This window comes from Miniopterus schreibersii (assembly GCF_964146895.1).
Source record: "Miniopterus schreibersii genome assembly, chromosome: 10".
NCBI lineage: Eukaryota > Metazoa > Chordata > Mammalia > Chiroptera > Miniopteridae > Miniopterus > Miniopterus schreibersii.
In genome coordinates this window covers 14,072,607-14,360,964 of record NC_138110.1, presented here as the reverse complement: position 1 = coordinate 14,360,964, position 288,358 = coordinate 14,072,607, and the positions used below count along the sequence as shown (strand labels likewise).

The 288,358-nt window shown below is 43.9% G+C and overlaps 3 protein-coding genes and 1 pseudogene across 18 annotated transcripts; 3 read left to right on the top strand and 1 right to left on the bottom strand.

The window, feature by feature from the left end:
• Positions 1–10,129: 10,129 nt before the first annotated feature.
• Positions 10,130–63,630, top strand: MALT1 (MALT1 paracaspase). 2 transcript variants are annotated; one of them, XM_081150370.1, is made up of 17 exons: positions 10,130–10,557; positions 18,507–18,673; positions 28,322–28,443; positions 32,114–32,273; positions 33,867–34,045; positions 34,486–34,582; positions 35,249–35,281; positions 37,918–37,944; positions 41,469–41,501; positions 47,009–47,212; positions 51,859–52,036; positions 52,982–53,056; positions 53,393–53,520; positions 55,170–55,319; positions 57,752–57,909; positions 59,302–59,427; positions 60,935–63,630. In XM_081150370.1, exons 1-17 carry the CDS (start codon positions 10,283–10,285, stop codon positions 61,373–61,375), a joined length of 2,553 nt encoding a protein of 850 aa, XP_081006496.1. In that variant the 5' UTR covers positions 10,130–10,282; the 3' UTR covers positions 61,376–63,630. The 2 variants fall into 2 exon arrangements, with proteins under 2 accessions (XP_081006496.1, XP_081006495.1); XM_081150369.1 differs by lacking the exon at positions 35,249–35,281 and having other exon boundaries at positions 10,152–10,557.
• LOC308563361 (transcription initiation factor TFIID subunit 9 pseudogene) lies at positions 63,553–64,984 on the bottom strand (annotated as a pseudogene). Its single transcript has one exon. The product of its transcript is annotated as a transcription initiation factor TFIID subunit 9 pseudogene (transcript).
• Positions 64,985–126,769: 61,785 nt separating this feature from the next.
• ZNF532 (zinc finger protein 532) lies at positions 126,770–220,465 on the top strand. Of its 14 annotated transcripts, none has more exons than XM_081149358.1 (13): positions 127,536–127,749; positions 129,403–129,484; positions 129,617–129,684; positions 170,953–173,315; positions 183,226–183,407; positions 187,909–188,085; positions 192,836–192,998; positions 196,376–196,657; positions 196,896–196,943; positions 210,698–210,787; positions 214,237–214,349; positions 216,789–216,936; positions 218,513–220,465. In XM_081149358.1, the coding sequence occupies exons 2-13, from the start codon at positions 129,471–129,473 to the stop codon at positions 219,002–219,004; spliced, it is 4,140 nt and encodes a 1,379-aa protein (XP_081005484.1). In that variant the 5' UTR covers positions 127,536–127,749; positions 129,403–129,470; the 3' UTR covers positions 219,005–220,465. The 14 variants fall into 14 exon arrangements, with proteins under 14 accessions (XP_081005481.1, XP_081005484.1, XP_081005477.1 ...); XM_081149351.1 differs by having other exon boundaries at positions 127,536–127,812; XM_081149359.1 differs by lacking the exon at positions 127,536–127,749 and adding an exon at positions 128,394–128,581.
• Positions 220,466–229,035: 8,570 nt separating this feature from the next.
• LOC308562840 (O-acyltransferase like protein-like) lies at positions 229,036–280,368 on the top strand (the record flags this gene model as incomplete). The annotated part of the gene is made up of 15 exons (XM_081149268.1): positions 229,036–229,189; positions 239,776–239,915; positions 241,518–241,596; positions 250,562–250,703; positions 251,885–252,111; positions 255,920–256,099; positions 257,107–257,209; positions 263,385–263,486; positions 267,370–267,535; positions 268,796–268,875; positions 274,110–274,223; positions 275,999–276,131; positions 276,666–276,852; positions 279,396–279,538; positions 279,841–280,368. 15 exons carry the CDS (start codon positions 229,036–229,038, stop codon positions 279,973–279,975), a joined length of 2,085 nt encoding a protein of 694 aa, XP_081005394.1. The 3' UTR covers positions 279,976–280,368.
• Between the last annotated feature and the right edge of the window lie 7,990 nt (positions 280,369–288,358).

The following is a 288,358-nucleotide window of genomic DNA, read 5'->3' as shown; positions in this document are numbered from 1 at the left end:
AGATGTTATAGCAGCTTTAGTCACAATTGCCAAAACTTGGAAGGAACCAAGATGTCCTTCAGCAGGTGAGCAGACAAATAAACTAGTACATCCAGACAGTGGAATATCATTCAGTGCTAAAAAGAAATGAGCTATCAAGCCATGAAAAGACCTGGAGGAATCTTAAATGCATATTACTAAGTGAAAGAAGCCAATCTGAAAAGGCCACATACTGTATGATTCCAACTATATGACATTCTGGAAAAGGCAAAACTATGGAGACAGAAAAGACCAGTGGTTGCCAGGGATGGGGGAAGGGATGAATAGGTGGAGCAGGGAGGATTTTTAGGGCAGTGAAAATACTGTGTATGATATTACGATGGATACACACCATTATAGGTTTGTCTAAACCCATAAAATGTACAACACTAAGAGTGAGTTTTAAGGTTAATTATGGACTTTCAGTGATTATGACGTGGCAATGTAGGTTCATCAGTCATAACAAGTGTATCATTCTGGTGAGTGACGTTAATAATGGGGGGAGCTATATGTGTTATGTGTATGGACAAGGGGTATATGGGAAATATACATATCTTCCTCCCTATCTTGTTATAAACCTAAAACTGCTTTTTAAAAATGAACTCTAAAAAATTAGTATGAATTGATTATTTATCCACCTGGAAAATAATAATTATTTTTTTAAAAACCTACTGGGTGTTTTGCCAGTTAAAGCATGTACAGAAAGATATTTGTTCCCCAGTACCTAGAGGAACAAACTGGCTTAGGCAATGAAGGAGATCAGAATATGCCACCCCCAAATGTGTCACTTTGGCAAATGATCATTTTAAGTTGAAGACACTTGAGATTCAACAGACAAGGGGTTTGGGGAGCCTTCTGGGAGCTTCCATAATCTGACTAAAAGCAGTAACTTCTGGGAAATACAGCAGCCATAAATTCCCCTTCAGGGTGGATCTACTCCCAGGAGAGAACACAAATAAAACCTGCCCCAAATCCCTTCTCCGGGGGAGTGTTATAACTCTGAAGAAGATTGAAGACCACTCGTACCTGTGTAGACAAACATTATCACAAATGTTCTTATCTCCTATGTGTTCTCTCTTTTAAAAAATATGTTTTTATTGATTTTTAGAGAGGAAGGGAGAGAGACAGAGATAGAAACATGGATGAGAGAGAAACATCATTGATCAGCTGCCTCCTTCATGCCCCCTACTGGGGATTGAGCCCAAAACTTGGGCTTGTGCCCTGATCAGGAATCGAACCAGTGACCTCCTGTTTCATGGGTCAATGCTCAACCATTAAGACACACCAGCCATGCTCCCATCTGTTCTCTTAAAACCCCATTTGCTATCCTAACGAAATCTATTTGTCTTTCCCATAAGAAGTCTTTTCTCCTACCCCCTCCCTTTCTTCTATTAAATTAGATATATAATCCTTTCATTCTAACCATTTAAGAAGCCAGCCACTTCCTTTGAAGTTCCCACATGCATAGGAAATAAACCTTTTCTGCTGTTAATCTGCCTTTTGTCAGTGTAATTTGCAGGCCCCAGGTGCTTAACCTACAAGAGTAGAGGAAAATTTTTTTCCCTCCCTTATAGCAAAAAGGGGAATTTGTTGGCTCAGCTAACTGGGCTACAGGAAAGATGGATGTGAGCCTCAGGGATGACCACAGCTGGGGACTGGAACACCCCCAACCTTTTCTCCATCTCTCATCTCTGCGTCTCTCAGTGTAAGAGTCACTTTCTCCCACCACAGACTGGTTTCTTCCACACAACCAGTGGGGACATGGCCACCAAACAGCTCATATCTCATAGGTTTGCCGCCTGAGGTAGCCTCAGACCAATGCTCTTCATCTGGTTGAAGACAAACCCCCAGGACTGGCCAAGCTTGGGGAACATGCCTACTTCCAGCCTATCGCTGAGTTAAAGAAGCAGATCAGTAAGAAACTGGGGGTTCCCACTGAACCACACATCGAGAAGCAGTATTTCTGAAAAGACAGTGCTACTCTAGGCAGATAAAATGGTGCCCATCCACTGCACAGTCCTTCCAAACAGCACTGGGAAGGCCTCAGAAACACAGTCAGCCCCCCTGCGTGGCTCCCCTGGCTTCCTGCATTTCCAGATTTCTCTGCTACACAGGGTTGGCAGGAGTGGGTGGGGAGCAGTAGAATTCTGCTCTGAAGCACAGCTAGTCATCTGAAGCCTCTTTCAGCTTGTCAGTGCTCAGCTCTCGGAGGGCTAGACCCCTCTCTATTCCATGTTGCTCTGGTCACACAGTATCTGGAACAACGTTAACCAGCATTGGAGATTCCTACAGTCTGTATTCACAGCGGCTAAGGTTCTCTCCCCACTCTGTGCTTCCTTGGTTCAGTGGAATATGTCTTAAAGACTGTGCCATGGTCCACTTTAGAGTGGGTCTTGGATTATCAAATTATCAAGTAATGGTAGCGGGGAGCGGGCGAAGATCGGCCTTTGCCAGCTCTGTCTTCATCTCCCTCCTCGGGCTGGTTTCCCTTCTGCTGAGACCCAGCCTGCACTTTTACCCATAAAAGAGGTAAGAAAAGTGTCTCTGCTCTGTGAAGTCTGTGTGCCACGCCCTTCAAAGCGTTAGGGAGATAAATTTAGACATAAAACAGGAAGTAATTCTCTATGTGGCTGTGAGTGATCTAAAAGAAGTTATTGCCCCAAGATATTTGAAAGCTGAAGTGTGGGGGAGCAGTTCTCAATCACTGGCATGGATCAGAATCACCTAGAGGGCTTGTTAAGCCCATATTGTTGGGCCCATCCCCAAAGCTCCTGACTCAGAAGGTTTGTGGGGGGGGCCTGAGAATCTGCATTTCCATAAAAAAGCTGATGCTGTTGCTCCAGGCAGGGTCCATGCTTTGAGAGCTACTGTGGTAGAGGTTCAAAAAGAGACGAAAACCTCTCCAGGCCACAGGGCTCTCATCTGAAGTTGAAGGTGTTGGGCTAGGTTGGCTAAGGAGCTCTTTTGGGATCACATGCCATGATGATAGTATTACACAGGTGACTGCATATGTACTTGTGTCTAGCTGTTCTCATTATTAACAAATAATTATTGATTGCTTACTTTATTAATATACTGTAAAATTTTCCAATAGCATCAGAACTCTGATCTACATATATTAAATAAGAATCATTAAGATCATTTAGTGAAAATTTTAAATTATAGAATATTTTAAATAAATGACCTTTTGCGCATAATTTTGACTACCTCCTACAAAAATGTTTCAAGAGAAAGTTTTCATTGAGGTTGCTTTACAAACAAATTTAATTAATAATTAGTATGTAAGGATTAGCATATAACTAATATGTTCAAAGGCCTTAAGTATAATTTAAACTGTTGGGTCAACTGGACATGCATCTTCCTCTTTCCTTTCCCCCCAACAAATAAATCTTATTTGCTTTTAACAGAATACTCTGCCCATCCTCCTGAAATAACTGTGCTAGTACTCAACAGCTAATTTTAGCATATAACTACTATGTTACAATTTGAACTGTTACTCATTTAAATATTGCCCCTCTGCCCACTCAAATAAATCTTATTTACATTTTAATTCACTTAACTTGAAGTACTCCACAATCCTGGAGCAGCAGACATCTCTGGTTGTCCTTGATCATGTGTTCTCCATCCTCTGAGACCTAATGCCCTTCCACGCAGACTGAAGGAGACTTAGAAAACATCTAGTCCACACCTCTAATCTGACCTGACCCACCAAATGTGACCTCAGGATACTACACCAAGGAATTCCCAGACTCTGAATGGACAGCCCAAGGGGTCAGGACTTTTGAATCAATTCTTGCCACATAACACCTTGTGAAGAGTCTTCTAAGGTCCCTCCATCATAAACCCCAGGAAACCAAGAACAGGTGATCCTTGGAGGCATGAAGTAGAAGTCGGAAGGGATAGCCAGAACCTGGAATCCCGACTCCCCTACCAATGTCTGCTTGGTTCCTAGGGATGTATCTATGGAAGAGTGGCATGTTTTGTGCAGGGGACAATATAGACACATGCACTCTCTTTATCACTGGGTAAGTCAACAGCCTAAATCTTTATGGTAGAATTCTACCTTGATGAAATGGCATAGACTAGTAGGGGCCACTACTTTACCTCAAGGCCTAGAGCAGAGGTGACCTCACCTGCTCTCTCCATACTTCTTGTCTTTCAGGTGCCACCTGATCCCACATTGACTTTCAGCTGCATGTCTAAATCCCCATCCCAGCCCTGGTCTACTTGGTCTTGGTCCCAAGACCACCTAGGACTGGAGTCACAAGACAGCAGGATGCAGCAGGACCTAATAAGCAGACTGAGCCAGAGTTATACAGAAGGACAGAAATATGAATACCAAGGAAGATAAAAGTGACAAAAGATTGGCTGAAGGTAAGTCAGGGGCAATCAGAGGATGGTGTGTGGCCACCATTTTGATGATCTTGTAAAGATAAATTGGCAAATTTTTCTTGCACCAATTCTATGGTCCCTTGATTGGGATGCTCTTAACAGCCCTGGCTCTTTGGAACCCTGGCTGAACAGGTCAGCTCTGAGCTCCTCCTGGGAGGGAGATAAATTCAAGTGGGGATGGGGGATAGGATGGGGAGTGGTGCCCATGTTGTAAGCTGGTGGGACTGAATGCCTAGAATAATAAAGAGCCTTTCTCCCTTAAGAGATTTGTAATACTCTCAACAATAAAGATAAAAAATAAAAAGGGTGAGCCTAAGAGATGGGCCTCCATCCCTTTCTCCTGGATCCTCTACTGGTCTTCTTTGCTTCTCCCACTTTTAACATTTTGACTCTGGGAAGGGAAAGAGAATCAGATGGCCTTAGAGAACTTGGCGTTTCAACTATCCTCAGAAGTTCCTTTCCCACTATGCCTTGATTTCATTGTTGACATACAGAAGTGCCTATTCTCCAAAGATGGAATGAAAGGCAGAGATCCCAGGCTATCCCTAGAGTAGCGATTTTCAACTTTTTTTTTTCCCTCGCATGGCACACATCAACTAATTACTAAGGGAAAAGAGGTCATTCCCAGAACTTTTTCCTCACTGCAAACAGAAACTTTATATCCATTAAACATTAACTCTCCATTCCTCTCTTCTCCCAGTAACTTCTATTCTACTTTCCATCTCCATGAATATGCCTCTTTTAGGCAACTAATATAAGTGGAATCATATAGTATTTGTCCTCTTGTGACTGGCTTATTTCACTTAGCACAATGATTTCTAGGTTTATTCATATTTTAGCATGCATCAGAATTTCCTTCCTTTTTAAGACTGGATAATATTCCATTGTATGGATACGCCACCTTTTATTGATCCATTTATCTGTTAATGGACATTCGGGTTGTTCCCACTTTTAGCTACTGTGAATAATGCTGCTATGAATGTTGACGTACAAGGATATGTTTGAGTCCCTGCTTTCAATTCTTTTGGGTACATACCCTTAAGTGGGATTGCTGGATCACATGGTCATTCTATGTTTAACTTTCTGAGGAACTGTCATAGCTTCATGTGGTTTTTATGTGTAACCAAAGATGAGGAACACTGGTGTGGCCAGCATCCCTCTGACATCCTAAGAGAGTACTGATTGGTAGTTGGTACATATTATTGAATGAATTTCTTCGTCAGTTGCATTGTAGCCCAATGCAGTTGCTATTGTCACAAAATCAGAAGACTATAGGGTGGATTAATGTAGTTAATACCCTTTTGAAAACCTCAACAAAGTGTCTCATGGTCATGAGAAATATCAACTCAACTGAGTTCCTCCCTCCAGTTGAAATGTGTCCCCAGTAATTTGTTAGTACTGATCACTTAAGTTTCAGAGTTTCTGAGTAATTTGCTTTGTAGATAATAAATTAGACGTGGTTCAAGACTCTTCCTATCATAATGCCATATGTATCACGATGCTTCATATTATTCTATCATAACACTAGTGCTCAGCTATGTCTTCTTGAATAGGAAAGAGAGTGTGTTGCACATATGAATGTCTTCCATCTCAGAAAGCATTGCTAACCTGTCTGCTGATAGCCCCCTGGGAGTTCCCTTATATGTGAGGAATTTTTTTTTTTCTCTTGCTGCTCCACAGGTACTTTCTCCTAGTATTTTCATGCTTCTTTTTTTGCTGCCAATAGATCACTCACCACTCCCTTTCCTTGCCAGGAGCAGAGAGTGGATTTAGTCAACCTTGTACTCTAAGCACGGTAAGGAAAATTGACAAGGACTGAAATGTAGTTGGGTATCTTGACTAGCTCATCTATCTGGGTTAATATGCCTTTCATTGTCTTTGACTTTGCTATCTTGCAACTCGGAGAGATAGAAGGTATAGAAAACTGACACTAAAGCAAATAATACCTAATTATATGTAAGTAAATTCTTTCAGTGGAGGTTCAACTGTGGAAGAAACCACTTTTGAATCTATTAAGCTAATTCATTTCAGCATCCTCCTGGGCTTACATATTTATCTTGTTTTTTAGGTTCTCCTTTGAAGTGGTTATAACACCTTTCTGGTTCCCTTGTTCACTAATGTGTTAAGTAAAATCTTTGACACATGTTCATTGTACATCTGTTGAGAGTCATGATTTTAACTTTCTGTTTTTAAAAAACTATCCTATCCAAAATCTAGACACTGACACCACCAATTGTTGTCCTGGCCGTGGAGCAACAGGAAATCTCATTCATTACTGGTGAGGATGCAAAATAATACAGCTACTTTGGAAAACAGTTTGGCAGTTTCTTACTAAACTAAACATATTTTTACCATACAATCCAGCAATTGTGCTCCTTAGTATTTATCCAAAGGAGTTGAAAAGTATGTCCACACAAAAACCTACACACAGATGTTTACTGCAGCTTTATTTACAATTGCCCAAACTCGGAAGCAACCAAGATGTCCTTCAGTGGGTGAATGGGTAAATTGTGATACATCCAGACAATGGAATATTAGTCAGTGCTAAAAACAAATGAGCTATTAAGCCAAAAAAGACCCGGAGGAAACTTAAATGCATATTACTAAGTGAAGAAGCCAATCAGAAAAGGCTGTATGATTCCAAAGATATGATATTCTGAAAAAGGCAAAAATATGGAGACAGTAAAAAGACCAGTGGTTGCAAAGGGTTGGGAGGGGGAGGGACAATGAGGCAGGGCACAGAGGATTTTTAGGGCAGTGAAGATACTCTGCATGATATCATAGTGATGGATACATGTCATTATACATTTGTCTAAACCAGCGATTTTCAAACAGTGTGCCACAGGAATTTTAAAAACATGTAATACCTGACTATTTAGTCTGGGACACTGACCACTTTTTCCTTAGATTGTCAAATAAAAAAATGACAACAGCCAACATAACAATAGCCATCCGGTGTACATGAATAAGAATTTTACCTATTTTTTGTCAGATTGGCAAAAAAAATATTTTTTTGGCGTGTCGCAGAATTTTAGTAAATAGTTTATGTGTGCCATGAGATGAAGAAGGCTGGAAATCACTGGCCTAAACCCATAGAATATACACCACAAGTGAACCCCAATGTGAATATGGACTTAGGGTATTACGATGTATCAGTATAGGTTCATCAGTTGTAACAAATGCATTATGCCACTCTAATGGGGGATGTTGATAATGGGGAAGCTGTGCGTATGTGCGAACAGAGGGCATATGGGAAATCTCTGTACCTTCCCCTCAATTTTGCTGTGAACCTAAAACTGCTCTAAAAAAACAAGGCCTTAATAAAAGCAAAACAAAATTAAAGCCATCATTTAACAGTATTTGGCACAGAGCCTGGCACAAGGTAGGCATCCAATAAATATTTGTGAATGAATGAATTTAGACAAGTAAACGTAGTCCTTGCCATGCATGATTTATTGTGAAGGAAGAATGTGAAATACTAGTGCAATGCTTAGGTACTATTCCAAAGTTGAAAACAAAATGGGAAAATTCCTCTAATCCTTTGAGAGATGCCAGCAAGAAAGGGCTATAAGGGATGTGGAGATCCTTATGGCTGAGAGGGACTCTGTGGACTCCGTGGCCTCCACACAGAGGCCGAATCAGAGGTCACAAAGGGTGCAGGGCATGGAATAAGGGTGGGAGATAAAGAATGCCACTCAAGTCACAAGACTCCCGTTTCCTTTCTCTCTGTTGTATATAGATCCCAAGACCTGCAGGTTTTCTCCAGAGCTGAGCCACTGAAAACCTATCCAAATATGAGCTAATATGTTGTTTTGGCATTTTTTAGTTAGAGTACTGTCTAGAGACAAATTGTGTAAAGGAAAAAAACCTATGAGTCAGTTTCCAGATTTGTGAGTGTTTTGAAGATTACATCAATGGATTTCCATAGAATGAAACCACAATCTTCCTGCCAATTATCTGGACTCCCAAAGATCTGTCACTTTCAACTAATGGGGAAGAACTCCCAAGTATATTATCTATAAGCATGCATGAACTTTTTTAAAGGACATTTAAAAGCCAGATATCCAGCCCTCGCCTGCTCAGTGGTTAGAGCGTCTGCCTACGGACTGAAGGGTCCCAGGTTCGACCCCTTGGCTATGTACCTTGGTTACAGGAGGCAATCAATCAATACACATCAATGTCTCTCTCTCCCTCCCACTCTCTGAAAATCAATGGAAAAAATATCCTCAGGTGAGGATTAAAAAAATAATAAAAAATTTAAAATTAAAATAAAGAAAATAAAAGTCAGATCTCCAGTCTGTTTTTCTCCTATCTTTACATAATGATTGATATATAGAAAAGGAAGCCGAATCACTGTTTATTATGTTGTTCCCAAAATTAACGTGGCAATTTCAGAGTACTAATACACACTGTATTACCTCTCCCAGACCAAGGCAAACTAAGTATGAAACAAGCTTTTGCATTTGTAAGGACACCAGCTATCGTTTATTATCTACTCTGTGCCAAGCAGAGTTTAGTTCGTTACATACATCAACTCCTTTTATTCCGGTAACAACTCTCTATATATTATCTTTTCAGTCCCATTTTAACAGATAATGCAGAGGATTAAGTAATTTATTCAAGGTCTTAAAACTAGAACCAAGCAGAACTTTCTGGGTCCAAAGGTCGTGCACTTAGCCATTACACTGCATTCTGAACTCTAAACTTAGTGATAAAAAAGTATTGCGATTGCTTGTGCTAAAATGTGGTGGAGATTGTACATGAAGCAACTACCTTGGCAACAGGTACTGAGAATTTGGATGTACAAATTATTGCTACAGAAAATCCTGTTGTCCTGTGATGAAAAAGCTAATACACCAAAAATTGGGCCAGAAGCCTTGTGCCTGGGAGCTACCTAGCTGTTCACACTTAGTAAAGTTGCTGCTTTTGTCCCAAACAATCCTATAGTTTTCAATGGGGCGACGGCCTTGACTATTGAGAGCGAGCTTAGCTGCAGTCAGCGTTTATTTCGTCTATGCTGGACCCTTCCAGGGGAGGGCAATCTCTGTAAGGCTGCCTGCTTTGATTTATTAAGGTTGTGGGTGGCAGTCTGACTTGGGAGGAAAACAGGCGATTCCTGCTAAAAAACAATCATTTGCAAGATCTTTTCAATACGCCCCAGGCCGGTTTGGTGAGGTTGTTTGTTTTTTGTCTAGGCACAGATTTCAGGCCATTTCAATTAAATATCTGTGTGTCTAGCGCCACTTCCCCTAGCAATGCCACACACATCAATCCCTAAAACGAGGAAGCCTCCGCTGAGGTTGCCCAATGCGGGCGCTGCTGGCGGCGCTGGGCACACGCAAGCCCCTGAGTCAGCGGAGCGCGGCCCCCGGAGCAGCCGGCCGGGGCCGACGACGGAGGCCGTGGCGTGAGGCAATCCTCCTCCCACGGTCCCGGGAAGCCCCGACGCCGCAGGCTTCCTCGCTGGAGTGAAGCCGCCCGGGCGTAGTTCCTTCCACCGCTTCCTCCTCGAGCGGCAGCCACCCGACCCTCCCCGCTCAGCCCGGACTCCACCTCCCCGGGTTTGAAGCGCGCGCCTCCGCAGGCGCCGGCGCGGAGGGCGACAGAGGTGCGCGGTGGCGCGCGCGCAGGCGCGCAGCCGGCGGCCCCGCCCCCGCCAGGCCCCGCCCCCGCCAGGCCCCGCCCCCTCGGCCCAGCTGGCGAGGCCGGTCCGCCCGGCTCCCCCAGCAAACCTGTCTCGGCGGGGCGGGGAGCGGAGCTTCCTCCTCCGTGTGCGGCGCGGCGCGGCCGATTCGTCCTTCCGCCCCTGCCACGGCGGCGCCGGGGCGAGCGAGGGGGGCGAGCGGAAGGCGCGCCGGAGCCGACGCCCGCGATGCGGGCCGCGGGAGCAGCGGCAGTCGCGGCGTCGCCGGCGCGGGACATGCCGCTGTGCGGGGAGCCGCAGCAGGCCCTGTCGCCCCCGGCCTCGCAGCCGCCCCTGGTCGCGTCCTCGGGACCGCAGCTCCCCGCTCCGGGCAGCGCGACCCTCGGCCGTCTTCCGGAGCAGCTGCTGCGGAGGCTCAGCGAGAGCTTGGACCGAGCGCCCGAGGGCCGGGGCTGGAGGAGGCTGGCCGAGGTGGCGGGGAGCCGGGGGCGCCTCAGGCTGAGGTGAGGCGCCGGGGGTGCAGGGGCGGGGTCACGTGGGGCGGACTTGGGCAGGGGGCGCGAGCACGGCGCGGTGGGCACCGGGGCGGGGAGGACCGCGGCTGGCGCTGCGGAGCATCGTGGCCACACGGGACCGCGCAGGGGCCGCTGGTGTGGAAGGGGCGCCGGGGGAAGGACGTCGGGAGAACTTCGGTAACCTTCCAGGGGGAGAGCTTCAACCCCCAAAATGCCAGAGATTGGAGGTTGGACCCCGGCGTTCACACCCTTTCCCTCGCTCCTCCCCTTGAGCTGGAAGAAGTGGAGGTTGACCTAGGAGATGTTGACCGAAGGAAGGCTCTCTGGAGACCAGACGATAGGACAGCAATTCCAAAGGACTTAAAATGCAGACTAACGGGATATGGACACAGACCTGGGAGGTTAGGAAGGTTAGGAAGGAGAAGTGCAGGTAAAGAGATGGGAGGGAAGGGTTTGGGGTGCAGGAGTGCATTATGAAGGCTTTTATGCAGGGAAAGAAGGACGGTGGGAAAGACCGAAGCTAAACGCACCGTCTTCCTCCATCAAACCAGCTCACCAGCTTCATGAACATTAAATTATAAGTGAAACTATTTTCCTATTACCAGTCTTGGAACCTCTGTACTAGTGGTTCTTGAACTTTTGGTCCCAGGACTCCTTTAAACTCTTAAGAATTATAAAGGATCCCAGAGAGTTTTTTGTGTGGGTTTTATATATTCCATACATACATCATGTCCTGATACTTGCCCTATTAGAAATTAAAACGAAAACATTTTTAAAGTATCAACTTATTTAAGAATAACCCGTTATGTGTTAACAGAAATAACCTGTTGTTGTGGAAAAACAAACTTTTCCAAAACAAAAAAATTAGAAAAGTGTCATTGTTTCACATTTTGCATATCTTTAATGTCTTAGCTTGATTGCAGAGAGCTGGCTTCTTTTATGTGCTTCTGCATTCAGTCTACTGCACTACCGCAGGTCATGTAACATGAGGTACTCCAATGGACACTCCTTGAGAGAGTGAATGAAAAAGGCAAATAACATCTTAGTGTTATTTTGAAAAATCCTTTTGACTCATGGATCCTGTGAAAGGGTCTGAGGACCTGCACAAGGGGTTCCCAAACCACACTCAGAACCGCTGCTCTGTACCACTGGCATGATTTTGACCTTTGAACCCCTAGCAGTTTAACTTCTCATGTGACTGAACTTTGTCATCATCATTTGTGTACTTCTTTATAAACTCCTTGGGAACAGGAATCATTACTTAAGATTCTATGTATCATGCATAGAATCTATCTTAGACACTCTATAAATACTTTTGAATTAAGAGGAGAGATATTCATTCAAAATTATATTTAGCCCTGGCCAGGTGGCTCAGTTGGTTGGAGCATCAGCCCTTACACCAAAAGGTTTCAGCTTCCATCCCTGGTGGGGGCATGTACGGGAGAGATCGATTTTTGTCTCTAACATCAATGTTTCTCCCTCTCTTCCTCCCCCTCTCTCTAAAATCAATAAGCATATCCTTGGTAAGGATTTTTTAAAATTATATTTATTGAATGCCTATTATTTGCTATAAGTTCCAGAAGATAAAAAGATGACGAATATTTAGCTCCTATTCATAAGAGCTTAGTAATGAACTGTCATTCTGGAACATTCACAAGTAACATGTTAAATATTTTGTTGAGTGTGAATAATAATAGCAAATTTTTATCATTTATTAAACGCTTAGTATATACCAGTGTACAAAGTGCTTACATGCATTATCTACTTTAATGCTCACAACAACCTTGAATTTTAGAGTTTGAGTTAAACCAGAGTAGTGATGATTTGGGATGATTTGGCCATACACAGGAGTAACAAGAGGATGGAATCAAGAAGTGGTAAGCTTGCAAAGTTGAGCAGACAGATGGCATAATTTTTTTCTGTTTTAGGAAAAACACATTTTGCTTTTGGCTATGCAAAATCCAAAATACTATTATTCTAGGTAATAAATCCCTGAATTTCTGAACTTACAATAATGTAAAAAGTTGTCATCTTTAGGGGTCAGACCACCAGATCTGTGATTGGTTCATTTGTGATATTATCTAGTACACTTTTCTGATGAGGGCTCCTATTTGGTGATGAACGAGAGAGAAGAAAGTAAGGCTCTGTCACTGAAGAAGCAAGGCTGATGGAATCTAAAAGTAGTAGATCCCTGACATCAGGTGTTCAGTTTTCATTCCCAAGCCTTCAGTCAGGTTTTGTTAAAGGCTACAGAATGGTGTTAGCTTTCTTTGGGGTAACTATCAGAAAATTTGAGACCACATATCTGGTAAAGGTAGTGTAGAAAGAAGGGCAGTTGCCTAGCAAGAAGTGACAAGCAACAAAGGGCATGCATTTGTGGAATCTGGGAATTTCAGGGTGGGAGGTCTGATAAGAGACCACTGGAGTTGCACCAGTCTTCCAGGATTCTGAAGGTTAGGTCCTAGTAAGTTAGTTGTGAGGAGGGTCAGGGCACCCTGAAGGTTGGAGAACTGGGGAACATTAAGCTCATATACCTATTGAAATCAGAATTAAACTGATATAACAAAAGGTTAGCACTGGGCACTTGGGGGCTAGAGAGTGACAAGGGGAGGGGGTAAGGTAAGCTGGTGATGCTTGCTCTATTTAAGACAAAACAAAAAGAGTTAAAGTCATTTCATACTAATGGCAGAAGAGCACCTGTAAGAGTAGAGGGTCCTAAGGGTATTCTTCTCCAGGGTCAAATCTAGGAGTTGTAGTGTGAGAGTCCAAGTGGGTAACAGTTCCCAGGAAAATATGAAGTGCTTTTTTCCTGAGTCACTGGATTCATGACCCTAAAACCTCAAAAGGTGGCCGATTCTGTTTCCTTTCACTTGTTTCTGACCCTCTCTGTCCTTTCTCAAACTAGATGAGAATAAACGGCAAGAGTCTGTTCTGAACTGTCCATCAAGGATTATGAAAAATTGTGTTTTCATATGGTTATTGATGACTCAGAATAAATCCTTACATACAGTAGTTTACTTTCCTGTAACCATGTACAGTTGGGAATGCCCTAAATACAAACTCAGCCCTAATTCCATTCCAAGCTGAGCCAGTATTTGCTGTCCGTATAGACGGGAATAACTTCTGAGTGTCTTCCCCAAGCTACGTAAATTCTGTGGTGGCATAGAACATGGGAGCCCCAAAGGTGACAGAGCTGCCTAAAATCCTTGAAGGATGGACTTAGAAATGGGGCTGTGGAACATGGACCCAGGAAACTGGCCAGTCACTGTGTACCTGCTCCCATAGCTGCAGAAATCCTGCGCTCGGGGAGTTTGTGATAGGAATGAGAACACCTGTGAAGGCTGGAACAAAAGCTTTCCTCCTGTCTCTCTGTAGTCCCTACCTCTGCCTTAGGGATCAGGCTTCGTATCTCTTTATCCACACTTCACCTAGTCCTTCCTAGTATTCTTTAATCTCCTCACTTTATGTGTTTAGGTTGATTACTCTCAATTCATATCTTAAGTCCATATCTTTGCTCTGAACTCCCCATTCATATGTGTGGAAGCCTATTTGCCATCTCCTCTTGAATGAATGGCTAATAGACATCTTAAAAGGAACTTGTCCAAAACTTAACATAAGTCTCTTCCTTGCAGTTTCTTGCATCTCAGTAAATGGCAACTATATCCCTTCAGTTACTGGGGCCCAAAATTTCTGAGTCTTTCCTGACTCCACTTTTATACACCACATTCATTTTTCTCAGCACATCCTGTCCGCTGTCCCTTCAGTATAGATCCAGAATCCGCCCTCTGCAGCTATAACACTAGGGAAAGCCACCGTGTCTCTCACCTGGATTATTTCAATAGCTGCCTAACATCTCCTCCTGCTTTGTCCCACCCCAGTCTGTTCTCAGTATATCAGTAAGAATGAATTCTTTTAAACATTAAATCAGGCCTTATCCTTCCTCTGCTCACAGCTCAGAGTATAAACACCTGATATCCTATATTGTCTCCCCTTTCTCTACTTTATTCAAACCTGCTTTCTTGCTTCTCCTTGAACATAGTAGGGTCTTTGCACTGCTGTTTACTCAGCTGAGGTGGTCTCACAGGTCAACCACATGACTTGCTCCTTGACCCCCCTCAAATGTTTGCTTAAAAGTCAGCCTCTCAATGAGTTCTCTGATCACATTATTTAAAATTACCCCCTACATCTGCTCTCTGCTCCAGCGTTGGCTGTGCGTCTACTTTGCTTTGTTTTTCCCCAAAGCACCTATTGACTGTTGGGTGGATGGATATACAGAGAGAAAAATCTGTGTGTGTGTGTGTGTGTGTGTGTGTGTGTGTGTGTGTGTGTATTCTTCTATAGAAAATTTCAGGAGGATAGGGAGTTTTGTTTTGTTTGCTACTATATCCTCAATACCTAGGGGAAAGGCTGGCCTATTTTAGGTGTTTAGTAAATAGTTGTTGACTTAAAGATTCCAAAGAGTAAGTGTACCAGTAAGAGAAGCAAAAGTAGTGCCATGGTTTGTACCTTAAAGGGTGAATAATGTTTTATTTGATTATATACTTGTAAAAGTAAAATTTTAAAACTATAATAAAATGTAGTTTTATTTTAAAACTAAGTCCATTTTTTTCAGTAAGAATCTTTTAAATTAAATCAGAAATTCCAAATTAGAGCTAGTAGAAACCACTTCAAAGCACCGTCTTACAGGAATGTAACTAAAAAAGGAAAGAAAGAAAAGTTGGTTATGTATAAACATCATCTTAGCTGAAAGCCAGTGCTCGTGCGGAAAATTAGTAAAAGGAAAGGAGATAGAGAAATTTGTTTTTCTCCTGTGCCTCTTGTTTTGGAAGCAAAACCATTGTCCACTTCAGGTTGATCTTTATTTATTTTGGGGGGAGAAGACAATTTGTTTTTCATTTTCTCTATATTAGTATAAACATGAAAGCATCACTTCGTTGCATCTGACAGGATGGCGTCTTAATTTCATGTATCAGATCCTGATAACCTTTCTGAATCATATTTAGCATACAGCCATCTTTATTTTTATAAGTCTCATATTCTCATTATTTAAAAAATTGCTGATCCTTACATTGTCTCTGATAATGTTCCTTGACCTGGCCATTACGAGGACTGTAAAAGAAATTTTTACAAAATAAAGGACCAACAGGCATCTTCAGCTTTTGTTTTTGCTACCATTGTAATCACCATTACTTCATAAAAGACAAGACACTTTAACACTTAGAAATGAAGGAAAGACCATCTTGGAGTAAAAGACAGCTTTGTCCTTATGTTTATCATTTTAGCATGGACTTTACATTGTGCTCCACTGGTCTGCAGTGCAGAATTTGGGAATGGATGATTTATATTATGAAGATTCACATCTAACAGGAATATTGAATATATAAACTTAACTAGGATACTTAGCAAAGAATACTTAGTCAATACAGTGATAGGAGGCCTTGGAGGACAATATTAGGTTACCAAAATAGTATTAGCTACTCAGAAACATTTTTAAGGTAAAGCTTAAAACAGTTTCAGAAATAAACATAATTAAGAAATTAACCTTAATATTCTTTTGATATTCCTGTATTTTTATTGCATAATAAGAGCTTTTATAGGGTACTTATTATTTGCCGAACACTGCTAAATTCTTTTTACATGGATTATCTAATTTAATTCTAACAATTCTGAGATAGATGATATTACTATTGAAATTACTTTGGTTGGGTACATTTTTTGAGATAACCAATTTTGGCACAGAATTATAAACCTTGGATGACCATTACATAAATGCTATGGCAGCCTTTTAATACAACTGATCATAATGAATGTGAATTAAGACTGTGTCAAGTCATGTTAAAGCTTGCTAAGCTTACCTCTGCCACAGCTGTGGTACTGTTACGTTTGACCCATTCCACCTCTCCAGGCTTCCAGGCGTCTCAGTTATGATAGAAATTCACTCGATAATCACTCAGTTTTGAATAATTAATATGGACAAGACAGATGGTTTTAAAGCAAAACCCTGTCAAAGAAAACATAGAGATTAGGGGTCTGCAAACAGTGGCCTATGGGACAAATTCAGGCCACTGCCTGGTTTTGTATAGTTTACGAGCTAAGAATGGTTTTTGTATTTTAAAAAATTGTTAAAACAAAAAACAAGAAAGAGGAATATGTAATAGAGATGGTATAGCCCAGAAAGCTTAAAATATTTACTCTCTGGCACTTTAAGGAGAAATTTTCCAACTTGTGGTATATAAGATAAACACCATCAGGACCATTAGGAGACTATGTAGTGTGTTTGCTGGACTGATGTGGTCTGGGAGAAGCTCACAGAGAAGCAGGGGTTTATATTGCACTGTAGTTCAAATTGGCAGAAAGGAAGATATGTGTCTGCAAAGGTGTATGAGATATGAATTCGACAGTCTATCACGAAGATTCATTACCTAAAGGCTTTATTGTCCTTTGTTGTTGGTTATGTGTCTTTGGAAAGGTTAATTGTTTTTGTTGTTATTTTGATTGTTTGATTTTATTTTTTTCTTCTCTTGAATGTTTGATTCTTGTATTTTCCATTCCTGTGAAATGATTGAAATCCATAGTCCTTGTTACATTATTTGTGGCCTTCTACAGTCTGATCCTGTCTTTCTAAAACCTTATATACCACTACTAAACACAATAACATTGAGCCCTGGCCGGTGGGGCTCAGTTGGTTGGAGTGTTGTCCCATACACCGGAAAGGTCAGGGATTTGATTTCTAGTCAGGGCACATACCCAGGTTGCAGGTTCAATCTCTGATCAGGGTGCATACGGAAGGCAAGCGATCATTGTTTTTCTCTCACATCAATGTTCCTCTCTCTCTCCCCCCCCTCGCTTTCCCTTTCTCTCTCTCTAAATCAATAGAAACGTATCCTCGGGTGAGGATTTGAAGAAAATAAAGAAAAAACATTTTTAAAAAGAAAAGGACATTGTATTTGTATCTTAAATATTGACATGAACAAAAGAGTAGTTTTAACAAAAGGACAATGAGAACATAAAGATTCTTTAGAGCAGGGGGTAGCAGATTTTTCTGTAAAAAGCCAGATAATAAATATTTTCAGCTTTGCAGACAAACTACTCATTTCTGCTGTTGTAACAGGAAAGCAGACATATACATTTTTAAATATATAAATTAATGAGTATAGCTATGCTTCAATCAAACTATTTACAAAATCAGGTGACTGGACAGGTTTAGTCCACAGACCATAGTTTGCCTGGCCCTGTGTTAGGGTATTTCCAGGCACTTAAAAATCCTCTGAATATCAATAGCATTCATTGTCTTTTTTTTTTTTAATTGTTGAAAAAAATGAGTGCAAATAGCAAAAATTCAATAGTACAGAAAGCTTTGTAGTGAAAAGTGAATCATCTGGCCATGAGCCCTGCTCTCCTCTCTAGGGCAACCACTGCTACCGGTTTCCTGGTGATCTTTTCAAAGTTACTCTGCATATATAAGAACAAATACATATTCCTTCTAATTAAAACAGCATTATAGAGGATGTATACTGTTCTGTATCTTACTTTTTTCATGTGAATACACACACAGACACACTACTTTGTTAATACAAAATATTATGTAATTTTTTTATTATATTTTATATAAGTACAAGAAAGAGTAGAGGAATGTATCTGGTCTTCCTGTTCTCAAATTAAAGGTAAAGATTTTTATCAAAATCAAGGTCAGGTTTCTCTCATTCTCCTGATTTAGTAGTCATGGGAGCTGAGTTGGACATAGGAATAAAGAGGAATCCCCTATGATGGCAAAAAAAGGAAGACCAGTAGCATTCATAATAATAGCATTCATGTAAATAGTTCTTCACCACCCAAGGCCTTGCAATTTACTTCCTACACCACCTCTGGGGACACACATAGAGCAGGCATATTATACTAAGGAAAATTGTTGACTTGAATTAAATCTGTATTTTCAGTTGTCTGGACTTGGAGCAGTGTTCTCTTAAGGTCTTGGAGCCTGAAGGAAGCCCAAGCCTATGTCTGCTGAAGCTAATGGGTGAAAAAGGCTGTACAGTCACGGAGCTGAGTGACTTCCTGCAGACTATGGAACACACTGAAGGTCTTCAGCTTCTGAGCCCCCCAGGTAGGTTTTTCCCTTGAGTATGTTCTCCAGGAGTTCATGGAGACAGACTTGGAGAAAACTTTTATTTGACCAGATGAATTATATTAAATAGTTTTGGAAAAGGTAAATGTACAGAGCCTCATTATTTCCCCAGATTGACACATATAAAGAACATATAAAAAGCAAATACAATGCATAAACATTGAATTGTGGTTCAAAAAGTCATGAATTCAAGACATTTGGGACAAGTAGAACAATTTGAATATAACCTTCATATTAGATATTAGGGAATTATGTGATAATGGTGTTGAACTTCTACCGAAGAATGTCTTTATTCCAAGGAGATGCATGCTAAAGTATTTAGGGACAAGATTTCTGTTTAAATAGTATAGCCAAAAATAAATATACACGTATTTCTTTATGTGTATGTATGTATATGAATGAGATAAAGCAAGTATGATGAATATTTATTGTTTAAGTTTTTGCCAATGCAAAGCTTTTGAAATGTTGATTGACTCAACCATATGATTTTTACCCCCTAAATATATCAATATTGAGTGAGATCTCTCTCTTCCAAAGTTAGATGTGAGGAATAGGAAACAGCCCCCGCTGTCCACCACTACAGATAGAGGTGGTCAACTACAGTAGCGTCAGGCAGGAGGGACCGGGTCAGCTCAGTCATCTGATGGCAGCAGTTCTGCAGACCTTTCTCGGGTGTCCAGTTTGCCATTACAAGTCCTGCTAAAAGCAAAGAAGCCAACAAGATCCAGAGGGCCATGGACTAGGGACTCGATGTTCTCTATTTTGCATGGTTTTGATGTATGTATGCAATTTTTATTACACAGCAAACTTGTTTGTGTGATAGTATTTTTAAGGTAACACGAGGAATGTAAAATTATTATTCAGGTCTTATTTTTTACTTTATCAGTTCTGGGGTTGGGGAATTAGGGGCACATGGTAGTGGTGTGCTATCAGTTACATGTACCAGAAACCCCAACTCAGATTGGCATAATAAAGGGAGCATGTTGATTCTTTTACATGAAAAGCCTTGAAGCAGGTTGGGCTTTACGAGAGGAGATGGGGAACAACCCTGTTTCCAAGGAGTTGGTTCATTTTCGTCCTTGCTCTTCCTTTCTTGTCATGGGCTTCCCCCAAGGCTGACTTTCTACATAGGCACATGGTATCTACTAGCTATTCTTGCATTCGTCTTTGTCCCAGCAAAAATCATAACTAGATTCACTCTAATTAACTGACTTTGGTCACATGCCTGTCCCTACACCTGTCACTGTGGCCAGGGCGATGGAAAGTGCTGAATTGCCTGGCTTAGAGCCAGGAGTAGAATTGGGTTGAGTCAGCTCTCTGGAAACCACACCAAATAAAATCCACACATGGATCACCAAACAAAAGTGGCCTGTTGGAAGGAGGAAGGGAGTAACAGATGTTAGGAGGTTACTAAAAAGTCTGCTACAAATGAAAAGGATCCTGGATTATAAGCCAGGAAACTCAGACTTTCAGATTATCTTCTGCTTTACAGGGCCCAATATAGATGATAAAATAGGCCTTCTATAAATGCCTCCTTTGTGTTACCACTGTATTGGCTGCTTGACATGTTTCTCATTGCCTCTTCATAACAGGAGATATGAGGTAGGAATAACTAGCTGCTAATGCAGACCCCATCTACATAGAACTGTCTGCATAGAACAGTTCCCCAATCAGGAAACTTCTCCATAAGGTGACATTTATTTTTATATCCCTAGTGCCTAGAATAGTACCTGGAAGTTGTTACGATGAAAATCTGCCTGTCTGCGTCACTCTGTTAGCTAAGTTCTCATACTTTATAGAATACCAGGACCTCTGACAACTTAAGAAACCTCTCTGAGAAGTAAATGTAACTTTTATATCTTATTATCCTTTTTCAGTAATTACACTGAATTGCTCTGACTATTGGTTGCCAAGTCTGTAAATTGAGAGTAGTTGTGCTCTGCCCTGCAGAGCTGTAGGAGTGACGTGCTGTGTTCAATTGCGTCTAGACAGCAAGGGAGGCCTCACATCTCATGATTTGTAGAGTGAGCTCTGGCCTGAGACCTATGGTTTCCAATTTTTCAGTTTCCCATGTATTAAACTGGGCTTGACATAAATTGGGTTACATTTATTTATGTGTAGTCTGAAATTTTTAACAATATATTTTAATTCTTAACAAGCCAGCAATGGATACAGTGCCAAACTAATAAACCTCAGCGATCTTTTTTTAAAAAATTCATTTCTGCTTTTTGTGTTTTTCTCGAAATAGTAGGATTAGCACTTTACTCTTAGTGTTCTCCTATGTAGATCATGCTGATATTTGACCTAACAAATATAAAATGTTACCCCTGGGACTTTTTCACGTTCCAGGTGGGAATAGGACAAGGAACGCAGTGTGTTCTACATGACACACAGTTCCTGTGAAGTTATATGTCATATTAGCCATAGTCCATTAGGAATCAGTGGTTACTTGAATGTTAATTATTGATTTAAGAGGAAATATTTTGGAATCTAACAAAGCTCAGTGATTTTAGGAAGAAATAATTTACTGTTAGCTTTCTATCTGCATCTTATGTGGGTAAAGCACTGGATTTACAAAGAAATATAAGAATTATGAATAGAATTTTAATACTTTAAAAAGGCTATCAGTAAGAAAAACTATTGTAATTATATTAAGAATGGAAGCTCTGGTATAGAATCAACTTAATTAGGGATTTTTCTCATTCGTTCAATAAACAATTATTGTTTTCCAGTACCTTTGCTGTGCCAGGCATTATGCTATGAACTCAGAGGTAACTAAAGAAATGGTTTCTGCCTGTTGAAAGTTCATTGTCTACTAAGGCAGACAAACCTGTAAAGGATTACGTCCAATACAGTCATAAAAACAAGTGTATAGAGAACAAGTGTTATCTGATCTCCAGTTTTTCCTTTTCAGTGTATTCTTGAATCTCGATGAAAATACAAACTAGAAATATTGTTTCCTCTCATTTTTGTAGTAATGCAATTTCATGGAAGAATGTTAGTTTTTATTTGACAGAAAGCCCAGTGATTTGGCTGTGAACCTATGAACAGGCCTTTCAGACCTAACTACAGGGGAAAAAAGGGGAAGTGTTAGATTTCTTTCGGTCTAGTTTTGGCATATTCCATTCTAGTGGCTGGTGGGGCGGCAGCCAGAGATAGCCAGAGGCAATGGCTGTACTACGGAGTTCTCTGTTTTTGAGAAACTGACCAAGTTTCTTTTATGTATTTGTTTGGGTAATTCAGAAGTAGCTGGGGCAGTGTTACGCCATCTCTCACCGGAGCAATTCCCTTAATTAGGAGCTAACTTCAGTGGCCCCTCTCTTAGCATGAGGTCTGAGCTGAGGTAACTCACCCCAAGGGTCCTGTGGTCCGTGGGCTCTGACACCCGATGTATTTTCTGCAGGAGTGCCACAGGACTGAAGTTTCACCGTCTTTTACTTTCTCTCTAATCCCGCTTTTCCACAGCTCGTCGGTTGGCCAGCTTGCCCCTCAGTCCAGTCTTGCCTGTACTTTGTTAGAGAAATTGCTTATAGTTTTATGCTTGGGTGGTGTCCATCCCCATTTTCCAGTACTAATGGTTTCCCTACCTTTTGTTTCTTTGGTCATCTCAATGGTAATTGGAAGGGGGTGGGAGCATTAAAGAAAATGCTGAAATTGTTTGACCCAAAGTCCATAATGGTTTTTTAGACCTTTTTTTTCCCTCATTTTTTTCATTTAAGGATCAAAAACTCTGGTCTCAAAGCAACCAATATTGGCATCTATTACCTTGGCAAATGTGGATGTTTTTATTTGTTTCTTTTGTTTTCAGTGAACATTTTGAGTGCATATTTTTAGGCTTTTTATCAGTTAGAGTTGTGTAGAAAGTTGCCAAGGAAGTAACACCCAGACCTGGAATTGGTTTAGCAGAGGCTGGACAATAGAGCTATTTAGAGAGAATTAACATTTTACATGTGGGTTTCACTAGGTGAATCCTAAGGTTCTTTCCAACTTCTGTTTTGTGCTGTTGCCATTTTTTCTCATTCTTCATATAAAAGGGGCTTCACTCTCCATACGTATCGGATGGCACAGGAGACCTCTTCAGTGGCATCTTTTCCACTTGCCCTGCCCCTTTTTATTTCATAGCATTTCACTTTTTTTCTTTAATCCCTTGTAGCACACTTACTGTTATGTTTCTGATACCAATTTTATTTTTTATTACTTTTTCGTCTCTAAAACAAGATTGTTGAATATCATTCTTTAGTATCCAAAATACCTTTACTTCTCATTTTATCTTCACAGTTCTGTCAAGGAACAGAAGGAGTATACTATTATGAACATTTAAAATTTAAATGTGACCAAACATTTATGTGGAACATGAGATTTCCAGAAGTTATCATTTGGCTAGAGTCACAGTTATTGACAAAGGTAGATCAGAGCCCAGGCCTATTGACCCTGACCTGAACTCAGTATCATTTCCATAACACTGGGAAATGTCTGGGTTGTTTGGGAAATTCAGTTATAGATTATTACCTCAGTTGCCTCTTTTACCCATGGACTTCAATTTTTTTTGTTCTTGCCAAATGAAAAAGTATTCAAATACTAGATCGTATTTATAAAGGACTTTTCTTGTTTATGAGCGACAAATTTTCAAAAGGAAAACTGTCAAGAAGTGAAAAGAGGCAAAGGTGGAATGGATGGGAATACGGGTAAGGAAGCAAAGAGAGAGAGGGAGCATAGCGGAAAATGAGGTCTGAAAGCATGTGTCTGCACGAGGGTCACTGGGCAATGCAGGAGAGTCAGGGATACACTGACGAGCCTAGGTTTAGCCACAGTAGGTGCAAATGGGAATTGGCTTGAAAGAGGGACATACATAGATGTACTTTGGTTGTGTGATCAGGGGAGATTGAGAGAGGAAGAGGAATGGTATTTATTCTGGGACACTGTGGGGCACTCTTAAATGATAGCTTAGAAATTCCAGAATAGGAATTTTGAGGAAGAGTTTTAGATGGAAACTAGTGGAAATTTTTTTGATTCATGGCCTCTGAAAATAGATGCACTGTAGTGGATACGCTGGATCTGTTCCTGGGGAAGCTATTTATAAATTACACCCATATTCAAGTGCATTGTGAGAGAATAACGCACCTATGACGAATCCTTTTGTCAGGTCAAGATTCACCCTGGGCTTTCTGTTTTGTCAGGTCAAGATTCACCCTGGGCTTTCTGTTGAAAGCACAGTCCTCGTGTTCCATATACCTAGTCAAATTCTCCCTGGCTTACAAGAAAATAAGTAACCTCTTTGACTTCTTTGCAGATGTTACCTGAAAACAGTCCTGTTTGCCAGGAAGCTATACATTTACCCTTTAAAATAGCACTTTCGTATGCCTTGGTACACCCTCCACAGCACTGCGCCATCTTCTTTCCTTACCTTTGTTCAGCACCCCTGACTCGTGGGTGCTGGGAGGGTGGTTACAGGTTGACCATAGTTCCCTGTTGCACAGCGCTCTGTGGGAGGAAGGAAATATGTGTGGTTAAAACATGGGAGGTATTGTGACTTCTCTTCTTTACTACTCACCAAGGGCGGTTTCCAAATCACATTTTTCCTTTCAATTTTCAGTCTTTGAGGCAATAAATAATAAATATATATATTTGCTTGCTTGTTAAAAACTAGACAACTAAAATTGTTGCTACAGGACAGACATACAAACTTTGAATGTACATTAAAAATTGTTAGTCTTACCTCCCACACCAAGGAAGGACATCTTTTAGAACATTCTTGCCCTGTGGGCCCTTTCCATTAAAGTCATTTATTCCTTTGTAAGACACTCTAGGGGTAAAGCCTTTTCATTTCCATCACTCTTGTCTCTTTTCTCTTTGTGTAATAGCAGAGAATATTTGCCATGGTAAACTGATAAGCACTGTCATGATGCAAGACATTATAACTCTGCCTGATACCCTCCCTTCAGTGAGAGAAACTCGATGCGGAGGAAGCTGGATTAGCATAGGCGGTGCCTTAAGAATCACTGGGAATTGGAGGGTGGGGCCTTTGGGGGAGGCCATTAGGTCATGAGGTGGAGCCCTCATGAATGGGATTAGTGTCCTTATAAAAAGGACTTAACAGAGATCCCTTTCCTCTCCCTCCATGTGAAATCACAGCATGAAGACAGGTTCTATGAACCAGGAAGTGGGTCTTCACCACACCCTGGACCTGGAGGCATCTTGATCTTGAAGTTCCCAACCTCCAGAACGGTGGAAAATAAATGTTTGTTATTTAAGGGAAGAAAAAAAAAAAAGAATCACTGAACTATGTGAGGTGGTAGATGTGTTAATTAACTTGATTGTGGTAATCATTTCACAATGTGTATGTATATTAAATCATGTTGTGAATGCTAAATATATACAATTTTCATTTGTCAATTATACCTTAATAAAGTTGGAGGAAAAAAGAGTCTCTGGGATAACAAAAATAGGAGGTTTTTAAAGCCCAAGAGAACTTATGTTTGCATCCTGGTTCTGCCATTTTTACAATGAAAAATAAATTAGTCTCAGAGAGGTTAAATAATTTACCCAAGGTAATTTGGGTGACCTGTAAATTACTTAACTTCATTTTCTTCATTGTAACATAGATCTAATTAATATCTAACTCATAGGGTTATTTTGAAGGTGAGCAATCAAAGTGTCTGGCACATACAAAGCAGTCAGGAAATTGCTTCTACAGTAATGATTTTTTTTTATTATTATTATACATTCATTCAACAAATATGTGTTGAACACCCACTGTATCACCGTATGCCAGGCATTGTTTTAGGAGCAGGGTAAACTGGTGACTAAGAAAAACAAGGTCATTGCTCCTGTGAAGCTTCTGTTTTAGTAGATGAGACAGACAGTAAGAAACAGACGTTTCAGGTGATTAGTGCAATCAACACCACAAAGCAGGATGAATGAAATAGAGAACCAGGGTGGGAGTAGCTCATTTGGAGACATTGCCCAAAGAAACTGGAGAATCTGCCATGAAACAGTGGGAGGCTGGAGGGAAATCCAACAGAGGACCTGTAAGTGGAAAAGCAGAAAATAGTTTGTTTTCCGAAGGAAAGAGGGCCAAAGTGGCTGGAGTGTGGTCAGCCAGGAGCAGAATGCTAGGGCTGAGGTCAGAGAGGTCAGTTCACAGAGGCCTCGTAGGCCATGGTAAGGAGTTCAAATTTTTCTGAGTACAGTGGGAGGTCAGTGGAGGATTTTAATAAGAGGAATGAGATGGATTAATTTTTGTTTTTAAAAGGCATTGGACTGTTGGTTGGAGGTGAGGAAACAAGTTAGCAGGCTGTGATGGTCGTCAGGAGCTGATGGTAGCTTGAATTAAGATCATGACATTGAAGATGATGAGACATTGGAAAAGCTTAACTCACAAGACTTGAAGATAAATTCCATGTGGAGAGTGAGGGAGCAAGAAGGAGGGATTCAGGAGTGCCTGCTAAGTTTTTGTCCTGCATAACTGGACACATGGGGGTAGGTAGACTGGAAACCCGTTTATCCTCCTTGAGATGGGGAAGAGTGCAGGGTCTCATGGAGAGGTAGACTGTTCAGGAGGGATTTGGGACACATTAGGCTTGAGATGGTGATAAGTCATCTACATTTTAAAGCCAATTTATCCACAATTCCTATATTTCTCAGATTCATGCTTGTTCCCTTCTATTGTTGCAACTTTATTTCCCTTTACCACACCTAAACTTTGAAATTCAGAATCTTTGTATCTTAAAGTTGTGATGTAACTCTCTCCTGACATCAAAATAGGCTGTTGTGAATTTGCTGGCTTAAGCAAGAGTGCTCATCCCATTTTCTGACTCACCAGGTACATTCCTACCAACATGTCTTACAGAATTCAGAAAAACTGTTATTTCATCTATCCATGCTAACCTGGCATCAACATAAAGAATTAATGAGCCCGACCAGGCATCGCTCAGCAGTTGAGCATCGCCCTAGTATCCAGGAGATTGCAGTTCGATTACCGGTCAGGGCACATGCCCGGGTTGCGGGCTCTGTACCCAGTTGGGGCATGCAGAAGGCAGCCAGTCACTGAGGACTCTCATCATTAATGTTTCAACTCCCTCTCCCTTCCTCTCTCTGAAATCAATAAAAAAGATATATTTAAGAAGGAAAAAAAAAGAATTAATGAATATGAAAGCTCTCCCTTGGCAAAAGTTTTAAATTCTTTTTTGAGAGGCTCTACTCTATTTACTAAAGATTTTCTAGGGTTTCTCCAGACCCTTAAATGTAGTCAATAATTACTCATTTTGGATTTGGGTCTTATTTGGTATCTTTCTGGCCTGGATTTCACATACCTATTTTACTTTATCTACTGTTTTTTCCCTAGAAAATGCGGTACCTTTGATGTATTAAAATTGCTGTTATTTAGACTAACACTCTTCAATTGTAATCTTGCTTTGCTCCTTTTGGTTGGTGGGTTGAGAGGAAAAAGAAACTTTCAGGAGATCATATTCAGGATAGAGGAGGAAAGAAAATAAAAGTAGGTGCAGGAAATTAAGTTTTACGTGTTTTAGGATCTTTTTTCCTTCCTTCCTGAAACCCAGCATTGTGTGTTATAACCTTGGCAAATGTAAAATTTCCTAATTTTGTCTAAGTTATCTGTTGTTACATAACAAATAACCTCCAAACCATCAGCTTAAAACAGCAACCATTTATTATCTCCCTCTGCTTCTGAGGACAGAATCCAGAAGTGGCTTTGCCAGGTGCTCTAGGCTCACATCTTGGCCTTTAATGAGATGACAGTCAAGCTGTCGGCCAGGCTGCAGCCACCTCAGGGTTTGACTGGGTTTGGAGCAGGAGGCCCACATTTCCTCCCTCACTTGGGCCTCTTTTCAGGGCCGCCCGAGCATCCCTGTGTGGTGGCAGCAGGCTTCCCCAGAGAGGGTGATTGAGAGCGGCAGGAGAAGGGAGGGGAAGGGTCTTTTCATTGACTCCAGGATTGTCTTTGAAGCTCCTGTCAAAAGTTCTCCAAGTTTCCATGCTGGTAGTCACTACTCAAATGAGAAATGTTTGTATCCCATGTATCAAATTTGTATCCTGCTCTTCTGGTTCTCTGCCTCTCTGCTTACAGAATAATTGTCATTTTAATACTAAATCATAGTATTGAAATTCAGTTGTCTTTTGTAGACATATTTAGTGGCATTTTGACTCAACACTTGTCTTACTAACAGTGCACTAACTTAATCAAACTATGGCCATATGATCATTTATGGCCAAATATTCAAAGAGCTGTCACTGAAAACTATGTTGTGGCTGCTGCCTGGCAGACATCTATTACAAGGTGCATCCTGATTCAGACGTGTTAGAATGTGGAAAAAATATTTCTAAGAATTGAAGAAGTGTGACAAACAGTTTTCTGGCCCAGTTGTGGGAAGTACAACAGATCAAAGTCTTCTGTGAGCAAGTTTCTTTCCTCCTGTTTTTACAAAGCCTGGAACTTCACGAGCTCAGAATCTGGTGGGGAAGGAGATATGAATGGGTAATTTATAACAAGGATGAATATGCAGGTTATTTCCAAAATACTTCCTTTTTTTGGTTTCAGAAATGTAAACAAGGAATTCCCCCTCTTCTGTAACTTTATGTAACTTTTTTTTTTTCTTTTTTTTTTAGGAATAAAGATCACTGTGAACCCAGAATCAAAGGCAGTCTTAGCTGGACAGTTTGTGAAACTGTGTTGCCGGGCAACTGGACATCCTTTTGTACAATATCAATGGTTCAAAATGAATAAAGAGGTAATTTTTTAATGGCTTTTAATTCTTCTGTCATAAGAAGATAGAATAATAGAAAATGAATTAGGATTATTATTAGCCCCAATATGATTTTAGGAATTCTAATCTGATAGACACTGCAGTGTTTATTGCTGAAATATTTAATAATCATTATTTTGGTAAGACAATTCCAAAATTGTCTTACAAAAAAGTGTAAGCAATAATAAAACCAATTCTCTACTCTAAAAATTGTGGAAAATAGGGATTGCTTGGAGCAACAATGTTAACAAAGAGGGAAAAACAGTGTATTCTAACATAGCTATAAAAATTCTTTAAAGATTTCCGAGGTGACATGGAAAGCTAATGCAGTATTATTTTGAGTATTCCACATAACTGTATTATATCAAAAGATTTAGGCTTTTGTGAGATTCTGAAGTAGAACTCGGGTGGACGGGGGGCATTTATTTCTCTTGTGGAAGTATTGTATTCCTGTACCGCCCAACAAGTAATTTAAAATCGCTATTGGAATTCTCTTTTCTTACAAGTTCTTTGAGCTGCTCTGCCACTGGGGAGTTCTCACTGATCTGGCTGGCCTGTGTTTGTCTACATTTGCAAAGCTAAAACTAAGTTAAAGTGTTGTTCTAAGATTGTGATCTTTCCTTTAATGGGGTCACCTATGCCTTAGAAAAAATGTGTGGTTTTATACAGTTTTTTATTTCCATCCCTCACACGCAGGTAAGGTAGTGCAGCTGTGGACTATAGTAAGAAGATTGCGTGTAGGGCTCTGGTGCTAGACAGGCCTCTGTTGGAACCCTAGCTGTCATTATTAGCGATGTGAGTGCCTGTCATCAGGGGTTGTGAGAATCGATAGACAGGATGGTCTATGTGCCTAGGCTTTCAAGAGGTGGTATACATATTATCTCAGTTGCAAAGTTGCCTTCATTTTAATAAATGCCTTTTGAGAGAGGATAATGGATAAAAGTTACTACATTAAGTATATCGTTTGTAAATTATGTCCCGATTTGAGAGGCAGAAATGGAGGACTGGGGAGCACACCTTAGATTTGGAGAGTGGTAATGGACTTGAAAGCCCCAAAGAGTCCAGTTTGTCAGAACGCTCTGGCGTTTGTGGTCTGTTTTAGGAGCTGTTCATTTACAAGGACTTCATGAGCATGTGCCTGTCCCAGGCTGGGCCCCAGGCCGTGATGATGAAGCACTGACACACACGGTCCTGCCACCCCAGCGGGGAGAGGCAGACAGGGCACAAGTAAGAAATTCCTTGAGTTAAGAGCTGTGAGGACAATAAACAGAGTGATAGAAAGTGAGAAGCCACTGCAGGTGTTAAGCAGGAGGAGTAACATGATAGGATTTGTGTTTTTAAAACACAGACTTACTGCTTGAAGGAAACAAGAAGACCAGTTATCTGATGCTGTGCCAGACAGGAACAGCGGTAGTGTGGGCCAGCGTGTGGCCGAGGGCAAAGAGTCAAGTATGGCAGTTTGTTTTAGAGACCGAGTTAACCAACCCCATAGACTGGAAGTAGAGCGTGAGGAAAAGGGACGAGACATCAAGGATGACCCTGGGGTTTTCACTTAAGCATCTGGGCACATGTTATGTACTGAAGTATTGAAGGTTAGGAGAGGAGTAGATTTAGGGAGAAAAATCAAGAATTGGGTTTTAGACGTGTTAAGCTTGATGCCTATTAGAATGAATCATATAGTCAGTTTGGTATCTGGGAAGACAGTGCTGAAAGTTTCTGTACTGGAGGAGGAACCAGGAAGGAAACTAAAGAAGAATCTTCACGCAAAAGAGCAGAAAAACCAGGAGAGGATAGTATGATGCCTAAAAGGGAAAATCTTTCACCAAAAAAGGGATAGTCAGTATTTTCAGTGCTGCCAAGAGGGGGTGTGGATCAAGGGAGCTATATTTGAGGGTTTTTTTGTTTATTTAAGACACAAGAAACTAGAGTATGTTTTTGAGAGTGAGGCATTAAAAGAGAGAAATAGATGCTAAAGCAGAGAGAAAATTACAGGAGCAAGGTCAGGAGAGGATGGGACTGTCAGAGAGGAAAAATCCTTTTTCTCTACCCTCTTATGTTCAGTCCCTGGAAACCTGTGAATTAACTGACAAATTTCAGATGAACAAGGGAAAAAGTTTAGGGAACTTATAAAAGAAGTAGCTCCATGAATGGTTAGAATTAGAGGCTTATAAACCTAACTTAGTCGGGAAAAGTAAGGAAGGAGAAAAGCCCTCTCTGGGAAGAACAAATGGGTTTCTTTAGGAAATGCAAAGGGGTTTCTAGGAGAGTAAATGGGAGACAAGACAATTTGTGATACTGGTTATTCATGCAGGTGCAAGTGGTCTTTTCCCCTTCTTCTTGGCCATTAAACTCCTCTGGAGAGGGGGCTTATAGGTTCGTTCTTGGTTTCCTTTCTGGGAGTAAAAGCTGCCCTGAGGGTATTTATGGTAGCCTCATTTCGCAGAAGTTTCTGCTTTAGTGCAATAGGGGAAGCTCTGAAAAGGCTTTATGCCTGTGTTGACTCCCACGTGTCTTGAGCTTGAACCAATCTTCATACCAACTCTGGGATTCTGAGTGGCTCCCCACAGATTCTAAGCCCAAGTAGCCTTTGTTATGAAGACACCTTTTTCCGTGTCTACAGCAGGGAAGAGAGCCGTTGTAAATAGGTACAGACACAAATAGGTGTGTGATTGGTGGCAGGAAGAGGAAAGAGTTTCTATTTGAAGTCAAGGGCTGAGAGAAGTAGGGTTGCAGGAGGTTTGAAGAGAGTATACGTGAATGGCCTTGTAGGAAATCAAACTTATTATCTTGGCAGAGTACCATGGTAAGTACCCAGGCAGTGCTAAGGGCAGCCTGCCTTCCCAGTTGTTAGATCTTCAGTAAAATCTTGCTCTAGTTCAAGCTCTGAGAGGGGAGAGAGTTGAATTCAATTGGTTGAGGTTTGGAGAGAGGGCTGAGCTTGTTAAAGTACTTTGCAGGGGAGCTAAGATGGTAGAACATGGCACTTGACTAAGCTCCTTGGCAATGTGCAGAGTTGGGTGACACTGATAAGTTGATGGGGGCAGCAAAGGTGAAACAAACCTTAATGTGGTGACCAAAGCTTGAGAAACCCTTGGATGGCCATTTCTTCCCATCACTAATATGCTTTCCATAGCCCTGCTTCACCCAGACTTTGAAAGAAGTATGTTGGTTGAGGAGTCTGTCCTCTTACAGAATTTCACAGATGAGAAAATTGGTCTCAAGGGGAAATAAGTTGCTCATGTACTAACAGCTAATTTGGTCAGAACTGAAATTAGTAGCCAGGCCTAACTTTCTGTGTGCTCTCCACATCGCCATGGTTACCTAACTCACAAATGTTGACATTGTAGACTTTTTAAATGCCAACAATTGGACAGTTTTAGATGGCAGAACAATGCTTTTCTGTTAGTGAGTTTTGGGAAGATATATGGGAGAGAGCTTATTAACTCTTTGGTTAATGGATTTCTAGAAGACTGTAAGACTTCAGTCCTTAATTACTCAAAATGTTATTTGTTTTTTAAGCAACAGATATTTTAGAACTTGGAAAAAAGATACACTTTTCAAAACTCCAAAGGCATCGTCCATTTTGCACAGCACATTTTATAAGGCACGTGTTTCTGAGTCACTCACTAACGTTCTCTTACTGATTATTTCACAGATTCCAAACGGAAATGCGTCAGAACTTATTTTTAACACGGTGCATGTAAGAGATGCGGGCTTCTATGTCTGCCGAGTGAACAACAGCTGCACCTTTGAGTTCAGCCAGTGGTCACAGCTGGACGTGTGTGACGCCACAGAGCTAACCGAAAGCTTCCAAGGTAAGTAAGTTGAATGTTGAGAAGGGAATTACCTTTTTCAATTTATTTTAAATGTTTACTTCTAAATAATTTCATAGTATCAAAATATTACCAAAAGCTCACATATGCACTGCACCCAGGATGAGGTCAACAGTTGGTAAGATTTTATTCTCTGCTCTGAGGAGACATGTATATGTGTGTGTATATATACATATACATACACATAGATATATCTGTGCGCATACACACACACGCACGCACCTTTGGATGACACAGAACCCTTCTCGATCTGGCCCTGCTGCTGACCTCTCCAGCTTGCCTTCTTTCATGGATTTGAATGTTGTAGTCTCTGGTTTTGGAAGAGAGAAAAATTGAGTACAGTCTTGCTCAGTCTTCAGTTTCTTTTTACACTGTACATTTTTTCTCCCAAACTACTGAATTACTTCTAAGAAATTGTGTTGTGGAATAAAACTCCAGAGTTGATGTCAACATGAAAGAGCATATAGTATATCATTTGCTGCAATAAAGCATTTCATCAGACTGTTTTCCTACTCTTTGTCATTCACCTTTTTAGTCCAATAACTAGTATTGATCAAGAAAAAAAACAGTCTACTCTAAAGAGTAGCCATGAGACACTATTTTATTTATTCACACACACAGTCAAGACCATATCCTTTGTCATTTTTGCCAGAAGAAAAGAATAGGACAGAAACAGGCTTTTGTTACTAGTCTCTCCCATTCTTCCTTTCAGTTTAGCTTTTCCTACCCTAAATAAATAAACCATCTCTAAAAATAGTCATGCCCGGCCAGGCGTAGCTCAGCAGTTAAGTATCAACCTAGGATCCAGGGGATGGCGGTTCGATTCCCAATCAGGGCACATCCCCAGGTTGCGGGCTTGATCCCCAGTCAGGGGCATGCAGGAGGCAGCCGACCAATGAGGACTCTCTCATCATTGATGTTTCTGTCTCTCTCTCCCCCTCTCCCTTCTCTCTCTGAAATCAATAAAGATATATAAAATAAATAAATAAAACCCTCTATCCTTGAGGAGCTTAACAAGTAATAATGAGTGTTCAATAAATAATGCTTTCTGATATCTGCCTTGGGAAGAAATGCTAGTGATAACCCATCCATATTTATTCAGTGCTAATAACAAAACAACTTACTTTAATAAGCCAAGTTAAATCAGTGCAGAATGTAGATCTTTCTGTGTTGAATGTGAATATCACTCAAGATGTTAATGAGTTGTTTGACCCTACCAGAAAGATTGTCTGGCCAAACGCATTTGGAAACCATTTGAACTATTTTCCCGTTACATGCACAACACATACTAACACTTTAAAAGCTCTGACAGGCCCTTCACTTAAGAAATCTGTTTAACTTTGTTTAACCCAGAATTTTCTAAACTTATTTGTCCACAGCATTTTTTTATCCACAGAACATTTCTTAATATTTCTAGAAATGCTATTGTTTCATGAAACAGTTTGGGAGGTGCTATTAAAGGTTTTTAAAATGAAGGATGAACTTGAAAACACATTTATTTTTTTAATTACAGGGGAAGGGGTTTATTTTTAACTTAGAGATTTTATTTATGTTTTATGATATTTCTCTTTTAAGGAAGTTTGGATGGCATCTCTGAATCCAAGTTGCAAATCTGTGTTGAGCCAAGGTCCCAAAAGCTGATGCCAGGCAGCACGTTAGTCCTGCAGTGCGTTGCTGTTGGGAGCCCCATTCCTCATTACCAGTGGTTCAAAAATGAATCAGCCTTAGCACATGAGACAAAAAAGATATACATGGTAGGAAGTTGGTTTTCGGATTATTTTTTGGCTAATATGTAAAATAAATAGTATAATCAAAAATTAAGGTGAACATTAAAATTCAATTTTTCGGGGATGTTTTAATGTTTTCAGTATTTTTGTTTCAAGTCCTTGTTATTTCATATTAATTGACTTGTATATTTGCAAAAGTGGGAGAAAACAACATTAGCCCATACCTAAGGGCTTATACTGAAATGTCAAGTATAGTATTGTACCAAACTCACTGTTATTGGATTCATTGTATCATTTGCTTAAATGGATACTTAACCTAATAAATGGAAATAATAATTTAAGACCGTCCAAAGCCTTCTGAAATTTTGTTTTGTAAGATTTTTTTAAAATACAAAATAACTTTTTCACCAAGCCAATTTAAATTAAAATTGAAGAGGAAATGTGTGTGTGTTTTGATATTGGTATAGGTGCCTTATGTGGATTTGGAACATCAAGGAACCTATTGGTGTCGTGTATATAATGATCGAGACAGTCAAGAGAGCAAGAAGGTAGAAATCATCATAGGTAAGCAGTATTACTCAGTGTTCTGACAAATGGAGTATAGAAGCTATATAAAATAAAATATTTAAGCAATGGAAATTATACTCCTTGTTACCCCATTCTATTTAATGGTGTGTTAAGAATCAGGAGTTACATTGTCTATCTAGAAATTTGAGAGAATACATACTAAATTCATAATCTACGTTTATATGCTGCGAGCAGAAAGAACCAGAAAAATGGTTTGTTATTTAGATCTTTTTGGTTATTTTTAAATTTTATAGTCTACTTTAAACACTTCTGGCAAAAAATGTATTAAAATTTTTATTATAAAGAACTTGATTTCGTGGAAAAGTATTTTTAATAAAACATTTTTTTTGTTTGTTTAAAATATTACAGATGTCCCTTTTTCTCCCCAGTGACCCGTTTAATAAAACATTTTTAAAAAACAAACATCACGGAAGTATAAAGGAAAGATGATTAATCAACAGTCCCCATTATGAAGTGCATAGTTTGAGAGTTTGTTCTGTTTGAGCTTAGTGCATTTATAGTTTTGTTAATAGTAGGAGCTGTTGCTGCATATGTTGGTTTGCCAACATATTTCTGTAATATTTATCTCTCTGTTTGCTTGATGGCTGCCCTTCCTAAGATCATGAATTACAATATATTCACATTTGTTTTCTCTGGAACAAGGAAGCACAAGTGAGGCAGTGGAATGCACTGAAGGTAGTGTAATCCTTTGGTCTGAAATCAGATATCCTGCATGCTGTTTCCTCTTGGGATTGATGGAGTGCAGTGATGGAAAAAATACTAGCTATAAGAAATCATTTCAATTGAAGGATATTGTATCTGAGTCTTCGAAGGTTTGTAAATTGCCACAGATACTGTTAAACTGACACTATTAAAACAATTAATTTTCAGGTGATTTTCTACTATATATAAGAATAAAGTTCCTGCATAACATTTTATGAATAGTGAACATTTGCAATTAATCTTTTTGCTAATTTTTATCTTTATAAAAATTATAGAAAAAGATAGATGACTACTGTCATGGAAACTTGTTCAGATTATTTTATCTATCCTTTAGCCATAATAACATGCCTCTCAAATGGGAATGTGGTTTCTATAAAAGTTTCAGGACAGATTTATTGTTTAACATATGTTTTATCAAATATTAAATATTCTGTTTCAGTATAAAATTGGTACAATCCATTGTTGAAGCTACAAGGCCATAGATTAATCTAACCATGATACCTTTACCATAATATATAAAGAGATTTGAAAAATCTTATTTCAATAAATTACTCCTAATTTGTTTTAATTAACCAAAGCATTATATATAAGTTGTAATGAGTATGTTATAAAACTTAACTTCCCTTAATATGATGTCACATTGTTTTGCAAAATTAGGTTTGTGGATAGCAAAGTATTTTTTCAATTTCTGCCTCTTTATAACCTTAGGCTCTACTTGGGTAAAGTAAGAAAATAACGTTAAATCTTATGTTTGCTGGTTTCCTTGTTCTTTATGTCACTGTGATGGCACTTGGAAATACTATTATTACTATTTTAATCCCAATACATAATTGTGAGTGGGAGTTCTCTAGCATCAGCAGATTTCCATCCTGTGATCTTTGGGCCCTACATGAGGGAAGCTATGTGAAGAAATGCTAATCAACTCCTCTTTCTTCTCTTACTCCTTTTTTGCCTAAATGCATGATTTTCAGAACTTCCTAACATTGGAGACCTCTAAGAATAAATAAATAAAACTAGCATTGCTGTTCTGTTTGGCTTCAGGGTGATGCCTGTAAATTATCTCCTTGCTGTGATGGTTCTTTATCTGCAAGATTCTCCCTTTAATTTTTGCAGAAACAAACACACTGTTAAATAATAATTTTCTAATAAATCTGTTCAGAGCACATAGAGATGAAAAGCCAACTATGAGATGACTCTAGAAATTTCAGATGGAAAAATTAGATCCAAAAAACCTACAAAATTGAAACCTTTCATAATCGGTGGGTTGACACATATTATGAAGTGTCCTAATAGCTTATCTTTTTACCCATGGAACATGGTATTACCTATTTCATTTTAGGTATTTTTTAAAGGTATTTGATCAGGACAAGGGGTGGGGATTGAACAATTAAAGCTCAGGGGATTTGTTAAGGCATTGAAACTACTCTGCATGACCACTGAAATGGTGAACACATGGATGCAAGTTTTTAAAACAATCATGTAGTAGGAGGTCAGAGGAGGGTAGACTCAGGATGGAATGCAAAATATGACAAAAGAATCTAAATTTACTACAGATGTATAAAGCAGCCTCGCTGCAGAGGGGGAGGAAGAACAAGGTGCTGACCCAAGTAATGAGAAAGAAGGGCGCCTGTAAGGTAAAAGGCAAAAGAAATTGTACAGGCCCTGTACCTAAGCCGATACTACTCTTCAGTTGATTTTATATCACATATAAGAGTAAGTTCTACCTAACATCTTATGAATAGTATAATATTTATAACTTATTAATATTTTTATCTTCATAAAATTTGTAAAGAAAAATAGTTTATATCATGGTATTGGCTTAGGTTATGTTCCTTTGGCCAGGGAGTGCGAGTTAACAATCCTGAAACCTGTGTGCCTCCAAAAACACATTACACCATTCTAACCACGAGAAGAACATCAACAGATCCCACCTGAGAGACATGCTACACAAAACCTCACCAGTAATTCTCAAAACTGGCAAGGTCATCAAAAGCAAGGGAAGTCTGAGAAATTGTCACAACAAAGAGGAGCCTAAGGTGACATAAGCAAATTTAACATGGTGTCCTGAAAGGGGTTTTGGAACAAAAAAGAACATTAGTGGTTGTAACAAATACACCTTCCTAACATAAGATGTTAAAAATAGGGAAACTGGGTATGGGTGTTTACGTAAACTCTGCACTGTCTTCACATTAGTTCTATAAATCTTAAGCTGTTTTAAAATTAAAACTTTATTTAAAAAGAAAGATCATTTGAGATTTTTAGTTTCAAGAAGTTTATGGTTGAGACCACAGACAGACCCGTCTCTTGACTGTTTTTGTTCCATAATTAGCCAGAATACCTAAAACTTAGAACAAATTATGAATGAGTCTATTTAGCTTTTTGTCACTTAATGAAAGTAATAATAGCTTAGAAGTCCTAAACGATATCCACAGCAGTATTCTTTCCTAGTCAGCTTTGCATGGCTTCTCATTTAATATATTTGAAAAGTTTTAAACTAATGAAACATTTTAACATGATTTAATAGCTCAAAACCTTCTCTGATTAGTCTTACTATTTATGCTAACTTGGCAGTTATTTAAAGCTAATCAATTTTTAAAATTTCATTTCAGATGAATTACATCATCTTGGGCATCCTGGTGAGTAATATAAACATAAAACATTAGTTTTAGATTTTTAAGTTATTGAATACAATGTAGATATTTTTCAGCTCTAATAGTAAGTGGTAATTTTTTTCTTTATTAAAATAATATGATTTCGGATTGAAGTTAGTACTTACATGAAGTACAATTTCATGCAAGTGAAAATACTTAAAATATTCTAGATTGTAAGACTATGTAAAGGTAGAAAAGTATGCCGAGGCAACATAAAATATGAATGTATTTTTTTATCATTGTGAATGACTCTATATCATAAAAAGACAAGTTGAGGGAAGTGCATGATATTTAATTTGAAAGACAAGAGTACCAGAGTAACAATTCTGAACTCACCGGACCCTTGGGACCTTGTTCAAAGTCACTCATTCATAGAATATATCTGAACTAGTTGGGTGAGGTATCTTTATCTGAAGTAAAAGGTGTGTTAGTGGGAATACGTTGCATTATATAGATAAATAGTTCATCAGTAGTAACCATTAAGAAACTAACTGTTGACAGAAGTATTCATCATTCTTCAGCCAGTTTTAATCAGAACAGATTTCTAAACAAGTTCAGCTAAAGGGAAAGCCTTAACTGAGATGATAGAGTAACAGTGAGGACTCCATAAAGACAGAGGACATCTCTAGGTTATGGGCATTCTGAAAGGTGGTGATGGATCACAACTAGATTAAGGAAGGCAGCTATATTGTTTAATATTTACAGAGATTTCTCTTATTTCCTGACATGTTACATCTCATTATTTTAGCACAGTAGCTAAGTTTGCTTAGTTTCATGCCCATATTTTTTAAATTATCTTTTATTTTTCAATTACAATTGGCATCCAATATTATATTAGTTTCAGGTGTACCCCCCAGATTACTAAGTGATCATCCTGATAAATCTTGTACCCATCTGACACCGTACATAGTTATTAGAATATTATTAACTATATTCTCTATGCTGTACTTTATTTTTTATTAGGTAAACACATTAACATTCTATTTTTTATACATACTTTAATACATATTAAAATATTTTTTTAAAACTACTGTAATCTGATGGTGGTAGACAGTGATTGCTTACTTGAAAATATTAATTTCATGCATATCAAAGTGTGCCATCTTCAACTATATAATTAATTAGATTACAGAATACTTGCTGGAGTGTGTTGAAACTGAAAAACATAATGCTGTATTTTATATCCCCATGACTATTCTGTAACAACCAATTTGTACTTCTTAATCCCTTTACCTTTGCACCGCTCCCCCCAAACTCCCTTCCATCTGGCAATGAGCACAATGTTCTCTCATATCTATGAGTCTGTTTCTATTCTGCTTGTTTGTTAATTTTGTTTTTTTAGATTCAATTATTGATAGATACATATTTATTGTCATTTTATTGTGCATATTTTTCCTTTTTTTCTTTTTTTTAAATATGTTTTTATTGATTTTAGAGAGAGAAGAAGGGAGAGGGATAGAAAGAGAGAAACATCTAACGACTGCCTCCTGCACGCCCCCTACTGGGGATTGAGCTCGAAACCCGGGCATGTGCCCTGACCAGGAATCAAACCAGTGACCTCTTAGTTCATAGGCCAGTGCTCAACCACTGAGCCACATCAACCAGGCATTTTTTTTTCTTCTTAAAGAAGACCCTTTAACATTTTATGTAATAATTGTTCGGTGGTGGTGAACTCCTTTAGCTTTTTCTTGACTGGGAAGCTCTTTTTATGTCCTTTGATTCTAAATGATAGCTTTGCTATGTAGAGTAATCTCCGTTGTAGTTCCTTGGTTTTCATCACTTCGAATATTTCTTGCCACTCCCTTCTGGCCTGCAAAGTTTTTGTTGAGAAATCAGCTGACAGTCTTATGGGAGCTCCCTTGTAGGTAATTAACTGCTTTTCTCTTGCTGCTTTTAAGATCCTTTCTTTGTCTTAATTTCAGTGGCTCCTTACACTGTCTTCATTTTTTTTATTTTATTCTTTTTTCCTTTTTGCTCTTCTGATTGGATGTTTTTTGCTTCCTTATATTCCAAATCGCTGATTTGATCCTCAGTTTCATCTCCTCTACTGTTGATTCCGTATGTTATTCTTCATTTCAGTTAGTATATCCTTCATTTCTGACTGGTTCTTTTTTATGGTTTTTATGTCTTTTTCCATGTTGTTGAAGTTCTCACTAAGTTTCTTGAGCATCCTTGTAACCATTGTTTTGAACTCTGTATCTGGTTGTTTGCTTGCCTCCATTTCATTTAGTTCTTTCTGGGCTAGTTCTCCTGTTCCTTCATTTGGGACCTGTTTCTTTGTTTCATGCCCATATTTTTTAAATAAATATTTATTACTGTGAGTCATGATTGGGCCATGCTGATTATATGTAAGCAAATTATACAAACCGGTAGGTCACTGGTTTGGGGTACACTGAATTTATAATCTTTTTAAGCCTCCGGTTCTATAATTTCTTTTACAGATATCTAAAATAACCATTTGTTGTCAATGTTATATAGATATTTATTTAGACATGTATAAAAGCTGTGTGTCATTCTTGCCATACCAACCTGGAGCTCAGGGGTAACCTCAGTGAGATGTTCAAGCATCCAAACCTTTCTAGTGTTGGAGAACCATCCTAGTTGTTTCTCTTGGCCTGGTTAGAACTCTTTTTTCCTAAATTGGTCTGTTATTTCTTGCCCTTTAGTGAACATTGTGAAAAATTATTTCAGGAAAACTTTTGAAAACAACCACCACTAAACTTCTAAAATTTTCTTGGCTGCCTCTTTCATTATATCCTTACTCTTTAAGATTCAGAGACACTAAAAAATTTGAGTTTAAAAAACAGGAAATGCAGTAAACTTTTAGTAGACTTCAGTAGCATATAAATGATTACAAATGCAAAAAAAAAGTTACCCTGTCTATAGTAGTAGACACATTACTGACCGAACTCCATTTTTCCCTGTATCTCTTGCCACATGGCCCTCAGGGGTGAGAGATATTTTATTTTATGTAGAGTAGATGGCAGGGAGCATAGACTATGGAATGAGATTTACTAGCTTGATAACTTTGAGCAAGTTACTTAATCTCTCTCTGCCTCAGATTCCTTATCTGTATAGTGGAGGTAATAATGGTATGTACCTCTTAGAGTAAGAGGTGTTTACCCCAGTCAGTTATAATGAAAGCACCTATCGCAGCACCAGACAAGCATTTAGTAAATGTGAACTCTTCTGCTGCTGCTGCTTATTCCCACCACCACTGTTTTCAGATTGTAATTTCTCCCTAGCATATTAAAGATTATTACCCTACCCCCAGCTATGGCAATCCATTACCAAAGGCATTCCCTTGCTCTGATTCCAACTCTGTCCATCCAAGTATATGTTTTTATCAAGAATCTGGAAATCTTAAAATCCTAAATTAGCTATTAGAAACCATATTCTGTCTTTTAATGCCACTGATGGTATTCATTGTTTTTATATACTTCTAACTCTGAAATACTTGTACCATGGACAATAACACCTTATTTCTTTGCATTTTTATTTTCTTATAGATAATAAAGAGCAAACAGCTGACCAGCCCTTGGGTGAGTAGAGCTTTAAAATGCCTAATCAAAATATAATTATAGCATATATCTCTTTTATGGCAAGCATAAAGGGATTTAAGACATTTTAATTTGACAGCTTTTATAAATACTTGAATGACATTGAGACCAAATGGTTTATTTTGGATATTTGTAAAATAAATTATAGAACAGGAGGCTTACAAATACTAAACATTCAGTTTCTGGGACCAAGTCAGCTTCTGTGTAATGACTTCTTTGTTTTGGCAAGATGCAAACAAACATGTATGTTACATGGAGGTGAGTAATACTCTCTCTTGGTGGTATTAGAGTAGAAAAGCAGCAGAGAAGTTGCAATAGCAGCTCTACATTTTGAAGTATGAGTAGGAGAAGGGCCTTCCAGACAGAGGGAGCCTGGAATCCTAAGTGCTACGTGGTAGAGAAATGAGACTGTGTTGAATTTGGGGAACTGCAAGTAACACACCTTGGTCTGGAGCATAAAGAGAAGGAGGCGAGAGAGGAAGGTTGAGACTAGATCTACAGGAGCCCCATTTATCATTTAAGCCATTAGAAGGAAACTTTTTGGGTGGAGAAGGTGAATGAGATGTGTCTCTTTTAAAGGCCAGTTCTATATTGGTGTGGAAACTAAAAAAGATAAGATGTTTTGGTTAGAGAAAAAATTAAGAGACCTTTACAGTAGCCTGGAGAAGGGTTACCGTAGGGTTATCATAGGTTACCAGTGAGAATGCAGAAGGCAAGAACAAGTTTGGAAGATCTTTAGGTGATGGAATCAGAAAGCTTTTTTGTCATCTTGCTATAGGGTATAAAAAATAGAGAGGAATCACCATACCTGCTAGGAATCTTGCTTGGACCACCAGGTGGGTGGTGATACCCCCTACTGATTTGGAGAATACAGAATCAAAAGTAAGCTTCAGAGCACGGTTGACTGTTAGTGTGGGACTTAACCAGTTTGAGGTATTTGTGTCACATCTAGGTGACGATATACAGCAGGCAATTGTATACATGAATCTGAAACTCTTAAGGCGAGGCCAGGATTAGAGATGCAGTTGAGTGTCATTAGTATAGATATGGAAGTTAAAACTAAAGGACAGCAAACCTGAGATTGCTACAGACCATAGAGAAAAGGGCACAAAACTGGCTAACCTTTGGGAGGGGGGCCGTACAGTGTTTTTTAACAATTGTAATCAGTTGTCACTGATCACATATCATAAAAATTTTGATTTCTGGGTTCTTATGAAAAGTGGCAGCTGTCAGTTGTGGCTAAACAGTGGCTGCCCTTTTAAAGAGGCATGTGCTCCCCTGTTCTCCTGTTGTAACCTTTCAATCTACTTCACTCTCTCCCCGTCTCTTCCCTCCCCTCCTTCCCATGTGGTCTCACCATGTAGCTGAATTTCTTTACATGGATCCCCAAACTGGAAACTTCCAGACTTCATCAGGTTTAGACTCAGAGCTGACAGAGTTTCACACCACATTATCTTGTTCAAAGAGAATCACAGGGCAGCCCAGATTCGGGGCTGGGGTGGGTGACTGCCCTATGTGAGAGCAAGGATACCATGGTTCACTGGGGCCATCTTTTACTGAAGCTGGAATGGTAGGCCTGGACTAGAATATGAGTGGCTTTGTTTGCCAGACTAAGGATTTTGGACTTTGTTTTGTAGGACACAGGGATTAAAAGATTTTATATGCCAACAAGAACTGTATATTCTACCAGTCAGATTTGATGCTAATACTCAAATTTTTGATAGATAGTCCAAGATTTTCATTAACAAATACTTACATAGCACTAAATATGTGCCAGACCTTTTTTCAGGTGCTTATGAATATTAATACATTTTAGATAAGATGAATAACACACCATTAGATTATTAGACATGGAATTAATGATATAACACTGTACCAATTTTTAAAGAATACATTGCATTGAGCTTTGGAAAATGTCCAGGATCATATAGTTAAATGTTTTTCTAAAGTGGTTTTATTCTGTTGCTTAATCAACTTGCATTTGTGTTTCCTTTTTCCAGTAACTAGTTTGTGTTCAAGAAATTGTGGGTGGCTCTTACAGTAAATGTTTTACTATAGAAAGTTTCTTCCATTTATATTATCACCTGAAATCCATAATAAATTGCTTATATAGTTGCTATTTTGAAGGTTCCTTTCATTCCTCACTCTGCCTTCTCAACTTCAGATTATACTGTTTCATCCTCTATCATATCTCTAAACTCTGGCTTTTCCTTTCTTTCCTACAACTGATTTCCTGGAATGAGTCTGTCATCTCTCCTTTCGACCACTGCTGTCTGCTTCTCCATTCTAAATCTTCCCCAGTTCGTCTGTCATTCAGGAACTGTTTTACCAGTAGATTGGACGAGGTAAGATTTATTTACTCGTCATTTTTATTACAATTTATTTCAAGAAAACACTCTAAGAGATTTTAGAAACTAACTATAAAAAAATTTATCATTAGGGAAAATATTTTGACACATTATGATGAATTATTAATACATACATTTTAACACACATAGTTCACAGATTGTTCAACTCTTGCATTCTGTAAACTATACCAACTCTTCTTCCCAATCAGGTAACAAAACCAATGAATTGAGACTTGATATTAGCAGAAACAGCCTGTTGTGTGTAGTTTGACAACTTTTTTCCCCCAAAGACCCCAGTGTTTTTTTCTATTACATATCTTCTAATTGTTTTCTGCCAATAAAACTTAGTTTAGGACACATTTTAGAATTAAATTATCATAATATTCCACCAAAAAACCCACTTTGATTTACAAACACTTTACTCCCTGAATAACTTTGGGGACCCCATGATTTGGGCTATAATGGTGTAAACCAGAGACAATACATCTCTTCTCACTTAGAAGTAGATTGAACCAAGTTCTTCACTGCGTTGAGGTTAGGTCTGAATTCTGACAGGGTTGGTGGGCTTGTTGCAGGAGAAAATTAATGCAACAAGCATTAATTTTCCCAGACACTAGTGGGAATGAGGTTCTTGGGGTACCTCTGTAATAAGCATTTTCAGAAGCTTCCACAGGAGAATGAGATGTGGGAAAAGGCTTTATTTGCATGGAGTTACATTCCTTGGGTTCCAAAGTCCCATCCCCGTTAAACCAATCCTGAAAGTGGTACAGATGGGGTTCCAGCAGAGCCAAAAGCAAGGCCAGTGTCCAGAGCTTCTGCTCCATATTGCAGCTGGGTGTAGTTGGCATCCAAGCTAATTAAAGTCCATTAGTCCATTGTGTGGAGTCCCACGTGGGCATGGGAGCACAGCCCCCGGCAACAAGAGTCACAGGAGCGCAGGCAAGCAGACGAGAGAGAGAGCTGTGCTCTTTTGTCGAGAAGTTTAGATACTCAGGTTTCGCCTGCTTGCAGTGGCCACCCCCATCCTGGCCACTAATTTGTTCCCAGGTGTGACTGGCAGACAGGTGGGCACCTTCGCGCATCACTCAGACCTTCCTGGGCATGCATCTAAACTGTCTTTGTCTGGTCCCTTCCCCCATCAAACAGTGGGCAACGGACTTGGAGAATGTTAAATGCAGCTGTTTGGCGAAGCTGTACAAACAGCATGCCTATGTTATCTAGACTTCCCTTTTACTCCTTTCCTGTTAAATAATAACCAGGTTATTACAGTGGTATCAGGCTCACACAAAAATGCACGGAAAATTTTTTTCCTGTGGATAAGCCAGCTAACAGTCTTACTATATAGTGAGTATTTTGGTCTAGGTTTTTTAAGAAGAAACTTTTTTAAAAAGGAAATACGATGATGTTAAGTCTTATGCTGCCTCCTATTGAAATCTGTCCTGAGTGTTCTGAACTTTTTCATTGAGTTTTAGAACTAAAGGTAGTTTAATAGACGCTTCATGTCTGAATCCTTATATATTAAATAGTCTTGATAATTGGCCCTTTCTTTTGGATAAAAGAAGAGATTATCATTTGTATAGGACTTGAAGTGACTTATCAAATTAGAAATGTGGCTTAAGGTATCACTTTATATTTTTCTAAAATGTGCATACTCATAAGAATGAGCAATTTGCAAGAAATTGTAAGAAATCTCTGAAAATATAGACTAAAGATACCATAACACGAAAGTAGTAAACCAGAGATTTTTGGTGAAATTTAATCAACTTAATGATTTGAAACATCTGAAATTCTATTAAATATTGCAGACATCGAGTCAGCAATGTAATTATTTGTGTTTATTACAATTTCGTAAGAGTGATATAACAATTTCTAAATAAACTACTTAGCACTCTGTGACAGAGGGTGGTCGCCTGTTCCTGGCCTGTGTCAGAAGGAGGTGGCCTGTGGTCCTGCCCAGTGTGGCTCTTCGGCCAGCTGGCTGGCTGCCTGATGCTCTTTTGACACCATCTCCACAGCTCCCCACGTCTCCTTCACAGATTCACACCGTAACGTCCTCAAGAAAAACGTCATAACATGTACCTGCAGTCATGGCATGGTCTCAGGTCTTTAACTTTTAACCCTACCCAGACTAGCAAAGGTACAATTTTGAATACCTCTTAAGCACTAAGCTATGTCTAGCCTTCCACAGCTGTTTTTGGACAAGCTATACACGTGAATAAGCTAGCTGGTAATTTTTAAAGCATCGGTGTGGGTCTTTTTGTCCCTTAAAAACAGGAAAATTCTTTGTATGAGGATACAACTTTGAACAAAGTCTCAGTGCACTAAAGTCAGAAAATAAACTAAAGATATTTGTACACGTCTTCACATATCCCTAGAGTAGCTGCATCTCACCCAAATGGGGAAAAAAAAATTTTTTTAAGCCAAGAGAAGCCCAGCCAGCGTGGCTCAGTGGTCGAGCATCAACCTCTGATCCAGGAGATCGAGGTTCAATTCCCAGTAGGGGGCTTGCGGCAAGCAGCCGATCAATGGCTCTCTCTTTCCCCTCTCCCTTCCTCTCTAATATATTTTAAAATATATATTTTTTAAAAAGCCAAGAGTAGACAGTATATCAACTGCAGAAATACAGATACAGTACTTAAGTGACTGCTTTGCCGTCCTCTGCAGTGCTTCCCTGCACCTGTTCTGACGAGAGCTCTTCCTGTTCCTCTTTTCAGTGTATCTTTTGCTTTTAGCCTCTCCATTGTAAGCAAAGCAGAACCTGATTTGATGGGGATCCAATTTCAAACATACCTTGTGTAAATTCGCTCTAAAAGTCTAGTTGAATATAATAATCTTTACTTTTGTTGTAATTAAGGTATACTTTAACATTAGTTATCATTTATGCTTCATATACAACGGATAAATACCCTTTGCCTGGTTCTCAAAAGTATCAGTAAGTTTAATTTCAGTTGTTTGATTTATTAATCTTTGTGGTCCTCAGTATATTGGCCTATTGCATAAAGTGATCCTTCTAAGATGAAATTAAATAATAATAAAATCTTATTTGTAAAGCATACTTTTTATTATAATGATCCTATCTCCATAGGTCTTATTTTAATCTTTATATCCTTTAAATCTCTTCCTCCCCCTTTTTTTTAACAGCAAAGGACAAGGTTGCCCTTTTGATAGGAAATATGAATTACTGGGAGCACCCCAAGCTTAAAGCACCTTTGGTTGATGTGTATGAGTTGACCAACTTGTTAAGACAGCTAGATTTCAAAGTCGTTTCACTGTTGGATCTGACTGAATATGAGATGCGTAACGCTGTGGATGAATTTTTACTACTTTTAGACAAAGGAGTATATGGTAAGATATTTATAATCTTCATTTTAATAATTACTATTTTTTCATTGAACAAGTTAGATTAAGAACTAAAAATCAGAGAAGGGTGCTGTAAATACACTGTTGAATTGAAAAGTTTTATTGTACAGGGTAATAGATTTGGTTTTTATGCTATAGTTCCAGATGAATAACTAATTAGCTTAATGTCTTTACTTTCATGTTTTTTGTTTTGTCAAAACAATATTGTTCTTATTAGAATTCTTACCAATCTTAGGTGATTTTACTTTTTTTTTTTTAAATATATCTTTATTGATTTCAGAGAGAGGAAGGGAGAGAGAGAGAGATAGAAAAATCAATGATGAGAGAGTCATTGATCGGTTACCTCCTGCACACCCTCCACTGGGGATCGAGCCCGCAACCTGGGCATATGCCCCGATCAGAAATCGAACCTCGATCTCCTGGATCATAGGTCTATGCTCAACCACTGAGCCATGCCAGCCAGGCAGTGATTTTGCTTTTTATTGAGATAGGAGCTATAGTACATGATGATCAAATGGCAGGTTGTATACTCGTGTATGTTAGAGCCAGACATTTTAAATGATACACTGGGAGCGATACCCCAGCTTTCTGCGTGGCCTGTCTCTAAGTAAGATCAGTTAGAAATGGTACCATTTCCACTGAAAATCATATCGTTTATAAAAAGGTCTCCAGATCTACCTCTGACCTGATCGGTTTGCACTGTTAATTTAATGCACTCAAGTTTTTACTGAGTTCCTATTATATCCACAGCCCAGATAAGGAGTATGCTAGGCATGGAAGTACATCCAAAAATAAAAACATGACCTAATCAAATTATCAGTCCCTTATCGTAATGAGGAAAACAACACTGTACATGGAGCCCAGACACCTATCAGCTGTAGTATTTTAAGCAAATCACTTAATCTTTTAAGTTTAATTTTCTCATCAATAAAATAGGGATAGGAATCATTTAAAGATTGTTATATGGATTAAAATCAGATCATGTATATGAAGGTGCTTTGAAAACCATGAAAATGTAATGCTGTAAGATTAATGTCTTTATTGTGATCACTTTTTATCAGAGAAATTAAATATACATAGAACTGTAAAATGTCTTTAAAACCCAGTATGTGATTAGTGTCAGAGTCCTGCTGGAGGGTCTAAAGTAGGGAGAGATTGAGTGTGTGAGAAAAGCAGAAACCAGGTGATGACTTGCTGAGGGCTCTGAATTTGACATACTCTGAGGATTGGTTAAGATTTGGGTAGATAGAAAGGAGATAGAGAGGGGCATGAAGGTTAAAAATAAATATATCTTTCTTTAGAAGCAGTAAAGAGACTGATGGGGAATAGAGTCGTTTTGGAATACTTGATAGAGGAGTATACATTTTACTCTTTAAAGTGTACAATTCAGTGGTTTTTAGTATATTCACAAAGTTGTGCATCAATCATCTAATTCCAGAACATTTTTATCACCCAAAAGGACCCCATATTCATTAGCAGTCACTCCCCATTCCTTCTTACCCCAAGCCCCTGGCAACAACAAATCTACTTTCAGTCTCTAAGGATTTGCGTATTTGAGGCATTTCATAGAAATGGAATTATTCTATATGTGGCCTTTTGTGTCTGGCTTCTTTCTTTTAGCATAATGTTTTCAGGATCCTTCCATGTTTTTGTATTATTTTTATGGCTGGATAATCTTCCATTATAAGGATATACCACATTTTGCTTATCCATTCATCAGAAGATGGCCTTTAGGTTGTTTCCCTTTTGGGATATTATGAATAGTGCTACTGTGGACATTGATGTGCACATTCTTGTGGGCATGTGTTTCAGTTCTCTTGGGTATACACCATGGAATGGGATTGCTGGGTCATAGGATAACTCTAATTTTAACATTTTGAGGAACTGTCTGACTCTTTCCAACGTGCCTACACTATTGTATATTCTCACCGGAAATTAACGAGGTTTCTAGCTTCTCTACTTCCTTGCCAACACTTGTTATTGCCTGTCTTTTTCATTATAGCCATCCTAGTAAGTGCAAAGTGGTACCTCTGTTCTGTTTTGCATTTCCGTGATAGCTAATGATGTTGGGCATCTCTTCATGTGCTTGTTTGCCATTTGTATATTCTCTTTGGAGAAATGTTTATTCAAATCCCTTGCCCATTTTTTTCTAGGGTATTTGTCCTTTTAATTGTTGAAAATTAGAGTCCATTATATATTCTGGATGCAAGCTGTCCTCATAGATATGTGATTTGCAAATACTTTCTCCCTCTCTGTAGGTTTTTACTTATTTGATCTTATTTGATCTTCATTGCTTAATGAGTTAAATCCATTTCCTTTGTCATGATTTTCAAAATGCTCCCTATCTGTGTGCTCTTCCTTTCATTTATGATGATTTAATTCCTTGCCAGGCTAGTATTCTTCCAGTTAGTTGTCATTCCAGGTCTGAGCCCTGTATGCTTCTGTTCTCCCTGCCTATTATGTACCTTGCTCTCCCTCTGCCTTTCCAAATTGTATCCTTTCTCCCAAGACCATGTGTTTGCTTCCCCTCACACTAGATTCCTCTCTGTGCTTCACTCATATCATACATTGCGCCCTGATTGCATACTTTATGGCATTAATTATACACTAATTTTCTCTGTTGATTAACAACAAGAGCATACCTGACTGAGCTGCAAGAACCTTGGGGACAAGAACTCTGTCTTTCTTTTCTTTTTCATTTCCTGCAGTGCCTATGTGATTATATTCAGGGCACACAGAAGATATAAATTATACCCACACTGAATAAATGGGTGTGTCCATTTTTGTCATTTTTTTACCTGAAATGTTATATATGAAAGAAGCATTTTTTTCATTTTAATAAGAGTTTAAGAAAAGTAGAAGACCTGGATCCTGCACTCTGGGACCAAATAAAGCGTGTGTGTGTATGTAAAGCCACATTCTCTGCTAGGAGTTGGGCCTGTAACTACAAAGAATTGGCGATTTTGTTGTTCTCATTTCCTATCTAAAGCCTTTTTACTATTAACTTTAGAATATCGTATAAAGAAATCTCATTCCAGAATCCTAAAAACAAAATTAGTGTGCTCTAGAGATTGCTGAGGGGACATGTCTTCACAAGTATTTCTCTCAAATATTTTTATAAGGAAGTCCATCCTGATATTTTTGTTTTGTTTTTGTTTTTACAGCTAAAACAAGCTTCTTTTCAGGGAAATCTTTAGAGTTGTTTGGTGCAGTTTTCATAGCATCATTTCTCAGTAAAGAAATAATGGCTCATCAATAGATTATTGAAATCAACCCAAATTTTAGCTTATTAATTCAAGAGACTCTAAGTGAAAAATTAATGATATTTATATCTCATAACAAAACAAAAAAAGAAAAGGAAATCACAATCCGTGAAATCAGATTTCCCTTCTCTGCTTGGAAAAAGCTATGTTTATATTGCCTGGCTGGTGTGGTTCAGTGGTTGAGCATCAACCCATGAACCTGGAGGTCACAGCTCTATTCCCAGTTGTGGGCTCGATCCACAGTAGGGGGTGTGCAGGAGGCAGCCAGTCCATTCTCTCATCATTGATGTTTCTATCTCTCTCCCTCTCCCTTCCTCTCTCTGAAATCAGTAAAAACATTAAAAAAAGAAAGTTATGTTTATATTATTGTAACCCTTACTAAATGTATTGAAAAATGCCTATGGAATTTCACATTTGATATTGTAGTTGTTTTTAATCTAAATTGTGTTTATTCGTTCATCTGTTAAATACTTACTGAGCTCCTCCTGTGTGCCAGGAATACACAGATAAATGTGGACTACCCCGGCGCTGAAGGAGGTCCTGGTTTATTGGAGAAGACAAATGAGTTAGCAAAGCAGTCCTTAGCCTTTTTCTTTTTATAATGAGATAAATTGCATTCCATATTACACCATTGGTTATACAAATGTATTGCACTTATGAATGAAAATCCACTTCAAGACAGCATTTTGATGTTGGTTTAAAATCCAGTACTGAACTCCTATTGCTTGTCCCCAGCTCACACCACTCATCCACATGACCTTGCAACTCTCCCCATATGAAGCACATTCCCACTTGAAGATCCCTCCACCTGATCCCTGGAATGTCCTCCCCTGATATGCCTAGCTTGTCCATCATATCCTGGAGGCCACTGACAGAGGCTTTCAGTGACTACCCAAAACAAACAGATAATTCCTATCCTCAACCCACACTCCTTTTTCACCTGCTCTGCTTTGTAGTTCTCCATAGAACAGATTTCTTCTCCACCTGACATATTTATTTGTTTATCTCCTCCCAACTAGATTGTCACTTCATGAAAGCAGGGATTTTTGTCTGTGTTGGTAATCCCGAAGCCCAGGACACTGGCTGGCACAGAGTATGCCCTTTAAATACTGATCTACTAAATGGATGAGAGAATTGAATAAACCAGTTGCATGGATGAAAAAAAAATACAGTACTAAAACGAAGGCTGTTGCCTAAATAATTTTCAGTGCACATTTAGTTAACATTGGCTGTATTTATAACTGGAACTCTCTTAGATAAGTTTGCATTAACTTGAAGAAAATAAAAGTCTCATGTTTTTAAAGAAGGCTGCATACATGTTCAGAGTACAATTTAGAATTAACTTTTGCCCCTTTTTTCCCTTTTCAGGTTTATTATATTATGCAGGACATGGTTATGAAAACTTTGGGAATAGCTTTATGGTTCCTGTTGATGCTCCAAATCCATATAGGTCAGAAAACTGTCTGTGTGTGCAAAATATACTGAAGTTGATGCAAGAAAAAGAAACCGGACTCAATGTGTTCTTGTTGGATATGTGTAGGAAAAGGTAAGCTGTCTCATCTTTTTTTTAATGCGTTTTTATTGATTTTTGAGAGAGAGAGAGAGAGAAAGAAAAAGGGAGAGAGAGAGAAATATTGATGAGAGAGAAACTGATTGGCTGCCTCCTGCATGCCCCCTACTAGTGATGGAGCCCTGATGAGGAATTGAACAGGTGACCTCTTGGTGCATGGGATGATGCTCAGCCAACGGAGCCATACCGGTCGGGGCAAGCTGTCTCATGTTTATTCAGCAAAGCTTGTTGGAGTTAAATATCAACCTTGACAAATTACATCTAAGGCAAATCTGCAAATGCTAAGAACCCCTTAAGTTTGTATAGTTTAAGAGTATAGATTGTCACTGTTTAAGAAAACTAGAGGAAACTATATATTCTCTATGTATACTTAATTATATTTTAACTTTTATGTTTGCTGTAGAACAAAAGTAAAGAACTGAAGGGTCTGGCTCACACTGCAAAAGGTGCAGCTCCTCAGATGCCTCTAACAACCACTGAGGTTACTCTGGAAATTGACAGAAACAGCACCAGTTAGTGCCGGGCCTCTGCTCTAAGTCATTCCTGGTCTTGCAGGTGCAGAAAGTTTAGCTGAACCAGATCTCATTTGTCCACCCCATGTTACTAAGGAATGGAACTAATGGTTATTCCTCTTAGACTCACAAGTTTTTGCTTTCTAAGCATCACCAACCAAAATCCAATGCGGAGTTCAAGTGTAACTCCAGCTTAGACACTGAGAAAAGATGTTTCAACAGTGTGGGCACCCTGAATTATTTTTAGTAAATATGTAGGTGATTTGATAAGGGAATTTTGACTGTATAATTTTAAATTATGTATAGGAGAATAGTGTTATATTTTTATTACACTATTACCTGTGCTGCTCTTTTTAACAATGCTATTTAACTTTATATCCGGCCTTCTCCCCTCCTGCCTTTTAAATAGAAATGACTACGATGATACCATTCCAATCTTGGATGCCCTGAAAGTCACTGCCAACATTGTGTTTGGATATGCAACGTAAGAAACTTCTATGTTTATGTTCAAGATTCTTTTATTCGTCGTTAATTTTTTGGTTGTAGACTAGAAGCCTAGAACTATCCATAGACATGTAGGCATTAATTTGCCTCCTTGATAGTCCTGATAGCAAATGTTAAATACGTGACTTTAGCATTTCATATCTTGGCACCTTCTTTTTACTAAGCACCAAAGCATTTAGTTCCTGCGTAAAGATTAGCTCTTTAATTAGGATGCATGCAGGAGGTGGGGAAGCAAACGAGGCTCATCAGTATTTATGGAAGCCCCACGTGGGAAGTGTTTGCTTTGGAAAAAAGTTTTCTTTTTGCTGTTTTTAAGGTGTCAAGGAGCTGAAGCCTTTGAAATCCAGCATTCTGGACTGGCAAATGGAATCTTTATGAAATTCTTAAAAGATAGATTATTGGAAGACAAGAAGATTACTGTATTACTGGATGAAGTTGCAGAAGGTAAAATAAAAAATAAAGAGAAAGCTACTCAGGGTTCTCCGTGTGGTAATTATTTTAGTCCTACTATTGTTGTGCAGGTTTGGAACTAATTTTCAATGTCTTGTTCAGCAACACTCCTGTTTAATTCCTTCCTTCTCTCTTGACTTAGTTACATGTCACCTGTGCAGCATTACTTGAACTACAAGGCTGACCCCAGACATGAGGAGAAATAAAGTTTGATCCTCAGAGCTCTTTACCTTATTTCTATGACTAGTGCCTTGTGCTGCCCAGTCTACTTGTTTGCAAAAAAATTATTCAACTAGCATTCTCTCCCAGGATCAGACAGGTGGAACTTTACAGAAAATTTGAGGCCCTGGTGGAAAAAACTGGGTTCATTTTTTTCTTGATGAACTTAGTGATTCTAAAATTTTGCTCTAAGGATGCGATCCTGGAGGTCTAACCATGTCTTCCATTTCCTTCTGCTCCCATCCCTGCCAGCCTGGTATACTGCTGTGCTTGGGTCAGGTACTAAATAAGTAGTATTACATCAGGAGATTGACATGGTGTTTTTTTTTTTATCATTTTTATAAGCCATATCAAAAAGAAGGCAATTCTTTTGCAAACTAGTTCCTGGAACATCATGGATATTCCAAAGCTGGCAGTTTGAGTATAAGGTGTCTGAAGGCCTAACAGCTGTTAGTCGCATTTGTTTATTGTCATGTTTTTATCAGTACAGGTCTTTTAGCTGGGTCACTTGACTTAACCACTTTCCCATTTGACATAGACAGCTGGAGCTTGGACCTCTTTCAACCGGACAAGTTCTGCTTTTATCTGTTTTACATATTGGGCTTCTATTTAAGCTCTTATTTGAAGAAAAGCTTCTGCTGCTGAAAAAAACAAACCCGTTGAAGTATGTCAGTTAGTTTCAAACTGATCTATGAAGGTGCTTTAGAAACTCTAAAATGTTTTATTCTAATTTTACATTTTAAATATAATTATTTTTAAAACAATAAAAAGCACCAGTCCACCTATATACCGTTTTGTATATAGCAAACGTTATGTATATGGCATAACATTTGTGTTAAGTTCAAAACCTGAAACTTGGAAGCACACTGTTTACTTACACCTCCACATGAGAAGAAATTAAACGCTTGTGGAAGGATGCACAGGACGTCGGGTAATGGGCAGGGCAGTGGCGGTGCTGTAGCCATGCTGGTGGTTTTAGCACATAATTTCTTTTGTTAAAAATAAATCTGTGGTAAAGTCAAGATATGTTAACTTTCTCATAGATGTGTAGTCATATGTTCACTAACTGGATCTTCTCAGCAGAGTATAGACATAAAATTACCCTTTCAGTGAAGAAATACACTTTTCAGCTCTGTGAATTTCAAGTCTTAGAATATTAAGGGTTCATTATTAGAATTATAGAAGATAAAAGCCACAGAGGGGCCTTTAGAAGTGAGCCAGTTCAGTATTTTTACCGGTTTGCTCTCTGCCATTTTCCTAGCACTTTGAACCATACCTTACACACTTAGGTGCTTAGGAAATATTTGTTGAGTGAATAAGTGATATTGGGAACACAACCTAATTTATAGGAGAGTTCTTGGCCTAAGTATTTAAAATGTAATGAAAGGATTGTGGTCTTAAAAATAATATTTCTTATCTTCTAGATATGGGTAAATGTCATCTTACCAAAGGCAAACAGGCTCTAGAGATTCGAAGTAGTTTATCTGAAAAGAGAGCACTTACTGATCCAGTACAAGGAACAGCGTATTCTGCAGAGTCTCTGGTGCGGAACCTACAGTGGGCCAAGGCACACGGTACAGCAGTCTGGTTTTTGTGAGCTTATATTAAATCATGACTTTTTTTTCCTCCTGAGTAGACAGCTTTCCTCCCAATTTTTCAGTGAAAATATTTTAGCCAAGTGGGCAAGCACAAGACTTAACAAATGTTTCAGTTACAGATATTACACTGATTTATTTGGTGTTGGAAATAGTAAATTATTTAACTCATTATTTTCACCATTGGTAAAATTAGAATATGATCATTTAAAAAACAGTTTTCAATTTATCTAGTGTACCGTCCCTTAGACAGTTCTACATGTGAACTGTTGAAGTGTTCTGTTTCAAAATTCAACACACCTGGGTTCTGATCCTGTCTCTACCACTTGATAAACATGTTATCCCTAAAATGGGGAGAAGTAATACTTACTGGATAGGGTTGTTAGCATTGAATGAGATCAGATGTGTAAAGAGACAAGGATGGTGGTGAGCAGATACTATCTGCCCATAAATATCACTGAGCATTTTGTCTTTCACTTGAATCAGTGGGTTCATGATGAAGACAAAAGAAGGTGAGGTGAGATTCATACCTGTAACTTTCGTAACATACGAAAATATATTCTTTGGTAAATTAGCATATTAAAGCACATTAAAATGTAATATGCCATAAATATTCTTGGCATTCCAGATAATTGGATAAGTAATTGAAATTGATTCTTTTCTTTTAAAAAATCTCTAATCAATAGTAACAAAATCACAGTAGTAAAGATCAATAGTAAACAAAACCTTTTTATAAAATGAAACTGAAGATGATTATGCTAAGCAAAATAAGCCAGTCAGAGAAAGACAGATATCACATGATCTCAATTATATGTGGAATCTAATGAACACAATAAAGTGATGAACAAAATAGATCCAGAGACACAGAAGCTGATGAATCTCAGAGGGAAGGCGGGAGTGGGTGGGTGAGTGGGTAGAGATTAATCAAAGAATTTATATGCATATATGCATAACCCATGGACACAGACAATAGTGTGGAGAAGGCCTGGGGGCAGGGGGACTGGGGGGGGCAAGAGGAGGAAAAGGGGGGTGGACATCTGTAATACTCTCAACAATGAAGATTTAAAAAATAAAGGGGACACTCGTTTCCAGTCTTCTGCTGCCACTTAGAAATAAAAAAAAATTAAAATGAAACTGAAAGGTCAAGTAGAAAATATTTGTAACAAATTTGATAAGTAGATAATTTTTTATAATAAAGAGCCCATGCAAAATAGTAAAACAAAAACATTAAGAGCCCCCTTAATTAATAATCAAAGGATGCAAATTCAGTAATTCACACAATTGAGAATATATTGATAAGACAAATATAGAAAATGGCAAACTAAAATAGTAATTATAGAAAAGAAAATTAATCTATGATGGCATAAGTTCTTTTTTGTAACCCCATCAAATAGGCAAACTTTTTGAAAATTAATATTACCTTATGGAAATGTTATGGAGAAACTAGTATAGTTATGTCCTATGTAAGTAGAAAACTGTTACAGTTGTGAGGAACCATCAAATAGCCATATCCAACAATCCTAAAGCATTAACTATATATAAGAAATATTAACTATGGTAGAATAACAGTAAAACCCAGAAATATTATATTCAGCAGTGGCAGAATTGTTAAAGGTAGCAAATCATTGAGTGACATTATGCTTTATTAAAAACTATTTTCACCCTGGCTGATATGACTTGGTTGGTCATTGCCCTGTGCACCAAACAAAAAAGCCCAATATTCTGTTGGTCAAGCAAATAAAAATCTTTCATTTACTGTTCTCTTATGGTTCTTGTCCCTTCACATATGTAATTTTTATAGTGGTAATGAAAGGTATACATACACTTGTAAATATATTTTTCCTATTGCCACAATTTTCATTAAAGTAGTTTTTTAAAAAGTACAGAGCACATACCCAGGTTGTGGGTTTGAACCCAGTCAGGGTGCATATGGGAGGCAACTGATCAGTGTTTCTCTCTCTCTCTCTCTTTCTCTCTCTCTATTCCTCTCCCTCTCCCTCTCTAAAAATCAATAAAAACATATTAAAATCCAAGATTAACTTTGTTGAACTGGTGTTAAAAATATACTTTTTAAAAAACTACTTTAATGAAAATTGTGGCAATAGGAAAAATATATTTACAAGTGTATGTATACCTTTCATTACCACTATAAAAATTATATATGTGAAGGGACAAGAACCATAAGAGAACAGTAAATGAAAGATTTTTATTTGCTTGACCAACAGAATATTGGGCTTTTGTTTTCCCTTTTTTTAATTGTGTGTATATATCTTTAAACAATATGTTATAGAATAATTTTAAGCAAAAGAAAATGTTCTTCTAACTGTATTTGCCCTATAAAGAATATTTGTTTGCTGTTTACCATCAGAAAACTTTAAAAAATTATTTATGTTATTCTTACGTTTTTTCAGAACTTCCAGAAAGTATGTGTCTTAAATTTCAGTGTGGTGTTCAGATTCAATTAGGATTTGCGGCTGAGTTTTCCAACGTCATGATAATCTACACAAGTATAGTCCACAGACCACCCGATATAATAATGTGCGATGCCTATGTTACAGATTTTCCACTTGTAAGTCTCTCCTTTTTTATTTAAAATCTAATGATGCCCGGCCGAGTGTGGCTCAGCGGTTGAGCGTTGATCTAGGATCCAGGCGATTGGGGTTCGATTCCCAGTCAGGGCACATGTAGGGCTGTGGGCTCGATCCCCAGTCGGGGGCGTGCAGGAGTCAGTCAATTGATGTTTTGCTCTCATGTCTATGTTTCTCTCTCTCTTCCTCTCTCTTTCTAAAAATCTTTTTTAAAAAAACTATTTTAACTTTTCATACCCTAAGAGATCAAATATGAAAGGATAAAAAGTACTAATCATATGGCAGGAGTAAGTTCCATTTAAAAACTGTTGTTTCCAATCTGAGTTATTACAATAGTATAAGTCTTTTTTGTCAAGTTATGGTAGTATATTGGAAGAGTAGAAATCTAGTTCTGTTCTTTCCAGACACTTAGATATGATATGTATTTTGCGTTGTCTGAAAGAAGCCAATAAACAGTACTCCTCTTTCCTACATAGGTGTAGTAAGTTGAGACATGAGCAAGTAGTAGACAAACAAATCTGAAACTTCACCTGATAAAGGCCTCGAGGAGGACATTACTTAGTATGAGAGCAAATGGTGCAGCACTGAAGCCCAGAATTGGCCGGGTCTGTCCCCGAGTCACAGCAGCCCTGGACCAGGCTCCCTGGGCAGTCAGCAGGGCAGGTCTGCTCTTGGCCAGAGGCTGGCTCTAAAAAGAAAGAGGGAAAGGCTGCCTTCAGCATGTCCCTTTATTCTTCTTAAATGTATGAATCATATGAATTCTTCTGCACCTTCCCAAAAGTGATGACTAAGACGGAGAGAATCCAGGAGTCACTCCATGGGCTCAGAAGGAATCTTGAGAAGGTTAAGAAGTGTTTTCGGGGATAGTCTGAAATAACTGTCCTTTCAGAGCTAACTTTTTTAATGTACCAGCGCAGAATTTAAAATTCCTATTCCTAGAACGTTGTTTTCATTGTTTCTTCAGTCCTGGATAAGTGATTACCTACTTAGGCCAATATTCATGAGAAACCAAGACCCATTAAGATGTTTTATTGTCGCTCTGGCTGCTGTGGCTCAGTTGGTTGGAGCATCATCATCTCATACACGGAAAGGTTGTGGGTTCAATCATGGTCAGGGCACATACCCAGGTTGTGGGTTAGATCCCTTGTTGGGGTACATGTGGGAGGCAACCCGTCTATGTTTCTGTCTCCCTCTGTGTGCCTATGGATGTCTCTCTCTCACATTGACGTTTCTCCCTCTCCCTTCCTCTCTAAAATCAATTTTTTAAAAAACATAAAAAGTTTTAAAAAGAAGGAAAAAAAAGATGTTTTATTGTCATAGACAATGTTGTGACTTCCATTGATTTCATTAATACCATTTTCTGATTTTTACAGGACCTAGATATTGATCCAAAAGATGCAAATAAAGGGACGCCAGAAGAAACCGGCAGCTATTTAGTATCGAAGGAGCTTCCCAAGCATTGCCTTTATACTAGACTCAGCTCACTGCAGAAACTAAAGGTTACTACTCTTCTTGTTTATAACTAATAGAAAACTGTTGAAAGTGAAAATTTATTTGGGCATGTAAACCTTGTATTAGAATGTACTGCTTCATCGAGTATGAAATTGAAGTAGAGATAACTGATCTACAGTGAGTCTTAGCAGTGACCCTTTTCAGATTATATTCTGGTTTTGATGCTGGCCTGAGGGGTTTCGTATAAGAGTGTATGCGATTACCCTCCATGTTGCTGAAAAGTTAGGGGCATAGAGCTTAGTCTGCTTTTAAATATTTTAGTATTTTCAAATAATCATTTCTTAGTTCTGTGACTTTCTACAAAACAAATAGCAAATTAGAGTTGGAATTTATTGCGATCTTTTTTCATTACTTGTTAACTTATAAATTGGGAACTACCTCTGTATGGTTGAGCTTTTTCATAAAAGCATATCCTTGCCACACCTGAGTTTTTAACTTATTCAATGCCCCATGACCATAGAACATGTTAGCCAAAACTTGGGGAATGAAGTGGGCACTACTGACAGTTGCAGAAGGACAACAGACATAACTATTGCCACCCTGTTCACAGCTCATCCTTTGATCTTTGAAAATCAGCCCATTTTATTATTCAGTTATACCACCTATGATTGTGGATTATTATTTCACACTATTTTGAAAACATCTAAGCTGCCCGGCCAGCATGGCAGCATCAACCTATGATCCCGGAGATCAAGGTTCGATTCCCAGTCAGGGCACATGCCCAGGGTGCAGGCTCAATCCCCAGTAGGGGGCGTGCAGGAGACAGAAGATCAATGACTCTCTCATCATTGATGTTTCTATCTTTCTCTCTCCCTCTCCCTTCCTGTCTCTGAAAATCAATAAAGATATATTTTTTTAAAAAACACACAAAAAACAGCCAATCTTTTGACTTGGATATGAATCCAGATTATTGTTTGCTGAAGGATCATTCCCCATCTCCAATTAGAGGGAAGGGAAAGTTTCTGAAGCCCCACTGCTCAGGAAATACGTTTTCACTGTTTATCAGGAATATAACACAAGCCCTGCTGGTGTTGCTCAGCGGTTGAGCATCAACCTAGGATCCAGGAGGTCGAGGTTCGATTCCCAGTCAGTCAGGGCACATGCTCGGGTTTCGGGCTTGGTCCCCAATGGGGGCGTGCAGGAGGCAGCTGATCATGACTCTCTCATCATTGATGTTTCTCTCTCTCCCTCTCTCTGAAATCAATAAAGACATAAAAAAAAAAAAAAAAAAGAATATAACACAAGATCTCTGTGATTTTGACTACTTTCAATAGTGAGAACTAGAATTATACGAATTCATAGTATTGACTGAGGGAAAAGGAGATGATTATAGCAGCCTTTCTTAGTGTAGGGAAGGTGTAAAGGATGCCTTGAGGGTTTGGAACCTGGAAAAGGGGAGTGTGAATGGGTTTTCATTGTTGCTTGGGTTTTCTATAATTGTGTGAATGACATTTAAGCTCAGTGATAAAAATAACAAACTTTACTCCTTTTCAGGAACATCTGATCTTCACAGTATGCTTATCCTATCAGTACTCCGGATTGGAAGATACCATAGAGGAAAAGCAGGAAGTGAATGTTGGGAAACCTCTCATTGCTAAACTGGACATCCATCGAGGTTTAGGAAGGAAGACTTGCTTTCAAACTTGTATTATGTGCAATGGCCCTTACCAGAGCTCTACATCCACCTCAGCAGGATCTGGACATTATCATTCTTCTCAAGACTCATTCCTTGGTGTTTACCACTCACATCTGGGTAATTCAAACAGTGTCATGCCATCGGATAGCTGTCGTTGCAGCCGGACTGCAGATACATTTATTTCAAGTCATCGTACACACCATTTTTCATGTCAGTTTGGTAGAAGTAACGTGCCAGTTGAGACAACTGATGAAATACCATTCAGCCCCTCTGATGAGCTCAGAATTTCTGAGAAGTGACCTTGTTTTTGAAAGTTACCGTAATTACTAGATGCCTCATATGCAACAGTCTTATAGAAAGTGAGGTTTTGTGAAAAAGCACATATGTGTATGTAGAGAGAGAAAATAACAGCCATTTCATGGCAAGCTCAGGACTTTAAGATGTTGGAATTATATTATTTAACCACAGGCTTCCTCGCCCTCCTTTCTCTTCTAAGGCTTTGTGAATTGGCCGATTCGTTCTGTAAGAGTAAGGTATGGATGTATATGTGTGTGTTTGTATATAACAAAAGTATTGTCATTTTGACCACTCTGAAGTAAGAACAGTGGGAATGGCATTATTGGAGAATAAGTCATTGTATTTTTAGAACCAGAAAAAGAACCTTGGTGATCATCAGGCTTAACCTAATTTTATCAGCAGGAGAAACAAATTGAGGCATCTTGTTTAAGTGAAAGCTGGCACTGAGGACCTCCAGATTTCTGTTCCCATGTTTATTCCACTACACACTGCCTTCCTAATAGATTCTGAGACCGGTATTATTTTTGTAGATCGATTTAAATATATATATGTAAATATACATACCTGTACATACTAGAAATGTACAAACTTTAGTTTTTTTGCTACAAATATCAGTTAAGAGGTTTGTCTATAAATTTTGTATAGAACAAGCTGAAATTTTTTGGTCTAAGGTCATGAAAGCACATGAGAGGTGACAAAATGTTTGTCTATGTTAAAGCTAGACCGCAGGAATAGTTTTCTCCTGGATAATCTTGGTAGCTGCCTGTCTGAATCTTACACACATTGGACATGTCTTCCTTGATAACAAGTATTTTCTTACTGAATTTTACTCACGTTAGGAGATAATCTTACTGCATTGGTTCACCCAGAAGCAAGTTAAAAAGGCAGCTGTCAATAACAAATAAAAAATTGAATTAGTAATTTTAAAACATTCCAAAAAGAAAATCCTAGGCCCACATGTCTTCACTGCTGTATTCTACAAAATATTTAAAGATTAACACCAATCCTTTACACACTCTCCCCCAAAATAGAAGATGTAAGAACACTTCCCACTTCATCTTCTGAAGCCAATATTATCGTAAAACAAAACCAGACAAAGACATCACAAAGAAACTACGGACCAGTATCTATTATGAATATACATTAACAAATCATCAACAAAATACTAGCAAATTGAACCTAGCAACATATAAAAAGGATTATACACCATGACCAAGTGGGATTTATCTCAGGAATGCAAGGTTGGTTTAACATCCAAAAATCAAGGTAATATGCAAATGATTCTCATTATTCACAGTAGTTATATTCTGTGAAGTCACCGGTAATACTGAATTAGTGAATACAGAGCCATAGCTCCTGGGGGAAGTGTGTGTATTTACATACATATCTCAAATAGATTATAATCTTAAATCCTAAAAATAACTTATCCTGGTATATTCTGTTTTCTCTATTTTACAAAAGAGAAAGGGAGGTTCAGAAGTATTAAGTGCCTTACCTGAGGCCACCGCACTCACAGGTGCCAGATTGGAATTCAAACCTGTCCAACTAGCCCCAGAGCCAGACCTTCTTGCACTGCACTGCCCTGTCCCTTGCCTTCTCCGTCATCTGGTCATCTCTGTAGGAGAGCGGAAACAAGAAGGTATTGCCTTATTTGACCTCAGCTGAGAGCACGCACATCAGGGACCTCAGAATCTTCACTGGTCTGCACATGTCTGTGAATGATTATAAAAGTGCTGGAAGTATTGACTTTGGGATTATAAATAAATAGGCAAATTTAAAAATCAGAATTGTGAATGATGACCAACTGTGCCGTGTTGACGAAAGACAAAATTACCGCAATTGTCTTGATAGATGCAGAAAAAGCATTTGATAAAATTCAGCACCCTTTCATGATAAAAGTAGTCAGTGGCTAGGAATGACAGGGAACTTCCTCGACATGATAAAGAGCATCTCTGAGAAACCCACACCTGACATCCTACTTCATGGCACCAGACTGGATGCTGAATTCTTCCGTCCAAAGATCAGGAAGAAAACCAGGATGTACTCTCTCACCACTCCTGTTCAACATTGTACTTGGGGTTCCAACCATGGTAATTAGGCAAGAGAAAGAAAGAAGGCAACCATATTAGGAAAGAAGTAAAACTATATGTATTTACTCATGACATGATTCATTATATAGAAAGTCCCACGCAACTCATTTAAAAACAAAGGAGTTCATCAGGTTACAAGATAGATACAAGATAAATATACAAAATTCAGTTTTCTTGTTTTCTTTTTTTTTTTTGATGAATGACTTTATTTTTTACACTTAAAGGCTGATGAAAAATCATTATGAATTCTATTAAAGAAAATACATCTCAATTAAAAACTGGCAACTATAGCCCTAGCTGGTTTGGCTTAGAGGTTAGAGCGTTGGTGCTTGGACTGAAGGGTCCCGGGTTCAGTTCCAGCCAGAGTATATACCTGGGTTGCAGGCTCAATCCCCAGCCCCAGTTGGGGTGTGTACAGGAGGCAACCAATCGATGTGTCTCTCACATAGATGTTTCTCTCTCTCTCTCTTCCCCTTCCACTCTCTCTGAAAAGCAATGGAAAAAATATCCTCAGGTGAGGATTAAAAAAGAAACAAACAAACAAACTGGTGCCTGGCGGACATGGCTGAGCAGTTGAGCATCGACTTAGGATCCAGGAGATCGGGGTTCGATTCCTGGTCAAGGCACATGCCTGGGTTGTGGGCTCGATCCCCGTCAGGGGCGCACAGGAGGCAGCCAATCAAGGACTCTCATCATTGATGTTTCTCTCCCTCCCTCTCTCTGAAATCAATAAAAATATATTTTAAACATACATATATTTTAAAAACAAAAAAACCTGGTAACTATACTTATTAAATACTATTAAAGTTCTCTAAAACACAACTTGAAAACATCTGACATGATTGTTTAATCTCAATACAGTGGGTTCAAGACAACTGTACATGTTACATAACATCAAGGCTAGATTACAAATTATTACAGTCATCACAGTCAAAACACGTTTTCTTTTCAACGCATTGGATGATTCATGGGCAGTATTTTGTGATGACATCATGTTAGTGGTAATAAGAATGATTTTGGACCCAATTGGATTAATCAGAACATTCTGAACTGCTGATGTTGCAGGAATTGGTGCTTTTACGGCTGGGGACTGCAAAGTGGGCATCTGTACTGTAAACCTTTGCCCTGTGAGGGACACAGGAGTCCCTGCTTTAGTTGAAATGACTTGGTTTGTGGGGTTGGGTATGCCAAGTATGAGAGTACTTGGTCGTCTAGTGACTGAACTAACACTTAACTGTGAAACTTATTCTTTCCACAGAAATAGATGCCTTTTTTTTTTTTTTTTAAAGACTTAAGTCTATAGTTTGGAGCAGCCAACCAGTATCTATCAGGTGGCAGTCTAGGAATGTGGCTTGATCAATGGCAAAAGGGTTTGATTTCTTTGCCTTGCAGTATCTAATGAAAAATCTCTTGGGGGAGGAGAGGTGAAAGACGAGTCAGCATGACACTGGATTGCCAATGGCACATCATCTTCATCAACAGATTTCTTAGCAGGGCTTGAATAAATTTTTCATCATCTAGAATTGTCACATATCAGAAGGCAAACTTCAAAATTAACTTTTGTGCTTTAAAGGATGTTATCAAGAAAGTGAAAAGACAACCCACAGAATGGGAGAAAATTTTTGAAACTCATATCTGATTAGAGACTTGTATCCATAATATATAAAGAATTCTTTTAATTTATAATAATAAAACATATATGTGTGTGTGTATATATGCTAGTGCTTAATTATGGTGATTGTAGAGCAGTAACCAATGAACAATATGGTAGCCTCTAACACCATGTGGTAACTGAGCAATTGAAATATAGCTAGTGTGAGGAACTGAATTTTTTAATTTTAGTTTTAATTTAAATAGCCACATCTAGCTAATAGCTTTCATATTTGTGTTGCAGTAGAAAGTGGAGCTAGTAGGTAGGATAAAGGAACATTTACTTTTCACTTTATACTCTTCTGTACATTTGAATTTTTTTTTTAATATGTTTTTGTTGACTTCAGAGAGAGAGGAAGGGAGAGTGAAAAAGAGAAACATCAATGATGAGTCACTGATTAGCTGCCTCCTGCACAACCCCTACTGGGGATTGTACCCTGGCTGGAAATCGAACCGTGAATTCCTGGTTCATAGGTCGATGCTCAACCACTGAGCCACACTGGCTGGGCTGTATATTTGAATTTTTAAACTAAGCTCGTATTTATAATTTTAAAACATTTAAAAATAACTGTAAGGATGGTGCAGTCTTTGTCTTTTCTATCAGCCATTGCTTTTATTTTACTTGAATCTCTGACACCAATTGCTTTGTAATAGCCTAGGATTTCTACTTCAGTGACTAAGGTGACCTTTCAGCGTTAATATGAGGAATCCATTAGGGTAGTGAAGGCTCACTTAAATCCAACGCTAACATTTGATTCTGGGAAAGGGGGTATTGTCTGGACAGTAGCTAAAAATTATAAAGTAGCAATTATAAGCGATGTGTTTTCTAATAAAAGAAAAAGATCAATACATGACATCATATGACTATAAGACATTAAAGTGTTATCCATCCAGAGGCGAACAGGCCAAATAGATGGTCAGGCAGCAGGAAGGAAGGTAAGTCTGTAGAAAATACCCCTCCTTTCCTTCAGCCTCCAATGTCTGTTTCTTTTCCAGTCTCTGACTTGCACGGGAAGCAAGAGTGAGGTGGTCTCTTCACTAACCACGGTGTTTTGACTTGTCAAACTCAAGAAAATTCAGTCATGTAGCCACAGCTCAGATAATTGATATATCGACACATAGATTGACACAAGTTTAATGCCATGATGAGATCTGAGTTTTTTATACTTTTAAGGTCTTTTTAAACAAAAGCCTAATAAATATTGTTGTTTCCTGTTATTCGAACATCCCCCTGGTATTTATGAGCGATCATTGCTTTTAACTGTCAACCGATGCGAAACACTCAAAATTACTTCTGTGTATTTCACTCTGTTTCCCTAGTTTGACACTGTTCAATTTTATCCAGGCCTCACTAAAACATATTTTTTAATACTTTCCCTTGAATTAGGTGACAGTTCTCATAACGATATATTAATAAAGAAAAATATACCCAGAACATGAGAATGTTTGCCTAAGTGTATATAATTTCTCCCCCAGTTCGACAGCATTAAAAATATTTTAGCATCAGACACAAAGTTTGGCTTCCCTAAGGAGGCGCCTGAGTCCCACTCACTCTTCCACCCAAACTCACTTGGTAAAAGGCAGCCTGCATCTACTATTTTAGTAGAATGAGCGGTTCATAAATGTTATCCAAGCTTACGGTAGGAATGTTTATGCAAAAGGAGGAGAGCAAATAAGCCTTGGGGTGAGGCGTGTAGCTTTGCATATGCGAGGTACAAACGTTGGACACCCACGGTCTCACTGAACTCTCTGCCTTGCAATTTAGAGATAAAGAAACCAATTGTTAGGCAAACCCAAGATGTTAACTGGCCCTGGAGAGCCCAGCTGGCAAGTGGCAGGGGCAGGAGACTCAAACCCAGAACAGGGCCCGTTATGTTTTCCACAACGCTGCTGCTTATTACCCAATAATGAAGACACACAGTCACTGATGATAAACGCTGAACCAGTGCAAACATGATGCGCCGTTAAGTGCACAGATTTGATGAAGTTTTCAATATTGTGTCTAAGAGAAATCTTTGAATGAGCCTGCAAGAACCCATCCTACTCTGAAAACAGAAGGGATGGCCTCTTGCACTTGATAACTGGATCTTGGTGTTTTTCCAACGCGGCAGGAAAAGAGCCAACAGTAATTTTTGATGCCGTAAGTGAACAGTGTGGCTTAATATTTCACCCTAAGTATATGAAAAACACATTTTAAATATGGAAACACTATTCTTAATGGAAAAAGTCATTTACCACCTCTAGGTGTGAAAGTCACAGGCATCCAAAAATTTCCAAAGGCGTTGACCTGAAATAAGCAATGTTGTTGTATGATGCTCAACAGAGTAAAGGTGTTTAAAATATTTTGTGTTTTCATAAGCTTTAGTTTTGCCACTTTCAACTTTGTGTAGCATGGTCATTATTGTCTTACAAAGATTTGTGTCTTCCCTGAAAACCGATCATTTTCATAATAATCATCTCCTATGTGTCTCTGTCTCCCTTGCTGGCAGACTCAGGTGCCGACATTAACCTCAGTGTCTTCTACTCTGTGCCCAGTGTGGGCAAGTGGCTTTGTCTCCCTTTCCAGTTTCCTATTCTAACAGCGGACCTCATACCAGGGTCCAGTGGTTTCAAACTGTTCAGAGTAGCTTCTCTCTGAAAGGGTGGGAGTGGGGACCCACACCTCTGTCTCATCTGGAGCAACTCTGCTTTTATCTGTTTGTGATGGCCTTCCCCAGTTAGCTTTGGTTGGCGTAAAAAATTTTTCAGCCAGAAACCATGGGTCTCCTCTCACCAGGTGCCACCATTGCTTGGAGACTCTGCCCTCATGCACACAGCCATTCCCCACGCCTGAGCTGGGTCACTTCGGGCAGATGACAGAGCTGAGAAAGAAGGGGACAGAAGCCCGGCCGAGTGTGGCTCAGCGGTTGAGCATCGACTTAGGATCCAGGAGATCGGGGTTCGATTCCAGGTCAGGGCACGTGCCCGGGTTGCAGGCTGCAGCCGATCAATGACTCTCTCATCATTGATGTTTCTATCTCTCTCTCTCCCTCTCCCTTCCTCTCTCTGAAATCAATAAAGATATATATATATATATAAAAAGGTAACAGTTTAAAAAAAAGGGGGGGAAGGGAGAGAAAAAGTCCCCACTGAGTCCTACGGGCTTCCAGCCTCCTCGTTAAAGGGGGGAGTTCAGGCCAGTCCGTCTGAGCTGCTGATGACAAGTAAAGGCCATATGAGCAGGCACTGACCAGCCTCAAATCAGCTCTGTCATTCAAGATGTGGCATGCCGGTGGGTGTTATTAACAAGGCAAGGCACCATCTGATCCCCTCCCATCTGAATGAGTTATTGCTGACTAGGTATTACGTTTCTTAAACCCCGATTTTACACTTTGGCGTCACCTGACCTCATCGTGGCCCTGAGAGGTGTATGGTTTCAAGGCAAAGCGTGCTTGTTGGGGAAGGCCAGGCGGGCAGCACGCTGAGCCAGCCGGCCCGCCGCCCCCTCCCTGGAAGCCCCGCTGTGCATACGGTCGGTCCGTCACAGTCGAAGGGCTTTCTCAAGCAAGGGGAGGCACTCAGGCGAATCCAGTGGTTAAGAGCCGGGTCCTGCAGGGCTCTGTATTTCATACTAAGTTCTGTAAACGCCTTCTTGGCAGTTGGCAGACTTTGAAGGAGGTCAGACAGGGGCACGACACCATCATGCTAATATGTTCTGGAAATTGTCTGGGTCAGGAGGGAATGGCCTAGAGGCAGGAGAGATCTTGAGAGTCCCTCGCAGTGATGGGGACTGACTGGATGGGACACCTAGAATTCTGTGTTAGAAAGGAATTGGGGGCATGTGGCAATGGCAGAAAGACAAGACCATGACAGGGTGCACCCCAGAGGAACAAGCAGAGTGAAGCCGCACCCCCAAGGAGGCTAGGGGCCAGAGCCCACCCTGGAGGACAGTTGAAGCTTACCTTGCCCAGAGGGGAGAGGGCACAGTCCTGGTCACCTGGAAATGGCTTGCTGTTAATAATGCCAGCCCGCACCCAGGCAGAGGAGGGGTCAGACTAGTGAGAAACGCTAGGGCCCCGAGCAGGAGGCGGTGGGACCGGCGAGAACCTGCCTGGGGACCTGCAGGGATTCAGGGCACCCCTTTTGGGACTGCGGGCTCCCCTCCAGGCCTCCTGGGCCTGCTCCTGCTCTGGGGCCAGGCCTTGCCTAGGGCTTTCCCTCTGGTTGCCTTCTGGGGAGGCCGTAAGTGGAGGTCGCCAGCAGAGGGCAGCACAGGCTTGGGTTTGTCCTTGGCTCCGCGGTCTGGGGAACCAATACGCACATTCCCAAATTTCTGTGAGGAGAATATACCGGGCAGGCAATTTTGTGTTTTTACAACCTGGAGCTGCCACACATACTCGGGGCCCTACCCACCCAGCCTGTGCCTTAATGCAGTGACAGGAGGGAGTGGGGAGGAAGGGGAACACAAGGAGGCCGCGGCAGCCAGGCTCAGCCAAGGCGAACCAGGCCTTGTACATGGTCGTTCCTGTCTGCTCGCCTGTCCTCTCACCCCCGAGACCCTGGTACCAAACAGCATAGGGAAACCGTGAGATGCACCCACCTCTCCTGGACGCTCCTGCCTTCTGTCCAGCTGGGGTCCCTCTTGGGAGGGGTCAGGGCCCAGGAGGCAAACAACATCCAGTTCCAGCTGAGCGTGGAAACCTCCACATCCAGCCAGAAAAACAGGATTGCAGAAGGCTTCCCAGAAAATGTGACCCTGGATAAAAAAAATTATTTAAAAAAAAAAAGTGACCCTAGACTTGAGCCTTGTAGAACTGAGCATCAATCGTGAAGGAAGGTCTTAGGTCCTTCCACTCTAGTTTTTTCTGTATTGATTTTTTTAATTGTGGTAAAATATACATAAGATAAAAGGTGCGGTCTTCACCATTAGAAGGGTACGGTTCGATCGTGTTACATGTACTCACACTGTTCCCACAGATGTCTACTGCGACTTCTCATGTACAACCTGAGGCAGAGAGGAACACCTCAAGTGAAGCTCCAAGAAAAGGCAGAGGCCTGAGAATAATTTCACTGAGAAAAACAGAAGGAATCCCAAGGTGGCTAGGACAGGTTCTCCGGGCCGGGTGCACCTATGAAGTTCCGGGACAACTCTGCCCCGGGGGGTGGGGGCAGAGAGCGGTGGGGGTGCTACATCCTGGACAGCTCAGTCACACCTTCCCCATACATTGGCCTTCCCCATACATGGCCAGACAGGGTCTGGGAGTCTGCCAAAGGCATCCCTGCCCAGGTTCGGAAACAGGACCATAGGCTAGTCAAGATCCTCTGAAGTGTCATTCTGAAATTGATCTGCACAATATGAAAATGGTGAGTGACGAGTAATTATGACAAAGAGAAATGCCTTAGACATTTGGCCTTCACTGAGCTAGAAAGTGAGCAGGACAGAACCTGAACCCCAATACTAATAGTGGACACTACTTGGACAGCACCTACTCTGAGCCTGGCACTGTGCTGACTGCTTTGCTTATCAGGCCTGTGCAAGAGAGGTGCTGACACTGCGCCTGTCACAGGGATGAACCTGAAGCCCAAAGCCTGGCTGACTTGCCCAAGGTCACAGAGGACGTGGCTGCTGGAGCCTGAATTTGGACCCCACAGCAGGCTCCGGGGGGGGGCAAGGCTTCATGACCTCACCTTTGTGGATGCTGTGCTGGAGCACAAGCGAGGAGATACCCTGGGGAGCTCCCGTCCTGGGGGTCTCAGAAGTGGGAGAAAGGTGGATCTCCTTTCTTTGACCAATGTCAGGGGCACCAGTCCCGATGAGCTAGAATCTCCCCAAATCTATTCTGATGGGTAAATTCATTTCCAAGTAAAAACTTTAACAGGGTCATCAGTTAGGGGTGGGGGAAATCTCACCAAAGGACCTGAGAAAATCCAGAATGTTTTAATAACCCAATGTGTCCTGGAATATGTTGCCTGTGGAAGGCTGTACTCGGCCCTCCCTTCTTCATTCTTGCCGTTGCTGCCTGTCTTAGGGGACTTGAACCTGAGAGTACCTGGAGGGGGACAGGTCGTGGAGTGTGTGTTCTTCCTGACCCGAAAGGGCAGAGAGAAAAGGGGAACTGGAACTAGGCAATGATTCTGTTTTCCTGTACTTGGCTTTTTAAAATGCATTTTGGCTCTTATATTTCAAGATAGTGGAAAGTGAAAAAGAAAAAGTTTTGAAAACAATATTATTTCGGGTGTGCCATGCCGCGGGGCACACGGCCATTGTATGAACCAGGCCTTCCTTTGGCTTTTTACCTATCGGACCTTCCCCCTCATCCTGTACCCACCCACTGTCACCAGGAGGGGCTGCGGGGAGGGACCCAGAGCTAAGCTCATTGGTGACAACCCACGTCTGTTTCTCATCAGCTAACGGTACTTACAGAACAAAAGGCCCGGCCTTTAGTGGCCGGCAGTTGACCGATTTGTGCATAAATACACACAATTTCCTTTCCTCCCTTTATCTGTCCCTTAGTTTTCACAACTGAGTCCTGCTTTTATTCATATGTACAAGTGGGTGATATTTGAATGTCCTTTCAGATATGAGTGTTTCAACAGATGTCGAGGAGTAAAAACAAGTCCAAGACAACCAAAGGTACTGCGCATGGAGGCGACCCGCCCGCTGTCAGGGGGGGGGGGGGGGCTGTGTTTGCCTCTGTCGGGGGGGGGCTGTGTTTGCCTCGCCTCCTCTCGGTGTTTGCTTTGTTTGTTTCCCAGGGTATCACTGGTGTTCACCAAACGCAGCGGCGCTCCGTGGCTTTGGGAGTTTTGCAGACCCTTCTGGCAATGAGTAGTGTACACATGTGTTAACTGTCTCCCATGCTTCCCCAGTCACCCAGTGAAGCGTGTGCCCTCTCTCCTGCCCCATGCCCCCTCTGAGTCTCTTGCCAGAAAGTGCCCCCCTGTGAGCCAGTCCATCCCAGGACTTACCAGTTAAAGGGAACTATTTCTGGCTTTCTCAGCATGGGGCCAGCACACCCCCTACTGAGGGTCCAGCCCGAAACCAGGACATGTGCCCTGACCGGGAATTGAACCGTGACCTCCGGGTTCATGGGTTGACGCTCAACCACTGAGTCACGCCGGCCAGGCAATCCTGGCACTATTGAAATTGGGGGTCAGATCATTCTTTGTTGCTGAGAGCCGCCCTGGGAACTGTGGGCTATTTTAACAGCAGGATATTTACTGGCCTCAGCCTACTAGATGCCAGTAGCAACACCCAAAATTGTGACACCCCAAAATGTCTCCAGACATTGCCAGGTGTCCTCTGGGGAACATTGTCCCTACTTGAGAACCGCTGGTCTGGTGGTTGGAAGCCAGGGATGTGGCACAACCCCGGACAATGCCCGGGACGGCTCCCAGATAACCAAGTCTCTGGACCAAAATGTCACTGGTGCTGAGACTGAGCCCTGCCCTGACTGTGTAGCCCAGGATTAGTCACGTCTTCTGTGATTTTTGCACCTAACAGGTTCTTGTCTAATACACCCCTCATTACGATTTTCTCCCTGTACAATCAAAGGACTGAAAGACTCTATCAAAAGTGAGAGCTTTGGAGAGGGAGAGCCTGCTTACCCTAAACTTGGGGCTTTGCAAGTCTTCATCTAGATGGAGCTGACAACCCCTTCAAAGGGGGAGGATAGCGGGAAATCAGGGCTCCAGGGGAAGTGACAGGCAGGATGCTGAGGGCTTGATGATCATGTAACCTCAGTGCTGACGCGAGGGGCCATGGCTTCTGTGGAGCCTCCCACTGAGGACTGAGGGCCTGCGTGGGTAACAGTCGTGCTGTGACGCAGGGAGAGTCAGGGGCCAGATCAGGGCCTGGAATCCACTGCCAAGGCTGACAACAGGACAGATGTGTGACCTGGACCATCTTGGAGGTTCTGGGTGCCACCTCCTTGTCTTGACTCTCTGGGGGAGGGGAGGATAGCGCTGATTTGGGGATTTTGTAAGCTTGAAGGCATTTGGAACCAGCTTCCTCTGTGGAGAACTCTCCTCAAATCTGGTTCTCTAAGAAGCAGAAGGAAAAGCTGACATTTGGGGTGTGTGGCCCCCATCAGGGCTTCTCTTACCAACTTAAGGCCAGAAACGGTCTTCTCTGAGACAATCAAAAAGAACTTTATGTGCTTCCGTTGCTATAAAATTCATTTCCCATTGTCCATGACTGCTGTGGCCAAGGCTATCTCCCAAGGGAATCTCTCTATCAACCTATGTAGCTGGACTTTTAAGGGCTTTCTCAGCTTTCTGGAGGAGGAAATTTGGGCTGCTCCAAGACCTCAACCCACCCCTAACTCAGGAGAGCCCCAGGAACGGCCTCCCTGGCCCCCAGGGTGTGGACACGAGAAACACAGCTCCTGTCCACACACTTAAGAACTCCAATGGGCAACTAGAGGGTGAAATATTCCACAGTCCTTGGATTTAGAGAAACTGATGTATGGAGAGATTTCCTACGACAAGGAGGACCTCGTGATGTCACTGTGTCTCTCTCCTCTGCCCTGAAGTCCCAATGTGCGAGGCAGGATAATGGCCCCCAAAGACATCCATATCCCACTCCCCAGAACCTGGGAAAAGGTATGATTCACAGTCTCGGGTGAGGTGATTATCCTGGGTTATCTGGGTGGTGGGCCAATGCCATCACAAGGATCATTATGACAGGAACGTCAGGGAGCTCGAGGTGAAAGGAGAAGACGACGTGCTGACAGAAGCAGAGGCTGCATGGACGCCCTGTGAAGATGGAAGGGGCCACAAGCCAAGGAACACAGCGGTCAATGGGAGCTGAAAAGGCCAGGAGGTGGGGCTCCCCCGAAAGCCCCTGCCAGCTCACCTGGTGTTCCTTCCAGCCCTCTCACCTGAGTCCTTGCCCTCGAGACTCCCCTGACGCTCATTTTAACCTGATTTCAGCCGCATTCAAGCGCTGGGGGAGGAGAAGGGACAACGTGAGCCTCCAACTTGTCCCCTTGCTGTCCAGCTCACTGACTAATCCAGAATTAATTTTCAGAACTTAATTTCTTTTCCACCTTGGGGCAAATGAGTCTCCCTTACCTGGAACATACAGTGCAAAACCAGGTTGTTTACGCGGGAGTTTTACTGCTCCAGACGTGGGGGTGGGGGCCTCTGAAGAGCTGCTTGTTCCCGGTCCTCACTCTAATGCCTATTACTCAGATTAATGAGCCGCCTGTGTTCTCTTTCCCAGCCAGTCACTTCCAGGGGATTTTGTGAGGATTCACGAGTTAGAGTTTGGAAAGAACTTCACGAACTCCTACATAAATAAAAGATCTCACAGCCTGAAATTCGGATGTCTTGTAATGAGTCCTTTGAAAGTCCCAGAAGCACTAAAAATGCCTGTTGCTCCCCAGTCTCAGCTATTGGGTGTTTATGTACATGTAGATCCACACATGTTAGGAACACAGCCGCTGTCACAGAACACGTATGATGTGCCAGGCAAGGAGTTAAGTGTACTACAGACAGGGTCTCGCTGATTTGGGGAGAAGAAAATCACCCATGACCTGGCTTCCTGGGTCCCTGGGAGGCACACAAAGCCTCCTGGGGGTGTTTGCATTGACCCCGACATCACCAGCGGTGGGAAGAGCTCCTGGCATGGGGCCCAGCACAGGGTGGGGACTCGGTGACACGCATGGGTGGCATTTTCTCTTCACTGTGGCAAAGTGAGATGAGCCGTTCCTGGAGAGACCACGCTTGGGTCAGAGAAGCAGAAATTGATGATACGTCTACTACGCAGTTCTCAGCTTTTCTGGTGATTTACAGTAAAAAATGCACAGAGGCTGGAATCTATGCCTAAAACCAAGACTTTTCTTCGTCTTTCTCTGCTCAGCCAAATAAGCACCATCCAGGGTAGTAAGGCAGTGAGGACTGGCTCGGAAGCTGTTTTCTGAGTGTTGTTTCTCACCCAAGTACCGCCGGGAATGCCGTCAAGCACTTCTCAGAAGGACACTGATGCCTGGGCTCCACTTCTCGGCAAAGAACAGGAGGGAGAAGAGGGACTTTCAAGGGTGGGAAAGCCAGTAAATAAGTGCAGAACACCACGGTTTGTTCCTCACTCTGTTGGGGGGGGGGTGTCTTTGCACATAAGTGGCCACCAGGTGGCACTATTTCTCTCTAAAAGTGGCTCTGGGTGGGGGGTGATGGGGGTGCATATTGTGGTGTCTGTGTTGGGGCGTGTGTGTGGCATGTGGTGTACGTGTGCACACGTGTTAGGGGTGAAAGAACTTCCCCCTCATCCGCCCACGACCATTCCGCTCCCCTTGGCAGCCGATTCCCTTCTCCCTTACGCTCCCCCGTTCACCGGCACCCCCTTCTTCTCCCTCGTCCCTCATTTCCATTCCTGGTCAAAAATCAGAAGAGCATGAAAACCCAGCAGCGATCATGAAATGAACACCAAGTCAGAGCCATTTCCCAAGGCGCCTTGGGGAGACCTGGGGTCCTCTGCTCTTTGCTACCCCATCTCTCCCTCGCTTGTGTTTTCTAGCACCCCTCCTGCCCCCGTGTCTCTCTGGCCTTACAGGCAACGCTTCCTCCCTCCCCAGGAAGATGGGCTGTCATTCTGGTGATTTCCTTGGGAGGCATATTTGTCCGCAAAGAGGCCTCTAGACCAGTCAAGACCCTCAGAGGAATGATTCTTAATGTTGGCTCTGCAGGCACATTTCATATTAAATCCTCTGGAGCTGGAGGACAGGTGCGGGAGGGACCTTCCCCTTCCCCTAAAATCACCAGCACGGACGACCCAGCCCCTCTGTCTCGGTGTAAAGTTCTCAAAGGCCTTTAGACTCAGCCCTGCCCCAGAACCTGGCAGTACAGTCAGGACGACCAGTCTCACCCGAGAGCAAGCACATCACTGTTCAATGATCTTCTTTCTCCACCTGCTTAATAGGCATTAAAAGCCATCCAGGGAAGGAGAGCCTCCGGCAGTTTTCAAATGCACTGGCGTAATGGACTCGTCTCCACAGAACAAACCTCCAGGGACCCGGGTTAGCAAACCACTTCTAACACTGTCGCCAAGCAGGAGAGGCGCTCCGTGCATTGGAAAGGGCTCTGTGTTGCTGAGCGCACCGAGTTCAAATCCAGCCGCACCATGGGACCGGCTGGGTGACCCTGGGCAAGTCAGGGAAGCTCCCTGAGCGTTACGTCCAGGTCTGTAAATCAAGGTCCACGATCTGAGGGCGCTAACTTGCCCTGAGCTGTGGAGGTCACACAGGCACACCCGAGACGGAAAGGCCAAAGACAGGATTACGATGGTTACCCTGCACCTGGCCTGTGCTAAATGCTGAGCACGCGTGGACCGTCTGAATCCTGCGGCAACGCTACCCCACAGACGTCAAGGGTGAAGGCTGAGGCAGTCAGCGCTCTGCGGGCGTCTGACTGTCCGAGCAACGCTTTGCAGCCGTTGTAAGAAAAATGCTGCTCCGGGGTCCCGTTCCTGGAGGACAGGTCCCTCCTGCACCTGGCCTCCGGCTCCAGGACGAACTGCGGGGTGAGGGGGGAACTCTAAGGAGGGGTGAGGTAGGGGTTTCCTGTTCTATGGGACCCCGAGTATGTTCCCCTGAGTTGGGTGATGCAGCCAACAGGAGAAAGGCACCTCGTGAAATGGGTGACTGAGTCTCCTCAGGGTGACACTTAGCAGCGTGACGTTTACCAGGTTGAAACAATGACCCCTAAGGAAATGGCATTACGGAAATTACTAAAGACAGAATTTTATCCCTCCCGAAGACATTTATTTTAAAGGGACTTAATTAATTCACATGTGTGAAATACATTGACATCTTACTCCTTGGGTAGGGTCAGGGAAAGTGGTCGCTGTAAAGTACCGAGAGATCTAAAAGTGACTGCTGACGCCCTGGAGGGAGCGGCTCGGTTGGCTGAACATCGCCTCGTGCACCGAAAGGTCCCAGGCAGGGCACCTACCCGGGTTATGGGTTCCATCCCTGGTTGGGGCGCATACAGGAGGCAACGGATAAATGCTTCTCTCTCACATCGCTGTTTCTCTCTCCTCTCCTCTCTCCTAAAAAAAAATTTTTTTTAAGTCACTAGTGACAGAACCTTTCTAAAGGGATGACATGTTCACAAGGCCATCTGAACTTTTTAAGACTGCACTGAGGATGGGAGGCTTCCCCTTGTTTTTTCAGTGTGTGCGTGTGTGTGCACTTGTGCGTGCGTGTATGTGCGTGTGTGTGTATGATAAACGATCCATGGGAAGAAGGAAGGACCGTGGGGAGAGGTGGGCATGAATAGGGGGCCTGAGTGATGCGGAGGGGAGAGCAGACCACAGCCAAATAGGGACACAAAACAGAGCGGTGGAGGGTGACAATCCCATAGGAGAGGGGACGTTGGAGGGAGAAGACGTTAAGAATCTCCTGGAGCAGAAATGCTAAGGAGAATGCCTCGCTGTCTCGGGAGGGCTGCTCAGAAAGGCCAAGCGTGAAGACGGGGCTGAGGGCCAGGACCGCGGCCAAGCGGCCAGTCGGGGGCCTGGCCTCCTCTCCATCAAAGAGAAAGTCACCGTCCCCTCTCTAACACCTCCTCCCCTTTGAGCCGGGAACAATGAGCTCTCTCATGCAACAGGCCCCCTTCGGCCGCCTCCTCCCGGGGAGGGCCCGAGGACCTCACAGGCTCCCCTCCCCTCTGGAGCCCAGGCGCTGGGTGCCCGCAGCTCCCGCCGCCTCTGGGAAGGGAAGGCAGCTCCTCCCTTCCTTCCCCGCCGCTCTTCCCAGCTGGGGCCTCCGCTCGTGGAGCCCGGCCAGGCCTGTTGCTGAGGGAACCAGCAGCCGGCCCAGCCCCCTTCCCACAGAAACTGCCAGAGCAGAGGAGCAAAGGATTAAAGTGCCCTAATCTCCAGGCGTCGGAGGAGGCCCGGAGCCCTCCAGGGTGAGCTGGCAGCTCCCCATTGGCCCAGAGGAAGGCCTCGGCCTACCTCTCTCCTCTGCCCCACCTCCACTCCCCTCTCCTCAACCACAAACCCCCCAAAAGGGAGACCACCGGTTTTGCTTCCCTGACGTGGGAGGGAAGGGAGAGTCAGAGCCAGGCGCCGATCTCTGCAGCTTGGCGTCCAGGAAGGACCGGCTGCCCTAGCGGGAGACGCGGTTGCGTTTGGTCCTGAGTCCCTGTAAACACCGGTGGAGATGAGTCGGATCACCTTCTACCGGCAGCTGAGGCGCTGCTCACAAACATATACAGGTGTGCCTCTGCCACAGCGCCACAGATTCTCCCTCCTCCCGCCCTGGAGAGACCCGCAGCTCCCCATGGAGGAAGTCGTCTGCGCGGCATTCAAGGCCTCCCCAAGATCCTCTGGTTCAGGGGAAGCTCGTCCCCAAACTACACACTAGGGCACATGGGTCACTTTAAAAAATACTCGTTCCCAGGCCTCATCCACGCCTACAAATGCTAATTCAATTAGTGTAGAGTGGGACTAGGGAAAGGCACGTCTTAAAGTCCCTGGTGATCCTCATGAGCCCCTGAGCTGAGAACCACTGGCCTCGGGTCCAGATGAGCAAGCTGAGGCCCAGTGAGACGAGGGGCTGGGCCAAGCTGGCACAGTCCACAGCAGACCCAGAACAATAACACAGTTTTCTTGACTTGAGCAAAATATTCTTCTTGCCGTATTACTTTTTCTGCTCAAAAATATTTTTTTTAAAGTAATACACATACTATTTAAGAAATTTAGCCCAGCCAGGCATGGCTCAGCAGTTGAGAATCGACCTAGGATCCAGGCGATTGGGGTTCGATTCCCGGTCAGGGCACATGCCCGGGTTGCGGGCTCTCATCATTGATGTTTCTATCTCTCTCTCTCCCTCCCTCGCCTTTCCTCTCTCTGAAATCAATAAAGATATACTAAAAAAAAAAATAAAAAAGAAATTTATAAGTTACACAAAAGTATAAAGACAATTAGATCACCCATAAACCTGAACACCCAGTTAAACGGTTAATATTTTGGGTTATGTTTTCATCTGTTTTCACATATTCACAGTAAGTTCTACAGAGTGTGCAGCTTTTTGTCCGCTTTTCACCCCATTCTAACAAGCGGGATGGCCCCTCATACTGCTGGACAAAGTGTGAAATGGCAATTTTTTTAGTAGGCTCTTCGGCAATCAGTATCAAGAATATTTCAAATTATCGTCCTTCGGCCCACTAAGTCCATTTCTAGGAATCTGTTTTCAAAGAATGAGCACATGCATGCAAAACATTTATTTATAGAGGCTGTCCTTCGCATGTTCATTATAACAGCCAAAATTATCAGCCTCATCAAAGCACAGAGCTCACAGGGGTTGTTCAATAGATTGTGGTTACTCACGAGGTGGAATACCATGTGGTCACTGGAAATCACATTTTCGAAGAATGTGTACTGGCTACGATAATCTTTTTTTTTTTCATACATTTGTCCTTAAATGTGCCTTATAGGAGAATCCCTCTTTAGATCCCACTGTAACCCCTTTGGGTGCTCCAGGGCCTTCTAGCTTTCCTTTCCAGATGGCTCTTAGCATTTATTATGAGAACCAGATGGTTTGGCAGTTAATTCTCTTTATTATTTATTTTATTATTTATTCTTATTTATTATTTTATTAGTATGTATTATGTACTACTCTTACTTGCTCTCTGATGTGCGTGTATGTATGGATGTATCTTGTGGCTACACGTGCGAATGTATGTGTCATTGTGTATGTATATGTAAGAGAGAGAGAGAGAGAACTCAGGATTATAAATGGCAGGGCCATGATGTCCACATCTTCAGTCTTTGCCAGCTCTTCAGTTTCAGCATATTTAAAACTAAATTCATCTCCTCGATTCTGTTCCATTTTCACAAATAACTGAGTGCATAAGATGCACTTCTCTCCCCAAAGGGGCTCTCTTCCTGCATCACCAACTCCTTCAGTGGCACGTTCTTCTATAGGACACCCAGATTCAAATTTCTGGAACCACTGGCTATGGAATCCTAACACTTTTTTTTAAGGTCTTGGCATGTGTCTCTTTCCATGCCCAGCGCTGGCACCCCAGGCAGCAGCCCCCCATCACTTCCCTCCTGAACAACTCTACCTCTTGGCTGGACCATCTGCTAACATCTTGTCCCTTCAAAGTGCCCTACATTCACCCACTTGCTTAAGTTATTTTCACCCTGTCACTTCTATGCAAAAGTTTTCAATGGCCACTTTTCAGTGGCCATTATTAAATGAAGTGGTAACTTCTTATCCTGGCACATGGGTCCCTCCTTAATTCAATCCCAGCCTGTCCGTCTTCCTGTTTTATATCACACAACTTCCTAATGAACATCTCTGATGCCTGCCCAATCGGTATATGCACCAACCCCAGGGCGCATCCTGTATTCTCTGGACGTTTTCACTTCCCAGCTGTGTGATCCCGGATCCTATGCTTAACCTCTTCGCTCTCCTCCCCTATTCTATGAAATGGGGGTAGGACTAATAGAATCTTCTTTACAGGGTTGCGTGAGAATAAAGAAGATGCATGAATGCAACAGCTATCATGGGTTTGCGACTGAGGCTCAACTTGGCAGGACAGCCCTTATCTGCTCCGAGCAGTCGGCTGAGGCAAATCAATGGATCCCAAGGGTCTAGTGCCAAGACAGACGCTCGCTCACATGGCTGGCAAGCTGGTACTGTTGGCTGGAGCTCGGCTGAGGCTGTGGTCCTGGAGCCTCAACTGTCCTCCATCTGGGCTTTCCCTGTGGCTTCTTGGCCTTCCTCACAGCACGTCAGCTGGGGTCGAAGAGAGAGGAAGCAGAAATTGCCAGTCTCAAGGGTAGGCCTGGAACTAAGGACACAGGTGAACTTCCACCGTATTCCATTGGCCTAGGCAGTGATAGGCCCGCCCAGACTCAAGGAAGGAAAAACCACTCATCCCCTCTCCAAGAGGGCGCGGAGCGTGCCATCTTGCAAGACAAGTTACCACCACAGGGATTTTGCGATCCCCTATCTTGTCAAGTAGAGGAGACGCTCAACCAGTAGTTCACATCTGCTGAACTCTGGAGGCCCGTAACTCTCATTTGTAAAAGGATCGAGTTGCTGTCTTTTTTTTTTTTTTTTTTAATATATCTTTATTGATTTCAGAGAGAGGAAAGGAGAGGGAGAGACAGAGATAGAAACGTCAATGATGAGAGTCACTGATCAGCTAGCCCTCAACCGGGGCATGTGCCCTGACCGGGAATCGAACCCAGATCGCCTGGATCCTAGGTCGATGCTCAACCGCTGAGCCACACTCGGCCGAGTTGCTGTCTTGAGTTGTGAGTTGACTTTTCCCCGGTGCCCCGATTATGACATTCTGATGAACAGTAAGCTCTTTGAGGGCAAGGCCTCGGCTACAGTCTACATTTTTTTATTCCCCTGCAGACATTTACACACAGTAACCACCATAAATATGCAACCCTTGATTTATCACGGGACAGGGAGCATAAGAGTTGCTTTTATTGAATTTTTGTAGCAGGGAGACTCGCTGGGCTCCCGGGAAAACTCAGAGAAATGCTCCTTTGTTCTCTGCCCGGAGCTGGGCCCGGGCCCTTCAGAGGGGAAGTTCTGCGAGGAGGCTGCAGACGGAGGGCGGGCGGAGGGCGTGTTGAGGAAATTCCACCCTAGACCCTCATTTCCGAAACTGCTCTGTGATTAGCTCGGCTTTGTGCCGCCCCAGTCCAGAGACAGAGAGGGGCCAGCCACTGGGTCATAAAAAGCCCGGGGAAAGCACAAACGCCGGCCCCCTTTACAGCCCTGAACTGAAGGTTAAAGGGTTTGCTTTGTTGTTTGTTTATCTCTCAGACTGAAACTAATTATCCCAATTACTTTTTTAAAAGTTTGCTTGTGATTGTATTTTAAGTTTGTTTCTTCTCAAAAACAGGCCTTACAACACATTTCCCCACTTTGGCTCCAAGGACTCAAGCCCAGTCTCCGGGGCGGAGAGGGTGGCCATGGGGTCACAGGTCAGAGGTCAGGGGCCCTCTGATTGTTCCCAAATGCACTTCCAAGTAGCCATAGATTTGAACTTTGCATTGTTGCCCGGGCCTGGGGCCTGCGGGAGGGGAGAGGCTGAGGGAGGCCTCCCTGCAATTCAAAGGCAGCTGCTCTGATTTCACTTGGCCTGTGGTTTCAATCCCTGAGACAGTCCTGAACCCAATTCCCACCGAGGTCTCCATGGGTGGAAGGTGGGGGTGGGATTTGAGGTCCCCATGGGTGGAAGGTGGGGGTGGGACTTCGGACAGACACTTGGATTAACCCCAGGCTGCAAGCCTTGCAGATTCACAGTGGTTTTGGAGCCAGAAACTGTCAGTATTGACATCAGTGGCTGAAAATTCCCAACTGCTTTCAGAAACTCCGGAGTATCTGCCCAGAGTGGCCAGGAAAGATGCTCCCTGCCCAGAACCAGCTCCTCACTTCCCAGCCCCATAAGGGGTTCAAAAATGAACCCAAGTCTGGCTTTACCCAAGGGTAGTACAGGTTGAAAATGAGGCAAAAGGACCCAGACCAAAGCAAGCATCTCCACTGATACCTGAAATCTACCATAAATATGTGTAAATTTACATTTATTGTCATGGAAGAGTGTGTTAAGATATATTGTTAAATGCAAAAAGCAAGCTACAGATTAATATATGTTTTATGTCCCCATCTGTATATGTGATGCACACATGCACACAGGGAAAATGTGGAAAACTATAGATCAAAATACGGATAGGCATGTCCCCGACTGGTAGGATTTCAAGTGACTTTTTTCCTTTTACCCTCTGCATTTTAGAATTTACTTAAACTACACATATTCCTCATGTAGTTTTTTTCAAAGAGAACTGACTTATGAATCAGTTCTTTACTTCAGTGTTTTGCAAAATGTGATTTAAAAACACCAACATCAGCCCTAGCCAGTTTTGCTCAGTGGATGGAGCAGAGGCCCTTGGACTAAAGGGTCCAGGGTTCCATTCTGGCCAAGGGCATGTACCTCGGTTGCAGGCTGGATCCTGGCCCCAGTCGGGGCGCATGCGGGAGGCAACCAATTGATGTGTCTCTCTCACATCACTGTTTCTCTCTCTCCCCCTTCCACTCTCTCTGAAAAGCAATGGAAAAAATATCCTCGGGTGGGGATTAAAAATAAATAGCCCTGATTAAGAAAAAAAAATCCATCTTAGGGAAAACTCAACTATGCACACAGATGATGGGCAAGGCTATTGGTTGAAAAGTTATAGAAATAAAAAAACCATTGCCGGGCCGGGCGTGGCTCAGCGGCTGAGCATTGACCTAGGATCCAGGAGATTACGGTTGGATTCCCGGTCAGGGCACATGCCTGGGTTATGGGCGCGGTCCCCGGTGGGGGTCATGCAGGAGGCGGCCGGTCAATGACAACTCTTTCATATTGATGTTTCTATCTCTCCCTCTCCCTTCCTCTCTCTCTGACATCAATAAAGATATATATTTTTAAAAAATCATAAACAACCTAAATGTCTCAAAACAGTGTTTATCTGTTAAATTTACATTTAATAAACTGTATGTATTAAAGAAGTCAAAATGATGCTTTAATTTTAAATAAATAAATAAAAACACCAACATCAAACTGGGAAACTGGCTGAAAAGGAAGAGCCCTTTTAACTCAGACCTATTAAGTCAGAATCTGGGGGGTGGCCTAAAACCAGCATTTTAAACACCCACTCCAGGAAATTCAAAGGGAATGGGCATGTTTGCTTTCTTCAGAGGTTCTGGCCCCACTGAGACTTTTCAGCGGCCACACAACCCCTCGCCTGGGGCCTGCTTTCCTTGCTGACTCTTCCCCCTTCCCTGCCTCCTTTCTCAGTGCCTCAGGAACCAGAAATCGCCTATGGACCCGGGCCCCGCCCTTGCCTTTCCTGACAGTCCACAGGCAGAGCTTCGCAGCAGCACTATCCGCCTCTCCCTTCCCCTTGCCCATGCTCTTCTCTTTTGCGTCACTGCACTTTTTTTAGCTAGAAGGACTGACTACACAGGTTGAATTGCATAATTATATGTTAAGGAAGACCAAAACTAAACACCATATTAAGCATGCCAGCAGGCAGCAGGCATAGTGGAGAAATTGCAGGGTAAGTCTGACCCTGCTCCTTGACAGACATGTAATCCTGGGTTAGGTATTTAACCTCTCCAGACCTCAGTTTCCTCAGCTGTAAAATGGGGATGGTCCCTTCTACCTTAGTAGTTGTTGTTACAAGGTTTAAAAATAAGGTCATGTGCATGCACAAAGCCTCTGGTGCATGGTAGGTGCCCAACAAAAGCCGTGATTACCAACCCGAACCGAAGAACTCATGAAAGGTCTGAGACAGTAGTTCTCCAACTCCCCAGGAAGTTTACTAATAATGCATATTATTAAGTCTTTTCCAAAATATTCCAAATTAGTCCCTCTGTGGGGCTTCAGAGCTAGTCACTCGAAGACGTGGATCTGTGGTATTCAGATGGTTTTGAGCCAAAGACAACTTTAGCCAAAGGCTTAAGAGAAACTTCTGCCTCTCCCTTAAACTTAATTTCCTAGAAGTACTTGAATTAGGGCCCTTGCCCATAATAAGAGATTATCAGAGATAACCTTTTTTTTTTTTTTTTAACCTATTTTAGGGCAGGACAAACTTCTATCTGCTTTTTTTATCATCCTGTAATGACCATTTGAAGCCCCGAAAGTGAATTACCTCCTCCCTAGCCAGGGATGTCATATTTATCCATGTTCCCTCTCTGCTCTGAACTTCCCATGCGTGTGGGGTCTCTGACTCTCTCATGTGTGCCAGGTTCCCTTACATATGTATGTATTAAATTAGGTTATTTTCTCTTGCTGACCTGTATTAAATCTACAGGGTGTCCCCCAAAAAATGTATATACACTTTCCCAGCCCAATTTTGAAAATGAAATGTATTTTACTAAACAATGCCTTTATAACTATTCAAGGTGTGTGTGTACATTTTTGAGGGGACACCCTATATTTGAGTATTAGACCGGCCAGAGGAACCTTGAAGGTAGAGGAAAGTTTGTTCCTTCCCACACCTCCAAGGCGAGTCCCCAGGAAACTGATATTTACAAGCACCCCAGGTCATTCTGATCACACTTCGCAGGTGGCTCCTGATCACACTTTCAGGAACACCAGTAAGACTTTCACCAGCAAAACAGAAGTAGCTGTGATTACCAAGTTCCCCTTCGTAGGCAGTTCCTGCTTACGTAGTCAGTCACCCATATCGCAATATGTCACCGGTTGGCTGGGGTTTGGCTGATCTAAACCGGGCCCGGCTCACCGTGTTTCCAAACCGATGTCTGGGTCCAGGCCCGCTTCTTCCTGTCTTTCATCCTTGTTGGACATCAGGTACCCAAGGTATGTTCTTCTCATGCCACATTTGCTAATATTCCATCAGCCAAGCAACCACGTGGCCACACCCAACGGCAGTGGGGGGAGAGGTGGGCATTAGACTCTGCCTCGGAGACTGGAGTGAAGAACAAATGCTTGGCCCAGCTGGCGGCGATGCTCAGCGGTTGAGCAGCGACCTGTGATCCAGGAGATCGCAGTTCGATTCCCGGTCAGGGCACATGCCCAAGTTGCAGCCACGATCCTTATCCTAGATTTCTCTCTCTCTCCTTCCCTCTCTCTGAAATCAATAAAGACATATTAAAAAAAACCAAAAAAAAAAACCCAAATGCCTGTTTCTCTAAACTAAATCCGGCCTACCGCCTCTTTCTGTACTGTCCACAAGCTAACAACTGCATTTTTATTTTTTAGAGGTTGTAAAGAAGAAACAAAGCAAATAGAAACAGAAACCATATGCGGCCCACACAAAGCCTAAAAAATATTTACTATCTGGCCCTTTAAAGAAAAAGTCTGCTAATCCCTGCTGTGAGCCATCCAAGTGTCAAGGTTTTTATGTCACACAGCATCACTGCACAAATAGAGGTGAGCAATTTCATATTTTTGTTTCCTCGTTTGCTTGTTTTTAAGTTCAGAGGGATTTAAAGATGTTTCTAAGTCGTGCAGCAGTGGAGGAGCGGGGGAACTGTTGGAAAAATGAGAGGGAAGTTCATGAAAGGAGAACAGCCTGGAAGAGAAGGGATCTTGAAGAGGAAGGGACTGCTTTTTCCGCTAAGGCTGGTGGAAATGGGCTGAGATCTGGTCCGGTGGAGAAGAGGGTGGGGTGAGATTGAGGTGCAATGTGGTTGTCAAGGAGAAAGCGAGGGCAGGCAGCAATACCCAGTTGCTGGGTGTCAGGAAAAACTGTCCAACTTGGAAATGGGCAGAAGAGAATCCTGGTGTCCTTGCGTAGCGTGCTGGGGGTTTCTAATGGACGTTCTGGGGTTCGCTGAATCTACGGGGAGAGGGTGCCTCTTGAACTGTTTTTGATTAAGCTATTGAACAACTCTGTGGGGATAGAAATTAAATAGGAAACTGAGCCCACAAATTTACCCTGTCCACAGGAACGTACAGATTCCTGTTTATGGCAAAGCAGGGGAATGGTGCCCTGTGGAGGGAAAAAAATCTAATTCTCATTTGAACCAGTTGTGATATCTTACTGATTTCTGCATTAACCAATACGCTAAATAAAATCTTTAACACTCGTTCATTTTATATTTGCATGAGTGTCATGACTTTACTGTTTTGAAAATCAGAATTTAACACAGGTTAAAAAAACAACAACAAAGAGCCTCGGAGATTAAGAAGAAAACAGGAAAATTAAAATGATTTTTAAGGTTTAAAGCCTGCTTGCTTCCACAGGCATTTATTGAACACACAGTTTAAGCCAGACGTTTGTTGTACTTGGAACTGAGAAAAGAGAGCTACCATCTGCACATTGCATCACCAGCTCTAAGGGCGATTTTACAATCTTGTAAGTTTAGAAAACTGATAGTAACCCAGTGATTCTTGTCCAGAGAGAAGCAAATGAATTTTGTCCAGTTGGGGTACAAGCGATCCCCCCACTACCACCTCCAGTGCAGAAGCCAGTTTTGCATTTACCTGTGTTAGTAAATTCACTCAACATCCCTGACTGGCTGTATGTGTCTGCTCTTAGAATTCTCCTCTGAACTGGTTTTAAACACTTTACTAGCTCCCTCACTAATTAATGAGTTAAATAAAATCTCAGACATGTGTCTTATTTCATAGTTGTATAAAAGTGCCAATTTTACTACTTTTTAAATATTATTTCTTAACAACATCTAAAGTATCTCATTCGCAGACACCACAGCCCTGGGAGATCATGACTGCTGTCATTGTTATGCCCCATTTTGAGGATGACATCATTGAGGAAGGAAGAGCTTAAGGTCACACTAGCAGAGAGTGGCAGAGAGTCAGGGCTGGGACTTTGAGAGTCCTCTGTCTCCAAATCTCCTGTTCTTTCCACTGAAAAATAAACATTTTAAAATGACACCCCATCACATTATTCGCTTGTCATTAATGAGCATAAGAGCTGTGACCTAGTACGCAAATGGGCCTAGCATCCTTGGGTAGGTGATGGCCCATGGGTAGATGCTGGGAAAGCAGCTACAAGCATGCAACAGCTTGCCTTTCGAAAGCAGACAGCATTTGAAATCAGTGAGATTGCCCGGCCGGGCGTGGCTCAGCGACTGAGCATCGACCTAGGATCCAGGCGATCCAGGTTCGATTCTGGGTCAGGGCACATGCCCGGGTTGTGGGCTCCATCCCCAGTGGGGGTTGTGCAGGAGGCAGCCGATCAATGACTCTCTCATCATTGATGTTTCTATCTCTCTCTGTCCTTTCCTTTCTCTGAAATCAATAAAGATATATTAAAAAAAAAAATCAGTGAGCTTGGAGATGGGTGTCAGGGCCAACAGGAAATGGATATCCACTTATTTTTTTCTTCTCTAATGGGGCATCAAACCAAAATTCCTAACAGCTGAGTGTCTCACAAGGACAGTAAATAATCACTTAACATCGTGGATAGGTTCTGTGACTACAAGTGACATACAACAAAAACACTTTTACCCTAGGCTAACGGATATAAACGACAGTTGGTTCCTACAGCATCTCATCAATGTTCTAAAGAAATGACGTTAAACAAAACAGCTTAGTTATTCTGAGGACCTGCTGCACTTTTCAGTCTTACTGTTTTGCTTCTACCAAGAATAAACCCTGCCCCCCGCCCAGGCATGTTAGCATTTCAGGTGGTTCCACTCTGAACAGTTCTGCAATTTTCTCAGTAGGATCAGTCCTTTTCCACAAAAAAAGCCCATCATTGAGTGAACACCTGTGGTAGATGAGCTGGATATTGTGCAGGGAGCGCTACCAGTGTCACCTAGACAACAAATATTTATTATGCAAGTATAATAACGCTAGTGGTACAAATAAGAAAAGAAACTAAACAAAACACACAACAGGATCGGATCTCTGCTTCAAGCCGTTGAATCTAACGGAGAACCTTGCGGACAATCACAACACAACACGCCGGTCAAGGGCTGGTGGGAACACGCAGAAACCAGTCCCTGCGTGTTTGAGAGAATCTTGGAAAGCTCAGTCGAGCTAGAGTTTGCATGGAGACTTGAAGAATAGGTAGGAGAAGGGTTGCCCAGAGGCTCCCAGACAGAAATGTCATAACAAGGGGAGAGGGAGACCGCAGGGTATCCAGGAGGCAGAACACGGCCCAGAGCGGCTGCAGCAGCCAGTATCTAGGGACAAGTTCCAACTAGGAAACCAGACGGGTGGTCAGGAATGACTCAAGGCAGGCCATAGTGGAAACTTCCTGCAGGCAGCAATAGAGAGTCATTGCAGCAAGGGCTGACTATACATCCTGCCCAGACGATCCACAGGACACCCTGAAGGGAAGGCAAGGGCCCCTTCAAGGAGTTAGTCACACTCCAATGAGTGAATCAACACCAGTTCCCCCTCCGTTTCCCACCTATGTCCAAACCCCAAAATAGCTTCCATGGTACTTGTATTAGTCTGTTTGGGCTGCTATAGCAAAATTCCACACACTGGGTGGCTTATAAACAATAGAAATTTATTTTTCACAGTTCTGGAGGCTGGGAAGTCCAAGATCAAGCCATCTTTGCTCTGTGTCCTCACATAACAGAAGGGACAAAGGAGCTCTTTGGGGCTTCCTTTAGAAGGGCATGAATCCCATTCATGAGGGCTCGACCTTCCTCACCTCATCACCTCCCAAAGGCTGTACCTCCTAAGACCATAATCTTTGGAGGCTGGGATTTCAACATATGAACTTGGGGAGAGGAGGGGCGACACAAACATTCAGACCATAGCAATATTCAAGATAGATACTCAAATGAATGGAAACTCAGAAATTGATTTGTGCAGTTGTAAATATTTTGCACAGGATTAATCTTCATGGCCCGAGGCCTTCAATCCTTTGCTGTGGTAGTTTAGGAACTAAGAGGACAAATGTTCGTTGAATTGGAAGAAGATATACTCCGTCATGGCCAAGCAAACCGTTACTGCAGCAACATTACATGGCAAAAGCCAATGGGTGTTTCTGTCATCAATTTATCAAGGTCTTTGGAGATGCTAATTGACAGGATACAAATGACCGCCTTGGAGAGTGATGTTTCTGGGGACCGCTCAGGCCATACTTCAGTAAGCACTGGTTCCCTTCCCTCTCCACCTGCCACTGCCCAGCCCCCGCCCGGCCCCACCCTCCCCACCTCTCACCCATTAGAGAAGGGAGAGTCTGCAGTGGGGGAATTTTCTTCACTGACATCCTCAACCTTGGAGCCTTGGGGAAGAGTCGGCGGAGAGAGCAGAGAGGGAATTAATCTGTTCCCAAAAGAGGGCCTGCCTCAGCTGGCTGACAGCTTAATCTCCCCTGGGTTCCTAAACATTCCTTTTATTTTAATGTGCTGTCTTTTTATTAAGTACAGTTGAAAAGAAACAGAATTTTTGGATAATTGGACAGTAGCAGCATCTTTTACAGCAAAACAGACACAGTCATTAAACATATCTGTGATAAACACCACAGGGGACAATCCATTAATTTTTAGCAACAAGGGCATTTTAGCCCAATATCCTCTCCTTTATTAAACTCTCACTTCTAGATTCTTTTCCATTGATTTGGATGTCAGAAAGAGAGAGAATTGCTCTCATGTGCCTACTGATCCCTCCACAGAGCATCTTTGGGGCCCCAGGATCACCTACATCTTGGGGTTTGCGTTGTAATTGGAGTCCCCCCACCTCATTCCTGACATCATGTCTCATCACCACTGCCCACAGCCCCTCCCTTCTCAGAACATTTCAGTAGTGATTTTTCAGAGATTTTCTACCCTCCAGTCATTTAGCCTTTCATCCTGCATTTCTCTGCACCAGCCTGCATTTATTGACCCCACAAACTGAAAGACTTCGAAGGCAGCAACTATGCTTCCCTGTTACCCAGCCCAATGTCTGACAATCAGAAGGTTGTATTAGTTTCTATTGCTGCATAACAAATGCCACAAACTTAGCCACTTAAAATAACACCCACTTATTGACTTATAGTTCTGTAGATCAGGGTCGACAGGATTCTCTGTGCTGCATCCCAGGGCTGAAAAGCAGAGGTCAGCTGGGCTGGGCTCTGGGGAAGAAGCCATTTCATTCAGGTTGTTGTCAAAATTCAGCTCCACACAGCTGTAAGACAGCCCCTATGACCTTGCTGGCTGTCAGCTGGTGGTCGCTTTCAGCTCCTAGAGGCTGCTCTTTGGTCTTTGGACATGATTCCCTCCATGTTCAAGCTAGCAAGGGTACCTCAAATCCTTCGTATGCTTCCAGTCTCTGACTTCCTCTTTTGCTATCAGCTGGATAAAACTCTGTTCCTAATGGCCTCACGTGACTCAGTTAGGCCCACCCAGATCATGCCTCTAAGTCAACTGATTAGTAACCTTAATGACATCTGCAAAATCCCCTTTTCCCATGTAATGTAACACAGGGCATGGTATCACATCATACTCCAAGACCCTGAGATTAGGACAGAAAATTTGGGGGTGTGGGAGAGGGTTGTATTTTATGATTCTTCCTCGCACAAGGGTCTCAGATTATATGCAAAACCAAGAACTGTTGGGGTCAAAGGATCACTCTTGGGCATGACAAATGCTGGTCTGGCCTCCTGACCTACTGACAATGATAAAACCTAAGTGGGCACCCTGATGATCCCAATTTGGGCACCTCGTGTACATGGTAGAAGGAGCTAAATGTCTCCAACACCCACAGCTGGTCACTTCTAGCAAGTCCAGGACTTATTTACCCAACAAGCCCATCAGGCAAGCTCAGTGACTTTGCTCTCCTAAATTGAGACAGAGGTGGTCCATGGTGTTTCAGCTTTGAAAGATGTCTCCTTCGGCCTGGCCGGTGTGGCTCAGTGGTTAAGTGTTGACCCATGAACCAGGAGGTCACAGTTCCATTTCCAGTCAGGGCACGTGCCTGGGCTGCAGGCTCGATCCTCCAGTAGGGAGCGTGCAGGAGGCAGCTGATTGGTGATTCTCTCATCATTGATATTTCTCTCTCTCTCTCCCCCTCTCCCTTCCTCTCTCTGAAATCATATTTAAAACATATTTTAAAAAAGAAAAAAAAAGATGTCCACTTTTTCCTCAATCTCATCCCCTAGACCCTAGCCTTGCACTGCATTGGGGCCCCTGACTGGGATTGAACCTGTAACCTCTTGGTGTCTGAAACTTTGCTCAGTCCACTGAGCCACACTGGCTGGGCTTTTTTTTTTTTTTTTTTTTTACCAGAGGCTTCCCAGTTCCCTAATCGGATATCCTTTTACCCACTGTTGTATCCTCTATCCTGTGCCAGGCCTCCAGCCCTCTCCTCTCTTCTGCAGCTCCCGAGAGTCTCCCACTCCCCACCCCAGATGCCATGATTTCTATTTCTCACCACAGGGCTCTCTAACTCTGTATCTCAGGTGCTGGGCACATGGTGGCAATTAGCATATATATGTTAGTGGAATGAAGGAGTGAGTGAATGAATTGATGAATTTGAGTCATCAATGCTTTTCTGAACTGCATTTTTCTTTAGCATCAGTACCGTGGGGCCGCCTTTCTGGTTATAGGGGCATTCACTCGCTCATTCACTTATCCTTGGGAATACAAAGATAAGTATAAATAGAATAAACGTTTTTGTCCTATAGTGTTCAAGAACTTGTGTTCAATTGCGGATCTGGGGAATTTCCCCCTTTAGGATAAGCTTTGCCAGCCCAAAGTGGTCTATAAAATTCAACATCTAGGAGTACAAGCTACTGTCAAATTTAATCATTAAGGCTCCAGGTCTGCCAATCCAAGAGTGATAGGATTCCTTTCTTTTGTGAAATACAGCTTTCTCATTGTTTTTCCCTAAAAGAGACACTTAAATTTGCTTCCCACCAGGTTTGAAGCTGGTGCCTAATGTGGCTGAAAATGTTATTGAGCCCAGCAAGGAAATCCAATGCCCTGGGCTGTGGGCTGAATGGCGGCCTTGTTTCCAAGGGCATTCTCCTTTGTCTGCTGGGATCTCAAATGACATGTTTGGACACAAAGCCTCTTAGGTAGAAATTACTACATTTGCCGGCGTTCCTAATTTGAGCGAGGTTTATTATTTCAAAGTCTTTTTCCAAGATTAGACTTCAGTGAAGTTTTACAGCTAAGTCTCAACCCTTATTTGAACTTATGTTTTATTATGATGTTTATTAGTATTCTTGGGGGGGTTTTTTGTTTGTTTTTTTTTAAGTTTCCTCTTTGAAAGAAAGCCATCCTACACTGAAATTTTCCAGTGAGGATTTTACTTTCTTCCCATTGAGGTCATTTCCTTAACCTCTTGGAGATGTTTATCTTTAGGAGTTTAAAACCTTTCTGTGTAGAGAGCATAGAGAAGACAGCTGATACGGCCTAGGAAAGTCAGACTCCTTGGAGAATTGGGGGAAAGAGAAGCTATTTTCCTAATGACTATTATTCTTAGGTGGTAGATTACGTGGTTCCTTAGCCACAGGGGCAGGTTTGGGCCACGGGTCCCTGGAGCACAGTAATCATGACCTTTGTATCTAAGAGCCAGCCTGTGTTCCCCACTCATCAACTGTATTTATACTATTGTTCTTCGGCATCCACAGAGGGTTGGTTCCACAACTCCTGCAAATACCAAAATCTGCCAATGCTCAAGTCTCTTATATAAAATGATACAGTATTTGCATATAACCTATATTTGCATACAAGCTATAGCAGCGTTTGCGTATGCACGACTTTATTCATATGGATTCAGTGTAGTGCTCCGTGTATGCCAAGTTCAAGTTTTGCTTTTTGGAACTTTCTGGAATTAAAAAAAAAATGTTCTCAATTCATGGATGTGAAGCCCATGGGTATGGAAAAACCACAGGCTCTGCCCTCGCCCCTTCTGCCTCCTGACCACCCCGGTGCTTCCCCGTGTGACCCTGCACAGCGTGGCGGCCTTCCCTCTCTGGGGAACTGTGAATAACAAACTAGCTCTTCGATGGCAGACATCTCCTCATGTTTTGGCCTCATCATCCCTAAATAATAACAAAATCTACATTTTTAAAACATCAACACTGCTCTCAGACACACTCCCAGGAAGTAAGAAAGAAAGAGAAAGAAGACTAACACCTGTGCCTGCCCCTTCAGTCCAGAAGGCCGAGGGACAGAGGAGAAACTGGGAAGGAGAAGGGTCGGTGGCCAGCATTTCCTGACATTACTCACGTCAGCTTCATCAAGAGCGTGGAAAGTGAGAGTATATCAACCTCATTTTGCTGATGGGCAGCTAAGGCTCCAAGAAATGAAATAATTTGTTTAAGGCCACAAAGTTACACTAGGAGGCAATAAGGTCAAAATGAAAACAGTTTTGTGTCAATGCCAGTGCCAACCCAACTCCAATCTTTTTGTCTCAACTCCTACCATGCACACCTCCCACCTCGTGTGGAAGCTCCTCCTGGGTTCTATTCCAAAATAGCATTGCTGTCCAGCAAACCCCCAAAATATCAGATATAAAGGTTTAGGGCAATGTGCTTCCTTCTAAAGGTACTTCAAAGAGTCAATCAGTGGTTTTTCCTGAGCATCTGCCATCCTCTCTTCTCTGGGTTACATGCAAAAGGGAAGAAGGACAGTCCTGAGCATGGCATGCATGACTCACACCTGGGGAATTTACAGTCTTATCTGGGATATATAACTACAACAGGGGGAGCAAGACCAGATAACACAAGGCAGTATGTAGTCACCGGCCAAATTTTCTGGTACAAAATATACAAGTAGAAAGAGTGGAAAAGACCATTAAGGACATCCTGGAATAGATAGAACTTGATTAGGACCTTGAAGGATGGGGAGCAGTTGGGTAAAGAGAAAGATAAAATGATTTGTTTTAAATAGTGTGGCAATTCCTCAAAAAATTAAAAATAGAATTATCTTATATCTATGATAATTCCTCTTCTGGGTATATATGCACAAAAATGAAAGCAGATACTTAGAGATATTTGTAAACTCATGTTCATAATAACAGTATTCACAATAGCTAAAAGGTAAAAGCAACCCAAGTGTTTGCTGATGGATGAGTGTGATGTATGTAGACATATGTATTACACAGGAAGGAAATTGTGATACACTCTACACATTTCACAATATGGATGAAACTTTAGGACATTATGCTAAGTAAAATAGCCAGTCACAGAAAGACAAATATTGTATGTTCCATTTACATGAGCTACCTAGGGTAGTCTAATTCATAAAGACAGAAAATGGAATGGTGGTTGCCAGGGGCTAAGAAGAGAGGAAATGAAAAACTGTTGTTTAATAGGTACAATGTTTCTTGTTTGGAATGATAAAAAGGTTCTGGAAATAGTGGTGATGATTATACAACATTGTAAATGTCTTTTTTAAAAATATGTTTTTATTGATTTTAGAGAGAGAGGAAGGGACAGGAATAGACAGATAGAAACATCAATGACAGAGACAGACAGACAGACAGACATCTATTGGCTGCCTTCTGCATGTGTCACCTACCAGGGACTGGGCCCAAAACCTGGGCATGTGCTGTGACTGGGAATCCAACCGGTGACCTCTTGGTTCATGGGTCCACACTTAACCGCTGAGCCACCTCAGCCGGGAATGAATGTCTTAATGTCAGTGAATTGTACCCTTAAGATGGGAAAAATTATAAATTTTATGTTATGTGTATTTTACCACAATAAAATAATTTAAAAAATTTTTGCTCTATCCCTTTAAGACCCAACCTTGAAACTATTTTTTTTTAAACATATCTTTATTGATTTCAGAGAGAGGAAGGGAGAGGGAGAGACAGAAACATCAATCATGAGAGAGCCTCCTGCCCCCCACTGGGGATGGAGCCCGCAACCCGGGCATGTGCCCTGACCGGGGATCGAACCTCCATCTCCTGGATCCTAGGTCGACGCTCAACCGCTGAGCCACACCCACCCATGCGAAACTATTTATTTTTAATGGAAATTTCTCAAACCTATGAGCATGCCCCTGCTTTCTTAAGTAGAGCGCACCGGTCAGGGCCCGAACCTCTCCTGCGAAGCAGCATCAACAGCTGAGAGCAACGCAGCCAGACCTCGGAGGCCACCGCACACGTTGGTTCCATGTGACCAAACGTACTCACGCTGCTTGCCAGCCTACTGCTTTCCTCTGTTTTCCAGTTTTCCTCCCTCGTTTCCTACATCCAGCAGGTCAGCATTTCTTTTCAAACAGCTGTTTTATTTTTTAAATCCACTGTGAGCTGAGAAAGCAGAGAAGCAAGTGTGTTCAAATCATGTGCAATGTAAGAGTCCCCAAGGCTCCCCAGAGAGGGGTCTCCCACGCAGGCTTGGTGCCTACATGTGTCCTCTCTTTTTGGGTGTTTCATGAACATTTGAGACTCAACACGACCAAAACCAAAATAATTACTTTTCCCCTCAAGCTTGCTTCCTCCCCGGTGTTCCCTGGCTCTGTCGTCTTTGTGGCAGTCACAACTCCTCATTCTGAAGAGAACCCTTCCCCTCGCAGTTCTGCTCTGTCCACTTGTTCTCTTGACCTCTTCCCATTTCTGAAACTCTGGTGAGGCCTCATCACCGCCTTTCAGAACTGTTACAATAGCTCAATTTCCTGTCCAGACTTGAACCTTGCCTCCTTGCACCTCCCAGCTACAAACTACAATCCTTCCTTGTTAAGAACACTAGACTCTTCCTTCAAAAACATACCTGTCGTGTCAGTCGCATGCCTGCAAAGCATTAATGACTCCTTATTGCAGTGGAAATAAGCCCGAATTCCCTTCATAATCCGACCCCTAGCTATTTTTCCAGCTCACCACCCCTCTGTCCTCAAACCCTTCCGTGAGAGTCATAGTCATTTGCATGACCAGCGTACCTCCAAATCCTCACAAATATTTCTGTCCTTGTAGCATGTCTTTATGATTGCACATTTCTCAAGTCCAGATTTAAATATCGCCTTGCTGGATCCCACACTAACCTCTACCCCGCGCTCTCTCCCTACCCCGAATCAATCACTCCCTCCTCAGGACACCCAACATGGTTGTTCATGCCCTGGGCCACTGGGCGTTAGGAACTGGCTGCTTGTTCAGAAGGAGGCTCTGGGCAGAATGGGCACTTAGAGCATCGGATTCAGCACATTGAATTCTGGTTAATTGCCTCCCTCTTTTTTCTGCTATGAAACAATGTCTTATTTAGTTTTGTATCCCAATGCCTAGCACAGCACCTTGAACAGGGAGACGGTAACTGCTAAATGAAAATAAACTGTTGAGACTGCATAACAAATTAAGCACCTGAATTTGGGATTACCAGAAAGAAAGAAAAAAAGAGAGAAGAAGAAATTGTATTGGAACCAGTAATAAACTAAATCTAACTCGTATTTATAAACACAGAGATCTATCAGCGAGCAGAAGTCTAATTGATGAGTTGGGGAGATATTTTTAGGCAGAAGTAACACCCTTGTCCCTTGCCTATTGTTGGCATGTCCCTTCCCATAGGTACCAGCTTTCCTCCACCTTGGCTGCACATTAGAATCATGGGGCAGTGGAGAGATTTCCAGAAAACTTAAATTAGAATCTCTGGGGGAAGAACCCAGTCATCAGTATATTTTTAAATTCCCCAGGTGATTCTAATGTACATCCAGAGTCAAGAACGACTACATGCATATTGCTCTGCTAACACGTCTTCAAGATCCTTCCATACCATTATATGAGAATGAGTTAAAAAAACAACTGCATAGTATTCCACTGGCTGGGGGGAGTATGAAGGGCATCTATGAGCACCAGGTTGGTTCCAATATTTTGCTGTTACAAAAAATGCTGCAAGCCTGGCCGGTGTGGCTCAGTGGCTGAGCATTGACCCATGCACCAAGAGGTCGCCAGTTCAATTCTCGGTCAGGACACATGCCCAGGTTACAGGTTTGCTCCCCAGTGGGGTACATGCAGGAGGCAGCAGATCGATGTTTCTCGCTCTCCCTCTCCCTTCCTCTTTTTCTAGAATCAATAAAAATATATTTTTTTTAAAAAGAAGAAAAAAGTGCTGCAACATATAACCTTTTAAATCTGTCATTTTGCATACATGCATATATATATAATACAGATATGGTGCTATAAGTGACATTGCTGAATCAAAGAACATTTGTAATTTGCTAAAGAGTTGTGATTTTGCTAAATATCGTGCTAAATATTTGATAGGTATTACTAACCTGCCCCATGAGGGTTAATTACTAATCTGAGTTCACAAAGAGTTTTGAAAGTGGAAAAGTGTGATTGCATTTTGGAGATGTATGCGCTAGGACATAATTACTGTACTGGGGCTTAAATTTCAAAAAGAGATTGCAGACGTAGCTCCTTTGTCATAGTCGGGGTTACCGGTGTCTTTCCTAATAAGGCCGCTGGCCCCTCAGTTTCTTGCTCTCTCTTGTCATTAAAGAGTCTTGTTCTCAGAAAGGAAACAATATGTGCCCTTTGATGTGGTTCAGAAAAAAGAGACCAACACCACATTTTAAAGTGCTTTGTGGAAGAGCTTCCAGAAGCGGCTCTTTAGAAGAAAGCTTGCAGAGAGAGCCAGGGCTCAAACGCGAGAAGTCCTCAGCGCACTTGGAGAATCTCTGACTCTGGAGGAATTCTCTCTTTTAAGAAAGTACAAAAGCAAATATGGAAAATGCAGACACAATCATTCTCACTCTGATGGGAGTAACTTTCCAACCCAAGTCAACCTTTACTGTGAGGATGTGCCAGAAGCTGCAGACAGTAAATCAAGCTCTGAATTAGAAACACACTCTTGTACAAAGGCATGCATTCCTAGGAGCAAACAACCGGTTCCCTTCTAGAAGTTTCCACATATTTATAAGATTGAAGAAGAGAGGAAGAGAGAGAGAGGGACACATCAATTCGTTGTTCTGCTTATTTATGCATTCATTGCTTGATTCTTGTATGTGCTCTGACCAAGGACGGAACCTATAACCTTGATGTATAAGGACAATGCTCTAATCAACTGAGCTACCTGGCCAGGGCCAGTTATGACGTTTTTAAAATAGCTATCAGGATGTGCTGAGAAAAGTGGACCATAATAAAATACATCATTTTCATGTCAAATGAGTTTTATGGTATTCTTATATTTCTTGAAGAAATTCAAGCATCGGTCTTTGAATAGTTTGTTAGTTCAGGTTCTTTGATAAAAAAGCAAAGCAACAGAAATTAACTCATGAACTTAAGGCAAAAATGGAGGATGTTATTTGAATGATACTGGACAACTCACAGAAGTGAAAGCAGGAAGCAGGACAGATCTGGGGACCACAGATCATAATGAGCTTTGATTTAACATCTTGCCATCTGGTGATTTTTTTTCAAATTCCCAGCAAAAACAATCTGGTTGGTTTGGCTTCATCACCTGCCCACCTCCTGTAGTCAGGGACAGCTGGGTCTGATATCAGAAAGGGGTGTGGGGAATTGAGAAACAGGCCAGGAGGGCTGCAATGGCTACTCCCAAAACACCCAGTAGTTGATCACCGTGAGTATTTGATCTGGGGTAAATAGAAATGCTATATTGAAAAGTGGCCACAGCTTATGACTTCACTCTTCATGAAAATGGGTAGAAGTCTGGTTAGGATTAGGACTGGACAAAAAGTTTTCAAAAATCCCCTGTGAGACTGAGGGGGTATTGAACATGTTTCAGTATCCCGGACAATGCTTATACACTCATGTCCATAGCAGCATTAATCACAATAGCCGAAAGGTAGAAGCAACTCAAGTGCCCATCGACAGATGAGTGGTTAACAAAATGTGGTATCTACATATATTGGAATATTATTCAGCCTTAAAAAACAAGGAGGAAGGCCAGCCAGTGCTGCTCAGTGGGTGAACATCGACCTATGAACCAGGAGGTCGCCGGTTCGATTCCTAGTCAGAGCACATGCCTGGGTTGGGGGCTCGATTCCAGTAGGGAGTGTGCAGGAGGCAGCTGATAGATGATGTTTCTCTCTTATTGATGTTTCTATCTCTCTATCCCTCTCCCTTCCTCTCTTTCTAAAAATCAATTTTAAAATATTAAAAAAATAAAAATAAAAAACAAGGAAATTCTGACACACCCTATAAATGGATGAAACTTGAAGATATTACACTAAGTGAAATAAGCCAGACACAAAAGGACAAATATTGTACACTTCTTCTTACATGTAGTACTTAAAGTAGTCAAATTGATAGAGACAGAAAGTAGAATGCAGTTGCCAGGGGCCAGAAGATGGGTAGATGGGGGGTTGCTGTACATAGTTTCAGTTTTGCAAGATGCAAAGCGTTCTGGAGATGAATGGAGGTGATGGTCGTACCATGATGTGAATGTACTTAATGCCACTGAACTGTACCCTTAACAGTGGTTAAAACAGGAAATTTAATGTTATGTATAGTTTACCACAATTTATAAAAAGAAAAAAAGCACTGGCCTAGGGTAGAGATGCCCGCAGCAGAAGTGAGGAGAGTAAAAGAAGGAGAGGTGAAATGGAAGACTATTTCCACGCAGGGCTCCCTTCCCCGTGGCTTTCTGCAACAGGGTTGGCGTGGCTGGTTCCAAGTGTTGCACTTGATGATTCTTTAATTTGCAGAATAAAAAATGCATGAGTTCTAAAGAAAGATTTCAAAGGCAGAAAATGACTTCTTTTTTATATATGTTACAAGTCTAGCTGGAAATCTGAACCCCCTGCATTGACCCAGGTGTTGCTTCCAGGATTGTGCTGCAGAGCAAGGGGAGGGGAGATGAAAACCTCATGACCAAGAGCACAATTTCCTTTCCTTTCTGAGCTAATCCTCTGAGAGGCCACCAGTGCAGGCCGGTGCAGGCCGAGCGGGGCTGAACCGTACACAGAAGCAACCAGATTTCTGCTTCCTCTGTCTTGCAAAAGCGAAATAACAAAAGCACGAAACAAAAATGCATATACAATTTAAATACATAACAACTGCTGGTTTTCATCCGAAGAATTTACAACTGGTCACATGGCGAGGTTATCAGTAGTCTTTCATGGGGTTAGCTCCATAATGCTATTTATCACCCTCCCAGACCATGGTTTTCTGGGTTGTTCAGTTGACTTCCCAGTTACTCGGCCCCTCTCCTGCATGGAGGCCCCCCAGCCCTTCATCATTCTGTAACTACCCACACCTATCAAGATCCCTTCTCGAACGCCTTTCTATAAAATGTCTTTTCTGTAAAGTCTTCCTGGACCCCTTCAGCTCTCTTCTTCCAATGAATTGTTATCGCACCACTTACCTTTCTGTTCCCATGGTGCATAAGACTGGACTGTGAAAGCATAAATTTCAAAAAGTTAAAAACCCGACTCTCAGACAAATATAGAATGAACAGGTGTCAATTATATCTTGTAAGTCACTCCCGAGGGCGCCGGGAGGTTGCAGAAGCTGGTTCAGAGGAGAACTCTGTGAACAGAGGCCTGTGCAGCCAGGGGGAAAAGCACCCCAAGATAAGTTTTCTAAGTTACAGACAAAACCGGTTAATGTCCTGCGGAGCAATGAAAGTTGACGTGATCTTCGCTAGTCTTGGAAATCTACAAGTTAACATGTAACCTCAGAGAACCTGAACCTTAGTCATTAGTAAACAGAATGAAAAACAAATGTCTATCTTCTAGAGAATTAAACAAATTTTGGGTGGGCCTTGGACTAGACAATGTTCCCATATGATTTTTTTTCTATTTTTTTAAGATTTTTTATTGATTTTTAGAGAGAGAGGAAGGAAGAGGGAGAAAGATAGAGAAACAGTGATGTGAGAGTGAAACATAGACCGGCTGCTCCCAACTGGGGATTAAGCCCGCAACCCTGGCATGTGCCCTGACAGGGAATCGAACCAGCAATCTTTCAGTGCACTGGGCAATACCCAACCAACTGTGCCACACTAGCCAGGGCTCCCATATGATTTTGAAAGAACATGCAGTCATCCTTTACCTGGTATCAAAGTTTCTGGATAATGTTTCTCGACTAGGTCGATCACCCCTCTTTATGAGGAAACACAAATTTGGAGAGACTGGCTAACTCGCCCAAGGTCACACAACAGATGAGAACCTGATCTGGGGCCTGAAACTAAGTCTGCTTGGCCGTATCACAGTACTTCTCCAGATGCAGACTGAAGGCCCAGAAATGGATGACCCATAGCAGGTGGAGTTAACAGAGGACACATCTTACCTGTGTGTGTACGTGGGAAACCGAGGGGTACAAATGTGTATTAATTGTCAAGAAAGTCCCATGACCTATCTAGACTACCTCTGGACACCACTGGTGATACAAACAACTAAGAAAAGTATAATTAATTGATCTTAGGTGCCATTAAGCAAGAGTTCTGTGATTTCGTGTTGTATTTTATCAGCTGGACTGTCACTTCTTTGAGACCAGGTATTTATACTCATAGATTTACCCAATAAGTATTTGTTGAGTTCCATCAGTGGCAGATTATATTTTCCAAAGACAGCCACACCTACATACTTATCCCATGTCACATGCTCTTCCTACAATGGGACGGATGCTCCTTCCACCAAGAGGAAACAAAGGTTCCCCCACCCCTAGCTGCTCTGACTCATGGAGCACAGAAGTGATGTCATGTGACTTCTGAGGCTAAGTAGTAAAAAGTTACAGCTCCCACCTGTCTCTCTCTCTCTCTCTTTCTATCCCTGTCTCTCTATCTCCCTTTGCCCTTAGAACTCAGCCACCATTTTGTGAGGAAGCCCAAGCTACATGGAGAGGCCATGTGTGGGTATTCTGACCAGTATCCCTTAGGCCCCAGCCAACAGCCAGCATCATGGGAGTGAGCTCTCAGGCATGAGAGTGAACGAGCTGGCAGATGGTTTCAGCCCAAGCTTTTCAAGTTTTCCAGTTGAGGCCCAGACATCATGGAACAGAGATCAACTATCCCTGCTGTGCGCTGTCTGAATTCCTAACCCACAGAAACCAAGAGTATTTTGTTTTGTTTTGTTTCAAGCTACTAAGTTTTAGAGTAAGGTGTCTTATGGAGCAATAGATAATTAATATTAAGTTCCTGGCACTGTGGCATTAATAGTTTCAACTTTCCATCCATGACTCAAATGTGAACGATACGGATGGAGTCCTTTCTGACTTCGCTGAGCCACAACTTTGAACCCTGCTCACTGAGGGTAGTGGGCTGCTTGCTGTTCCCTGGCTGGAGATGGAGCCTCCCAGCACCCACATCTCAGTCGTGGTGGTTCCTATTTCTCACTGGATGTGCCACAGCTTACGTAAAGAAATAAACGCTCATAGCCCTGAAAAAGAGCCAAGTGCTTGTCCTGGAAGTAAAGAGAAATTGGGGATGTTTAAGGAAGTAATGATTCTTGGGCGGGGGGGTGGGGGGGAGATTGGGCTCAGCTATGCAGTAAAATTCAGCAGAGGATCAGATCAGATGTGCCGTGGCCTTGTCCATCATGTTGTCTAGATGACAATATTTCAGCAAGTGCTCCATCCAATGCATAATTACATTTTGTGGGGAGACGCTTTGCTGGAGTGGAAGTGTGTACATTTGCAGCATTATGAAGGTCTCTGCCTGTATTCCCCTAAACTCTCAATAGTCAGTTGGGCTTCTTTATATTTTCCAGCTCCTGGCCTAGAAGTTCCAACTTGCGAGGTATGAGATTTCCCAAGTCCTCTGCCAAAGAGCCTTGGTTCAGGAGAAAAAGGAACTGACTAGACTTCTGAGTAAGCCGCTCATTAGTGCAGGCTGACTCGGCTTTTGACTTCAGGGACACAGAGCTCATTAAGTAGCTTTCCCAGGAATAGGCTTAATTTAGATAAAGGGTACTTTCAGGAATATTCTTTCTTTAAGAGCATGTGCACAATAAATTACTACAAAGAGCTGTATTTTAAAATTCCTCGATTAATACAAGTTTACTCCTATTACCTAGAGGCTGTATTTTTAAAAAGGACAGAAAACACACAAACAAAAGGCAGCATAACATAGCTGCTAAGAACATAGAGCCTGATTCTGCCATTGCTAGCACCATCATTTCTGAGTCTCAGCTCCCTTACCTGCAAAACCGGGATGGTGATAACCTGCCTCATAGGGTTGTTCTGAGGACTAGGTAGGAGGATGCATGGAAGGCCCTTTGCAAATGCCTGTCTCACAGGGAGAGAGTAAGAACTGTTTGTTTTCGCAGCCATTCTCCTGTATCCCACTGGCATTTCACTCATCCCTGTTTGTCATCTCTTCCCCACCAGAATGTGAACTCCAGGCTGGCAGGAACCTCTGTCTGTTTGGTCAGTTAGATCTTTCTGGGGCCTAGAACAGTGGCTACCACAGAGCAGGTGCTGAATAAATAAACGACCCATTCTTCATTCACTTCTAGATCATTGTGTAATCAAATTGTTGCCAATAATAATGTCAGTAACAACAGCAGTTAAATTCATTAAACAAGGGGGCCATGCAACTGAGGTGGCTCTAACGCCGTGGCAACTGTAAGCAAACTGAAATCTAAACCTGTAAATGCTTCAACGAAACAAATTCAAAACCTAAGGACACCCAGTCACAGCCAACTAGGATTTACACTAGACCCAATCAATAATTTCCTTGCTTGGCTTCCACCTTTTCTCTATAAAAGACTCTCCCAGAGCTCCTGTTTGCAGAACCCTCCTCCTAACCATTCTGGTTGGCATTGTCTGATTCAAATCAATTTTGTCTCACTCTTAAAATTTTTAATATGCCTCAGTTTACCCTTTAAGACAACTAATGAACATTGACTACCTATTATCAACCAGGTACTAAGCTAAGACTTTACACATATGATCTCACTTAATTCTCACAACAGTTCTGTGTAGATATTGTTCTGCCCATCCTGGAGATAAAGAAATCAAGCTTTAGAGGTAGCTACAAGCAGAACTAAACTCAGGCCTGACCTTAACACCTGTTTCCTTAAAGTTGTACAAGGCTGTCTCCATGACTAGGAGACAGTTTGGAAATCGCTGACCTAGACAGAGCAGCCCCTAAACTTTATTGGTTGATGGTGAATCACTAATCCTGGTGATGGACATTCCTTTGTTCTAGCTCTAACCATATAAATCATGTTTTTCACTTTCTGTATCTTACGATGTTTTGACATCTTGGGGTCAGGGGGGCTTACAGGTTCAGAGAGACACTGCCCTTTCAGGGCTAGCTGATTCCTAAAGACAACAACAGCTTGCCTAAAAGTGCACCTTTCATATACAAACCAACCAATCTCAAGTCTGTAGCCCCAATGACATTCTTATCTAACTCTCACACACCAAGCCAGTATTTTCCCTGCCCTAAATCACCCCAGAGCCAGGTACCAGGCAGCTAGTGACCGCCCCTGTAGCCCAGAGCCTGCTGTAATGATTCACAGCAGTCACACTGCTTCCCCTGGCCTGCCTGGCCATTTTTGCAGAAAACACAATAACATCACTGGCCTCAGCTCTCCTCTTCTTCCATCTGACCCAAACCTGGCGCATCCCCTATATTTCTTAGATTATTCAAGAGTGCCTTATTGATTCATGTAACTGCTGAAGTCCAGAGAATTGGAGGAGCACATTGTAAGGCAGAGGCTCCTAGTTTCCTGCAATATCTGTTTTTCTCATCTTTCCTAGTAATGCAAATTTTATCAGGGGACACGGCCACCGGGTATAGATGATCTTTGCTGACCTCCTTTGCAGCCAGGTGCGGCCAGTGACTAAGTCCTGGCCAATGGGACGGATGGGTAAGGTAGGATGGCACACAGCCCTTCTCTCTTCCTCACCACCCCTTCTTGCATCCTGGCATTTGGAGTGTTGATGCCACCATGCTGGACCATAAGAACCGGTCCCTGAAGAATTCTTAAAGCAGATCGCTTCTGTCTTCAATTTGTCTATCTTGTTAAGTGACTGTTATTGGGGGTTTTCTGTCTCTCACAGCCAAGCTGACTCATTACTAGTTCAGTGGCAAATGGTGTAAGTGAAGCATGTGAGGGGGTGTCATTTAGTGATAAAATTGGTAACTACATAGCTCAGCTGAGGTTGCATCCTATGGACAAGAAAGATGGTAATAATGGCTGAAAATCACTTTTCATAGTGATTTATCATTTCAAAGCATTTGCTCTTTTTGTTTTTATCATAGTTGACATTGGCAATGGTGTTTTAAATATACCCTCCACCCCCTTCCCCCGGGATTATTTTAAAGCAAAGCCCAGATATCATATCATTCTGCAAATATTTTCGCATGTATCTCTCAAAGATAAGGATAATTTTTATAGCTATCTGTTTACTCTCTCTGACTCCCACAGTTTATGAGTTCTGTGAGAACCAGACTTTATCTTCTTCCTTGTCGTCTTCCCAGAGCCAGAGCCTGAGCCAGGACTGGCTTCCCAGGGTGACACCTGGGTAGTTACACAGGGCCCTGGACCTCAGAAGGGTCCTATGCTTGGTTTAATGTTCTGTAGTCACCATTGTGAAATCCATAATCATTTTTGAACAAGGGTCCCACATTTTCATTGTGCCCTGGGCCCCACAGATTATGTAACCAGTCCTGGCTATGGCTTAGCCAAGCAATAAACATGCGATGATGAAAGAGAGACGCAGTGCTGGGCCCTGCGAGGAACGTGGCGCACTCGGGATCGTTGCCCTGAACTGATTCTCCTTCGTCATTCCCCAGCTCACACACGGCAGCACTGGCCTGGCAGCGTGCAAGTCTAAGACCTAGGTATTGTCTTTGCCTCCCTCAGCCTCCCATCCCCCCACCATGCAAGCTATCACCATATCCTAACACTGGCAGCTCCAGAAATTCAGTATAGGACAGGAAAGAAAGCTAGTTCTGAGTTCTAACTTTGCAGGTTGAAGAATTTTTATCAAGTCATCCAAAGGTGACCAGATTTATCCCTGCCAAATCTCATCAGACCAATCCATAAACCAGAATGTCCAAGTATTCATGTCCAGTAATAGCTTACGTGGTCAAGCAGACTGCCATAAATGGTCTGCTGGCCAAGCCATCAGTCTGTTAAAATGGTAGACACACACGGACATGTTCTTGCCCTTTGCCACTCCCTTCAGAGAATCCAATACTACAAACCATTCTCTTTTGAGACACAGCTCAGGTGTCTGTGTTGCATGTTGTCTCATGAGGACACTCTGGGCCTGAGGATGGTCACCTGGGCCTCCACAAACAAAACTTCTAAGAAACTCCACGAGGGCATGAGACTTCTGCAGGGGCTCCCACACTTCCATGACTTTCATTCCATAGGGTCACTTTAAATCCACATTCTGGAGAGAGGGGCAGGTACCAGACAACCAAGGACACCCCTATGCCCCTGAACCTGCTGACATTATTCAGACTAGCCAATCCTAAGCCTGCCAACCCTGCCTTGCCTGTTCCTTCCTGCAGAAACCACCATCAAGGCTCTTGCCCACAGTCATCCCCCACCCCGCCCCCTGCCTCCTGACTGACCCCAGGGCTTCCTCATCCTCCCCCCATCATGGCATGGTGTTCCCCCTCCTCTTGGGAACTGGCATAAGATTTTTTTTTTTTAATATGTCTATTGATTTCAGAGAGAGGAAGAGAGAGGAAGAGAGAGATAGAAACATCAATGATGAGAGAATCATTGATCAGCTTCCTCCTGCACACCCCCTACTGGGGATCAAGCCTGCAACCTGGGCATGTGCCCTGACCGGATTCGAACTGTGATCTCCTGGATCAGAGATCGATGCTCAACTGCTCAGGCAAGCCGGCCAGGCAATAAGATATTTTTTCAATGGCAGTTGTTTCCTGACCTGTTGATTTTACTACACTTTAAATTTTCTACTAATACACTATATCTTAAAACAAGCAACACTGATTTTTTAAATGGCCAGAACAGTGATGTCTGTTGTAATAGAGGAAAGAGGCCAACCTCTATTAAGAATGCCTATAGTGGGCCTGTGCCGTGCTGCTTTCCACTACTTCACTTCATTGACTTTTCACATCAATCTTGTATTTTATTGTAGTGTATCATTAGTTTCTTTCTTATAGATAAGGAACCTGGGGCCCAGAGAAGTTAATTACTTGCCCAAGGTCACCGAGCAAATGGCTTAGGTGGCAACTGAATTTGAGTTTTGAACTTGGAGGAGGCAGCATTAGGAGAGAAGGAAACACAGAAACTCCTAAAACAGAGAAGATTAGGAATGGCCTCTATGATAGAGGCCAAGGAGAGAGACTGCCCAAGTGGGATGGCCAAAAAGTAATTTCCTTTTCATAGGACATTAAGAAAAAATATTGTTAATGCCCATTGGAGATGGTTAAAAGGTTGAATAAGACTATCTTGTTATAAGGAATGTGTTTTACTTCGGATTTAAAAATATGAGGGCTTTGTCAACTCACAGGTTAGATATGGTAGAGGAGGAGAAGTGTCAAGCCTCAAGGTAGGTATTACTCCAACTTAATGAAACGCCTGCTAATGCTGATCTAACAGACCTGTAAGTGGCTGTTGTAGCTCAGGCCCAAGGTCATTCCTATCAGTTTGTACCAGGTGATATCCACAGATGTGTTGAGGGTACTGAATGGTACCTTGGGAGTTTTCAGATTATTTGCTTACACAAATAATGCATATTTAGATCTGACCGTTTTTTGATGTGCTGTATAAATGTCATCTCAAAATTTAAAAGAAATTCAAGGCATCTCATTTCTGAAATATTACTGAATTTCTTGCCAGGTTAAATTCTATTTTCACCTATATGACTCATGATACCACTAGGATCCCCAAGTAAAAAGAACGGTGGAGAGGGGTGGATCCTGAGAAGACAGGAACCCAAAGGGATGCTGAGCAACAGTGAGTTTTCCTGGACCTCCCTCCAAGTACTGCTCAGCCAGGGCGAGGGCGCCTGGGCCCTGGCCTTTTGTGTTGGGATCCAGTCCTATACTGCACATTCGGAATGTCAACCATAAAAAAAAGTCAAGCCTGTTTGGCTCAGTGGTTAGAGCGTCAGCCTATGGACTGAAGGGTCCTGGGTTCAATTCTGGCCAAAGGCACGTACTTCAGTTGTAGGCTCAGCCCCGGTTGGGGTGCCTATGGGAGGCAGCCAATCCATGTGTTTCTCTCACATTGATGTTTCTCTCTCTCTCTTCCTTCCACCATCTCTGAAAAGCAATGGAAAAAATATCCTTGGGTGAGGATTTAAAAAAACAAAAAAACAGAAGTCAATTAGGTGTTCTGTCACCAAAAAAAGATTTATTGGGGACAAAGAAAGGACTGCAGTCCTGTACATGCAGCCATGCTCAGACACATGGAGGTTCTACCCAGACAAAGATGGGGAGAGTACTGTAGAGAGAAGAGGAAGTTAAGGGGAGGCGCCCCTTACAGACATAGAGCTATGTTGTAAACACTGTTCTTCTGTAGGGCTCTCTGGATAACACAGGATGTGAGAGAGCGCCTCCCACAGGCCCTCCTGATTCCCATCTAGGCTAAGGTCTCATAATTTTTGACAGTCATATTAACTAAACCATGCTTCTTTCCAGAATGAGTTCCACTGCTGTCTTCAGGTTGCAGGTGAGAAATTAAACTAGAGAAATGCAGATAGGTTTAAATTACCTAACACTGTTTTTTTTTAAAAAAAAAAAAAAAAAAAAAAGCCCAGCTACTGTGCTGTTAAATCAGGAGGCCAGGTCTAAGGCTTCAACATCAGCTTCAAAGCCGCTGGGGTCCCACTGCCTGGGAGCTGCTGATACTGGGCCTGGCCACCCTCAGAACTAAGCTGAGACCTCCAGGACCTCTGCTATGCGGAGGTATTTCAAACCCTCTGAACTGTCCTTGGCTGAACCTTCCTCCACTCCCCCAGGCCTGCTAAGCTCTATTTTAAGAGCTTGCAATTTAAAGAAGTGAAGAACCGGCAAATACATAGGGTTGGAAATGAAAAACATTTTCTCCAGGGTTAAGCCAGGGCTTGGGGTTAAGACTTGTTAGTGGAGCCCACCTGCTATCTTTTTAAATAGATAAAAGAGTTTTCAGTCTCTTGCCATGAAAACCTACATCCACGCCCTGCCACCCCTTCCGCTCTCTTACACCCTGTTCCCCAGCCCCCAAGCCCTATAATTAAAAAGGCTCTTTTCAGACTGGAATACAATTCAAGCACAATCGTTATGAAAACCCTGCCCTGTTTCTGTGGTTACTGACAACTCCCTTTGTGTCAATCTCATTAAATCAACCAGGGACTCCTGGTTTTAGGACAATTCCTAGGAAGAGAAAGCTATGTTGATTTTAGAAATAATGTTACAAATCTCAGGTAGGAGACCTCTTTGGGTTAAAAACTAATATTCTTTATCTCTCTGAAACCACTAACAAATCAACCATGAAACACTGATCGTGGTTTTTGTCACCAGCACCCTTTTTCTCTCGTGGTCGCGTTCTCTGCATTTCCCCTTCCAAAGGAAACCCGAGGCTTTCTTTGACAGGCTGTCTTATTTTCATGCCTTTGAGAAGACAAATGAAATTACTCTACGTCTGGCCTTAGAAACGGTTTTCAATTCATTTTCATTCTATACATTTTTGCTACTTAGGAGCAACTTGCTTCTCATTGGAAGAGGAAAATGTTTCTTACTCAAGCCGCAAGCAACAGTGGGTTCTCCTTAGTCCCTAAAAAGCTTGAAAAGCGAAATGGCTCTGATGTAAAATGAAAGACAACAGTGAGATTCCCCTGCGTCTTCCAAAGCAGCACACCATATAGTGTACTTACACTTTTATCCGGCTCTAGAGGTTGTGTTAGCTGCTATTATCTTATTTTTCCCTTTAATTTTATTATTTCTACTCCCATTCTAGAATTTCCTAGGTCTTTAACTGGAAAAGTATGCCTCTTCCCTTGTGTCTTTTAATATCAAAGGATATAAAGGGCTGAGACACTTCCTTACCATCAAATGCACAAATAGACTATATTGGGCACTCCCGGAAAAGGACTTTGGTATGACCAACCCCGAATTCTGCTCTCTGTGGGCTCATACGCCTTTCTTCGCGTGAATTAGGGCTCTTCCTGGCCCCCGTGCCAAGTCCTAGTGACTGAAAACATGCTCCTTGGGAGCTTCATTTAGAGGATTAAACTTCCACTGAGTCATCAGTCTTAAAGGGATCTCCCTCAAGCTCCACCTAGCTGGAATTCACGCTTATTTCCGAACTTTGCACACGGTTGCTGCAATCAGGAACAGATGGTCATGTCAGGAAAGCGGCGGACATCTGAGACGAGCATAAGAGCTCATGAATGTAGCTGTCCGGGTACATAACCGGAATAGAAACCCTGAATGCCACAGCCCTGAGGGGCCCCCTCTCTCCAGGCTCCCCCTGGGGCCTTCCCCACCCCCGCCCAGGTGCTCCCGAGAGCTAGCCTTTGCCGGGTACTTCTATTGTGCCTATTTCCTTCCGCGTGTTATGACAGAGCGTTGTTTTCTTTGTCTGTATCCTGCACCAGACTGCAAGGTGGTCGTTCTGGGGGTCCCTCTGTATCCTGCACCAGACTGCAAGGTGGTCGTTCTGGGGGTCCCTCTGTATCCTGCACCAGACTGCAAGGTGGTCGTTCTGGGGGGTCCCTCTGGACCGGCACACTGCTCCGCCGGGGTGCAAATGTGGAGAGCTCTCTTACCAGTACGGGGAGCTTCGGGAAGCATTGATAGTGTTGGGCCTCTGTCAGACACACTTAACAGAAAAAGGAAAGCCTTCGGGTGGAGCAGTCTTCAGGCAGAGATGAGTGAAGAGTGCCTTAGATCAGAACCAGCAGTCTTTACCCAGAGTGAGACCTAGACCTAGGAAGGCCTCAGGAGGCTTGGGAGAGGAGAGGGGAGCATCAGACAAAGGGAGGGGAGAGGAGAGGGCAGAAGGGGAGCAGATTACAGAGGCACACCCCCTTGTGCGATTACACAGTGATTAGCGCAGTGAAAATGAATATTTATGAAGGCGGTGCTGATCACATTACCGGGGGAGTATTTGAATGCTCATGAATATGTTTCCGTGCGTTTGGACCTAATGGGATGGTTTTCCTCTTCAATGAGGCACCGGTGTGCGTCTGAAGAGCCAGGAAGAGGCCGGCGGGCGCAGGGAGAGGGAGGTGAACAGTGCGGGGCCCATGTTTTTCTCACTGTCCCGCTCTCTCACCCCCGCAGGCCTGTTACAGACCTGGGGGGAAACGTCTAATCATGCCCGGGTCCCTGTCCACGCAGGGGCTAAAATGCTTTTCGGATTCTTCTAAGCCTACTCCGCACTTCAAGGGGGGCGGGGGGGGTGTGTGACACATTGTTCTTAGCAGATTATGAAACTGAGTTTTAAGAAGTTTTCCAAGTCACACAGCTATATAACGGCTGAACCAAGGCTTCAGATCCATCGCCAGGATCACTCCCAAGGGCAGAGGGTGAATACGTGTCTCCTTTGTCTGGTCAGCTCTGGGTTATGCCTACTGTCCTGCCCTCATTACTAACGGATTGTTCTTTTCACTTGGAAAGGGTAACAGTTGGGATATTAAATGGTTTGGGGAAAGCATCCCTTCGGTTCTTTTACCTCCCATCCCTAGCAGGGTGCCAGGTGCCTCGAAATGGCGGTGGTGGTTGTGAAGGGAGATCCCAGGAGGGCAGGCGGCGGGAGGCAGGAAAGGCAGAGAGGGAGCGTTTGTGTGTTCTTGTGAATTGTTTAATGGGCAGCAGTGTAGAAGCTTCAGTCTCAAGAAGCTGAGATGAACTTGCTTCTCAGAGAAGAGGTACATGAAACCAGCCCACACGAGGTAGGGCATGAACCAGAATGCCAGCTCAGTCATTTTCTACAAAGAACAGAGCTCTCCTTGGTCCAGACATGCTTCTGTGGGCGGCACCAGCAAGGGAGAGGAGAGGTAATCGTGTGCCCAGGGCGAGCCTGGGTTCAAACCAGCTCTTTCTTTTCCCCCTGGTATCTGCTGTTTGACCTTTGGCAAGCCCTCTACCTCTCCCAGACCTGGGATGCTCAGCCCGAAGCTGGGCTGTGAGGCCCAAATGCAACAAGGAGTGTACCAAGGCGTCTGCACAGCATGCCCAGCCAGCCACAGGAGCTGTTACTAGGCCCTCCCGGCAGGCGGAGGCCCATCACATTCGGGCTGCTGGCTGGGCGGGAACTACTCGTGGAGGTAAGCGATGGTTCAGCTGGGCATCCTCTCCTGGCAGGGCTGCACCTTCCACATCAGCTGGCACCTCCTGCCCAGAAGGTTCTGGGTCAGGTGCTAACAAAGCAGGCTTCCCACTGGAGTTTATTTTCCCAAAATTCCAAGCTCACCAACCCCCTTCTGATTGACAAATCCTTCGTTTAGATATGCTAATACCTTTAAATGATTACAGTCTAGTCTTGCCTTGGCAGGCTTTGTCTCTTAGGGACTGCCTATTACCAGTCTTTTTAATAATTCATCTCTAAGGAGGCAAACTTTTACCCTTATTTCCAAGTTCCTTCAGGGGTATCCAGATCCCAGTTTAGATACCTCCAATCCGGACCAGTGCCCATTCATTTATCCATCCCTGTATTGACAAAGATACATTTGAGTGGCTACTGGGACCTTGGATAATTTTTTTTTTTTAACAGAAGGAACTACATCTTACTTTCCTCATCTGTAGACTGGGTTGTTCAGTGAATTGTTATGAAGATCAAATGAAGTCATCCTCGAAGGATTAAATGAGAAAATCTTGGGTACCGTAGTGTTTGGTGTATGGTACGCAGCGCACTAAATACACTTGTTGAAAGAGTGAAAGTATATACATTACCTATGATTATGTTACTCCTGCCACGTGCCAGGCACTTCGCTACTCTTTGGGGATATAATGGTGAAGCACACATGGGATCCTGCCCTTATGGAGCCTACAGTCCACAAGGGGTGGAAACAAACAAACAACTCCCCAGGCTGCGGAATAAATGCAATGACTGAAGAAATACAGGGTGTTATTGGAGCTCTTAGCTTGAGGACCAAAGTCAGTGACAAGGTCTCTGAGGCTCCCCGGAGGAAGTAGGCTCCAAGCTGGGACATGAGCAATGAGTAAGAGTTTAGCAGGCAGAGGCAGAGAACCCGGGAGCCCAGGTGCAAAGCCCTCGAGGCAAGAAAGACTTCCTTCCAACCCTGAGACCCTGATGTGGGAGTGCACTTTGCCAGGGAATTTGGGCCTGAGAAGAGGCTGGGGAGGTAAGTGAGCCAGGGTTGGATTTTGGACAGCTGAGTAAACCCCATGAAGGAGTTGGATTTTATCCTAAGAGCCTTGGGATATTTAGGAGATGGGTCCACAGGATCGATAAAAGTTAGAGCATGGAGAAAAAGCTAAAGGCGGGCTGTGGCGACCCAGGGCTTTCAAGCTTGGAGTCCACATGGAGTCGTGGACAACAGACCTGGAGCCAGACTGCCTGGAATTGAATGCTGGCGCTACCCAAAAGGCTGCCAGCTTGAGAAAGTTACCTAATCTCATTTGTAAACTGAGATAATCAGAGGACTCAACTCTTGGGTTTGTGGGAAAGTGTGGGTCAAGCGAGATAATATGTACACAGCAAAACTCTTAGAACGTTCCCTGGCATAGAGTAAGTGCTCCCTAAGGGTTGGGCATTACCCTTTCCACTACAACTCACACACCCAGAGGACCGGGTCCTGCAGCCAGCTATGCAAAGTGCATCTGAGGAATGTAGGGAGAGGGGGAAGCTTACCAGCTGCCAGAGGGTGGAAACTCCAGGAGCTTGGAGCACCTCCTCTTAGTTGGGTCATGGTACTTACAAACTTGGTTACTTGGTTTCAGTAGTTGATTAGAAAAAGAGGAGCTGCGATAGCAGGTCCCCTAGGAAAGGCAGACGTAACTCCTGGCAGCTCAAGGAAAACTGAAGTACAGTACTAGTAGAAATAGACACGAGAACCATGGAAGGGTAGCAAATTGTAGTCATTTAGGGCGGAAGGTAAGAGTCCTGTGCTCCCAAAGCATGCTAAAGGCTTCACTATGTTCTAGGGCAACTACTGAGGGCATAAAGGCTCTGTTCAGAATATGGCTCAGCCATGAAGGCAGGAGAACATTTTATGAACTTTAGAAATAACATTATGTTCGACAGAACATCGTAGACTCACAAGAGATCTGATGTGAAACAGCTCAGTGTTCTGCATTTCATTTCTAAACCTCAGCTCCAACCTGCCTGGCTGTCTAGGTCTTGCACCTGTTTTGGTTTTTTTCTTTTGGAGGTTGTTTTTTTGGATCTTTAAAATGTTCTTTGCAGGTTTTCACTAGCAATCTGTCCTCATTAACCTCACTTTCTTCCTGTATCCCACCCCTGTGTTTTTGGTATTGAGTCATTTACTTCAAGGCATAGTGAGATATATGACGTTGCTTGTAATTATGATGTAGGGTGGAGGCACAGACAAGCTCAAGGAATTTGCAAGATTGCCCTGGCCAGGTAGCTCAGTTGGTTAGAGCATCATCCTGATACACCAAGGTTGCGGGTTTGATCCCTGGTCAGGCCACAGACAAGAGTCAATCAATGAGTGCATGAATAGATGGAACAACAAATTGATGTTTCTCTCTCCCCCTCCCTTCCTCTTTCATTCTAAAATCAATTAAAAAAAATTTTTTTTAAAGGAATTAGCTCCTGGCCAATGTGGCTCAGTGGATTGAGTGTCCTCCCATGCATCAAGAGGTTGCAGGTTTGATTCCCGATCAGGGCATGTCCCCAGGTTTAGGGCTCGATCCCCAGTAGGAGGTGTACCTGATGCTTCTTTTTAAAAATTTTTTATAACACTTTATTAAATTTATTGGGGTGACAATTGTTAATATGAACATATAGATTTCAGGTGTGGGTTTCTATGTTACAGGATCTACATATTGCTCTGTATGCCCACCACCCAAAGTCATATCTTCTCCTGTCACTATATATTAAGATTCCCTTCACCACCACCCCTCCACCCCTTCCCACATCAGTGTTTCTATCTCTCCCTCCCTCTTTCTCTCTCTCTAAAATAAATATCAATAAAAACATTAAAAAATAAAATATAGTGGAAAGATATTTCCTTTCTATTATTATTTTTTTAAAAAGGAATTAGCAAGATGGTGATGGGAGGAGACTTCACTTGGGGTGGTAAACACAATAGAATATACAGGTGATGTGTTATAGAATTGTACACCTGAAACCTATATAATTTTATTAACCAATCTCACCTGAATAAATTCAATTAAAAAAAAAAGAATTAGCAAGAGAAAAAAAAAGGCAACTTATTTGTATAAAGGTAGATGTTTTCTAGGTTTTTTTTGTTTTGTTTATTTGTTTGTTTTATTTCCTCCAGCTAGGTGGGATGTGGGACAGGCAGAATAAAATGAAAATTTGGCTTCCTTCTGGGTGAAAACGAAGTTTAAACCATAGCAAGAAGCACTTATTTTCTGGCTCTGGGTGGAAAAGTTGTGCTTTTTGAGTTTCCCACCACCTCTCTGGCTTCCTGACTCTGGAAGAGACCCAGGAGAGGAATGCCACGGGTCACAAGAGTTACTTAGCTGAGTAAATACACATGAGTGATTGGGGGAGAGTTACAAAGTCTCTCTAAGTAACCGAGTCAAAATCAACAATACTCAGTTGTCAGAACATCAAATGAAGCTGCCCAAACTATCACCCTTGGCACGTCGGCCAAGTATTTTAAAGACTAGTTGTTGAGGACAGTACTCGATGGGTGTAGTTTTGTTTTCTAGCTTATGGGAGCGGCATCGTGGCAGAGGAATAGCAGAATGAATGCAGTTGCGGAAGGAAATCTGGTGACTGTCGGTGGGGGGGGGGTACTGGGCAAGACAAGGAACGGACAGAGATGTATTAAAAAAAAGGATTCTGTTTTTACTGCCAAATGTCTGGCTCAATTCTGATTTGTATCAGGATCTGTAAGCTGCCCTTTGCCGGGGGGTTGCCAGTTTGGTATGTACTGGTGGTCTTAATCCAGTATCTGGACCAGAAAGCAAACGTTTTCATCCTTGGAATCCCCGTTACAATTGAAAATTTTCCAAGGAGACAGCGGAGGCCAGATGGGAATGCGGCATGCGCGGCCCTGTTAGCACTAAGCCCTCAGTCGGTGTTGTATTGCTTTGTGCTTCCTTAGTTCGCTCCTGAACACTTATGAGTGCCTACTGTGTGCCAAGGCTACAGAACACTAGATGTTGGGAACTTAGAGCAGTGAATCCAACAGACCGCACCTTTGCCTCATGGAGTTTGTGTTCCAATGGGAGAGAAAGGAATTAAAGGTGCAGTATAATCACAGTTGCCAGATTTAGCAAATAAAAATACAAGACACCCAGATAAATTTGAATTTCAGATGAACAGAACAATGCATAATTTTTAGTATAAGTAGGTTCAGAAGATGGCATGCGCTTATCTGGCAATCTAAATATAATCCTGGGTAGTGGAAAGTGCTTTGGGACACATAGAGCAAAGTAAAGGGCTAGCTAGGGATGGATGGGTGCAATTTTGGTTAAGGTGGTCAGGGAAGCTCCCTCTGACTGGTGACAGTTGAGCAAAGACATGAATGAAGTGAGGGAGGGAAACAGGCAGGTAGATATCTATGGCAAGAATACCTAAGAGAGCAGAGGCCCTGAAGTCTGATTCCAGTGTCAAGAATTGGGCTCTGGCCCAGCCGGCATGGATCAGTGATTGAGTGATGACCCATGACCCAGGAGATCACGGTTCGATTCCCGCTCAGGGCACATACCTGGGTGTTGGGCTCGACCCCCAGTTGGGGGGTGTGCAGGGGGCAGCTGATCAATGACTCATCATTGATGTTTCTATCTCTCGTCCCCTCTCCATTCCTCTTTCTGAAATCAATAAAAATACATTAAAAAAAAAATAGAATTGGACTCTGCACCAGCAAGCTTTTAATAACTGATGTTAAAAAACAAAATTCAAGTAAGTAAATTTAAAGACCAAATTGGCTTTATTCAATGATTCATGAATCGCACAGCAGCCCATCTAGCAAACAGAAAGAGGCTCCAAGGAGCTGTACCAAATGGAAAGCTTTTATAGGCAGAAGAGGGCGGGAAAAGGAAGTTTGCAACAAAGAGTGGATTGTTTCAGGAAAGGCCACATTTCTTTGGGGGAGGCGGGGGTGGGGTGGTGGTGGTGGTGAGGTGTGGAAGGAGGAGTGTGGTATGACAGAGGGTTGGAAAAGGAGTGTGGTGCCATGGAGTGACATGCCTGCAGTAGAGCATGGAACAGGAGGAGGTATGTTTTTGGAAGTGGGAAGTAGCTGTCAGTCATTTGGCAATTCATCGGCATTCGGAATTAGGGGAGTTATTAGGGCCAGGAACACAGATTTGGGAATCCAGAATAAAGGGATACTTGAAGCCCTGAGAGTAGAATGTGTTTCCCCAAGAAGTGGAGGCTTAGAAGAGAGGGTCAAAGATAGAACCTTGAGAAAATTCCTGTTTCACAGAGGGATGCAGAAAAATCAGCTGAGGAGAAAGACTGAGAAGGGATGGTCTTTACTGGAAGGAGGAAGGTGTCACGAAGTTAAGGGGAGAGAGGACTTCAAGGAGGGGCTGGTGTGAGGAGCCCCATGCAGAATTCTCCAAGGAGGGAAAACCTTCAGATTGCAGTTTTCATTGAAGGGAGGCAGCCAGAAAGGGGCCAGAGGGTTTCCTTTATGCCCAAGAAAAAGGGTCTTGATTCTGAGATAGAGTAAAATCTAGGAAAATTCCAGGACCGGTAGAATAGGGAAACTGAGACAGATAGTTAAACAGCAATTTGCAGCCACCTAGTAAATCCTGTCCTTTCTAAACCAAGGACAATTCAGAGTAAATGGTTTGCACTTCTCCTCCCCAACCAGAGGGCAAATACCTTAAATCACCCAAATCAGCAGGATAGATAACAGAAATCCAATTAGTGTCATTTGCTAACCACACCCAAGGACAGGCAGATTAAGAGAAGAAACCTCTCCTAACACCCCAGCCTTTAAAACCCCTACCCCTGAAAATGAAGGTCTCAGAGCTCTCCCTCCTGGGCGCATGTCTGTGCCATTCCCTTCCTCTCTCCTTCCCCTACAGACATGTGTCCCCTAACCTTTAGAGGCGCCCCATGAGACTTGGCAACCAGGGGAGCAATGGGCAGCGGCAGCTCGTTCAGGGCTAGCCCCCTGAACCTGTCTCCGCGGCCCCCTTTTCTCTGATTTCCCAGGGAGCCAAGGCAGCCCCGCCTAGGCTCTTCTATTACTTCTATGCCTTTCCTGGTTTCATTGTCCTAAGTATATTTTTGCTGAGGTCAATAAATTCTTGCTTTCTTTCCTACATGTTGTATCTTGGTTGAAATCTTTCCCTCGAGAAGACAAGAACTGAGGTCTCCTTGTCTGCCCAGTAACAATTCCCCTTGACTTAATTTGTGTTTAGAGGGTAAGGATATAGGATGGACTAGGTAAAGGAATCTACACAGGTGGGCAGCACCTAGAGGGGCTTATTTAAGGCTTTCTTTGCACAGTTGCTGACTAGTGTGCCTAGCGCCTGAGGTAGCTTGACTGCTCGTGGTATATGTTCTGAATTTTCCATGCGCTGCAGTTCAGCTGACTCAAGCCTTTCTGTGGTGGCCTGGGATGGACAAGGTGGGAGAAGAGGTGCCGCGGGGAAGGGAGTATCCAGGAGCTCGAGCTCCACGTAGGTGATGCAATCTAGTTGGCCTTCACATTTGGGGAGAGGCTGAGGCAGAAACTCGAAAAGGGTGTGATGATAATTATTGCCTTGGTACTTGGAGTGGGTTTATTCAGTGCCACATGCATTTTATTTCCCCAAATCTAGACCTTGCCAGCAGTGAAACAAAGAAATACAGGTTTTTGCTGTGTCCGGCTAAAGTTGAACTCATCCACTCGAGGAAATTTTTCAAACCCGGTGGCTTTTAGACTCTTGATCAATCACATCTATGTATTCATTTATAAGTTAATTACAAGGAGGACTATTCTAAGGTCTCATGTACAGTGCAAATTATATACACAAAGTAGATGTCAAAGATGGTTGAAATTATGACGGACTAAAAAATGTCATTAAAATTTAATTTTCTTTAAAAAAAATTTTTTTTTCTTTTCTTTTTTTAAGTTTCTTTATTTTTACTGTTGAAAATATTACAGATGTCCCCATTTTGTCCCCATTGATCCCCTCCACCCCGCATCCATCCCACCCCCAGGCCTTCCCCATATCAATGTCTGTGTCCATGGCTGATGCTTGTAAACATATAAGTTCTTTGATTAATCTCTCCGCACCCACTCCCCCCAAATTTAATTCTTTTTATTAGCAGTATAAAATATTATGCTCTTATTTAAATTCTTAATATTCAAAATGCATTTTTGGGGGGGGGGGGTGGAAATCTTGATATAACATTGTGATAAAGGGATTTGAAGATCTTGTTCTAAATTGAGGTTTTTTTCTATTTTGGTTGTTTTTAATGCTGCCATAGTGGGAAAAGATGCTTCCCAAAGTTATGGACCATTGCAGGAGGTGGGTTATTTTCACTACTTTCTTGATAAAGTTCATTTTCCAATCCCACCTACCAACCATGCCAAAGGTTTAGTTGAAATTTGGATGAAGAATTTCAGTTTCCCAATGTCAGTCCATTGTTCCTGCAATGTAGATTAGAAGATGTTGCATTGGATTTATATAGTTTAAACAAATAAATTCAAATACACTGAAACTCCCATTTGGGAGATTTTTTTTAACAGTTTAGAAAATTTTGTTTATGGTATTTTAAGCATACATATCTGATAGTTATCAAAGGTAATATTCATACATAGTTTTTAGCACTAAATCATGAGTGGCTTCCCAACATCTGTTTCTAAACTATTCTCTCCATACCCTGAATTTCTTTCTAAAAGCAATTTTTGTGTGTGTGTGGTTAAATATTATCTTTACCTCAAAAAGACACACTAAACATTTTTTGTCCTAACAAAATATTTGCCAGATAGCATTTGCTAAAAGAAAAGGTCAGCAAGTTTGAAACTGCTCTTTTTAAAAGGACAATGAATAATGTTAAGTTCTTTGTCATAACATCTCAGGAAATCACTGTGAGAGACAAAAGATTGTAAGTCATGCTTCATCTTTTAGAGTGCAGTAAAGAGTTCTCTTAAAGGGACTGTTGTGAAGTCCTTCTTACTACACCCGTCACCCCTAAAAATAAAATGAACCTCATTGATGATGTGTAGCAATCTATGAACTTCTGGCTTCAGTTTCTTGACTGCAGTAGCTAATTTGTGAATGTTTCAGTGAAGATTTATTTTTTTGTGTTGGAATTTTTGTAATTTAATCCCAGAATTTTAAACTTCCTATAGAGAAGCTGCTTCTTTAGTTGTTATTGTTACAGTTTTGAAAAAAACTATATTGTTTTGATTAAAGAAGCCATTTACTGTTGAGAATATACACCTTCTCTGCTAAACTTTTGATTTAGTGGTTCGTAAAAAATAAGTTTTTTCAGGTATGTCATCATTGGAACAGGATCAAGCATATACCCTAAGCAAAGGCATGTTGGAAATAGCTGTACTTTTCTTTCAACAGCAGAGCAATCCTCCCACACTGTGTAATTTATTCTGATACATGTTTCTTCAAATCTACAGCAATATTTTCTAAGCATCTTCCAACTGTTTGCTGACAAATGAATGTATTTTATTTTGCAGTCATATTTTCTGGTTTTCATATTTTAACATTTGTTTGTTTATATTTGTGTTTTCTACCTTTCCAGAAATAACCAATGTTTCCCCAGAGCTATGTGACTTTTGGTCTTTTTTTTTTTTTAATATATATTTATTGATTTCAGAGAGAGGAAGGGAGGAGAGAGAGATAGAAACATCAATGATGAGACAGTCATTGATCTGCCGCCTCCTGCACGCCCCCTGCTGGGGATCGAGCCTGCAACCCGGGCATGTGCCCTGACCAGGAATCGAAACCTCGATCTCCTGGATTATAGGTCAATGCTCAACCGCTGAGCCATGCTGACCGGGTGGCTTTTGTCTTTTGGCATTAAATTTATCATTTAGTTTAGCAACAATTTTAAAGTATTTAATAATCTCATCTCTAAATATCATTGGGGAAAAAATGATAGGCATTCAATCAATCTTGATGTTCTGAACACCTAATTTTTAAAAGCCCTTCTGTGTGTGATGGCATGGCATTGGGGAGGCTTCAGTGAGCCAAAGTCCTTCATTGTCCTTGACCTCACAGGTTTCTTGTCTCATGGGGAGAGAGCCAAATAAACCTTAAATGTCATGTGAAAAGGATAACTGTGGAACACATGTCAGGGGCACCCATATACAGTTTGTATGAGGTCAGGGAAGGCTTCTCCAAATGAGTGACATAAATTTAGACCTAGAGATAAACGAGAGTTAGATGAAGGAGGTTGGGGAAGAGTGGGAAGAGTCTTCCAGGAAGAGGGAACAGCAATGTGAAGGACTGACGGTGAGAGCAATCTGGTCTTACTCACAGGACAAAAGGTTCGACAAGACTGGGTCTTGGAAGGTGAGGAGGGAAAAGGAAGGGATGTGGACAGGCAAATGGGCTGAACCATGGAGAGCCTTCTAGGTCACTTTTAGTTATTTATTATTTTAATCTTCACCTGAGGATATTTTTTCCATTGCTTTTTTCAGGGAGAGTGGAGACAGAGAGAGAGCGTGAAACATCGATGCGAGAAAGACACATCGATTGGTTGCCTCCCGCACGTGCCCCGACCAGGCCAGGGATGGAGCCTGCAACCCAGGTACGTGCCCTTGACCGAAAATGTACCTGGGACCCTTCAGTCTGCGGGCTGATGCTCTAACCACTGAGCCAAACCAGCCATGGCTAAGTCACTTTTATTGAGCCTGGACTTTTTTCTAAGGACAATAAAGAGATGTGAAAAAGTTTGAGCAGAGGACTGACAAAAAGGTATGTTTTGAAAAGGTCTTAGAGCTTTCAGTGTGGAAGATATAGTAGAAGTTGACCAGGTTGGAGGCCTGGAGATCAGTTAGTGATCAGTCCCAAACTGAGGTGACAGGCCAGAGGTTGAGTCAGGGTGATGGAGATGGAGAGAAGGGATTCCAGTCAATGGGTACTTGGGACGTAGAATCTACAGACATGGCAATGGAATAGATGTGAGGGAGTCCATGCCACTAGAGAGTGGGATCAATGAGCGATGGATCTGGCTTGGTGGGTATGTGGGGCTGAGTTTCCTGGAAACAGGCTCTGGAAATCCACCTGTGAGAGAAGCAGAAGGAAAAGCTGACCCACAATGTTGTAGAGACTGTGACCTCAGCCAATTTACCAGGAACTCTGGAGCTTGGGCGTCTGTCTATTCAGAATGGGCCCAAATTAAGGCAAGAGGGCCAACCAAGCCTTTGTATCTCTACATCACTGTCTGCAGCGTGGGAAGGGGTGTAAACTTGGGCAGGATAGTTCCCAGGAACTGACATAAGACGGTGGCCAAGGCAATTTGCAGGGAGGGGCTCAGTTGTGAGTAGTCAGCAGCTAATATGCTTAGCAACTAGGGCTTCAGGGTGTACACCCTGAAGAGAGGTTCTAGACAGAGCACTACGGTATCCGCTACAGTGGCAAAGGTCTTATGTTTTCTTTAGGACATGCTTACTTTTAGGGGCCTGTAGATTTATTATCCATTCCTTAGCTCACAAACAACTAGTTAATTTCAACTATGGGATGTGCAAGGCATTGTGCTAACTGGTGCAGATGATGGAGGTGTTGGGGGCAGATGCAAAGATGAAGATTCACATGGTGCCCAGGTCGCCTCTGTACTGCAGGAGCCCAACGAGATTGGTTTTCAGGTGGAACTGAGTCCTCATTTCCTGTGTGTTCTCTCCTCCTTGAAGGACTAAGCCTGATTGCTTTTCCTTTTCTCAGGTACCTTTCTAGCTTTCCCTTCCCCTCCTCTTGGACTTGAGCGAGTAGGAAACAAGCCAAAGCACCAGTTCCTTTCCAGAAGCTCAGACACAATGTGAAAGTCACAGAGGGTTAGGCAACCTTACAAAATTCTTGACAGGCGTTGTCCTTTGACCCATATTCCTGAAGAATCCTTTGCTGGTATACCAAGTCCCATACTTTCTGGCTCTTGTGTGATTCTCTAGAGTTCCTAAAACAATACTTTTTCTTAAGATTGATTTTAGGGAGAGAGAAGAAGGGAAAGAGAGAGAAACATGGATTTATTGTTCCATTTATTTACACATTCATTGGTTGCTTCTTGTATATACCCAGATTGGGGTCGAACCCGCAACGCTGGTGTATCAGGAGGATGCTCTAACCAACCGAGCTACCCGGCCAGGTCTAAAACAACACTTTCCTCACTCTCTACTCTTCTCCTTCATGAGTAAGGCTGTCTTTCCAGCATTTAGGCCTAAAGAGACAGTAGGAGATAAAGAATTGTGGATCCATTCAGTAGCCAGGACTTAGATGTCACTGAGATATGCCCAAAGTTAAACTGCTAAATTAATGAAACAAGGAGGCCATTAAACTGAGGTGGCTCTGAAGCCATGGTGACCTCTGTAAACAACCCAAAATCTAAACCGGTAAATACCTCAAGATGACACAATCAAAATGCCAAGGATAGCCAATCACAAACAGCCAACTAGGCTTCAAGCTATAGCCAATCAAATAATTTCCTTTCGTTTCTTCATCTTCTCTACGTCATTCATTCCTTGGCTTCTTGTAGGTGGAGCGCTCCTAGCCACTTCCCTCTTGGCAATGCCCGGTTAGCAGAGTTTTGCACAAATAAACTCTTAAAATTTTAAATATGCTGTTTTTCTTTTAACGGAACACAATCACTACCCCTTCAGGTCTCTGAGTGAAATCAGCTGACAAAGGATAAGGGAAATCCTTTCCTAGGTCTCCCCTCAGTTTATTTCTGTTAGGCAAATAATAATTTAAATCTGGTTATCATTTCTTTCAAGAGTATGTTTTTGGGAAATACAAAAAAATCCTGCTTCTACTACTATTTTGGGGTTAAATATAAATGATCAATCTTTTTTTTTCCCTTTTCTTTGCTGGCCATTTGGCTAGAGATCTTTAAATTATAATTCTAGTGTCGAACAGTATAATTCCTTTAAAAACATGCCAACAAATTGAACATATTAAACTCTCTATAAACGCTTAGGCCTAGCTTAGTTTTGAGCTAAAAATGTGTAGCTCAAGTCACAAGGCTGGAGGTTGAGAAGGGTTTGCAAGGACTTCTGATGGTGAGATAAAGAAAAGGCTTTTCTTTTTGTTTTTCTACTCCTTTCCCTGAAGGAACACACCTTTGTGTGCTCTTTCTAACAAAGGAATTTCCCAGTTTCATAGTGGAATTTGGGGGGGATTACAACGTGTAGACTGATATCTCTATATGCCTGCAAAGCTGGCTTCAAACCACAAAAGGATTAAAAAAAAAAAAAAAGCTGGGATTTTGCAATACACTGATTGGAGGAAAAAAACTCAGACATTGAGAGTTAGCAATAAAAACAGCAACAACCAAATCCGAAAGGGTTTGGAATTCCTTTAGTTTCTATTTGGTATAAGAATAATATGATTTCTTTGTTCTGTTCTTTCTTATCTACAGCACTCAAATAATAGCTTATTTCATTCTTGCAGTCGAGTTACTTCTACTATTGTTGCCCAAAGTGGGAGTGGTGCCCAACAGCCTTACATATGTAGAATAATAGAAGGACCGTTTGTACTGCTTCTTTGGGGAAGAGAGGTAGTATCATTTTTAAAAAAATCGTACACTAAAATTTGTTTTTTCTGCTGGGAAATTGAATGATTTCATCGAATGGACTAAGATGGGTGCTTTGCTTTTAACTATCGGTCTACCTGGCAGAGAGGTTTTTCCAAAATCCTCTTTGTAAGCATAGAACGGAGATAATTTACAAGAAACGATCTTTTACTTTGGGTTGTTTATAGTTTTTAAAAGCAGATGCAATGTTATCTGTTGCCGTTTGTGCAAATGATGAATTGTGTTTTCAAACTAATTTCCTCCAGCCGAGGCTTGACCAAAACACTGGGCTTTGTACAAAGCTCTGCTCACAAAGTATTTGGCATTATGAAGCCACGAGGCAGTTCTACACCCAAGGCACTTTATAAGCATTCCAGACTTTAGAGCGATTCTGACCATTCAAACACTGCTGTGCTGTGCTTTCAACTCCTAAGAGAAAGGAATGGGGGAGGGGCAAGACGGCATTTGAAGTAAACAAAGATTCCAAATCTAGGAAACCTAGGATTTACTCTGGTATGCCTATTATGAAATTCCATATATTGTACTATGTGTAGCGTTATCAAGATTTCCGATATGCAGGTGTTTGGATACTATTCAATGCATGTAATGTTTTCACATGCATATTAATAAGGGCCCACTTTTAGGAGAAGAAAAAGGCCTCCTTTCAAATGAAATCAAGCCCAGGTAAAGCTGAAACTCAACCCACAGAGAACTGGCACCGTTTTCAGGCTTAAAGATGAGTTTCAATTTCATCATCTTGTAACAGTGATAAATGTGAGGCCGTGGCTGGCCAAATTTGCAGATTACAATAGGTCTTTCTAAACACGTGGAAATATGTTGTCCCAATTTTACGTGCACCTCCAAACAATTTGCCGTTTGGAATGAAAGACGAACAGCTCTTCCGTGAGACAATCATTTGGTTCATTTACATGAAAAGCCTTAAATAGCAAAAATGCTACTTCAATTTACATCACACCGTGTCCCCATAACAGAACAATGGCTTCCTCAATGGAAGCTAATGCAAAGGAGAGGCACACTGAGATTTAAAAAGACCAACTTCCCAACACTTTGCAAATATTAGGCAATTAATCTAATTTAAAATAAAACACAACGACGCTCCCTAGGCTGGGAGTTTTCACTGCAGCAGGAGTGAGCCTTTTGAAGAGGTTATGGTGACATTTTTTTTCTATCCTTGTATTTTGTACTATTTCTAGGGTATGCACAATTAGCTTGACAGGGGGGGTTTCTCTCTCGTTTTAAAAGACCTCTCCAATGAGTGCAGGTCTGTGAAGCATGTAGGAACCAGGGCACAGGGCTGGATAAATAGCATACCTGACGTGGTGGTAATATATATTGTCTCAGTCGGATGTGTTGACGATTCTACACCTTTGTGGGCTTTACGGGGTTTATATATTGCATATGTATCCTTTTGTGTTCTGTAGGCTACGACCACCTGCTGTATGCACAATATGTGCTTGTTACCTTTGTATCCCACCTCCCTTCTTGAATTTAAAGACCTAGCTATTACATCTTGTTTACTCAATATCATTCCCCCATTAAAAAAAAAAAAAAAAAGAAAAAAACTACATGAACTGAACATGCCATGTTTCAATTTGGCCCCAGTGGCTTTTTCTCTGAAAGCAAAAACGTGTGTCTTTTACACCAGGGCTTTTCTCCCCACCCCAGGGGGTGTCTTCCATTCTTTTGTGGCTCAGTTTAAGGCGAAAAGGGCTCCAAACCACAAACTCAGCGAAGAGAGCCCCTTCTTCCACCTCCAGGCAGAGTTTCCGACTGAATTTATCTGAAGATAGCGTGCTCTCTTCTTACTTATTTGCCACCATTCCGAGGACAACAGCACACCACCTTGGCTTCAAGATCCCGGGTAGGGGCTCACGGTCCTTCTCAACCCTCTCTGGCGAGGCCTTGCTTCCTTCCACTCGAGTAAGTCGCGGCTTGGGGCCATGGCAAGGACTGGGTGCGAGCCTGAAATGTCGTTTGAAAAAAAAGCAGCCCTCCCTCCATCCCCTCACCACCACCACCACCCGCTCTCCGGGGCGAAGCTGCACGCCGGCGGCCCCAGATGGGCGAGACTTGGCAGGTCCGCGGGGCTCCTCTCGCATCGGCGGCGGCGGCACCGGGGCGCCCGCCGGCCGCGGGGCTTCGCGCTCCCGCTCCCGCTCCCGAGTCCTCCCTTCCCCCACCGGCCGCCCCCTCCCCCTCTCCCGCGCTCCCTTTTGTTCGCTCGCCGCTCCGGCCGAGCCACCGCCGCAGGGCCCGCACCCCCGGCCCTAGGCCCCGGCCAGGCGGGCCGTCCCGCCGCCGCCGCCGCGCGCGCGGCCTAGAGCGCGGCGCCCGGGAGGCGCGGGGCCCGGGCCGGGCGCACGGCGAGGCCGCGGCGGCGGTGGCGGTGGCGGTGGCGGTGGCGGCGGCGGGGCGGCCGGGAGCCGGGAGGCGGCGGCAGCTGCGGCGCGAGGCCGCTCCGCCGCACACGCACACACAGACCCCGGCGGCGGGGATGCGGATGACACGCCCGTAACATGGAAGCCGCCGCCGCCGCCGCCGCTACGACGACAGCAGCAGCAGCAGCCACAGCAGCAGCAGCCGGCGGCGCCGCGCTGAACAAAGGTCATCCGAGCTGCGGCCCAGACGCCCGGGCTTGACCGCTGCGAAGGCCAACCCGGGAAGGGGGTGGGTGTGCGCCCGGGGGGGCGGGGGCCCGAGCGGCCGCGCGAGCGAGGGGCGCAGGGCCGTGGAGGACGGGGCGCGCGGGTGGGCGCCGGGGCGAGGTGGGGGCGCGGCCCCTCGTGCCACCCCGCGGCTCGGGAGGAGCGTGTGAGGCTCAGGCCCGCGCGCTCGGCCGCAGGGGCCTGTCCCACCCTGGCCTTGGGGACGGCTGGCCTTCGCGCCCGGCCAGCTTTCTTGGGGGGCCGAGGACGAGCCGGCGTTGCTAGGCCCCACAGGTTCAGAGAGGGGGGCCACGTGGGCTCGGGAGCTCGCCTCCTCCCCCTCCAGCGCTGGCTGTGCACAGAGGATTTTTAGAGGCCTCTGCGCCCCTCTTTCCCACTGCCCCTTCGCCTGCCCCCCACCCCCACCCCAGGCATCTCTAGTGTTCTGCCCCCGAGGTGAAGGGATTTGGACTTCTCCCCCCAGGTGCTTGAAAGAAGAGAAGGTCGGAGGAGGAGGAGACTGGGGGGGCTGCTGGTGGTGGTGACAGGGCTGGGAGAGAGCGAGGGACGGGAGGAGGGGGCTGGGTGGGGTGGGGGTGACAGGCAGAGAGGAGCCTGGTCAACAAGCCAGCACCACTCAGCCAGGAGGCCGAGGCCGGCTCCCGCAGCCAGCGCATCCCGTGTGAGCAGACACACATAGATTGCTTTCTTGGGGGCTCTTTGTCAGCCACCAACACAGGGAACACACACTGACACACACGTACACAAAGATCTGAGCCAGGTTGTGGGAGGTAAGTGGGGGAAGGAGAAGGAGGGGGCAACAGTGTCTGCGGTGGGCTTTCGGGTGGAGGGGCGGGGGGATGGGCCCTCAAGGGGCTCTGGGGTGCTGGTGAGGTGGGCATTTCCAAGGCTGTGTGCTTGTGCGGTGGTGGGGGACACACGATGACCTTGCCCCTCCTCAGGAAGACCTCAGAGGGAAAGGCAGCCCCCCAGCGAGATCCCCCCGGGCTGATGATTTTCAGGGACTTGTTGGCAACTCGGCGAGGGTTGCCATAGCTTTTTTATGTAGGGTGACCAGAACCGGCTGAAACTGGTTTGAGGCAGATCAGCTCCTGAACACAATGCAGTCACTGAGCTACTACAGTGGGATAGCAGCTTCCTCCCTTCATGGCAGCCAAAAGCAGAGGAGCTTGCAGGAAGGTACCATCCCAACACAGTATGTGAATGCACACTTAGACACCACACAGCACTGGTATGTGACTAATGGAGTCCTGAAAGATTCTGTGCAGAGAAGATGGGGGAAAACTGTGCAGGTTTGCAAGGTCTGAGATGACTTGGGCTTTTCCTGCCTTTTTCTTTTGCTTAAGGGATGGACAAGGAGCTGAGATTTATGACCCATATTAAAGAGAGAGAGAGAGAAAAAAAAATGTGACTTGCCAGGGTGGGGACACTTGGTGTATGCAGTTTCTTCTCTCTCTCTTTCTCTCTCTTGTTTTTAGCAAAACCAAACCAAAATGAACTGATGGATTTGTAATGGTAGTTTGTTTGTTGCTGGAGATTGCTACTTTGCATGCTTTTTTTTCTTTTTCTTTTTTTTTTCTCTCTCTTGCAGGGTATGTTCTGTTTTGTGCTTTTCCTTTTAGAAGCTACTAAAGGGTGTTGGGGATACTTCTGACTATTATGAAGGCCAAAAGGTAACAGTATTGTTCTAGAAAATGAGCATAAATGCTTTTCAGTGATGCTGTAAGGCATACATGCTGTCTTTTTTTTTTTCCTTTCCTTGTAGGCCTGTTGACGGGCTGCTTTTAACCCTTTCATGTTTGCAGAGAATGCCACTGTGTGACAGTAACTGAACACTGGTCCAAAGTCTTTCCCAAAGGTCAAGGTTCACAAGGTGAGATATGATATTTTGAGCATGAATTTAAGTATTTATTTGAAGATCCATTCAGACACAGACTGACAGTGGATTGGTACCCTGGAAATAATATCGGGTTCTAGGTGGAGAAGAAAATACTCAATGTTATCCATGTTTAATGGGATTAGAGCGACTTTATGATGGTATTTCTATCCAGGCGAAATCAGAATGACTTCACTAAATCACATGTGTCTAGTCATTTAGAAGATTCAGGCCTGGAAAAAGAAGCAAGTTTAGAGGATGTTAGGCGGCAGGGCCTTGTGGAGAATGCACTGTTTTGCATAAGACTAAAGCAGCACACATGTAGCATTTTCCCAATGATTACAAAAAAGGGAAGGACTTCGCCAAATTGAGGCAGCCTTGCCACCTTTTTGGGATTTGAGAAGTCTGAAGGTAGATTTGCCTTTTGTTCATTCGTCACCTTTTACCTTGCTTTCTGTTAACCTGAAAGGTTTTTCACTCCGAGTCAAGTGGTGGAATGGCTTTTATTGATTTTGGGGGCTGTTGACGGTGAGTTTGCCATTGGATTATTTGTGGCATACATTTTAATGTGGAATCCTAATGCAATACCAGGAGGAAAGCCGGTATTCTGGCTTCATCTGTGAAAAGATGCCTGTTAACTCAAAGCTTTGCAGCAGTGGATGCAGAAAATGTCTAATGCCTTAAGAGATGGCAGTTAGATTTGAGCTGGCATTTTTACGCACCCTCCAGAAGCAGAGGTTTTGGAGAAAGAGAAGAAAGCAGGAATGAGTGTAGCCAAGTGAAGAACAAAGGCAGTGAGAGCTTACAGGGGAACACTAAACATTTTGCCTTGGGGTTCCTTGTGAAAAGAACTTCCACTTCCCCAAACAGGAAACCAGCAGCTCCAGAATCACATCCAATATGATGTCATCAACAGATAGAACTGGTTCCGTCTTCTGGTTTGGTAAACGTACAGTCAAGGGGAGCCCATACAAGACATGATTGAAAATAAATTCCTCCCCTACTTTGAAGAGGGTATTTTGTTCCTCTTTGCGGTTAGCAGAGCAGAATCTTTTCAGAAATGCCGAGGATCTTAGAATGGGTTGTGTGCTGGCAGTTTGTGGGCAGAATATCTGCCCTGGAGGGTGTCAAGTATGCAAGGGTTTTTGTTGTTCAAAATTTTTTCGTACACTTGCAGAGCTTCCAGTTTGTGAGAAAACAGGCAAAGGGAAACAGGAGTGCATGGTCAGTTCAGAGCACTTTGTGTAGTATTTAATAGAGATAAATGTAATCTCAGACTGATAGACCAGTAAATAGCTTATGTGATGGAACAAAATTCTTTACAAATCACTGTGCTGAAATTGGTTTTCAATTCTGCAATGGTTTGGACTGCCAGAGGTGCTGTGTCTGAGTGTGGGCAGAAATCTGCTTGCAAAGCAGATCCTGGTCCATGTTGCACGATGTGCTTCTCCTGCTTTTTTGGTGCCAACTAAAACTCAGATGGCTAATATGATAAACCTTAATTAGCTGCTACAATAAGCTGTTTTATAATTTAGTCCTTCACTCCTGTCTTTAGAAAGCCAGTGATTTTTATGTAACTTTGACAGCTGACCCCTTACACGGACTCTTTCTTGGTAATATGTCTAAAAGCCCTTTTTGTAAAGCATTGCATGTCACAGAATGTTCTGGTTTACTCTGTCTGTGGCTTTTAGCTTTGTTCCTCCCCCTCCCCCAGAAGGCTCCTGGAAAATAGCATTTGTTTTGCATTTAGGCCGGTCTTTCCAGCTGCAGATGCCGTGTGAGGTTGGAGAGCTGGTTCTCCAGGGCGGCAATCAGGGAGCTCATCTTGGATGGAGGTCTGTCTCAGGTGGCGAGCTCCTGCTGAGGTGTAACAATGTGGCAGCTCAGGTCCCCGGGAGAGAGGATCAGAGTGTTCCCGGCTTGGGAATGTGAATGTGACTGTGCAGAACAGCCACAGCATTAGCATTCGCTTTCCTGGAAGAGCCAGGAGGGAACAGGATGGCGTCTATACTTGAGGCCGAGGCCTGCGTGTTGCTGTCCCTGTTGCCTTGGAGGCAGCCACACCTGGAGCCCGGAGCCCAGGGCCTGGTCGGGATTGCCTGCAGCAGTCCCCAAGGCGGCCATCTCCTCTGGAGGAGAGGAATGCGTGGGTTTGGCTGAAGAGGGTACACTGGAAAGAAAGTGTCACTGGCTGTTGAACCTTTGCTTGTTTTTGTCATTAGCCTACTTAGAATCATGTTTTCCATGTGAAGGAACATGGGATCCAGGGCTTTTAGAACTCAGCCTTCTGGTTCTGGAGGCCTTTGCTAGCTCTCTTTTGTCACAAAGAGATTCCCCACCCCCACCCACCTTGACTCCTTTTTAAAGGAGGGTCTAGGAAGGAGGCATCCAACAGGGGAATGGCATTTTCTGCTTATACGTTTCACCAGGAGGGGTTAGAATTTTAGGATTTCTAGTCTCCCAACCCCTTTATTTCTTCCCGTGAAATGCTTTCTTGGGCATTGCTGTGGGGCATAGTCTGTCTTCTGTTGATTTTGAATAACCTTCCCCATGTCCTTGGTAGAACTCCACCTGGCTGTGCACGGCTGGGGCAGAGGTTGCCAATACAAGGGAAACTGGAAGTATCTGGAAAAGATCTGGGGTTACTTCTGCCTCATTGCACCAAAATCTTTTCTTAATTAATACAGTTCAGTAACAACAAAACAATAACAGCAGCTACTCTAAACATGAAGGAAATCCACTACAGCTTTGTGTTAATTATATTTAGGGGATGATCTTTAACCGAGCTATGATTAAATAATTAATAAAAAAATTTTTAAATTGACATACAGTAAAATTTACTCTGTGGTGTACAGTTCTCTGGGTTTGACAAACGTATTGCACTGTGTTGTATCCGCCACCACAGTCCATCAATAAGGAATAGTTCCATTGTCCCCAGAATTTTCCTGTTTTCCCTTTGCAGTCAGACTCTTATCCCCACCCCAGCCTCCTCTCAGCCACATAGTTCTGTTCCTGAATCTATGTCTTTTCCAGAATGTCATACAAATATTTGAGATTCATCCATATTACTGTATGTATCCATACATGGTTCCTCTTTATTGCCAAGTTGTAGGCCACTGTATGGATGTACCTCAGCTTTTTCTCCATTCACCAGTTGAATGACAGTAGGTTTTTTCCTGTTTTTGGAGATTGTGAACAAAGCTGCTGTTTTGTTTGAACATAAGTTCTTATGTCTCTTTGGTAAATACTTCGGAGTGGGATGGCTGGGTTGTATGGTAAGTACCTGAGAATTAGAAGTTTCAGTGAAAATGAATTCAGCTCGTCATAGCTCGCACAAAAAAAGATCAAGTCTTGTCAGTGGCAGTTAAGACTTCTCAAGTAGAAGAGTGTAGGAACATTATCTAAAGACACATGAGAGATGATCGTGATAATAGACCACTCACTAACAGGATGACATGCTTTATAACCCAGAACTAATAGGAATTAGCCAAAAGTGGAAACAAAAAACTGCTAGTGGTAAAATCTCCTTTGTTTCCTACAGCAGTTATTTTTAATCTCTTCAGAAACATTTGGCAGTTTAATTTTTGCATTTGTCTTCAGGTTCAGTAAATCACCAAACAATAATAGAATCAAAATTTTGGAAAGTGGTACCAAAGATCTTTGTTGAAATCTTAGTTGTGCAAACAACTTAATTATAATTTGTCTGATTTATTGACTGCCAAAATATTGGTGCTGTTTTAATATTTGAAGTTATTATTCAGCTCTTATGCCTTTTAAGGAAGTGAAAATACTTAAGCAATATCAAAGCATTGAAGGAGATAGATTTTGGAGGCAGATTCTTTTTTTAGAGGCTAAAATAGTGTTCAGGATCGGGAAGAACAGGTAGACGGAGGTTATGGTGATGAGAGGGGGAGAGCCTAGAGAAGTGGGGAGTGATGTTAAATTGGGGATTATTTCATCTACTTAACAGATGCTTAGTGTTTACTAGGTGCCACATGTTGTGCTGGGCACTGGGAAAGCCAAGGGAAAGGAATCCAGAGAAAAGTTAGTGGGAAGTAGCCTACAGATGCTATGACAGGAATGTGAATGGTTCACCCAGTGCCTTGTGTCCAGAGAAGAGCCCTTGAAGAGGTGGCCTCTGAGCTGAACTGTGAAAGGCCAGTAAGAATATGTAAGGCAGGCAAAGACTTGGGGGAAGAATGAGAGTCCGGTGGAGCACGTGTGCAAGGTCAGAGGGAGCCTGGTGTTGCCAGGGGTTTGGGAGGGAGTGGTGGGGGAGAATAGAGGAAGCTTAGGAGGCAGTCAAAGCCACACTTCCGAAGGTCATTCCATCTAGTCCATTTGCGTGTGGACTCCCTTGTGAAAGCAGTATAGGCACAAAGACTTGCTTTTGGTGACAGGTCCCGGGATAGTGGCCGGGACAATGGAATGGAGGCTGTTCAGGCTGGAGGCAGGGAGGTCAAATGATGGGATCAGTGCAGAATCCAGGAGAAAAGACCAGGACCTGATCCAAGGCATTGCAGTGCGGACAGAGTGTAGGTGATGACTGCTCCCGGGGGCAGGCGTGCGTATGGTGGTACCCGATGAGATATGGGGGATGGCGGAGGAAGTGCATAGAGGCTCTCGGAGGTTACTTTCCGCTGGTTGTTTATGTCTCTGAGATCCTGAATTTAGAAGGCAGAATAGATTTGGACGGTGGAGGTGGAGGGGCTTGATACGGTGAGTTCAAGTTTGGGTTGAGTTGCCCGTGGGGGTGTCCTTTGCCTCTCAGATCTGATTGCGATGGAGGTCTAGATTGGGAGGAATTAGCATAGACTAGAGATGATAGAAAAAAGGTGGAAAAAGGGTTGAGTTTGGGGTCCTATACGATAATGGTTTACATAGTAAAAACCATAAGTGAAGTAGGGGGGGTCTCCGAAGAACTTAAGATGCATGCTTCAGGAAGTTGGAGGGCCAAACATTCCCAGACAGGCAGAAAATATCAGTAGCTAATACCCACAGACACTGCAGTCCATCATGGTAGGCCTTTCCATATGTTCTATCATTTATACTGAAACCGTGAGGTGAACTGTGTACTGTTATCCCCGTGGTGCCAGTGGGGAAACTGAGACCAAGATCCTGGCCACGGTCTGCCAGCTCATAAGTGGTAGTAGAGGCAGGATTTGAAGCTTGCTCCTCTCCACCAGGCTATTCTGCCTTGGGGGAGCACAATTGGTGGACATGGGCGAGCCATGGAAGGTGTTTAGGTATGTGGAGGCAAGAGGGAGGAGTTTGAGAGAGGGCACAGGTAAGTGCTAAGCAGCACTGATGACGTTCAGGTTCGAAGTGGCGGATGGTCGAGGAGAGAATATGTGGTGGAGAAGTTAGAGTCCCAGTAAGGGCCCTTGTAATTAGCCAGATTTTCCTGACTTGAGTCATCACGTAGAGAGAATCTGTATCTACGCCAGAGACGGTGCTAGAAATAGCGTGTTGAAAAGACAGACATTTTTATCCGGACTAGGATGAGGATACCAGTTGGAAGGGAGAACAGATATTTTTTGTTTTGTTTATTTTTTGAAAGGGGTGAGAAAATTGAAGTAAATTGAAAGTGGTGTTGAGAAAAATCTTTTGTTTCAACAATAAACAAACATAGGTTCAAGAATTCTTTGAGCCATTTTCTGTAGACGGGAAGTTCTAAATTCTGTTTAAGAATGAGGTGTGTGAGCAAATCCTGCTTAATCTAAACCTGGAGACAAACTGGTCTTTTTAAATTTTTAATTAATTAATTAATTTTTCTGGTCTTTTTAGCTGTCCCAAACAAGTAGCCTCTAGTTGGTTGTGTTTAGGGCCCAAAACAGCAGGCTTGGTATTGTTTTGTTTGCAGTCAAATATTATTACAACTTTACATAATTAGAGATTCCAGACATCTTGAAGGATTTATAGAGACCAAAAGATAAAATCAAGGTGGTGTAGTTCTTGAATGTTTTCTCAACTCAGGCTTTTCCTATTGGAACATAAACCTGCTTTCCAAAGGCTGACTCAGAGTCTAGTGATGGATATTGATTTTGATAGTTTTCTTCTGTGAGGACCGAATTCTTTTTAGGGATCTGTATGGTAAGAATTAGATTGCTGGAAAACTTATTAGGTTAGAAAATGCAAATGTTTACAGTGATCTCCTCATTCTACAGTGAGCCCACGTTGGGGTGGAGGGGAAGGGGGGTCATCCTGTGTTTAGTAATGGGTTTGGAACTAGAACCCAGGAGTCTGGGCTCCCAGTCTAAGGCTGTTGCATCATTACTTTCTCTTCTGCCTTCCAAAATTTATCATACGTATTTCGATGGTATATAAGTCAGCTTATATTTATAATTTTTATATCATGTGAACCTGAAACCATGAGTTATTCAAATTAAGCCTCACATGGATAGGTACTCATCGATTATCTGGTCCTTAACACTTTTGCTGATTTAACATAGCGAGAGTGGGAGAGATAGTTTGAGGTTTGTAGCTTGAGAACTGATTACACCTAGTGTTGTAGTTAAATCGGGGAGGGGGCGGGGGGGGTAAGACCGTGGAGATTTTCAGTTGTCTTTGCCTAGCCCTCAATGAAACAAAACCTGTATTTTATCTCTGACTAGCTATGGGACCTTGAGCAAGTTACTTAAATTCTAAGCCATACTTTTCTTGAGGGTTTTTATTAGGATTAAATGCATATAAAAGTGTTCAGCTGAGTACCTGGCACGTGGTAAGCCCTCTGTAAAACTTAGCTATTCTGTCTTCTGCAGCACCGTTTTTGGGAAAGGGCTTTTGCCAAACATTCTTTTTTCTTTCTGTCTAGGAGTGTGTTGTTTCTCCTGGCCTTCCTTTGATCACATTTATAAGTGGATTTTTTTTTTTTTTGCGCATCATAAAAACACATACAATGAGTGTCTCCTGCCTTGTCTGTAAGGTCTTCAGTTACAGCTGCCCTGTATCTGGTTAAAAGTGGGTGAAATGTGGGCAGGAGGTTACATACTCGTTCCTTCTTGGCTGTACTTTGATTTATAGGGGGAAAATCTTGCATAAATTTTGTAGTTATAATCTTATACTTCAGTGGTTTTTGCTTTTAGAAAAATTCAGCCCAGCGAGTGGCTGTAGTCAACATTGTCTGTCTCTTGGTGTAATATATGTTGATTGGAGTTTTTAAAAACAGACAACTCGATTGTGAAAGTATGGCAGGTTGGCCAATGCCTTTATCTGTCCCTTTTCCCTCGTACTTTGCTTCCCACGTTTGCTCGACATTGATCACTCACTCATATCTTGCTCACTGGGATTTGGTGGTGATAGAAGATTGAGTGCAGAAGGTGTGCAAGGGATCTAGGAGGAATTATTTTGTGTCTAGAACTCCTCTGTCCAGTATGGTAGGCACTAGCCTCATAGGGCTGTGGGGCAGTTGCAATGTGGCTGCTCCTTATTGAGATGAGCTGTAAGCATAAAACACAAGCGAGGTTTTGAAGACGTATACAAAAACCAGATTGTAAAATATCTCGTTAATAGATTTTTATATTGATTACATGTTGGAATGCCACAAGGACCTGAAGCTAGAACTCAGACATCATCTTGCACTCAGCTTACTTTGTTCCTTACAGGGCCACATGACCTAGGTTGTCTCTGTGCCTCTCCCTTAGTGGAACTGTGTTCCCTTTCCTGTGCATATGGCTGTCCCACAGCCCTTATATCACCACATCCTTATTTATTTACTTATTTCTCATACATATTTTATTTATTTTTATTTTTTAATTTTTTAAAAAATTACAGTTTGCATTCAACATTATTTTGTATTAGTTTCAGGTGTACAGCGTAGTGGTTAGACAATCACATACTTTACAAAGTGTTCCCCTGATATTTCCACTACCCAACTGACACCATACATAATGATTACAATATTATTGACTATTTGCCTGTGTTCATTTAAACCACTAGGAGACATCACTTGTATTCTTCAGGCCCACTTCTGAGCCTCAGGACCCAAAATCTCATTGGTCCTGGTCAGCTGTGGCTTGGAAGGCAGGGTTCCCGCTAACCCTAAGTAGGTGACAGGTTTTTTTAAATCCTCACCCAAGGATATTTCTTCTATTGCTTTTCGGGGGGTGGGGGGAGAGGGAGACGTGAGAGAGACACATCAATTGGTTGCCTCCTGCATGAGCCCCGACCAGGCCTGAGCCTGCCACCGAGGTACGTGCCCTTGACTGGAATTGAATCCAGGACCTTTCAGTCTGCAGGCCGATGCTCTCTAACCACTGAGCAAACCGCCTAGGGCTGGGTGACAGTTTTCAGTGGGCTTGTGAGACACCCCCTGAGGGAGTCAGTATAGGCAAATGCAATTGGCTATCTCTGGTGTCAAGGCATTTTATTTTACAATGGGATGCTTTCTGGAGGATGTTATTGTAAGAGCAAAATCTAGTAGCTGGCTTTGTTCAGACATCCTCACAGCCATTGAGTGAATGAGTAAAGGCAATGAGAATGATTTATATGTGTTTATTAGCTGAGTTCAACAAGCTGGAGGCAATGAAAGAGGAGTCTGCCTTTTTATAGAATGTACTCTTGTTCATATATGAAAGTGACATAGTTGATCAACTGTTGGTTTTTTCAGTAAGTGGATTTTCCTTGGTTTCTCCTATCTTTCATCTCTTTTCCTTATAGTCCAGAGTACAGAATTTCTGTATGACCACACTGTTTTGGGAGTGCGGTCTGTAGCTTTGCCTTAATTCATTATTGATGGAAAATTACTTGCCCATAAGTGAATTGAATTAGTGTCCTTAATTTTTATACTGTTTTCTGACATGCTTACATGGATTCTAAGGGTAGAGGTTGGGGGAAGAATACAAGAAATGAAAGATTGAGTATAAGATGAGATTTTTTAAAAAAATTCTCAATGGAGGGGATATATATATATATATATATATATATATAACATATATATATATAACACATATATATATATGTTAGAGAGAGAAAAACATCAATGTGAGAGAGAAACATCGATGGGTTGCCTCCTATATGAACCCCAACTAGGCATGGGACCTGCAACCTAGTATGTGCCATGACTGGGAATTGAACCCGCAACCTTTTGGTATATGGGATGACTCTTCAACCAACTGAGCCACCTGGCTAGGGCTAAGTAGAAATTTTGATGAAGATAAATTTTGAGTAGAGCTGTGAAAAAGAAGAGGGACAGAGCTTGACAAAGAGAGAGATAATCAAAGGAGGGAAATGATGGAGAAGTTGAACACTTGGCACAAGAAGAAAATGTGCAGAGGACATTGAGCATAGTTTTCTGGCTAGGACAGAGATTTTGGCCAGGAAATGAGGAAAAACAAGAGTCTCAAGGAAGATTAGCTAAAGGGTGACTTGGTCACCCTGGAGAGTGCAGCTAAGGAAACTGTGTATTCCGAGCCATTCTTGATTTCTCAGTAGTTGGGTCTCACGGCAACCCTGACAAGTGGGTGATTTGAACCCATTTTATACCTGAGGAATTTGAGGCTCTGAGAGATGAACAGGTATGCCAAGGCTAGGTTGCCAGTCAGTGTGTTGGGGTTGGCATTCATCCTGGGTCTTTCTGATCCTGAAGCCTGTACCTCTTACTGTTGTTCAGTATAGTAGCCAAAGTGTATGAGCTTTTTATTTATTTATTTATTTTTAAAAAGATATTTTTATTGATTTCAGAGAGAGAGGAAGGGAGAGGGAGAGAGAAACATCAATGATGAGAGAGTCATTGATTGGCTGTCTCCTGCACGCCCCCCGCTGGGATTGAGCCTGCAACCCAGGCATGTGCCCTGACTGTGAACCGAACTGCAATCTCCTGGATCATAGGTCAATGCTTAACCACTGAGCCACGCTGGCCAGGCTATATGAGGTCTTTAAAAAAAAATTCTCATTTTTTTTAATCCTCACTTTTTTTTTTTTTTTAATTGATTTTGAGGGGGGGAGGGGGAGAGAGAGAAACGTGGATCAGTTGCTTCCTGTATGCACCTCGACCAGGATCAAACTTACAACCTGGGTATGTGCCCTGATCGTGAATCGAACCCGTGACCCTTCAGTGCATGGGATGATGCTCCAACCAACTGACCCACACCGGCCAGGGCTGTATGAGCTCTTTTGAGTGTAGAAATGGGATCTTTCCCTGGTCAGTTTTGTTCAGTGGTTAGTGTGTCGGCCCATGAACTGAAGGGTCCTGGGTTCGATTCCAGCCAAGGGCACGTACCTGGTTGCAGGCTCTATCCCCGGCCCTAGTTGGGGTGTTTGCAGGAGGCAACCAATTGATGTCTCTCACATCAATGTTTTTTTCCCTCTCCCCCCTCTCTCTTTCTCTCTCCTCCTCTCTCTCTCTCTCTCTTCCACTCTCTCTCAAAAGCAATGGAAAAAATATCCTCAGGTGAGGATTAAAAAAAACGAAATGAGATCTTTTCTCTCTTTCCTATTTACTCAAAAGCACAAAAACCATGTTTAGATTTCAATATTTGTTCTGTTATTGCATAGCAAATGTTGATTGAGTAATGCATTGGACTGAGACACTGGAGGTAGGAAATTTGGCCAAACTGCCAGAGGAATAGTTCATGTGTAATGTTCAGTGTCTAATGAATGCGTAGATGTGTGTTTGAGGCCTCTCATAGGTAGGGGTGTGTGTGTGTGTGTGTTTGAGGCTCCTCGTAGATATGTAATTCTTCTGGCAAATATGCAAGTCTGGTTTATCTGGCCAATGCTAATTTTGGGAAAGATTAAACACATATTTTAGCAGTTGAGTAATAATAATTATGCTTTAGTGGTTTTGATGTAGATGACTCAGAGAATTAAAAAAAAAATGTCTGTTCCTCTAATCTTGAGCATTAGGATATTGTTGACCTCTGTTGGAGTTTCAAATTTAGCTGTAAGTTCTTCGGTTACACGGTGCTCTAATTTCAGGCCGTAGAGGCTAGGACACATTTGTTCCGCATCTTAGGAGACCTCGCCGGGCTGCCTTTCTCTAAGAGGCACTTCAGTGAACAGTGCTTGTCACTGCCTCGTGTAGTTGCTGGGAATTCTGATGGCTCCTATCTTGGTATCATCACCTATTTAGGAGCATCAGCATTGTGGCTTGATTTCTTCTAGGGCTCTCTCTATCTAGGACCCTGCCGCTGACCTTGATGTTATAATAGCTCACATTAATAAGTACTTACTGTATTCCAGGTACTGTGGTAAGCACCTACCTGGGTGTTTTTATTCAGTCCTCACAGTAACTCCATGAGGTAGACCCGATGTCCATTTTTTTACTGGAGAAGACCAGCTTAAAGAAGTTAAGTAACTTACTTGGAACCATGTAACTTTTCAAGGGAAGAACCAGAACTCAGTCCAGTTTGTCTTACTCCAGAGCCTCTGCTTTTAGCTACTGCAGTGCACTGTGGTTTACAGGTGTCATTCCTACAGGCATTGGCAGAGCCTCAGATATCTTCGGGGTTCATAGCCACTGCTTCTGGGTCAACCAATATTTCCCCTGTTGTCACCATCCAGGAGGGATTTCTTGCTTGCTCCTTGACACTGATGTGGCCATGGCTACTGAAAATAGGTAAACATTAAGAGCTACCTTGCTCCCTTTCCTGATTTGTCTTCCTTCACCACATGTATGTGTGCCTACTGTGTGCGTGTGTTTCACAACACAAATAGCTTCCTTTCGACAGTACTCACTGAACCAGCCAAACAAGGTTTTTGTGGTCAGTTTTACGGCATCAAAGTGAAGGCAGAGCCCCTTTAGAAATACCTATTTATTGTTCTTCTTCCATATTTGGGGATTTGTTCCCTTGGGCTGATGCAGAGGTGCCCCTGGGGAGGGAACTACCAGGAGAAACATGGAGTTAGAGTTCAGAAATATGGGCAAGAAGCATCTCTCTCCTACTCCAGGAAGCATTCCTGTTTCCTACTACCATCTCTCAAGGAGGATACTTTCTTGCTCCTGTTTCAAGTATCTCCCAGAGATGTCTCACCCCGAAAGCTTCCAGCCTCAAATAAGCTTGGGTAGTGCTCTCAGCCTGGATCCCTGAAAGGAAGATGCACATCAGAAGTTCAGAGAAGCCTGGAGAAAAGAAGGTTGTGTGTGTATATGTGTGTGTGTGTGTGTGTGTGTGTGTATTTAATCCAGCATTTCCCAAATTTCTAAACTGTAGAATCCCTTCTTCCCTCTTTTTGGTGGGAAGTTTAGTAACAGAGGGAACATTGGTGGGTGAACATTGTTCCAAACTGATGCTCGTCTCGGATGAAATGAATGAAATACGAGAGAGGTCGTTTCCTCCATTCTCCTCTTTTGAATAGAACATACTGATTGATGAAATGATGTCATTAATTCTCTCTGTGTTTTTCTGTTTTCTATCCCAGGAAGAGAACTTTTAAATAAGTTTATTTTTAGGTCAACAGTCAGTAGGCATACTATGAATGATAACTTTGGGGGATGCTCTTAGTCATAATATATGGATGAAAGTACCACATTTCGTAATTCCAAACATGTTGTAAGTGAAATTGATATCTGGTGAGAATTGCTTAGTGATTACGCCATGGCCTCATTTTGGAATATAAGAAGAGTTGTGATAATTATATGGGGAGCCCATTTGTCCACACCCGACCTTGGTTGGTGGAACAGGGTAGGGGGCAGGGGTGGTGAGCTGGAGCAGTGACTTGCACCCACCTCTCTGCTAGAAGGCTCTGGTGTGGATGATGAAGGACCAGGTTTATAGTGATTTGGGAGCATTAGGTCTTGGTGGGAGGAGGACAGGGTGACAAGGGGAAAGTCGGTGTCCTTAGGGCAGGGTTTTCAGCCTTAGCAACACTGACATTTGGGGCTGAGTAATTCGTTGTTATGGGGGTGTCCTATGCATTGTAGGAGGTTTAGCAGTATCCTTGGCCTCCACTCACTAACCCACCAGATGCTGGTGTCACCCCTCCCCCCTTGCCAAGTTGTGGCAACCAAAGATGTCTCTGCACCTTGCTAATTGTCAGTGGCGGTGGAGGGGAAAATCGCCCCAGTTGAGAACCATAGTGTAAAAGCTTTGGAGCAAGAACAATACTTCTAAACTGGGGAGTGAAATCCCCAAAGAAAGACCTCCCAGGGAAGCAAGCAGCGCCTTTGACTAAACCCCCAGAAGTGGAGCAGAGCCTTTAGCTACTCGTTTCCTCTTCCATGTTTTCTGATGCTGGAAGTCTCAAAAATGTTTGCACATATTTTAAATTTAGCATGTAAAACAAAGAAAAATTACGGGTAAAATGAGAAAGGAAATGGCAAAAAGTAGAGCTGCTGGGTCGATGGGAGCATTCCAGGGATGAAGACCCTTGTGCAGGATTTAGGATTTATGTGCAGACATTTAGAGGGTATTCTGGTGACAAAGGAAAATTACTTTGAAGTCCCCCTTTTTGTACTCAAAATATCACTTCTAATTTAGAAAATCTATATTTGCTTCAAGCTGTAATTGTAGAGATGCTACTAAAAAGTGTGGTCTTTATAAAATTCCTAAGGAATGCTTCTAAACCCTCTAGGAGTTTTCATCCTAACCCGGGAACCCTTTGTTTTTTGTATTTAGATGAATAAGTAAGTGATTTCTTAGTTTTGAAATATTGGAATTCACCAAACATGCTTCATTAAAAGAAAAAGAGGCAGTTTATATCCAACAGTGAAGGAATTTAGACCTTTTTTTTTTTTTTTTTTGCTTTCTCATCGTGAAACTATTTGAATAGCCCAGTTCAAGCAGAGGCTGTAATGGATTTTCCTGAAGTTTATTCATGGTGACAGGGTTAGCCCTGACCCTTTCAGTATTTCTCATTGACGAATTAGTAAATTCCAGCACAAGGGTCTTTCAGTTAAAAGAATGTCTATCCAGTGGGAAATAGAGTTCGTACAAAAGTACCTTTGACGGAATTGCCAAGATTGATGATTTTGACTATCCTGAAGTTCATAGGAAATTTAAACTTCCATCTATTTCCCTGTAGATACCAGATTTTGAAAATGCACACCTACACTTAGGTGGATGAACTTTGAAAAATATTTTTCCCTTTTCAAAATGTTTGATGTGCATCCTAAGCCTTTCTCTGAATTTTACATATATATTTTATGTATCTATATAAAAATGCAATATGCTTATTAAAATTAAAAAAATGTACGCACACACATATATTGTTTTATGACCTGATTTCTTCCCCCTAAATGGTGTATCTTTTTTTTTTTTTTTAAATATGTCTTTATTGATTTCAGAGAGAGGAAGGGAGAGAGAGAGAGAGATAGAAACATCAGTGATGAGAGAGTCATTGATCGGCTGCCTCCTGCATGCCCCCCACTGGGGGTCGAGCCCACAACCCGGGCATGTGCCCTGACTGGGAATTGAACCGAGATCTGGATCCTAGGTCGATGTTCAGCCGCTGAGCCACGCCGACTGGGCCCTAAATGGTGTATCTTGATTTTTCCACATCAGTATCTGTAATAGCTCTACCTTACTTTTAACAACTGAATAGTATGCCATAAAAAGATGTAGTATAAACAGTGTAAATGTGCTTAACACAATGGAACGGTACACTTAAAAATGGTTAAGATGGTAAATTTTATATGTATATTATCACGATTAAAAAAAGGAATGTAGTTGTTCTAGCCGGTTTGGCTCAGTGGTTAGAGCGTCAGCCCTCGGACGGGAGTCTGGGGTTCGATTCCAGCCAAGGGCACGTTACCTGGATTGAGGATCCCCTTCTCCTGTCAGGGCAGTGCAGGACGCAACCAATGGATGTGTCTCTCTCACGTTGATGTTTCTCTCTCTAAAAAGCAATATAAAAAATATCCTTGGGTGAGGATTAAAAAATAAAAGGAATGTAGTGTAATTGATTTATTAATTTGCCTGTTGGTGGACATTTACATGTTTCCCAGTGTTTTGCTGTATTACAGATAACTGTACCACACATTTTTATACAGATGCCCCTCACTTTGGAAGGTTTCGGTTTTTTGCTTGAAAACATTGCCCCTGTGCCCTGAGATAGAGCAAATGGACCCTTGCTCTTTTTTCTTTGGAGTAACTCAGGGAAGAGCAAGTTTCTTCCTTCTGGCCTTGAAGAGTTTATTGGCTGTGGGGCTGCTGTTGGAGAGAGACTTCTGTACTAATCTCCTTAGCTGGAGGTGTTCTTTCATTAGCTGCAAACTCAGGGGGGGCCTGGACAAGCCCTGCCCTGAGCACTTTTTCACTCTCACAAACCAGATATCTGCGGAGATGGTCAGCCCAGGGAGATTTCCTGCTTCCCAAAGGCATTCCTGGAGGTGAAATGAAGGACACCCCTAGGGAGAACACAGTCAGATAACTGGGTTAGCGGCTCATTCCAGTACACAGTGTGTGGGCGCGAGGAGTCTCTGGGCAGGAAGAACCCAGCCAGCTGTTCAGGTCTGCATGCAATGGTCTGGGCTTTAGTTAACTGTAACTTATGTGTTTAAATTTTTTTAGCAGAGCCATCTTTTCACATGCTAACCTGAGGGCAGTCCTGCCCTTCAAAATTTACGTCCTGCTTTCTAAAGAAAAACAAGGGGCATGTATTTTGGGAAGCTTTGTGTATTCAGTAAGTAGATATACCGCAGCTCAAGAACCTTAGCGCCGGTGGTAAGTCAGCACAGTTCTATTTTTACTCTGGAGCAAGAAAAAGAAAACAGTGGTCATGCGGAATGACTGGAGTTGCTTAATTTGGGTATGTTTGATGCAGGTATAGTCACAGGGCGATCCAGCCAGCACCTTGCATGTCATGGGTGGGTGGTGGGGTCTGGTGGGGGAAGAAGAGATAAACTGTCTGGTTGCTGCAGCCATGTGGACCTGTCTATCCCCTTCCATCTGGGCCTCCCCAGAAAACCACAAAACAAAGCAGGACCCCTGAGCTGGAGCACACGGGAGCGTCTGTGTCCTGCAGGACTAGCGAGAGTGCCCTCTTCCAAACCCGAGTCCCTTTCCAGATGCTAGAGCCGCGCCGAGCCCGGGAGTGGCGGTCAGCCCCGCGTCCTGAGAAAGTGACCGAGGTGGCCAGCTTTGTGAAGGCGGCCTCACCCGGGAGTCCCTCAGGGCAGAGGAGAGACTGCATGCAAATTGGTGTTCCTCTGAGCAGGGGCTCTGGAAGTAAAGGAGCCCTCCACAAACGGGCTTTTTGTTTGGTTAGTGCTTTGCTTTCAAAAATGGCCTCTTACTGCCCTGCTGTTCTCTCTTCTCATTGCCTTTTGTGGGTGCCCTGTACTCCCGGAAATCAGAAAACTTTAGGTCTTCTCTAAAGAACTTTCTGGGATTATGCTCTGACCTAAGTTATGAAAATTCAGTGTATTTTAAGGGAATTTAGTCACTTGAATGATAAAACACAGTCTTTATGGGACATTTAATTTTGGACAAGCTAACTCAGGATAAAACTCCTGGGTAGTTCATTTATTACTGGAAATTAATAAATGAAAATGCAGAAAATTGGGCATTTTTGGAGCTTGCATGTCATTCATTTTAGCAAACTACAAATGAAAATCAAATATTAAATCAGTTGATACTATGTGAATGTAAAGAACCACTTTGACTGGACTGTGTCATGGCTCAACATCACGTGTTTTCTAATCAGATATTTTTGTTTTCTTTTTGAAAATGAGAATGTATATGATTTCACGCTTTTCCTCCCTGCCCCCCAGCATATTGTGGACCATATTTTCTCCTGGATTTTCCTTTCTTTCTTCCCCACCATTTACATAACACTAAGAGTTAAAAGCTCGAGAGTAAGCTGGTGGAGGTGACTGGACCCTGCTGGGCTCCCTGTTTCCTTAAATCCATCAGGTTGTCTTTCTTGAACCATATGACATTTATCTATGTTGTATCTTACCTTTCCTTCATATTACTTTTACTTGCCTCGTCATGTATATCTTTTCATTTTTAAATAAAACCCAGTTATTAGGAAAACAGCACTTAGATTAACTGGAACATTCTATTTAAAAGGACATTTTTTCAGAAGTGGAGAAGGTGCTTAAGAAACCCTAAAGTTAAGTCATCAGTACTTAGCTGTTCTGACCCAGGTTGTCTGAACATTTGCTTTCCTTCTACCCAGAGGGCAGTTACTGTGTTGTGGGCTCCAGCCTCCTCTGCTCTTTTTCTGGAAAGGGTGGTTATTACCTTTTAATGGCTTCTGATTACTTTTTTGGCCTTCAGAGGTATCGAGTATCTGCTTGCTAAATCCCCATGATTCTGAATGGTACTGTTAAAGGAAGTCTTTCTCTCCCTCTCTTTTTTGAAAAATTTTAAATGTAATAGAAAGTATGATATGAATGACATGTCAAGTACTACCTTTATTCTCACCAACCACTGTTTTAAATGTGAATGTCTCATTGTATGCATGTTCTGTTTCCTCCCTTTCCCTGCATTCCCTCTTCTTTACCCCTTCTTTCCCCTCCCCTCTTTCCTGGGACCTATCCCTTCTAGTAGCTAAGGTGCTCCTTCCTTCCTTTATAGAGGGACCTAGGACCCTTGTACCTACAAACATTAAATCAGCAGGTAAAACATATTATATTATATAAATGGGGTTAAACGTTTTCTTGTACTTGGTTTTGATCTGTGATTTTGCATGTTTTAAGATTTGTTACTTAAAATGAGAATTTGTTTATAACAGGTTTGACTAAAGTCACCTTAGAAAGTTGACTAGCTACGTCTTTCTGGTCGATCTTTTTCTTCTTTTTGACCACACCAATTTCTTTTTCATCTTAGCATGATATGATATTAAGTGCCAGCCGAAATCATTTTGCCTTCTTGAACTTTTGGGTTCACACTTGCCTTGAGTTGGGGAAAGTAATTTATTGTTTAGATAAGATTTCCTTCATGCTAAGATTCCTTAGGGAAATGAAAGTAAAAGAGAACTGAAATATCAAGCATATGGAAAATATAGGTAAAAGTTATCCATAGGCAACAAGCCTAGTTTACTGTGAAATCAAGAATATGTAGTCTCTTTGATGGGTGGAATGACAGAAGCTATTTGAGACAGGTTAAACATAAGGGTTATTATGACTTAAGAGCACAAGTAAATGGATTAATATCCCTGTTTCTCTCATCTTTCATTTTATCATGAGTTAAAAATGTATCTTCAGTATTTTAAAGCAAATGGATGAAACTCAACACTGTATGCCTTAAAGGTTATTTTTTTGACGTGTTCTTATTTTTGCAAGAATTCTTGAAGGAAGAGAAGGTCTCTGGTTTCTTGCTTTGGCAAAATTTCTTTGGAAAATATCAAAATCTAAATTTAAAAGTGTACTCTCTTTTTAAAATTTATCTTTATTGTTGAAAGTATTACAGATATCTCCCCTTCCCCCCCCCATTGATCCCTTCCACCCCTCATCTGCCCCTACACCCCCAGGCCTTCTCCACTTGTATGTGTTGAATTAACATGGACATGTGTCTGTGACATGATGGAAACATGGCATAGACATAGGAAGATGTCTGTGATACATTGTTGAATGTAAAAAAGTCTAGTATGTTAACATTACTTATGTGTATATGTATTTATGATTATGTATGCATTTAGAAGTCTATATCCCAAATGTTATCAGAGCTTACTTTTGATGAGTGGGCTTTCAGGAGGCTTACTTTCTGTTGCTTATACTTCTGGAGTTTAGAGTATTAGCAAAAAGCATATACTACTCTTATAATAAAAATGTTTAAAATCCATGAATGAAAAATATTTTGACTAAATGGCAGCCGGTTGGCTAAATAAAGCTCTTTTCAAAGATGCTACCTGGGCATTCAAGTTAAGAGTGAGTCTCATATTAACCATTGTCACCCCAATAAATTTAATAAAGTGTTATTAAAAAAATAAAATGTATTTTTTTAAAAAGTGGATTTTTTATTTTATTGATTTCAGAGAGAGGAAGAGAGAAGGGGCGAGAGAGAGAGAGAAACATCAATGATGAGAGAGTCATTGATCGTTTGCCTCCTGCATGCCCCCTATTGGGGATCGAGCCCACAACCTGGGCAAGTGCCATGACCAGAAATTGAACCGGGATCTCCTGGATCACAGGTCGACGTTCAACCTCTGAGCCATGCTGCCTGGGCTAAAATGTATGTTTAAATATTTTTTAAAAAAGAAAAGAGTGATTCTGATAGAGTAGCAATGTTCACGTAGAGATTTTGGTTATATTGGCGGGAAGGTCCTTGAATGGGGGCTTGAACTAGAAAGAGGAGATGGGATGCCATTACTGCAGCAGAACACAACAGAAGGACTCAAGGTTCTGCTACTGGTGGATGAAATGTTGGGGTTCTTGGCCTACCTACCATTTCTGTAGTGTTCAGTACACAGTCTTCAGAAAAGCTTGTCAATAAACTGAGAACAAATTGGTTATTCCAGGTTATCATCAAATCAGCAGTTTCTGATTTGTACTGCAAAGAAAACAAAAATAATAGAAGTTTCTGTGCGTTACTGAATCTTTTCTTAGGAATAAGTTAATGGTTATCTTTCAGGAGATAATTGGGAAGCTATACATTTTTGGACCTAAGTGCTTGTTACTTCATATTACTAGAACTGCTTGGAGACCTAACTTATCTGTGACATGGTTGGCTTTGATATTTTGTTTGTCTTTAAAGAGTTTGGCTAAGCTTCTTGTGTGTTAAGCATTGATTGCGTGGGGTAGGATGGTGGCCTGATTTTACTTAACCTCAGATCATTTGGGTGGTTCTAGAATATCCTGATCCTTCTGGAAAGCCCCCCAAATGATTATTGGGTTTATTGTGACTTTTTCCTTGCTCTGTTACTGTCTTTGTTAGTGAGATGGAAGAACCATTTCCTCTGGTTCCGATTCCGACCACTTAGGGAAGGAAGAGACTCTCCATAGCCCATCTCTGTCTAGCCAGTACCTTTGCAGACTGCTGTTGTCTTGTTCTTAGTGTTCATCATTTGCCTGATCCTTCTCAGTGCTTTTGGAAAGAAGTATAAGTATGTGATTTTCATCATAGAAAGACTTTCCTCTGTTTAGGAAGGGTGTAAATAATAAAACAAGTGCAAACAGTATTCTTACTGTGAAATCTAGTGAACCCCAGCTGGTTCTGGGCATTAGCTTTGGAGGCTTTAAGATCACTACCCTCCTTGTTCTTCCCTAAGGGACTAATAATCATTTGCCTCTTCTACAGTGTTGATCTTCCATTTCCCCACTTTATTTCTATTCTCTTAAGTCTTCAATTGGCAGGTGCTCCCCAGTGTTTTATGAACAGAAGTAACCTATTGATTTTTTCTAGATGTTTTGGCAGTTTTACCTAGGTTAATACTGTGCCCTACCTGGAATATTTTAGAAGTTAATGTTAAGGTTTTGGGGGCTGTTGGAATCGTAAGAAATACCTTGTGGGACCTGAAGAAAAGTTAACATCCCACAGGAAAAGCCCAAAGAAATTGTGCCTGAAGTTTTCCCTTCTTCCCCCTCATCCCTGTGGCGAGGGGCTAGTGAGCAGAGGCTCTCATTGGGCTTTCTTTGTTAAGTGTCAGTAAAGTTTGACCCAGATTGGATTGCCCCAGTTGGATTGTCTAGCGAGGCCCACCAGCTGGCATCGTTGGCCCTCTGCAGAGGGGTAGGCATCTTCTGGATTCCTGATAATCTCTGCTTCTGGGGTGGTGTCTCCTTATTGGCTGTAAACAAATAGATGCATTTCTTGAGGGTGGTATTTCCCAAAACGCACACAGCACCTCTGAGGTGCTCTTAGAAGGAAAAAAGGGTCTGGAGGCCAAGTATACTTGGTAAATATTAGGTGTTCCAACCTTTTGTGATTCAAAGTGCACATTATAATACTATATTAAAGATCTCAAAAGGGGTGGGAATAAAGATTTGGGGAAATCTTATGGTAAGGAAACCAGTTAAAACTGTAACCATTTATCCCTAGAATCTTCCCTCCTAATCTCTACAAACAGGGACATATTTGGGGGTACACTGATATAGAGAGTATTGGAGCTGCCTCATACCAGCTCAACCAGCTCATTGCATGTACTTCTCAACCCCACCAGTGACGTCATTTTAGTAGCTAGAAATGTGTCATGGTGGGAGTATTTAAATCACAGAAATGAATAAAATCAAAGCTCACCACGTATCGGACTGTTGGTTCTTAAAGGCTACTAACACTGCTGCTATTTATTAGCCCAGTTCCCTAAAGATGTCACAAAAGGGTACCAGACATTAGAATACATTTCTGAAATCCACATTTTTAAATTCATTGTAACTTTTCTTCTCTCTTCATTATAGCAGGTTTTTTGTTTAAAAAAAATTGTGGTAAAACATACATAACCTAATAGTTTTCATATCAACCATTTATAAATATATGATGCAGTGGCATAAATGTATCACCCTCAACAAAACGTTTTCAGCATCCCCAACAAAAACTCTGAATCATTTAAACAGTAACTCCCCTTCCCCCTCCCCTAGCCTCTGGTAACTTCTATTCTACTTTCTGTCTTGATGAACTTGCCTGGTCTAGGCACCTCATATAAGCGGAAAGTGCAGTGGTTTTTATCCGGCGTGTCTGGGCATCTGGGATGGGAAGGTGGGGAAGCGGGGTTGGCACGTGCCTGGAACATCTTCGGCCATAGCCTCTGCGTTTGATACCTTTTATAGTCCTTTCCCTCTGCACACATTTCCGTCCTTATGAATGTAGCTCTTACTTGAGCCACCTCAAGTCCTTCTTTAGAGGCATTATGTAAATAAAACAACACATGATATACGTAAATGTTGAAAAGACCAATAAACGGGGCGGATTGAAGCCGTTTGGGATTCATCAGAGAGATGTCTTCAGGAAACTTCGAATGAGAAGATAGCCTAGGCTGAGGGGTAGAGCATATGAAGATAAACCAGCAAAAGAAAGTTGGGAGAAAGGGCCCCAGCCCTGTGTGACCTCACATTTTAAAACTGGCAGCCTGCTTAGCTGGAGACAAAAGGCTGCCTGGACTACACGCTTCAAAGGCCACGGCTTCGTTCGGGGTCGAGTCTGAGGTTGTAAGCCTGTTTCTTTTTCTTTCTGTTTCTCCCCCCCAGGGTCTGAGCAGAGACACAAAATTCCCTGGGTTGGAATTTCTCTTTGATATTGGTCCTGGTCTAAGGGGAACTTGTTACTAACATTTCATAAGTTAGCTGAAACAGTTCGGTTGTTTCTGAATTAAATGATTTTTATGAGCATGTACTTAACATAGGTAATGGGAAAGTGGTTGAATGCCTAACGGTTTTCTTCTCCACTCTTTTGTTTCTTCCTTTTATTTTTAATTCTCCCTGAGGAAGGGTCTTCTCAATGCATTGAAGTTGGGTAAAAGAGACCTAAAAAAGAAAAACACATTTAAAAGTTCTTTCTGAATATTTATGAAACCAAATTTTACAATTAAAAATGACTCTTCCTGGGTTTTCGGTTCTATGCGATTTTCTGACAAATAATGGCAGTTGGTGTATTTCACTGTAAACAATTTGGCCAACACTAAATGCAGTAACACCCTAAGGGTTACAGTTAGTAAACTCTTTTCTTACTGTGACGGCTTTGCATTTGCATTAGGAAAATCCATGAGTGTGTTTTATGCTGTTTTGGAAAAATGAGACTTGAGGAACAGTGATTTTTAAGTTGTTTACATCGAGAAAATAGATATGCAGTTAAGATGGTTACTTAACTTTTTTAAACAATTTTAAATTTTTTATCAAAGTAATACATGTACATAGATTTTTTAAAAATGCAAGCAGTATTTTCCAGTCCTCTTCTGAAAGCAGTTAATTTCAACTCTTTGGTCCGTTCTTCTGTTAATTGACTTGCTTATTTCTAAATTATATCCTTACTTGGCTAAATTAGTACTTCACTGAGCTACTACCTCCCGACTATATATTCTGGTAGAGGTTGTGAGACTGGGTTGTGGAGACAGAATAATAATAATAATAACAATAATGGCCCCAGGCCTGCCCTTAATGTTGCAGAAGCAAGAGTACAAAGGGAGACCAGATGGCTAAATATTTAAAAGGCGTAATGAAATATTTAAAAGACACATTTAAATATTTAAAAGGTATATACCATATGCCTAAATATTTAAAAGGTTTAAATCAAGCTGTGTCTATGGCCTGGCCCCTGGCCCCACCCAGGGCTGGAAACCTACTCCTCAGGCGTCTCTCTCAAGACCCAAAGTCTGAAGACACCCTCATCCTTGGACCAGCCCTGTGAGCTGAGTGACAGCAGGAATCCAGCCCAGGTGGGAGCAGGGCCTGGATCCACTGGACCCAACTGCACACTGAGCAGCTCCGGGTCCCCAGGGAGACTGGATGGCTGGTTTCTCCATCCAGCATAATCTTGAACTCACCCACACCTAATTTTTCTGACGGAGGATTCCCAGGCAGTTGTAAGCACCTCCCCAAACCTGTACCATCTGGGCAGGGGGCGGTCAAGAGCACTCTGGCACCCCAGGGCAGAGCCTGATCTGCACACACACATCATCTCCCTTCCCTTCCCTTTCCCTTAATTCCCACTCATGAAGCCAGTTTCCAAAGTTAAGCAAACAAACAAACAGAACTCTTCTGTGAGACTGGAAAGAAAAAAAGTATCTGTGTTTTAGTCTATTAGATAAGTGGGTTGTCTAAAGCCCAGGCCCAAGCCCAGGGCAGAGGCTCCTGTCTGTAGGCAAAGGTACCTGGTGCCCCCTCAGCCGGCCGGTTGTGAGGATTAAGGAGTTAACAAGCAAAGCTCTTACAGCAGCCCCTGAGCACAGCAAGCCCAGCACCTTTGCTTGTGCTTCTTAATTTTTTGGTGTTCCGTAATTTCGCTATGGTGTGGACTTCTTTCATTTGCTGTGCTGGGCCGTCAGAGTCCTAGAGGGTTGCCAGATTTAGCAAACAAAAAATGCAAGATGCCCAGATAAACAATGGAACATACTTACACTGAAAGATTAATTGTTGTTTATCTGAAATTCAAATTTAACTGGGCGTCCTGTGTTTTCTCTGGCAGCCCTATGAGGGGCCTTTCAGTCCCAGACTTGGCTCCTTTACTCGTCTTGGGAGATAGTCCTGTATTTTTTCTTTGATAATATTCTTTCTGCATTTCTCTTTCTGAAACTCTCTTATTAAGTCAGATGTTGGACCAAAACTGGGTTGAACTTTTAATTTTTATGACTTTTCTCTCCTATTGTCTGGATCTCTGTTCTGGTTTCTGGGAGATATCCTGATTTTCTTGACTTTTTTTTAAACTTTTTACCTTTTATTTCAGTTTTTAGTATTATTTCTCTGAATTCCTTCTCATTCTTTGGGTTCTTCATCATAGCTTCCTGTTCTTTTTTCTCTGAGGATACTAATTATATAACCTTCCAGCCTTTCTGTTTGGTTTCTGTGGTTTGTTTTGGTCTCTCCATGTGGGACGATTTGGCACAGGTCTGCCGATCTTATTTAAGGATGAGGCTGTGAAAAGTGGACTGGAAGCTCTGCCTGCACAGGTGAGACCTGTCCTTTGGGGGGCGTCTCTGTGATTATTCATGGAGCTGGACTCTTCATTGAAGGGCCTCGTAGTGAGCATCTAGAATCTTTTTCCTGGAGCTTTTGTTTCCTGGGAGACTCTCCGTTCTCCTGCCTGGGGAATAAACTTGGCTTGGTGCCTTAGGGGTGGAGGAAAGTGAAGGCCAGGCTTTCTGGCTCATGCCTCACTGTGGGGGCTCCTCCGTGGCATTTCTTCCTGCTCCGCCCGAGCTGCCCCAGGTCGGGGGGTCGGGGTCACACGAGACCTCTGCGTACTGACATCTGTCCATCCCTGTTTTCAGGACCACCTCCTTCCTCCTTTCAGGCCTCTCGCATTCTCCATGTCCACGGCCGCCTCTTGCACGGCCTTGGGACCTAACTCACTTCTGGATCCTGCTGAGCCAGCTGCCACTCCACCATCTTCTTCCTTTTCTCAGAACTTCATTGGTGACTGACATTGGCTTTGACTCTCTTCTCTCTGCCTTGTCCTTTGGGCATACAGTCGTTTTTGGAAACAGCTTTATTGTGAATGCAAGTCACATACCATACAGTTCACCCCTTTATAGCGTACAGTTCCTTGGTTTTTAGTCTGTTCACAGGTGTGTAACCACCTGCTGTCAATTTTGGGGCCTTGTCATTACCTCAAAAAGAAGCCCTGTATCTTTTAGCTGTCACTCCCCAGTTCTCCCGACCCCCTCCCCCTAGCCCTGAGCAACCACAAATGTGTCTTACACATTTGCCTATTTTTATCTTTTTAAAAATACTTTTAATGTCATCATTGTAGAATTTCAGGAGGGAAGGGGAAAAAAGCTCATGAATTCAGTCAACATTCTTTCATGGGGAGCTTTTGCCACGTGTAAAATAGTAAAATACCAAAAACATTGTGCCGGTTCTCTACTAATGCATTCTGAGGACTGACTGAAGGACCCACAGACATGGGAATTTTCCTCTGTTCTCTCTCTCTTCTTTCCCCCCGCCTGCCTCTCCCTTGTTTAATATCTCTGCTTGACATGAACTTCTGATCTTTTGGAGCTGGGAATTGCCAAGCCCAGATCAGTGGCCAACATGTCTTCTTGGCTTCTAGCAGTTTCCAAGTGTCTGAAGAGTGGTTGTACGTTGACTTGGGAACTGGAAGGTCTGCCTTTGAATCCAGGTCCCCAAGGGTCTCGGGGGTTGAGGAAGTGGAAGCTATGTGCTGTGTGAAAGTAGATATAATTTCTTTCAGTCACATCATAGCTCTAACTCATGTATTTACAGTTCGTCAGCACTTGCTCTTTGGAGAGCATTGCTGTGGGCAGTTTTAGAAAGTGGGTTTTTGGGCTCTGACTGAACCAGTGAGGGGAGAAGAGAAACAAACAACAGCACCTTTTATAAATGATGATGCCTACACCTTCCGGACTGGGGTCACAGGTGAACCAGGCCTTAGGGATAGTCGTGAATGAACATTAACCATTCTTGGGCCTGCTGCGGGGAGCCCTGTCCCCCATTTCTTCTGGACCTACAGGATTCCTATGTTGGCTCCATACCTCACCCCTGCCTTCACAGCCTGCCAGGCTGTGGTCTCTCCCTCCCCCCCTTCCAGGCTGCCTCCCTTCCTTTTCCCTCCAGAAAGGGCAGCCATTCAACTTTCCAGAGGACTAGATGGTTCAGGGTAGATACTTTACAACATGACAAGGGCTGCATAGCCCACTTTTGCTTTGACTTTTCTCTAGGCCCAGTCTGTCCATTCCTGTTTTTCTGTAGCTTCTAGAATGTTGGTTTAGGACTCGTGGCTGCTCATGCTGGCAGCCAGCCAGCTGTGGGGCCTGGTCTGTGCAGCTGCCAGTCAGGGTGAGCATGCTCTAGAGGTGTGGCTGGGCCACGGTTAGGCAAGGAGCCATGGAGACCGAAGCCAGTCCTTGGTTATGCTTGACTGGGAAGACCGTTTTGAAATTGAGAAAAAGGGTCATGGGACAGAGAGACATTGAAGTATTTTGCTTTGTGAGTTGAAATTTTACTACCATTTAAGGGGAAACTGCATTCCTTCCATGTATGAACTCCAGGTGACCCTACCAATGGCTGATCCCTGGAGTAGGCCTGGGGGCACATCTATGTTAGGACAAAGGCCATGCATTTTGAAATGAAATGAAATAGGGAACTAGTGCCATCACTCTGGAAGGGACCCAAGAATGCTCCTTCAAGTCAAACCATCAGCACCTCAAACTAGTTCACTTTCTTTTTTGTTGTTGTTGTTAATTCACTTTATTTTTTAAAATTTATTTTTCAATTATAGTTGACATACAATATTATATTAGCTTCAGGTGTACAAGATGGTAATTAGATACTTATGTGCTGTACAAAGTGATCACCCAGTAAGTCTACTACCCACCTCGCACGATACGTAGTTAATGCAATATTATTGACTATATTCCTTATGCTCTACTTTATATCCTTGTGACTTTTCATTACTGGCAATTTGTACTTCTTAATCCTTTCACCTTTATCACCCATTCTTCCCTGCCTCCCCCAATCTGGTGACCTACTTTACCTAAAAAAATTTTTTTAAAAATTGATTTTAGAGAGAGAAACAGTGACTTACTCCACTTACTTACGCATTCATTGGTTGACCTCTGCATGTGCCCTGACGGGATCGAACCCACAACCTCGATGCATTGGGATGACCCTCCAACCAGCTGGCCAGACCCTCCAACCAACTGGCCAGGCCAACCTACTTCACTTTTTTGTTTCAGAAACATTTAATTCCACTTTCTTTTTCTTCTGTTTTGTTTTTTTATTTTAACAAATAAGCAGAGGAAGAAAAATAGCATTTTAATGCCTATGTGTTTGGTGCTTTCCATATATATTATTTGTTTTCATTCATACAACAACCCTAAATTATAGTTATTATTTGTTCTATCGTATTTATTTTTTAAGTTCCCATTTTAAAGATGAGGACGTTGAGGCTCGCTCTTCAGAAAAACCTGAGAAATGCGTTCTTCATACTTGGCTGATGTGGATGTGCGTGCGTGCGTGCGTGTGTGTAGTGTTCTGGGTCAAGAAATAGTGTGGCCCAAAGAAGAGGTGCATCCACAAAATATACTTGCAGGACTGCAGCCAAACAATGGCTGGCGGAGCTCCGACTGGGTGGAATTGTTCGTGCCAGGTCAAGGAGTTTGGACTTAATTTGAAAAGTGGTTTGAGGATTTTTAATAGAGGGGACGATAGATGTGATTAGAATGGAGTGTTAGAAAGACTGGTCTGTCAGTTCTGGCTGAGAGGATGGAGAAACAGAGGCCGGGGTGTTGTATTTGTCTAGATGTGAGATGAGATGGTCCAAAACTAGAGGGGGACAGGACTGAAAGAAGATGGGTGCAAATGACATTGCAGAGGACAATGGGCGGGCCTCCCTGAAAGGGAAGAATGGAGGTGAAGTTCTTAGTTTAAGTGCCTGGGAATAGCCTGGAAAGAGGGAAGTCTGGTTTTGAGGAGGAGATGGTGAGTTCAGTTGCAGATGTTTGAACTGATAATAGGATATCTGGCTGTAAATATCCCCCAGGCACTTTAACTAGGTATTTCCGGAAAAAACCAAAGTTGATTTGAACCTCTCTCAGGCAAGTGACTGTTGTATGATGTGTGGGTATTATAAAAATATCAGAAGTCTGAAATCTTAATATTGGATAATGTGTGGATTTAGAAATGGCCCTTTAGAGGTTTTTAAAGAAATTTTCAGCCTACATTTGGGGGCAGCTCAACTAACTGCTTTTTATTTTTCAGCTTGTCTTCACTTAGTAATATTAGGTAGCATTTTTGCTGTTAATATTTTGTGTACTCTTCATATAAAAATTGTGTATAGTTAAGATGGTAAAATTTATAATATGTGTATTTTATTACAGTTTTAAAAAATTAAATGTATACTTTGCTCAGCTCTGGCGGGGTAGCTCAGTTTGTTAGCATGTTGTCTCAATATGCCAAGGTTTTGGGTTTGATCCCTGGTCAGGGCACAAACAAGAATCAATCAATGAATGCATAAATAAGTGGAACAGCAAATTGATGCCTCTCTCTTTCTCTCTCACAAATCAATAAATAAAATTTAAAAATGTATACCTTGCTCTGTTTTCCTGTGTGTGGGCCGTTAATTATATTGGCTTTGCGATATATGTGGATTTTAGTATGTGATTGGGAAATTATACAGGAAAACAGTAGTTCCCATTTATCACTGCTCATATTTTGAATGGCAAAACCCAGTTGCATTGCTAATGTGGAAGGGAAGGCTGCTAATGTAGAAGGTAACTAAAGGATGGCAAGAAGGGTAAACAATTCATTTTCTTCCATGTGACCCATACAACCAAATCTTTAGGAGGGGACTAGTTTTTATAGACTGTTGTTTTATAAATTAAACTATCAGTGATCCAATTGTCATGTTGCCCACCATTGGGCAAAAATAAACCAAATAATCACTTACTGTGTCTGGCCACAGATCCTCTGAATCATTTTGTGTCCAGAAAGCATGGAGAACGCAAACTTTTGGAAATTCTCTTTCTAATAAACTTTGCTTTAAAAGTTGCTGAGCTGTTTTACAGTGGTCAGTGGTCGACTTTGAAGCAGCTTATTGATAAGAGGATAAAAGGGAAAATTAATCTCCACATACACAGAGCTGTTATTTAAACATTTTAGGAATTATTTCTTGTTTGTAGTGCCATTCACTGACATTCTTTGGAAGCAGAAGGGTTGCTGTTCCCATGTTCTGCTCCTGTCAACTTTTCTCTTTGCATTTTAACTCTCTACCCTCTTAGCTATTCTTCATCTCTGTCTTACTTTTTATAAAACCCAAAGTATATACTTTTTTAAGATTTCCTCAGTTTTCACCTAAGGTCCTTTTTCTGCTCCAGCATCTCATCCAGGATATCACATGAGATTGAGTCCTCTTGTCTCCTGAGGCTTCCCTTTGCCGTGAGAGTTTCTTAGGCTTCCCTTGTTTTTCATGACCTTGTCAGTTTTGAGGGTACCCAGTCAGGTGTTTTGTGAGTGTCCCTCCATTGGGACTTGTCTGATGTTTTCCTCCTGGTTAAGCCAGAGTAATGTTTCTGGGATAATGTGTCCTCACATCAAGGGAACCTACCATCCGTGTGACTTACCATGGTTGATGCTGACCTTAGTTGCCTGGTTGAGGTAGTGTTTGTCAGGCTTCTCCACTGTGAAGTTACTCTTATCTCTCCTCTTTCTCTACTGTCCTCTTTGGAATAAAGTCACTAAGGAGTGGGGCATCTATAGACACTATTTGGAATTTGGCTGCACAGACTTGTCTGCTTTTCCCTGTTTATTTAGTCATTTCGATCATTTATATCAGTATGGGCTCATGGGTATTTATTTTATACTTTGGATTATAATCCAATACTGTTTTATTCGTTACTCAATTATTCCAGCATTGGCCATTGGGAGCTCTTTTGGTTGATCTCTGTGTCCCTTTGACCTGCCCCTTGAGATATGGCTTTTTTGTTTGTTTTGGAGTACTTGCTTACTTTCTGGCACCACAGGTACTCCGGGCTCATTTTGTGCATTTTCTGCCCAATCCTGGAATCGGCTGTTTCTCCAGGAAGCCCTGGTCCCTTTAGTGGAGAATGGTGGTAGAAATGAATAACTGGGTGCTGGGTAGACACCTTGCTTTATGGTCTTTGCCACTGAAAAAAGTTTTATTGTTTGATTTAAGAGAGAGAGGAAGGGAGGAAGAAAGAGGCGGAGGGAAGGGTGGAGAGAAAGAGGGAGAGAGAGAGAGATTTGTTGTATCACCCATCCATGCATTAATTGGTTTATTCTTTCTTATATGTGCGCTGACCGGAAATTGAATTCATAACCTTGGTGTATCAACCAGGGCAGTCTTTGCCATTTTTGGTCTCAGCACTGGTGCCAGGTTCATCTCACATGACTCACTTCTTTTCTTATCTGCTCTTTCCACAAGATGGACCAGATTTGGTTTTTAGAGCTATCAGATTCTTAGAAGACTAGATCAATACAAAATTATTACTCTTTGGATGGGGAATGAAGATTTTTTAACGTGGTTTGAATTCTAGTATTGACACTACATAGGAATCTGGGCATCAAGTTAGATTTAATTTGGTTCAATGATATTTTTGGGCTGTGATTTGTATCTTTTATAACAGTTTACAAGAATTTTACAGATTCATGAACTGTAGGGAGATAGTTGAAAAGTTATTAAGTTTTGAGCATTTGGTTTCATCAAGGCAAAATAAGCAGATGAATTAACATGGACCGGGAACTAGAGATTTGCGTTTCCCTTTTCCTGTTTATGGAGCAGCTGAGATCGTAGAGCCTGCCAAGGGCTGTGAGATGGTTACATGAGGAGATTAATTAAAGTGTGGGCAACCAGAACAATATAAAATTCATACCTTCAGGATGTAATATCTCCCCTATATTTGTCTGTTTGTAAAATTAAATTTATTGGGGTGACATTTTTAAATAAAATTATATAGGTTTCAAGTATGCAACTTTATGATATAGCATCTGTATATTGCATTGTGTGTTTAGCACCTGAAGTCAAATCTTCCATCACCATATGTTTGACCCCGTTTGCCCTTTACTCCTCTCCCTTTATTTGTCTTTTATGGGAAACCTTATTTGAGAACTACTTGCTGTTAAGTGTGAGTAAACTGTAAGTTGAAATGAATATGTTCCTCTTTACTCCATGTCTCAAAACAGATAGATAGTTTCTTCTTTGTTCCTCATATCACATTAATTATTGATTTTTTAAAAATTAACCCTAAGACTCAAAACTCAGAGTTTTATTAGTTCTCAGGGCTCCCTTGGGGACAGCTTACTTGCATGGATTCTGAGGATTTGGAGGAGGCAATACTCTGGCCTCTTACCTTGTCTGACCTCCCACCTATCTAGGATGGAGAGAGCTCTGCCTTCTGCAGGCCACAGGGATGCTGGAGTCTCAGATGTGACTCTCAGCCAAGGTTGCTGCTGCTTCTGCTGCTTGTGGGAAGTGGTGCACCTGTGAAGTACTCTGTCTGTGTATACTTTCAATTTTGTTGTCATTTGGGGTGGCAGAGGTCAGGTGGACTCAGGTGAGGATGGTGTCATGTGCCTCTGGGCTGAGCAGCTCTTCTGTCCACCTCTCTGGTTCTGAACTGGTGAGTTGTTTGTGTCTCAGCCTTTAATTCTGATCATGACCCAGTCTCACATCTCAGCCCATGAGTTCTGTGATGGACAAGGTGAGCCCCTGACCTCCTACCCCTGGCCCCTCAGTACCAGCCTCCCCACCTGAGAGTGCTGCCCATTTAGCTCCTTTTCTTCTCTTACTCAAACCCAGATGCTCTGTGATAAGGAAGGTTAATGATCACTAACTGTTCTCTAGAAAACAGTCCTGACTGCTCAGCCAGGTAGGTCTCCTGGCTGGTTGTGGGATAAAGTGAGCGGAGCCTTGAAATTCTCTGAACACTGGCCACCCCTTGTTTGAGTTTTATGCTTTCTGTGCTTTTTGTGTGTGGTATATTTGATATGGCTCCCTCTAAATATCTAAGTGTCAGCTCTCCCTCCCCATATCCCTGGGGTTCAGTGTATGCTGTTATCCTCATTTTTTTAGGTGGGAAACTTTCCCACACAAAGAAGCCAGAGGGCAGAGGGAATGTCGGTGCTGGACAGGAACGGTACGGGAAGGACTGGTGCCCTCCCACCATTGTCAGTGTTTGTGTAGCTGGGACATTAAAAGCTCATTCTCTCCTCCAGGGCTTGTCCATAGAAACTCATTCATTTTCGGAAACTATATGGATTGGTTGTATATGTGCTTGCTTATTAGTTAAGTGACAAGAGTGTAAGTCAGTAGGTTATTTCATAGAGCTGCAGCAAGAAGTAAATAGGAAATTCATCATCTCCTTCCATGCATTCATTCATTATTCACTGAACAGGAATTTCTTTTACAACTAGTAAGCAAGCCATATGGGAAACACTTTAAACTCTGTAATAATTAGTAAGGCAGAAATTTGTATACAATGAATCATCATTTTGCTGCCTTAGACGTCAGCTAATAAATATTTATAAAGGGGGACATGATGCATTTAAAGTAACTATATAACAGGGACAACAGAAATTGGTGCCACCTTTGAGGAAATCATTTTGCCATTTATATTCATGGGTCTGAAGAAAGTGACCTGTGGTTAGCTCAAAATTTGGGAGCTATTGCTTCCCTCTTTCCAGAGATTTATAATATTTATTTGCATAATAGAGGCTGCCCTGCCTGAGAGCAATCTGCTCAGCGGAGAAAAATCCAGCATTTACAATAAGTATTTTCGTCTTGTGTTTGTGGAAAGCCTGGTGAGTCCTACGGAACAAGTGTCTCTGATTTGCAGCGTGTGACATGCTGCCCGAGGGTTTTTAATATTTTCTTAGAGAACGTTGAGTGTCGCCGACGTCACATAGCTGGGACTAGAGGAGGAACAGGTCGGGAGAGAACATAAGGGCTTTGGGGTAAGTTTGACAAACAGTTGGGAGAGCCAAGAGGAATATAGAGCCGGCAACTGGAGAGGTGGCCCTTAAAGTAGAAATTGGGCTGATTGTAGAAATAGGTAAGTTCCGTGAGTATCTGTGATTGTGTGACCATGGGAGCTGCTGAGGTTGCCTTGGAACAGAGATAGAGATGACATTCTGAAGGGACCCCCCCGAAAGAGGGCACAAGCCAGTGAGTCAAAGAGAAGTCAGCTCATGGCAGCTTGGTGGAGTCTATGGGAGGAAGGATGGCTGGAAAATGAAATTCGGCTGAAAGGTCACATGCAGAGAGAAAGGCCACAGGTAACAGCACAGGCACAGGGAACAAAAGTGGGGAATAGACCGTTCGGGAAGTGTCCTGAGTCACTTGCTGTATTTCATTTAGTAGCTTTACACTATTAAATGGCATTTAACTTCTTATTTTGAAACAATTTTAACTCCTAGAAAAGCTGCAAAAATCAAACAGGTTTCCAAGTTCCCCTTATTCAGTTTTCCCTAACCACCTGACATAATTACAATTACACACTTACCAAAACAAAAAACTGTCGCTGGTGTAATACTGCTAACTAGATTACAGACTCGGTTTACTCCCCGGGCCTCACAGTATGCAGGCAGAATTTTGTTTTCCAAAGTTGCTTTGGTTCTTTTCTCCCCTCCTCTCTTCAGCTCTTCAGCATGGTAATGTTATTCGTTGTAATATAGTTTAGGTTCCATGTTTCAGTTCGTCTTTCATTCTGGGCCTTCCCTCATTTCTGGTTGCCTTTTTCCTCCAATTTACATGCAGTGAAATTCTCTGGGTTTTGCCAAATGCAAAGAAGTGTGTATCCACCCCCACAGTCGTGATACAGAAGAGTTCCACCACTTCCCCAAATTCCTCTGTACAGCCTGGATTGGAGAGTGGATCGAAAGGGGGCCAGGAAGGAGCTGGGAGGGAGAGGATTTGTCCCAGTGGCCGAGAACTTGACAGCGAAGGCAGCAACATGCTGGTGAGACAGCACCAAGGTAGAATCACTAGGTGAAGGTTGGGAGGTCTCTACGCCGATAAATAGAGGTGACAGGAGTGACCAAAAGCACAGGAGAAGGGTGACAAGCCCAGGGAGTAGGATCAGCTTGGACAGGCCAATTGCAGGACTGGACAAGATCTGTAGGAAGGAAGGGTGTGGGGAGAAGGCCTGTTATCTTGGAGGTTGATTGCAGGAAGAAAAAGGCCAAGGCGTGGAGTGGAGTAGGTAAGAGGAAAAGATTAGAAACAGCCTGTGTCTCCGGCAGGGTGGGAGTTAATACTAAGGAGAAGACTGTGGAGCTTAAGTGACACTGAGGACCCCAGGGGATACAGAGCAGGGATTTGCACAGCCCAGCCTTCTCTGGAGGTTTTCTTGGCAGCTGCAGAACCCAGGGAAAAAAGCAAAGGCTCTCTTATGGCTGAGCTTTGATTTGACATGCGAATGCTTGGAGCTGGAGGTGGGGTGGGAGTGAGGGGTGAGCAGTAAGCCAGGAATGCAGGTTGAGCTGAAAAGGCCGAGGGGTGCGCGGGACCTTTGCTTGTGGTAGTGCGTTACCCTCTGGAGAACATGGGGGGGGGGGCTTGGAGCCAGAACAGCCACAGGGAAGGGCCGGGTTGGTTTTATTCTTGTGTTTCCCAAGGTTGTGCCCTGATTACGTGATTCTAGGTTTTTATTTCCAGAAACAGCTTGAACTTTCACATCAGCTATATTCAAATCAGGAATATTAGGTATGAACTGAAGGAGAAAACGCAAGACCGAAGTATCTGTGTATTGACAGATGATACCATCATAATCTGGTAGAACAATGAAATGTATATTCTGGATCACACTGATTGTATTTACTAGTTTCTTTTTTCTTTTTATTTATTGATTTTTAGAGAGAGAGAAACATCAGTCTCTTCCTCTTATTTATGCATTCATTGGTAGACTGTCAAACCCACAACCCTAGTGTATTGGAACGATGCTTTAACCAACTGAGCTACGCAGCCAGGGTCATATTTACCAATTTCTTGTTAACACATACAGAATTAACAAAATGTGTACTCTGTTCATTTCCCCTGTATATGAGCTATCTTCACGAATGGCTCCGAGTATGCTGTTTAGGAAATGTTCTCCTGCCCTCAGGGGCAGTGTGATCAGGGTCCCCACCCACGGGGGCTGGAAGATGAGTGGAGTGTCACAGACCTTCCCAGACCCATGAGGTGCTCACTTATTGTCAAGATTCACTCACGGTCTGATTAGTGAGGAGGACAGAAGATAAGGCACTTTCTTTGGCATTTGTCACTTGCTCGGGGCCTTCAAATGACCTGTAAATCTTATATTCCTTCCGTAGTTCATTTATTATTGCTTACTTTTCCTCAAAGCTGTCCACATTTAGACATTCATGTATGCATATGTATGTGTTTGTGTTATTGTGTATTATTTTGAAGCCCAAGTTTCTGCCAGTTTTGGGGCCCGGTCTTCTCACCCTCCACCCACTTTCCTAGAGAAAATCGAGGCAGGGGCTCTTAACGCCTTCTCCAGTAGCTGATAAGATTTTTTTTAAACACCTCAAAACTGACATGTGTTCCCAGCTGGTTTAGGAAAACTGGAAGCATGAGGCAGACCCGTGTCACTGAACCTGCTTGGTGTTTGGAATGCGATTGCAGCCACAAACTATTTTTCCCTCATAAACAGTTCAGATTGAAGTGGGGTAGAAGCAAAAGGTCAACTGGGGATAAGAGATGTGATCCCTCCCCTGCCTTACATTCCTTCCTTTTTTGTGGTCGAAGAGATCTAACGAGAGCACTGAAAATGCAAAAGATGAAAAAGATTGGTGATGGAGGAAGCTCAGAGGTCCGCTTACTAGTGTGATGGGAAAAACAAAGATTTGAATGTGGAGGGCCATGAGAAACCGTCCTGCGAAGACATTTAAAAATGGGGTGCTGGAATCATTTTCAGTGAGGAACAAAGTAAACGGGAAACATGGCGTAATATTAACGCGTGTCGTAACATTTTATATTTGGACAAAAGATAAGGGAAGAGACATGAATTACATCCATTAATCTGTTGAATTATTTCTTTAAAGGGCTTCAATGGCCAGATCGTGCAAGAAAATGGTGATAAATATAGTCCCCAAAGAGAATAACAAACCTGTATTATTGTTGCTATTTTATGGAAAGTGTGTATAATGCTGTCAGAGTGGTCAATAGACTTTGGTTTGTTTTTCTTTAGGATTGTTATGATTTGGAGTTTATTGATTTTTGGTAGAGAAAATGGTAGTGGCGAAAATGTTAGTTTCTCCACTCAAATGGGGAAGCAGACCTGTTTTCATTGCTCAGATTGACCTTGTATATTCATTTTGGAGGCAAAACCTTGGCTGGGCTTGGGCCTGTCTCTCTGGACCATGGTTAAGTAATGCCCGAACCTTTCAGCTGTCGTTCTCTAGTGGGAAATTGGGACCAGCTCCATGAACAGATTTTTTTTTTCTTTTATATTGCAAAACATAAGTATGAGTAAGGGTTTTTCTTAAGGTTTTCTTTTGACTTGATAGCTTTTGACTTTTGCCAACAAGGATGAAATAGCTTTCTGTAATTTTAAGAGGCTTTGGTAGGAAGGGAAATGTTTTGTCTGTGTCATAGGAGGGAGTAAAGTGATCATGTGACACACTTGAGGTCTTTCAGTTTCCTTTTCTGTCAGCAGGCCCAGCCTTTTCCCCCAGGTATTTTCAATGTCTTTGGGTGAAAGGACTTTTGACATTAAGCACAATGTTGTTAGTGAATTATAGGTTATTGAAATGGGGGTTAGCTTTAAATTAGAAGACTGTTAGTGCCTTTGAAGATATATTTTACAGCGTGTAAATGAAATGAAAGACATTGTTACAATAACTAAAGCTAATTCTGTTTGTAAATCAAGCTGTTGAGGCTAAGAGAAGCTCAGATTTTGAGATCTTTTTGTGTTATCTTTTAAGAGAAGATTGAGATTTATTTTTGTGATGTTTTGAAGCAAAAGGATCTATTTTTAAAAGAGTGGTACTTAGGAATTGGGAGGAAAAATGAAGAAAACCTGCAAGCATAAACATTTCTTTGTACTTTATATAACTGAGAAGTGAAGTGGGAGTCAAACACCTTTTTTTCTCCCAAGTGGAAAATTTGCTCTCGCCTTCCCAAATGTGGGAAGGTAACGGGTAATAGGATGTGTGATTGTGGGTATGAAAAACATTTCTATAAGCCAAAAAAGAAGTGTGAAGTTACAGAGAGCGGTGTTTATTACATTAATTATACAATTATACAACCCTGAGAGGCGACTCCACCCGCACAGTACGATCTTGGGTTTCAGACAGTGTGACCTGTCGTTGATGTTCCCCCCGCCCCCAGTATTTTATGCCCATTGTGCTGTTTCACCTGGCAGTCAGGGTTCCGTCAGGTGAACTAGGAGGGCTGACTCATAGTTTTTTAAACCACAGCTAATTCCCTCTTACCTCTAAGGATGTCTCATTGGTCCACCCCTGGCTCTACATTATTCCCTCAAGAGAAAATGTAAGGGGATACAGAGGAACGAGACAGTAGGGGGTGTGGCTGGATTACTGCAGAGAAAGAGTTGCTCCTGCATCAGAAATGTCTTCTCAACTCCTTGGGGGGTTTGCAGGCTGGGGTTTCCCGAGCCTTAACTCTGCTCTACTTGGGCAGATAGGAAAAGATACGGGCCTTATGGTGGGCAGCATCCTCCCACTGACTCAAGGACATCCTAGCTGCTCAGAGGCACCTGGCCACGGGCAGGTCATGCAGGTCCCCACTACGTAAACAGGAGATTATAAGAATCATGCATTGAGCCTGGTCAGTGCGGCTCAGTGGTTGAGCGTTGACCTATAAACCGAGAGGTCACAGTTTGATTCCCGGTCAGGGCACATGCCGGGTTGTGGGCTCAGTCCCTAGTGGGGGGCGTGCAGGAAGCAACCATTCGATGGTTCTCTCTCATCACTGATGTTTCTCTCCTGCTCCCTTCCTCTCTCTCAAATCAATAAAAACATATTTTAAAACATCATAAAAAAAAAGAATCATGCGTTGATCTTCCGAGTATTCATAAGACTACCTGCCAGTTGCACTGCTGGTCTGAACTACCAGTCACTCATGTGGCGACCTTTTATAATTTCTTGCGGTTGTGTCTTGGGCCTGCCACCCATGAGTATTTGAATTTCTCTTATGTTCTTTTTGCTCCTGAACTGATGACCCTCTGGGGTGAATGATGTGAAACTGGATGATGTCTTTTACTTAAATAAAGGGCAAATGACATACATCCCATGTAGCTGTGAAGAAAGGAAGGAGGGCCTTAGCTGGTTTGGCTCAGTGGGTAGAGCGTTGGCCCCCACACTGAAGGGTCCTGGGTTTGATTCCGGCCAAGGGCATGTACCTTGGTTTCAGGCTCGATCCCGGGCTCCAGTCAGGGCAAGTGCGGGAGGCAACCAATCGCTGTGTCTCTCTCACCTCTCTCTCTCCTTCTCTCTCCCTCTCTCTCTCTCTCTCTCTCTCTCTCTCTCGCCCCCCTCTCCCCCCTTCCACTCTCTCTTGAAAAGCAATGAAAAAATATCCTCAGGTGAGGATTAAAAGAAAAAGAAAAAGAAAATCACCTTCAACTCTGGTGGTGGAGGTTGGGGGTTGTTGGTTCATGACTCTGTGTCCTGAATTCTCTGCAAACAGTGATCTGCAAACTTAGGTCACTGTGGCTGGTAAAGACAGACCACAGGGCTGCTTTGCGAATGGCGCTTTTCTTGTGAGTATTCTGTTTAGAGCTGCGATATGATACTTACAAATAGAAGTGGCGACATTCAGGGATTATTCCTCAGTGGGTGGACTCCTAAGTAGACATATCTGATGGATTTTTCATTCCCCATATTTTGCAGTGTAAGTGTTCAGCTTCATTTTGAAAAGGAAATCAGCACAAACTTCCGTGCTGGGTATGATTTCTTACAGATACTTTTACATCAATATGAGCTTGGAAGTGTTGTGTTGTTTCCTCTGCACCTTTGTCCTGGCTATAGTTTGATGCTGGGGATACGTTATTCCGTCTGGTCTGAGAGAAGAGTGGCCCTGAGCGTTTTCTCTAAGCAGGGCAGACCTCCTAGAGAAAAGTATGTGGGGCTCCTTTAGATCTGTGTTAACCGAGACGTGTGTGAATGGAAGGTGATTTTTTTTCTCCAGCTCCTATTGAACCATGAGTGTTTATTTCATCTTCAACAGCAGTTTTTCCAACCAGCTTCTTAGAAGTGTCTGGGTGTTTCCCAGAGGGCGTGAGTATGCTGAGGGTGTCTTAGCCACTGATGATGGATTTGTGGTTGGAGTTTTCATTGGATTGGTGCGCATGTTGTCACCTGAGTGAAAGTTCAACCTTGACCTTTATGTCGTTACTTTTTTTTTTTTTTTAATTCTCACCTGAGGATATTTTTTCCATTGCTTTTCAGGGTGGAGGGGGGGGGAGAGAGGGTGGGGAGAGAGGGGAGAGAGAAACATCAACGTGAGAGAGACACATTGGTTGGTTGACTTCCTCACGTACCCTGATGGGGGTTGGGGATCGAGCCTGCAACCGAGGTACGTGCCCTTGGCCAGAATCGAACCTGGGACCCTTCATTCCGCAGGCCGAAGCTCTAACCATTGAGCCAAATGGGCCATGGCTGTGTAGTTGCTTTTCTTGGGGGTGCGTGGTCTTTCACAGGTTGTACAACAAAGTAAATTATTAAGTACTTCAGTAAAATGTGGAAGACCACGTCTTAGTGATTTAAAGTAGATTTAAAAAAGGAATAAAAAAAATTGAAGAAGAAAGAGTCTAGGAATATGTATCTACAAATCAGTTAGGTTAAGTTTTCTATTGAAAGTTGCCCCAAATCAGCTGTAACCTTCCCCTCTGACATTGGTTGTTGCCTCCTATTCTGCCCTTTCCTATTTTTCATCTCCCCTTTTCCCTCTCCTTCTTTCCTTCCTTTCCTGGCTGCTTGCCTCCCTCCCGCCACTGAAGAAAGAAGGAACTGGCCCAAAGAGATTCCCTCACTTCCTAGGGTCTCCGAGCTGGCTCCAGGCCTGTTCTTGTTATAAATCCAGTGTCTTGGCCCCCAACTTGTGGTGTGTTAGTTATCTGGCATTTGTGGTGTAAAGGTGAGTGCGGATAGGCCAGTACGTAAGAAGAGACAAGTACACACATATAGTACATACCAGGAAATAGTAGCATAGATGGGGTGCTCTGGGGGTTCAGGGAGGACAAGGATCTCTCTTACAGTGGGAGTTTTATCTCAACCCCACAGTCACTCATCCTCTGAAGGTGGGGTAAAGGGCACCCTTGAAAGACCCCCAGCATTTCATGTATTTATATATCCTTCATCTTTAGGAACAGCCAGGACTGTCCATTTTTCTAAAATTGTCCCACCACCCAAGGCTCTGTGGACAGGAATGGGAGCACTTCTCTGTAGAATGTTGTCCACCCATATCTGACTCTGGGGTAAAAGAGAGGGCTTCCCCCTCCCGGCTCTGCAGTCCTCGGGTCTGTGTTGTTACCCACTGAGAGTCGTTTCACATCAGGGTCTTTCTCAGCTGCCACAGCCACTTGCACGGCTGTGTCTGGTGAGTGCTGATTAGAAAACAGCTATGTGTCACCTCCACCACTGAAACCACTGCACTAGAGAGGGACAGGGGAGAGATGCTGTACGTTTCTGCCAGGATGGTATTTTTTCCCCTAGCATAATAGAGAAAATTGGGATTCAATAAAAATGGGTGGAATTAGCCCCTCAGGGATTTTTAAAAATCCCAGGGGGACCTTGATTAGCAGTAGCTGTGCTGTGGTGGATTGGGATGCTAATTTGTCCTGTGGGTGAATGTTCTCTGTTATTGGTTTTTTGATTGTAATATCTTTCTTTTAATTTGATATCCCGAAGCTGATGTGACTATAATAGTGATAATTTTGCCAGTGGAAATAAATGCTGTCAAAATCAAAATATGTTTGGAAGTAGCTTTTTGTGAAAACAGTGCGATGAATCCAGTGATAAAATGACACATTTTCTGATTGTTACACCAAAACCTGCTTTTCTTAAAATGACAGTTTTGGTCCATTTTATTCTTGCTAGAGAGGCGCCATGCCGATCACGCCGTATGCAGCATTTTAGAGGAATTCCTGTGGAGCTGTAATCACCAAGGCTTTGTATATATTCTCTGGGTCTGCTCACTTGGACTTAGAATTCTGCAGTTATAATAATTGTGTAGTTACCGACTTGCTGTTTTTGGTGCTCATCACTGTGTTAGTGTGAATGCTAGGGGGGCATTTATCTCCTCATTACAAAATGCCAGTTGCTGATGGAATTATTTTCTGTTTGTTTAACAGAACATCTGATCCAATTCATGACCATGGGGGATATGAAGACCCCAGACTTTGATGACCTCCTGGCAGCATTTGACATCCCAGATATGGTGGATCCTAAAGCAGCTATTGAATCTGGACACGACGACCAGGAAAGCCACATCAAGCAGAGCGCTCACGGCGATGACGACTCCCACACGCCGTCCTCTTCTGACGTGGGCGTCAGCGTTATTGTCAAGAACGTTCGGAACATCGATTCCTCCGAGGGTGCAGAGAAAGACGGCCACAATCCGACGGGCAACGGCCTGCATAATGGGTTTCTTGCAGCGTCCTCTCTTGACAGCTACAGTAAGGACGGATCGAAGTCCTTGAAAGGAGATGTGCCTACCTCAGAGGTGACTTTAAAAGACTCGGCTTTCAGCCAGTTTAGCCCTATCTCAAGTGCTGAAGAGTTTGATGACGACGAGAAGATAGAGGTGGATGACCCCCCTGATAAAGAGGACATGCGCTCAGGCTTTCGATCCAATGTGCTGAGCGGGTCGGTTTCCCAGCAGGACTATGAGAAACTGAAGGCGCTCGGAGGGGAAAACTTAAGCAAAACTGGAATCTCTACTTCGGGCAGTGTAGATAAAAACAAAGTTGTCAAGAGAGAAACAGAAACAAATTCTATAAATCTGAGTGTGTATGAACCTTTTAAAGTCAGAAAAGTGGAGGATAGATTGAAGGAAAACTCTGAAAAGGTGCTTGAAAATAGGGTCCATGACGGGAAGCTGGGCTCCGAGAAGAACGACGCCGCCCTTGGCAGTGTGGCTCCGTCAAGGTCAAAGCCATCCTCCAAGCTTTCCTCCTGTATAGCTGCCATTGCAGCTCTTAGTGCTAAAAAGGCTGCTTCAGACTCCTGTAAAGAACCAGTGACGAATTCACGGGAACCCTCTCCATTACCAAAAGAAGTCAATGATAGTCCCAGAGCCATTGAAAAGTCTCCTGAGTCCCAGAGCCTCATCGATGGGACAAAGAAGGTGTCCCTAAAGCAGCCGGATAGCCCCAGGAGCATTTCAAGTGAAAACAGTAGCAAGGGATCTCCATCATCCCCTGCAGGATCGACACCAGCAATTCCCAAAGTCCGCATCAAAACCATTAAGACGTCGTCTGGGGAAATAAAGAGAACAGTGACAAGGGTATTGCCAGAAGTCGATCTTGACTCTGGAAAAAAGCCCTCTGAGCAGACGGGGCCTGTGATGGCTTCTGTGACTTCACTTCTGTCATCTTCAACTACAGCTGCCGTCCTTTCCTCTCCCCCCAGAGCGCCTCTGCAGTCTGCTGTTGTCACCAACGCAGTTGCCCCTGCAGAGCTGACCCCCAAACAGGTCACTATTAAGCCTGTGGCAACTGCCTTTCTCCCAGTGTCTGCCGTGAAGACGGCAGGATCTCAAGTCATTAATTTGAAGCTCGCTAACAACACGACGGTCAAAGCCACGGTCATATCTGCTGCCTCTGTTCAGAGTGCCAGCAGTGCTATCATTAAAGCTGCCAACGCCATCCAGCAGCAAACCGTTGTGGTGCCGGCATCCAGCCTGGCCAACGCCAAACTCGTGCCAAAGACTGTGCACCTCGCCAACCTTAACCTTCTGCCTCAGGGCGCCCAGGCCACTTCTGAGCTCCGCCAAGTGCTAACCAAACCTCAGCAGCAAATAAAGCAGGCAATAATCAATGCGGCAGCCTCGCAACCACCCAAAAAGGTGTCTCGAGTCCAGGTGGTGTCCTCCTTGCAGAGCTCTGTGGTGGAAGCTTTCAACAAGGTGCTCAGCAGTGTCAACCCCGTTCCAGTTTACATCCCCAACCTCAGTCCCCCTGCTAACGCAGGCATCACGCTGCCGACCCGCGGGTACAAGTGCTTGGAGTGTGGCGACTCCTTCGCTCTTGAAAAGAGTCTGACTCAGCACTACGACAGACGCAGTGTGCGCATCGAGGTGACATGTAACCACTGTACAAAGAACCTCGTTTTCTACAACAAGTGCAGCCTCCTCTCCCACGCCCGTGGGCATAAGGAGAAGGGGGTTGTAATGCAGTGCTCCCACTTGATTCTAAAGCCTGTCCCAGCAGATCAAATGATTGTTTCTCCGTCAAGCAATACTTCTGCTGCATCTTCTGCTCTGCCGAGCTCTGTGGGGGCTGGCACACACACTGTAACCAAAATCCAGTCTGGTATAACTGGGACCGTCATATCAGCTCCTTCAAGCACACCCATCATTCCAGCTATGCCTCTAGACGAAGACCCGTCCAAGCTCTGCAGGCATAGTCTGAAATGTTTGGAGTGCAACGAAGTTTTCCAGGACGAGACATCGCTGGCTACACATTTCCAGCAGGCTGCAGATACGAGTGGACAAGTAGAGTATCATTTACATTTTGGTGTTTCGGTGATGAATCTGTAGACATGAGTGTTCTATACCATGCCCTTGTTTTAAGGGACGGGAGCTCAGTTAAATGGAAGGGTGTGAGTGGATGTGTGTGGATGCATGTGTGTGCCCATACACAAGAGAGGAAGGATTGTTTTCATAGAGCAGAACAATGTTGAAACATGAATCTGACTTAAAAATGTTTTTTGGGGAAGCCAGTTCTTTTAGATAGAAACTCTATGTACTAGTTGAGTTATGGCACCTAAGATTTAGGGTAAGTAACGGAGTTCTTGATATTGGATCATTGGAATATGTGTAAGGAATCTGAGATCTAGCTAATTACTGTATATCATCCCATTGAAATAAGGGTTCCAGTCAGGCTACATCACCAATGTTCCTTAATTATTAGTGACAATATTGGTATTTAAAAAATTCCTGTTACTTACAATTACTGTCTTTTATAGTTAAACATACCTAGTTGGTACCCGTTTTACAGTTTGCCTGCTTGGTCCTGAAGTATATTCAGTAATATTCTTTACTGCGGTGAATTTAACTACAAGTGGAAAACCCACCTCTATTAAATAGGATACTTTTGCATTTGTTTGCAGCTTTTTTGTTGTTTTGTTATAGTGAAGTGTAGGTTGATGTTGGTGAAATATATTTCAAATGGGCATTGCTTCTCCACGAGGCCAGTTTTTGGCTATTAGATAAATGTGTTTTACAAGTACATGATACCTGTCATTTGGAAGTAACTGGACATGTTGAATGAAACATATTTGAACTTAGAGAGACCGTATGATTTATTATCCAAACCAGAATTGGAAGGCGGTACTCGTTCGGCCTAATATATTCTGACTCAAACTTCTGTTTATGAAAACTCAACCGTAAACCGATTCTTCTATTTGCCTCCAATATCCCCATGATAGTTTCCCAAGGCCAATGACTAAGTTAAGATTTTTGCAGGATTTTGAATTTGGGGAACAGAAGATCAAGTATACCTCAATAATTTTTTTCTCTTGGGTTTTCAGTTTAGTGGAAATGGATGCGATAAAGAGTTTGAGAACATTCTTGCAGCAATGGATGTTAAATGTCTCATTGGCTCTGACAGTAAAACACTCAGGAGAGTCAAGTGGCCAACTTCAAGAAGGCAGCGATTGATGTTGCTCTTCTAGTGTGTCCTAGTGACAATGTGTGGGCTCTATATGGGTGCCCTCTTCTCTTGCCCCACTTCATCAAAAGGGTGATATTTCATTCCATCTTAAAAGGAAGCAGGAAAAAAACACAAAGCCACACTTATGTCTTTAGTTCTGTTTGTTCCGTTGCCTTTGCCTTGAGTCTCTTCCACAGTCCAGGAGGTTGGTGGGATCTGTATGGTTATTGTTGGACTAGCCTCAAAGGTAGAGAAAGCTAGGGTGGTCCTCGCCTATCTATGTCCCCTGGTGTGGCATCAGGTATTGGTGGCAGTGGGAGGTGGGGTTGAAGACAGGAAGAACAGAAGAAAGAAGAGAAAATTATTCATCTCATCTTCTCCAGTTCGCCATTCACATGACATTGGCCAATTTGCAACTTGTGAACTTAAATTCAAATGGGAAAAAAATCCACCTATATAAACAGTTTATTCTCTTAAAACACTTATGACTTCTTATAAAATTTAGAGTTTGAACTAGTGGCACCTCAAGTACCAGTCTTTCCTGAGCGCCTTCTTTTCTCTGTTGTCCAAGACATTCGTGTATTTAAAACTTACTTTTGGTTCTCCTTTGACCTTCACCTTCTTGGTTGCTCACTGGTAAACTGAGAAAGAGTAGAGTACCTCACATTTGTAACAACACTCCACGGCTCACACCCTGGCCATCCTTTCTAGAACAGGACCCCAGGGCAGTTTAAGAGCTGTGCCTGTAGCTGCCCGTTTCTCTTCTGGCTTCCCTGAGGTTTCCCAGGGCAGGGTTCCCCAGATCTGCACTGTGGTCTTAGTTTGAGAATCATCCACCCAGATTCCTGAACTGACCCTGCTGCCTCTGTTGATTCTGAAGGTTCAAGTGTGTGACCTCAGGGCCCTGGTGAGACTAACAGGTCCACCACGCCTTGCTCACTGCCTTTCACCTTTTGACTTCACCAGGCCCAGAGAAAGGTGTGCTGCTTGACTGGCAGCAGGGATATCCCTCTCCCCCCTCCTGCCCAGCGTCTACTTAGAAGTGCCCCTGTGATTTTAAAATCTTACCTAATAATGCCGAAGTGTCCTGTGCTAATGTTCTGGGTCTTCCTTCTCAAATCATTCAATTTTTTGAGGGATTGTTAAATCTCAAATGAATCAAATCTTTTATTTTGAAATAATTTTAGATTCATGTAAGAAATAATACAGAGAGATCCTGTATACCTTTTATCCACTTTCCCCCAATGGTAACATCTTGCAAAATATAGAATAATATCATAACCAGGATGTTCACATCGATACTCAGTCAATATACAGAGTATTTCCATAACCACAAGGATCTCTCATCTCTTTGGAGCCACCCCACCCCTTTTAAAGCCATGACAACCACTAATCTGTTCTCCATTTCTAATTTTGTCACTTCAGGAATGCCATATAAATGGAGCCATACCATTTATAACCTTTTGAGATTGACTTTCTCACTCAGCATCATTCCCTGGAGATTCATCCAGGTTGTTGCATGTATCAATAGTTTGTTCCTTTTCATTGCTGAGTCGTATTCCATCGTATGGTTGTACCACAGGTTGTTTAACCATTCAGTCATTGAGGGATGGGTGGTTTCATTGTTTCTAGTTTAGGGCTATTATGAATAAAGCTGCCATAAACATAGGCTTTTGTGTGAGCACAGGTTTTCATTTTGCTGGGATAAATGCCCAAGTGTGCAATGCCTGGGTGATATAGTAGTTGCATGTTTATATTTTAAAAAAACTCTTTTCCAGAGTGGCTGCACCATTTTATATTCCACAAGCAATTTATGAGTGGCCTGGTTTCTCTGCATCTTCGTCAGCATTTGGTGGTGGTATTTTTTATAGTGATAGCTCTTTGTGGTTTTAGTGTGCAGCAGGTACCCCATCGCTGATGATTTTGGACATCTTTTCATGTTTATTTGCCGCCTGTATATCTTTTTGGTGACATGTCTCTTCATGTCTTTTGCCCTTTTCTGATTAGATTTTCCCCCCCACTGTTGAGTTTTAAGAATTCGTGATATGTTCTAGATACTAGTCCAGTCCTTTGTTGGATATGTGATTCAAATCTAAGAACTCTTTGTTCTAGATCCTGAAATTTTTCTCCTGTGTGTTTTTCTGAAGGTTTTGTAGTTTTATGCTTTACATTTAAGCCCGTGATCCGTTGGGGGTTAATTTTTATATAAGGTGTGAGACCTCGTCAGGTTTAGGTTTATTTATTTATTTATTTTTGCCCATGTGTGTTCTCTTCTTTCAGTACCATTTGTCCAAAAGGCCACCTGTCCTCCATCGAATTGCTTTTGTACCTTATCAAATATGAGTTGGACATATTTGTGTGTCACCTATTTCTGGGTTATCCTGTACCATTGATTTATGTGTCTATCTCTTCACTAATAACACTGTCTTAATTATAACTATAAAATGTCTTGAAATCCAGTAGACTGATTCCTCTAGCTTTATTCTTTTCTCTCAAAATTTTTTAAGTATTCTAGTTTTTTTGCCTTTCTATATAAATTTTAGAATAGTGTTTTCAATATGTATAAAAACTCTTGTTGGGGTTTTGATAGGAATTAAGTTAAACCTGTGTATTGGTTTGGGGAGAATTGGTATCTTTACTTACGTTGAGTCTTTCAGTCCACGAACAGAATGTTTCTTCTTTACTTAGATCTTCCTTGATTTCTTTTGTCATTTTGTAGTTTTCATTTCGGAAGGCTTCTGTGCTATCATCCTTGTCCCCGAGGTCCCCGGTTAGCCTTTATGTATAATGCCCGGGAGTGGTAGCCGTGCTTAGTGGAAAGAATAGGGAAAGGGACTTCTAGCCCATTTTCCTGGGAGTAAGTCCCACTCTGTTGTTTAAGTGTCTGAACGCAGCTGCTGTTTTCAAGGGGAGATTCTGCAATTACGTTGGGCTCTGCCCGAGGCTTCAGCCTGATGCTCATTTGTTTTGGAACCAGGTTTCCTGGGAGGACAGCCTTCCATTCTCTCTGGACGTCTCTCTTCCAAGCCTCGGTGCTCAGTGCACACCCCCTTTTTCTTAGCCCCGTCTGTGAAAGGATTGAGGTCAAGCTTTTCCCCCACTCCCACCTGTGGAGGCCAGCCTCTGGAGACCTCAGCCTCTCTGTGGCGAACAGCCTTTTCTTGGTTTAGTGCAGTCACTGCCTTCCTTCACTTTGTATCTTCATTTTCTGCTCATTTATATTTGGACTCCTGTTTATGTTTGATCGGATCCTTTTCTGAGTTTTCCAAGGGTGCGTGTTTGAATCCAGCAAAGGATCTCTTCTCGTATCACCAACTGCGACCGTGTGTGCCAGGGCTCCTCCCCCATCCCCCATCCTGCGTGGTTAGCCTTGTGAGACTTTGCCAGTATGTAACAGGATAGAGGAAGGCTTTGGTGGCATTTGCTGAATTCCGCCTTCCAGCAGCTCCTACTCTTACAGACTTCTGTGCAAATAATGATTGCCTTACAGAGTCAGTGCCACTCTGTTATTACCTGGCCCTGTGCTCAGCAAGCCCTCTGGTGCAGGTGTCTGTTAGAGCTGGGTTGGAATATGTGGTTTGGCTGAGCCAGAATCCAGGTCATAGAATTCCGTCACACTGTGGTACAGGATAGGGAACAGTACTCCAGGCATGCTTAGGTCTGGGTTGGACTGCCCTGCCTGCATCTGCTTACCTGCCGGGGAGCAGGCAGCTGAGGGAGTGGGAGGGATGGCGGGACATCATCGGGGGATCACTTCTCCCAGCTGAATGGGACCAAGTGGTACAATAAAAGTGGAGCACATGGGTACTGGACTTCTAACCCCAGGTGATCTGCCCTGGTTGGGGGTTTGTATGCAGACCCGTCTGATTAATAACCCCTGCTTTGGGTCACATTGAGAAAAGGAGTGGGTGGAGGGGTGAGAGAAGCTTTCCTCCTCTCCATGAAGTATTGAAGAGCTGACAACTTTAGTTTTAATAATTGATATTTAAACATACTGGAATGTCATCGCTTCACTTCGCCGTGAAATCATGACTAAATTTAGCCAAGTACAGACTGAAAGTGCACACTGTGACCTCTAAGAAATTGGCAAAATCAGTTTTGTCCTGTAGAATCTACATCAGCCATAGAATCAGGTGTTACAGGTCCTTTGGTCAGCCCTTTTGTTTCACAATTGAAGACACAGAGCCCCAGTGAGTGGCACAGTCAGGACTCAAGGCAGGATTTCTTTAGTGCTGGTTCATTCCATCCCCTTGGTCATGCTGATAACCTGCGATATAGACGAGCATTGTACTGTTGTGGGACCATGGGAATTGTTCAAGAATTGGCTCTTCGGTTACGACATCCAGATCAGCTGCAGGAGTGCAGATGAAGGTGACTTACCTGTCCTGGTGCCCATTTTCAGGATTGCTGATTCAGTTTAGCTTCAGGAACTTTCTGGGCATCATTAACACAATATACTAAGTGCATTAAATTATCTTGAGCAGCCCAGCCAGCTCTCGTTTCTAGACACACTGCTCAGGCAGCTTCTGGAAACCATGGTGCCCACCTCAGTTCCCTCGCCTGCCCGAGATACCATTATTAGCTGAAGACTCATGTCTTTCAGTTTTTGGCCCTGCTCTCCAAAATGCTTCATTTTAATTTTGGTCAGACTAGGCCTGTCCCAGTTTATGTTACCAACCTTTAATTTAACTCTGTTCTCCACTGATTATCATCTGAATAGATCATATGTGTTGACCATATTGTTTTCTGGAAATTTGTTCATTTAACTGTCAACTCCTATTAGGGATTTTCGCTGTAGCAGAATGATTTGAGGAAAAAACCACCACAGCCAGCCAGCTTTGGGAACCAAGATATATAGACTCATTTCTGCTGTAATTCTTATTTCCGGTTGAGACCTGAGTAAAATGCTCCATGTTCTCATTGTGACATCCTAGGAAAGTGAAAGCCAGGAAACAAAGCGGCATAGTTTATTATTATTATTTTTGTAATTATATTGTAGACACAAGAATACGGAGCTGCTGTTAATGAAGCAGAAACAGTTTGCAGCTGAGCTGACTGTGAAGCTGAGGAGTTTGACCTTTAGATCCACCGTCTCAGGCTGTCTCAGGCCTTTGGTCTCTGGAATTTGCACATAAATATGTGCTGTATTAACTCACTTATCTCTAGCCTTTATCACCTTCCCCCCAGTACCTTTCCCACGCTCTTTTTCTCCCTGAAATAAGAGTTGAAACACATAGAATTGTTTTTCTTGTTACTCAGACATCCCTGAACCCTTAACAAGGCCGTGGGGTGCCCCTTCCCCTGACGCATAGCCCACATGGCAGTGGCAGCCATTGACTTTAGTGCCAGGGAGGGAGAGAAGGCGCAATACGAGTAGTTGTCAAGTGTGGATCATGATCACTTTTCAGCTGTTTGCCTGTGTTTCCTCACTTTTGAAAAGTACTCTCTTTCTTGAAAAAGTAGCAGTTCTCTGAGCAAATGAGTCTCCTCCAGAGAAGAAATTCACCATTTATTACTTAAATACTGAAAACATTTATCCAGTTTTAGATGATGTAAATGAAATGCCAGAAGACACTTGAATCCATTTAAGTACTTTTTCTATTCAAAAGGCAGGTACTATCCCATTAAATTGCTTTATCTTGTAAAAAGCTCAACTTGTAGAGAGTTAGAGTTTTAAGATATATTGTAGTTTCTTTGATTTTTTTTTTTTTTTTTTTTAAAAAGGAAGGTAAGTCATGTTATTTTAGACCACAGAAATCCTGGCCTGCTTCTCTGCTCAAGTCTGTCCCCAAATCCAGAGAAGGGGGTCATGGCCGTGAATGCAAAGGAGCCCAGAGAATCTAATGGACACAGGCTTTTGCATCACCACTCTCTCCGGAGCAGGGATAACTGCATTATCTGAACAGATACAGTGACTGAAATTCGAGGACGTACAGTTAGGTAAACTGTATTCATGTGGGTCTAAAACTATTGATGTCATGCCAAGCGTCAAGAAGAAATGTCTGCAACCCAAACAGCATGCTTTCTCTCAGACGGAATGGAGGTGAGGAGTGGAAGCAGTTAAACAGAGAAACGTGGGAGTGAATACAGTGTGTGCACATGGGTGTGTGTACACATCTGTACGTATACATGGAACCTGAGGTCTTCATTCAGCGCGCTTCCCAGGGACTGAATGCTCCCAGTTCAGTCATGGCAGAATGTGAAAGCTTCTTGGTTTGGGGCTGACGTGCACACTGGCTCCCACTTTCTCCTGGTACTTCTGCATCTAAAGTGGATGAGGGGCCTCGTCCGGTAGATGTGGAGAGTGTACGTTGCCGGTCAGTGGTGGGGGTGGTGTTGGGTCACGGCTGCGACCCGCCCTCACAGAGCCCCATGGGGCCTGGGGGACCACCCTGCACACAGCCCGTCAGGAAGGGAACGCTTCCCTCTCCAAGGCTGGTGTGAGAGAGGTTGGTGTCGAAAGGCTGGTGATTAGGTGACCCCATTACTACCAACATTTTTCAGTCTTGGCAGTTACATACAGGTTTCAACACTTAATAACTTATAAAACCGATTTTGAATTGAATAATTTTGATACTTTATTGTTAACCTGCTAGCAACAAAGCCTTTTCACCCACCAACACATCTGTAACTGTTTATATAGTTATATATGTATCATAAATGCCCAATAGGGAAGAGCATTTAAGCAATTCAGTGTGGGTTTACGTGTGTTGTGAAGGATATGCATATTTTGATGAGAGGTAATGTGAAAAGTTTTTCAGCCCCTACGGAACACATCTTTGTCTCCTTTGCAGATTTTTTTCTTTTTGTTGCTGTTTTTCCCTGTTATAAATCCAGTATAACCACATTGCTTTTGGTGAAAGAGAAGCTGTGGAGGGAGGGGGACCCCCTATAATCCCAACGTAATGGTCATTGTTGGTGTTCAGAGGTAGTTGCTAACAGTTCTTCTCCAGTGTGTTGTGCATTCCTTGTAACCCCATGACACCCCCTCACGAGCACTCTGTCTCAGGCCTTGGAAATAGAGTTAGAGTCCAGTTCAAATCCTGGTTCTTACACTTACTAACTGTGGGGCCATGGTAGTTCCTTAGCTTCTCCAAACCCCATTTCCTCATCTGTAAATGGGCATAATATTGTCTACTTCATAGGTTATTATGAGAATTAAATGAGATGTTGTATTTAAATGTATTTATATAAAGTACTTAGTTTTTGGCTTATGGTGGAATGGGGTCAGTATCTATCCATCTACCTACCTACCTATCTAAATAAAATGTTTGACTTTAGTATAGAATATATTGATTTATTCCTAAGTAAGTGCAAGATATTCTAAGATGCCTGTGGAAATTCAGACATTATAATTCACTGCCTGGGATTAATGATTGTGGTGAAAGTAGAAAACCTTAGTTCAGAGAAACAAACGATTACCTGTGATAAGATAGATGTCAGCAGGATCTTATAATTAATTAACGAATCTGTTGATTGGTTTTCTTTCTTGTGGCTTGTCTGAACCTTTGGAATATTGTTATTAGAAAAGGAATGCTATTTTTTAACGATGCTAACTTCTTCAAAGCTGCCTGTAATGTTCCTATTCTGTGATTATAATAAACATTTTGTGGGATAAAATTTGTACTTTAGTTCTTTCAGGAGAAAAACAAGAAAGAATTTTCAAGTGAGTTTCTGATTTTTCTTAGTCTAAGTCGTTCCGAAGTTTAAACCTTAATTTTTGGGCTTGACTCAAAAACTAAAAGCATGAAAAATCTTTAAAAATGTTATAATTCTGTTTTCAGTGTAGAAGATCATTTTAAATCTTAGCTAGAGTGTATATTTTGAGGCTTTTTAAAAACAGACTTTAATGCAAACTGTACATTTTAGAAGACAGTAGACACGCATTGCATGAAGATCCAAATAGTATTCACAAACACATTTTATCTTGTGCTGTGTTAGGTTTATTTTTGGAATGGAAGTAGTAAGCCCTCAGTTTATATTTACTTTAAGTTTTTAAAATATGCTATGTTCAGTGCTAACATCTGAGGGATGAAAAATAGTGTGTTTCAGTTTTTCCTGGTTACTTTATGATGTAGGGCCTTTTCCAGAGAGGATTTCAAGTCTTTTATTTTATATGTGATTAGATTTTAAGCTCTATATAAAGTTTCAATATAATATCTAAATTTAAGTATCTGAACTTCACTTCATTGATTTAAATTATAAATCATGTAATGTCCAGCTCATCCATTTAAAGATCAATTCATGTGCAAAAAAGAGCAGCTAATGGCTGTAGCCATTTGTTTACATTCCTGTCTTTCAGATTTCAAACAACTGAAGTGACTTAAATAGAAACTTGATTAAACTCTAATTCATTTCTGTTTTGAAGAACAGTTTTTGAGTTGTGGAAACTGTGACTACTGTCAAGATAGATGGCCATAAACCTGTATTTATACATTGATGTTGATTTGCTTACATAATCTGCAAGAATACCTCTCTGATGCCTCCTCTTTACACTTAGCAAAATGCAAACGTAGCATACTTTGGGATGAGCCTGCCTCCTTAGTACATATTTTTATTTTACGTGGTCAGGGTAAGGAGTTTTCCATTGAACATGTAATTTTCAAATTTGCTTTTTCCTTGGACTTAGAATCAATTGTCGTCATATTTGAAATGACCGCTGTGTAGTGATTTTGAGGTTTAACCAAGCTTCTTTGCGTGTTAGAAAGTACTTCGTAGGACCAACCCTGTCTCCCCCTTTGGTTTATTTAGAAGACTTGCACTATCTGCCAGATGCTGCTTCCCAACCAGTGCAGCTATGCATCCCACCAGAGAATCCATCAGCACAAATCTCCCTACACCTGCCCCGAGTGCGGGGCCATCTGCAGGTCGGTGCACTTCCAGACCCACGTCACCAAGAACTGTCTGCACTACACGCGGAGAGTTGGTTTTCGGTCAGTATCCCGTTCACTTACCGTGCAAGTAAAGCTCATTCACTTACTAACCACACAGCATTTTGAGGGGTCTGTGCATATCGTGTTCGGGGTCATTCAGGGATACCTCGATTAACAGAAGATCCTCTGGGAACCGAACTCGTTTGCAGTAGAGTTGACCTGTTTGAATCCTTGAACATGGTCTTGGCCCTCTGGTTCACACACACCCGAGGGTAAATGGAGCCTCGCCTTCCGGGCAAAAGTGTGCATGTGGCAAGGTTTGGCTTTGATTGACTGCTTGAAACTTTCCTTTCTGCACCCTTTCTAGCACACTTCTGTTGTCCTCCTCTGCCTTTTAACTCCGGCAGGGGTACCACACGTGTCTGTACCTCTTCACTCTTCCTCTTTAAGTCAGAAAGGGTGTGATGGTTCCTTTTATTTTGTCATGATAAAGGGTTGGGCGTATGTTCTGCCCCAGCACTGCTCTTTGTGGAAGAGCCTTCCACCCAGGGAACCTTCCTCCGTTCGTTCTTCTCCATCACCTTGTCCAGACTTTCCCTCTCTTCACACATCTTGACTATGACCCTTTCACCGACCCCTAAGATGCTCAGGTGTGTCTTCTACATCTGACGAATCTAATGTTGGTTTAGGTAACATCAATTGATTGATGGACTTGAGCTTCATTCTGCACCTCGTGACCTTCTGAAATGCAGTCCTGTGCCTTTTATATTTTGCCCCAATGAAGGCCCACCAAGGAAACCTGTCATTGTCACGATGTCTTTGTTAATAGAGGTATTACTGTACTGTGTGTTTAAACTTAAGTGTTTGGTTGCCTGGTATCTTTTTGTATTTTATTTATTAAATATATCTTTATTGATTTCAGAGAGAGGAAAGGAGAAGGAGAGAGAGAGATAGAAACACCAATGATGAGAGAGTCATTGATTAGCTGCCCCCCCCCCCCCCGCTGGGGATCGAGCCTACAACCTGGGCATGTGCCCTGACTGGTAATTGAACTCTGATCTAATTGAACCCTGATCACCTGGATCCTAGGTCGACGCTCAACTGCTGAGCCACGCCCGGCTGGGCTTTTTTTTTTTTTTTGCTTGGTATCTTTAATGTTAGATTGTTAATTGTTAATACAGTGCAGTGATTTTTTTTTAGTTGTAATACAGTTATGATGTTTTATAAAAATGAAGTCCAGTTGGCATGATTTGACAGTTTTATTTCAGTTAAATTGAGGTTATGGCATCACCAATTCCTGGTGGCTCTGTCCATTTTTCTAACACTAAGACTTATTTCATATTTTAACCTCAGCCTCCAGACTTGTGATGCACCAATGTTTAATGGATTGGCATCTACCCCAGTCGAAAACCTTGGGTTTGGAAGTTAAGAAACCAGAGTTTTTTGTACCAGTTCTGCTAATTGTGTGATATTTCAAGTGTTCTCTCGGTGCCCTGGTTCCCCGTCTGTAAAATTGGTGTGATGCTTGCCTGCATCTCCAGGGGAATGTTAGAGAGCAAACAGGATAATCAAAGCGCATGCCAAGCGCTCGGGGGAAAGTTACGCAGGGAAGGTGCTCTCACTTCCCCGAATCTGCGCAGTGGTACCATTTTGTTTCATAATGACGGGGAGCAGTCCCACGGCATTTTCTGAGTGCTGCCAAACTTCCCCCAGGTGTTTAGTTTATTTTTCTAATATAATGAAAGTAAACTTGTTTGGAACAAGTAAAGGAAGTAAGACATCTCTAATGTTAGCTATTCCTGGTATCTTTCCTGAATGAAAGCAGAGGCCCTGCGGGTCCCTTGCTTTGTGTTTTTTTTTTCCGGTTTTGCTTCAATGTGGGTCCTTGAATTTTACGTAAAATTTTTATGTTTAGTATAGGTTTTTTTCCTGGACATGAGGCTTTTAATAGCTGTAAAAATACTATGTGTTTGTATATTCTGAAGTTTAACCCCTATTTACCTCCTTAGATGATAGAAAATAACTTGACCCTAGCTTTTTTCCTGCTGTTTTAAATAATGGTCCAGTCTAATATTGGACTGGGGCTCGGCAGCCCCCTGGCCTTGTATGTTTTCCTCTCCTTTTTGACTCTCTAGTTTTGTTTTTTTTTAGGCAGAGGAGTCTCTCTAACACGGCTCCCATGTCTTCCTTTGTCTCTTTTTGGGTTCAGTATGTCTCATTTCCTCTCTTCTTGATCACAGGGCATTGCCCAAATAATGAGGGGTGGGTCATGTCTAGCTTCTGGTTGATTTGGTAAAAGTCAAGTACAGTGGTCTCTTGGTTTTGGAATGGAATCCGCTCCGGAAGACCATTCAGGTTCTGAAACGTTTGAAACCCGAGGGGTCCACAGCCGACAGCTGGGCCTCAGGGTCTTGCCCTCAGTGGAAGCCGCGGGGCATGTTCGACTCCCGAGGCGGGTTTGAAACCCGAAGCATTTCCTCCCGGGATCCGGCGTCGTAAACCGAAATGATCCTCAATGGAGATGTTTGAAAACCGAGGCACCACTGTATAGCTCTGAATTTTCCTGCTTCTTGATCCATTGGATCTGAGTCTAGAAAGGGGAATTTTATTGGATTTTTATATTGTAAACATTTTTAAAATTAAAAAATAAAGAGAAACTTGATCGATCCCAGAACACAAAGGATTTCAGGTATGTTAAATATTAGCAGACTGATTTTTAGTTAGCATTGGGGTACTGCGTGACCCCTTTAAATTCTGATTTCTCTTTGTCTTACTTTCACTATTGGCCTCTTGTTGCCCTTGAACCTTTCTTCCACTTTAGATGTTTTACAACTTTCTCTCTCCCTCGTTCTTTTTAAATTCTCTTCTTTCTTTCCTTACATGACAAAGGGTTTTCCTTTGGCCTCCATGATGCTCTTTGGGCCAAGCCTTTGTCACCTTCTTCATCAGCTGTAGATTGTTTAATATCCTGGTTATTTTCTTTAGGATTAACTGTCTCTCACTCCAGGTGACTTCAGAGAATGAGCTGTTTGTTCCTTAGGCCCTTCCTTGGTCTTTTGCCCTTTGAACACCACCCTCCTACCCTTGACGGGAAAGATCTAGTTCTTGTTTATGATTCTTGGTGTGGAGAATGCTTCTGTTTCATTAGTAACCCATTTGTTTTTGTTTTATGTCATCTTTTTCATAGGAATCACAGGCTTCTAGGGTTGGGAAGGACTGAAAAAAAAATCTCATTTTACAAATGAGAAAACATCCCAGAGAGGATTAATAATAACCTGTTCAAGACAACACAAGTTCGGGTTAACACAAAATAATTTCAGTATGCTTGGGTGGCTTTATTGCTTAAAATAAAAGTAGATAGGATGGAGGAGTTTTCCTTAACTATTCTCCTGTTGTTATTTAGTGTTCTTTATGTATATGCTGCTGAACATTATGCTTTAAATCATTTAAAATGCTAATGCATTAATAATGGTTTTTAGAACATGCTTGCAAAGCTTAACATGGCACACTTTATAGAACACACATCCTTCAGAGCATGCCACTCCCCGGAGACTTTGGGAGTGTCTCCAGGAATATAAAAGGGGGGATCTAAGAATAGAAATACCTTAGATTAATATAGAAGCTTCTAGCACTGCCTCCTAGAAGGCAGGCCCTGTCTGCAGTCTACGTTCCTCAAGCTGACCTTTCCATTCACACAGTCAGATGTCAACAGAGAAGGACAACTAGGTCACCAAATGGTCACACACACTCAGTGTTGCTGAGAGTCCTTGAGTCTTAAAGATGAAGTTGGGAGAAATGTATCTCTATGTTTTAAAGTTTTTGTAGGATGAGATTTGAACGAAGAACAAATTAAATTATTAAAAATTCAAGAAGTAAAGAGGTTAGCTAGAGAGGCAATTTATTTGGAGATGTTGGTTTTTCAGAAGTTTATCATTCATATCATTTCTTAAATCGGAGTAGACTTAAGTTTATCTTTTGGGAGACAAGCAATCTAGGTGGTTGACCTTTTCTACCTCGTGGGCCCCGTAACCTCCAGATACATTAACCACAGCAGTGTGGACCAGGAAACGGTGGCCTTGGCCTTGGAGCCAGCGCTCATGTGTTCCTCTGTGCTCCTCTATTGATGACACATAGGGTTAGATAGTGATTCTTCCACTGGAAATGGCCATTTGGGTAGAGGGCATGGGGAGGAACCTCACAGCCCTCATATCAGAATCCGGCATTTAGAGTCTCCTCCAAGGCCCAGAGCCAGACACTTGGCCTTGATAATGGCCCCCAATTCCATTGGTCTCATCACAGTCGAGTCTGGACATCTAATCCTAGAAACTTTAAAGATGCTCAAAAAATAGATCATTTGAGTTTTATTTTTCTTCATGATCTTCCTTCTTACATACATAAAAATAATTTGATCTGCTATCATTAGAAAAAAATGAAACCTACTTCCAGAAAGCTATTAGCAACTTAAAGGGACTATTAAAATGTGTTCATTTTACCCAGTTAAGTTACACATGTGTAATGGTCTCGTGCTAACGTAATAAATCTGTGTTTATTTTTCTAACAGATGTGTACATTGCAATGTTGTGTACTCTGATGTGGCCGCACTGAAGTCTCACATTCAAGGTTCTCACTGTGAAGTCTTCTACAAGTGTCCTATTTGTCCAATGGCGTTTAAGTCTGCCCCCAGCACACATTCCCATGCCTACACACAACATCCTGGCATCAAGATAGGAGAGCCCAAGTAAGTCGTGCTGCCTTTTGACTTGTACTCCACTACTTTATTAGTGACTTAGAAGAGGTAGTTCTGTGGGAAAAAAATTAAGACAGGGGAAAGGATGCCACCAGGCAGATTCCGATGCTCAAGGAAGTACAGCTCATAGCTCCCCAGAACTTTCAGTTCTTTCCAGGTGACGTCTTTATCCAAAAATGTCCCTCATTATATTTATGCTCTTTTCATCAATTTTTAGTAAACAAGTGAATATCTTCAGTTTTGTTCTTTTTCTTAAGATGTCTTAACAAGTTTTAGGAGAACTATAAAAAGCTGTCATCCTGCAATGTTTTCATAGTTTCTTTCTTACAGCATACACTTTTCAGAGTAACATCTATAAGATGAAGTCAACTTAAGACACTGGTTACTGAATTTAACGTCATCGCCAGTGTATGTCCTTGATTAGTAAAAGTAAATTTCATTTTTGCCTTAATCTCGTTTTCAATATTGTCAATTTTTGCTTTTCTGTGCCTTTCATAATGAAGTGGTGCTTCAGCAGACAGTCATGGGCTGCCTGCCCGCAATAGAGGTGGCTTAGTAGAGAGAAGGGAGTGTGGGCGCCGGGGTCAGAATCTCCCCCCCCCCCCCCCCCCAGCTGTGTGAACTTGTACCTTCACTCACCCTGTCTCAGACTGCATTTTCCCCGTTAAGTGAGGGCAGTGCTTATGTCCCAGGGTGTGAGTGAGGGCGTAACAAGGCGACCTGTTTAAAATGCCTACGTAGCACATGCACAGCCTTACGTCTGGAGCATGGGGGGGCTCTGTAGCATTAGTTCCTTCACAGGGTTCCCTGCCCCCTCATGTGGACCCAGGCACAGCACTGGATGAGATAAATGCTCATGGTTATATTCATTTTTTTCCTGTAGTATTTATGGCAGTGTGGAATTCGATGATTATGTGAGGCTGGATTGGCAGTCTCAAATCTGTTATTGTGTTTTTGCCCATAACTCGATAATCAAGGAAATTTTAGGGAAGAGAAGGTATGCCATATGATATATATTTGGCTTTTATTGTAACTTTTAGTTTTGGGGAAGTGTTATTGACTATAGAAGTGACTCCATTTACTAAACTGAACTTTAAGATAGCAGTATTGATTCGGGGTGATGACTGGGGCGTGGCTGAATTGAGGCCTCGCCTGCAGGCCAGCTGTGGCACCAGGTGGCCCATCTTGGGCTTTGCTGTTTGTCATGCCTGTCCCGCTCTTCCCTGCCACCCTCCCATTCAGGCTTCTGTAAACCCTCCTTCCTGTGCCATGCTAGGAGGCCTTGTGGCTACATGTGATCCTCACCTGAGGACATGCCCATCGGTTTTGAGAGATAGATCAGCTGCTCTCCCACCCCCACCCCCACATGCGCCCTGATGGGGGATCAAACCTGCAACCTTCTGGTGCACGGGACAGTGTTCAACCAGCTGAGCCACAGGCCAGGGCACAGCACCAGATTTCTAACAGACATTTATGTGGTATTTCTATGTGCCAGATACTGTTCCAGGGCTCGGTTCCATATTTTCCAGTATAAGGTCAGGCAGGCTTCCCTGCCATGTAGAAGGAAACTTGGAACACCGTTTAGCTTATTCTGGCTAATTTGAGATAATTTTCAGTGTCCTTTACTGGATTTTATGGTGATCCAGTTTGTGTCTGTTTGTTTTTGTATTTTCCCTGACATCTGATGAACAGCAGTTTCTTTTGTTGCTTTGGGCCGGCCTTTTATTTGTCAGCTCCAAGTGTATATAAGTGGATAAATGAGAACTCCAGAGTTTAGAATTGTATGAGAGAGAGAGTTTTTGAACAAGTTACTAAGAAATAAAACATGTGCAGATGTCACAGGAGGGGCACGGTAGAGCACTTTGGAGTTGGCTGAAGCAGAATTTGAACCGTGACCCTGGATTCACACAGGATCAAGCAGATTCGCTAACCGGAGTCTGTCCTGTGAGGTGGTGGCAGTGTGAACTCCCAGGGGAGGCGGGGCGTCGCACAGTGTCACATGGTGCTCAGGACAAATGTGCACCTGGTTGGGTCCAGTCTGTGGTGGAGCAGCCTTGTGGCAGGTATTTCAGAGCTTAGTGCCCGTTACTTATTTGTTTTCACATCCATGTCAAGCGCAGCACTCTTTTCTGGAGAGTTTTGGTTGCTGCAAGCTGTACCTGAGTGTGAGTATTTGGTTTTAGCTTTCTATTTCTTCTTTTCTCCCTCCCTCCCCACCTCTCCAGTTTCTTCCCCTCCTTGGTTATAGTCTAGTTACTCTGCCATTCACTGAGCCTTATGACAGCCAGGACTCGGTCACCCTTCCAGGTTTGCCCTTCCCACTCCCCTGGGCACCCCCCACACTACATTTCTCACGGTCGTGACTGTCTGCCCTCCTCCGCTGGGCAGCCTCCTGTGGTTTTTCCATTGTGTTCGCTCTGTCTTCATGTTCTATCCCTGTGTCTGTGAGGTTCATTAGCACCGGTTTTTTGTTGTGTAATAGTTTCTAGCCTGCAAAAAAGATGGAAGAACACTTTGGAGAACTCGTGCAGTTGTCAGTATTTCCATTTCATTCATCATTTCATTCTCTTTCTGTATCTTTCTCCTGTTTAGGAATCGTGGGTGTCATGACATAAACATGTGAGTGTTTCCTGCCTCTGCCCCCAGTCAGGAGTTAGTGTCGATCACTTGCCCGTCCAATTCAGAGTCCATGAAAATGTCCCCAGTGATTGAGACAAAGTCTTTCTAAAAACTTGTGGTCCAAAATATTATCCATGAGCCCATGTTGATTTAATTGCCCCGTCTCATCAGCGTTCTTTCATCCGGAACAGCTGCTCGGTCTCTCCCCCTCATGTGTTTGGCCGTCCGACAAGGGGATACAGGCCTTTCACTCTGAGGGTGAACCTCCTCCCTGGGTCCGTCACTGCTTCCTTGGAGCTGGAATCTTCTCATTGCATCACGTTAGGGACACCTGTGCCTGTCTGTCCTTGTGCTGATGTCATTAACCTCCATCATCCAGTGCAGTCGGTGTCACCATTTCCCCTTTATGTTTACAGCGGTTTGTGGGGCAGAGTTTAGATATTATACCAACAACCCATTTCTCTGAAAAAAGCCTAAATAAATAGATTCTCTGCTGTTTTATACTTGCTTTGCAATTAAGTAAAGGCAACAAATCAAACCAAACAAATCCCTACTCCAAAGGAATGTGGCGTGAATGGAATGAGCCATGCCATTTTTCACAAAGTAGTTATTTCTGAAAATGTAAGGATAGAATCCTGAGAAAATTCTCAGCCTACCTAGTAAATCATACTTTTTTTCTTCAGGCTATTTTTTTCCTTATTGCTGTATGCTAATTTCAGAAAAGTCAGGAAATACAGACAAGCAAAACAGTGAAAGGAGCCCGTACATTATCCTCCAGCAGAGGTGGTGACAGGCCGTCTCGTTCTTTTCTGTGCCCCTTAAAAAATGTGACCACCTCGTACACACTGTCTTGTTACCTGCTGTTTTAAATCTTTCCATGTCATTGGTATATGTCTGGAACATGTGTCACTCCAATTAAATTTATAAACCTTATGGGAAAAGAAAGAAAAAATTAAACCTGTAATTTTTGGACAGAGAAATGCACAGTGAGGTTTGAGGGTACATGAGAAGTACTTTCTTGAAAAGACCTTGAGAGGAAAGACAAATGGGTACAAGAGGCATTTGTTTCTTTAGCTTTGCTGCTGGAATACCAAATGGAACCTCCATGTTCCCTTTTTCACCTCCGACTGTCGTCTTCAGTCTCTGTTTCTCTGCCATTTTCCTAAGCTGCTCCCTAGGATTCTTTGTGCCTGTTCTCATCAGTTCTTCAGAGGAGACAGAGGTCTTCCAGGGCCGCCCCCAGGGACGAGGATGACCTGGTCCTTGGAAGAAAGGGCGACCTACTGTGGGCAGAGGTGTCCACAAGTGACCCGTCAGATTCGCTGGCGGGAAGGTTGTAGCAGGGAGTCTAGGAACATTCACTGCACCAGAGGACTCTTGCCTGAGCCTCAGTAGAAAGTGTTGCTGGATAGGATGGATTGTGCTCTGAAGGTTGAAGCTGCAGAATTAAAGTGAGGAGGCTGCTTGATAGTAACATACTAGGTACAGAAATAGTTTGTAGTGGACAGTGACTATTTTACTCCAATTAAAGCCCAGTGCACATTCAGGTATTGAAGTGCAGATTTTCTTTCCTATGGGGCTTTTTGTGTTAAGAACAGAATGTTGACATTCAAATGTAAAATCGCTACTAAGTCCAAGAGAAAACTTGCGACAGGTGACAGCGTGTGCTGCTAGGCAAGTGGGCCTGCTTAGTTCATTCATCAAACTCTTTTTCAGGTTAGGGTACTACCATCGAGCCATACTCCTTGTCTGATCTTTAAAAAAAAACTCAAAAAAAAAAAAAAGGCATCAAGGGTGCTTTTGCTCGGTGTTAAAGTAAGTAACAAGTGGAGACCTTATAAAAACGTGTCCGTTGTAGATCTGTAAGTCGTAAAACTGTCATTCATTCAGACTTCTAAGCAAATGTGCCTAAATCTTTGCCCAAAATGGTAAGATTGATCTGCATTTGAGTGATGCCAGTTGTCTTCAAAAGTTTGTTCCAAAGCTAAAATGTTTTGTTCTTCTTACCGTGTTTATGTGTTCTTATTGCTTCTGCCTCCTGAATTCTTGAGATGAGATGAAAAGTTCCTTTGGCTTGAGCGATGAGGGCTGACTGACATGTCCATGCGCTTCTCTGTTTTAGAATAATATATAAGTGTTCCATGTGCGACACCGTATTTACCCTGCAAACCCTGTTGTATCGCCACTTTGACCAACACATCGAAAACCAGAAGGTGTCTGTTTTCAAGTGTCCAGACTGTTCTCTTTTATATGCACAGAAGCAACTCATGATGGACCATATCAAGGTGTGTGCGCCTCTCATCTTTTAAATGAATCCCAGATCCATTCACTGGTCATAAGTCAAGGCTGAGCAGCAGATGACAATAAAGCATGTGGGCTGTCGAGGGAAGGGGATGGATGCTGGTCGTTAGTAATGAGCAATTTACATGTTTACTCGACTGAGGGATGCTTTTTCTTCCCTGGCCCTGACTGCGTACCATGAAGGACCAGCACAAAGTAACAAATGCATGCACTGATTTTAAAAGCATAATCAAGCGTCAGGCTTCTCTTTTTCTACAGGTGAAAATGATGACTGTGAAATTTACTTTTTTGGAAACTTGGTGTTGTATAGGATTTAGAAATAGAAAGAGACTCGGACAGATTGCCTAATTTGTACAAATATTGGTGTATTTAGAACAATGAAGGTTTTTCCTTGAAATTAAGCAGCTAAATTTGCATTGTAATTGATGCTCTGGATCTTTTAGTCTTTTTTTTTCTTCTTTTTTCTCTTCTATCAAGGCTGCATGTCATCAGCTATGTCCAGGATACGGCACAGTGTCTGGCTCCTGGTGGGTGTTCAGTTAATGAAATGAATAAATGTCCAATTTGGACAACCAACTCCAACCCCCAAAGGGGACACTTAAATCTCTATACAGCCTTTAAAGCTCACTAAGGACTGAGCTTAGTCCTAGCCTCTTAGCCGTCCACTGTGGCAGGTCAAACAATTTTATTCCTGTGTGATTAGGAGAGAATATCCATTAGCTCTCAGAGATTAAAGTGACTTAACTTTTTAAAAAGAGAAAGAACAGATCCCATATTATTGTGAATTCAATCTCTTTCTCTTAGTTTTTCTCTGTTTTAATATATTACACAAAAAGGTCAGTTTAAAGAGCAAGTTCAGTCTGATTTGGTCTAGTCTCATCTTAGGTAAATGAATGGACTGTTAAGCCTTGGAACTTCCCTGTAGAGTGTACGTGAGCTCACAGGTATAGTCGCCTATTGCAGAGGACTTCATGTCTCGGAGTCTGCACGTTAGATGCCGTATATTTCATCATTCTCACTTTAAGTACAATGCAATCCTCTTAAGATATTTTAAAAGTTTTTGCTAAAATCACAAAACTCTCTTGACAATATTTATTTAAGGAAAAACTAAAAACTGATTAGAATTAGACCCAAATATTTTAACATACTGTATGGGGGAGGGGCCACAAAGAAAAGTTGCTCCTTAAGAGGCTTTTAAGGTATTTGCTTTCCAGAACTCACCTTTACGTCTGGAAGTGGGTCTCCCATGGACTTGGTGGTTAGGGCCTTCCCTGTGTTAATAGTGAACTTGGAGGAATACAAGGTCCCAAGAAATAGAGTGAAGAGGAGCTGGTAGAATCTTGTGGCCACAAGGAGGGAAAATTGTTCTTACTCATCCGAAGCTTCATGGGACATGATGCGGAAACAGTGGCATCATGTGGCATTCAAGTACGTTCCGTACATTTTAAACGCTATCCTGCCTCTATGTGTTTGAGATGTGAGAATAAAGATCCAGTTTTAGGGGCACCCCGTTGTTATTTTTAAGATATGTACCTAGCTCTTGTGAATTTATTTACATTGCCTAATACCTGTGCTGTCCAGTTTGTCATGAGGAAGGAATTAGCCAGAGTAGCACAGGAACAGTGTTTCTCCACCTGCATTTAAGGCAGGTCTCTCTTTGCCCAGTCTAATCCAGTTCATGGCACTGCTCTGTCCCGGCGAGACACAGACTTACTCCCCGGAGCCCACGTCCTTCATGTTGGCATTTACGTTTATAGTGAACTTCCAAGTTACAGTCATTCAAGTTATGCTACCGGAGCTAAGGAAAAATCAACTCTGTTATTAAAATATTAGTTTTAAGTAAATAATCTTATTTTCAGTTACAATGTGAAAATAAAATGTGTAAGTTAGAAATTCACACTCTCGCACACCTTCCATTGCTCTCTTGTTACGGCAGAAGTTTTTGCTGCTTTTCTGTAATTTCTGTAGCACGCTAAGGTTATTTTATAGAAGAATACTTTAATACTTTACTCTGTCTTCAACTTATTAATTAGTAGAAATGCATTTGCTTAGAAACATAGGGAAAGCCATTAGAAAATCTTGGATTTAGTTTTTTGGGGGATTTAAATGGTTAACAGTGAAAGAATATGGCTCCGGTTTTTAAAAAAGCCAGAAGCCTCTGCCCTGCGTGGTAGAAAGGAAGCAAAGCACAGTGTTGGGCTGTCCAGACTTCATGTCTCACCTCAGCTTTCTGTTTGCAAAGGAGCACTGGACAGGCAGGACTGAGGAAGGCTGGCTGCTTCTTGGTACTGTTTAGAGACCTGCCTTGAGAACGGGAGCTGGAGCCCCCTCTGAGGGAACAGCTTTCCACGCTCACACTCGCTCACACTCGGGAGGAATGTGGAGCTAGGTGTTCACAGCGCGAGCCCCGCACCCGGGAGGCCTGCCTGTGCCAACGCACCTGAGGGCACGGCCGGCGTTGTGTTTAGTCTCTGCAGGCTGGGAACTCAGACACCAGCAGCAGCCTGAATACTGATGGAAGGAGGGGGCCCTGGTCAAAAACAAACTGTAGAAGAGGCACAGGCTGATTTGCTTCCTTTGTTTGTTTGTTTTTTACTCCATGCTTCCAGAACACACAAAAAAACACAAAAGCCAAGTAAGCCAGTCTTTAGAATCAAGCACACTTGTTTTGCTCCAGTAGAATTTGAAATTCTGAGAGTTTAAGTTGAAGATAGCTGTTGAAGTTAATGAAAATAAATAGCTAAGCAGTTTAAAAAGGCTTTTTTAGTATCTACTGTGTATAGGTCACAAGTCTGGGTGCTGTCGGTAAGAAGGGATGGATTCAGATAGGGCATAGGGAGATTAAAGTTACCCCCCGCCCCCAAACCCCAGCAAAACTCCCAACTGTTCTAAGTGTCCCAAGAATGCGAAAGACATGAAAGGGAGGGAGAGGGCTTGCTATTATCGTACTTGGTCTTAGGTACAGTTAAAGTTAGTTATCTCAGGGTCTTGAACACGTACCAGTATGTGAAAGTAAAACCTTCCCCAGAGATGTCTGCTGTGGGGAAGACTCACTGTGCTGTACTGGAATGTCAGGAGTAATCTGGATTCAGTACAGAAGTCTTTCAAGAGTTTTAAAACAGTACAAGCAAATAGGTTTTCAAAAATAATTTGGAATTAGAAATGCATGTCTAGTTGACTTACAAATACTGCTTCTTTATCTCTTTTTTAAGCATATATTTTGCATAGGTTTTCTTCTTGACATATAAAGTATTTCTGAATGAATGTAAATCACATGCAAATGTCCTATGCATTGAGTAGCCCACATGCGCTCTTTTTTAGTGGTGTGATTTGTGATATTTCTTCTCTTTTTATGACATAGTCTATGCATGGAACATTGAAAAGTATTGAAGGGCCTCCAAACTTGGGTATAAACTTGCCTTTGAGCATTAAGCCTGCAACTCAAAATTCAGCAAATCAAAACAAAGAGGACACCAGATCCATGAATGGGAAAGAGAAATTGGAAAAGAAATCCCCATCTCCTGTGAAGAAATCAATGGAACCCAAGAAGGTGGCCAGTCCCGGGTGGACGTGTTGGGAGTGTGACCGCCTGTTCACGCAAAGAGATGTTTACATTTCCCACGTGAGGAAGGAGCACGGGAAGGTACGAGTGAAAGCCCCACTCCCACCCCCAGCACCCTTGGTGTAAGGAAAGGCACCAGACTGACAGACCTCCAGGATTTGGGTTCTTGGCTTGGCTGTCAGTAAGTAGTAGGGTGACCTCAAAAATCCCTCAGTGTCTCTGATCCTCAGTTTTTTTCTTTATAAAATGGACCTTTCCAAGCCCTTCCAATCTCGTTCTGTGATTTTGCTAATAATTGCCTTTACCTTTACCCCCCAAGGCTGGCAGTGAGCTATCTACCACATTCATGAGGAGACTGAGAACAAAGGTGAACCAAAGTTAAAAATGTTTGAATTTACCTCTTAGCCCTATGACAAATATGGAAGAAAACAGGAGAGGAAGGAAGTGGATGTTTTGAAAACTGCTGGTAGCATTTTCTGACTTGCGTGATTATTTCCTGAGTTTGGTAGTGAGAAGAGGCAACCTCCTCCTCAAAGTGTCTAGGAGACGTTCTATAACTCAAAATCATTGAAGAATCTGAATTGCAATATGTATATTCTTTCTCTTTTTAAAGTAATAAGTATATATCTCCAATTAATAAGTTTTAAAATGCTCATTATTAGATTTAATAAACTAAGCAAGATTATTTTTTAATATTATTTTGATCTTCTCAAAGTTGGTTTGTTCTGGTTGAGATCCAGAGAGAGTCAGCGTTATGTTTGGTTGTTGTATAACTTAAATCTCTCTCATTCTATAGCAATTTAATTTTATTTTGTAATGGGCTATTGAGTTTCTAGAAAAATGGAGTATATGGCTTCCGTTTGACATTGTTTAACTTGTTTCTCTTTATCCCATAATTTCTAATTGTTTAGATGGGAATTTTTTAGATAGGAATACGTCAGAGGTTCCGTGTTCATTATGCATCATGCCCGAGTCAGGGAATGAATACCAGCTTGTCCCACTGTGGTGATTCTAAGATGAATTGGTGGCTCCAGAGACATTACACTGTAAAGAAAGCATTTTATTGCTTTAACTTAAGCCAATAAAACCACATAGTTGACCTTGGGGAACCTGTGTAAAGAGTACCTAGGAATTGGTTTGTAATTAGCATGTACTGGATCCCTGTTACATTCATTGCTTTACGCCTTGCTTTGTAATCTAACATGTTGAAGTAATTTGATCTCCTCATGAAGCTAACGTTTCCCCACATCAATCACAGTGATCAAAGTTGCAAAAAGATGTTTTTATTACATTTGGCGTAATGACTTAATGCAGTACCTCTTCATATAAAAACTAGTTGCTTACTGAATATATATGGCTTTAGTAGCTCATTGCTTATTTCATCATCTCAACTTCAGGCTCCCTGAATAGGCCGTAGCGTCTCACAACGTGCGTTGTAAGGATTGGGTAGTTCTTGACGGTCAAAGCTTGATAAGCCTTCTATGTAAATACCAGGAGTTTTTTCAGAGCCTAACGTGCTAATGATTTTAGAGGTCTTTCCTTGGCATCCAAACTGGATTTCACAAATGTTAAAACAGGAGCAGACCATAATTATCTAGCAGTCCCATCCTGCGTTGCTTGTGCATTTGAGACTTCTGTAGCCATCTTAGAACATTTCAGAAATCTTTATTTTTTTCCCCCTAAACTGTCTTTATTTTGCACATCTGACAATTACTGAATCTAGACTATAAGATGAAATTTAACACTTAAACTATTTGCTTTGGACGGCAGCGTGGAGCCTGCCCTGACCCAGACACGTGGGCCAGCAGGCTGTGCACGGTGTGTATACTTACGTTAGATGCGGCCATTCATCACAGAGGAAATGTTTGGCTTAGTAGGATTTTAGGATTAGCTTTGAAGAAGTTGGGACCCTGCCTTTGGAATGAGGCACATCAGATTAGATTACAGTTTCAATTCAGCTCATGCAGCCTTCTGAAAAAACTAAAGGGAGGTGAGGGAAGGAAGAAGACGTCTTTATAAGCTGGTGAACTGAAAAGAAGGTCGGTTGAAAGAGAGTTAGGAACCAGTGTGTGAGCTCTGCCGTGCTGAGCCAGACTGCAACCCTCCATGTCCCACATCCCGCCCGCAGACCTGCTTGTATTTCTTCCCATTCTCTCCTTCCCTCCTGTCAGAATAGTCATGTCACCTCCCCTTCATTTAAACCCCTGACTTCAAATCTTCTGCACTCTGTCTTTTCTTTCAGACAGCCAGGCGAGCATTTTTCCACTCCCACTTTCCCCTCACCTGACCACTGTTGGGTTTTGGCTTCACCTTTGTCAACAAACTCACTTCACCAGTGACCTCATTGTTGCATCCATTGGACATTCTTTTGGATTTGACCTGGACTGACTCCACTGCACTAGTTCACACAATTGGCAGTTCTTCCTAAAAGCATTTTCTATCCTAAGTGTTGAACACTACACTCTGTTGGGTTTTCCCATGGTTTCTGTCCTGGAAACATTTAGCTGTCTCTCGGGAATTTCAGTTACTCATGACTTCACTTGTCATAAATGTGCAGATCACTTCCAAGTCTCTGTCTCCAGCTGTGGTTTCTTACCTGCATTCCAGTCCCTGGAATCCAACTGCTTATCAAGTGTTTCGGCTTCTTGAATCATTCACTGAAGCTTTAAGCCTGCCCAGCAAGGAACCTACACCCCTACCCCAAGCTTCTGCAGTCACAGCTTGGTGTCCAACGTGACTTGGTGTTTCCTTTCTTCTCTCCAGCCCTCTCCCCATCCGTTCACTTAATACCCTTTAATTCACCCACCTTCTCTTTGTTTTTGCCCAGATTATTCTCACCGTGCAGTTCTGATTATGCAAATGTTATGTTCCTGTTGCCCTCAAGAGTCATCCAGTGGCTTTCTGGTCATCCTCTGATTTACCCCTTTCTCTAGACATATCTCATCACCTTTCCGGAAGCTAACTTCTCTTAACCCTTCAGGTCTCAGCTTAGACATCAGCCCATCTGATTAGCCTTTCTTGGTCCCCTCAGACTGAATCAGGTTCTTTTCCTTCATTTCCCATGGCAGCGCGTGCTCCCTAATATGTACTGACCAGTATGTGCAGGGTGCCTCTCCCATTGGACACTTGAAGCTTTCTTCTTCTCTTCAGTTCCCACTCATAAAGCCTCTGGGAGCTTCTCTCACTAGCTTATAGTAAGCCGATGAATATCTCTTGAATTAGTGGATCAAGAATGGGCGCTGATTTGGAAGACATCCACCCCTCTTAGACGTAACTTCCTCTTCTTTAAAATGGGAATCATACGTGCTTGAGGGGCTACACAGTGTCCTGTGTTGTAGGTACTAGATCCGGGGAACTGTATGTGAGCTGATGAGCAGCCTCCAGTCCTTTGGGTTTAAGATGAGGTAGAAATATGAAACATGCTATATGTGTGTAAGGGATTTGAAAAGTGTATTTGGCTAAATATCCCAGGAGAGCACAGTTGTTTACTTCACCAGGCTGGAAGTTGTTGGAAAGATCTGGTTTTACTGCTCACCCAGTGAAACATCTCTGCATCATGACAATACCTAAGTGTTCTGGCCCAGTGAACTGTGAAGGGACACTTGGTGGATGACTTTGGTGACTTGTGCTAAGTGGGGAGGTAGATGGTGATGGTGACGATGATGATGATGACAGTGAGGGGTTGCTGCGTGGCGTGCACTATTTATCATCTCGTTTATCCTTAAAACAGGCTCATGAGGTAGATGCTGTTACTGATCCCACTTGACAGACGAGGAAAGGAGGCTTAGGGAAAGGTCCAGTAATTTATTACCCCAGGTTCTGCACCATGTAAGTGGCAGACGTGGATTCAATCCACTATGCTGAGCAGTCTACTCTCTGCAGGCCAGAAAAGCTTGGTATTTCAAAAATTGCTTAATTTTAGTGTCATTGAATCTTTCAATATGGATTTGGAACAGTTAGCAAATACATGACTTTCTATCCATCGTCACTTTGATTGATTAAGAATTATGGCCAGTCTTGGCTACAGTTGTTTATGCTGTCGTTACGGGAACAAAAGTGTGTTCATAGTTTTGGAAGAATGTTGAATGTAGCAGTCTCGTATTCTTCACTTGGGACCTACCGCCTTACTGGAGTGAGTTGCAGTTGTAGTTAATAGTGCTTTGCGGTTGCTAATTTATTGCGTAAATCTTCCTGTGGAGTCATGGACACTTTCGAGTGGCTCATATGTCTTAGCCACTGCCTGGGGCGTGTTTGGGGTTGGCTGGATTGTAGCTCCAGTGGGCTTCCTGGGACACAAAGGCTCTTCCTGCAGAAAGAGTTTAAGAAATCCAGAGAAATGTTTAAGAGAGGGGCCTCTGTCTGACTCCAGGAGTTCTCAGTCAATACTTGGAGTGAATTAACCAAAGTGCTGCTTAGCCAGGCTTTTTTGGACGTGCAGTGTGGCCAGTTACACTCACTCCTCTTTGTAACCAAAGATCGCACCTTCACTTTTACCTTGCCGCCTGGCGGATGGGAGCCTTTTGGCCAGAACAACCAGCCCAAAGGGATTGGGTCAGCACAGACTCATTAAGGAGGTATTAGGACATCAGTTAACGCTACAGATACCACGTTGTGTCTTTGCACTTGAAGTGTATAGCTCCTGTGGCACTCTGCAGAGTCAGTCCCCTACCAGGTGAGTCAGCAGTAACCGGTGAGAGCCGGTGCCTGCTGCCACCAGTGACGAACGTGCTTACAGACATGCAGGCTTTGCTGTGCGTGCGTCGCCTTCCAGGGCTGCTGGTATTTTGGAGCCCGCCGAAGACACTTCCCCGCTGGGCCCTTCCTGTTTATCTCTCACAGGGACCTGCGCCTTGGGAGGTGGAGACGCCCCTGATGCTGGGCTGTGCCATCGCCAGACAAGAGAAATAGGAGACTTGGCCCCCATCTCTGTCTGCTCTGGGCGAGTGTACCGGGACTTGCTGGCTTAAGAACATTGTTATTAAAAACATCGCCTGCAGCCAGGGACTGACTCTCTCACTGTCACAGACGAGCAGCCTTCCTTTCTCTGGTTCCACTGCCCGTGGCTGTCGTGGGTCCACTCCTGGTCCTCTTTCTCCCCCTCACCCTCTTGGCTTGTTGGAGGTTGATTTTGCCATCTCCTCGTGCTGCTCAGAACTAGAAGCTCGCCTTACGGCAAAGTCTTGGCCTCTCACTCTGTTCCCTGTCCCTGTCCCTGCCCCTGCCCCTGCCCCTGCCCCTGCCCCAGACCCAGACCCAGACCCAGACCCAGACCCAGACCGATGCCCCAAGCCCCACCCCTTGTTACCTGTCAAACCTTAGTCCCTGGCTGTGCTCAGGTGCCCTCCTTGCCCTGGCTTCCCTGCCCAGTGCAGATCCATTGGGGCTGAGGGTGGAGGGAGGAAAGTAGCTTCTTTTATGACTTGAAGAACCCAGATTTGCTGTGGAATTAGGTTTCTTCATTGAATGGGTGCTGAAATCTCGTTAGGTTTTAGAATATGGGCCCAATTTTGTGGTTCTGTTATTATGCGGGTAGGCTTTTTGTACTTGCCCAGGAATGGAACATTAATTTGTAATTTCTTTAGGAAAATATGTTCTTAAATCCAGCTGGCAGACCAGGTTTTTAGATTTTAACAATTTAGCACGTGATTGTGTCTGTAAGTCGATATTACCTCAAAGCCCCTAAAAGCCAGACAATAATTTTACACGCCACAAGTGGGGACGTCAAAGGAAATGGAAGGCCATTTTGGCTGTGGCTGACTTAATAAGGCATCGTAACTTCGACAACACTAGAAGGTAGCCGAGAGGTCATGAATTCCCACTCAGTTCACAGATGGGAAAACCTCAGACCCAGAAGGACTGCAGGGCTTTTTCAGAATTTAATCCTTGTGCCAAAGACTGCTTTAGAATCCAGAGACCTCCCCTCTGCCTAGGGGCTGGGGTGTGGCTTTTTCAGCAGCCCCCCCAACCTATGAGTGGGAACAGACTCCTGTTTGGCAGGAGAGGAGCCTGATTCTGGAGCAGGGTGGGAAGATTATGTCTAAGACGTTAATGCAGCAGGGCCCCATAAACGTCTGCTAGGTACTGCACGTGGTCCTGGAGACAGAGTTGGAAGGTTGTCGGGGAAGACAGGCCATCTTGTCTTTATATTCACTTGAAGCCGATTCATTGCAAAACTGGGATCAACACGAGACAGGAAACACAGGCGTCTTGCCGTAGCCGTGTGACAGTTGGTTCTCATGGCGCAGACGACTTGCTGGTGTCTCTCATGGCATCACGTGTGCTTGCACCTTCAGACCTGATGTCGATGATACTGGAGAGCAGCACCTCATTAATACGGTTTATTTAGCCAGCTGGAAAGTCAGTATAGCACGCAGGGCGGGGCTAACGAGAACATAGCCATCACCGGGCAGCTTTGAGCGTAGCTGGTTTGTGTGTGTGCTTGCTTCCTTTTTACAGTTATGAACAGATTCCTTACAGATTATCTTATAAAACAGTGACTGTCTTCGAAAGGACTGACTAGTTCTTTTGTCTTGATTTCTGGAAATAATATTACAAAGAGTCTACTTAAGTCTTCAGACAGTTTATTCAATTTTTTAATCTGTAGCAATATTTGTCCTTTTGTAAAATAGTGATTGTAGGGGGAAAAATCCCTCCTAATGACTTCTTTTCTTTTAGATTGGTTTGTAATTAAAAAGGGCAAAAGGATTGTATTAAAAATCTCATTGGAAGAAAACATTCTATATATTCCTTTCAGTGGTCCCTTTTTGAGGACCGGATTCTCTGAGAACAGAAATATTAGAGAAATGGTATGTCACTGTCTATAGCACACAATTTAGGAACCAAGGAGGTTCAGAAGACAGGGCAAACTATATGTAGAAGGGAGTTAAACGGAACCAGACCCAGAAGAATTTGGCAACAAGGATTTTTTTTCCACGCTCATGTGATCTCTGATTCCTGAATTCCTAGAGGCAGCACATGGCCCACGGCACGGCACCAGCAGCTGTTTTTCCTGCTGTGAATTGTGGAGGAGAGAAACTGTCACCGGCATTTGCTGTGTGGGAGGGGGACAGAGCACCACGGGGCCTGTTCAGGGCCCTTAGCAGGATCCCCAAGGCCCTGCTGCACCGCACCGCTGGTCAGTGGGGGTGGCTGCCGAGGTCCCAGGCTGAGGTGTGCCCGTGGTGACCATGAGACACCCCTGGCAGACATTTCTGAGTGTCACTGCCATGATTCTCCCGGCTTGGTTAAGAAGCCAGTCTTGCTTTCAGCACTTTCTTTTGCCATTGCCGGAGTGCCCGACATGGCTGTGGGCACAGCAGCCGTGGTAGAGGGACACCTTTCTGTCCCGTCTGCTCTGGGTTGGCCTTTCGCTCTTGTGCATTGATTACAGTTCTGTGTCTTACTTTTTCAGTTGTACAGTGTCACCAGCAAACCAGGTAGTCATAGCCAGTGAGTTATACCTGTCCGCGTGCTCACTGTCACCTAAATACACTGTACTGTGGTCCTCAGGATGTATTCTGAGCTTGTCACTTGAAAGACACCATTCTCCTTGCTTTAGAATTGTGACTTGTTTTTACCTCGCTGGATTATCTACTTTGTTAAATAGATTTGTTTCTGAATGATGAAGATTTGGCTCTGTTTTTGTTTTTCTGTTGAGTGTGAGAGAATGGTCTAAATTAGGGTTAGCAAACTATGGTTGTCAGCCCTGCTACCTGTTTTTGTAAATAATTTGTTGAAACACGGCCACACCCATTTGTTTCCACATCATTGTCTACAGCTGCTTTGAACTACAAGGTGGAGGGATTAGTTGCAACAGAGACTTTATGGTCGGCAAAGCCTAAAATATTTACAGTCTGGCCCTTTACAGAAAGAGTCTGCCAACCACGGGTCTAAATTTGTTCTCTGTGTTTAAATATTTCCCTAAAACACTCAGGTCCAATTTGTAGAAACTTGGATCATTTAGTACTCAAAAATTACTTTTCTTGGTGCTTTCACACGTTTGTAATTTGAGGTTCCTATTCTGTGTTCATCTAAATACACATTTATTTATATATTCCTGAATATAGTGAGACAGGAACTGGAAAAATCTCACTTGCGTCCTAGGTATTAAATTCTCCCAGTAAGAACTTTGGAGTTTATGACCCACAGTATTCCAAACTTCAGGGTAAGGCTACCTGCCTGTGTGTGACAGACCATTTTCTAAGAGACCATGGGGGGTCAGGTAAACAGCTCTATTTCTTAAGATTTACCATCTGTAACTGTAGGTAATATTTTCACAAAGGGAGTGGAAGCCTTCCAGTTTTGAGGGCACATGCTGACTATGTGTAGATCTAACAGGACTAGACAAGGAAACTGAAATACCTGTGAAGCATTGTTATTTTTTATTTACCCTGGTGAAAGTTTCAGGAATTCTCAGATTGAAAATTGTACCTTTTATCTATTGAGTAGCTATGCTAATGTTACCTATTCAGTGAATTTTTTTATTTATAAAATCAACTTTGTTGAGTTACAATTCATAGATAATATGAGCACATTTTAATCCTATAGGAAAGCTGGGAGACATGTTAGACTATAGATTTTTTTTTAACGTGTTCATTTTATGTCTGTACTTTTGTTTGTCGGATACTTGAATATTATAGGAATAACGTGCAGTTATGAAACTATTTAGAAAAGCCCATTCATTCGTAATTTGGGAATGTTTAATTTTTAATTGTTTGTTCTTTTATATATACCTTTCTTTTATTCTACTATAAAATTCATTTTGCCGTGGAGAATTACAAATAAAGTAGAAAATACAATTCTTGCCTTGCAGGTGCTTACAAGTGGGTAGAAAAAAAAGCATAAATATTTTAAAAGCTAAAATTAGTAGTAGTTTGGGTGTAAAAGCAGAGTTTCAGAGGCATCACAAGATGGTGTATAATTGAATACTAAGTGAAAACCGAGATTTCAGCTCGGCTCTTGCTGAGGCCCTGGACATAGACTGAGCAATAGAATATAGTGCAGCCTGTAAAGAGGTTGGAGGAAGATGGAATGAAGTTAAAAATGAAAATTGTGTGTGATACGTGGAAGAGAAGAATTGGACTTATATCTAAGGTACAAGGAAGCCGAGATCTGAACATTACTGTTTCGTGGGAGATGAGCAGGGTGTGGGGGATGCCAGGGAAGGCTTCACAGAAGAAATGCTACCCAGAGGTCCTGGAGGATGCACCAGAGGAATTTGCTCGTGCACAGGGCAGCAAGAAGAGTGTGGGTGTGGTCCAGAGCAGCGTGTGGAGCTGGGTGGCTGCCAGCAGGTAGTTCTGGAGGGCGGAGTGCTAGGGAGGGTGTGAAGAAAGTTGGGAGGTGAGGTAGGCAAGTCCAAAGGCCGTACTCCCTGAGCTGCCGGGCACAGTGGCTGGATCCTAGGCAGAGAAATGGCACCATGGAGTTGTGTGTTTCCAGTGGTTCGTGTGGTAATTGTGTGGGATATGAATGAGATGGGGGATGGTAAGCTGGAGAGGTTGGGAAGGCCCCCCAGGGAGCTGAGAGGTGAGCTGGCCGGAGGGTGGGAAGGCTGTCTCACTAGGGCAGGGGAGGGAGGTGTCATTGTCTTCAGATGTGAATTTGAGGGGCTTTACGTGGAATGTATATGAAGTCCTAGGAGAGGTAGCCAAAATGATGGGTTGAGGAGTAGATTGTGGACAGTCTCAAAAGTCAAGAAGTTTGGATTCTGCCTCACACTTGAGAGATGGCACAATGAAAATCCAGTTGCTTCTGGATGCACATGCCCTGTCCTCTCCCATTGAAGAGGGTGACTGTGCCCCTCCATAAGGACAGCCCTTTGTCTTTATGCTCCATTCAGCCCCCTTGCTGACCACTGGAGGGAATCACAGCCACATTTGTGCCCTGTCTCCCGCATCTTCAGCTCTTCCTGATCATTCTCAGAGTCACAGAGTGCCTGCTGTAAGCAAGTAAAGGAGCCTTCCTCACCCACTTTCCTCTGCCTTCCTTACAACAAACCCCTGAAACCGCTTTCTCCCCTGGGACTCCCTGCATCTCTCCTCCACTTTATGCATTTGTCTTATCTCTCCACCAGAACCACTCTTGTCGAGCCCCAGCTGGGTGTCTCACTTGGTTGGAGTGTGTCCCATGTGCCAGAAAGGTTTCAGGGTTGATTCCCGGTCAGGACACATACCTAGGTTGCAGGTTTGATCTCCGATTGGAGTGCATATGGGAGGCAATCGATCGATGTTTCTCTCACATTGATGTTTCTCTCTCTCTCTCTCTCTCAAATCAGTAAAAACATATCCTCAGGTGAGGATTGAAAAAACCACCACCACCCACTCTTGTCGAGCCCCCGTGACTCCGTGTCACCGAGCCCAGGGGCCTTGGCTCTCTCGGGCATCGTCTTATTTGGCCTGTCTAAAGCAGTTGTCTCCTTTGCTAGGCATCCAGGACACTCGCTTCTCTTGGTTCCCATCCTGCTTCGTCGATGGCACTTCTCAGTCTTGCTCACCTTTCTAGCCTATGAATGTTGATGTGTCCATTTACCCAGAAAGTTATAATCCAGTCTGTGACTGTAAAAACCATCTCCCTCCCTTTTGAGATTTATGACCTTTCCCTGAGTTCAGACTAGAATTTAACCACCCATTTAGCATCTCTACTTAGGAGATCGCCAGTGGGCCTCTCAGACTTACCCTTTGATTCCTCTCCTTCCCTAATCCTGCTTCTCCCCCACTTTCCCAGTTAGTAACTGGTGGCCTCTTCTACCAGGCTAGAGATTTTGGAGCGATGCTTGAGCCCTCTTTCTCTCCTTTGTCAACAACATCCAGCCCACCCACACATGCTACTAGCGCTCTGCAACTGAGTAATATGTGAAATCCAACCATTTACCGCCAGCTTTCCTTTCCGAGCCCAGGACACGTCATGTCTTCCCCCGGATCGTTGCAGCCTCTGCACCTGTTACCGGCTCCCACACTTGGCAGCCAGAGTGACCCATCGAAAAAACATTGATTGTAGTACTCCTCTGCTCAAAGCTTTTAGTGCCCTCCTGTCACGCCTCTGGATGACCCAAATCCCTCACCGTGGTTCACAAGGCCAAACAGTCTGCTCTCTGATCTCACCTGCCATTCTTCCCGCCCTCACTCCACAGAAAACTGCAGAAAGGATATGATTGGGCAGTTCACTGGGGAAACAGGTGGCTCAGGGATGTATGGGCAGATGTCCATATCACTAGGCATTGAGAAAAAAACAGTGCAATGTAATATTTTACCCATCAAAGTTGGCAAAGTTGATGAATAGTGATCTGGTGTTCAAGAGCTCCAACATTGGTGGTATCCTTTTTTTTTTTTTTTTTTTTTTAAAAAAATGTTTGTATTGATTTTTTTTAGAGAGAGAGGAAGGGAGAGATAGAAATATCGATGAGAGAGAGAAACATTTATTTGCTGCCTCCTGCACGCTCCCTACTGGGGATTGAGCCCACAACCCAGGCATGTGCCCCGACCTGGAATTGAACCACTGACCTCTTGGTTCATGGGTTGACACTCAACCACTGAGCCACACTGGCTGGGCAATGGTGCCCTTTTTGAGGACATTGTTGCAAGAAGCTTTAAAGAGCCTTAACAGTTTTACAGCTTCTAAGCTAGAAAGACTGCTTTCAGAAATTTATACATAGGCAACGATTAGTTGACTATTGAAATTTTTATCTGTAATTACTGAAAAGCGGAAACAACCTAAATCATTAATAGAAAATATTTAAATTATGGTTCATTTATATAGTAGAATACTATGCATGCATTGAGAAGACTAGAAACAGCAAAACCCGTATAGCTGTGTGTGTTTTACAAGTGAAAAAATCAGGGTACAAATCAGCATGTATAATGTAGACTCGTTATAAATACACATAAATTATGTTCAAAAAAGAAAAAAGTGGGAAGGATATATAGCTAGAAATTGACTTCAGTTGCTGAGATTAGAAGCAATCTTTCTTATTTTGCAATAAGCATTTGTTATTTTTATAATTGGAAGAGATAAGAGAAAGGAAACGAAGACTGCATTGTCTAGAGTCCCCATATATTCCCCACGTGGAGCGCGGGGGCTGCGGGGCAGGCATCCCTTCCATTTCCTGGTGCCTTCCTCGCCCGCCCACCGCTGTCCACAATAAGCATCGCACCTGTCTGGGTGGCGCCTTATCTCTGGCCACACAGGACTGGTTCTTCCTTCTGTCTGAATCCCTCTCTGCTCATTGACTCATCTCTTTCCTTTGTCCTCGATATCTGTGTGTGTGTGTGTGTGTGTTTTATAGGCTCTTTTTTTTATCAGTATTTGAACATGCTCATGGCTCACCCATTTTCTAAAATCTAAGCAGTGGTTGCTTGCTTTGTGCCCAGCACTTTATCCTAAATTTGTTGCTCTTGGATTACTTTGTAGAATCTGCTCATATCATTCCAGTAGATAATTGTGTGTTCAGTTCTTTCCTGTATTCATTCCTTCACGCGATGAGAACTGAAGGAGTATTTTCTGTGTGTCGAAGGCCAGGGATGCAGAGATGATGGCTCACAGCTCCTGATTTCAATGGGGTTACAGGGGAGTGAAATTCATACTGAAATAAAAATAAAAAACCCAAAACTTGGTAGAGTTCAGGGTTTTTCTTTGGAGAAAGAGGTACACTAATAGGTGTTTCATCTGTTAATTAAAAATTTTTTTACCTTAGTACTATTAGTTATTAGAGAAATATGCATTAAAAGCACAATGAAACACCATTGACCACCCTCTGCAATGGCTACAATAAAATAAAATAGCAACACCAGCTGTTGGAAAGGTTGCAGAGCAGTTGGAGTCCTATCCATTGCTGGTGGAAAGGGAAAGCCCAGCCAATCTGGAAAACTGTGTGTGAGAGTTTCTTATTTAATTTACCATATGACTCAGTATTCCCATTGCTAGGTGTCTACCCAAGAGAAATAAAGTCCTGTGTTCACACCAGAACCTGTACATAAACGTTCATTTTAATTCCTAATTTCCCCAAACTGGAAACAACCTAGCCGTCCTTCACCTGGTAAGTGGATAAACTGGAGTATATCCAAGTGGAGTTCTGCTCCACCGTGGAAAGGCACGCCCGGCTGACACGGATGAATAGTAGATGCACTGCGCTCAGTGAAAGAGGCCAGACTCAAAAACCACCTGCTCTTCTATACGGTTCCATTTTCTTAAGTGGAAAATCAAAAGTGTAGGAGAAACAGATCAGTGGTTGCCACGGGCTGAGCGTAGGAAGAGGGGATGACTCTAAAGGGGCATGTGGGGATTTTGGGGGGTGATGGAATTGTTCTATAGCTTGACAGTAGTAGCAGTTACTCAACTGCATCCATTTGTCAAAACTCGTAGAACTATACATTGAAAAGAATGAAGTTTACATTTTGCAAATTATGCCTTGGTAAACATGACTTTTTTTTGAGGCAACAAAAATTTTTTTTTGATATGTGCTATATTCATGTGTTTCACCCAAAAATCCAAACAATATGAAAGAGTACAGTGAAAAGCCTTGTCCCTACCCTTGTTACCCGCAGTCGCTGGGTTTCTTATGCATCTTGAAGTTTCTCTATTTAAGTATCATCATGTATGCATATGTTTCATTTTTACCGTTTCTAACACAGGACACAGCTTGTTAACGTAATTTTCCAGTTCTTTCTCCATATAGTATGTGGTACAGTTCTTTTCATACCGGTACATTGAGATCTTCCATTCTTATCGATAGCCACATGGCAGAGTGTTGTGTGAAGGCTTATACTGTATTTGACCAGTTCTTCTTTGATGGACCCAGATTTTCCCCAATTTTGCACAGGGCTGCAGTGAATAACCGTGTGTAGTCAGTGCTGTTATAACTCTGGTATTGAAAACACAAATTTGTTCCAATGCAGTGGGTACATCAGGGAACAGTTGTAGCATAACCCGAAGTCTGAGTGTGCTCATGTGTGATTTCATCCCTGAGAAGCACTAGGTGAGTGCGGAGAAGTGTGGAATGGAGTTGTGTAGCAATGAACAGAACACGCACATCCCCAGACTTCCACTGCTCCCCCATCTCCCCTGTTTTGAGTCACACTGGTCCATACTTGGTGTTACAACTTCCCTCCGACCCTCCAATTTCAGATAACCCTTCTTCCACCACTTCACAAAAACTCAACAAGCCACAGCCCTCTGACGCCCACTTCCACAAGCAAACTGCAGGTCTTTTTCAAGGTAAAGTGCCATTTTGATTTTGCAGTATCTGTCTATTTCTTAACCACTTGACATGTATAAAACCATGCTACTGTTTTATTAAATATGTCATTGACAGAGTTTTTGAGTATTATGCCCTTAGCTTAATTTTGGATGGTAGCCCTGTAGTACTGACTGATTTTGCTTAGTGTAATGATTTATAACATGCGTTATATGTATGTTGTGTTATTATAGCAGAATGGATTGTTCTGTGTGTGGGTCTATCCTTAGAGTAGATTTCCAGGTGGAAGGGTCCAGAGTTAGGAGTTAAATTCTGAGGGATTCTGCTGAGATACATTTAAATTATATAGTTGGTTTTTACTTTTTCATAAAAAAGAATAGAGCTGAAGAGTGTGTGTCAGTGTGGTTTGAGAATAATTCTGTCCCCTTAATCTTGAATGTGTGGGTGTTTCTGGATGCTCAGTGGTCAACAAGGAGGCTTTTTGCAAGGCCGAGGCCTCTGAGAGGCAGGAATCTCAGGAGAAGGTGAAGTAGATGGCTAGCCAATTGGCTTTGTGAAGATTGGACCTCCCCCCACTTCTTCCACACTGAAAGAGCCTTCCAGCCTAGGGACAAGAAGGGGCTGGTTATCAGCATGGAGAATGACTGACTGACAGAGCCAGTGGCAGTCCCAGACACATTCACCAAGTGCCATAGAAAACGGCAGGTTGAAAGGCATTTTAAACCCCAGAGCTCAGACCTTGAGCCTCAGGCTAGAGCATTCAGAGCAAAGGAATTTGCTAAGAGGTGCTAATGATTTCTTTTCTAAAGTATGTGAAAATAAAAGAGTAGAAAATTGGAAATTAGGGAGGAAATGCACTGAAGTGTTCATTTGATATCTTACTGTAAGGTTTTACAAAAATGTTCAGACTCTGCCAGCTTATTATATTAGTTCACTGTTTCTTCAAAGAGTTTTATTTAAAAACAAACAACTAATAATTGAGTGGGAAAACGTTAATTTTCTGATTTTAGTTAACTGTAAAAAGCCCACTCAAGGCCATGGTTCCCTCATTATCAGCTTACCCTACACTGGAGCCAGAAGGAAGTAAATGACCTTAAAAATTAAAAGTTTTGACAATAGAACGATGATAAACTTTGACACTTTCTTAGTGTTTTTCCTTATTTTTGTTTGATTGATAAAAATTGCTTTCTGTGTCATAAAGTAGCAGCGGGAACTGTTATAATATTGAAGATATAGTTATGAAAATAAATTAGGTTAAAGCACCTTTAAATAAATTAGCATTTAAAATTTAGCAAAGAAGACAGTCATTTGTTTTGTTAGGTACTGTGAACACAGCAGATTTGATCTGGAACCTGGCGTTTAAACCTGTAATTTTCTTGTCACCGGTGATTTTGAAACCTTGCTCCATTGTTCCGGGGCTTGCACAGTTCATTTCTGCATTTCTTAAATAAAGATGAAAAAGAATAATATCTCGCATTTTGTCAGCTCTTTGAAATAGTAATTACTGATTCAGCCGAGCTGCTCGTCATTTAATTTATTGCCTACTGAGGATTTCTTGATTGAAATTTCTCTATTAAAATTTGGTTTGCTGTTAACGTAACTGCACCGTTACAAGAAATGGAGTCTTAGTCCCTTCACCTGAAGAGAAAATGCAGCTCACGTTCCCCGGAGGCCTCTGCCCCTGGTGTGGTTAGTTTCAGTTTTCTTCTTCATTTAGGCTTCTTTGTTGAGAACTTTGCTTTTAGAAATATGCCGTGTGTTTGGATCCTTCCAGGTGATCTTAATGTTGTCCATCTTACATGCACAAAGTTCACAGGGAATTAGATATTAGTAGGTATTTAACTATTGAAACAGGAGAGCTGTTCATGATGGAAGGTTCTTCACTTACAGCTTTATCCTAAATGTAACCTCATGTTCGTTCTTGGGTGTGTAAATCTAAGAGACCAGGGGTTACTGATGGCCTGCTTTGTGTGACCCCAGTTTTTTATGAAGGAATACCTTGGGAGAAGGGACAGCACGCCTCAGCGGCCATTCGCTCTGCCCTCTCTCTTTCCCGGAGATGACATGCTTGGGAAAACCAGGCAGTGGCCCGACTTTCATCCCCAGCACGGAGAAGAAACGCCCTCCTTTGTTTGCCTTTATCTGGGCTCAAGACCCTTTTGAATACCTGCCAGACCGATTGGTTTTATTTAAAAGACAATATTTTCCACTCTTTTAAAATGAAACTTGGATGTGTAACTTTACTATTATTAATACGAGAGCATTTATTGAGGATTTCTGTGTCCCAAGCTCTGTGTTAACCTTTACTTTAACCCCCCCGCCCCCCAGGTGCGTGCGATCACTGGTGTGACCCCTACGTTACGGGGGTGGGATGGGGTACATGTTTAAAAACTCTCAGCCACTTAGCTTTGCTTACCAGTTTGACTAGGACATATTTGTCAGGTGACGTAAAAGTAATTTTAAAAATGCATTTATCATTTCTTTATCACTTAGCAGTTGCTTGCTTATCTCTTTTTATTGCCAAAAATAGTAAAGTTATTTGAGAGGACATATTCCCATGAGAACTTTAGGAGCAACTTCAGCTTTATTTTTAATGAGGATTGAGCCAAATTTTGTTCCATTCCTGAGGCAGATAGTTCTTTCTAGATTGAATTTACTTGTAATACATTGTTCCATTGCAGACTGCAATGCGTATCATACCCAAAGAATTTGTTGTAAAGTTAAGCCACTAATTTTACTACATAGATTCCTCATGGGAATATGTTAAGGTAACATAATTATGTCTTAGCCAAAGTGGGAAAATTTTAACTTTAAAATTTTTATATAACTCTTGATAGCTTCCTCTTGCGCTCTGTCCATCCCACCCCCAATCCCCTCTCCCCCTTTTCTCTGCATATACCAACAGGCAATCATAAAGTGGTTTCAAACATTTGTGTTCTTGATATAACCAAATGGTAGCGTTTAAAACAAAAGGCCTTTTGGAAAACTCTTTCCTTATATAAGGAATAATTATTTAATCATTAAGTGGGAGAAAGTTAAGAGGTTGAAAATTAGCCAGAGATTTCATTTAAAATGGCACATTGGATATGGTGACATATTCTGTCTGGAGATAACTAATTAAATAATGGCTGCTTGATTTGGTATTTACTAAAGGATTACACTTTCATATATCACCTGCTTTTAAAAATAACATTTATTATATCTCTTTTGCAAAGAAAATTTATGTAATGTTTTCTCTTAAATACCTGGGTGTTTGTGTTGAGGAAAAAAAATATGTATAATACTTCACTCTCATGATGAAGCTGGTTTTATTCTGTAGAAATTAGCCTCTTCATGGCTACTCCAGCCCCTATTGCTAAACAGTAATGAGTATTCAGCTTAACCCCTTAGGGGAGAGGTGTTCTTAGTCTTTGACGTGTTTTCTGTTTTTGTCCTTTCGGTGACCTTCTCTCTCTTCTCATCAATAAAGCAAATGAAGAAGCACCCGTGCCGCCAGTGTGACAAGTCCTTCAGCTCGTCACACAGCCTGTGCCGGCACAACCGGATCAAGCACAAAGGCATCAGGAAAGTGTATACCTGCTCGTAAGTTGTGGTTTCTAACGGGGGAGCAGTCCCAGGACTGAGCAGAATCCCAGCGAGGTGTTGCATGTGACCATTACTTTTCCATTCCCATCCTCTGTTCCACAGTTTCTGGATTTCATTTAATTATATTCTGTTGTTTTGACATGCAGTTTCTTGATTGGACTGTAACACTTAAAAACATTAAACTAGAGCCCTGGCCAATGTGGCTCAGTGGGTGGTTTCCTCCCAGGCACCAGAGGTTGCCGGTTGGATTCCAGGTCAGGGCACATGCCTGGGTTTTGGGTTTGATCCCCAGTAGGGGGTGTGCAGGAGGCAGCCGATTGATGTTTCTCTCTCATTGATGTTTCTCTCTCTCCCCCTTCTTCTCTCTCTTTAAAATCAATAAAAACATATTTTTAAAAATATTAAACTAGAAAGAAGCAATTTCTTGCATAACCTGTGTAGGTTCCTGTGTTCTTGGCTGTTACCCATTGTGTCTGTTCTATTAGGGTTTTGGAGAAGTGATGGAGTCGCAGGTGCATGGTGGAGTGAGCTGCTGGCGTGGGCACTTTGATTTGTCGCCTTGATTGACTCAGTGGTTCAGAGGGACCCTGGGGTCAGTCCTAGGCTGACTGCTTGCCCTTGGCTGTAGTTTACCACCTAATGCAGGGCAGCCCTACCTCTGCACACTACTGGCTAAGACACCAAAGGTGTGGCACTGTGCGGCCAGCACGCAGTGAATGCCACTCGGGATGGTTATGAGCTACTTAGTGTGTGACGCTCAGAACTTACTGTATTACTGTTAGTGAGAAAGCTTTATCACACACTCAAACAGAACCTGCGTGAAGTGAGTTGCTATAACAAGGTTAATTACTTTAAGGCACTTCTCATAAAAGAGAGAGAACCGCAAGACATGGAAGCCGCATATATGGTCTGTAGCATGTGCGTACCACGTGGCTCTGACGACTTGTGAAGGTTGGCGTCAGGTCAGTGGGACTTTGCTGGAGCTCAGTTGGGGAAAGTTTCTTGGGTAGGAAAACAGGGACCGAGACTCTCCTTCGGTGACATTGAAGCTGAGGGTGATTTTGTAGAGATGAGAACCTTCTGTACATAGAGTCTGTGTGTAGAGATTGTATTGGAAGAATCAGAATTCAGAAGGAAGGCCCTGGGCTGGGAAGAAGATGAAAAAGAAGCCTGGTGTGGCGTGATCCTTCAAGTGATAGATGGGTCTGTGAAGTCACCGTCAGGCAGGAAAATGCTAGGGCTGTCAGGCTAAGTTCACGTGTTCCTTGGTATTGGTGCCAGGTGCCGGGTGCCAGCTGCCGGCTCCCATCGCTGCCCCGGTGAAGGGTCTCTAACGTGGAATCAGCTGAGTTTGGGGATGATCATTATAAAACCCACGGGAGCTTTTTTATTTATTTAATTTTTTTATTACTCAAGGATATTTCTTTCCATTGCTTTTCAAACAGAGAGTGGGGGGGGGAGGGAGAGAGAGAGAGAGAGAGAGAGGAAGGAACATTGATGTGAGAGAGACACATCGATTGGGTTGCCTCCCACATGTGCCCAACCAGAGTGGGGAGAACCTGCAACCCAGGTACGTGCCCTTGACCAGTAATCTAACCTGCAACCCTTGGGTCCACTGGCCGATGCTCTAACCATTCAACAACCTGCCAGGGCCCACAAGAGCCTTTTTAGATGCAGAGACACAAGCGCCTTTCATCCCCTTCACCGCAGTGGCCTTGATGTCTGGCTCATAGCATTTATTATCACTGTGGTCATTAACTCTTTTTTTTTAATTATTACTTTTTTTGGCCCTGTTTTATTAAGAAAGTAGTAAATTCATATCTTCCAAAGAAAAACTATGTTCATAATTCACAGGGCTCTTTTTGCATAAGATGAAATGAAAACTTTTCAGTACTTGACCTACTTTGGGCATCTGTTCATAGTTTTCTGCATTTGAGTCTCTGGATGAACACATGCACTTGAGCGCTGGGCTTCTAACCAGGCACATTGATGAGGCATTTGGGCGAGACACTGTCTTCTCTGTGTGACGGCAGAGTGGACAGGAATTATGAAGCTCAGCATGAAGGAGCCAGGGAGGGGCTTTCCTCATGTTAAAGTGTCTCTCATGACATAAATTCTGAGCAAACTCTGAGTCGTGGTAAAGAAAACTTTTGAAATTGAATATTCTCCATTTTAAAATGGAAGCCATCTAGAATTAGGAATTAAGTGATACTTTTAACCAAGCCTTGAAAAGAAAAGCTGCCAAAGTTTTTTATACAAATTGGAAACTATGGATTATAGCATTATTGCTGCTTCCCTTCGGAGTGTCGGTGTTCACACAGACCGTCTCGCCCCCTCTCAGTGTACTGGTGGCGGTGGAGGTCTTTCTGCCGTGACCGTGACCCCCGTGAGTTACTTTTCAGCAAGCAGGTTATGTCCTTGTCTTCGGCTCCACAGGCACTGCCCAGACTCCAGGCGGACCTTCACCAAGCGGCTGATGCTGGAGAAGCACATCCAGCTCATGCACGGTATTAAGGATCCCGACTTGAAAGAAATGACAGAAGCCACCAACGAGGAGGAAGCAGAAATAAAAGAAGACGCCAAGGTCAGACATTGTGGACGTTCTCTTTGCAGTGGAATGGTGTTGACTTGCTTTTTTCATTTAAAATTTTACACAGTTACACAATTTAGAAAATTCAGACCATGCACAAAGGTATAAAATAATAGTCTCCCTCTGCACCCACCCTGACCTTGCCCCGTGCTCCTAAAAGGTAACCTTTGTTAAGTTTCTTCTGTGTCCTTCCAGAAATAGCTTTAGGGATCTACCTACACAGATAAATTTAAAATTTGATGTTGACTCAGAAATTGCCTCTTAGCCAGAAGAGGTGATCCATAAAGCTGGGTTATTTCCCCCTGGCAACATAGCGGTTGTGATAGGGCCCTAGTAAGGGTTGTGGTTCCTTTTTGCTTCTCTTTGTAATGATAGGAGATAAAATGGCGAATTCATGCCTTATTCTTATGTCAGTGGATAGTGAGCTTGGATCAGACCACAGTATATATATTAACCACTGTACAAGGCGTGTGTGTGCCAAGCACTCTTAGAGCGACCAGCAGTTCAGCAGACCTTTAAGGGGTCCTGCTGCCTTGGCACTGTGCTGTGTCTGAAGTGTGCCTGGTGAACCCTGCGTGTGTTTTCAAGGAGTTAATCATTGAGTCAAGGCCAATCAAAATACAAGTTAGACTAATGTCACATTAGATTGTGATCCTTCCCATCAAATGATGTCCAAAGGGGAGCGGGAGGGGGAATTAAAGAATGGGGGTGGAGGGGCAGCTTCAGGTCAGGGTGTATGAGAGGCTCCCTGTGAACAGGGCAGAAAAGTTGGGCCATGGAGCTGAGAGGAGGGAGTCTCCCTTTGGCTTGGATTTTTGGGGATTGAGAAATGAGGGGATTTGAGGTGGGTCAGATCTAGAAAGCTGGAAAGTTAGGAGAAAGGCATGGCCTGTTGGGGAAGGGGTATGGGGAAGGTGAGTGGGCAGGAAACGGCAGTTACTGTATCTTCCAGGGATTCTCCATCTTAGTCACAGAAAAGGCAAGATCCCTGGCGTTTCCTCTCCCACAGGTGTTTGCCAGTCCAGCCACCCCTGCTTCTCCCTGGCCTCACCTCTGCTCTCACCTGGCCACCCTGCTCCAGCCTCAGGCCCAGGCCCTACCTCAGGCCTTTGCGTGCACAGCTGCCTGGGCCCTTTCCCCCATGTGGCTGGATGGCTCATCCTCCTGGAACAGGCCTCTGTTCAGATGTCACTATCACGCCATGTGTAACCTACCCCCCACCCCTCCTCTCCCACGCTGCTTTGTTTTCCTGTGTGTGACACTGTAGATTGGCCCCTGGGTTGCTGCTTGTCACGCTCCATTGGAGCCTGCCTTCCATGAAGGCAGGGACTTGTTTGTGCCCTGCTGGGCCCCTGGGCTGGAGTGCTGCCTGGTGACACAGGAACTCAGATTTGTGGAGAAATGAAAGGCCTGAGCCTCGGGTGGGGTGGCAGACACGCAGCTGTGACAAAACCCCCATCCCGAAGCTCACAGAACACGTTTCCCCGGCAGCTCTAGAGCCCGAGGGAGCTGGTCGCTTGTCACCCATCCAGCAGAACGGCTTTCAGTTGTGTGTGTGTTTCTCTCATAGGTTCCCAGTCCCAAGCGGAAGCTGGAAGAACCAGTTTTAGAGTTCAGACCTCCCAGGGGAGCGATTACTCAGCCGCTGAAAAAGCTCAAGATAAATGTTTTTAAGGTTCACAAGTGTGCCGTGTGTGGCTTCACCACCGAAAATCTGCTCCAGTTCCACGAACACATCCCGCAACACAAGTCCGATGGCTCCTCCTACCAGTGCCGGGAGTGTGGCCTCTGCTACACGTCGCATGTGTCCCTGTCCCGGCACCTGTTCATCGTGCACAAGCTGAAAGAGCCTCAGCCCGTGTCCCAGCAGAACGGGGCCGGGGAGGAGAACCAGCAGAACAAGCCCAGCCCCGAGCACGAGGCAGCCGACGGCGCCGTGTCCGACAGAAAGTGCAAAGTGTGCGCAAAAACGTTCGAAACGGAAGCTGCCTTAAACGCCCACATGCGGACACACGGCATGGCCTTCATTAAATCCAAAAGGGTGAGCTCAGCTGAGAAATAGCCACAGACCTTCCACAGGGGAGATCCCTGTCCACATTGGAATAAAAGGACATTTTTGTTACAGAAAGTTTGCAGTATAATAGAGTTAACAGTACCGTCTAGGCTGTTGCAATATATTCTCTTTCAGCGTCCCCTCCTCACCCCGTCGTGTATATCCTCGATAAGTATTAAAACAGTATTTGAGTTTAAAAGAGTTTGTATATATTTAAATGAATAACTTTTTATACTCTTTGTTACATGTTTGTATCAGTATTTAGTAGAAAATGTTTTGAGTTTGGTTTTTTTTGGGGGGGTTTAGAATTTTTCTTTTTGTAGCGTTCCTTCAAAACAGAGTTCTTAGTAACGAGCAGTTCCTGAATTCAAATAAACCATTTTGTATGTTATGGATTTAAAAGGGTTAACTAATTACAGGCTAAGATAATGCCTTTTTTAGTGTTTTTAATTTTTAGAATTCACTACATAAATTGTAGGTGATCGCGGGTCTCAGAACACCTGGGGACTTCTAAGTGTCTTAGCACTACCCTCAACGTGCCTGCTCTAGTCCGGGGCGCGCGTTTCCCACGCCAGCGCGCTCCGGCGGCGTGTGGCATCCTCCAGGCCATGCCAGACGGTGTTTAAAGCGGCAGCCTTGCAGGTGAATAAAACGCGTAGGCCGGCAAGCCGGTGACGGAGGAGGGTGTCCTTGATTTCATCGCCTGGGGAAGAAGGGTGTCTGTCCGAGAGTCAGAACGAGGGCTGGTGGTCGTCTGGTCCGACTCGCAAGGCTGACTCCAAGAGCACAAGGAGATAAAGTTACGAAAGGGCTGGACTACTGTAGAAGTTACAAATACATAGTTAGACCAATAGATTTCTATAGTCAAATTTTTGTCGTGTAATTTATTAACTATTATAAAGACACAACTAAAGATATCAAGTATTTCTCCGGCTCTTGACAGGAAGACAAACATCCTAGTCGACGTAACCCTTTGCTGTCTAAAGAGTTGGCGTTCCTGTTCTGGGTGCTACTGCCAAATGTCCTGGTACTTAGAGTTGGGACGCACACCTCGGCCCACCAACCGACGCGTGCAGCCGGCCGCGAGACCAGCCCGAGCCGCCTGGGTTCGTTCGCTCATTTCAATAAGTACATTTACTGGTGGGTTCTGCTCGGTGGAAGCAGAGCAGAGGTCCTTTTCTGTCCCTTCCGTTTATAGTTCTCTGGGAGAGTTCTATTTTTTGGTTTTTGTTTTGTGTTTTCTTTGCCATTTTATATCTTGTATTTATCCCTGAACATGTTTTGTACTTTTTTTTTTTTTTTTAAGAAAAATTATTTTGTGTATATATAGATACTTGCATGATATACTGTAGTCAACGTTCGGTTCCTCAGAAAGGTCTTGCTGCTGCTGTGCGGTGTATGCACTGCATCCATCAGAACTGTACTAAACACATTTCATATGTAAATAAACGTGGGACATTTGGCCCTGTGCTTCTGTGAGAGCGTTATTGATGGTGGGACTGTGACATCGTCATGAAGTTTAGGAAGTGATTCGTTTCAGGGACAGGCTGCAGGCCACTGCAGGATCTTCCCACTCAGAAGGATGGCATATATTCGTTCTCATTAGCGATCGGCTATTGTGTCACTTTCTTGTTGACTCCATCGGGACATGGGTGTAACCCGAGGGCATGATTACTCCTCAACTTGAAATTCAATTGCTGTTACTTGTCATATTTATACTTGTATCGCTCTGAGTTGTGTTCATAGGACTTCCACATGTTTCTGCACTGGAACCTTGCAATAAGCCTGTGTGGTGAGCTGCACGGGTCTTACTGGCCTAGTTTCACAGTTGAGGAAGCTGAGCTCCGATTACATTCTTTCCCTAAGCCCTCACAGCTGGTCAGTGGCTTTGCGTATCAGAACCCATACTCTTGCTCTAAACCTCTAGTGCTCGCTCTATGTGTTTATGTACATATTGGCAAATATTCATTTACTCAACAAATAAAAAGTATGTGCAAAACACGAAACTAGAATTTTTGTTTGTGGCACTATGGCTTTTCTAAGATAACCTGGAAGTCGATCTACTTTCTTACGTACCCAGAAATGCTTGGCAGTAGGAAATCGGCATCTATTAAATGCCTAGTTGAGCCTCCAAGGAAGCTTTTAAAAATGGGCAGGGGTCCAAAACGAAGACTTGAAACCCAGAGTCGAAAAACAGCACAGGATGCTGCTACCCTGTGAGGAGAACTGGATGGTTCAACTGAAGGGAAAATTGGTGAACCGGAAGATAGATCATGAAGAAATTACCGAGAATACAGCACAGAGATGAGATGAAATGTATGAAAGACATTAGAAGTCCAGAACGACCAAATGAGCTCGGCCCCGCGTGGCTCAGCAGTTGAGCAGTGACCTAGGATCCAGGAGATCGCGGTTCAATTCCTGGTCAGGGCACATGCCCGGGTTGTGGGCTCGATCCCCAGTCGGGGGCCTGCAGGAGGCAGCCGATCAATGACTCTCATCATTGACATTTCCATCTTTCTCCCTCTCCCTTCCTCTCTCTGAAATCCATAAAGATACATTAAAAACAAGCAAAAAAAACCCTGACCAAATGAGAAGATCTAACAAGTTTAATAGGAGTGCCAGAAAGGGAACAGAATTGAGAGAGGCCATTGCAGAAAATTCCTGGCCCCTAACCAGTCATGAGTTCTTTGTTTCACATGCATGCTGAGCAAACACCCACATTGGGACTTGTGAATTCTACCCGTTGAGCCCTAAGTGTGGGCATTTGTAATCAGGCCAAAGGGAGAACCCTGGGGCTTGCTTCATGGGTTCTTAGGAAGCTCATTTCCCCTGTTTGGTGGGGAAGACTTGCTGATGCTGCCAGGTAGGCTCAGGCCAGGTTGCAGAAAGCCTTGGACGCTGGACTAAGGAGTCTGTGCTCCAATAGAGGTGAGTTCTTTGGACAGGAGAGTTACGTAACCAGATTAACCAGTGGCAGTGTTTAGGATGGATGGTGGGAGATTAGGTTACGCTGTGGTTACAACCCTAAATTTTTTTTGGTTTTTAAATATTTCTTTATTGATTTCAGAAAGAGAAAGGGAGAGAGAGAGAAACATCAATGATGAGTCATTGATCGGCTGCCTCCTGCACGCCCCCGACTGGGGATCGAGCCAGAAACCCGGGCATGGGCCCTGACTGGGAATCAAACCGCGATCTCCTGGACCCTAGGCAGACGCTCAACTGCTGAGCCACGCCCGGCCAGGCACAACCCTAAATCTTCATGGTTTATAACAAGACGTATTTCCTGCTCACATTCCTTGTCCCTTGTGGGTTGACTGGAAACACTGCTCCAACTCTGCTTGTCCCCTTACCCCGCCTCACCATCGTTACTGTGGCAGAGGGGAAGGGCAATTAAATGCTTTGGCCCGGAACTGGCAGGTGTCACTTTTCACAACTCATTGGCCCAGACCAGTCACATGTCCCACATAATCTCAAGGAGGCCAGGAAGGACAATCTAGAAGGTAGAAAGCTGGGAATATGTGAGCAGCATGAGTGACCATCACAGGAATAAGGTGGCAGCGGTGCTAACACACGGGCATGAGGACTGACCTGGGGGTGGGAGTGGCCTTGGGGAGGGTGCAGTTGCAGGTGGCATCTCAGTAGCATCGAGAGGGTTTCATGCTGTGGGAGACAGGAGCAAGGAGGATGTCTGGAAGTTCAAATCTAGGTGATTCCTTAGACTTTTTCAAGGCTTACATTACTACTTAGATATGCGAAAGTCAAAATTAGAGCTAGGTCTGGTGAAGCTTGCACTTCAGATACACATAGGAGATGTGTTTTTGGTTGAAGGAGTGTGGGTGGATGATTTTATCAATCATGGAGTAACGGTGCTGCCATAAAGAATGCCAGCAAGGCAATAAAGACACAGCGAGAAACAGGAGAACGTAGACCTAGGCTACGTGGCATAGGCCACTTCTTCCTCCCAGACACGTTTTCTGCAGATTCCTCACTCCTGCAGAAAGTATTCCAAAGAATGACTGACTGTCCCGCCCCAAGCACTGGCGGGCGCGTCTCCCAGGTTCTGTGGGCTAGTGAGGTGCATTCCAGGATCACTGACCAACGGAGAAATCTCTTGAAAACTGGCCAAGTCTTAAGATATTACTATTTCATATTCATATATTCATCATGCTGTGATCTCTTTAACATGCATACTTGGGAGGGGAGAAGCAAAAGCGAAGAATTTTGTAAAATAAAATACGGCTTAAAAGAATTATTCATCCTAAAAATGGTCTGAAGATGGAGGGGCGTGTCAAATGTGGAATGCTATCTGCGCCACTTAGTCACAAACACACAGACACACACACACGCACCGGATGCTGTAAGGGCTCCGTATTGCAGCTCCTAATTGTAAGCACACACCTTAGAACCTAGAAAACCTAAATTACTTTAAGAACGGCTCCTACTCATGCACGATTCATTCTTTGCTTAAATGGACACTTGAACCTTCCTGGTTACTTAGGTTTCTTTTTGAAATTATAAATCTCACACCCCAACAGAGGTCATCATAAACCTTTGAGATATGACAATGTGAACTTATGTCTCTGCAAGGAGCCTCTTTTCCAGCTACCAGAAGCCCTGGGCTAGCCAGTTGTTACTCTGTAGTCACCATTGCCCCAAACCACCTATCTGAGTAGCCCGGCCTCCATCCCCATGGTTTGGGTGTGAGGCTGAACTGGAGACAACGTTCCCCTTCCACATCTACTTCCCCTCCCTACTGTCCCTGTGGGTTTTGGCGAACGTGTTATTTTAGAAAAAGGCTCAATTCACTGGCTGATGAAACTCCCATCATCTTAGCCTGTGTTTTCCCCGGAGTTTGTTCATTCACATTAACTGCCCTAGTTGGAAAGGTAGATCTGCGGGTGCCCAGTGTTAGATCCTGTATGAATTCGGGTCTTAGCAGGACACAAACAGCCCACTAGAAAAGATTTACCTTTAAAGAAATCAAGGAGGGGGCTATATACAGAGCCATGGCCTGGAAATCTGGGGAGCCATCGCCACCCTCAGGGGCAGAGCTGGAGCCGTGGACTGGGGCCTCTTCATAAGAGCCAGAGCCCCAGTGAGGCAAGGAGGGTGTGGGAGGGAAATGACAGGGAGGCTGTGCCCTCACTCTCAAAGGTTTCCCGCTGGCACCTCCCACTGGCCAAAGCCAAACAGAAGCTACAGGACAGGGAAGGCCCAGAAACAGTCTGTAGTGTGGGCGAGCAGGACACAGAGCAGGACAGAGGGATGCGTGACGGATCTAGGGCACCAGGTGGGAGACACCGTGATGGTCGCAGATGCCTAGCACACGCTTTCAGAAGTGTCTGCTCTACACCTGTCTTCTTGCCGACATGCGTTTTACCCCCTAAAGGCAGGTCGTGAGCTGAAACAGGGCACTCTGCATCCCACAGTTATCTTTCCTTTCTAATTGCCTCACCAGGTTTATCCTGGAATTACACCCTTTCCCTAGTGGCTATGTTTTACTTAGGGAAACAGAAGAGCATTTCCCAGAAAACATTCTTTGCTAGTTTCTAAATTCAACCTATGAGGTTAGTTCTGACTCCAAGCAGCACTATTTATAATGTTTTGTAGCATTAAAGGGACTGATTATTCAATTTGCTGGGCTGCTTTTTGCATGCTCCTATCCCAGGGCTCTCCTTCCAGTTGCAGTGGTGAGTTACACCACCAAGGCAAGTCTGTTTCAAACACAGTACTTTGCAGGACTGTGTATTTTTATCTAGGGGAGCCCTAGAATCCGATCCACCATGTTGCACCTCCAAATCGGTTCCAGAAGATGTGGGTTTAGACCGAGGTTGATTTTCTGACCTTCAGGTCTAGTCAAGTTTAATTGGATTGGTTATTTCTGGAGAATACACATCATTTATTTATTTAAAAAATTTTTTTTTAAAATTGATTTTTAGAGAGAGAAGGGAGAGGGGGAGAGAGAGAGAGAAACATCCATGTGATAGTGAAACATCGATCGACTGCCTCCTGCACACCACCGGGGAATGAGCCTACAACCCAGGCATGTGCCTTGACCCGGAATTGAACCTGCGACCTTCTGGTGCCCGGGACATGCTCAGCCTACTGAGCCACACCGGCCAGGCCTACGTGTCACTTATTTGATGAAACAGAACAAGGAAGGCATAGGCCAGCTGGTCGGAGAGGATGGTGGGATGTCGGCAAGAGTCAGGGAAAGCAGAGCTACGTGTGTCAAAGGGAACCACTCTCTCTCGGAAAGGGCAGAAGATGTGTCCCTAAGTCGGAGCAATGGCATTTTTCTTGATTTTGTCAGTTTGTTACTGGACAGGGTCCAGCCTGGAGCAGGTCTGCCTCAGGCCGGCCTGTAGTGTGTGGGTCCTTGACTTCGTGCAGGAAGGATTTCGCAACACGAGTCCAGATGGGTTAGAGAGTACCCTGGGGGCAATGAAACAAAGGAAGAAATTAGGGTAGAGGGAACCCCAGGGGAGAGCCTAGGCGGCCCTCTGCTTCGGCTCCCTAGAAATGTTATAGGAAAGAAGTGAGCCTGGGGGGGCTGCCTTAGCTCACTGGGAATCAGAGAAAAGGGGATCGTGGAGACAGGGTCAGGGGGTGAGCCTGGGTCGAGCCGCCACTGCTCACTGTTCCCCTGGTTGCAAGTCTCACGGGGACCCTTAGAAATTAGGAAGAAATAAAAAGTTCATGCCCACAAAGGGGCACACAAAGGGGCATGGGCATGCTCTAGGGCGAGCCGGCATTGAGTCTCTGTCCTGAGGCTTTTTATCCATTTGTTTCTCTCTGCAAGCGAGAATCTCAGGAGAGGGTTTCAGTCGAAAAGTCATCAGTTTCCAGGTGCATTTTTAATATGCTGACGCATTAAAATGAGTGTCTAGGGGAGTCTTGGATAATTCTTTGGTCTGTTTTACTGTTTTACTTTTATCTTGGGTCTGTCTGGCTTTAGTGGGGTTTTTGTTATTTGTTCCCCAACTTTCTCTGTCCCAGGGTCTGGCTGGCACAAATGGCACTAATCGGGTCTTTGTTCTCCATTTCCCAGGCCAGGGGGGTTTGAGCTGTGTGTTCTCTGGTCAGGGAGGAGGGTATGAACCATTTGCCCGCACGTGTCCTTGGCTGGGAAAGACAAGGTCTTTCGGTTCTCAAGCTGGCTGCAAGCTGCCCGAACTGTTTGGCCGCATTTAATTTTCCTGCCTCAGTTTCCCCATCCATGTGCCCAGGGGCTTCCCTAGCTTCTTACTATCCTGCTACACGTTTAGCATCTGATCCCTGCCAGTGCTGCAGAATCTGTCACTGTAAGGCTCTCGGCAGGAAACGGACCTGGCCCTGGCCAGTGTGGCTCAGTTGGTTGGAACATCATGTCTCTCGGCTGGAACATCGAAAGGTTGTGGGTGTGATTCTCGGTCAGGGCAAGTACCTAGGTTCTGGGTTCAGTCCCTGGTTGGGGCTTGGATTGGAGGCCACTGAGCGATGCTTCTCTCTCACATTGACGTTGCTCTCTCTTTCTCACCCTCCTTCCCCTTTCTGTAAAAAAATCAATAAAAAATATATTCTCTGGTAAGGATTAAAAAAAAAAAGAATGGACCTTGTCTCCTGCTCTGGAAGCCGGAAGGTCACGCTCCCTGACCCCTGACAGCCTAACCTCAGACGTGAGATGGTCAGTGCTTGGCCAAAACGGTGCTCCTGCTTGGACTCCCCAGCAGATGATCCAAAGAGGCAGGCGCAGTTAAAGTTTATTCATTCTGGCGACACGGTGGCCATGGTCATGGTGGTTCCAGATGGAGCATTACCTTGTGAATTGTACTTGCTGGTCAGGAAGGAGAAGGGGCCAAGATGTGGGAGGAAACAATGAGGACCTTCCTCAGCCTCTCTGCCCGCGTCTGCTTTCAAGGAACCGCGGGACCCGCTTGGGTCACAGTGGGACTTCCAGACGCCGTCCCAGCAGCCTGACAGTACAGTTGCTGCAGGAGAGGCTCGCCAAGATAAGCCGAAGCGAGTCCTGTCAATAACCACGAGACCCCAGCAGGCCTTCCACCCCGACCCCGTCACCTCACCAGCCTCACCTCCTACCCCTCCATTCTGGTTGTCCCTTTAATACACTCCGCACATTCCCTTCCCGGGACCTGGCACTGGCTGTTCCCTCTGCCTTCAATGCTCTTCCTTAAGTTGTAATTCTCAGATGGACTTTTCTCACTCATTTCCGGTTGGCTCAGAGGTCACCTGCTTCTGGGTCACCTTGCTGGAACGTGCGCCCCCCCCAACAGCACACCCCCTCCCTGCTCCCCACTCTCCCCTTCCTTGTGCTGTGTGATTTTTCTTCCTGGCACTTATCACTCCTGACATAAGCTTACTGGCCTCTGGAAAGACGTCCTGAGCTGGGCCATGAACTCTGCCTGCTTTCTAATCTGCGGTTGCCCTTTCCTCTCATTGCAAGAGGTGTTTTTCCTTCTGTCATTAGTTACCATTTCCCAGCAGGTTGGCTGATGCCTCATTTTCACAAATTCATTGCTGAATGCTGAGAGGCCCGATGCTTTTCCCTTTTCTACAGAGCTTGTTACTTGACTAAAATGACTGTGGCCTTAATAACAGCATCAGGAGCTGTTTGCTGCCACAGGAAATTTTAGTAAAGCCCTGCTTACAGGAAAGGTAGGCATTTTTATTTTCCTGTCTTATTTTTAAGCCCAGAACATTGCTTTGCATGAAACAGGTGATTAAAATGTCTGCATAAAACAACCGAGTCTCCTTGAAACTTGATTAGTCATAATTTTATTTCTTAAGCGTTGGGACAAACAGAAGGGCCTTGAGCTATTTAGTTTCCCAAAAGTAAGATTATCTTTTCCCTCTTTATTTAGGTGGTACTTTAAAATCATATTAGATGGTTTTTATTACTAAAGATTAAAATGTGGGGATGTGTTCTGCTCACTGCATTCCCCGCCCCCAGTTGAGAAACGATGGACCGTTTAACACTGAATTCTAAAAGCAATTTCATATTTTCAATGACTACACGATATCAACAACTGACTTGGAAGTAAATCCAGGTTTTAGAGATGTTTCTGTTTGATCACCCAGAGCCAGGCGCTCACCAGAACACAACCATCCCACGCCTGGATCTTGGACTTCCAGGCTCCAGAAGTGTGAGCAATAAATGTCTGTTGTTTATCAGGCACCCAGTGTGGGATGCTATGGCCCGGTGAAGCCAGCGAGCCACAGGAAGTGCAACTGAGTCCCAGCCACCCACAGGTGCAGACTGTTCCCACCGTGGAAACAAGGTTTGCATCGCAGTTTCAATGTAGTTAGGGACGTTTGCTATTTAAAGAAAGCCTTTCTGGAAAGACAATATTTATACCCTGAGAAATCCAGTCCCACTCATTTTATGTTTTCTTAAAGTAGATGCACACCGTCACTGCGGACATCTGTCAGCCTCATTTCCTCCCCGGCATGTGCGTCCGAAGGCCCATGAGATGACACTCGGGCTTATTGGTCCCACTGCAATGCGGCTCTTTCCTTGGGGGCGTTCATCTCTCCCACACCTATGTGGCTTTGAAGTGAGGCAAACACATGAACAGATGCATGGAAAACCCAGATGATATGGAGAAGCCCTTCTTTGCTGATCACTTATCCAAATGTTTTATAGGTTGGATACATAATTGTTCCAGGGGGAAACCAAATATTTCCACTTAACATCCTCGGTATATTTTTTAAACCCGGAGGTACATGCAGGAAGGGCTAACCCGCGAAAATCCAGCCTTATCCATGTTAATCTGCATAACTAAAGGAAGCCAGGTGGTCAGCGGCCCCCACAGTCTCAGCGCGACTTGACTCAACAATAACAAGTTGTGTGGAAATCGGTTTCCATGGTTTGTTCATCTCGGCCGCTTTGCAGGTGGCTGAGGAGACACAGCTTGTGTGTTAAGGACTGAGGTTTGTCACCCCCCCCCCCCGCACCCCAACATGTCATAGACTAGTGTTTCATAAATATAAGGCTCTTTGTCTAAGAGGGGAGTTTTATCCTGACAGGTTAAGGGACAGCGATGGCCCCGACTTTACTATTTTGCCTGCTTTCTTTTCAGTTTCAATTACCCTTTGTTTTTCCTGCAAGAAACATTTCTCTCAAGTGCACGCAAGACACTGACGAATTCCTTTCTGATCTGAATTCGGTGGAGCCCAAAGAATACGCTCTAAGAAGTAAGTCGGTTTTCCTGGCCTTGGGTAGGTGAACACAGGGTAGTCTGGGGATCGTGCTGGGGCATTCTAGAAAAACTTGCGAGCACTAAAAGCACAGAACCAAGCGGGGAAGACAAGACGAGCCTCAGTTTACAAATTGCACCAGGAATCAAGGCGGAAGGAGGAATTTTTCTTGCAGAGGGCAACAGAGGAAGTGGCATCAGTTCCAGCCAGAAGGGGTCCCATGCAGACCAACCTCTTACTAAGATGAGAGTGGCTTATAAAGCGTCTGATGCTGTTGACTATTACTGAAGTCGACAGCGTTTCACTGTTGTCTGAGATAGCGTGCGTTAGTTCTCTTTCTAGACATTCAGCCCGCTTTTGAGAATGAATTGCTTCATGACTCAGGGAACGAGCCTTGCCCCTTATGTGTCTGATAGCAAATTCTGAGCCGTGTGTTGGTGAGCGGACTGCCTCGGGCTGGAAGTCCGCCTCTCCCCAGACCCCTATGCATGTGGTACGGATGGACGTCAGGCTGCCGTATTTATTAATTAATTGTAGTTTCCCCCAAATTATTCTCGCAGCTAAAGGGACATGTAACCTTCCTGCCAGAAGGGGGCAGGAAATCAGATTTGCTTCCAGTGGGGTAACTTCCTTGGTGAGTGAGGGACGGTTCATGCTGATGGAAACCACTAACACAGAAAAATGTGAAGACTCACTCTTTCCAAAGTCAGAGGAACTATCATAGCGATTTCCACTTCCATTTCGAACACATTCATTTCATATTGGAAAACAGTAGCAAAATATACATCACACAGATACATAGAGTTTGGGTTTAATACTGGGTAATTCAGAATAGCGCGTGGCTGGAAGCCATTGCCATTCTACACTCGATTAGATGTCCTGATATTTAATGAAATGGTCGGAAAAGATAAATCCACCTAATTCCACAGCCGTTTGCGAGTCCCACGCTGGAATTGATTTTGTTTTGCTGCGACACTTGGTGATATTGACAGGGGACGTTCTGACAAACCCAGGCCAAATAAGCTGTCAACAAGAGCCAGAAGGTACAATGACCGGCTCAGGCTCATTCCTCTAGTCACACACCAATGATGTCCCATCTGTAAAAGCCTGAAAACGGGAAGTCTTTCTTTTTTTAGTTAAGAAAAGTTCCCCAAGATGAGTGGTCCAAGGGAGAATTGAATGACTTACATAGATGGATAGACAATCACTTAATTTAATAGATGAATACTACTATCTCCTGTTTTTTAAAAACTTACTTTTATTCTCACACACCAGAAAACACTGGACATCCTTGCTTTGACGTTTTGCCTGAGATTTCTGAGCCCAGCGCGTGGTTCTGACCTTCTTGCTCAGCATGGTTTTCCTGCGAATGGAAAAATGAGTCAATATTTAGAGTATTTTCTCGTGGCAGGCGCTGTTCCTTGGGCAGGAGTTGTCTCATTTAGGCCCCCCTCCCATGGGGAGGGTGTTTTTTTTTATCATCACCATTTTATAAACGAGAAAACAGAGCCACAGGGATGTAAAGTATTTTGCCTGAAATAAATGGCAGAGACAGGACTGAGCCTGGGTCATCTGTTCCCAAGCCAGGACTTCCCATCACAGCCTAAAATTAGTAACAAGAGAAACAAGGGGAAAAAAATCAGCAGCAAAAGGAATGAGGCAGAGATACATGTCTCAGTATGGACGGAATACACAGAAGTAAGGCAAGGAAAAAAGTTGTAGAAGAATATATACAATTTATATGTTTTTTAAAAAATGCAAATGAAGGTGCTCTGTTGCTAAGGGAGACACCTATATAGTACTGATGGAGAGGAAGGCCTGGGAATGGGAACCTCCAAATTCAGCTAGAGGTTGTCTTGAGTGGGGGGTGCTTAGGGTGAAGAGGTAACAGGGGACACATCAGATTTCAAATGATGAGTCACGTTTTTTATTTGGTAAGCTGGGCGATGGGAACATAGTTGTTTCTTATTTTTTTCTTTATGCCTTTTTAATATGTTGCATAATGTCTGTTTTTAAATATGTTTTTCTTGATTTTCTTAGAGAAAGAGCAAGGGAGAGGGAGAGAGAGAAACATCTATTGGCTGCCTCCTGCACGCCCCCTACTGGGACTGAGCCTGCAACCTGGGCATGTGCCCTGACAGGGAACCCAGCTGGTGACCTCTCGGTGCATGGGATGGTGCTCAACCACCTGAGCCACCCCGGCCAGGGCTGCATAATGTTTTGAAACTCCATCCCTAATCCAAAGGATAGAGATAATAAGAAGCGGGATTTCTGATAAAGGGTGGGGCTCTGAGGAGTAAGGTGGAGAGAGAGGGCCCATGCAATTCAGGCAGAGATGTTTGGTCTTGCAGAGAGGATCTGGAGCTGATGTTCTCTGACTTTGGCCATCCAGGGATCCTATCTCTCCATAAACTTGTCACACCTTCCCCAAGCCCACCTTTGCTTCTTCTCACCAGGCCCATAGCTTCTCCAACCACACATCACCAACTAATTACTAGCATTTTAGAATACCCACCCGGTGATTGTGGTGGGTTAAATTGTGTCCTCGAGATAGATACAGTGAAGCCCTAACCCCTGGTACTTGTGGATGTGACCTTTTTGGGAAATAGGGTCTTTGTAAACATAGTCAAATTAAGATAAACTAATACTGGATTAAGGAATGCCCTAATTCAATGACTGCTATCCTTATAAGAGGGGAAATAGAGACACACAAGGATGCCATATAATGACAGAGACAGATACTGGAGCAATGTGTCTATAAGTCAGGGACAGTCAAGGAAACCAAGGATTTTGAGCCATCACTAGAAGTTAGGAGGGAGGCATGGAAGAGATTGTCCCTCCGAGCCTCCAGAAGGAACCAATCCTGCCAACCCCTTGATCTCAGACTTCTGGTCTCCAGAACTGTGGGACAATAGATTTCTGCAGTTTTAAGCCACCCAGTTTGTGAAAAATTGTTAGGATAGCCCTAGGAAATAAACACAGAGAGCTATGGCCTCTCAGACACACCTGCTAGAATAAAACAGCATGCATTTATGATCTGAGAGGAAAACAAAAAATAAAGCAGTCTCATGTCCTGGAACTCATTTTTCTTGAGAGGTACCAGATCCACCCACGGCCATCTCTTAAAGTCCAACCAGACCCATTCGTAACGCTGTCTGCAGCAGAGGCCTTGCAGGGTGGCTGTTTATATGGAATTAAAACTGTGCTCATCATATTGAGGCCCCTGTGGTTTCACATGATTCCTGTATTTTCCTGCACTTTATTCCTCAGGGATGGAATGAGGGGAGAGGAGGGGCCCTCTGGTTCCCAAGCAGCCTGCAGGGCTCTTCATTTCCTGTTTCCTTAATCTCATAACATCCTTGAAATCTTTCCCAAGCAGCTACTTTCACTATAAAACTTTCTTAACCCTTCAGATCCCTCCTCCCTGGTCCTACAGCAGGTTCCTCGGGTCACTCTGGAGGCTGGGCTGCTGAGCTCCCAACTCTGCTCCCGTGGGCTTCATCGTTTATCTCCTGGAATGGTTGTTTCACGGCCCCTGTCTGTGTGTCTCATCTTCTGTCCTGGAAGCCCAGGCCTGGGGTGTACGCCCCTGTTAGAGGGGGCAATCGCAGGGAGTCACTCACTGGGTAGCCAGGCCCCTGGCTCCAGCCGAGCCTTTGTTCTCTGGGCATCAGTGGAGGACCAGCTACTTGATTTGAATTCTCAGGAGTCGCCTCTTTGGCATCCAGCTGTCGGTCTGGAGAGCATCTTACTCAAGGTCAGCCCCTCCACCGGTGCTCAAGCTGGGGACAGAAAAGTTGCTGAAACCAAGAGAATCTCATCCTAGAGAAAGGGAGATACACAAGGCTCCACTGAAATTTCTGGGCTAATTGGATTTCTGAACATGGCCCTCCTGAAAGATAACCACATTCTAATTCCTGGGAACAGAATCAGAATCTTTACAGATGTAATTAAGCTAAAGAATTTGAGTTGGGGAGGTTATCTTGGATTTCCCAGGTGGGCCCTAAGTGCCATCGAGTATGTCCTTCCAAGAGGGAGGCAGAGGGAGATCTGACACACACAGAGGACAAGGTGATGTGACCTCAGAAGCAGAGATTGGAGTGATGTGGCTGTGAGCCAAGGATGCTGGCAGCTACCAGAAGCTGGCAGAGGCAAAGAACAGAGTCTCCCCCAGAACCTCCAGGAGCGCAGCCCCGGTGACACACCTTCATTTCAACCCAGTGATACTGATTTTGGACTTCTAGCCTCTAAATCTGTGAGAAAATAAATTCCTGTGGTTTAAAGCCACCCAGCTTGTGGAAATTTATTACAGCAGTCACAGAAAACTAATACACACGCTCTACTTGTTCTGCAAGTCCAAGATTAATAGTTGACCAGACACGAGGGGAATTCCAGGAGGCGTCTGCAAAGAGCCTGCTTCAGGAGGTTGGAAATCAAACCGATAGCACATTCAAGCACCAACACTTTCTTACCAACAGAGGAGATCTCTGGCAATGGATGGTTAGCATTTTTTTGTGTGTGTGCCCTGTATTATCAGCCACAGGGCAAAGGCTATTCAGTTCTCATTTTTAAAATTCTCCAATATAACACAGTGATCTGGTGGGTCCTTAACACCTTGCTGACCGGTCACGAGATAACTCGTGTCTGCACTTACACTAATTTAAGTAATTTTAAACACCTTGCTGACCAAATTAGCCTCCTGCACAGGCAAGTTCTGGCTTGAGATAGCCCGTCAGCAAGGTGTTAATACATATTTGCTGTTAATGCTGAAGATAGTCATCACTTTCAGGATCTGTTTGTGGCTTAGCATTCTAGAAGCTTCTGCTGCCTTCAACTTCATGGTACAGGTGCATCCATATTTTAAAACTTAAGACCATTGGCTGAGGTCTTGCTTTCCTCCATTTAAACCCAGAAATTAATCAACTCTGCATTTTAATTTTTTGTTTTTTAATCCTCAGCAGAGGACATTTTTTTCCATTGCTTTTTAGAGAGAGTGGAAGGGGGAGAGAGAGAAAGAAACGTGGAGAGAGCCACCATCAATTGGTTGCCTCCCGCATGTGCCCAGACTGGGGCAGGGCATCGAGCCTGTAACTGAGGTACGTGCCCTGGATCAGAATTGAACCCGAGACCCTTCAGTCCTCGGGGTGATGCTCTAACCACTGAGCCAAACCAGCTAGGGCAACTCTGCATTTTGATACCCATGTATCATTGCCATCATGTGAGCAAGAAAATTTGTCTGCCAACTAGCGCAACAGAACTGAAACAAGCTGTTTTTAATCTTTTCGTAATGAAAACTTGGAACAACTGCCATGTGATTTGAAGTAGTAGGTTGGATTAATCATTAGTTCCTTCCATTCCTCCCTCCTGTGACGATCGCAATGGATTTGGATTTGGACGGTGCCCATGGCCAGGCATCTCAGGTCCTAGACAGAAACTAATTAAGGAGATGGCAGGGAAAAGGCAACTTGTCCACTTGCGTTTACAATCAGAAAGGAAGCTAATGCAATGGAAAAGTTGCAGAGCCTACAAAATAACCCCAGCTAGAACACCATAAATCCAATCCAAGAAAACCAGTTCACAAAGCAAAACACTGACTGGAAAGAAAACTAGAATTTAGTCTTCCAAAGTGAGGACAGAGTGTCCCTCTGTATTGGTATTTGACCTTCAGGCATTTACCTTGTGAAGACAAGCTCGGTATTGACACCTGTCCTGTTTTTATCTCCTTCAACTCTCATAGTTCCAGATTCTTAAACTTCGGGCTGCAGAATTTGGGATACTCAGACAGTGATGGAGAAGGGCATTTGGAAATCATTTAGTCTATTTATAAGAAATACATCCAGCCTTCAAAATTGTTGCTTTTCTTCACATGGGGAGGACCTCAAAATACATTTGTGGAATTGGATTTGGGGTATTGGAACTTAATTTTTTCAAAGTTTAATTCCACTCAGCAAACGCTTATTGAGGTCCTCTTCTGAGACACCCGTTAATGAAGAAATGGCCCCGCCTCTCACACGGGGACAGGCAGGGGATACACTAAGCAAGAGTCTGCAATCTTTCCTGCGGGACAGTATCCTTCAGCCGAGACTAAAAGGATGATTCAGCATTTTCCAGGCGGATGGGAAGGAGGGACATTCCAGGTAGAAGGACAGACAGGTTTGAGCCTGGCGTGTCCTGTACCAGGAGCAGGGGAAACGGTGTGGGAGGGTGCGGCTGAAGAAACAGGTCTGGTCACGAAGGGCCTTTGAAACCATGCTCTGGAGCCTGGAATTAATCCTAAAGATCACAGAGGCCAAGCCTGGCTGCACCTGGGACATTTTGATAAAACAATTCAGCCACCCTTTGTGAAGGTGGGGCCTGGGCAATAGAATGTTTAAAATATGCCCCAAGTGATTCTAATGTCTGCCCAGGGTAGAGAATCACAGCCCGAGACAAGAAGTCTGCAAAGTTTTCCTCTAAACGACCAGGTAGTCAATAGTTTCGGTTTTGTGGGCCACACAGCCTCTGTTGAAATTACTCAGGTCCCCTACAGGCACACCTTGTTTTATTGCATGTGGCTTTATTTTTTTTAATTTTTTAACCCTTACCTGAGGATATTCTTTCCATTGCTTTTCAGAGAGAGTGGAAGGGGGAGGAGAGAGAGAGAGAGAAACATCCATGTGAGAGAGACACAGCGATTGGTTGCCTCCTGCACACACCCTGACTGGGGCTGGGGATTGAGCCTGCAACCGAGGGACATGCCCTTGGTCCAAACCGAACCCCGGGCCCTTCAGTCCCTGGGCCGACGCTCTAAACCACTGAGCTAAACTGGCCAGGGCAATTGCACGCGGCTTTATTGCGCTTCACAGATGTTGTGATTTTTTTGCAAGCTGCAGGCAAGACCTTCCACCAGCAAAAGCTTGCGATTCACTCTGTCGTGATTCTTGCTTCGTTGGGCGATCAGGAAGCAGCTGCGGCGTCCGGGAGTTCGCGGGTGCTGCGGAGGCCGCCGGCCAAGGCGTGAATGAGCGCGGTGCTGTCTCCCGCTGCTCACGCGTTCACTGCTCATGACAGTCGCTCTCCTCTGCGGCTTTGCTTTCTGCCGTTTCAGTTACCTTGTTTAGAAAACACTAAAGGGAACACTCCAGAACAAATAGTCCATAGGTTTTAAATTCTGAGTAATGTGATGAATCCCTCGAGGTCCTGGTCCATCCCACCTGGACCGCGACTCATCCCTTGGTCCCACGTCTCCGCACAGTGGGCGCTCCCTCCCGTTAGTCACTTAGTAGGTTCACGAGGTTATCCCCTGTTGTGAGATGTCAGTGCCCGAGTTCAAGTCACCCTTATTTTGCTTAATAATGGGTTCAGAGCACAAGAGGAGTGATGCTGGCAGTTCGGATACACCAAAGAGAAGCTGTAAAGTGCTTCCTTGAAGCGAAAAGGAGAGTAGAGCACAATAAGATATTCTGAGGAGGGCCACATTCAATAACTTTTATTGCAGTATATTGTTATACTTGCTCTATTTTATGATAACTGCCCTTAATTTTTTGCTGTGCCTAATTTATAAACTAAACTTTATCATAAGTATGCATGTATAGGGAAAAAAACAATACTATAGATAGGGTTTAGTATGATCTCCAGTTCTGGGAATCCACTGGGGTGGGTGGTCTTATAACATTCCCCGTAGATAAGAGGGAAATACCGTATTATATTTACTAAATAATATACAAGCTTGTTCTCATTGTAAAAGAATCAAAACAATATAGACAAAGCTCAAGTCTTTTTTACCCCTCATTCATTTCTCAGTCCCCTTCCCAGTCAATAGCTGTTATCAACGGGTGTGTCTCCTTCTAGAACTTTCTGGAACTTTCTCCATGCTTTTTTTGTGTATATTTATCCACTAGAAAGATATTGTTTTGTTTTGAAAAACTGAAAAATATATTGAATGTTCTTAAGCTGTTGGTTTTTTCATAATAATATGTCTTGGAGCATTTTCCTCAGTAGCAAATATAGATCTATCTCTTTTTATTTGTTGCATAGCATTTTTATAAAATATGAAAGTGCTACAGCTCATTTAACCTTTTCCTGATAGAGGCTGAACTATGTGAAATTGCCAACATTAAACTGTTTTTGTCCCATAAAATGGAATTTTCATTAAGTTGTGGTTCAACTTAACCGTTTCCAGTTTTTTTGCCTTCACAAGCATTGCTGCCACGAGCATCCTGCAGTGTATGCTCGTGTGTTTCCCTGGAGCTGACTCTGAGATGCTGAATGGCTGGGTCCTAGGGGACATCAGTTAGGAAGGCGTCTTTGGTTAAACCACAGACACGACTCTGGCAAGCTTCAGCAAAAAGCAGAGCTGATCGGCAGGCTGGGGGGCAGCTCGCAGGGTGAGAGGAGGGCCAAAGACCTGCTAGGCTGAGGGCCGGTCAGGTCCAGGCAGCCTCCAGGGTGGTGGTCATGGTGCAGCCTCTCAGGGGACCACCATCCGGTGGACGAAGGCCGAGCTTTGATTTGGGCTTTGACTCGCTCCACACTAGTCCTGGGACAGGGTTGACATCATGTCATGGTGAGGGGGAGGGTAGTGGGAGCAGCCTGCAGGGACCCCGTCAGCTTCTGTAAGGACAGGACAAAAAAAGGGAGGAAAAAAAAAAAGGAGTGTAAGGATTAGAGAGGAGAAATAATAGTGCACAACTAAAAGAAAGTTCAGCAAATTCGCCAGATCCCAGAACAAATTACAAAAATCAATAGCATTTTCCCACACCAGCAACAATCAATTGGAAAATATAATTAAAAATAAAATATCAAGGAAAATAGCCAACTATATACTATCTAGGAGTTGTCTGTGTAATCTGCTTGAAGATTACATGGGAAAATGTAAAATTATAAGTAAGGATACAAAAGAAGATTTGAGTACATTGCATGATATCCAATGACAGCTTAATGCAAAATTGATGTCCATTTCTCCCCATATAATATATAAATTTGAAACAATATGAATTAACATTCTAGTTGAATGTTTTGAAGAGCTCAATACACTTTTTTTCTGAAGTTTCCTGAAATTTCTGAAAATCTTCTGAGTACAAATGTTCTGAAACTTGTATGAATGATTAATGGTTTACAACTAACTAGCTCAACTTTGGGAGAGAAAAATAACTTAAGGCAAAATACTCAATATACTACAAATCTGTAATAATAAAACCTGTATGGTTTTGGTATTAGAGCCAGGACTGGCTTCATAGGCCTGTGACCTTTGCAGTCACTTAGGGCCCACACTTTAAAGGGACCTTTGCTTGCTTTAACTGTGATTGACCGGCACCATCTTGAAGTTCTTTTTTTTTTTTTTAATGTCTTTATTGATTTCAGAGAGAGAAAAAGAGAGGGAGATGGGGGGAGAGAGAAACATCAATGAGAGAGTCATTGATCAGCTGCCTCCTGCACGCTCCCTACTAAGGACTGAGCCCAAAACCCAGGCATGTGCCCTGACCGGGAATCGAACCGCCATCTCCTGGATCAAAGGTCGATGCTCAACCTCTGAGCCACACCAGCCACACCATTTTGAAGTTCTTAATAATATTAAAATAAGAGGTCCTGTGTTTTCATTTTGCATTAGCCCTGCAAATTATCTAGTCAGTCTTGACTAGAACAAAGCTTGTTCAAAGACTAGACCAAAAATTACAGGCTCAAAAGAATGGATTTCTGTCCGATGAAGGACACCACCGATAAAGAACTGGCAGATAACTGACTGAGAGTAAATATTTTCAATGACTCAGGTGAACAAGGACCAATATATAAATAATAAGGAGCTCTTGCTAATCAAAAAGAGAAGATCCATTAAAAAACGGGCAAAGAATACTTTACAGAAGAGAAAACTATAATGGCTGACTGACAAAAATATTCTAGCTTACTTGTAATTAGAAAAATGAAAATTAAAACAACAACTGGATATTATTTTATATCCTTTAACTGCCCAAAATGAGAAAGCTGGACAACGCAAAGAAACGATAGGAACCAGCATCCTGGGGGCAGTCCCTCCAGAGAGCCACCTGGTGGGGTTGATCCAGTATTTGTGCACCTTGAGACCCAGCAGTCCCCCTCACAGGCGTGGGACTAAACCTGAGCTAAATCCCCTCGTAGGTCTATATGGGGATACAAACAAGGAGTTTGTTACCGTGAGTTTTTTTGGGTTGGAGGCCATCTATGTGTCCATCACCTGGGGAATGGCTAAGGCTAGGACAATGATGAATGATTACACAGCAGTTAGAACCTCTGGACTAGACAAGCACAGTAACACCATCAATAGTAAAATGTAGTACTGAGTGACATACGTAGAAGCAGGAGATCCGAGGCACAAAGTCATTTATATAAATTAAAAATACACATACACAAAACAAGAGCACCTACATATGAGAGGACACACATCACACAACATGAGAGGGGCCTGGATGCAAAATGCAGGCTCAGAGAGTAGCATCTGAATATATCTTTCTCTTTTGTTGGCCATTTAACTTCGATAGGTTTAAATGGTGGAACTGAATGCCTATAAATTCACTTGAAAGCGACACAAGGAAGCTAACTTTGCCCACTTCTTTTGCTTCGAAATTCAGTGTATGACTCTGTCGGGAAACTTGGGAGCAACATTCTCAGTGGAAACGTGGACAGGCTGGGGTCCTACAGTGAGTGCCTCTCCACCTATGCACCCTCGGGGGGCTTCCAAGGGCAGTACTGCAAGCTTCACGTCCTGCAGGTGAGCGTGGGGAACCTGGGCACGGGCTCTTGAAGGAAAACGTCATGATATGGAAACCATTACAATTCCACTGATTGCTTTTCTTAATAAATAAAAAACCCTATTAAGATGTTTTGCAAAAAGTTAAAACTAAATTTTAAACAGTGTCAGAAAGTTTCTTGCATGTTCTGAGCATGAGACATCGGAGGCTGTTGTTCACAGACCACCTAGGCCTTCAGATGGTCCTCCTTCCGTATTATATGGGGCAAGCTCTCTGGAGGACCTTTGTGAGAAATCCAAGGTCAAGTCCCAGCCAATGTTCCTGAGCATTAAGTCCTGACTTATCATTTTTAGAAATACCAAAGGATGGACTTCCTATTAACCATAATCCTGTTTCTGAAACAGAACTGCAAGACAGGAATTTAAGGTTATCCTAGCAGATGGGCTGAGACTTCTATGACCACATCCGTTGATTGAAGTCACAGGGCTCACTATCTTCAAAGCATGTTATTTTCATACTGCTGGGGGTGTGGATCAGGGGAGGAGGTGCTAGGAAAAGCATGGCCTCCTACTAAAAAGATAGACTTTATGTGTGTCTCAAAGCTAAAAGAAAATACATTACCGGTTGGCTAATAACAACAGTATAAAATACTAAGAAATCCAAGCCCTCGGATATTAATACTATAAAATGGTCTTGCAATGGTTAACCATTGGACATAGGAAGATTATCATCCAGCTCCATTTGTCCCCCTGAGGGTTGGATAATAGCTTCAGGGTTTAATCAGTGTGTACAAATATCATATGCTCTTTTCAAATAAGATGAATGGTTTTGCTCTCAGAACAAAAGGTCAGGCCTACACAATCGTGCAAGTTATATGTTTAGCAGCCTCCCAGAGATCTTTATTTATAATTTAATCTTTGCTTTATTGGGACAGGCATTCTAATTATTGGCTTGATTTATTAGTAAAATCTTTTTTTTTTTTTAAGCAACTTTATTTATTTTTTCCCTTTAAATATATCTTTATTGATTTTAGAGAGAGGAAAGGAGAGGGAGAGAGAGAGATAGAAACATCAATGATGAGAGAGTCATTGATCGGCTGCCTCCTGCACGCCCCTGACTGGGGATCAAAGCCCGCAAACCTGGGCACGTGCCCTGACCGGGAATGGAACCCCAATCACCTGGATCCTAGGTTGACGCTCGACTGCCGAGCCATGCCTGGCCGGGCAGTAAAATCTTTACTTGATATATTGTGTCCTGCTATGAAGATATGACAAGTTGCGAATATTGTAGGAGTGTTAACTTTAAATATGGGAGATGGATGCGCTGGGGCAGACTCCCCCACACTGGGGGCTGCTTTCTAAATAATCAGCTACATTAAGCCTTGGAGCATATTTTTATTTAAATGTGGGTGCATCTGACGTTCTATAAATTCACTGGAACTACTCTGTTACGGAAAAGCCATCTCCAAAGAAGTCAGCAAACTTTTCCTCTTTTAGTATCTTTCCCTCCCCTTTCGCAGTGTGATTAATTCCTGGGCAGTGCCGCCACGGCCTTCCTTACTTGGAAACCAGGCACCGTTGCATGACTAACGTTAAGGGATGTGCTGGCCTTCCGTTTCCCAGGGTGGAGCTGACTACAGCGTGGGCGTGTGTGTCCCTGATTCTTGTGCCGAAGAGGATGTGACTGCGATGGCTCAGCTGGGTAGGTCCAAAGGGGTACCCAGGAAACTACTGTCTCAGCACAAAGTGTGAAAAGCCCCAGCTCCTCAGAGCCAAGAAAGACCATTCTCCCAGGATCGAACCAACCTTTCATTCTGATAAATGCAATACGCTGAGGCTGATGGAGCTTCGGGGGGCTCGGGAGTGGTGGTGGTGGTGCAGGAAAAGAGAAGGTAGGCAGGAGGAGACAGAATTAGGAGAAGGCAGGAGCTGAATCTTGATGCAATAACCTTTTAAACTTAATCTTCCCTCACCACCACCTCCTGGTTGGGCTTGAAGAAAGGAGATAGGTGGTGTCCGGTTTCCACATGGTGAGTGTCCTGTGCTAGGGCCCACATGTGGAGATCTGTCAGCGCCATATCCAGAATGCCACACTGAACTAGGATTGCGTGAGGCCCACGGGTGGTCGTGGATTAGTGGTAAGCATCCAGCTTTGGTCCTGGTTGTCATCTCCCAGCTGTGTGATCCTGGGCAAATCACTTAATCTCCCCATACTCTCCTCTCTTCCTCTGTACACGGTGTGTGTGTGTGTGTGTGTGTGTGTGTGTGTGTGACAAGGGCATTCAGTCTGGATCCAACTCTCTGTTGCCTCACAATCACTTCAGACCTTGACCATGCAGAATGAATACATTTAAGTCCACATGAAAACTGGTTTGATTTCCTCTAACTCTTTCAAAAATTTCAAGGAAGAGCTTTATTTTTTTATATTTATTTATTTAAATTTATCTTTATTGTTGAAAGTATTACAGATGTCCCCCTTTCTTTTCCCCATTGATCCCCTCCACCCTGCATCCACCCCGCATCCACCCCACCTCAGGCCTTCACCACACTATTGTCTGTGTCCATGGGTTATGCATATATGCATATAAGTTCTTTGATTAATCTCTCCCCACCCACTACCCCACCCTGCCTTCCCACTGAGATTCGTCAGTCTGTTCCATGCTTCTGTGTCTCTGGATCTATTTTGTTCATCAGCCTATTTTGTTCATTAGATTCCACATATGAGAGAGATCATGTAAAACTGAATCAGGAAGAATCAGGAAACCTGAATAGGCCAAGAACAAGTGATGAAATTGAAGCAGTAATAAAAAAACTCCCAGCAAACAAAAGCCCTGGTCCGGACAGCTTCACAGGGGAGCTTTCTAATACTTTTAAGTTGTAGGGTTAGATCGTTTACCAAAAATTTTTCTTGCTTTTTGAGGTAGGCCTGCAGTGCTATGAACTTCCCTCTTAGGACCGCTTTTGCTGTGTCCCATAGATTTGGGGTTGCTGTAAGTTCATTTTCATTTGTTTCCAGGAAGTTTTTGATTTCTTTCTTGATCTTATTGGTAACCCATTCATTGTTTAATAACATGCTATTTGAGTGTTTTTACTGTAGTTGATTTCTAATTTCATGCCATTGTGATCTGAGATGCTTGATATGGTTTCAATCTTCTTGAACTTGTAGAAACTGGTTTTGTGTCCTAACGTGGTCTATCGTTGAGAATGACCCATGTGCACTTGAGAGGAATGTATATTCTGTAGCTCTGGGGTGAAATGTTCTGTAAATATCAAATATTAAATCCATCTGATCTAGTGTGCCATTTAGAGTCACTGTTTCTGTGTTGACTTTTTGTCTGGAAGATCTATCCAGTGAAGTCAAAGGAAGAGTTTTAAAGCCTGAAATTGTTATCACTCTTGTGTTTATTCTGGTTATCCAAATAAGAACTAACATGACAGCCCTGGCCCGTGTGGCTCAGTTGGTCGGGTGTCATTTGTGCACCGAAAGGTCGCTGGCTCGATTCCCAGTCAGGGCACATGCCTGGGTTGCAGGCCCCAGCCCCAGTAGGAGGAGTGCAGGAGGCAGCCGGTGGATGTTTCACTATCACGTGGATGTTTCTCATTCTCTCTCTCTCCCTCTCCCTTCCTCTCTCTAAAATCAATTAAAAAAAAAAAACATTTAAAAAGGAAAACACTTTCTCTACTCACAAAACCCTTCTGACACCAAATGTTTGGGTTTCCCCCTCACAGTATGTAATTCTAACACTCATTACCTGTAGGCAGTGCTGACCCCACAGGTAAAGGGCTCAGTCCCAAAAGATGGCTCCCCACTTCAGACACCAATTGGAAGCAATGGGTCCCCCAGGTTACCCCCACTTCTGCCTTGGCTGCAAATCAAGTTTCCCATGACACCCTCCTCAGGTTTGATAATTTGCTCTAGTAGCTCCCAGAACTCAGGGAAAACCTTTACTTGCTATTACCGGCTTATTACAAAGGACAAAAATCAGGAAGAACCAGGTGGAAGAAATGCAGAGGGCAGGGTATATGGGAGGGGCACAAGGCATCTGTGGCCTCTCGGGGTGCTCCACCCTCCCAGAACCTCAGTGTGCTCATCAAGGTGGAAGCTCTCGGAACCCCTTTGTCTAGGGTCTTCACTGAGTTTCCATTAGGCACAATTGATTAAATCATTGGCCACTGGTGATTGTGTCCCCAGCTCCTCTTTCCACCCTAGAGGTCACGGATGGGGCTGAAAGTTTCAACCCTCTAATCACGTGGTTGGTTCTTTAGGCCATCACCCCAATCCTCCAGGAGTTGCCTTATTAGCATAAACTCAAGTAAGGTAGAAAGGAGCTTATTAGGAATAACAATGGGTGTTCCTCTCACCTCTAACCCTCAGGAAATTCCAAGGGCTTTAGGAGATCTGTACCAGGAACTGGAGACAGAGAGCAAATATATATTTCTTATTATGTCACAATATCATACGCATCATTAGAAGCAGTCCTCTTTTAAGTGTTCATATTGCAGTTAGTTTTCAATAACCTTAAATTGTCCTCTGAATTTATGATTATCCCTAGAGCTTTGGGTACATTATTTATTTAGCCAAATATTTTATGTGATGTTAAAAAGAAAGCCAATTGTAATAAATCAAATTTAAATTTCAATTCTTGTTGAATAAGTCATAAGCATCCTAGCAACAAAGATAAATTTTTAGTGTTGTTATTAAATTAGCATTTCAAGTAAATAAATGACTCCCTAAGTCTGAGTTAATGTTCATATTATTTAAGAGATTTTATCAATTAGTCTAGTGTTTTTAAAATATGTTTTTATTGATTTCAGAGAGAGGAAAGGAGAGGGAGAGAGAGACATGCCCTCCACCAGGGATTGAGCCTGCAACCTTGGCATGTGCCCTGACCAGGAATCGAACCTTGACCTCTTGGTTCCTGGGTCAACACTCAACCACTGAGCCACACCAGCCAGGCTAGCCTAGTTTTTTTTTTTTTTAATGCAAAACTTATTAGTCAGAGTTGACATTAGAATAAGATGGGAGGTTAGAAATTATTATCAATACAAAGATACTTTTATTTATTTTTCAGTTACAGTGGATATACAATATTATATTAGTTTCAGGTGTACAACGTAGTGATTAGACATTTATATAACTTATAAAGTGATCACCCCCATATGTCTAGCACCCATCTGACGCCATACATCGTTATTATAATGTTATTGACTATATTCCCTTTGCTGTACTTTACAACCCCATGACTATTATAATAACTGGAAATTTGTAGTTCTGAATCCCTTTTACCTTTTGCACCCACCCTCCCGATCCTCTCTAATCTGGTGACCACCAATTTGTTCTCTTTTACAAAGACTTTTTATGATTCTCTGAGGAACTGAAAGAGGGATTAGGGTGAGCAGAGCTGACTTGGCAGATGTAACTTAGTCTCCACTGCCAAGGCGTTTCTCCGCCTCTGCACAGAGGCAGCAGATAGAAATGGGAGGGTCTTTGCCCAGGGGAAAGGGTTCCCATCTGGAAAGGATGTGTCCCCCATTCCTTAAAGCTTTTTGATGGAGTTGCCAATATTTCCCCTACAGATGTGGTGGTAACCAGCTCAGCAATCACAGGAGGGAGCTGTTTGTGCAGACTTTACTTATCTGGAGGAGCGGGAGGGCAGGGAGTTAACACATGGAGAACATAGCAGATAAGCCGAAAAGAAATGAGCCCAGTACTGCAGGGACAGGGGAAAAGACTCTGGGCAGAGCAGAACATATTGCAAAACTGTACAGCGTAGTTGCCGTAGGCTGCTATAAAATTTCAACCAACAGGCTTTGTGTGGGCTCCTGAGAAAGAAAATATGTCACACCAGAGTGTTGAGATTCTAGATAAAATTTAGATATGATGATTACAAACCCAGTTACAGGCCTTAACAATTCATATCTGCATATTTCAGTGTCACTTACTGTCTTCCATTTCCTAGGGATTGTTGGAAGGAAAAAGAAGGGGCTTGGTTTAAGGGTCTGTTAATACTGAGGCAGCAAACTTAATCCAGACTCAACTTTGAAGGGCTGCATGTTTCCATTCTTAGGGACTCTTTCTCAGTCTGTCTCCATTTCTGATGGAAATTTTAGATCATACGGTGATTACACTGTATGGAAATTTTAGATCATATGGTGATTACACTGCAGTGTCCTAAAGCAATGAGTACTGAGCTGCTTACACTCAATGATCAACAGTCCCTTACCGTAAGCTGTAAACTGTCCCCTTTCCTATGCTCTGTTAGGCGAATCCAACCTTGCTTTGCCAATTATAATCAGATTTATGAGGCCTCCAGAGTAGAACAATGATGCTAGAACTACAAGGGATATTTCTTCCCCCACAACTATCCCCAATGGACTACCCTGGTGCTGACTGAGAAGACGGAGCTATGCTGATAAGAACTCCTCGATTTACCTGCAGAAATGCCTCTCTGACTAAGAACTCAAAAGGAATCCAGAACATTTCACAGAATACCATTTCCTGTTCTCAGTTTCACTCAGGACACATTTACTGAGCACTCTGCTGTCGGGCCCTTGTGTGTGACATCACACGTGTGTGCTGGGGGACCATCCAAAGAATTGGGAGTTACTTCTTTTGGGAAACTTGTAATTCAGTTACTAAGAAAAGAATGTGGTGTGTGCCCGAGGCTGCTGGGAAACACTGTTGGGAAATAAAAGGTCAATGCCATGTTGAGTGCTAGGGACAGGCAGGCATGGAGAGGAGCTTGGGGGTGAGAGGGAAGAGAGCCACACAGGGGAGAAGGGGGTGCTTACACTCGCCTGAGTTAGTGAAGATTTGGGAAGGTGAGCATGATGAGATGTCGGTGGGGAACAGCTCAAATAAAGGTTTCCTGTTCCCCTGTGTAGACCTAGCACAGTGTAGACATTTAAGGTTGACTGACTGCACGGGCTACCGATTGGTTCTGTTGACGGTGGCAGGATTCAGAGCCGGGCGTGGTGCTTCTCCTCAGTGCTGCTGGGACCTGAGGACATTGACTCGGGTTGGTGGGTGGGGTTGGATAAGCCCAGAAAACCCAACCGACCCCAAGCAGCCTCATTCTGAGAGTCAGGCCTGGGCCCAGCCTGTGTGCTGCCCCATTGAGCAGAGCGCTTTGGTGAGGCCCTGTGTTAGTTTTCCAGGACTGCCTTAGCAAAATACCACAGCCTGGGCTCAGACAATAGAAATTTATTCCTCACATTTCTGGAAGCCCAAGAGCAAGGTGAAGGCAGGGTTGGTCTCTTCTGAGGCCTCTACCCTTGGCTTGCAAATGGCGCCTTCTTGCTGTGTCTTCACATGGTCCTTCCTCTGTGTGCTCACATGTCTGTCCAAATTTCCTTTTCATATAAGGATACCAGTTGGATTGGATTAGGGTACACTCCAGTGGCCTCATTGTAACTTGGTCACCTCTCTAAAGGCCCTACCTCCAGATACAGCCATATTCTGAGGTACTGGGGGAGCCCCTGGTTAGGACTTCAACATACAACTTTTGGGGGGGACACATTAAATCCACAACGGTCTCTTTTCAGAGTCCCTTTGAACTAGATTTTGGAAACTCTGGGGCCCAAATCTACTCATTCTCTTCCCTTCCTGACTCTTAGGATCCCAAGGTCTTGTGGTTAACATGAGAGGAGGGTGGTTGCTTTGGAGGACAGGGGAGTGGTGTCTGCAGCAGTCCTCAGACTTAGGCAACAAGGGTCCTGTCCTGGGCTCCATACTTTAGGGACCCCTTCTCTGGCCTTCCTCTGGCTGTCCTCCCTATCAGATGAAATATCTGTAGGGCCAAGGAGATATGCCAGCCTGGAGCCTGCCCCTTCCCTTCCAGTTCACACTCTGAGTGTCTAGGACCCCAGAATTCCCTGGCCAGCTGGCCCCAGCCCCCTCTAAGGAGTGACTTCAGTGGAGGTGGAGTGAAGGGGTGGAGCTTAGGTTGTCCACAGTCCTGCCTGTAAGGTGCTTGGTGGTGTAGGCACAGTGGGGAGAGAAAGGGGTGGGCCAGGAGCTAGGGTTGGGGGCAGGATCCTGCGGAACCCCTTACGTACTCCTGTCCTAGACAGAAATGGAAGGGATGGGCCCAAGTGTCTGAAGGTCAAAGCTAACGATGCGTTCAGTGTAACCAACCTGATCCCCCCAACACACACACACACACACACACACACACACACACACACACACACACACACACACACACTTCCAGCATTGTTCTGACTTCTTGGCTATTTAGAGGTTTAAAAGTCGCTGCCACACTCCAAAGTGGTTATGGTGGTGGAGCTGGGCAGCGCCAGGAACATCATTTTGTGAGTATCCAGCCTGGATCGCCTGTGGGGTAACAGGCAGTGTCAACCTGTCACCCAGAGGAGTTATCCTCTCCAGGCTTGCCCACTTAGCAGCGAGGACCCGGGCTCCAGTGTCTCTCAGGCTCTGGAAACAAACTCTCAACACTTCAGGTATCATCCTCCAGCAAATTGCTGGCTGTGCAGGACGGGATTCCTGGGGCAATGCTGTAACTTGCTTTTCTTGGCTCTGGGGCCCGAGAGCAGCTCCTCTAGGATTCAGATGCAGAAAGAGCATTGGAAACCACGGGGGCTCGTTTTTCAGCTGCTGTTAAGCTCCTGCTTCTTGGGAAGGGCAGATTCAGATCTAACAATCAGTACACCCTATAAACAATGGAAGGTGAAGGGAATTTCATCTGGAAGTCCAGAGATTTGCTTTATCTTTTTATTCCTAATTCTGTTGTCTTCTACTTTCTGTTTCATGCAGGGCCTCAGTTAGGTAAAAAAGTAATTTTTTCAACAGTGTAGATAAACTACGAAGCTTTTACGTCTTGATTTTGGATTTCCCTGTGGCGTCCAACACGTGCTGTGCAGTTAAAGTGACAAAGGAAGGTTCTGGCTGCTGTGGCCTCACAGGATGTCTGCAGACGATCACCTCACAGACGGCTTTGCTTGTAGGCCCAGGGAGTTGGTGTCTCAGTTCACGCAGGGTCTTCAGGCTGCAGACCTGGTTCACGGCCCAGAGGCTCATGAATGAGTGGTTGATTAACAAATGCCAGCTGATTCCTTTAAAATTAGATATAGAACTTCCAAGAGGAACAGACATATCCCTGGTCAGTACACTTATTTTTCAGTGGAAGAGTTTATTTGGGAAATTCAAATACTATCAGGAAGTAGCTCGGGTCCCATTGATTCAGAGCTAGTGCTCGGGACATTCCAGGAATCCTTTGGTCAGACTCATTGGAACAGTGGGTGTTGGAGTGCAAAAGGTATTAGAATACATCTTGGCTAACCACCCTTCCTCATTATGCAGATAAGGAAATGAGGCCCAGAGAGGTGAAGTGTCTTGCCCAGGGTCACACAGCAAGCTGGCTCAGACCCAGTGCAAGTCTAGGCAATGTAGCGCCGTGAGATAAGGTAGCACAAAGGATAAGAAAATCACATTCTTCAGGCTCGTACACCCTGGGCTGAGTTCTGGCCCTGCCACTTAGCAGCAACAATAATAAAGACAACCAACATTTATTGAGCTCTTTCTACATGCCAGGTACCTTCTAAGTGCTTTATAGTCATTGCTACATCAGTTCTCACAATAACCCTATGAGGTAGGTATTATTATCTCCATTTTCTAAGGGGGAAACTGAGGCACAGAGCGATGCAGTAACTTGCCTACAGTATATAGTAAGGGGTGGATGAAGGCTCCCAAATTGCAGAACCTGTATTCTTAACCTTTATGAGCAAGTTCATGAAATTACCTGATGAGAATTGTCCTTGTCTGTAAAATAAGGTGACTGATCGCTCCTTGTAGGGTTGTGAGTGGATTAGAAATAATAGCCAAAATGTGTCTTATATCTAAAGGGCACTTAATGAAAAGCAGCATTTTTGTTACTTATAATTGATGTTGCTGTTTTACGAAACCACACTGTGTCCCCACTCCTTTGTGGAGGTTTTGGAAGTCCCCTGATCCTGTGGTTCTCAAAGTGTGCACTCGGCTTAGCAGCACGAACATGTGGGTCCTTATTAGAAGTGCACATTTTCAGGTTCCACCCCAGACCTACTGGATCAGGCCCTTGCAGGGAGGAGAGGTGGGGAGAATCCGTTCACCAGGCTCTGCAGCTAATTCTGAGGCTCAGTAAAGTCTGAGCCCACAGCCCTGGTCTTGCCACTGATATCTTTATAAACTCTTTCTTGTGGTGACTAATTAGCTGTGTCCCAAATTGGCGCTTCTTAGCTTCAGTTTCAGACAGTACCTTTCCCCATCTCATTGTGGGCTTCCATCATATCACCCCATCTCACAGCGTGTTTATCGCTCCTGTGGGGACCTGTTTGCAAATAGATTTGAGCTTGGCAGTGGCTCCTCCTTAGGACCTGTCATTCCCAGTGCTGTGTGCTATGAAGGATGCGGGAGCCTGGGCAGAGAAGGCAGGAGACCCATGGCCCACCTCCAGCTGGGCTCCGTGTTCTCATTTCTGCAAGTCTCAGCATCACTGTGCCCTGTTTTCCCCATCCATCTATAAATCACATATATGAAAAACCAGCTGCCCTTTTTGATGTTAAAATTTTGTTTTGAAATAACAGATATGAAAACTCTTGAAGAAGTATAGAATATTTATTGGCAAGTAAAGTCTCATTAATACAACCCCTTTTCCCCCTCTTGGTAGGTATTTTAAGATTCAGAAATGCTTCGTTTTTGGCTCCTGCCCTCTCTCTCTTTACAATGAATGCGCCCTCGTCGTCTGGTGGGGGTGTGGCCAGGTGTGCTGCTGGGAAGTTCCCCCTTGACGCCTTTGCTGCCGTGTGTCTGTGAGTATGGCATCTGCAGCACCTCGCTGGGATGTGCACGTCGGGGCTGTTTTACCAACTTCCATTCACCGGCTACGGAATTCTCCGTCATTGAGTGATGTCTGGCCCGTGCTCTGTGTGCGGAGGAATCACCATGTTTTAAACAAGAAAATCCAGGTGTTCTAGAGGAAGGCTGGCCACACCCACATGTGATTGGGCTTCAGGGCCACTGAGAGACGTGTCTTGTCCCCAAATGCTCCTGGTCCTATCATGTGACCACTGAGGATGAATTTCTCTTCTTTGAGGCCTGGCTGCTTTCACAAGCGCCTCAGCAATCTTGCCGGTACTTCCTGTTTGCATCCTGCGTTGTGCCTTAGGAAAAACGAATGGAATTGCCGGCCCATAGCTCCAATCATCTGATAAGAAGTTTCCTGAAAGCCCCATGCAAACTGCAAGCCCTGTAGGAGACGTCTGTGTCTGTTTTATCACTCGGTCACCAGCATCCAAAGCTACATTTTTAAAAAAAATGTTTTTATTGATTTTAGAGAGAGGGGAAGAGAGAGGGAGAGAGAAGCATCTATCGGCTGCCTCCTGCGCGCCCCCTACTGGGGATCGAGCCTGCAACCCCCGGCGTGTGCCCTGACTGGGAATTGAGCTGACAGCCTCTGGGTGCACTGGGCCGTGTTCAATCAACGGAGCCACATTGGCCAGGGCACCCTTTTAAAAACTGTACCAATTTGATAGATAAGTAAGTTGGTTTAGTTTACATTTTAAACATTTGGCAATGAGGTTTTCCCCCCAAGTTTATTTACCTGCTATTTATAGTCTCCCCTCCCTTTTCCATATGTGTGCTATTTGGGTGCTTATGGAGTTTTAAAGTTCATTATATATATAGTATATGAATCCTTAGTCATATCAGCCGCAAATATCTTCTGACTTTTTCGTTGCTGTTTATGATTTTAAAAAATAATTATAATAAGGACTTTAGTGAAATCCATTAATCTTTTACTTTGTAATTTCTTTCACTTGTTTATTCTTAGAAAGCTACTTTCAACACTTGAAAGTGTTAAAAAGTTACCTGTCTCCCACTGGGGGCTGGAGTGGCTTTGTGTTTGCTGGGCTGTTTTCCTTGCATCTCCCCGTGGTGTCGTGGTGTCGTGGGAAGTCCTGGCCACACACACGCATGTGTCTTCTCCCTACAGGTTCTTCACCCTGCTCGGCCTCGCCCTTCCTCTGGCTGGAACTGCCTACGTGGCAGCCAGGGGGTGGGGGTCAGACCACAAGGCGTCCCCCGCGCACGGGACACATTCGGCCACGTACGGGAGCCTGCCTTTGACAGAGACGGAGAGCAGCGAACCGGGAAACAGAACCCAGCGGCCGGGGGCCCGGGCCCATGTCTCACTGTCAGGAGCCGCGAGCAGAGGAAAAAGTAGGCATTTTAATAAACTGAGACCACTCGTGAGGGGGACTTAGAAAAAAACAAAACTGGAAAAGAGTTCCCGCAGTGCCCCCCCTCGCGGATGCCCCGCAGCCCCTGAAGCCGGCGGAGGCTGGGCTCCGCTCGCGGCCCCGTCCGCTCACCATCAGCGAGGCCACTGAAAATGCTGCTTTATTTCTTGGGGCCAGTTATCCAGTGTTTTTGTGCCGCTCAAAGACTAGGTCAGCGCAGAGCCTGGGTTCTCGGTAGTAATCCTCTAGGGAACAACTCCATGGTCACAGCGTCTATTTGCAGTGTCACAGGGCACAGATGACTCAGCCTTCCTGGCGTGGCCAAGGGAAGCGACGCTCATGCGCAGGAAGCCAGGGCAGTGGGTGCCTCGCAGCTGATTAAAACACTGCGGAGTGTATCTGAGCCAGAAGTGGGTAACCCCGACACTGTGTAATGAGGGCTCTGCAGCGAGTCGCACTGGGTTGTGTTTTAGTTAAAAAATCAAGAGTGTTACCTGCATTTTCACCTTCCCATATGGCAGAGCAAGGAGAACACACACACACCCTGAAACAAGAGGAGCCTTGTCATGCAAGTACCCTTAGAACACATGATATAATTTTTGGCACAGCTGCTGTAGGTCCACTCGATTGTCCTTCCTTTACTCCAGCTGGGGAGATAAAAATAAAGAAATTTCAATGACTGGACCAGAAGAACGCGAATATGTGACTGTCTTCAGGGAAGTACAGTCGATGCTGAAGGCATAGTCGTGATTTTATCAGGTTCTGTTTGGATCTTTAGGCAAAAACCCCAACAATAAGAAAAACAACAAAAAACATGTGGGTAGTCCCCAAATCTGAAGCTGGATATCCGCCTTGGGGCTCCCCGTGAGCCCATCATGATGGGAAGTGTTCGTTGCTAGGCTTCTTTACAGAGTCAGTCCCTGCTGTCCTGTATTTTCTACCCGTGGGCCCTAGTTTGGCCCTCTGGGGCCTCAGAAAATAAATCTACTTGCTTTCTTGTTTTGATGACAGCCCCATCAGATTTGGGGGACAGTTATTTATGATGGCCTCCCCCAAGGCTCAGAACCCCTCAATTATTTCTTATATGACCAGCTCCCCGGCTGCCGAGTAGAAAGTTCCAGGGTGGGTATAGTAAAAGGAGCTCAAGCTTAGCAGTCCCCATTCAAACCTGCCTCGATTTCTAACTCTGTCCTTGGTCAGGTTGTTTGACCTCTAGGAAACTCAGTTTCCACATGTGTAAAATGGGGGCACAGAATGGGATTTGTTGAAGGAATTAAATGAGATCATATACTTGCCTCCTCCTAATTTGTTGTTCTTTCCCTCAACCTCCTCAGTTAAGCCAAGGGGATGGGGTGCGGGACAAGACCTCCTGTTACACTGACCTTGCTGAGGTCCACTGGGTTCCAGGGACCTGCTGTGTGCTTCTAACTGTCACATCGAGGGGGAGCCTACAGTTAACAAAAGCCACCACTGCTGATCTTCAGTAGGAGGCTATCCCAAGAGCCCTGCTTTTTAAGGCCAGTTCACAGGATTTAAGGCAGACACACCTGGGATGGAGTCAGGAATTGGCCACTGAAATTTTAGCTTCGCCCAAAATGACACTCTCTATGATCAGAAAGGTTATATTAGCTTTTTTAACAGCTTCATTTAACTGTGGCCTCACAAGAGGGGGTTCCCATGTTCTGTTTCTGTAGCAATTTTTTTTTTTTAATTTCATACCATCAGGGTAAAATATCACATCCCTGAATGTTTGAAAATAAAAATTGCAATGGAGAGACCCGAGGGTCAGCATTTTCTTCCCTCCGCTTTTACACTCACCAGTGAGTCAAATCAACATAAGACCCTGAGTCTTCTGGAGGTTTGGAGCCAGACTGGGGATTTCAGATTCCTGGTTCTTTATCCCCCGAATAATCCCCGCATTTGCTCAGCGTGGTTTCCTGTTACACGAGCTTGTCCTTTACCATTTCGATGAGGAAATATGAGCGAATGTTTGAGGATGTTTTTGTGAAGTGAAGAGCTGTGGGTCTCAGGCCCTGGCGGTCAGGGCTCTTGCTCTGTGTTCATGGCTCCCAGTGGGCTCCCGGTATAATGAGAGACTCACAGCCAGCGGTTCTCAAATGTTGGTGAGAGTCAGAAACTCCTGGAGGGCTTCTTACCCCCAAAGATTCGGATTCAGTAGGTCTGGGGTCAGACCCGAGACTGTGCATTTCTAACTAGGTCCCAGGTGGTGGTCCAGGGACCCCCACTTTGAGAACCACTGACCACATGCATTGTCTCGTCTGCTCCCCCCTGTGCCCCTGTGCTTTATAATACTTTCCACTTACGAGTGAAATGGCGCTCAGAGAGGCTGTCTTCTCTAGTGAGCAGTTATTTTCAGAAGATTTTATAAGCTGCTGCTAGTTAAGTTGACCCACAAGTAGACTTTAGATGTAGTATGTATGTAGTATTTGCTTGCCAAGTTAGGCGTTGGGCCAGATGTTTGACAACTGTTCTCGAACCCTCAAAAGAACCCTGCCAAAAATGTGCTTAATTTAAAAGTGAGGAAACAGGCTCAGGGAGGCTAAGAAACTTGGTGGAACTCGGCAGAGCCCAGGTCCTGCAGTCCGTGGCTCCTCGGGGAGCTGGGGGCATCCAGGGGACGCTGATCTAGGGCTGCTCATTGTGCTGGGGCTCTGCCAGTTCCTGGTGAGTGAAAAGCCCTCTAAGTGAGAGGCTGAGCTGCGTGCCTCCAGCAGGCACACTTGAAAGCGACTCCAGTGGAAACACACATAGTTATGGCTGCAACCTCAAACTGTTAGGCAATTACATTCTTCCATTTATGAAACTGATTTGGATTTCCAGAGCTTGGTTTTAAGCCAGCTGTCGCTTGTGAATAAGTTTGAATTCTGCAAGGACCTCTGGTGCCCACGATGTTTAAGGCACCAAGCTACGTCCAGGAGAAAATATGGGTCTCTTGGAGGCAGCTTGAGCTTTGGAGGCTCCTTTTCCACAATTGTAGCCACTTAATTGGCTCTCAGAATGAGTTAAATTAAATTTTAAAAATAAAGAGAATAAATTAAGTAGAAGGGATTAACTATTCTTAAAACAACAGGGTTTAAATAGTGAAGATATAGCTATGATATTATCTCATTTGTTCTTCACAATAAACCTGTGATTAAAGATCTACTTTGATTCCCATTTTGCGGATGTGGAAACTTAGGCACAGAGAAGTTAATTCACTTGCCAGAGGTCACAAAGTTAATAAGTGATAACCAGACTCAGAGCCAGGAAAGTCTAACTATAAGGTCTACACCCTTATCTCTGGGCCACCTGCCCCTCTGCTTTCCTAGCACCTTGACAGGTAGGGATGTTATTTGCAAGTGGTTCATTTTTGGGAGAGGACCAGGGATGCCATTTCTAGAAAAATGCTGGCCCCATGTGGTTTCTTAATGATGTCTAAGTTTCCCTCCCCCAACCCTTCCTAACACAGGACTGTGGTCAGGCACTGGCATCCCGGGGCCTGAACCTGGGCAGTGCATTCTGTGCAAGGCAGTGTAGGTGCCAACCTCAAGTCATGCCAGGCAGAGTCAAGGTTCACTGGGGAGGGAGACCAAGTCTAAAGGTCTCCATCGTCCCCACATGTAGATCAGTAGGGGCGATGGAGAACTGAGGTGGGCAGTCCACGGTCACAGCAAGGGAGCGTCCGGGTGACAGCCAAGATCATTGGTGTGTGTTTGGCTCTTGCATGTGGGGCAGCATGTGGGTTGGTCTGGCTTTCGGGGCGGCAGTGACACCTTTGCTCTCGCCAGGATTTCTAGGAGCCATGGACTGTGCTCTGAAATGCTTTTCTTGGCAGAAGAATGTGCCGGCCATCTGGTCTACCAAGGCGCCGGGGAGCACGTGCTCTGCGCTGAATGGCATCCGGGTCTTGAGTCTCCTGTGGATCATGTCGGGGCACACCGGCCAGATGACCGCCTGGCTGTCTCTGGGTGCGGAGAACCGAGGAGCCTTTATGAGCAGTCAAGGAAGAGCATCTCTCGTGTGAGGGGATCACGTTGGGCCGTAGGATGGGAAGCTGCAGCTTTGTTTCTGTTTTAGAGACGTGGCCGTGACTTCCCATAAATGAGTTTTCCAGGCCAGTGTCTGCTTTGCCTCCTCCGAGGTGTAAATCAGGCACCTGGCTGCCAGGTGAATAGTGATACCTGAGTATTGTATTTTCATTGTCCAAACAGCTGGGTTCCCTCGCATCATGATTAACAAAGCCAGAAACTAACATTATTTTTTTCTCCTGGAAAAACAGGCAAGCATAAATAAATATTGTACATTAGTAAAATCAATGTTTCTTGACCTTTCCCAGTTGCTACACTCCTGAAGCACTCCCATCAAGCACTCCCAGGGGTGCTCTCTCCCCAGGGGCCAAATACGTGCATCAGAATTGGGGGGACATCCCAGGGTAGGGTGAAGAACCTCCCTGGAGATCTGCACTGGTCCATGAACAGGTGATGCTGCTATAGCCCCAAGAGAACTGAGGCCACTGTGAGAGCACAGAGGAGCTCGGAGCCTTAGTTACAATTAGGTATCCTAGTCATCCCCTTTTCTTTTTGGTCCAAGCTCGCTTTGTGTTTTTTTTTTTTTTAAATATGTTTTTATTGATTTTAGAGAGGGGAAGGGAGAGGAATAGAGAGACAGAAACAGCGATGAGAGAGAAACATGATTGATTACCTCCTGCACATCTCTTACTGGGAATCAAGCCCACAACCCGGGCATGTGCCCTGACTGGGGATGGAACCGGTGACCTCTTGGTTCCTGGTTTGACACAACCACTGAGCCACCCCGGCGGGGCCCAAGTGCCCCTCTTAAGTGAATTACAGGCATACATAAAACTCTCCCAATACAGCTGAAGGTTGAAGGTGTTCCTCTTGCTTTTTCTGAAAAGATAAATCACATGATTTTCTTCCATTAAACAAACAGACACTGCTTTCTATGTTTGTTACAGATAATGTGCTTGAATGGAGAGCCAGAGTGCTTAAAAACCCGCTGTACCTTTATTCTCGGAGTGGCCCATTCTATCTTGGGGTTGACACATTTTTCCTGATCAGGTAATGCGGTGTGTGTTTTCCGCTGTTGGGCTTGCTGCTGTTCGCTTGGGGAGGTGTGTGTGCATTGCCATTCTCACTTAGGTGAGAAAAACCGAATGGCTCACATTTACTCACCTGGCCTTTGCTTCTGTCTATCTCGGGACAGTACCACTGTCACAAGCTCCTCCCTTTGTATTTTCAGTATTAAATGAGTTAGGATGGCTCTCAAAAGTGGGCCTTTTACAAAAGGTGATTGTATTTCTCAAAATCATTTATTTCAATGGTTCTCAAATTCTAGTTCGTGGACCAACGCAAATCCAAGATAAAGTTTCCAGTTCTCACTACAGTAAAATGTGAAACAAGAAAAGAAAATGATGTTATGTTTCATAAAGCTATGCTTATTTAAACTGACTACTGAGAGGTAACATTTCTTCATTGTTTGGTAAATGCCAGGTACCGTGTGACGTGCTTTGCAGCAGTGCCTCATTTAATCCTCATGATGTCCCAGTGTAGGGACCATTGTTAAAATCCCCATTTTGCTTAGTTGAGCTGAAATTCACATAACATAAAATGGACCACTTACAGTGCACAGTTCAGTGGCATTTAGCACATTCACAGTATTGTACAACCACCAAACATTTTCATCACCCCCAAAGGAAATCTCACGCCCATTAAGAAGCTACTGTCCAGCTCCCCTCCCCAGAGTTTCTGGAAATCTGCTTTCTGTATCTGTGGATTTACCTGTTCCAGCTATTTCATATGAACAGATTGTATAATACGTGGCCTTTTGTGCCCGGCTTCGGCCATTTAGCATGATGTTTTTGAAGTTCATCCAGCAAGCATCAGTACTTTATTCTTTTTATGGCTGAGTAATATTCCATTGTATGGATAGACCACAAAATCTCCACTTAGAAGAGAAGGAAGTTGAGACTGAGGGGGATAGTCCTAGTGGACCCATGATTTAAACCCAGGCAGTCTGACTCTGAGTTCATGTCTCGGCTCTCATGCTGGCCTGCCTCTACCTCTTCTGAGGTCAGTATCCCTTCCTTCACAGGGAGATGGTGTTGGTAGATAGCAGCTCTTTTAATCAGATGCTAAGCATTCATCAGTCCAACCATGATCTATTGAATATCTATTTTCCAGGCATTGTTCTAGGTCCTGAGATACATCAGTGGATATAACAAAGGAGCACCTCCTATAGTGCTTCCATTAGTGTGTGTGTACATGCATGGGAGACCAACAACAGGCATGTAAATAAATACGAAACAATCTGATAGTAATAAATATCAGGAAAGAAATAGCTAAGAAGGAGATAGAATGGGTATCTGTTTCAATGAGGTTGGAGAAGGCTTGTCTGATGAGGGGCGATTTGATCTGAGACCTGAATGGCAAGAAGCAGCCAGCCATGGGATCACCGAGGACAAGCGAGTCTCAGGCAGAGGGAGCAACTAGTGCAAAGGGCTAAGGCAAGAGAGGGTGAGCCTTGTTAAAGGGCGCGGGAGGCCACTGGTCACCCGGAGCCACCAGTGGGGAACTGAGACAACAGGAAGAAGGCTGAGGATAGTGCAGGGGTGTGTGTGTGTGTGTGGAGGGTGGGGGTGGGCAGAAATGAAGGCAGGAGAGAGGGATGGGACCTGGCCACAGAGGACCTTGTAGCACTGCTGAGGAGTTTGGGCTGGAGTCTTGGTGAAATGGGAAGACGCTGGATTGCTTTAATTTGGAAAGTGATATCTGACATTTAAAAATGATCACTCTGCCTCCTGTGTTAATAATAGATCTAAGAAGGGCAGAAAGGAAACAAGGAGATCAATCAGGTGACCTTTGTTGAATTTCAGATGAGAAATGATAAGGCTTGGACTGGGCAATGGTGGCTGGGATCCAGAGGTCATGTTTAAGATATGTTTAAGAGCGTGGCCGCATGGCTCAGTGGTAGAGGGTCAACCCACGAACCAGGAGGTCATGGTTTAATTCCCGGTCAGGGCACATGCCCAGGTTTTGGGCTCAATCCCTAGTAGGGGGCCTGCAGGAGGCAGCCAATCAATGACTCTCCCAGCATTGATGTTTCTCTCTCTTCCGCTCCCTTCCTCTCTCTGAAATCAATAAAAACATTTTTTTTTTAATGTTAAAAAGAAAGATATATTTAAAAAGTGGAATTGTTAGAACTTGTTGATGGTTTGGATATGAAATGTGAAAAGAACAGGGAGTTGAGGACAACTTCTAGGCTCTGGCTTTGGTCCCTGAGCAGACGGTGCTGTTAGTAATTCACATGGAAAATTGGTCAGGGGAGAAGCAGGGTTGGGGGAGGTAGGTCAAGCTTTCTGTTTTGGACAAGTTAAGATTAAGGGATCTTTTAGACATCCACGAAGAGACGTTAAGTAAGCAGTTGGCTCTGTATGTCTGGGGCTCAGTGGAAGCGTCAAGGCTGGAGACTGGAATTTCGGAGTAAGTGGGATATGGGCGGTTTTTAAAGCCACAGGACTGAATCAGATCATGCTGGGAGGGGCATGTGTGACAGATCGGGGCTGAATCCTAGGACAGTGTCCCAACCTTTGGGAGCTGGAAATAAGGGGAGTAGCCTGAAAAGGAGCCTGATGAACAAAAGTAAGGGATTGCTAACAACCATTCATTTTCTGCAGCACTTCCCTGACGTCCTGGTGGCTGGCTCCCTTTTCTCTGTCAGGTTTTTACTCAGATGTCACCTACACAGAAAGGCCTTTCTTGTCCCCTATTTAAAATGGATCCACCCAGCACTCTCCACTTCATTCTCCCTGATTTGTTTTTTCTCTTTAACTATTATAGCTACCTCTTTCTCTCTCTCATGCCTCTTTTCTCTCTTCCTTGCTTGTCTGTCTCCACTGGAATATAAGGCAGGATATTTTCTGTTTTGTGTGCTGCTGTCTTCAGAGCCGAAAGCAGCACCAGGCGCATAGTATTGCTCAGTAAACAGTTGTTGAAATGATTTCTTAATTGTTTCATCTCGGGGCAATGCAGGAAAAAGCAGGGTACAGAATAAGCTGAAACCTGTCCACTAGGCGGTGGCCAAGGTGACCACAGAGATTAACCCAGACAGGCAGGGTCAGAGTCCACCATGGGCAGCAAACCCAGCAGAGATACGGAACCGCTGGGCACCAGAGTTTCCAACGGGGCACAGCTGAGTCTGACCAGGAGGTGAAGCCCCACTGTAGAGACCGCGGGCGGCCCCTGAGGGTAGGGAAGTCCACCCACAGCCCAGCCAAGACCAGAACTCTGCTTCCTGCAAAGGAGGCTAATAAAAACCAGGCCAAAAACCCCCACAAAAAACCCACACCATATGCTGAGTGCACTGACGGGCAGAGCTCCAAGCCTTGGAGGGCAGCTGGCACAGACAGATCGGGATGGCTGGAACCAAAGCCAAAACTCAAGCTGCAGAACCGCCACTAGGAGGGAAGAAAGAAGGGCATGAGAGGCCACTGGTCATCCTGGGCCATCAGTGGGAAACGGATACAACAGAGAAGCCATCGGGTCAGCCCTGAGATATGCAAAACCCGGACCAGGTTACTGAAATTCCAAATGTCCAAGAAAACGACAAAGCTATGCCTCCCTCACACCTGGCTCAGCCTGAGGCCCAGAGAGGCTGTGCCTGTCATCAGTGGTTCTGAGAGTCTGGTCCAAACAGTGGGACCAGCACCATCTGGAAGCTTGTTAGAAATGCAGATTCTTAGGCTCCACCTGAACCCCCTGAATCAGACACCTGGGCTGGCACTAGCCCTCCAGCTGCTGCGGCCGCGAAGGTCTGAGGGCCACTGAGTGAGCCGCAGGGAGAGATGCGGACGGTGGGCAGGGAGGCCACGTAGATCCCAGCACTGTCTAGCAGACAAGGAAATGCTTCTTTTTCTTTATCTCTATTTCTTTTTATTTTTCATTGCCAATCTCAGTAACTATTTTTTTCCTTCCACTTTTCATTTTATTACTTTATAAAGTGCATATATATGTTCCTTCAAGTAAACTTTTTGTTTGAACAATGGAAACATTGCTAATAGTGATACCTGGTATGGTCATTACGTTAAGAGCTTAAAGTCTTCCATTCTATACAATTCTTACGATAAACTGATAGAGCCAGAACCAATAGTATGCCCATTTTTACAGATGAGAAAGTTGATGTTCAGAGATAAAAATCACTTACCCAAGTCCCCCAGCTAGGAAAGGGAGAATCGAAGTGAGATATAATGTTAGTTTCATGGCAGGACTATGTCTTAACCACTGTGTCACTGATGGGTTTACATAGGAATACCAAAGCCATGAATAATTGGCCAGCGATGGTCTAGAACCTTTCTCTACCTCTCAGGGTGACTTCCTACATCTCTACTGCAGGATTTCACTCTTTCCCGGTCTGTTTAGGTCTCTGGCTCTTAGTCTCCTGGAGCTACTTGTCTTGCTCAGAGCCTGCTTTCCTGCTGGCCTTTCCTTTGCCCTGTCTTCATGCACCCGAAGGCTGGACAGTGCATGACTACACACAGGCCTTGCTAGCAGCCACTCTGGAGGAGGGGGAGCCAGTCACACTGGAAGGAAAGGCTTGCTCAGGCCCTGATTCTTTCTCTCCTGAAATTCAGAGGAGGCCAGAATCAGAATTGATGGTCCTAATTCCACATCTCAGCACTCTTTCTTAGATGTCTCTATAAATTCTGTTCCTATTACAGTGGCTACTATTTGCTGCATTTCAAAAGAAAATCTAGCTGTCAGAGAATAAAGACATCCCCCAATTCTCCAGCCCTCCCTGATCCCTTCCAAGTCTCACCCAACACACAGGCCTTTTGCATGGGAAACACACCTGTTCCTTAGGGAAACACCCATAGGCTCCTTAGTATAAAAGTCAAAAGGCGGGGAAACTCACAAACTTGCTTACCATCAAGTTCTAACTCAAAGGCATAACTTCAGTTTCTTTTTTTTGTTAATCCTCGCTTGAGGATATTTTCCCCATTGATTTTCAGAGGGTGGAAGGAAGAAAGGGAGGGAGGGAGAGAGAGAAAAAGAGAGAGAGAGAGAAACATCAATGTGAAAGAGACACATCAATTGGTTGCCTCCTGCATGCACCCCAGCTGGGGCCAGGGATTGAGCCTGCAACCCAGGTACATCCACGGGCCAACACTCTAACCACTGAGCAACACTGGCCAAGGCTAACCCCAGGTGTTTTTTTTAAAATTTTTTTAAATACTCACCTGAGGATTGCCCCCCCCCATTGGTTTTTCAGAGAGAGTGGAAGAGGGGGGAGAGAGAGATGTGAGAGAGATATCGATCAGTTGCCTCCTGCATACACCCCGACCAGGGCCAGGGGTCGAGCCTGTAACCAAGATATGTGCGTTTGGCAAGAAATGAACCCAGGACCTTCAGTTCACAGGCTGATGCTCTAACCACTGAGCAAAACCGGCCAGAGCTAACCTCAGTTTTTTTAGTTGAACATTCTGAGTGATGAATTCGTCATCAGGATATGTTGGTCGAGAATTCTCACTGGGATCTTGGCCAACCTGTGTAACAGCCTTTGAGTCTTTGTTTCCATATTAGGTAAGCAGGATTGGTAATAGGGCTGTTTATTCATCTATTGGATTATCCACTAAAAAACCCACTGCGAAGTAGTATGTTTGGTATGGCTCAAGAAGCAAAAGCAACCCCCGTAGTGGGACTTTGAAATGACATGGTACCCCAAAAAGGAAAGGCCTTGACATTATTGCTACAAAAGACCACTGTGGCAGTCATCAGTGCTCTCAAATATTTCTGGCTCTCCCCCCCCAGACACCTGGTACCGTTCCACTCCCTGGCCCATTGTGGTTGGTGGACCACATCCCTCGGTCTGACTGACGAGTGGTAACCTGGCATTGCCGTCACGCTGAGAGCTTTAAGCATATGCTTTCTGGGCTGGGGCATGTGATTGCTGGTTGGAGGCCATCCAGAACTCTCTGTCCTCTGCCATGATCACTGGTGAGCTTGGAGATGGTGGCTGCCCCATCAGCCTGGGCCCATAGTTAAGAAGCTGCTGACCCCCAAAGGGAATGGCCATGGGCATGAAGCATAAGCAAGAGAGAAAACGATTGTTGTTTTAGGACTTGGAGTGTTTTGTTACTGCCGCGTGGCTTAACCTATCTTGAGAGAGACAACAAAATTTAATCAACCAATGAGCCGTATCACTGATAAATAATCCCTGTGACTGTCCTCTTGCTCGCAGTGGCTGGTTGAGTGTGAGGTCATTTTTAAAGATGCAGCAGCCTTCAGAGAAAGGAATAACTGCGAGTGTCATCCTCAGATACTACTTTGATCGCCTTCTAAGGTAGGTTTATTTGCGTAATTTCTCCACTTACTATTGCTGTGTAACAATTTATGGTTTTTTATTCTTTAACCCTCTTTTGAAAGAATTTTTAAAGAAAAAGAAATAGAGAGGAATCGTTTTCTTCCTTAAATACAGTTGGTTTCTGCTGGTTTAATGGCTTTTGCCCGTGGAAACTCCCTGTTTTCATGGTATTTGTCCTAATAAAACTTGAGCTACATTGAACCAGCAAAAAAATCCTTATTCCTTAGCTACAGGAATGGGCAGCTGATTTCAATAAATGCACTGTCAGATTTTCATGGAATCTATATGCAACAGGAGAATTTGTATGGCTTCTGTACCTTGGTAATAACTAGATCCTGTAAAGTGTGTTAATGGTAATGATAAAAATATAAGAAGATACAACCAGGAGAGAGGCTGGTGGATGCTCGGGACAATAGTCGTTCTGCCGAGGAGTCAGGACAATGATCTTTGCGAATGTGCGGTTGGTCGGAGCAGAAGGATGACACTACTGGGACAGAATGTGAAGTCGGTGGGATAGAAAGCAGAGTGGCAGGTGTGTAAGGAGACAGTCTAAGTTTAAGGAGAAAGGACCTTCGACTCATGTAACCCAGCCGCCCCGTTTACATATTTCTAAACCAGTTAGTCGCTGAATTAGAGCCCAGCGCTGGTTGCCCAGGCCCACGCCCTGCTGTGACACTGTACTCTCACGCATAGGCCGGGGAGGGTTGAAACAATCTTCTGGGCTAATGAAATCGAGTGGGTAGATCTGACTCTGTAGTTTGTCTGTCGGGCTTGTAGTCTGGCTCAGTCACTTACTAGCTCTGTGACTTTGAGCAAGTGTCGCAACCTCTCTGTGCTTGAGTTTTCTCACCTCAAAAAGGGAGAGGATAATGACAGCACTTCATTGGACTCTCAGAAGGACGAAATGAGATAATATATGTAAAGAACTTAGAAAAGTACGTGACGCATAGTGAGCCTTCAATAAACGTTATCATTACTGCTATTTACACATTTTAACTTTTCCTATAAATAGGCTAAGAAAGAGTGCAAGCCAAGGAATAGACTTTACTGATTTCTTTTCACCATGGCTGTGTGGTTTCTTCCAAGCTCTATTAAGTCTAGCCCTGGTCCCGGGAAGGACAGAATGCTTCCTCCGTCAATGTCACTGGGGCGTGTGGCACTGGGTCAAGGAGCCTGCCCTGCCCTGAGGTCTTCCGGAGGAGAGGGACTGGCCTTCGGGCCAAGGGTTCACAGTGATAAGACGTGTTGCTTAGGGTTGGCGGTGGGAGATTCAGTGGTGGGTTCTGCCTGGTAAACTTGCTTCAGAGGAAAAATCCTGGAGCTGGGGATCAATGAGCAAGGAGTGTTTCACCAGGCAGATAAAGCCATGGTGGGGGGCAGGGAGAGCTCAGGGTGGGGGTGAGGGGGCGGTGAGGCATTGGGGGGTGAGATGGAGGCCAGGACCCCGGTGAGTAAACCGCTGCACCTCTGGGCAGGAGAGCAGGATTCAGAGTGATGATTGGCAGTGGGGATGCGGAGAGGGCAAGTCAAGGACACTCACATTTTTGGGCCTGAGCAGCATGGCAGATGGTGGTGGCATTCTCGAGATAGGGAGGTCGGGAAGAGTGCCACATTGGACCAGGAAGAGAATGAGTCCAACCTCGGACAACACTGTTGAAAAACGGAGGGGACAGTCACCAGCCCACAGCTTGAACTCATCTCCTTCGAGGTAAACCCAGTGAGAAGGCAGCCGTGCCCTTTGCTGTTCTCATTCATGCCAGCAAGCCCTCTGTTACTGCAATATATGTACATACAACGCATGTACATATGTGTGCAATTGGGTGAGCACGTTTGCAGGTAAATTCCTATCAGTGCAATTGCTGATTTGGCGCAGCTGACATTCTCATGGACATTTTCCAGTTTACCTTCCCACCCACCAGGCCTGAGAGCGCCTGCTTCTCAGACCTCCACCACCATGGCTAGTATTGCACATTGTAGTCTTTGAAAACCCACTTTGGCTTTAAATCTTCTGGAAGCTTGGAAAAAAATGAAGCACCTGTACATTTATATGACGCTTTCAATGTTTCAAACTGTTTTCTCATTGATCTCATTTAATTCTCAAAAAATCTAAGGAGGCAGAAATCCTCCTCCTTTGAAGCATTGAAGGAATCACCACCTGTGTTTTCCATAGAAGAGGAAAGAGAGGAGTGATAAGATTTTCTCAGTGTGAAAGTTTAGACAAAACCAGAATTCACTTCCTGTTCCCTCCCCTACAGCCTCGCCTCTCCAGGCACGGCTACCCAGCAGCCTCCAGCCGGCCCCACAGCCCCTGGCTCGGAGGCTGCATTTTCACCAGCACCCCAGGGAGGGCCGTGGATAATGGGTGGGGGACACAGATGGTACCACGCTCCCTCCTGTGGACATCTGACCTGAGCTCTGCTTCTCGGGGGAACAAGCGTCTAACTTACTGTCCCCAGGGGAAGGGGCGGAGATGGATGGCAGGAGGGAGGCCTGTGGGAGCAGCTGCTGGGCAGTGGTCCGATGGCCAATCCTGGCAGTGCCTGGCACCTAGAGAGGGCTCTGTGGCTCTTGCCTGAGCTGGTCTGGGATGTTGTACCTTGGCACAGGCCGGTGCCCTTTCTCTCTGACTTTGATCAGCAATTCCAGCCCTGCCCCCCACATGCCTACCACCCTCCTGGATGCGTCCTATGAGGGATTTTATCATTGTGGGGAGGACAGGAGGCCCACAGATTTGGGTGCTGAGTGCGGACCAGAAGCTGGGTGCTGACCCCCGACTCGCTAAGGGTGCACCTCCAGCAGTCCCGCCCTTCCCATCTGTCATACCCACCCTAGGCCCTGACGCCCCCATAAGGCGATGGAGGTACTGCTGGGCCCTGTGCTCTGCCTTAGTTGCACTACCCTGAACTTTTAAATGTGGTTTCTAAAAAGAGGTCTCCGAACGCAGCTCACCCAGAACTGTGCGTGTCTCCCTGCCACAGCCTCGCTTGAAAACTTTAGACTCGTGCTGTCCGCCAGGTGGCCACCAGACATGTGGCCCCTTGAGACAGGCTGCCGGTGTGAACCACACGCCAGGCTCTAAAGACTAAGAAAAAGAAAAGAGAAGGTAAAATGTCTCAATTTCTTATATTGGTCACCTGTTGAAATGATAAGATTATGGATTTATTGGGCTAAATAAAGCATATCATTAGAATGACTTGTTCCTGTTTCTTCTGACTTTTAAAAATGTGGCTGCTAGAACCTCGGGGGCAGATGTGGCTGGAATTCTGTTTCTATTGAATAGCGCTGGTCTAGACACTGGGGGCCTTATCCATCGTCTTATTGCCGCTTCTGATTTGCTTGGAAGGAGGTGGGGGATGAGGGAAGGAAGGAAGAAATATATCAAGGAAGGGAGAGAGGAGAAGAGGGACTGAGGACGATCTTTTCATTCAGGGAGGCCACGTGGAAAGAAAGAGAACTGATGTCAGGTCTCTGCTGCTCTGGCTGAGCCACCTTGGGAGAGTCACCTGAACTTCTCTGAGCTACAGTTTCCTCATCAGTAAAACAGGGTAATAGTTACCCACCAGGAGTATTTTGAGGTTTAGAAATATCTACAGAGTTCCTTGCTTGGTGGCTGACAGGTACGACTTGCTCATTGAAGAGCAGTATTTTGCATCAGCAGCACCTGGGCCAGCACATAATAGGTGCTCAAGAAATGATTTTGAACCCACGAATGTTTGAGGTGTGGTGCGAGGCTGTCGTCCAACCAGTACAATCTGTTTTAGAGCATCTTACCCCCATTTCAACGTGCCCCCCTCCCCTCTGCCGGGGGGCCTGAGGGGAGCACTGTGGAGTCACCTCCTCTCGCCTGGCTCTTTCCCGCCAGGTTGCAGCCTCTTCACATGTATTCCGTGTGCTTGTTGGTTGGACTGTTCTCCCTTGTTCCCTGGGGCCCTGTCTGGGAGGTGCCGAAGCTCCACCTGGACAACTGCCGGCAAGCGTGGTGGACAAACTTGCTGTTGCTCAATGACTTCCTGTGGCTCCGGAATGCGGTGAGTCCCAGGTGCTGGCTGCGAAGGGCAGATGGGCACAAAGGAGGTGAATCGTGCCCCAGGGTTCGGTGAACTTCCCAAGGGCCACCTTGAGGAGTCCGGTCCCCTTCATTCTGGCATATTCTTGGGAGTACTAGCGACGCTGTAGGAAGGTGGGCGGTCGGCAGGGAGACCAGGCTCCTGTGACGGAGTGAGTGGTGGTGACTGCACCGGTCTTGGCAGGAGCAGCAGCTGGGAAAAGCAGAGGGAGGAAGCAGGGTGGTGGCACTGAGGGGCTAGCCATCTAGGTGCACGGCCTGAGCGCAGCTGACCCCGCTCTGTTACGGTTCCTGTCCCAGTCTGTGTCGCCCCAGGGTGAAAGGACAGTTTCTTCACCTCCCCATGAGAGCCTGTAACAGATGGGTCACTGGACCACACCCTCACCATCCTGAATTCTATTCCATTTCAAGCCAGATCTGACAGGGCGACAGCATTTGTATACACTGGTCTTGGCTTCCCTAAAGCCCTAATTTGCCCATGAGGAACTTGGAGCAAATGGAAATGAGGTTGCTGTAATTAAATCATGTCACTGACTTTGCTTGTGCCTTGGAAGTGCAGCTGAAGAGAGAATCACTAGAGTGTAGCTAGTTACTCGCATGATCACTTACCCACTAGACGCTGCCTTCCATTTTCAAGTGTCCAGCAGCTTCAAGAGGGCACGTAGCACCGTCTAACTGCCTTCAGGTGGGCCCCTACCTGGGCCAGGGGCCCATGGGGCATAGCCTGAGCTGTTTTCCTAGATGCAGGCTGGCTGGGGCCACATGTGGGAATCAGTGACAAAGACACCAGCCAGCCGCATCTCAGAGGTGAAGCCCACCTTAGCTCTTGGAAGCAGAGGTGTGAGGGCCGTCAAGTCTGGAGTCTTCGCTGATTGCCCCACCACGGAACTTGTCCCCAGCTGGGACAGGGAGAGCTGTCACTTCTGTTGGGTAAATCTGATCTCCCTTGGAGGGAGGCGGTGGGGGAGGAGACTAAGGTGCTTTATGGCTGAAGCTCTGGAGGTTTCCTACAGGAATGTCCTGACACTGAACCTCCCATCCAGGCTTGTTACAAAGGTTAGATGAGATGAGGTAAGTGAGGTCCCTGTAACTCAAAATTCCTTTCTCTTCCTGTGGAAATCCCCCACCTGCCCACTGAATTCCTCTCCTGGCCCAGGAGGTGGGGACAGTGGGAGCAGGCCTGGTAAAGGCCAGAGAGACGTAATCTTTGCTCTCTTTTCAGTGCAACGGCTGGACATGGTACCTTGCCAGTGACTTTCATTTCCATCTCACGACCCCGGTGATCGTCTCCATCCATGGAAAGTGAGTCTTACCGGGACACGTTTTCTCCCCATGTGCCCTTTTCCACAGAACTCTCAGGGAGCGCTCCTTCCAGGGAGAGCAGCTTTTAAAATTTAGGCTGAGACCTTCTCAGAAGAGTTTGGAACATGAAATCCACCACTGTCTGCATCTCCTGCATTCTCCAATCTCTGTCCAACGCACGTCAGTCTGTGTTTTTGCAGAGCTGTGGCCAGTGTGTGTGTGACATCTCATGCTCAGCTTTCCCCCTGTAACGGTTCTTATACTTACATGACCTGCATACTTGTCAGCTTTAGGGTGAAATGCCATTTGGAAGGTTGGGCACCCAGATTGTTTCCAATTCTTCATGCTCATGAACGGCACCCCCACGAATGTCTTGGGACATGCTATTTTTTCTCTTGGTTATTTCCTTGGGGACACATATGCAAGTGGAATTACTAGGTCAAGGGGTAGGGACAGTTTTGTGACATACTGTGAGGTGGCTGCCCGAAAGAGTGAAGTAATTACAGCGCCCCACACAACCCAGCCCTGCACCTGCTTCTCCACCTGGGGGGATGGATCACCTGAAGCTTCGTTAGTTTTAGAAAAGCTCTAAACTAAGGCCTCAATCATTCATGGAGAAACTGAGAGTTTTTGCATTATCCATGCCATGTTTAAAAAGATTTATTCTTCACTCTTATTCAAGTTAAGGACATTGGGAAAGACATAAGGATGACGAGAAGAGAGCACGATCCCCTTAGACCCATTTCCTCCCTCAAGGAGACGTGAATTCGCTGTTGATAGTTTGGTGTTTTCCTTCCTGATCTTTTTCTGCACAGCTTCTTATGCATGAAAGGATTCTGCATATGCACTTTAGTATCTTTCTTTTAATAGTTTTATGACATAAGCATTTCCCTAGATTATTTTATTTTTTTAAGTAAACATACTTTCAATGTCTGTGTAACATTCCATTCCATGAACGAACTAGGGTTTACTGATACCTTCCCCTATTGTTAAATACTTGGGTTATTTCCAATTTTGTGCCTAGATAAATAATAGCCTGATAAACATTTTCCTGGTAAATGTGTGTCTCCAACGCTGACGTTTCCTTAGGAATATCCTCAAGAGGAATCACTTGGTCAAAGGGCACGCATATCCTTTGGGATCTTGAAGCATAATGACAAATTGCTTTCCTTAAGGGCCGTATCAATACGCAGTCCTCTGGCCTTCCAATTACACCATCGTCAATATGGAATATTAACAAAGCAAAACAAACTGCACATTCATTTTTCACATCCAACGTGTAAATCTTTGATTACTAGGGGGTGGAGCTAAGATCCAAATTTGCCCTGAGCAGCTCCATTTGTTGGTACCCCTTCATGCCTTAGAAATGGACAACAGTGCCAACAGTGCCCCCCCAGTCTCCGCAGGGATGGGGGGGTGGGGAGGCTGGAGAGCCCACTGTGAGTGTCTGCTCAGCTAGGCCAGCGCAGGGTTGGCCGTCCCACTGTCTGCTCTGCTCGGTCCCTGTGTCACAGAGGGCTTCCTCGTCGTTGCAGCCGGTCCCCTTTCCTGATTTCCTCTCTTACCACCCTTTCTGGACGGTATTGCTGTGGAGCAGGGTTTAAGGAAGGCTTCGGGATGGAAGGTTTTGGTTTCCCCTTTTTGCTCAGCCTCGGCCCTTCTCACACTCTTCCTGCCTCATCTCTTCTCAACGCCATCTCCTCCGAGGGCGGGCGTGGGGGGATGCGGAGACCCTGAATGAGTGCGGGGTCTGTACCTAGATGCGTACTAGAGGGGGGCAGGTTGAGCCCAGGCTCTCTCCTGCCCATTCCCCCAGAACAAAAGCATCCTAATCTCATGTGCTGTTTTCTCAGGGGTGGGTATGTGTACAGTTTTTGACAGCAGAATAGAACTGATAAAAGCATATGAGATTGACTACGGAAATAAGATCTGATAATCACGTTGCTATCTATTTTGGGAATGAAGAGTTAAAAAAACAAAACAGAACTCTGAACAGCCTCTTGTAGAAAGACCTACCACACTATGTCTGTTTACACCGTGTCTCTCCAGGATGAAGCCATGGAGAATTAGAGCGATCTCCTCCCTTTGCCCCAACAAGGAATCAAGCAAGGAAGGTTGAATAGATAAAAGGTGCCTTTGGGGTGCTGAGCAAGCTCCCCACCCTCAAGCCTCTTAGAGGGGGTGAGCTGATCACCCAGAAGACTCCTGTGTCTGATCTTCCAGCTGCCAAAGGGGGGGCTCCTAGAGCAGGAGCTGAGACACACTCAGGGCTGCTGGGGCTCCTCATGGGGTGGACTCTCCCTCTGGCAAGAAACTCAGACCCACGAGCTCCCTGAGAGTGGAGCGGGGGGTAGGGGGAGCAGCTGGGCCCAGCAGAGCCAAGGCCGGCCAGTGCTTTGGGGCTGTCGCCGGCTCTGCTCTGTGTTGGGCGAAGGCCCCTGGAAGGGCTCTGAGGCCTCGCCAAGTGCCTGCAGGGACAGGTGTGGCAGGTGTGCCCCCCGGCAGCCTGGCAGCCTGGCAGAGGAGGGCAAGCCTCTGCAGGCTTCTCAGAGGTGGCGTTTGCAGCGGCTGCTCTGACGGTATTTTGTGAAGAAAGGGCAAGATGAATCCTGTGAGGTGACCTGGCCAGGATGCTGGGGCAGACAGAGGCCTTTGAGGAGGCCCAGGGTCTTGTCAGACCAGGAGACATTCTGCTATTCCTTCTCCTCTTGGGCCACGGCCTTCCTGAGGGACCCATATTCCTGAGAGAATGGGGGTGCTGGTTAGTATGAATGCTCTGGGCCTTTCTCAGTCCCACTGTCCTGGGAGCAGTTTCCTCAAAGAGCCAGAAAATACCATTGCTGACCCGCGTTGGCTGAGGGGACACCTCAGCACCAGGCTTTCTGCACTGTGGGCAGAGGCCCTGGTTAGGGACTTGGGGGCTCAGGGGGCAGGTGGGCGTGGGTCACTATCTTCCTGTCTGGCTGTTTTGGTAGCTCTGTGGATTAGTCTGCTCAGGCGGCCGTGACAAAGTGCCACAGCTGAGTGGCCTAAACAACAGACATTTATTTCCCCACAGCCTGGAGGCTAGAAATCTGAGATCAAGGTGTCGGCAGGATTGGTTTCTTCTGAGGCCTCTCCTCTGGGCTTCTAGATAGTGTCTGCTCCCGGTGTCCCACATGGTCTTCCCTCTGTGTGAGTCTGTGTCCTAACCTCTTTGGAGGGCACCAGTCACTCATATTGGATTAGGTCCCATTCCAATCACCTCCCTTCACCTTAATTATCTCTTTAAAGACTCTACCTCCAAATAAAGTCACAGTCTGAGGTGCTGGAGGTTAGAATTTAGGGAGACACAATCCAATGCACAACAGTCTATGTCAGGAAGCTTTATTTGTTTAGTTGTAGTGGAAGTTGGCTAGTGGAGACTTGTCTGACTCCTGAGAGAAGGTGCTACAGATAGGACTCCAGTCCCCCAGGAAGTTAGACAAATATGGACTTGGGTGAATGTGAGTTTTTATTAGATGGCCCGACTGGATGGTTTACCGCCCACCCGGGACAATCAGCTCCTGGTAACCTACTACTTCACAGCTGGTGAGAAACTGCTCGAGTGTCCTTGTGACTGACGAGACCTGATCCCAGTGTCAACATCTGTCCTAGAGGCTGTGGTGGAAGCAGATTTCTACCCCTGGCCCCAAGCCAGCATGATCCAAGCCTGTGGCTATGCAGCTACACTGAGCTTTTGAATGAAGGCAGGAATAAAAAGTAGGCTTTTTTTTTCCTTCAGAGAATAAACTAGCACAGAATGCCAGTAATTTAAGGACAGAACTAGAGGGTCTGGCAAAAGGCAAGGTCCATATACAGCATTGTTACCATAGCTCCCCTGCCCACACTCACTGCAAACACTGCTAATCAATCACAGCACCACTGAGCTAAGTCTCCACCTCCATTCCAAGCATTATTACTACTCTAGAATTAACACTCTGGATGAAAAGCATTTCCCCCTTGTATCACTATGATGATAAGTGAATGGTGTCTCATCTCTTCCTCATGAAGAACCACGGCAACTTCAAGCAGTGGAATAGGCATCATGCAGGTAGGGCCATGCCTGGAGCATCTTACACCTGCGATTGGCATTTCCATTGCAGAGGATCACTGCACGTCTTCTCAGTCCCACCCCTCCCAGTTCCTAGTAGGTACAACCAGATGGTGGCTTGCTCTGAGCCTGGGTCCCCAAATCTCATTTCCTGCCCTAGAGCCTCCTACATCCTACAGCTGGGACTCCTTCAGGAGCCCTCTCTGCCTTGCACATACACAATCCCAGCACATGCAGGAATTCATTTGTATGGGGCTACCCTTGACCTACAGGGGACAGAAAACAGTAGAGAAATGCTTCCCTCTTTCATCCCCTAGGACAGTTTTCAGGTGCATTTTTTAAAAATTGATTTCAGAGAGAGAAAGGGAGAGGGAGAGAGAGAGAGAAACATCAGTGATGAGAGTCATTGATCAGCTGCCTCCTACACGCCTCCTACTGGGGGTCAAACCCCCAACCTGGGCAAGTGCCCTCCCCAGGAATGGAACGGTGACCTCCTGGTTCAACCACTGAACCATGCTGGCCAGGCTTCAGGTGCATTTCATAAGACTCTGCAGAACATTCAAGAGTTGAGCATCGGCCACCTTGATAGCTCATCCTTGCATTGAATTTCCCTATTTCCCTGCTTCCCTGTTTCACTACCCAATCCCTCACTTCCACCCCAACACAACCTACCTGCTCCCAGATATTTGTCTCAGATTCTGCATCTGGGTGGGGGATCCCCCTCCCCTCTGCCTGGAGTGGGTACCTGTGCACCCGTGTCCCACCTGCCTCCCACAGCTCATTTCTCTCCTAAGTCAACCACCACTACGTCTGTGTGGAGCTTCATAGGCGACAAGGGACATTCCCAAGCATGGTCTCCTTTTGGGCTGCACAGTAAACTTCAGGGTGAGGCAGGTACGGACGCCTTGACGATCCTTTTTGTACACAGGACACTGAAGTTCAAGGTCCTGCTCAGAGTCCTGCAGCTATTAAATGGTGAAGCCTGAAAGCTAACAGCTCCTGCAACTCCAGCGCAGCTCTCGCCCCCTTGGCTATAGCTGCCACGTCAGCCTCTCTGAGCGGCAGGCCTAGCCTTTGCCAAGTCTCAAGTCTCCGGCCTCCACAGATGCTGTGGTGAAGGAGACTGAAGAGCGCTCTTGTCAACGTCCTCTCTTCTTTGCAGAAGTAAACACGTCCTTGCCCTCCTCGGGGCCGCGCTGTTCCTGGCGTCTTTCACTGCCACCGCTCTGCTCACACTGGCTCACGACCTTCCCGTGGCAGCGCCCTCAGAAGCAAGGTAACTGGGCTCCCAGCCTGCCCGCTGTGCCCCTTGCCTGCCCTGGGAATGGCCAGGACCTCCCGGGAGGGCTGGGCAATGAACGCCAGGCTGTTTGCACTGTGCACAGCGACTTGTGGAAAAACTGGGCGGGAAATGTTCAGCCCAGATGGAAAAGCTGATGGCACTTTTGTTTCCAAACTTCTGAACCTTTCAACCTGCACTGGAGGAAGGGGGGAGGGGGGGCCCTCTAGCCGCTGACATGCTTCTCGGAGGAAAGGAGTGCCACCATGTGGCTGTATTGTGTTTTTCCTCCAGTGGCAATTTGCTGCTGGGAGGCTCTGTTGTTGGATGGAGAGACTGAAATTTGAGGAAGTTGGGGTTACCCCTTCCAGGCCACACAGCTGGTAAGTGGCATAGGTGTGAGTTGAACCTAGGACCTTACGCACTGTGCTATTTTGCCTCCCTAATGAGGTACATCTAACAATTCTTCCTTATACCCACCTTGTGTATTAAACAAGATAAATGGGTACAATTACCTGCTGATCTATTCTCAATACAGCAGTCAGCGATGCAAATGAAAATCAGATCCTGCCAGTCATCTGCTCAAGTTCCCCCAGTGGCCACCCATTGCTCTCAAACCAGAGTGATCTGGCCTCACCCATCACTCCCCTACTTGCTGACTCTGGACCAGCCACACTGGCCTCCTTACGTCCATACATCAACCATGCTCCCTCCTCAGGGCCTTTGCACTAGCTGTTCCCTTAGAATTTAGATCTTGGCAGGGCATGCATCTTCACTTCCTACAGGTGTCTGTGCAAATGCCACCTTCTCAGAGCAGCCTTCGCTGACCACCGGATATACAATAGCCCAGAACCATCCCCGGCACATAAGTGCTCAATATGTATTTGTGAGTGAGACGAATGGATGAATGACTACACCCTAGGCCTTTTAACCAGGGGAGCATCACACCCTTCCGTCATGTCACTGGCCTCTGTGGGCATGGCCAGGTAATGGAGAGGAGACTCACCCCTTTCTCGCCCAGTGGTTCTCAACTCTTAATGCACATGAGAGACCCCTAGGGGGCTTTCAAATCCCACTGATGTTCCCAGAAAGTGCCATCTCAGACCAATGGAATTACTGGGGTGTGGTCCAGGCAACAGATTTTGTATGAGCTTCCAGGAAGAGATTCACTTCTTTCAGAAGAGGTTCACTTCTAAGAATCACATTTTTATTTATTTATTTTTAAATATATTTTTTATTGATTTCAGAAAGAGGAAGAGAGACAAAGAGAGAGAGAGAGAGAGAGAGAGAGAAACATCAATGATGAAAGAGAAACATGGATCTGCTGCTTCCTGCACGTCCCCCCACCCCCACTGGGGATTGAGCCTGAAACCCGGGCATGTGCCCCCAACTGGGAATCAAACTGTGACCTCCTGGTTCATGGGTCCATGCTCAACCACTGAGCCACGCTGGCCAGGTCAAGACCTCATTTTTCAAGTTATCCTGACATACCAGCTCCCCCCCAGAAACAACTATTGAAAATGAACACCACCATCATATTTCCTTGGGACCCAGGGTGGAGGATCCCGAGGGAACCTGGCATTTTAGCAAACCAGCTGTGGCCCACAGCAGGGTCACAAGGTCACTGTTCGCGGGTCATTCCGAGGAAACGGGCGAATGTACCCCAAGTTTCGCTTTGGATTTTCGGATGGACTCAGCGGGCATCTGAGAGACTCCCTTTTCTGGGTCCAGGTCAAATACAACCTTTTGTGATACTTCCTTGTGTTTTTCAGCGAAAATGCAACCGTGTTGTATTTCTCGGAGTACTACACGAAGCCCTACTGCCGATTCGGGCCGTTCCTCGTGGGGGTCTTTCTGAGCCTGTTCATGCACCAAGACCACCAGGCAAATGTCCTCAAAACCAAGGTGAGCTTCCTTTTCTCGTTTAACTTTCATTTAAACATGATTCGAGAGCCGTGGCAAGTGGCAAACCCAGCACAGGTCTTGTGTCCCCTTGTCTCAGATCCCCCCACTGGTAACGTGTCACACACTCTAGTCCAACGTCACAACCGAGAAACTGACATTGGCACACTCGCAGGCCTTGGATCCGCCGGCGTTCTGTGCCCTCACTTGTGGGTGGGTGTACAGTTCTGCGCAGTTGTATCACGCGTGTAGATTTGTGTAACCAGCACCACAAGCAAGGCACAGATCTCCTGTCACCACAAAGATCTGCCTTGGGTCTCCTCTCCATGACCACATACCCCTTCTCCCCACACTGCCCCAGCTCTAACCCTTGCAACCACTAATCTGAACCCTCCCTTTAGTCAAATCTGGGTACCGACCGAAGTTTATAAATAGACACCTAATGTGACAGTAATAATACAAAAAAGGAAGTTAGTGTAGAGAGGCAAATGCGTGGTGGCCCGGCGGGCTGTGAGTGGCTTGTTCCCTGCCCTGCAGGTGCAGGCTCTGCTCGGGTGGATCTCCTGCTTGTCCACCCTGCTCGCGGTGGTCGCTGTGGCGTACGCAGTGGACGACACCTCTGCCACCCCTTCAGCTGCTGCTGCTGTCTACCAGGCCCTGCACCGGACCCTGTGGGCGGTGGCCGTGGGCTGGGTCATGTTTGCATGTCACGAAGGCTATGGAGGTATGAGGTTCGTGTGCCCACACTGTCCCTTTAAAGGTGACAAATGTGAAAACAGTGTGCACAGAGGGGCTTCTGTTTGCTGGTGAATGACTCCAAAACCTCAATTTGTCTACATCCTTGGGGAAAACACCCCACATGTTCCGTTTTAGATTTTGACACTGACTTCTCTGTACGAACGCAGGTTCTGGAAGGAACATTTGCGGCCTCTCCAATGAAGCTGGTTTAGATGGAAGAGAACAGGCAGGGTCATGAGAAAAACAAACCCAGTGCAGGGAACACGCGTTCTGGTGGCACCCACTCCGACCTCGGTGTACTCATCTGGAGGTAGAGACTGACAAGGTCCCCCAGCCCTTTGATAACTGGGGAAACTGCTCCTACGGAGCCCTGTCTTCACCGTGCCGGAAATCAAGCAAAAAGGGGGTTTAAATGGAAAGAAAATAATCTTCTCCAGGTTGGAAATGTCTGTGCAAGTCATGTGCTGAGGTGTCGTCAGCGAAAAGGCTGGCAGGAAGCTTCCAGAGTGCTGCTGGCCCCACGCTGCCCAGCAGCCCTGAAGCGATGCCACTAGAGCCAGCTGGAGGCACGACAACTTTATGTCCGGGGGAAAGAATTAGCGTGAGCTTAAACTTTGCCTGGTGAAGCCAGTTAGCAAAGGGAGCTGGAAATCACAGTTGAAGGGGAAAAGTGATACAGCGATGGTGATGACACCACTTCCCACTGACGGCACAGACTCACGCCAGGCCCAGGGGGAACTTGGCCCATAGGATCCCAGGTGGCACTGGCCACCCCCTTGTAGAGAAAACTCTAGTTGTTTCTCAATGAGAAACACGGTGCCTGGAGATGAAGCGACGCGTGAAGGTCGCACAGCTGGATAGTGGCTGTGCTGGACAGTGAACTGGGACCGAGCGCAAAGCCCAAAGTTCTTCATGTCTGGGCCACAGTTCCCCTCTTAGATGTCTAGTTATTCAAATTGTTCTTAAATGTTATGATTATATCCCGATGAGGGAGTTTTTTCTTTACTATTTTAATTTTCAAAGCTTTGGCTTCTATGGAGAAATGATGTTAAAGAGGAAATGGATTGCATTTCCCTGACATGTATTTGCATAGACAGGCAGCTCTTTGGAGCATGTGACCACACCCGAACACTGCTCCCCACTGGTGACAATGGCCCTGAGCTGTTCGCAGAGCCTCAGAACATAAGCAAGTGCTCCCCTGGCCTGGCACAGGCCACCCATGATGGGGTGGCAAACGTTGCAGTCTTCCTTCTAATGGGAGGAGTCCTGCTCGGGGCGGCATGAGTGGCTCGTGCCCATGCTGATCAGAGAGGCAGGACATAGGTTAAGTCAGAAGATGAAACAAACTTGCAGTTTTATCATTTCAGAGGAGCTAGTGAATGCCACCAATCATCCGCCTGAGGAGGGATGATATCTCTGGCAGTCCAGGTGACCAACGAGCCCTTTGGTTCATTCTTGAGCAATTTATTTTTGCAATGTTTGTTGTCATTGGCCAGTCACAATTATAGTGCGACTGATGTCCTAAGTTTGTGTCTCCAACATTATTTTAAGATATCAAGATTGATTAGTAGGTGAGTGTGGAAGGGGATGGGTTTGATTTTTAGAAAATGTGTGTCTAGTTGATGACCTCTAGAAAAGTTTAATTCAGACTCTCAGGATGAGAAGGGATCTTTTTAAAAATTTTTATATCTCTATTGATCTCAGAGAGAGGAAGGGAGAGGGAGAGAGAGATAGAAACATCAATGATGAGAGAGTCATTGATCGGCTGCCTCCTGCACGCCCCCCACTGGGGATCGAGCCCGCAACCTTGGCATGTGCCCTGACTGGGAATTGAACCACGATCTCCTGGATCCTAGGCCGACGCTCAACCGCTGAGCCATACCGATTGGGTTAGAAGGGATCTTGGTGGCTCCAGTCACCTTTTCCTTCACCTTCAGTCTGTGTCAAAGCTCACCGTGCTGGTCCTGTTCCATCCAAGGTCTTCTCTGTTGAGTCACCCACGTCACTCCTTCAGTTAAAACCTTTCTGTGGCTCCTTTTCACCAACGGCAGTGGTCCTCACACCTGAACAGTAGATGGACCCATCCTAAAGGAGTAAGAATTACTTTGGGTCCAAGTTATGGAATATCTGTCCTGAAAGGGACCTAAAAGTTGATCAAATGCAGGCCGCCCAGTAATGGGTGAAGAGCCTGAGGCCCGGCCACGTCAGCTGCCTCATCCCAAGGCCCAGCAGCTCCCGGGGCTGCACCTTGAACCAGATCTCAGGCCAGCGAAAGGACTTTGCACCTTGTTTTATTTTGTGCTCAGGGCTCAAAACCACAGTAAGGAAGCAAACTGACTGTAAACTCAAGATTAGCCTCTCTCGTATCCCCATCTTCCTGCAGTGGGAAGTTGGGGTATGTTTTTTAGTGCATTCCCTTAAAAATGATAATGAATGAAGACCTTCTCAGAAGAGGCCCTAAGTCTTAGGTGCAGCACCCAGACAGAGGGGCGGTGATATGGGGTCCTCACAGGTGCCTGCTCCCCGCAGGGCCGGTCAACCAGCTGCTCTCTTGGGGTACCTGGAGCTTCCTGGCCAGCATCAGTTACGCCTGCTACTTGGCGCACCCTGTGGCCATAATCCTCTACAACGGGCTGCAGGAGACGCTCATTCACTACACGGACACCAATATGGTGAGTCAGCAGCTCCCGGCTCTGCAGCCCCCGGCTGTCCCCTCCTGGGGCAACAAAGCCACCCTACTGGCTTCCACAGGGGGCCTGGTGGTGGCGGCGCTGGGAGCCTGTTGTTCTTTGTTTTATTTGAGGGAGGGCTTCTGCAGGGGATAATATCTTTGCTTTCTTTATTTTAGTTTTAATGTTTAGGGCTGTTTGTCTCCAGTTCCATTGCCCACAGCCAGGATGGTACACTTGAAGATCCAAGCACAAGGGGGCTCTTGTAGTAGGACTGAATCCGCTGTGCCCCTCTTTCTCCCCAGCTCTATCTTTTCTCTGGACACTGTTTGCTGACCTTCACTGCCGGGCTGGCCCTCACGCTCTTCATTGAGAAACCGTGTCAGGAGCTGAAGCGCTGCCTTCTGGGATCGGTGCCTGCAGGGCCAGGAACATCGTAGCAAACCCCCAAAGAACGGATGGCCCTTTATTGGTGGCGAAGGACAGGCAGGGGCGGCCTTGTTTATGTAGAGAACGCTCGTGCTCCCGGAAAGGGGCGTGAATCTGCTTTTGTGAGTGTTTATAGCATACAAGGTCCCTGAGTTTCATCTATAAAGAAGTTCTAAGTCTTTACTATATAAAAGAATTCTATGATAATCTGTTTAGTAGCATAATAATTACCTCTTGATGTGCTTTTTAGCAAAAAATAATAATTCCCGATATTTTTGGTCTCATCCTGTATTTATTTTCTGTATCCGTGATCATAGAAAAACATTGAATATAGTGAGTTGAATGCAATTTGGGTTGAGGCGTTCACTTTCCTAATTAAAATCACGCTGTGTAGTTTTCCTCATCATAGTGGTTTTTGTGTTTTTATAATACCTTTATAGATTCATAACTTTTCCTCGGACCCTCAGGATGGTGTCTCACCAGGGTGCGCAATTCATGGGTTTGTTGTTACAAGTTTCCCAAGCATCATCTTTTCTATACCCTGGTCCCTGTGATGGGTTCATTTGTATCTCTCCCAAAAAGATATGAAATTCGAATCCCCCTAGTATATGAGGATGTGGCCTTATTTGGAGAGGGTCTTTATGGAGGTGATCAAGTTAAATGACTTGTGTGCTTCTAAAAAGGGAAAATCTGAACCCAGACATAGATACACAGAGGGAAGACACACAGGGAGAAGATGCCTGTCTACAAGCCAGGGAGCCCCAAGGATGGCCAGCAAACACCAGGAGCCAGGAGAAGCAAGGAAGGAGTCTCCCTGGAGCCCTCCAAGAGGACGCGGACCTGCCGACACCCTGCTTAGGGCTTCTAGCCTTCCAGAATAGTGAGGTGACATACATCTCTGTTGTTTTAAACTGGCCAGTTTGTGGTTCTTTGTTGCCAACACAGCTCTCCAACAAAAACTCCCAAGGGATTGGCAGGAGACCCTCGCAAGTGGCTACTGTCCCAGCCCCTTCAGTTTCCAGCAATGAGACCTAGAGATGGGGAGTTGTGAGGCCGGATGGAGCATCTGGAGGCCCAGGTTTCCTCCTGAGTGTGTAATTTCACGTTAACCATCCCTACTTACATGTCTGACATTGCTTATAGCAACACTCTCTTTGTGTACTTAATAAGCGAAAAAATTACTAATAATCACGGGGCTTCAAGGAGATTTTCAGCTCGGAATGCCCCCCATCAGTGTATGCTCTCTTTGCCATCTAGTGGCTGTTCAAGGAAGACCGCGGGAGGGGAGGGGGTGCAGACCTCAGTCCTTCCACAGAGCAATTGGCAAGCTAACCCTGTCCTTTCCCAGCCAGCCCTGGGGAACAAGCCACATCTCCCTGAGGTCTGGTCCCTTCTGCTGGCAGAATTTGACCTGAATTAGGAGACAAACCCTGACGCGTTCAGTGTGTAATGAAACGGCTCCAAGGTGGGTTTGGGGAGAACTCCCAAGTGCATTGAGTTCCTCGGGCGCCCTCTGCTGGCTGATTCGACACATGAACCCTCTGACTTAAGTTAGGCCCCAGAGGAGATACTGAGGGCCGGTGACATTTACGGGAGGAAAGCTACAATCCAGATGGTCCCCAGCGGGAAATGACTGGCCTGCCAACATTGCTGGGCACTCAAATCGCCAAGTGCTTCTAGTTATGAGGCTAGAAACCTGGGGTCCTTGGAAATAGCTTCCCAATTACTAACATAGCCTCCCAAAGTTTTTTTATAAGGGGGAAAAAAAAATACCCTCCTCACTGTTGCAATTTCATAAAACATAAAGTGGGGCTAGAGAAATTCAATTTTGTTCTAGATTTTGTTTCAATATATTATTCAACATAGAAGTTGAGGGTTTATAGCCTGCCTGGACTTTATTTGGATTCTAAAACAAACTGTAAGAGAACATGTAACATTTATGAGACAATGGGACGTTTGAACACTGCCTGGGTATTCAATGATATTTAGGACCTATTAACTTTTTGATGCGATAATGGTATGTGGTTATGTTTTTAAAAGACTCCTTACCCACTAGATGCATGCTGAAAAATATAAATATCTGGTATTTACCTCAAAATAACATTGGGAGGAAGTGGGCTAGAGGAATCAAGACTGGTAATGTAGTAATAATTTTTTAAGTACGTGGGGCCTCATTATATTATTTTCTCTATTTCTGTATATGCTTGAAGTTTGTCTAATAAGTAAGTCAAACAAATTTCTAGAGGCAGCAGGATCAGCATAGAGTGTGCGTCAGTTGATGGGCACATCCTCTAATTCGTCCTAAATTCTGAAATCCATGTTCCATCTTCATATACCAGCCTGTGGGTGGAAATAGGTCCCATCAACCGTACAGAATCCCCCCAGGACATAGATGTAAAGGAACGGCACCTCCTTACATTCCTCCCAGCGGTTTGGGGGAGTCCAGGGGTATCTCGCTTGTCTTGTGGAGAGCTGGACTCTGCTATTTCCTTTTGTATGGAGCTGCTCTCCTCAGCCCACACCTGCTCTACCATCAGGGCCGCTGAGAGCCGCTGGCAAGGACCAGTGTCTCCTACCGCCGCCGATGTCCCCACGCCACCCTCCCAGGCATGCCCCCTTCTCCGGAGACTTCTCCGGCAGGATGTGGGCTGGGCTGGCTTGGTACTTGGGCCACTGTGTCCACTCAGCACAAATGGTCCCCACAAACGCCACAGTGGAAAAATCCCCTCTGCCCACACTTGTGCCATCTGTGCTTGCTCATCAGCCTTTGGACGCTCGTGATGGTCTTAGAGAAACTGCTCTTGTAGGTTTTCCATCTAACATCCGGCCGTCTTTCTCGGATGCACTAGGAGGCTATGGGCGCTGGGTGGCCCTTGACTGAGAGTGAAAAAGAAAAATGAAACATTTCACCATAATATGAAAATCCCAATGGGTGCAGAAAGAGGGCAGCACCTAAATAATCTTTGTTAGAAAATATGCACGTGAAATGAGTGCTGGAGAAGGTTTCTCTTCTATTTTGTCTTAAGTGGAACCAGAATTTGGAATAGGCAGGGACATCATTTTTTGTGGGGGTTTTTGCTGATTTAAAAAATTTTATTTTTTAAATTACAGTTTGCATTCAATATGTTTTTATTCATTTCAGATGTCAATGACATGATTTTACAGTGAGGCAGCTGAGGCCCTGAAGGGCTGTTACCGCCCTCACCGGTTTGGCTGAGTGGTTAGAGCGTTGGCCTGCGGACTGAAGGATCCCAGGTTCTATTCTGGCCAAGGGCACATGCCTCAGTTGCAGGCTCGCTCCCGGACCCAGGTTGAGGTGTGTGTGGGAGGCAACCAATTGATGTGTCTCTCTCACATTGATATTTCTCTCTCTGTGTCTCTCACTTCCAGTCTCTCTGAAAAGCAATGGAAAAAATATCCTTGAGTGAGAATTAAAAAAAGAAAAATTAAAGGTTGCTACCTACCCAAGTTTACACACCATGGAGCCAGGACCAGGCCTGTTCTTCCTGCTCGTCTACAGGACAGAGGAGCAAAATAAAATACATGTACATATAGACATACAGTGTATATAGGTATATACATAAACCTGTTCTCTTTCTTACTTCCCCGAGTTTTTCTTTAACAAAGTCTAGAAAAATCAATATTCCTGTCTCAATGATTTCTCTTACCTCCTCTGTGCGCACAACATCGATGAATCAACAGACGTCAAAGCAAAGGTTTCAATCCTGTGGGAACCCCTGAGTGTGGCCACCCCCCATCACTTTCCCCTTTGATGGGAGAAGTAAGTTCCTGGGCTCTGTTCCCTTTGATTTGAAGAGACAGGTGTGCAGGTGCCAGAAAGCTTTAGCCACATGTGTTCAGGCGACCACAAGAGGGCAGCCCTTCGAGATCAGTGCAGGATCCCACTGCCTCGGGGAACCTCAGGGGAAGCTTGAAAAACCCTGGACCTGCTGAACTGTGAATTATAAGAGTCAAAGAGTATTCATGGTTTCCTCTTAAATGGCCAGGCAGGCTACTAGGAAATTTTGGATGTCATGAGGACCAGAATAGGTTCCCACTTAATCCTTCTGGAAATGTAACTATTATTTCTAATCTAATACATGTTATTTTCAACGGAAAGCAACTTACACTTTTGCAGTGATCCCTCCTTCTGAGGAACTTGAAATGAACCTTATGTTCCATTTAATTTTCACTTTTTTAAAAAAAAATCTATATCTTTATTGGTTTCAGAGAGAGGAGAGGGAGAGAGAGAAACATCAATGATGAGAAAGTCATTGATTAAGCCCGCAACCCAAGCATGTTCCCTGACTGGGAATCGAACCCCAATCGCCTAGGATCCTAGGTCGATGCTCAACCGCTGAGCCACGCCTGGCCGGGCTAATTTCCACTTGTTAAGATGAGGACTGCTTGTCAGGCTTGACCTCAAAGCTCTTGCATCAGACCAATGCCACGCCCACCCAGGCTGAGGGACACTGCTGGCCCTCCATCGCTGGAGATGGAGATCTCTTTAGGGGGTGCTGGCATTCTTGGGTCAGAGGATGGCTGGGAGAACTGCTCAGCTCCAGGTTGCTCTGGGGGTGCTAGGACTTCCGATCAAGGCCGACTGGGGGAGTCCAGAGACAGCACAAACCCAAGGGTAGACATGGAACCCATACCCCCTTTGGAGTGAGGAAGGATCCAAGTGTCTTCTGGGACCACTTTGGGACTAGATGCCCGAGACTCGGTGCCCTCTGGCACAGCTCTGCTCTCAGACTGACTTCCACAGTCCCTTCTGGAAGCTTCATTGGTGCCTCCTTGGGCATTGAATGGAGTGTCACAACATTGAGATAAGCTCTCCTTGGGACCACAGGGAGACAATGGTGCAGAGCGATTGGATGGTACCAGCCAAGGGGAAGGCGAGGGAGTTCATCGAAGCAAGTCCTTCTCTTCAATATGGTACCCAGGCCAGCAGAGCAGCACCAGGGAACTTGTTAGACGTGCAAATTCTCAGTTTCCAGCCCAGGCCTCCAGCATCCGGAACTCTGGGGTGGGGCCCAGCAGCTGTTTCAACAGGCCCTCGGATAGTTCTGGTACAGGCTCAAGTCTGAGGAGCACCAAAGCCATAGTTAGGTGGAAATGTTCATGGCTGCAAAGCCGGGTGAAGCTTAAAGTGAATTATAGAGTAAATGAGAGCGAGACTGTAGGAAAAGTAAAAACAGAAGGAAAAAAATTTTTGAGCAAGTGCACCGTGAAAGAGCTTCCCCTCCCCTGCCCAGTGTGCGAGAAAACCATGGGTATTATCAGCAACTTAGTACCTATGTAAAGCAGCAATTTTCAACTGGTGTGCCGCAAGGATTTTTTTCTTTTTAAATATGTTTTTATTGATTTCAGAGAGGAAGGGAGAGGGAGAGAGAGAGAAACATCAGTGATGAGCAAGCCATAGATCAGCCGCCTCCAGCATGCTCCCCATTGGGGATCGAGCCTGAAACCAGGGTGTGTGCCCTGACCAGGAGTTGAACCCTGACCTCCTGGTTCATAGGTCAACTCTCAACCACCCTGAGCCACACCGGCTAGGCCCACAAGAATTTTTAAAACATATAATACCTGACTATTTACTCAGGGGCACTGACCTCTTCCCTTAGGCTGTCAAATAAAAAAACGACAACAGCCAGCACAACAATAGCCTTCAGTGTGAGTGAATCAAAATCGCACCTAATTTTTTTTGTCAGATAGGCAAAAAATATATTTTGTGGTGTGCCGCAGAATTTTAGTAATTAGCTCATATGTGCCATGAGATGAAAAAGGTTGAAAATCGCTCATCTAGAGCTTTCGGCCCCTGCTACGTCGAATGCATTTGGCTAAAAATAACTCCTGTGGTAGTGACCTTTTATTTAGCTAACGTTACTCCCCCCACTGCCTCCAGAGCACACAGAGAGATCAGAGGGCTGATGAGTATCTTTAAAGTCTATAAATACTCAAGCCTTCCCAAACACTGTGTATTTTTCAGAGACAGTTCTTTTTATTGGGATTTCAGATTATTGAAAGGTTATCTGTCTCGGGTCCCTAGAGGGATTAAAGTAAAACAAAAGGGGTGTTCCCGTCCCGCAGCAGCGGTGGGCGGCCGGCGGCAAGATTTTGGGGTTCTTCCTGAAAATGTCACCACGAGCCGGGGAGCCTGAAGCTGGTACAGGGGCTCGTCAGCACCTCTCCCCACAACGAGGACATTCTCCATGGCACAGCGAGTCCTTCCCGATTCCTGCAGCTCTGCTTGCTGGAGTGCCGTGACAGATCCTCATGCCTCAGTTTCCTCTTCTGGAAAATGGGAACTTCAGGGCCTTAGTACGTCCGACAGCCCTTCTGTCTACCTCTGTTCCTTTTCTCTCATTACCCTCCTGGATCTTTTGGTGTTACAATGACCTCCACTTCTTGAATTTCCTTCTCTAATCCACATAGTCTGTGCTGTTTCAGAATTTTAAACTGATTTTCATTTCATCCAGCAAGCCACTTGCCTGCTTGTTGGAGCCCACAAAATCTATGCCTTGAGCGAGAGAAGAATTGGAAGTTAGGAGACCTGATTTTGAATCGTTGAACAAGCTACTTGAGTCAAGCCTCAGTTTCCCCATTCGCCAAGTGCCTACCTTGTGCCGGACAGAATTATCTCATTTGATCCTTATGACAACCCTTTGAAACGGGTACTAAACAACCTTTGGAAATCGATACTGTTAATATCCTCATTTTATAGTTGAAGGAAATGAGGCTCAGAGGAGTTGCGTGAGCTCTTGGAGGCCACACAGCCAAGGGCAGAGCTGGGCTTCCAGCCAGGCATACGGTGCCAGTGGCTGTGCTCTCACCACCACTTATTATTCATGTGGCTCTTCCTCCCTTGCAGTTTTGTCATAAGAAGGAAATGTGACAACACCTGTAAGAACCTTTTGAAAAAGTTAAGCCACGACGTAAAGGAAGGAAGTGCGTTGCATTTTGTCAAGCTGGCAGGAGACCCCACTCTCCAGCATGCCTGTCCAGTTACTGTTTCTGTTCAAGCTGTCTGGTCAAATGATTTCACCACAGGGATTAAATAAGAGGAAACAAAAGGAAAACAATTTTAAAAATCTGAAGCACAAACTCACAACCAGAAGCCACAGGTGAACCTGAAGTGTGGGCTGGTGAGGGTAAGGCCAGGACAATCCAATAGGTCTCCTTCCCCACTGCGGTCACAGACACCCCGTCCCCCAGACCCCGAGCAACACGCAGCAAGTGGCTCCCATGCTGCAGGCAGGGCCCGGAATCCAACCCCAGGGCTGTCCCTCGGCAAACGGAGTCTTTTCTTCCACTTATCATTTCTCTCTCACTCCCTAGCCCACCCCCCACCTTGTCACCTTTTCCCGATTTGTGAGAGAGGCTATTTGTCCACCAACATCACCCACTGTCTGTTTCCTTCATAAGAGCAGACACTTAACAGTGAGGCATGTGGTCACCCAGCTGGACACCACGTCCCCGCCTCCCTCGCAGGTACAGCCGTGTGACTTAGCCTCCAGCAGCTGACAGTGAGCTAAAGCGCTGTGGGCCCCCACCCGGGTGCCCTTCCTTTTTCCCGCAGCCTGGACTGGGACGTGGCAGACACCCACCCTTGCTGTGCCATCACAGAGGCAGAAGGAAGCCGTCCTGCAACCAGTCACCTGTGAGTGAGAGCAACTTCTTTGTTCTGGAAGCACCCTGGCCCGGGCCTGCTCCAGCAGCTTTGCAGAGCCCCGGCGAATACAGCTGTCCCTTCGCCTCGTGCTCTCTCCGGCTTCATGCTCTTTCTCTCCGCTCCATCTTCACCTTCCCCCACCCGCAGGTCTAGAACCAGCTCTGCGTGGGGCGTCCTAGCGATCCCATGGCCTGGGCTCTCTTTACCTTCACGAACAGGAGGGTAGGAGAATGTGAACCCGACTGACTCCCTCTCAGAAGAGCAATCTCAAGCAACTGTGAAAACTGAGTTGTTCTAATTATAAAAGAAACACTGGGACGAATAGGCGATTGTAGCAGGAAGCAAGGTTAGTATACAAAAATAAATTGTTTTCCCATATAGCCGCAATGAACAAGTAGAATTTAGAATTAGAAACGCAATGCCGATATAGAAGATTTTTTGATCAGTGAAACTATTCTGTGTGATGCTCTAGTGGGGGATATACATCAGTATAAATTTGTTCAAACCCCAAGAGTGAACTTGAGGTAGACTGTGGACCTTGAGTGACAATGATGTGTAGATATAAGGTTACCAAGCAACACATGTACCACTCGGGTGCGGGCTTTTGGTAATGGGGAAACCATGCATGTGTGGGGGCAGGAGGCATATGGGAAATCTCTGTATCCTTGCTCAGTATTGCTGTGAACCTAAAACTGCTCTCAAAAAGTCCTTAAAAAAGCAACACA

Excerpts from the sequence above, each read along its gene's own strand:
- ZNF532 (XM_081149358.1), top strand. Across the intron at positions 192,999-196,375 it reads TCATGATGGACCATATCAAG|TCTATGCATGGAACATTGAA; the intron begins GTGTGTGCGCCT and ends TTTATGACATAG. Across the intron at positions 196,944-210,697 it reads TGAGGAGACTGAGAACAAAG|ATAACCCTTCTTCCACCACT; the intron begins GTGAACCAAAGT and ends CTCCAATTTCAG.
- MALT1 (XM_081150370.1), top strand. The coding sequence starts at position 10,283 with ATGCGGGCCGCGGGAGCAGCGGCAGTCGCGGCGTCGCCGGCGCGGGAC. Across the intron at positions 18,674-28,321 it reads TCAGCTTCTGAGCCCCCCAG|GAATAAAGATCACTGTGAAC; the intron begins GTAGGTTTTTCC and ends TTTTTTTTTTAG. Across the intron at positions 59,428-60,934 it reads GCTCACTGCAGAAACTAAAG|GAACATCTGATCTTCACAGT; the intron begins GTTACTACTCTT and ends ACTCCTTTTCAG.